A 286,210-nucleotide genomic window follows, 5' to 3' on the forward strand; every position below is an offset into this window, starting at 1 on the left:
AGTGTGGTGACCAGAATTGTACACTATTCCAAATGAGGCCTAACTAAGGTCCTGGACAGCTGCAACATGACTTGCCATGTGTAGACTTGCCATTGAATATAAAAATATGATTTTTATATTCAATGCCCCGACCAATGAAGGCCAGCATGCCGTACACCTTCTTGACCACCTTATCCACATCGGTTGACAAGCACGCCCAAATCTCTGTCTGTCGGTACTTGCAAGAGTTCTACCATTTACTGTGTAATTCATACATGCATTGGACTTTCCAAAGTGCATTACCTCACACTTGTCCAGATTAAACTCCATCTGCCAATTCTCTGCCCAAGACTCCAACTAGTTTATATCCTGCTTTATCCTCTGACAATCCTCTTCACTACCCACAGCTCCACTAATATTTTGCTGTCTACGAATTTACTAATCAGACCAGCAACATTTTGTTCCAAATCATTTATATACACTGTGAACAACAAAGGTCCCAGAACTGATCCCTCTGGAATGCTGCTGGTCACACCCTTCCACTACTACCCTCTGTCTTGTGTGACCGAGCCAGTTCTGTATCCAACTTACCAGCTCTCCTCTGATCCCATGTGACTTCACCTTTTGTACCAGTCTACCATGAGGTACCTTGCCAAAGGCTGTATTGAAGTCCTATACAACATCTACTGCTTTTCCCTCATCTATATCACTTCCTCTAAAAACTCGATCAAATTAGTGAGGCACAACCTCCCCGTCACGAAACCATGCTGTCCATCACTAATAAGTCTATTTGTTTCCAAATGTGAGTAAATCCCAAGAATCTTTTCCAATAATTTCCCTACCACTGATGTATGGCTCACTGGCCTATAATTTCCTGGATTATCCCTGCTGCCCTTCTTAAACAATGGAACAACATTGGCTACTCTCTAGTCCTCTGGAACTTCAAGTGTAGAAAATGAGGATACAAAGATTACTGTCAAGGCCCCAGCAATTTCCTCCTTTGCCTCCCTCAGTATTCTGGAGTAGATCCCATCAGGCCCTGGGGATTTATCTACTTTAACCCTTTTTAAGATGCCCAACACCTCCTCTTTATTAATATCAACATGACTCAGAATATCTACATGGAATATCAGATAGGTGTCCCTGAATCTATATCAGCCAGCTGCCCCAAAATCTCGAGAACAAAATCCAGCACTGTTGCAGCTTATTTGGGGTCAGCATGGACCCACAGTCAATAATGAAAACACCAGATGACTGGCACTGGTTGAGTGATAAATGTTGGTCAGGACAGGGAGAACTGCCCTGTTAAAAGGCACACTTAGTACTGGAGCATATTCTGTGTTAAACCAACAACTTTCTAACACGGGTGCTATTGCAGAAGCAAGGCTGACATTAATGTTATTTGGTAAGACGTGTACATTTACCTATATCTAGTGACCTGTGCAGCGTTCCCCTCCCTTGGCGATGCATAGCACTAAGTAAGCATATATTTTATCGCATTGGAGATATGCAGATCTTCTGTGGCATTGCACATGGTGATCATCAGGATGTTTTGGAAAAATATATAAATCTGGTTGTTTGAAGTATAAAACATATGGGAAATATATGGTATAAGCAGGAGGGCGAGTGAGATGGAGGAAAGAAGAAGAAACAAGAAGCAGAATGGCTAGGTTCGGAGGAGAAAGCACAGATGAGCATGAACAGAGCAGGAGTGGGGTCAGAGGCTGAAAGAGACACAGCAAGTAGGTATCAAGACTTGGGCAGTTGAGTGGGAAAGGGCATAGTGTGAAAGTTTGTGGGTAAGGAGGGAAAGCTTGGTAAGATGCAGATGATGGAGTTGGAAGAAGTCAAAAGTTGGTTGGGGAGGAGGGAGTGTTAGAAAGTCTGGGGCAGCTAAAGGAAACCAATATAGTCATGTGAATGTACAAATTGCCCGATTGATTGACATGGAACCAAAATGACTTATTTCTGGCTGGCTTTAATTAAAAAGTTAAAGTATTTTTATTCCAGTTTTTCCAACATTTTACATTAATCACAAGAACCCCCCCAACACATTCAACCCTCACTCACCCCACCTCCCTCAGTCAACGGTAACCAACTCTCCAAAATCTCTCCAACGCTGCCAGCAAATAGTTCCACTCTACCCGATCAAACGCCATTTCCGCATCTATTGCCACCAGCACCTCCAACTCTCTTCCCTCTGCCGGAGAAGGCACCACATTCAGCAATCGCCTCACATTTGATGACAACTTAATGAACCCTGTCTGATCCTCCCCAATCACCCTCGGAAGACATACCTCCAACCTTAACGCCAGTACCTTTGCCAATACCTTGGTATCCACTTTCAGCAAAGATATGGGTCTATACGACACACACTCCACAGGATCCTTATCTTATTTAAGCAGCAACGAGACGGTAGGCAAGACCCCCCCCCCACGTCTATCGAGTTCTTGAACATTTCCACCAACAACAGCGCCAGCTTATCCTTAAATCTTATAAAGTTCGACCGGTAACCCGTTGGGCCCCGCCGCCTTCCCCGCCTGCATCTTCCAGATTTTCTTCCTCTACCCCCACTGGCTCCTTCAGCTCTGCCTATCCACTTCCCCCAACCACGGGGCATTCTGAACTCCCCCAGGAATCCCTCCTCTTCCGCACATACTCTGGTGGCTCCAACTTGTACAAGTCCGTATAAAACTCCTCAAACACCTTGTTAATCTGTGCCAGAGTCATCACCAACTCCGTCCTATCCAGAACCATCTCCCCAGCCGTGGCCTGCCTGCGAAGCTGACCTGCCAACATCTGACCCACTTTCTCCCTATACTCCTGAACAGCCCCCCTTGCCCTTCTCAACTAACGCACCGCTTTCCCTGTGGACAGCAGGTTGACCTTCACCTGCAGCTCCTTCCTCTTTGCCCAGAGCCCCGGACCTTGGTCCCCCGCATACCTCCCATCCACATCCAAAATCTCTTCAATCAATCATTGGCATTCCTCACTCTCCACGTTAGCCTTAAACGAGATCACCTTCCTCCTCACCACTGCCTTCAGAGCCTCTCAAACCACAGTCAGCAAGACCTCCCCCATGCAATTGAACCCCACATACTCCTCAATCGCCTTCCTGAACTTGTCATTGAAGCTCTGATCTGCCAATAACCCCATCCATCCTCCACTCTAGCTTCTGGGCCATCCCTGTCTCCAGTACCATGTCCAACCTGTGCGGAGCGAGATCGGAGATCACAATTGCCAAATACTCTGCCCTCTTAACTCCAGCCAACAGCACCTTCTTCAGCACAAAAAAATAAATCCTTCAGAATACCTTGTGAACCGGGAAAAACATCCACCTCTTCCTGAGCCTCATCTGGTCCTTCACCCTCAGATGGGTGTCTTCCATCATCACATCGGCCTTTAAAGGCAGAAAAACCCTCGCCCCCTTCACTGGTCCCTTGATCCCCTTCACATTCTATGTCACCATTCTGTCTGGGGTCTGCCATCACCATTACTCAGGCCCCGCCCATCTGGCCGAATCTGCCTATCATTTGTTACTGTCTAACCCTGCCCCCAAGAATCCCCCCCCCCCATCCGCTTCCTCTTGCAAACACCTCACACACTATCGATCCCCTCCCCCAACATTCCCACCTCCCTTTCCATCGAAACCTGTTCAACCAGGCTCCAACGACCATGGTTGTGTCCCTCCCCACACACACACACACACTCCCGTTTACTAGTTAACCTTCATTTGGCTAGTGCAGTGACCCGTCAGAGCCTCTGCCCTCCCCCATCCCGGTCCCTCAGGCCTACATTCCCCCAAGAAACATGAAAACACACCCATAAGGAGAAAGAAAGAGACAAAAACAAAATCCCAATCCAAGGGAAAAACTCAATAAAAAAACATTCCCAGTCCCCACCAACAAAGTCCAAATCCCAACTCTCAATCTTTCAGCCTTAACGAACACCTCTGACACCTCAAAATAAAAGTCCTTCGAGTTATGAGTCACTAAGCTTCGCTGGGTAGACCAATCCGAACCTCACTCCGCTGCCTTAGTGCCGCCTTCACCTGTCCAAAGGCTGCCTGCCTTCTCGCCAACTCCCCCGCCAGACCTTGGTATATGCATATATCCGTGCCTTCCCGCTTCACATCTCGCCCCGCTCAAAACCTTCTCCTTCACGTGGTGCCTGTGCAAGCAGACTATGACCGCCAGTGGTGGCTCATTTGTTTTAGGCTTTGGCTGAAGTGACCGATGCGCCCTGTCCAACTCAGAGGGAGGGAGGGCTCTACCCCTCCCCCATCAACTCAGCAAACTTCTTTGCAAAAGTCAGCCTCTGGCCCTCCAACCCCTTTGGCAGACCCATGATCCTCACATTTTGTCTCCTCTCCTGTTTTCCAGATCCTCCACCTTCGCTCTGAACCCTTCTCACCCATCGAGGGTAACTGGTCTCTGTACTGTGATAGTGCTCCCCGCCCTTCAACTTCTCTCCTTGTTGCTGACCTCTTTGTCAATGCAGCCTTTATGGGGGCACGTGTCTCATCCACCAACTCTTTAAGAAGGCAGTCATCTCCCTCTGAAGCACCTCTAAATGTTTGGCGAACAGCCTTTCAAACTCCATCGACACATCTTCGAATCATAGTTTCAACCGTGATGGGAGAAGCCCCATCTGTTGACCCAGGCCCTTTCAGCTTTCTTTCCAAAACCTTTTTCTGGGATTTAGACATTCCCCAGCTCCTTTTGACTTCCCACACCAGCTCATCCAGAAACTACCCCTGAGACCAGGCATAAAAGTCCAAAAATCGAAGACTCCAGCAGGAGCCGCCTAATGTGGACCTCCACCTCCATGTTGCCAAGTCCCTCCACTCTACACCCAAGCAGCAATTAAACTCCCAGTGTGGATTTTAGTGTTTTCAGTTCCGTTAGCATTGTGATCTAATGCTCCTTAACTTATGAAATTGCATACCCTATTTAATAGCAATGCCACAGGTGTTAGTCACACGTGTCCCATTATGTGCGCATTTCAGTACCAAACTGTCAACTGGTTGGTCCAAACTCCAAAGTAAAAACGACATGAGGAAAAACCTTTTCATGCAGCAAGTGGTTACGGTCGGAACGCTATGATTGAACCTGTTTCTGCCACTCTGACAAAGTATTTAAAAGAGGATCAAATTGCTAACTGAAAAGGAAGAATGTGCCAGGGGAATGGGGAGAAAACAGGGGAAAATGGCTCATTTGGAGAGCCAAGTGCAGACACAAGGCGGTTAATGGCTTCTGTGCTCCAAGAGTTCTGTGATTCTGAATCAGAAAAAACGTACTAAAAATCTGAGGTGAAAAATTCTCCCAGCCCTGCAATTACTTCCCCATTTTCTGTTTCATCTGCTGTTTTCCAATTCTGTCTGCTCTCCTGGTCATCTAATTTAATTTCTGAACCACAATAATTTGGTTGAATAGCCAATTTGACTTGATGCAAATACTTGTGCTATTTGCTAATAAACAGGTCACTCAATTTCCAAAATTACAGAGCAAAGTAATTACAGGCACATGGGCGATTTTGTCTTTTTGACAAACCTACCATTGCTATTGGGGGCAAACAATCCTGCAGCTGACTGTCGACCTTTAGTTGGCAGATATGGAAAAGTATTTAAGCACATCATACATGCACTCACTGACTACTGCTGGTGACAAGATGCCAGGAAAAAAAAAACATACCCAGCCGTAAACAGGAGGCCTGTTAAATAAACAATGATGTCAAATGTTTCTTAATCGTCATCTCACTCATGTTTTCCCACTGCTGGTGATTCCTTATGGGCTGTTTCACAGGTGCCAGCAACCTTCCAAGACCTTCTATTTTCAGTGGGCGAGTGAAGACCCGCACTGGCCTTCCACAGAAAAAGAAATCAAGTCACACGTGTAATTCAGCCAAGCCCTGTTTAGACAGGTGATTTGTTGCACTATACAGCTTCAGAAGTTCCCAACTTGGATCCCAGTGAGAAAAATTACCTGATCTCTGCCAGGACTGAAGTACGAGTGCAAGATCTGCATACCTGCAGAAAGGAGAAGAAAATTGGACACTATTCCCACTCCCAAAGAAAGTGCGAATGTATGGACAGTGTAATGCCACTGCAATCAAATAGCCTATTCACACTCATTGTCTCAGTTCACATGTGAACAGGAGTAGGTCATTAAGCCCCTGGATTCTTAGGCCAGTCGTAGCTGTTAGGTATCCTAACAGCATCCTCTTGCCTTGTCCCTTAGGGATATACATTGTTCCTGTTATGTTCCTTTACACTGGTGGCTCAATACCCATTAAATCTAGTGTATCCTGCCCTCTTGTTGGTTCTTGAATCTATTGCTGTAGAAAATGATTTTAAATGCACTCCAGAAGTTCAGTACCCCGGTTTCCCAATCTTTATGAAAATTAAGAGTGTCCAATTAAAACAACTTTGCTGCAAGCCTCACTCATCTCTGAGTTACTATATTCTGCCACTTCATTGCTGTAATTCAGGTCCCTGGAGACAACTATCATTTCAGTTTTAAGTCCTCTAACTATAGTCTCCGATCCCTTACCCACACCCGTACTAATATTACAGTAGTATATTTAAGATTCTTGCGTACAAGGCAGTTGTCCTCCGAACTCTTCTCCAAGATCCTCGTGTACAAAGCGGTCGTTCTCCCAACTCTCCTACATGGCACAGAAACTTGGACTACTTACAGACACCACCTCAAGAACCTGGAGATGTACCATCAATGGTGTCTGAGATGGATTCTCTGTAGCAGCAGGGAGGACTGGCGTACTATCATCCTTGTCTTTGAAGGTGCCAAGAGCACCAGCATCAAGACCATGATCATCTGAAACCTAATCTGCTGGGTCGGCGATGTGTTTAGGATGTCAGAGTCCCGACTGCCGAAGCAAATCTTCTTTGCCCAGCTCAAGGAAGGATCCCGAACAGGAGGACAAAGGAAGCACTTCAAAGACACCCTGAAGGCTTACCTCAAGAAATGCAACATAAACGTAAACGCCTGGGAGACCCGTGCTCAGAAGAGACCCACTTGAAGAAACATCATGATTGAAGTGACAATTGTCCCAGGATACCCAATGGCAAGCGAGGCCCAGAAAAGGAGCCCGAGAAAGGAATACCTTTGATCTCGAGTCCAAGGACTGAACTCACCTCCCAGAAACACCTCCCAAGTGAAACATCAGCCATGCAAGAACCCACAGAACTCATGACCAGTAATACAAAGTTTCTTGGGTGGACAATCATACTCGCTAGCAAATGATTTCCGAAGAAGATGTATATTTAATCGATAAGAATCCTCCTCAAGTTTTTCACCATCTTTTATAAAGCCATTGAAACGTATAACTCCCAATTCTGCAATCATGTTGCAATTGGATTGGATTTGTTTATTGTCACGTGTACCGAGGTACAGTGAAAAGTATTTTTCTGCTCAACAGATCATTCAGTACATTGAAGAAAAGGGAATTAAACAAAATTCAAGAAAATACATGAGAATACATAATAGGGCAACACAAGATATACAATGTAACTACATAAGCATTGGCATCGGTTGAAGCATACAGGGTGTAGTGTTAATGAGGTCAGTCAATAAAAGGGTCATTTAGGAGTCTGGTGACAGTGGGGAAGTAGCTGTTTTTGAGTCTGTTCATTCGTGTTCTCAGACTTGCCCGATGGAAGAAGTTGGAAAAGTGAGTAAGCGGGTGGGAGGGATCCTTGATTATGCTGCCCGCTTTCCCCCGGCAGCGGGAGGTGTAGATGGAATCAATGGATGGGAGGCAGGTTCGTGTGATGGACTGGGCGGTATTCACGACTCTCTGAAGTTCCTTGCGGTCCTGGGCCGAGCAGTTGCCATACCAGGCTGTGATGCAGCCCGATAGGATGCTTTCTATAGTGCATCTGTAAAAGTTGGTAAGGGTTAATGTGGACATGCCGAATTTTCTTAGTTTCCTGAGGAAGTATAGGCGCTGTTGTGCTTTCTTGGTGATAGCGTCGACGTGAGTGGACCAGGATAGATTTTTGGTGATGTGCACCCCTAGGAATTTGAAACTGCTAACCATCTCCACCTCGGCTCCGTTGATGCTGACAGGGGTGTGTACAGTACTTTGCTTCCTGAAGTCGATGAACAGCTCTTTAGTTTTGCTAGCATTGAGGGAGAGATTGTTGTCGTTACACCACTCCACTAGGTTCTCTATCTCCCTCCTGTATTCGGACTTGTCGTTATTCGAGATCCGGCCCACTATGGTCGTATCGTCAGCAAACTTGTAGATGGAGTTGGAACCAAGTTTTGCCACGCAGTCGTGTGTGTACAGGGAGTAGAGTAGGGGGCTAAGTACGCAGCCTTGTGGGGCACCGGTATTGAGGAGGAGCTGTTGGTGTTCATTCTTACTGATTGTGGTCTGTTGGTCAGAAAGTCAAGGATCCAGTTGCAGAGTGGAGAGCCAAGTCCTAGGTTTTGGAGCTTTGATATGAGCTTGGCTGGGATTATGGTGTTGAAGGCGGAGCTGTAGTCAATAAATAGGAGTCTGATGTAGGAGTCCTTGTTTTCGAGATGCTCTAGGGATGAGTGTAGGGCCAGGGAAATGGCATCTGATGTGGACCGGTTGCGACGGTATGCGAATTGAAGTGGGTCAAGGCGTTCCGGGAGTATGGAGGTGATGCGCTTCATGATCAGCCTCTCGAAGCACTTCATTACAACTGACGTCAGGGTCACCGGGCGGTAGTCATTGAGGCATGTTGCCTGGTTCTTCTTTGGTACCGGTATGGTCTTCTTGAAGCAGGTGGGGACCTCGGAGTGGAGTAGGGATAGGTTAAAGATGTCTGTGAATACCTCTGCCAGCTGGTATGTGCAGGCTCTGAGTGCACGACCAGGGATCCCGTCCGGGCCCATCGCCTTCCGTGGGTTCACTTTCAGGAAGGCCGATCTGACTTCAGAAACTGTGATGGTGGGTATGGGTGAATTATGGGCTGCTGGGGCACTTAACAGCGGATTGTTGGTTACCTGCTCAAACCGAGCATAGAATGCATTAAGTTCATCGGGGAGGGGTGTGCTGCTGCCTGAGATACTGCTCGGCTTCGCTTTGTAGCCCGTTATGTTGTTTAGTCCTTGCCACAACCGCCGAGAGTCTGTCTGTGACTCTAGCTTAGTTTGATATTCTCTCTTGGCATCTCGGATGGCTTTGCGGAGGTCGTACCTGGATTTCTTGTATAGGACAGGGTCGTCTGCCTTGAACGCCTCAGATCTGTCCTTCAGTAGGGAGTCAATCTCGCCGTTGAGCCATGGTTTCCGGTTGGGGAACGTACGTACTGCTTTCTTTGGCACGCAGTCGTCCACACATTTGCTGATGAAGTCTGTGACGGTGGTGGCATACTTATTTAAGTTAGTCGCTGAGTTCTTAAATATGGACCAATCCACTGTCTCTAAGCTGTCACGTAAGAGTTCTTCTGTCTCCTCGGACCAACACTGCACAACCTTCTTAGCTGGATTCTCCCGCTTGAGTTTCTGCTTGTAAGCCGGGAGAAGGAGCACAGTCTTATGGTCTGATTTCCCAAAGTGCAGTCGGGGGATGGAACGGTAGGCGCCCTTGATTTTTGAGTAGCAGTGGTCAAGAGTGTTGTCGCCCCTGGTGGGACAGGAGATGTGCTGGTGGAATTTTGGCAGTACACTCTTGAGGTTGGCTTTGTTGAAGTCTCCGGCTACAATGAACAAGGCCTCCGGGTGTTCTGTTTCGTAGTTGTTTATGACTGTGTACAGTTCATCCAGCGCCTTCCTCACTTCTGCCTGGGGTGGGATGTAGACCGCTGTGATAATGGCTGAAGTGAACTCACGTTGAAGATAGTATGGGCGGCACTTCACCTTCTAATTCACCTTCACCTTCGGATTTTACCTTCTAAATCAGTGGTGGGCAACCTAGAGTGGGTGCATAAGTGGCCCTCCTTCATCTCGCTGGCCACAAGATTTAAACCGGACATGTTCACTAACCATAACCCCATGTATAAGATTAAATACATTTAACACGCATGGAACGTTTCATTTTTAAAAAAATTTAGAGTACCCAATTCTTTTTTCCAACTAAGGGGCAATTTAGCGCGGCCAATCCACCTACCCTGCACATCTTTGGGTTGTGGGGGACGCAGACACGGGGAGAATGTGCAAACTCCACCGGTCAGTGACCCGTGGCCGGGATGGAACCCGGGTCCTCGGTGGCATGAGGCAGCAGTGCTAACCACTATGCCACCATGCCGCTCTCACATGGAACATTACATAACGAACTTTAGAGAAACAATCAACTTCAACCATGGTAAAACAAAATAATTTTTTAAATTTTGGAATCACAGGGAACACACTGCTCCCACAGTCGATGCTGTGTGCAATCAGCAGACACATCACTTCACTTACCCTTGGTTTTATGTGGGTATCACTTCAGTCATATTGGTGAGAAAAAAAGCTACACGGACGGAAACCAGCAGAAACTTTCAACACTGTGGACAACGGTGGACAAAATGCACTCATTGGTCTAGGTGGTATTTGAGCCTCTAATTCACTCAGTTTATTTCTTGTATAGGTAGCAGACTTTATTGTGTCTTTCTACATTAATGATGCATTCCTCACACCATTTAACTTTTTTCCGGTGTTACGTTAGCCTCTTGTGAAGCATTCTTTTCATCTGAAATATCTACATCACAGCTTATAACCTGAACTCTGCTCGTATCCCATTTTAAAAGCAGCTTTTTGCTATAATTATGATGTTAATAAGATTATTATGCTTTGGGACCGTGTCTTTAATCATAGGTAAAATACAGGGAGCTACATGATCTTTCTTTTCTGAAGTCTGCCTGACAACAAGCCTAGGTCACATACCTGTTATAAGGAGACCTGGATTGATTTGCTGGAAGGAAGGTGTACGGTTTCACACTTGGAAGCAATGGCAACGGTATCTGTGCTTACAGTGGTTAGACTGGTAGTGCCATGAAGGTTACAAATGTCTAGTTTTAAACCGTTATATTACCAGTTGTCCATTTGATTCTAGGATCAGACACAGTTGGGGTCTAAAGAATAGCTAATCAGAATTTCTATCTGGTTACAAAGCCCATGTGACCATGGACATGGGTTTTGAGAGGGGAAATGTGCCAAAGAAGCCATTGCCAAATCAGGTTACAGGCTTTCCTAAAATATCACAAAGTTAGTCTGCCTAGCTTTGAGAGTGAAAGGGCGGCTAGAGGCCGGATGTCTGGTTCACTATGCAAGAATACAGATGAGAGCTCAGGCTCAGTTTGTAAAGACAAAACCTGGGAGGAGTTAAAATGTGACTGGAAGATTCACCTCACTTGCACAAGAGAAGGTTGTTCCAGAAAAACTCTCAACATGAACAAAGTTCTAGGATTAAAAGTTAACAGGCTAAGAAAGGGAAAGAATGAAAGTAAACCCAATGAGCCACAAATCACTTTTGACTGATTCCAGGAGAATTGAGTGGCCCAGACCTTACAGTCTCCAGATCATCGGAGATCGAACATACCAGCACCCCCCCCCCCCCCCCCCGGGATGTGCTTCAGGACCCCGTGAAAGTCTCGGACCCCCCCCCCCCCCCCCCCCCCAAAATGTGCTTCAGGACCCGCGGGAGGCTCAACACTGACTCCGGGTGAATTTCCCGGGAAGTTTGAACTTCTAATAGGCAAGTCCCCCACTCCCAAGGACCCACTGAAAAAGTCTCCGTCTCCAAGACAGTTCTGACGTACTTACTGGCTAACTATCAGGAAATGTAAGACAGAAAGATTCCAGTCCAACTCCTGGGTAACTATATAACACACAGGCCTGTTGATGACCATTAAACTACTCCACCAAGAGGTTAACACCTACAGAGGTGGGGCAGGAAAGGAAATCAACACAAGAATAACCTGATAAACTCAGTTGGACGGCTTGTAAAACCATGTTTTACAGCTGCACTGTAGAAAGCATTCTATCTGGCTGCATCACAGCCTGGCATGGCAACTGCTTGGCCTAAGACTGGAAGAAACTACAGTCGTGAACACTGCCCAGTCCATCACGCGAAACCGTCTCCCATCCATTGACTCTGTCTACACCTCCCGTTGCTTTGGGAAAATGGGCAACATAATCAAAGACCCCTCCCACCCGGGTTATTCTCGCTTCCAACCTCTTCCATCGGGCAGGATATACAAAAGTCTGTGAACATGCACTAACAGATTCAAAAACAGCTTCTTCCCCACTCTAACCAGACTCCTGAATGATCCTTTTATGGACTGAACTGATTTCGCCACGCTTCTTCCCTACTGAGTAGCACTACACTGTGTACGCTTCACCCGATGTCTATGTATTTACTTTGAGTATCTATCGTATGAGCTATGTTTTTCATATATGGAGCAATCTATTTGGACTGTACGCAGAACAATACTTTTCACTGTACCTTGGTACCCGTGACATTCTACCCAAATCCAAAATTCAAAACACAGGCACAGGTTTGTGTCTGCTCTACGGAGTTACAGAAAATGGAAATTAATATAAACGGTTGCAAATGATTGCAGCAGCGTCCAGTTTTCTACTGGATGTTTTTATACTGTTCTCCAGTAGTAATTAATAGTACATTTGCAGTTTCTTTTGGCATTTTAATGCTATTAAATTCTGTCATTACATTTTTCAATGATCTAATGTTCTGAATAGACTTATCCAAAAGAACTGCATATAGTTCTGTATAAAATGCAAATTAACTTATTTTATTAAAATACATGGGACTGACAACAACTCTACAGGTATCCAATGAAATACCATGTTATCCCCACTCAATAGCAAAGAAACAAACAAAAAAAACTTAAAACAATAAACCTCCCAATTATTTATAACCACTTAAACACACTTGTTGCATCGTACGGACTCAGTTTACCGCATTAGTCCACCGTTAATCCTCACATCTGCTAAGTCAATATAAAGCGGTGAATATTTGCTTTAGTAATGTCTTCTTTGATAAGCAAGTTGTTTGCTGATTGGATCATCATGTAGAATGCTGTAATATAGCTGTCTCCAATTCAGCCACATTGCACCAGTGCATTAGTCTGAAGTTTGGGGGTGGGCATAGTAATGGACAAGATATGTCTGCTATGCAAGAGTCCATGATGTACAAGTCAGCTGTGTGTCCACCTTTGGGAAAGACTTCATGAAACTTACCAGGAATCCACACATTAAACGAAATGGATGCACCTTTTACCTTACAGGTTGGTATCATTAAATCTGAACAATGGCAACTCCCAGAATTGGTTACAAGTCCACAGATGCTGCATATTATTCGCTGGCCTACAGCACCCAAAGAAACATAACTGCACAGCTTTCTCCATTGCTCTTGACGAGATCACCAAGCAACCAGTCTTGTTGATGTTAAGGTTAAGGGATTCAAGTCTTCAGTGTGTGCAGCACGATGTAGAGAGGGTTCTGAGGCACTACGGTGGATTTTGGGTAATGAATGTTGCAACAGTTCAACAGAGGATAAAATCTGTAACAATTTCAGAAAGAAAAATCAAGCAATGGGCACACATTTGAGTCTAATACATGCAATTCATGTAGCTTGAATTACAGTTATGCAATTTAAGATGTATGGAATTATGGTTAGAATCTATTATCCATTTTAATCCTTAAGGGGTTTCTTAAGATTCCTCGTAATTCATTTTAAGAAACCTTTTGTAATATCAATGCTGCTCCAGTCCTTTGTCTCATCAGCTGTTTGATAGAAAAACAGTTTCATCCTTGTAACCCAATCACAAAAAATCCTGAATGTACATCTTCCATATCTGCCTGTTATTAATCATCTCCTGCATTTGTTGTATTCTGTATCTAGAATTCCATATGGTTATATCAGCTGACACATGAGCCTTCGGATTCCTAATGCAGTCAATCATTCCAGACTACCTGTGCGAATGTAATTTACTGGTGGAAATGGGAGCCTTATGCCTCGAGGCTAATCATACTCACCCTCTGCAAAACTCAGATTGAGCCTGCTCCCTAACATCTAAATGAAAACCAAGGGTGGAATTCTCACAAGCTGCCGTGTTCGATGGCAAATATGACGGGAGGCCCAGGAATAAGTGTTAATTTACAGCGGGATCCTCCGCTGGTGCTCGCCATGGTGGGTTGGAAAACCCACCAGAGGCCGGTGTGAACCTTGTTTGCATCCCGTTAATGGGATGAAAACTAAGACCCCTCCTCCCCCCCCCAACCAATGCCAGCTTGAAACATATTCGGAACAGTATAGCGTGCAGCTGTCAGGACTCACCGGAACAATACCTGGGGCAGCTTGTGGAGTTCAAGATGGAGGCTCCCTGGAACGGCACAGCTGTGGACCAAGGGTGCATCGGCAGGATGACCATCCAGATTTGGTGGCCTGGGGATAGGTCGATCATCCAACCTCAGGATTTTCCTGAAGATCGATCTTCATTCTCAGGAGATCCATCTTCTGGTCTCGAAATGCTCCTGGAGATCTATCTTCATTTTTAGGAGGTCCACCTTTCCTCAATAGAGGGTCAGCGTTATTGGGCAACCTTTCAATATGGCGTGCGAGCACAAGGGCGGATCATGTGCCCTCCAGGCCATCCCCGCCACTGAATACTGTGTGTAACACCTGGGTGCATAATTAATGAGGTCAGGGCCAGAAGAGAGTTGGTGTGTTTCCCTGCCAACCTCCTCAGCGGGAAAGACCACGACAATAGCCGCGGCACTTGAATTGCAAAATGGGAGAATTCCGCCTCAAATCATAATGGTTGTTAAATGTAGAATTTATAACAGATTGGACCGAAAATGTAATATCCAAACATATTTTCTAAATTTAAATTCAACTGGTGGGTCCACAACTTAAAATTACATTTGTTCATAACAGAACAATGCAAAAAGGTAATTATTTTATTACAGCACTTGTCTTAAAAGAGAAAGGATTGTGTACTGTTTTTTAAAGGCAATAAACATTATTCTGCAAAAGAAGCCACAGTACCAAAATGGCTCTTATCAAAGTCACAAATGACATCCTTTGTGACTGTGACAAAGATAAATGTTCCCTCCTTGCCCTCAACCTGTCTGCAGCCTTTGACATGATTGACCACACCATCTTCCTTCAAGGTCCGGCTGGCAGAGGGCTCAGGTCCCTGACCTGCTATTGTTTCCAGCAGGGACTAAGTGGAGAAGATGTTGTCTAATGCATTGGTAGGTTGCAATGAACATACACTCAATTTGTAAGTGCTTAATCTTTTTTTTAAAAAGGACATTATACTCTGGCCTAAGCACACAAGATAATTATCATCATTATAAATATATCTGGTTCTTCCAAGATCATCACAAGTTGGAAAACAAGGATTGACATGGATGTGTGCAGAGCAGGAAATCACTACAAGAAAGCAGTGAAGGTGGATGTTGGAACCTTCTTTCAAGAGCGCCGGGGTCATCATTCTTAGATGGGTATTTAGAACTCTTTTCTTAATCCCCAAGGAAATAAGAATCCTTTGCCTTCAAATCACTGCTTCTTGCAAACGTTGGGAGGGCTGTCACACCTTGTCTACAGTAAGAAGTCTTACAACACCAGGTTAAAGTCCAACAGGTTTGTTTCAAACACGAGCTTTCGGAGCACGGCTCCTTCTTCAGGTGAATGGAAAGGCTTGTTCCAGAAATGTTTTCTGGAACAAGCCTTTCCATTCACCTGAAGAAGGAGCCGTGCTCCGAAAGCTCGTGTTTGAAACAAACCTGTTGGACTTTAACCTGGTGTTGTAAGACTTCTTACTGTGCTCACCCCAGTCCAACGCCGGCATCTCCACATCATGGACACCTTGTCTAGACATGGTGAAAATAAGTCTTAATCATTTTATGTAACAAGGTTAAAAAAAATACCAACAGCAGTTGAGAAGACAAACAACCCAAGTGTATTTGTCGAAGATCACCTCAAAAGTGGACCAAATTCTCAATGTCACCATTGTATATTTGCAATTGTAATCAGAATACTAAAGCACCTGATGCTATCAAAAAACATTTAGTACCATCTGATAGTTTACAATTTCCAGAGTACGTCTGGTAGCTGCTGTACAAATGTCTATAATTTGCTTCTGGCACACTGTACTCCTTTCTAAGTTTAGCAGAAGACTACAGGATATTTGATTGCATGAGCCCGACTTAAATGGTTTCCAATCACAAAATAAATATAGATGATAGAGGTCATTCAGCCTATCTCAGTTATAAAAAGCTACAATTCTTCCAGTTATGACATGCATAACTCCTAAAGTGTATGTCTCCTCTGCTCTTTCTGGAAGTTTATTAGAGTCAAAGAGTTTTACAGCACATCCGTGACAACCATCAAGCACCTAACTATTCTAATCCTATTTTCCAGCACTTGGGACCGTAGCCTTGTATTCTATGGTATTTCAAGTGCTCATCTAAATATTTCTTAAAAGTTGTGAGGGTTCCCGCCTCTACCACACTTTCAGGTAGTGATCCAAATTCCAACCACCCTCTGGGTGAAAGTTTTTCCTCACATCTTCTCTAAACCTCCTTCCCATTATCTTAAATCTATGGCCTCTGATTATTGACCCCTCCACTAAAGGGAAAAGTACCTGACTATCCACCCGATCTATTTCCCTCATAATTTTATACACATCAATCAGGTCTCCCCTCGGCCTTCTCTGCTCCAGGGGGAACAACCCCAGCCCTAACCAGTCTCTCTTGACAGCTGAAACAATCCAGCCCAGGCAACATTCTAGTGAATCTCCTCTGCACCCTCTCCAGTAAAATCACTTCCTTTCTATTGTGTGGTGACCAGAACTGTACACAGTACTCCAGCCGGGGCCTAACCAGCGTTTTATACAGCTCCAGCATAACTTCCTTGCTCTTAGATATAAATATACAGAAATACAGCACAGAACATGCCCTTCGGCCCACGATGTTGTGCCGAACTTTTATCCTAGGTTAATCATAGAATTTTGGACACTAAGGGCAATTTATCATGGCCAATCCACCCAACCTGCACATCTTTGGACTGTGGGAGGAAACCGGAGTACCCGGAGGAAACCCACGCACACACGGGGAGGATGTGCAGACTCCACACAGACAGTGACCCAAGTCGAAATCCAACTTGGGACCCTGGAGCTGTGAAGCAATTGCGCTATCCACAATGCTACCTTGCTGCCCTTAAGAAGAAATTAATCTACACTCCATTATTCTACCCTAACCCATGTACCTATCCAATAGCCACTTGAAGGTCCCTAATGTTTCCGACTCAACTACTTCAACAGGCAGCACATTCCATGCCCCCACTAGTCTCTGGGTAAAGAACCTACCTCTGACATCCCCCCTATATCTTCCACCATTTACCTTACATTTATGTCCCCTTGTAATGGTTTGTTCCACCCGGGGAAAAATTCTCTGACTGTCTATCTATTCCAATGATCATCTTATAAACCTCTATCAAGTCGCCCCTCATCCTTCTCCGTTCTAATGAGAAAAGGCCTAGCACTCTCAACTTTTCCTCGTAAGACCTACTCTCCATTCCAGGCAACATCCTGGTAAATCTCCTTTGCACCTTTTCCAAAGCTTCCACATCCTTCCTGGAGGTGACCAGAACTGTACACAGTACTCCAAATGTGGCCTGACCATGGTTTTGTACAGCTGCATCATCACTTCACGGCTCTTAAATTCAATCCCTCTGCTAATGAACGCTAGCACACCATAGGCCTTCTTCACAGCTCTATCCACTTGAGTGGCAACTTTCAAAGATCTATGAACATAGACTCCAAGATCTCTCTGCTCCTCTACATTGCCAAGAACCCTACCGTTAACCCTGTATTCCGCATTCATATTTGTCCTTCCAAAATGGACAACCTCACACTTGTCAGGGTTAAACTCCATCTGCCACTTCTCAGCCCAGCTCTGCATCCTATCTATGTCTCTTTGAAGCCGACAACAGCCCTCCTCACTATCCACAACTCCACCAATCTTCGTATCATCTGCAAATTTACTGACCCACCCTTCAACTCCCTCATCCAAGTCGTTAATGAAAATCACAAACAGCAGAGGACCCAGAACTGATCCCTGCGGTACGCCACTGGTAACTGGGCTCCAGGCTGAATATTTGCCATCCACCACCACTCTCTGTCTTCTATTGGTTAGCCAGTTCGCTATCCAACTGGCCAAATTTCCCACTATCCCATGCCTCCTTACTTTCTGCATAAGCCTACCATGGGGAACCTTATCAAATGCCTTACTAAAATCTATGTACACTACATCCACTGCTTTACCTTCATCCACATGCTTGGTCACCTCCACAAAGAAGTCAATAAGACTTGTAAGGCAAGACCTACCCCATACAAATCCGTGCTGACTATCCCTAATCAAGCAGTGTCTTTCCAGATGCTCAGAAATGCTATCCCTCAGTACCCTTTCCATTACTTTGCCTACCACCAAAGTAAGACTAACTGGCCTGTAATTCCCAGGGTTATCCCTATTCCCTTTTTTGAACAGGGGCACGACATTCGCCACTCTCCAATCCTCTGGTACCACCCCTGTTGACAGCGAGGACGAAAAGATCATTGCCAACGGCTCTGCAATTTCATTTCTTGCTTCCCATAGAATCCTTGGATATATCCCATCAGGCCCAGGGGACTTGTTTATCCTCAAGTTTTTCAAAATGCCCAACACATCTTCCTTCCTAACAAGTATCTCCTCGAGCTTACCAGTCTGTTTCACACTGTCCTCTCCAACAATATGGCCCCTCTCGTTTGTAAATATTGAAGAAAAATACTTGATCAAGACCTCTCCTATCTCTTCAGACTCAATACACAATCTCCCGCTACTGTCCTTGATCGGACCTACCCTCGCTCTAGTCATTCTCATATTTCTCACATGTGTAAAAGGCCTTGTCGTTTTCCTTGATCCTACCCGCCAAAGATTTTTCATGCCCTCTCTTAGCTCTCCTAATCCCTTTCTTCAGTTCCCTCCTGGCTGTCTTGTATCCCTCCAGCGCCCTGTCTGAACCTTGTTTCCTCAGCCTTACATAATTCTCCTTCTTCCTCTTAACAAGACATTCAACCTCTCTTGTCAACCATGGTTCCCTCACTCGACCATCTCTTCCCTGCCTGACAGGGACATACATATCAAAAACACGCAGTACCTGTTCCTTGAACAAGTTCCACATTTCACTTGTGTCCTTCCCTGACAGCCTATGTTCCCAACTTATGCACTTCAATTCTTGTCTGACAGCATTGTATTTACCCTTCCCCCAATTGTAAACCTTGCCCGGTTGCATGCACCTATCCCTCTCCATTACTAAAGTGAAAGTCACAGAATTGTGGTCACTACCTCCAAAATGCTCCCCCACTAACAAATCTATCACCTGCCCTGGTTCATTACCAAGTACCAAATCCAATATGGCCTCCCCTCTGGTCGGACAATCTACATACTGTGTTAGAAAAGCTTCCTGGACACACTGCACAATCACTACCCCATCCAAACTATTTGATCTAAAGAGTTTCCACTCAATGTTTGGGAAGTTGAAGTCACCCATGACTACTACCCTGTGACTTCTGCACCTTTCCAAAATCTGTTTCCCAATCTGTTCCTCCACATCTCTGCTGCTATTGGGGGCCTATAGAAAACTCCCAACAAGGTGACTGCTCCTTTCCTATTTCTGACTTCAACCCATATTACCTCAGTAGGCAGATCCCCCTCGAACTGCCTTTCTGCAGCTATTATACTATCTCTAATTAATAATGCCACCCCCCCCCCCCACCTCTTTTACCATCCTTCCTAATCTTGTTGAAACATCTATAACCAGGGACCTCCAACAACCATTTCTGCCCCATCTCTATCCATGTCTCCGTGATGGCCACCACATCGTAGTCCCAAGTACCGACCCATGCCTTAAGTTCACCCACCTTATTCCTGATGCTTCTTGCATTGAAGTATACACACTTCAACCCATCTCCTTGCTGCAAGTACTCTCCTTTGTCAGTGTTACCTTCCCCACTGTATCATTACGTGCTTTGGCGTCCTGAATATCGGCTTCCTTAGTTGCTGGACTACAAATCCGGTTCCCATTCCCCAGCCAAATTAATTTAAACCCTCCCGAAGACTACTAGAAAACCTCCCCCCCAGGATATTGGTGCCCCTCTGGTTCAGATGCAACCTGTCCTGCTTGTACAGGTCCCATCTTCCCCAGAATGCGTTCCAATTATCCAAATACCTGAAGCCCTCCCTCCTACACCATTCCTGCAGCCACGTGTTCAACTGCACTCTCTCCCTATTCCTAGCCTCGCTATCATGTGGCACCGGCAACAAACCAGAGATGACAACTCTGTCTGTCCTGCCTTTAACATCCAGCCTAACTCCCTAAACTTGTTTATTACCTCCACACCCCTTGCCCTACCTATGTCGTTGGTACCAATGTGCACCACAATTTCTGGCTGCTCACCCTCCCCCTTCAGGATCCTGAAGACACGATTCGAGACATCCCTGGCCCTGGCACCCGGGAGGCAACATACCTTCCGGGAGTCTCGCTCGCGACCATAGAATCTCCTATCTATTGCCCTAACCATTGAATCTCCTATTACTATTGCTTTTCTATGCTCCTCACTTCCCTTCTGAGCCCCAGAGCCAGACTCAGTACCAGAGACCTGGCAGCTAGGGCCTTCCCCCGGTAGGTCATCCCCCCCCAACAGCATCCAAAATGGTATACTAGTTTTGAAGAGGAACGGCCACGAGGGATCCCTGCACTGTCTGCCTGTTAGTTTTCCTTTCCCTGACTGTAACCCAGCTACTCTTGTTCAGTACCTTGGGTGTGGCTACCTCCCTGTAACTCTTCTTGATAACCCCCTCTGCCTCCCGGATGATCTGACGTTCATCCAGCTCCAGCTCCCTAATACAGTCTCTGAGGAGCTGGAGTTGGGTGCACTTGCTGCAGGTATAGTCAGCGGGGACACCAGTGATATCCCTCATCACCCACATCCTACAGGAGGAGCATGCAACTGCCCTAGCCTCCATCCCCTCTTACTCTACAGAATTAGCTGCCCCATAGACCAACTGGACCTCCGCCCTCTGACTCTGCTCCCAGTCAGCTGTACACTCTGTAAACTCCTGGCTCCTTTCACACTCTTTGAGGAAATGAAATGAAAGGAGCACCTTACTCCCTCCTCACCGAACTCCCTCAGTCACCAAACTCTCACTGTAGCACTCAAATGCAACCAGTTCAGCACTCCAGTGTAAACCCTTATACTCAATGCCTCTGTTAATAAAGGCAAGAATCCCATTGCCTTCTTAACCACCTTATCTACCTGTCATGCTGACTTCAGAGATCTGGGGACATACAGACTAAGATCCCTTTGATCATCTGTATTTTGTCGGGTCCGACCATTCATTTTATATTCCCTTGCCTTGTCAGTCCTCCCAAAATGTATTACCTCACACTTTTCATGTTGAATTCCATTTGTCACCCTTCTCCCCATCTAACCAGCTCATCTATATCGTCATGTAATCTCTGGCCTTGCTCCTCACTATTTACCACACCATCAATTTTTTGTGTCATCTGCGAACTTACTTATACCTCCTACATTAACATCATTAATGTATACGACAAACCCAGCACCGATCCCTGCAGTACACCACTAGACATAGATTTCCAGTCATAAAAACAACCTTCAACCAGCACCCTCTGCCTCCTGCCACTAAGCTAGTTTTGGATCCAGTTTGCTAAATTGCTCTCGATCCCATGAGCCCTTACCGTCTTCATCAACTTTCCATGTGGGACCTTGTCAAAAGTCATTAGTTCTGGAATGAGTCCTAACTTCACCCTTCACTTATTTAACCTTGTTCTATTGTCTTGGTTTACTTTGAAAAAAGCACTGCATTTATCTTTTCTATACCACGTAATTGTATTTTGTAAAATTGTTCTTCATTCAAAGAGATCATGGCGCGATTCTCCCAACGGGCGGCTAAGTGCTGACGCCGGAGTAAAAACGGGAGTGTTTTACACCGGCGTCGGCGCCCATTCCGGGGCCCCATTCGGCGGCCCACATGGGGCTAGGACGACGCTGGAGCGGCCTCCGCTGCCGATCCCGGCCTGAACCAGGCACCGCGGGGTCCATGCATGCGCAGTTGGGCCAGCGCCAACTAGCGCATGCGCAGTGGCCTTCCCTGCGGCGGCCCCGACCTAAATGCCGCAGGGCTACAGGAGCCAGCATGGAGGAAAGGAGGCCGGAGGGCAGAGTGGCCGGCCCGCCGATTGGTGGGCCCCGGTCGCGGGCCAGGCCACTACGGAGGCCCCCCACCCCACCCCACAGGCCGCACCCAGACCCTTCAACGCCGAGGTCCCGCTGGCTCAGAGGATGTTAGAACAGCGCTGGCGGGACTCCACTTTTTGTTGACGACCGTTCGGCCCAGAAAATCGGCGTGCCGGCCCATGGGTGCATACCCCGACCGGCGCCGGCACCGATTCTCCGCATTGCAGAGAATGGCATGGCGCGATTCGCGCGGCACTGCGCCTATTCTCCGACCCGTCAGGGGTTCGGAGAATTCCGCCCCACATTTCTCCAACCTCTTGCTACTTCTTTGGTATTCTCGCAGTCCAAAGATTCTGGGATTAATCCTGTGACTTTTCTCTGAATTCCCTGCAAATATGTTCTAGTGCCTTAAACGATCAGAACTGGACACAGCAGTCAGGATCTTACCAGAGTACATCTTGTTGTAGTATAATTTGACTTGCACTCACTGATTATATAGTTGGATTTACTGAGTGTGTGAAAAGTACATACAAGATCAGCTCAGAAACCTGGCACGCTTGCCCCATAAAATAAAATATATAATCCAGGTCTTATTTTTGTGGTTTATCATCAGTAAATCAGCAGGGGCCCCCTCACTTTCTTTAGTCTTACCTGAGGAAAGAGAGGTCGATCATCCTTGCTCCTGTTCAAACAGTTTGCTACAAGTCTCTTCATTGCTTTGGGGCAATTTTTGTAGAGTTTACTGAGGTCAGGTGTTAAAAATCCTCTTCCCACCATGAAAATAATCTAATCGCATAAAGGCAAAGGAAAGTACAAAAACTTTTAAATTGCGTTAGAATCCATAGAATCTTGACATTGCCGAACGAGGCCATTCAGCCCACGAGGTCTGCACCGACTCTCCATTGGTGTTGTACCAATGGATAAAAGAATATGAAATATTTATCAGAAATGTAAAAAAAATACTTTTTATAAAAAAAAATGTAAAACAGTAACAGCTGAAAATGCTCAGCAGGTCTGGCAGCATCTCTGGAGAGAGAAGCAGAGTAAATACTCCAGGTCACATTAACCTGAAACATTGGAGGAATCTAGTGCAGGGGACAGGGTTCACAGCCACTGGTTAGAGAACCAGCGCGAGTCTCTTTTGAGAAGGTGTGCCACAACATGTGCCACTCAGGCATTAACGGGCCAGTGGTGGGCCTTCCCGGAGAATCAAGGACCCTGGGCCCAGAGGTCTTATCCATCAAGAGCTCCTAGCCAATCAGAGGACGGAAGCACCACTGGGGAGTCAGTGGTAGCTGCTGGTACAACACGCACATGAGGCCTAGGATCATCACCTGGATCACAGTCCATATGTGAGTGATGGTAGGAGGGGGGAGAGGCAGAGGGAGGTTGGCAATAATGATGGGGGGGGGTTAGTTCTCAGTGGGCCCCACTCCCTCTTCCTGATGCCGGATCACTCAATTGGGCAGTCAATGCCTTTGAGTGGAACCCCCCCCCCCCCCCCCCCCCCCCCCGGAGCTCAGAAGCAGCCCCACCTGGTTTGCTTGTCATGCTGCCCACATGGCATGTCCCATGCCCACCGCTCGGCTAATACCAGTAGCTGCAGGATGAGACCCATAAGTGAGCATTAATTTCCCACCTAACGGCCTCAATTAGCAGTGAGGCGGGAGAGTTCCATCACCCTTTCTCGCCACAGATTTCAATGGGATGGTGATGGGAAAGGGGTGGTGCTGCCCCAATTCCGCCTGACTAAATACCAGACCCCGCTACTGAACTCGCCACGGGGGACAATGCAATTTAAAAAAAATTAACTTAGGGGCTGTGGGTGTCACTGGTTAGGTCGGCATTTAATGCCCATCCCTAGTTGCCCTTCAGAAGGTGATGGTGAGCTGCCTTCTTGTGCCGCCGCAATCCATGTGGTGTAGATACGCCTATTGTGCTATTTGGGAGGGAGTTCCAAGGTTTTTGACCCAGCGACAGTGAAGGAACGCCAATATATTTCCAAGTCAGGGCGGTGCGTGACTTGGAGAGTAACCTCCAGGTGGTGGGGTTCCCAGGAATCTGCTGCTCTTGTCCTTCTAGATGGTCGTGGGTTTGGAATTCTGCCTGATAACCATGTTTCTCTCGCTACAGATGCTGCCAGACCCTTTGAGCATTTCCATCAGGTTATGCTTTTCCAGAATCCACATTATTTTGCTTTTATACCAAATGTTTTGTTTAGACAGATGGTGGTAAGTTGGAACTCTTGCTGGCATTTTTTGTTTTATTTTTAATTTTCCAGCCCAAAAAAGTGGCAGGAAACAGGATGTAACAAAAGGACTTTGTTCCAACCTGGTACAGTTTACCTCAAAAAATCTTTCTGACAGATCACTTCAATGACCATATGCCTGCGGATGAGAGCACATGTGACCCATGCCGTCGGGAACGCGGCCGGTCGGGGACGGAGCATCAGCAGGCAGGCCTCGGGCAATGTCCTGAGATTGTCGCTACGCCGCACTGGAGGGGGCGGAGCATCATGAAAGCGGCGCCCTCGATTTGGTGGAGAACTGTGATTCTACGGCCGATCACCGAACGTGATTTTGGGCTGGGAACCGGAAAATCCAGCCCAAGTGTTTTAATAAGCTCCATCTGGTGGCAGAGATGTGCAGATGCAGGTGTGGCCTTCACAACCTTGAGACACAGATCGCTAAACGCCGTCGCGTTTTACGACGGCGTGAACGGGCCGCTCCCAGGGCTAATTCTGGCCCCTACAGGGCGCGCTGGAGCGGTTCCAGCTGCCAATCCCTGCGCGAATTGTGCGCTGCGGGATACGCGTATGCGCAGTTGTGCCGGTGCCAACAAGGACATGCACAGTGGCACCGGCGCCAATCCGCGCATGCGCAGTGTCCTTCAACGCGCCGGCCCCGACGCAACATGGCGCAAGGCTACGGGGCGTAGGAAAGGAGGTCCCCAACCACAGAAGCCGGCCTGCCGATCGGTGGGCCCCGATCATGGGCCAGGCCACATCGAAGGCCCCCCCCCCGGGGTCGGACTCTTCCCACCCCCAACAGGTCGCCACCCAACCCTTCCATGCCAAGGTTCCCGCCGGCCCAGAGCAGGTGCTGAATTTGGAAATAAATCAAAATAGTTTGCGACATTATCGCTGTGAAATTAAACGTGTCAAGTAAAAAGCAAAACAGATTCCCAGTGGATAAAATGGCAGCCGTAGTACGAAACCCATATAGGTTGATAGATGTCAGTTTCCCTTTCTAACTTTGGGCTCTGAATTGGGTTGTTTCAGTTAGTGCAGCAATTGGATATAACGGTTTTCAGGGCCTGCTGAACAAATGTTTTGGATCGCTGTTTGGCGACTCCTGCTGGAAAATGTACAAATATTAACAGATCAGGCACTGCTCCCTGAAGTTTTATAGTTTGTGGTTCACACCTGAAGAAGGGCCTCTGAATGGCTTTACTTCCCCCCTCCCCCCCTAAACAAGTGGAACAAAATCCATGACATGTGTACCGCAAACTGTAGGTCATAGCTGAGGCATACACCTATAAAACCCAATTGTGCTGCATCATCATAAGGAGGAACGTTTCTGGGGACCAAGGGAAGGGAAAAATTAATAAATCAATATCCAAAGCAAACTGGACAACTGCTCTGTGCCATCTGGTCATACAGTAGCACTGTCGGAGACGCAGAACAAGTCACTCGCCTGCAGTAGTGTGTGACAAAGGGAAAAGAGCAGAGAAAAGCAATTGGGAAGTGGAGGAGCAAGCAAATACCAAGAACATGTTTGTTGTGTACTTACCTGATCTCGATTGTTTATGTGGGAGTAGGGCAGCTCTCCTGTCATTAGTTCAAACAGCACAGTACCGTATGAATAGACGTCAGATTGAAAACTGTATGGATTTACTTCCTCCATTCGGATGACCTCCGGTGCCTAGAGAAACAATTCTTTGTGATAAGTTACACCACGCATGGGACCTTTTGAAAGTTTTAGGAAGTCGAAATCTGAGAAAATATTCTTTCATGCAAACTGCACAATAATGAAACTTTTTTTTTCTAAAAATGTAGAGTCCTCAATTCATTTTTCCAACTAAGGGGCAATTTCGCGTGGCCAATCCACCTACCCTGCACATCTTTGGGTTGTGGGGGCGAAACCCACGCAAACACGGGGGGGGAAATGTGCAAACTCCACACAGACAGGGACTCCGAGCCGGGATCGAACCTGGGACCTCGGCGCCGTGAGGCAGCAGGACTAACCCACTGCGCCACTGTGCTGCCCCAATCATGAAACTTAAGGTAGTTAGGTGTGCAGCCATATGTTAGCACAAGACATTCGTTTTAAGAGAGGAAGAAAATAAACAGGAGGTACGAAGAAATATTCCATGTTGTTTATGACTTCCTAATCTGAGGAGTAGGTTAGGAATAGCCAGTCTGCGGAATAATTCTGGCCAATCTTGCCGAAATGAATAATTAGAGCAGACTGAAATATATTGTTTAAATCTGCTACAATGTGTAATAGAGCCATTGAAAGTACTATGTCCTCAACCTCAGTCCAAATGGGCACTCACACTTTCTTTTCTGAGAATGAATCTCTGTGCTTTGCTTCTCCTCACCAAAACCCAACCACAAACACACCCGTGCACACAGAAAACCAGGTGAGATCAAGTTCTTTTTCACATCACTCAAGCACATCCAGTGGTGACTTCACCAAGCAGCAGTAATGAAGTGTGCATGAAGTCCCCTTTAAATCCAGCAAAACTGCATGTTTCACAAATTCCGCATTCTCAGTATGTTGTGTAAATGCTGTTTCTCTTAAATTCCTTATTTAATCTGTTTATCTTCTATTTATGTTCCTATTTCTGCAATCACCAAACATGAAAACAGTTTCTCCATGTCCACCATATGGAACCACTCCAATTTCAAAGACAGTTATTAGATCTCATCTTACTCTTCTCTCCATCAGGAGAAAGCCCCATTCTATTCAATCTTTCATGATCGTCACAGTCGCTCAATTTTAACATCCTTGTAAATCTTTCCTACACTTTTCCCTGTGCTTCAATATGCGTTTTGTGGAATGGAGACACAGATTGACACAATGGGACTCAAATCTTTGGTTTCCTCTCCTTCCTTTTACATTCTGGGGCTGTTTAGCACAGGGCAAAATCGCTGGCTTTGAAAGCATACCAAGCGGGCCAGCAGCACTGTTCGATTCCCGTAACAGCCTCCCCGAACAGGCGCCAGAATCTGGCGACTAGGGGCTTTTCACAGTAACTTCATTTGAAGCCTACTCGTGACAATAAGCGATTTTCACTTTCACTTTCTATTCCTCTGAAAATTGAGCTCTGTGCTTTGCGCACTTTATGGTCTCATCAACTTGCAATGATATGTTCGCGTATCTGTATTCACAGATCTCTTTGCCCCTCCGTCCTATTTAGCTTTAAAACCTTCTAAGAAATAAGTGGTCTCCTTGTATCTCCTACCAAAATTTAATGCTTTATTTTGTTAAGGTGAAAAACAGGCCATTTAATGAGTGTCCTCGAAGATGTCTATAAACTCATATTCTAGAAGATAAGTTTTTAAAACGTGATTTTTTTTATATTCACTGTTTAAACTGCTTTCCATGGTCTTATTTTAGAACAAATAGCCATTTCCAATTAAATTTTCTCTTTTTTGTGTAGCATTGACCAGCGCCCAAACCTCTACTGGTGGAGAGCTGCATCTTTGAATGTAGAAACACCAAAACTGCCTGTGCCCAACAATACCGAATTTGAAATAACTCACCAGGATGAGGCAGAATCAATTATTCTGATCAGAAAGTTACATTTCTGTTGGCAACATAGTCATGTCTCAACCTCCAATGAACTTTCCAAAGATTATTTTGACAGTAATTTGGAAGCAGATTCCAATTGAAAGTAATTTTGAGATAACTAGTGACCTTTGGTTGAGATAGAAGCAGAGTTTAACAGTTTACTTGCTATTCAGAAACAAATATAGCATGAAAATACCAAATTCATAGAGTGCATTCTTATGAGTAATGAACACAAGGCTAACTGGCAGAAATCCTAGATGGAGATAAATAGCTCAGATGAATCAGCAATAAATACTGCGGGTGTTGGCATGTAGGTGCCTCGGAAAATCCATCCAAAATGGGGGTCTACTTAGACGTCAAGTATAAAAGTGAAATGGCCTCCATTTTGAAACGTTACCGACTCACAGTGTCTTAAACGGCCACACAACACAGCTTGTATTGCCAGTTTAATCCCTTATGCCCAGTTAGAAGGTATCAGTAAGTTAAAAACTTGCATTCATGGGGAAGAAAATTGAAACCGGCTACCAAAATATCGCATGTCACGGCTGAAAAGGGGGATCGACTTTTACACCAAGAATATGCTGGAAAAATAGCGTCACCTTATACGTTGGGTTTATGCTAAAGTAAAACTTTTTATTTTGGAAGATTATCAGACAAGGATGAGATCACTTGTCATTTCTCAAGTGGCATTTGCTGCCGGTCATTCTGAAAAGACAGGAACAAGCAAATCGCTTTTGGGGGCCGCATAAATACAAATAAATGCCACAATACATTTTGGAAATATCAATTTAGGGAGATAGAAACAAGGGGATTGCAATCAAGGGTTAAGAGAAAGCAAACACAGCATCATAAATCAAAATGGCAAAGAAAGTAAAATAAGGTTGTACGATGCCAAAAAGAGCATTTAATCACAATTATCTTTGCTGTTAAGCAGTATTTAGAGCATTCCCATGATTTAAGGAACGTCGAAGTTAGAAAAAAAACCAAAAAAAAAACAACAATTGATTTGAGTGCATTCGGCAAAGGTAGCAAATATGCAGATTTTTTTTCCATTCACGGGATGTGGGCATCGCTGGCTGTGCCAGCATTTATTGTCCATCCCTGATTTTCCCTTGAACTCATGGGCCCGGATTCTTGGAAATCCCCGGCAAGTGTTGATGCTGGCATAAACACCGGAGTGGTGTACGCCAGCGTCAAGGGGCCTCCTGGCCCAGCAATGCACCGCTGTTCAGGGGGCTAGCACGGCGCCGGAGAGCTGCGCGCTGCTCCGGTGCCGAAAGGCGGCCCTGTGCGGCCTAACATGGCAGAGCCCTAGAGAGGCAAGTTTTTTTTAAAATTTAGAGTACCCAATTCATTTTTTCCAATTAAGGGACAATTTAGCATGGCCAATCCACCTAGCCTGCACATCTTTTTGGGTTGTGGGGGCGGAACCCACGCATCACGGGGAGAATGTGCAAACTCCACACGGACAGTGACCCAGAGCCGGGATCGAACCTGGGACCTCGGCGCCGTAAGGCAGCAATGCTAACCACTGCGCCACCGTGCTGCCCTTGCAGACAAGTTGTTTGACTGTGGTCCAGAAATTGCTTTTAAAATCATGAGAAGAACATTTTATAAGTGATTATGTATTATTAACAAAAACAACACTGGAACTTCGTAATTCTCTTAACAGTCAAAACATTTAAATGCAGATGACATCTTTCACTTCCTGAGCAGAATGGCTGCAGGGAGTATCAGGTTATGGATCTGTAAAGTAGCCTTTGGATAACAAAGAAGCCCATTTAACCAAACAAAACCTTATTTTTATTTATCTTAAATACTACAATTTAACCATCTTTCTAAACACTCGGCATGCTAAACAATTAAGAGTCCAATTCCTCACCATCCAAAGAATAGATCCTGTGGGCTGTCCTACTTGTTGGGAGCCGCTCCACCGAGATTTCACAGTTGCTAAGCCAAAATCTCCAATCTTCACGGTAAGGCCTTCATGAAGGAAAATGTCTGAATTTCTGTTAAGGAGAACATCTGTTGATAGTGACTACCCCAAAAAGAAAGCTGTTCCCAGTAACTTATATCCAAATAATTAGAATAAGCTCGGCTTTACTTTAACTTCCTCTTTTTACTTCATACTGCAAAGTGATTTTCCCCCAAAAAGGTAATTGTACTATTTAAGATGAGACACTGGATTTTCCAGCCTTTATCCTTCGTTCATTCACTGCTCAAGGGGACATCCAAAAATTAATTTCATATTTTTTTTTAATAAGTACCAAAAGCAATTAATACTCCCTACATCCAACTGAGATCAACTGCATCTCACACAAAGATCAATTTTCAGAATTTTTTCCTGCACACTTTTGGAGAATGGAAGATAAAATCCACTTATAATGAAAGATAATAATTGCAAACCATAATGTGTGCTGCTAGTGTTACAATCCTTTAATCTATATTATCTGACAAGAAGATAAACTGAGTGGAATAAAGATACTCGCCCATGTAAGAGTTATAAGGTTACCAGTTGTCCAAGGAGATACCCTTAGTTGGTTTATATTCTTAGCTAATAGAGAATGTCAATGCGCCAACTACCAAACTGTACAGGTTTCATCTTCCAGTTACGTGGCTACGCAACATATAAATGATAAATGGATTTCTATGAAAAGCACATTAAGTGCTGTTTAACTTTCAGGTCGTCGCCCATTAACACCTGTCCCCCATAACATTTGTCCCCCACCTTAACTGATGGTCCATTCTGGGGCGGCACGGTGGTTAGCACTGCTGCCTCATGGCGCCAAGGACCCGGGTTCGTCACTGTCCATGTTGAGTTTGCACATTCTCCTCGTGTCTGCGTGGGTCTCACCCCCACAACCCAAAAGGATGTGCAGGGTAAGTGAATTGGCCATGCTAAATTGCCCCTTAATTGGAAAAAAACAATTGGATGCTCTAAATTTATTTTTAAAAACCGATGGTCCATTCAGACATTGAATTGTTAGCAGCCAAACAACTTAAAATGTGGCAGCTGAATCTTCCATATATATTGCTGCTGGTTGTGTGAAATGATTCACATGCTCCGTGTAACAACACTATTGATCAAAATCATTGAGGGGGTTGGACAAATTAGATAGGGAGAAACTGTTCCTGCTCATAGAAGGATTAAGAACGAGAGGGCACAGATTTAAAGTGATTTGCAGAAGAACAAGATGTGATGCGAGAAAAAAACATTTTCAGATAAGAATGTGGTTTGGGTCTGGAATGCACTGCCTGGAAGTGTGGTGGAGGCAGGTTCAATCAAGGCATTCAAGAGGGTACTAGATGATCATTTGAATAAAAACAATGTGCAGGGGAGTGGGGAAAAAGCCTTGATGCTCGTTTGGAGAGCCGGAGCAGGCACAATGGGCCAAATGGCCTCGTTCTGCACAGTAACAACTCTGTGCTTTGGAGTACAGTGGTTGCATTTCTTCAATAGCAATTCTAAAGCCACAAATTGTGGCATGGATGGATTTAAAATAATTTGAGACCCAAAATTAGTCAAAGGAATATAAGAGTTGTTGAGTTAATAAGATTACAGAAAGTTTGTAAACACCTTCCCCCCTGAAATAAATAATTACTCTCTGCATATGTACAATATATTAAAATGTTCACATCTGCACACACTTGTTAACTTTTCATCATACATTCCTACGTACACATCTGGATTGAAAAATGCCTGTTGAGAAGCTGTGGGTGAGATTCTTCTCCTCAGTGGAGGCACTATAGTCCCATTGTTGGCTGGAGTTACATAGTGAGAAGTTTACATAGGTTGTTTCCATTATTTAATGTGGACGTACAAATTCAGAGAATGACATAGAATCCCTACTGTGCAGGAGGAGGCCATTCCGCCCATTGGGTCTGCACCAACCCTCTGAATGGGCACCCTAACCTATGCCCAATCCCCCACTTTATCCTTGTAATCCCACCTAGGGACAATTTAGCATACCCAATCCACCTAACCTGCATATCTTTGGACTATGGGAGGAAACCGGAGCACCCAGAGGAAACTCACGCAGACATAGGAAGAATGTGCAAACTCCACACAGTCGCCCACGGTCGGAATCAAACCTGGGTCCCTGACACAGAGGCAGCATGCTAACCACTCAATGAAAATGGATATACACCTATACCGTATGGGGGATGAATTTCTGGGGACTTCCCCTGATTGTCCACTATAAATTAGGGGATACCCAACTTTATATGAAGAGAAGCATTGGGCGGATATTTCCACCCCCTCCACCATGGCATGTTTTGCGGTGACAGCCTGCCATTGGCCAGCGATGGGATCTTTCTGTCCCGCCGGTGTCAATGGAGTTTCCTGTTATTCGCACCCTCCGCTGCCGGGGAACCTGCAGCGAAGGGGGGGGGGGGGGGGGGGGGGGCCTGTTGCTGTCAGGCCGACTTAGAAGATCCCACCCATTATTGCATACAATATACAATGAGGTGGATTTTCACTTAAGCTCTATCTAAAACACTAGTTTAGCCCCAGGGAAGAATTGTGTACAGTTCTATTCACCTCAATTTAGGATGGACATTAAAGCCATGGACAGGGTAAGGAGGAGATATAGTGAATTGGTTAGAGGATTATGGATTACAGTCACATGGATAGATGAGAGACACTGGTCATGTTCACCTTAGAGCAGTGCTGGCTAACAGATTTGTTAGAATTGTTCAGGTCATGAAAAATTGAGATGGAGTGACTAAAGAAACTTTTCAGTGGCTGAGGGGGTCAATAACCGGAAGGCTCAGATTTATCATGCTTAGTAAAAGAATCAGAGGGAAAGCTTTTTAAAGTAAAGAGTGGGTAAGATTTGGAATGCACTGCCCAATAGAGTGGTGGATACCAATTCAATAGTAGCCTTCAAAGGGGAATTGGTAAGTAAGGAGAAATAAATTGCAGAGATATCAGAAAAGAGCAGGAATTTTGAAAAACATGGAACAGATTCAATGGGACAAATAGCTGCCTTGTGTACTACTGTATACTATTCCATGCTTCTCTCCATCGCACCACAGAATCCCAGACATAAAGCGTAAATGTATTATCGCCATGATTTCCTCTGCTCATCAGTGAAGGAAGCTGCAAAAGAGCAGACAGCCTCAAATTGTAACCAGCCTTCTCATCTGTTGGCAATTCTAAACATGTGGACGTCTCCGTTGTTAATGGATACACTGAAAATAAAAAGTCTGATTTTTAACTTGTCAGCAAGGTGAGGGGGTGGGAGGGGACAGAAGTGGTGGGTGAAAAAATATTTCATAAAATATTTGGGGATCTGATTGGCTGAATTTCTAGTTTCATAAACATTTTTGGCTCAGCATAGTGCTAAGTGAACCAAGATTGCTCTAACTGACACCAGAGAATGTGGAAGCAAGTTTGACTGACAGGAACCATGAAATATGGAATCATTTTCAATATAAAAGATATAGATGAATAAATAGATAATATAGCAAAAATATCTCGCCTGCATCTGTCATACTCTGGATATCGTATTTTATTACAGATTCAAAGCAATCTTTGGAATAAATAAATATGATAACCACGCAGTCTACCATGAGACCTTCAGACATGTAGTCACAGCTCCAAGGTCCCAGGTTCATTTCCGGCCTGGGGTGACTGTGTGGAGTTTACACTTTGTCTGCTTGGGTTTCCTCCCACAGTCCAAAGATGTGCAGGTTAGATGGATTGGACAGATAAATTGCCCTTAGCATCCAAAAGGTTAGGTGGGGTTATTGGGTTACGGTGATAGGGTGGAGGCTTGGGCTTAAGTAGGGTGCCCTTTCCCTGGGCCGGTGCAGACTTGATAGGCTGAATGGCCTCCTTCTTCACTGTAAATTCTGTGATTCTATAGGTGCTGTGTAGTCTCTCAAAATTTTATACAATCATATAAATGCCTGCACAACACAGCCTTTCTTCAATGGAATGGCCATTGTTTCACTTACTGCCTTGCAACGCACAAAGGGCAGGGCCAAGGTTTGCTAATTGCATCCTAAAGAGGCTAATCGGGCAGCACGGTAGCACAGTGGTTAGCACAATTGTTTCACAGCGCCAGGGTCCCAGGTTCGATTCCCGGCTTGGGTCACTGGCTGTGCGGAGTCTGCACATTCTCCCCGAGTCTGCGTGGGTTTCCTCCGAGTGCTCTGGTTTCCTCCCACAAATCCCAAAAGACGTGCTATTAGGTAATTTGGACATTCTGAATTCTCCCCCAGTGTACCCGAACAGGCGCCGGAGTGTGGCGATTAGGGGCTTTTCACAGTAACTTCTTTGCAATGTTAATGCAAGCCTACTTGTGACAATAAAGATTTTTTTTTTAATTAATCGCCATGAACCTGCCTGTTTATTAACCTGCCAGCAGTGAGAAAAATGGTAATTGCACCAGACTCCTGGGCATCAACATAAGGGCTCAGCAGGCAACCTAGTTAGCACTCATAAACCCATATCCAATTGATATGGCTCTTGGAATATGCATCTTTCTATTGATGGGCTTAGTTGTCAATTATGAATCGAGAAGAACACATACCAGTGAGTTAGGCGAGGAAGCAGCACAGTACACAATGCAAGAGTCAAACCTGAGCTGCAAATAAAATAAATTGATTTGCATGGTTGGAGATGTGAATTCCATTGCTTTTGGTAATGGCATGATGGAAAATCTCATGCTTGGCACTCATCAAAATTTGGCATTTATTTCTGCTGCGCATCATCCTCCTGAAAGGATCAAAGTTCAAATTGAAAAGGATACTGTTTGACTTCATGTCTCTGTGGATAATATTCTTTGCATGTAAATAACTATAAAAGAAGCAAACCACAGTCAGGCTATTATGTTCCAGCTCACTGGTGTTTCTGGCCATAATGCAAATTTTCTCTCTTTCCATGTAAATATTTTAAATTGAAAATCGACACCGGTTTTGCCTTTCTTGTCAATACTGTGTGCGTCAGCACTGAAAGTGTCCCTGAAAGAAAACGAAGTGATACCTTGCATGCCCTGGCCAGGTCATTGAGGTTTTTGAGGTCTGTAGTCCAACGGTCACCTCGTTCTACATGGCGTAAGTGGCCTTACTCATAGGTTCACTGCCACAGAACCCAATACTCTTGTTTGCCCTTTTGCCTGCAAACCCATCTCTATAAAATAGAGCAGACTCTGAAAATGTGGCATCCTCTTTGTTCACCTGGCCCTTGTCACTACTTTGGCTGTTTCAAACAACTCCTCTATTAGACATTCTTGTAAATTTCCACAAAAATAATTATGTGACATGTGGCAAGATTTTAGCTCACTCAAAACCCATTCACTTTCTCAGAGTTAAAAATGGGCCCACAGAACCAAGTTAGCTAACAGACTTGTACCTTACTTAGCTTTTGCTCCTCCAGCCTGGAAACGTCAGATTTTTTAAAATTAATATGTAAAAGAGTTACACTGTAATTTCCATGCATCCCAAAAGATTGCTTCTATTTTATGCATGTTTGACTCCTAAAGTTATGAGAATAAGCTAACCCAGTCTTTTCATGGGCACATTCCAGTTTCCACTGGCATTAAAGTTGTGTATTTCACGACATGGAATTTCTAGGCTATCTTTAGTATTAATGAAACTGTCACAAGCAATTTCGGATAAAATGTTAAAAACTACGACATTTTCAAGGGATTTGAAAATGAAATGAAATGAAAATTGCTTATTGTCACGAGTAGGCTTCAATGAAGTTACTGTGAAAAGCCCCTAGTCGCCACATTCCGGCGCCTGTCCGGGGAGGCTGGTACGGGATTTGTTAGACCAAGGCTTTTTCCCTAAACTTTTAAGTCCATTCAAATATTAATATTTGAATATTCAAATGGTCTTATCTATGTAATGTAAAGTCGCCATAGTTCCAGATGGCCATAGGTTACTTTCTCCTTTGAGGGGGAGAGCTTACTTTTGGTGATTTAACCTGAGGATCACCACATCTCAGGCGAGGGGCAAGGTTGAGAAAGTGGGGCCTTAAGCACGTCAGCAGGGGGTCGCGGGCAATGACTGCCCGAGGCCATCGGCAGAAAGGGAAAAACGGTTTGGTTGCTAGACTGGTAGCGCGGGGGGGGGGGGGGGGGGGGGAGGGTGGGGGGGTGCGCGCGGGGGAGGGCGTGGGGAGGATTTTCCAGGGGGGATTTGTTGTGTTATAATTTAAAATGTAGTAGGGGTAAATGTTTGTATCGAAAAATTTCAATAAAAATTATTTAAAAAAAAAAAGAGAAAGTGGGGCCTTCACGAATCACCTCAGCCGACACGGGAATTGAACCCACGCTGTTGGCCTTGCTCTGCGTCACAAACCAGCTGTCCAGCCAACTAAGCTAAAACGGCCCCAGGTACCATTATCTAATCATGGTAGTTTTACTTTCGAGTTGGGGGCTCCCAGGAGAGTGAGCCACAACATTGTACACTGCTCACCCATTTTTAACAATTCTTTTTCAGCTATTCCAAACTTTGGTTCATTGGAGCTTGTAACTAACGAGTAGAAAATAAGAAGAATCAGATCAAATTTGAAATTTAACAGCAACTCGTGAGAATGTGCGTCTCCAGCACAGTCGGGTCTGTAGAGGGGCCTGCCTAATATTAGAGAGCAGCCATCAAAGGGAAGAGTATCATTGACAGAACTCATCCAATTTACAAATGCCTTAACAGTCACCGTTGGATTTTTTCACAGGCACAATTTCCTCATCGTCAATTACAATTAACCATTGTACTAGATCAGCAACGTTTATTTATTCAATGAAAATAAAATTGAACAACAGGGCCTGTGTACCCTGTTCTGTTTCTTAAACAGTGACAGATAGAGATTGCTATGAATGATGTGCAAAGTAGCTAATTTATCTGTGGGGGATAGAATCTTCAACATTAGAAACTGACATTTAGACCTATGGCTCACAAGCTGTGGGGAACACAAGTGAGGTTATTAAAACAAAATAAGCAGCTGCAGCAATTGCAGAATGCAGACTAATGTTCACACGGAGAGTGCTCTGCCAATATCAATCAGATTTGGACTCGAGTTCGGTTTTCTTAAATCATTCTCATTTCTCCCTCGACCTACACTACCGGTATACAAGATAAAAAATGAATTCAGAAAGAACAGAGAAGCTTTCTGTTGTTATGCCATTTTTCAATCAGGGAACTCATTTGCATTTAATTCCAAGAATCCTACTCTTTCAAAAGCCTCACATGAGCTTTCCAGAAGGCTCAGCAAGTTTATCTGATGAGTCATATAGAAAAGGACCCAAGTTCCATCATCCAACTAGTTGCTGACACAGATGGAAAGATAAATCCTCTGCATTTGAAATACTGGTTCTGCTGTTTCCTCGTTTCAAAATGTATTTATTCACAGGTTGTAGGTGTCGCTGTCAAGGCCAGCATTTATTTTCCATCCCCAATTGTCCTGAGAAGGTGGTGATGAGCCGCCTTCTTCAACCGCTGTTGTCTGTAAGGTGAGAGCGTTCCCATGGTTCTGCCAGTTGGGCGTTGTAAGATTTTGACCCACTATCGAAGAAGGAAAGCTGGATTCTATGTCCCAGGACGCCTGAAGCACATTTCCCGATGTGATAGAGAATCAGGCATCATGGGAAAATCAGGATTGGCGCCTCATGCTCCAATTCCCCCGCTGGCGCTAGTATCAAGGATTACGACTGTGTGTCAGCAGGAGGATGTAAATGAGTGAAAATGGGTATTAATGCTATAACATTTAAGGCTATGGGCCAAGTGCTGGCAAATGGGGATTAGGGAGGAAGGTCAGGTGTCTTTCATGTGTCGGTACAGGCTTGACGGGCCGAAGGGCCTCTTCTAGATTGTATTATTCTGTGATTCTGTGAATAACCCATCTGCATCCATTTAGCGGGCCCGGCACCCTGTTCTCCGGCCCTCCATTATTCTCCGGTCCTTCTGGTATTTACCACCGTGGCCCTGATGGTGGACCTCACTGTGGGCCAAGGCGGAGTTGCCTCCAAAATCCATCAGAGGGCCACCCTCTCCCCACAATGCACTACTTGCCCACCCCTCCTCAACCAGAACCTCTCTCCCCCATGTAGCCCCCTCCCCAGAACCCCAAAATGGGAAAACCCCCCCAAGATAATACCCCCCCCCCCCCCCCCCCCCGAGACCCACTTAATAGGGACACCCCATATCCAGGGATCCCTGGGGGGGGGGGGGGGGGGGTTTAACCCAGGCAATGCAGGATTAGGAGCTGCTTTGCGGTGCAGCAGGGGGACTCGTTTGCGGTGTGCTGCTTTGAGGTGCAGTATGGGGGGGGTGCCTTGTGGTGTGGGGGGCTGCTACGCGGTGTGGCGGGGGGGATTCTTTGTGGTGTGGCCTGGTGTGGCCAGCCGCCAACGTCATTATCAGGCAGCCCGCTCAAAACGGCGGCCGGATAGTGGGAATCCCTCGTATTCCTCGTCATGCATAAATTTGCATGGCAAGGGATACAGGATTCCCGATTTGTGCTCCCAGGGAGAATGTAAATCAGTTGCAATAGTCCCCAAATGGAGAATTTTGCCCGATATATTTCAAAGTTGGGGTAGTGTGTGAATTGGAGGGGCATTTGCGAGGGGTGATGTTCCCATATGCTTGCTTCCCTGCTTCTGACCTACTCTTGTAGCCACAATAGTTATATGGCTAGCCAAATTAGGTTTCTGGTCAATGGTGACCCCCAGAATGTTAATGGTGCGCTGAATGCCAAGGGAAGGTACTGCCTCATGTTAGAAATGGGCATTAGCTGGCACTTTTGTGGTGTGAATGTTACTTGTCACATAGCAGCCCAAGCTTGGATGTTAACCAGGTCTGGTTGCCTGTGGGAACAGACTGCTTCACCATTTGAGCAACTGCAATTGGAACTGAACACTGGGTAATTATTAGCAAGCGAAGGTTATTTCTTTATTCTAACATGGGATTTTGGTGTCACTGGTTAGCCCAACATTTGTTGCCCTTCCCTAGTTGCCATTAGATGTCAATGGCTTGCTGCATCATTTCAAAGGACAGTTAAGAGCAACTGCATTGCTGCAGATCTGAAGTCATATAAGGCTGGACTGGATAAGGACTGCAGATTTCCTTCCCTAAAGCATATTAGTGAACCAGGTGGATTTTTATAACAATTGATGATAGCTTCTTGATCACCATTTCTGACATTGGCTTATTAAAACAGGCAAAGATAGCTCGGCCACAATTGCCCCAAGGAGCTCCTAGACTAGTGTCCTGGAGCTGAAATTATTGGCCTGCAACCATTCTCCCTTGTACTAGATCTGACTCCAGCCAAATGACTGCTTTCCTCCCGATTACCACAGACTTCAGATTTACTGGGGCTCCTTGATGCCTCATTCAGTCACTGAGTCCCTCACTTCACCTCAGGAATTCAGGTCCTTTGACCATGATTGGATTAAGGCCGTAATGAGAACTTGAGCCAAGTGGTTCCGGTGGAACCCAAACTGAGCACTGGAAAACAGGTTAGTGCTGAGTAAATGCTGGTTGATGGCACTGTCTTTGGCACTTAACTTCACCGTACTGATGATTGTGGGTAGCCCGATGGAGCAGTAATTGAACAGATTAGATGTATCTGCTTTGTGCCATGGCAATTATTGAGCATAGGTCTTCAGTGCCATTGCCAGTATTTTGTCAAGGCCCACATCTTTTGTGCACAGCCTTTTCTTGAAATTACATGGAGTAAATCAAACTGACTTAGGGCTGGCATCTGTAATGGAAGGGGCTGAGAAAGATCATCTACATCCGGCTGAAGGTGGTGATGAACACTTTCACCTTGTCTTTTGCACTCATCTGCTGGGCTCCGTCTACATTGAGGACAGGGATAATTATGAAATCTCTGCCTTCCGTCTTATTTAATTGTTCACCACCATTCCTGACTGCACCACAGAGCTTTGATCTGATCACTTGGCTCTGGGTACTTCTAACTCTCTGAGTATAGCATCCACGTGGTCCAGTGTTACAGCTTCCAACAGGCTGGCACCTCATTTTTCAGGTAAGGCAAATGCTGTTCCTGGCTTGCGCTTCTGCACTTTTCATTGAAGCAGAGTTGACCTCCTGGCTTGATGATAATGGTAGAATGAGGAATATGCCAGATCATGGTGGTGGTGGAATTTGATTCTTCTCCTTTAATGGCCCAAAGTGCCTATGGATGCCCAGTTATAAGCTATTAGATCCCTTCTGAATGTATCCCATTTAGCATGGTAATAATGATGCACACCATGATACACCATGTCCTCAGTGTAAAGATAGGACTCAGTCTTCACAAAGCCACGACTAGGATCACTGCCATCAATACCATCACTGACACCACCATCTGCAAGCTCAGTCCTTTAGAACCCAGCGATCTTGGTCAATAATGATGCTACGGAGTCATTCTTGGGGTGACAGACATGCAAACCCCATCCAGATTATGTTCTGAACCCTCACTGCTCTCAGTGGTTCTGCCAAGTTATGTTCAAAGTGGAGGAACACTGACTGGTTAGCCATGGTTTCATTGTCCATGTCTGTACTGGTGCCATGAGCCTTCAAGGGATCCAGAGCTAGTGTAGGGATCTCCCTGGAGCACTGACTCCTCGCCATATAACACTGCATCTCCACTTCGGATGGGTCTTGCCATCTTGGTAGTACCTTAGACCTTGCAACACTAGTTGACCCACCCATGTAGTATAACTGGCACAAATCAGAGATACGAGTTCCTGTGAAACTTATATTTCAGGTGCTATAATTTCACTTATATCGGTGGCTTTTTCAACCTCCGGACATCCCAGTTTGTTTTATAGCCAATGGAACATTTATTAAAATGTCATGATGTAGGAAACGTGGGAACCAATATGCATAAACAGCAATGTAATAATGGTCAGATAGTCTGTTTTACTGATGATAAGTGGGGAATAAACATTGACTAGAACAGCAGAAAGAACTCCCCTGCTGTTGTTTGAAATAATCTTATGGGATCTTTAACATCCACCCGAGAGAGGGCAGGTCCTATTTTTCAGCAATACTGCTGCACTTCCTCACTATTACACTAGAATATCAGCATCAAGTCTCATCGGTGGAACTTGGACCCCATAACTTTCTGATTCGGAAGTCAGAGTGCTACATCTGAGCCATGGCTAGCACTATATGGCAGCAAAGATTCCAACAGACTTGATTCAACGCTAGAATGACTGATGTATAAAAAAGTGTAGTGATTCCAACACTACGCCACAGCTTAAAGCTATTACCTTGGACTCCTTTATCGCTTCTCGTCTATTTATCATGGCTTAATATGTGTTCAGCAGAGTGAAAATACCAGAACGTCAAAAAGTAAGTGTAGTTATCAGAGTAGAATACTGAAAAGGAGTTAATGTGAAACTAAACTACACCACAACAAAGTTTTTACTTGAATGTATACACCAGGGTCAGAAGTCATGTCAATGGGCCACAATGCCAGTTTTATGCAATTGTACTCACTCCATTCCTTGGGCTGTCTGACGAGCAATGTCAATTAGCTGAAACATCTCCAGCTTTATATCTTGTACATGCAAGTGCTGGTACAGGCTGTTCCCTTCACACCATTGAGTGACAATGGCCAGGTTAAACCTGGTCATGTAGCCCATAAATAATAAGATGTTTACGTGTCGTGTCTTTCTGTGACAAGAGAAAAAGTTACAATCAGAAAAGTACCGGCTGTAAAACAAAAATGATGACACGAACGAAAAGAGAACAGGAAACATTTTATATTTTTTCTTTGTCAATTTCCTCCCCTCTCTCAAATACTAAAAGTATTGACCACTTGCTAAGCTGAATCAGTGATAGACATCCACAAATTTGACGTGTGAACCATGATAGTATCCGATTAAATTTTGGTTCAGGGATCTACACATTCATACATTTGTTCTGTATAGTAATGCTAATTTGGACAAAATTGGATGAACAAAATTGGATTTGTTTATTGTCACGTGTACCGAGGTAGAGTGAAAAGTTCTGCATACAGTTCAGACAGATCATCCCGTACCTGAAAAGAAAATACACAGGACAAACATAAAATACACAATGTAAATACAGACTGCATCCCGGGAGAGGACACAGGCATCGGGGTCTCCTGGCTTTCACCGGTCACACTGCGGAATGGCGAGCTGCTTTTCCGGCGCAACGTGGCCGGAGGATCGTGCTCTAAGTGTCGTTTGATAGCGGTGGCGCATTCGCTGGCAGATTCCCTGAAAAACTCACCACAAATGAACTTAATTCCACCCACATTATTTATGTTATCCTTTTAAAAAGACCTCAATTGAGCCTTACTTGGAATGTGTCCAGCTTTGGTCTCCTCCAATGAGGGATGATACTGAACCTTTGGAAACGTTGTAGGGGAGGGTCACAGAATGAATTCCCAACATAAAGCATCTTAGTTATCAAGATAGGTTAGCAGGTTAGAACCCTATACTTTAGGGAAGCATAGATGAAAATAAAATGATGAAGAGATTAGATTGTGTTCCAGTTGACTGTTCGTTCCAAATAAATAGGTTAGGAGGGGCAGGGGAGGTTGTGTAGGGTCAAATCTAGGTTAGAGGTATGGAGATGGTTCTCTTCCCAAAGGATAGTGGACATCTGGAACAGGTTGCCATCTCATGAGTGTACGTCGACTTGCTTAATTTCCAAAAGCAGGAGAACTGCCCTGTTTCTGGTTGGGATGTATGTCACCTCTTACTCAGAACTCAGGGCCAGTCCTGGGCTAGTTTTGATCACTAGTTCGGTCAGAAGGATATTGTCCAGATATCATTCCCCAAATTGGTTTAGGTTTTTATACGATTTTTCACTTTTCCCACGAAATCAAAGGGTAGTGAATGTCTGGAATTCCTTACTGCAGAGGCTGGGTCGTTAAGTGTGTTCAAAGCTCATGGATTTTTAATTTGAATGGGAAGCAAAGGTTACGGGGATATGGCAGCAAAGTGCATCACTGTATCCACTTTGGGCAGCACGGTAGCACAAGTGGCTGGCACTATGGCTTCACAGCGCCAGGGTCCCAGGTTCGATTTCCCGCTGGGTCACTGTGCGGAGTCTGCACGTTCTCCCCGTGTCTGCGTGGGTTTCCTGCGGGTACTTCGGTTTCCTCCGACGTCCAAAGACGTGCAGGTTAGGTTGATTGGCCATAATAAATTGCCCTTAATGACCAAAAAAAAAGGTTAGGAGAGGTATTGGGTTATGGGGATAGGGTGGATGTGAGGGCTTAAGTGGGTCGGTGCTAACTCGATGGGCCGAATAGCCTCCTTCTGCACTGTGTGGGCTATGTTCTATGATCAGATCAGTCATGATCTCACTGAATGGCAGAGCAGACCAGTTGGGCCAAATGGCCTTCTTTCTCCTACGTCTTAGTCTTATTATGTGGTTTCTTATCATGTGGCTTCAGTGGGGCGCAGAAGGTATATACTGTGATACACAAGGTATTGTAATTGTGTGGGACAGACTTAATGGACCAGGAGTCATTACCCCTATCGGTCATTCTCTTGTGATTCTGTTGCCACATTGCGCTGAAGGCCTTTCCCCTGGAGCATCCCAGAGGTCTCCAGCAGACCTCCTGACAGCCTCCGCCCCTCACAGGATTCACCAAGTCCCGCAAAATGTCGGAGTCGGAACTCTGCCCAAAAGGGGCGGGACTAAACAGCGCTCCTGGAAGTAGGTTATAAACCTACTTACGACCTACCTGCAAGGGATCCATTGGCCTCCGTCGATTCTCCGGCCTCTCCAGGGAGGCTGCAGCCAGGCTGCCAAGCTGGCAGGAGCACTGCCTGGGTGCCAATGTGTCAATGCAAGCACTAAGGTGGCACTGTCAAGGGTCTGGGGGCGTGGGGGGCCAATTCCCATGAAATGAGGGTGGAGGATGGGTTTGATGGGTGGGGGAGTGCAGGGCAGGTATGTGTTAATGGTGACTATGGGTGATTCCTTATTCTCTTTTGTTATTTGTTTATGTCAACATGTGGGCTGCTGTTTGGGGGTTTGGTGGGAGGATGGGATTGTTGTTGTTGATATGGGGATTGACATTGTATTTGTTACTGCTTACAAGGGGCTGGTTTAGCACACTGGGCTAAATCGCTGGCTTTTAAAGCAGACCAGGGCAGGCCAGCAGCACGGTTCAATTCCCGTACCAGCCTTCCTGAACAGGCGCTGGAATGTGGCGACTAGGGGCTTTTCACAGTAACTTCATTGAAGCCTACTCGTGACAATAAGCGATTTTCATTTCATTTTTTTCATTTATTGTTGTGAGGGTGTAAATTTGGGAGAAAATGTGAAAAAGAAGAAAAATATATATTTTTTTAAATGGGTCAACTGCATGAATTTATATAGAGCCATTTAACATAGAAAAGCATCACAGGGTGTTTCAGAGATGTAATCAAACAAAGGTCGGCACGGATCCAAAGAAAAAGATATCAGGAAGGATGTCCAAAAGCTTAATCAAAGTGGTGAATTCTAAGGTGGCCCCTAAAGAAGGAGAGGGAGATGGATAAACAGAAGGTTTAGGAAGGGAATTGATCAGGCTGGGGACTGGACAGCTGAGGAAATGGACATCAACAGTGAAGCAAGGGAAGGGGTGCATGCATAAAAGGACAAAGTAAGTGGAATGGAGAATTGGAAACAAGGTGCAATGGGATGGCTTGAATCAGTAAGGATTGGATGCAATAGGGTGGCCACACCTCCACGATATTCCTCAATACCGGGGCCCCGCAAGGCTGCGTACTTAGCCCCTACTATACTCCCTATACACCATGACTGCGTGGCAAATTTGGGCTCCAACTCCATCTACAATATTGCTGATGACACGACCGTAGTTATTTCATAGAACATACAATGCAGAAGGAGGCCATTCGGCCCATAGAGTCTGCACCGACCCACTTAAGCCCTCACTTCCCCCATCCCCGTAACCCAATAACCCCTCCTAACCTTTTTGCTAAGGGCAATTTAACATGGCCAACCCACCTAACCTGCACGTCTTTGGACTGTGGGAGGAAACCTGAGCACCCGGAGGAAACCCACGCAGACACGGCAAGAACGTGCAGACTCCGCACAGACAGTGATCCAGCGGGGAATCGAACCTGGAACCCTGGCGCTGTGAAGCCACAGTGCTATTCACTTTTGCTACCGTGCTGCCCTAATTGCTTATCGTCACAAGTAGGCTTCAATGAAGTTACTGTGATAAACCCCTAGATGCCATATTCTGGCGCCTGTTCGGGGAGTCCGGTACGGGAAATGAACCCGCGCTGCTGGCATTGTTCTGCATTGCAAGCTAGCTGTTTAGCCCACTGTGCTAAACCAGCCGAATCGTTTCGATCTCGAACAACGATGAGTCAGAGTACAGGAGGGAGCTAGAGAACCTAGCTGAGTAGTTTAACGACAACAATCTCTCCCTCAATATCAGCAAAACTAAAGAGCCGGTCATTCACTTCAGGAAGCAAAGTATCGTACACACCCATGTCTGAATCAATGGTGCCAAGGTGGAGATGGTCAATGCCTTCAAATTCCTAGGTGTGCACATTACCAACAACCTGTCCTGGTCCACCCACATCGACGCTACGACCAAGAACACGCAACAGTGCCTAAACGTTCTCAGGAAACTAAGGAAATTTGACATGTCCACATTGACCCTGACCCTTACCAACTTTTACAGATGCACTATAGAAAGCATCCTAACTGGCAGCCTGGTATGGCAACTGCTCGGCCCAAGACCGGAAAAAACTTTTAGAGAGTCGTGAACATCGCCCAGTCCATCGCATATACCCGTCTCCCATCCAGTAACTCTGTCTACACCTCCCGCTGCCTGGAGAAAGCGGGCAGCAGAATCAAAGACCCCTCCCACCCAGCTTACTCACTCTTCCAATTCTCCCATTGGGCAGGAGATATAAAAGTCTGAGAACACACATTAACAGATTCAAAAACAGCTTAATCCCCACTGTTACCAGACTCCTAAACGACCCTCTTATAGATTAATCTGATCTCTTCACACATCTTCTCTACCGAGTAATATTGCACCGCTGTATGTTTTACCTGATGTCTGTGTATTTACATTGTGTATTTTATGTTAGCCCTATGTATTTTCTTTTCATGTACAAATGATCAGTCTGAGCTGCACGCAGAACAATACTTTTCACTGTACCTCGTTACACGTGACAATAAAAAAGTCCAATCCAATGAAAGGAGTTCAACATGGGCAGCACGGTAGCGTTGTGGATAGCACAATCGCTTCACAGCTCCAGGGTCCCAGGTTAGATTCCGGCTTGGGTCACTGTCTGTGCGGAGTCTGCACATCCTCCCTGTGTGCGCATGGGTTTCCTCCGGGTGCTCCGGTTTCCTCCCACAGTCACAAAGATGTGTAGGTTAGGTGGATTGGCCATGATAAATTAGTGTCCAAAATTGCCCTTAGTGTTGGGTGGGGTTACTGGGTTATGGGGATAGGGTGGAGGTGTTGACCTTGGGTAGGGTGCTCTTTCCAAGAGCCAGTGCAGACTCGATGGGCCGAATGGCCTCCTTCTGCACTGTAAATTCTATGATAATCTATGATATGAATGAGAATTTTAAATTGGAGGTAATGGGAGCCCGGGAATTGATGTAGATCAGCAAGGACACTCAACATAACAGATTGGCTGAAGTTTGCAAAGCATGTAAAATGGGAGGCTTGCTTGTTCCTTTAACTCTGTAGCCTCCTCTATCCCTTCAATGCTCCTACAATCCCAATGAGTTGTGAATTACCAACCTTCTTCAATCCACCACTGGCAGCTCTACCTTCAGCTGATTGTGTTAAACTCTGGAAATCCCATGCTAAACACCTCTTCTACTTTCTCCTACTTCAGTATGCACCTTAAAACCTAACCTTTGACCAAGCTTTTGGTTAACTCTAATGTCTCCATTTGTGACTTGGTTTTAAATTTAATCTCTGCTGTGAAGTACCTTGGGATGTTTTACTATTTTAAAGCTGCTATATAAATGTATGAAGTGGAATATCATAATGTAGTTATCTCCTCGCTTTTTTTCTTGCAATCTGCCTTTCCTTAAGCCTTAAGGTGGTGCCGGAGTGAGGAAACTTCTTGCAAGCTGTGCCCAGCATGCCATCTAATTCTATCTTTTGCTCTCATTCTATGCTTCGAAAACTTCATTCTAACTCTTTTAAACTCTCTAACAATGTTCTAATTCAATTACTTACGTATTAAGTTGATCTTTTCTCTACACCTTGGTATAACTGTAACATTATTTTCTGCAGTCTCTCCTTCCTTCCCTATGTACGGTATGCATTGTTTGTACAGCATGCAAGAAACAATAATTTTCACTAATACATGTGATAATAATAATAAATAAAACCAAATCAATTCTTCTGCTTTCTCATCGCCCATTGGCAAAGCTCTAAACAGCTCTCTGGACATCTTATCAAAAGTTGTGAACCAAGTGTTTCTGTTGCAATCTTGATTAAAAAATAAATATTTGCACTTGCATGTGACTTATAATGTCATCAATGCTTTGCACAATGAATTAGTTGTGGAGCTCAGTGAATTTTTTATGTAATCAAAATAGAAACACTCTGTGCTGGCAACATCCCATAATCAATATTGATAGAAATGACCAATCAATCTACATTTTCTGATGCTAGTAGTCAAGTGAAGAATATTGGATAAGATACTGCAAGAAACACTCTACTTTTCTTACCTTAGTACCTGAACCTCATTCCGAAAAGCCTGCAGTTGTTCTGGTGTTGGATCTGTCACCTTTAGAATCTTTACAGCTACATCACCTGAAATACCAAGTTCACAACAATGTCCATCAGTTACACAAGAGAGCAGTCAGTCATCTAGTCTTGTTCTGTGATTTGAGACTTCCATTGTGTGTTATTGTGATACCAGAGCTGGAGTGTGTATCACACCACGAGAAATCTCACTTCTCTATTGACATCCCAGCTTCACAACTTTCTCCAAATGCTTCAACTCAATATACACTGGCAGGGCCAACATGACCCCCCCCCCCCCCCCCCCTCAAATAAGGCTCGCCTGCTGATACTAAATGATTACTTTGTGAGACCAAGCAATGTGCATTTTAAACAAACAAATTATTTTATCTCAGGTTATGATGCTAAAACGGAGTCTTCAGCTACACTGTCATCATGCCATGAGAATATAAAAATTGCTTTAAATGACTGGTCTCACAAATGGAAGTAATATTACAATATCTGTGACAATCTCACCTCATTGCACTTCAACACATTAACATTTTGTTCATCAAATCCCTTTTGGCTTCCTTGATGAAAAATAAAGTGAATTAAAAAAAACTTAGGGGCAGCACGGTGGCGCAGTGGTTAGCACTGCTGCCTCACGGCACTGAGGTCCCAGGTTCGATCCCGGCCCTGGGTCACTGTGCATGTGGAGCTTGCACATTCTCTCCGTGTTTGCGTGGGTGTTGCCCCCACAACCCAAAGATGTGCAGGGTAGGTGGATTGGCCACGCTAAATTGCCCCTTAAGGTGGATTGGCCGCACTAAATTACCCCTTAAATTGGATTGGCCACGCTAAATTACCCCTTAAGGTGGATTGGCCACGCTAAATTATCCCTTAATTGGAAAAAATGAATTGGGCACTCTAAATTATAAAAAAAAGTAACAACTTTTAAAATTCATTTTTATGGGATGTGGGTGTTGCTGGCTAAGCGGACGTTTATTGCCCAAATCCCTATTTGCTCTGAAGAAGTTGGTGGTGAGCTGCCTTCTTGAACCGCTTGCAGTCCCTATGGTGTTGGTACACACACAGTGCTATTAGAGAGGGAGCTTCGGAATTTTAACCCAGTGACAGTGAAGGAACGATGATATATTTCCAAGTCAGGATGGTGAGTGACTTGGAGGGGAACTTCCAGGTGTTCCCACGTACCTGCTGCCCTTGTCCTTCTAGTTGGTAGCGGTCGAGGGTTTGCAAGGATCTCCCTAAGGAGCCCTGGTAAGTTCCTGCAGTGCATCTTGTGGAAGGTACACACTGCTGCTACTGTGCGTCAGTGGTGAAGGGAGTGAATGTTTGAGGAAGAGGTGCCAATCAAAAGGCCTGCTTTGTCCTGGATGGTATTGGAGAACTGATTGATTAAATTTAATTAAGACTTAACATTTATTCCCCACATCCAAAGTAAGGCCAGCAAGGAACCAGAAAAATATTATTATGCGGAGGTATGGGTAAATTCAGTTATCCAAGGGTGCGTTAAGCATCGTGTAAAATAAAGAAAGAACGTGATATAAAATCTGCAACCATTTTATTTCAACTATGAATTTGTAAAATGGGATCTTTCTCTTATTTTTCTGTCTTCCAGATGCTGCCCCATACTTTGGCTCTCCCAGTGATGTGAGCAAATCATCAAAGTGAGACTCTGCCTCAGGCTTTTAAAACCTTTGTGGGATACATTCTGTGCCAGATCCAAAATAACAATTTCCGAGAGTAGAACTGCTCATCTTCTTCAGAATTTGCTCGGAACAGTCTCGGCTACTCTTTGATTTGTTCTCACTTTCGAGAAAAGGGTTTGCCAGAAACCAAATTTTCCTCAGATGCAGTTTGTACGGGTAAATAGCCAGAAAATCTCAGCGATACTGAAGAAATAGGAAGGCAAGCATCAGGAGTATAACAGCAACATTTACTAATGACAGCAAGAGGGCTTGACAGTGAAATGAGGAAGAAAATACATTCTGTCCTGATATATGCCTATGTTATACCTCTCCTGCATTGTACAAAGTAATGTAAAATGTTGCCACAGTGCCAGAGGACCATCAGCTGCTCATCCCTTTTGGGAGAGAGAGAGAGAGAGAGAGAGAGCGCCGGGTGGTGGTCACCACACACCAGGTGAGGGGTAAGGTTGAGATGGCAGGACCCTCATGAATAACTTCAGTCGGTGTGGGAATTGAACCTGCACTGTTGGGAAACGCTCCGGATCACAAACCAGCCATCCAGCCAGCTGAGCTAACCGACCCCCAATTGTACACAATAAACAGGGTTAATGGAATGGACAGGCAGGTACAATTCAACTTTGACAAAGAGTCATCGAACTCGAAACGTTAGCTCTTTTCTCTCCCTCCAGATGCTGCCAGACCTGCTGAGATTTTCCAGCATTTTCTCTTTCGTTTCAGATTCCAGGGTCCGCAGTAATTTGCTTTTATCCAGATACAATTCATTGTGGACAGTGTGTGCTAATAAAACAAGAAATAGGAGTATACACTTCATTGAAAAATGCTGAAGAGTTTGGCCTAACAAGATTGGACTGTTCAAATGCATAATTTCCTGAAACTGGATTTTGGTAGATAAAGCCATGAATATAGCATTCTGTGTTTTGAAATTAGAGGCGTGCAAAACCAGAGCAAAGAGGTTTAAATAGCAGGGTCACACACACAGTAATGGCAAAGCCACAGGATACTGTGTGACAGTTTGGATTCCCCACTCCAAATAAAATACATTGAAACCATAGAGGATGCACAGGGTGGACTCCAGGGATGTGAAATTCTAGTAACAAAGAAGATTTGTGATACCATGAGAATGCCAAGAGGAGATGTTAACTTATGATATAATGAATAGAAAAGGTAATTTCCCCCACTTGTGGGGTCAGAAGTGAGGATGGCTCATCAATTACAATTAGTTGCTAAGGGAAAGGTTATAGAGGAATTTCTTTAACTGAGTTATTGCATCATAGGGCGGCACGATGGCGCAGTGGTTCGCACTGCTGCCTCACGGCACAGAGGACCCGGGTTCGATCCCGGCCCCGGGTCACTGTCCGTGTGGAGTTTGCACATTCTCCCCGTGTCTGCGTGGGTTTCGCCCCCACAACCCAAAGATATACAGGGTAGGTGGATTGGCCACGCTAAACTCCCCCTTAATTAGAAAAAACTAATTAGGCACTCTAAATTTAAAACAAACAAACAAAAGAGTTATTGCATCATGCTACAGGGAGTAGCTGAAACGGAAATCAATACATCTCGAAGAGAATCAATATTTAAAGTAAAGGAGAATGTAAAGCTACAGAGGGTGAGCTACAATTACGTTTGGGTCCCTTCAGCAAAGAAGTAGTGCAAACAAAATGGGCCAGTGGTTTCCTTTAGTGGAAACCTCTGTGGAAGTTTATGAGCAGTTCCAGTTCAAAACCACAAATGAAACTGGAAAGCTGCAATCCAGTTAATTTTTCAGTCCAGTTTAGTGCCCAGCTCCCAACATTTCATTTTCACATCGAAGTAAAGAAGCGTGCAACCCAAACTTGCTACATTTCCATTACGACACTTCTGCAAACTTCCTCAGCTAATCAGACTAAACAAACCATTCATTATTACCAACAGTATAAATAACCAGCGAGGAATCAGGCCAATTCACCCACAATCTTCAACACCCACCCACTGTGGTCAGTACTGTACTGCAATTACAGATCATATTCTCTCCATTAAACCACAAGCAAGTCACTGTATGAACAGTCAATTTGGAGGCTTGTTTATTTATTAAAACTTTTTTTTTTAAAAAGAGGGCAATTGAGTCCAACTCTAAATACCGGCTTTATAACACCTAGATAAACATCTGCACAAAACAGTTAATTTAATTACGTTTTTCAGTTAATCTAGGAATTAGCAGAAAACGATAAAGGGCAAAGTGGAGATTAAAGTGCACGAGTTAACATCTCACACAGTACATGTGAGCAACTGTAACCCAACTGAAGCCATCCAGTTTATTTTATTATTCCTTTTATGGGATGAGGGCGTTGCTAGCAAGGCCAGTATTCAATGCCTATCCCTAATTGCCCTTGAACTGAATGACTTGCTAGGCCGTTTCAGAGGACAACCGCACTGCTGTGGGTCTGGAGTCACGTGTAGGCCTGACCAGGAAGGGATAACAGCTTTGCCTACAGGGAGGCAGTGATGTAAGCTCATGTCAACAAGCACACCCCACTCTGGTCAGCTGCTGAATCAGAGCACTGGATGGGAAACTTCAATGTCCGTCACCTAGAGTAGTTTGGTAGCACCACTACTGATTGAGCTGGCAAAGTCCCGATGGACATAACTGTGAGACTGGATCTACAGCAGATGGTAAGGGAATCAACAAGAGAGATAAACCTATTTGACTTTGTCCGCACTAATCTGCACAGATGCAGCTATCCATGACAGTACTGGTAGCGGTGACCGCTGCACTTCACATTGAGGGCATCCTCCATCTTGTGTAGCACTCACAGTGCTAAAGAGGATAGATTTTGAACGGGTCCAGCAACTCAAAGCTAGGCATCCATGAGGCAGTATAGGCCACCAGCAGCATAAAAAATGTATTTAATCCCAATCTATAACTACATGGCCCAGCATATCCCCTATTCTACCATTACCAATCAGAGGACTGGATTCTCCATCCCGTTGCACCAGATTTCTGGTTCAGCACGCCGGCGGGATGCTCCGTTCGCCGGTTGGTCAATGGGGTTTTCCATTGTCGGGCAGCCCCACGCCGTTGGAAAACCCCTGGGCTGCCGGCAAAATGGAGCATCCCACTGGCGGAGAATCCCGCCCAGAGTTTTTACAGCATGGAAGAGGCCCTTTGTCCAATGTGATCTTACCGGCTATCAAGCACCTATTTACTCTAATCCCATTTTCCAGCACTTGTCCCGTAGCCTTGTATGCCATGGCATTTAAAATGCTCACCTAACTACTTCTTAAATGTTGAGGGTTTCCTCTCTACCAGCCTTTAAGGCAGTGAGTTCTAGATTCCAACCACCCTCCGGGTGAAATATTTTTCCTCACATCCCATCTAAACATCCTGCCCCTTACCTTAAATCTTTGGCCCCTGGTTATTGGTCCATCCGCTAAGAGGAAAAGTTCCTTCCTATCCATGCCCCTCAAATTTGCCTATCCAGTCTCTCTTGACAGCTGAAATACTCGAGCACAGGCAACATCCTGGTGAATTTCCTCTGCACCCTTTCTAGTGCAATTACTTTCTTCCTGTGATGTGGCGACTAGAACTGCACACACACTCCAGCCGTGGCCTAACCAACAATTGTCACAGCTCTCTCATAACTTCCCTGCTCTTATATTCTATGCCTCGGCTAATAAAAGCAAGTATACCATATGCCTTCTTAACGAACGTATCTACCTGTCCTATCAGACCATAAGAAATAGGAACAGGAGTAGGCCGATTGACCCCTCAAGCCAGCTGTGCCATTCAATGGGATCATGGCTGATCCGACATTCCTCCCATCGTTCCTTACTTTCCTGCCCTTTTACCGCAATTTTTGATTCCCTTACTGAGCAAGAAACTATCTATCTCAGCCTTAAAAAATACACAAGGATTTTGACCCACAGCTCTCTGTGGCAAGGAATTCCAAAGACTCTCAACCCTGAGAGAAGAAATTCCTTCTCATCTCAGTCTTAAATTGGCACCCCTTTATTCTGAGACTATGCCCTCTGGTCCTAGACTCTCCCATGAGAAGAAACATCCCCTCAGCATTCACCCTGTCAAGCCCCTTAAGACTCCCAGATGTTTCAATGAGACCACCTCTCATTCTTCTGAATTCCAATGAGTCTCAACCTGTTTAACCTTTGCTGAGAAGACAATCCCTCCAAGCTGGGGATCAGCCTAGTGAACCTTCTCTGAACCGCCACCATGAAATAATTTATTTCCTTAATTAAGGAGAAGAAAACTGCTCACAGCACTCCAGATATGGTGTCACCAGTACCTTGTACAGTTGCAGCGAGACTTCCCAAATCTTATTCTCCAACCCCCTTGAAATAAGGGCCAATTTTGCATTTGCCGTCCCGATTACCCGCTACTCCTGTGCATCTTCGCTCTTTTCTTTTTTTCAGTAACCCCTTGTACATTTTATACTGCTCGAGGGGTTCTGCTGTTTTGATCCCTCGGTATCTGCCATAAGCCTCCGTTTATTCCCTTGACATCATCCAGGGTTCCCTGGACTTGTTGGTCCAACCCTTCACTTTCACGGGAATATGTTGGCCCTGTACTCGCTCCATTTCATTTTTGAATGTGTCTCACTGCTCGGGCGGGATTCTCCCGTGCCTGGCGGGGCGGTGGGTCCCGGCGGGACGGAGTGGAATGAACCACTCCGGCGTCGGCCCACCCCAAAAGTGCTGAATCCTCCACACCACCGGCTGGCGAGAGTCCTTGCATGCGCAGGAGCGTTAGCGCTGCTGACGTCATCCCGTGCATGCGCAGGGGGAGTTCACCTATGCATCTACCATCACGGAGGCTGACACGGCCGACGCGTAGGAAAAGAGTGCTCCCATGGCACAGGCCCGCCCGCGGATCGGTGGGCCCCAATCACGGGCCAGGCCACCGTGGGGGTACCCCCCTGGGGCCAGATCGCCCTGCCCCCCCCCCCCCCCCCCCCCCCCCAGGACCCTGGAGCTCGCCCATGCCGCCAGGTCCCGCCGGTAAGGGATCTAGTCTAATGTATGCCAGCGGGACTTCGGCCCATCATGGGCCGGAGAATCGCCCCGGGGGGGGGGGGGGGGGGTTCTCCTGTGCTGGAGAATTCGGCGGACACAGGATTCACGCCCCCCCCCCCCCCCACCAGCGATTCTCTGACCCGGTGGGGAGGCGGAGAATCCCGCCCCTCTAATGTAGATTTTCGCACAAGTAGCTGTTCCCAGTCGACTTTGGCCAATTCTGGCTTATCCTATTAAAATTGACCTTCCCCTAATTCAGAACCTTTACTGCGGTCCATCTTTATCCCTTTCCAGAACTACCTTAAATCCTACTGAGTTATCATAGAATTTACAGTGCAGAAGGAGGCCATTCGGCCCATCGAGTCTGCACCGGCTCTTGGAAAGAGCACCCTACCAAGGTCAACACCTCCACCCTATCCCCATAACCCAGTAACCCCACCCAACACTAAGGGCAATTTTGGACACTAAGGGCAATTTATCATGGCCAATCCACCTAACCTGCACATCTTTGTGACCGTGGGAGGAAACCGGAGCACCCGGAGGAAACCCACGCACACAGGGGGAGGATGTGCAGACTCCGCACAGACAGTGACCCAAGCCGGAATCGAACCTGGGACCCTGGAGCTATCCACAATGCTACCGTACTGCCCTACAATGCTACCGTGCACCGTCACGGTCACCAAAATGTTCCCCCACTGAAACGTCTACCATTTGCCCGGCTTCATTCTCTAAAACTAGTTCCATCACCCTCCCCTCTCTTGCAGGACTTTCTACGCCCGGGCCTAAAAAGCTCTCCTGGATGAAATTTTTAAATATGCACCCCTTTTAAGCCTTTCATACTTTCACTATTCCTGTTAACATTGGGGAATTTGAAATCCCCTTTTATTATTGCCCTATTATTTTTATACTTCTCAGAGATTTGCCCACATATCTGCCCTTCTATCTCTCCCTGACTGTTGGGGGCCTGTAGCAACTCCTAGCAATGTGATTGTGCCCCCTTTCTGTTTCTAAGTTCCATATGACCTAATTTGAGGAGCCTTCTAAGATATCATCACTCCTTGCTCTAGTAATTGACTACTTTTATCTTTTTTTAAGCAAATCTTTTATTGAAGCATTTGTAATTTTCACAGTTTAACACATTAACATTTCTTAAACAACCGCGTGGGCCGACACGCGTAAAACACCAAATAAACAGAAAACAACATCCCCTACTACCCCCGCCCTATTCCTTAATTACCCGTGTTCTAAGTTCCCTGTCCTTATCTAACATTGCCATGTCTCTTGTTTTCCTCCCCCACTCCCCCCTTACTGCTGACGTTCAGTTTTCCTTGAAGAAATCGATGAACGGTTGCCATCTCCGGGCGAACTCCTGAGTTGATCCTCTCACGGTGAACTTGATTTTTTTTCCAGACTGAGAAACCCTGCCATATCGCTGACCCACACTCTGACTTCGGGGGCTCGAAGTTCTTCCATCCCAGCAAAATCCGCCTTCGGGCCAGGACATTGGCCTCCCTCCCCCCCCTTGGCCCCCGGATCTTCCGATACGCCAAATATTGTCAGTTTTGGACTCGGAGTCACCCTCCCTTCCAGGACTTCTGATATAACATCCGCGAATCCCTGTCAGAATCCCCTCAATTTCGGACATGCCTTAAACATATGTACATGGTTCGCCTGCTACCCACACACCGCCCACATCTGGCCTCCACCTCCTCAAAGAACCTGCTTATCTGGACTGCCATCATGTGGGCCCTGTGGACCACCTTGAACTTGATCAAGCTAAGTCTGGCACACAACGAGGATGAATTGACCCTCTTCAAGGCTTTTTTCCCCACAGTTCAATTTTCAGCTTTCCTCACAGCTCCTCTTCCCACTTCCTCTCCACCTTTCTGATAGGGCCCCTTCCCACTCTATCAGCTCCTTATATATCTCCAAACACTCCCCTCTCTAACCCTTGTTTTTGACATCACCTTGTCCTGTAGTCCCCTCAGGGGGAGGCGAGGAAAGCTTGGAACCTGCCTCCGTACAAAGTCCCGCACCTGAAGGTACCGAAACCCATTCCCACCCGGCAACTCAAACTCCTCCTCTAGTGCCTCCAAGGTCAAAAAGCAGTTCTGGATGAATAGGTCCCCAAATCTCTTAATCCCTGCCCGCTGCCATCTCTTAAAGCCCCCATCCAGCCCCCCACCGGGGCAAACCGGTGGTTGTCACAAATTGGTGACCACACTGACGCCCCTTCCAATCTCATGCGTTGACTCAATTGCCCGCACACCCTTAGGGCTGCCACCACCACAAGGCTTGTAGAGTACCGAGCTGGCGAGAATGGCAGAGGCGCCGTTTGTAAAACCTCCAAACTCGTACCCTTGCAGGAAGCTGCCTCCACTCGCTCCCAAACCAACCCCTCCCCCACTACCCATTTCCTGACCATCGATATGTTGACCGCCCAGTAATAGTTAATAAAGCTCGGGAGGGTCAAGTCCCCCTCTCCGCGAGCCCATTCCAGGACAGCCTTCTTCACCCTCGGGGTTTTACCCGCCCACACAAAACCCAATATCGCCGCGTTCATCTTCCTGAAAAAAGCCTTTGGGACAAAAATCGGAAGACATTAAAAAAAGAGCAGTCTCGGAAGGATCGTCATCTTTACCGTCTGGACCCTCCCCGCCAGCGTCAGTAGGAGCATGTCCCATCTGCGGAAGTCCCTTTTCATTTGATCAACCGCTTTGCCCAGATTTAACTTATGAAGCTGCCCCCAATCCTTCGCCACTTAAATTCCCAGACATCTAAAACTCCTCTCAGTCACTTTAAAAGGCAACTCCTTCAGCCTCCTTTCCTGCCCCCGTGCCTGGATCATGAACATCTCGCTCTTTCCCATATTTAACTTGTAGCCTGAAAATCGTCCAAATTCTCCTAGTATCCCCATGATTTCGGCCATCCCCCACTCTGGGTCTGTGACATAGAGCAATAGAGCAGCAAGTCGTCCGCATAGAGAGACCCTGTGCTCTCCCCCCCCCCCTCCCCCCGGACCCCCCTCACTAACCGTCGCCAGGCATTCCATGATCTAAGGGCCATTGCTAAGGGCTCTATTGCCAGGGCAAACAGTAATGGGGAAAGCGGGCATCCCTGCCTTGTCCCCCTACAGAGACTAAAGTATTCTAACCAGAATTGGTTGGTTCTCACATTTGCCACCGGAGCCCGATATAACAGCCGGACTAATCCACAAATCCCTGCCCAAACCCAAACCTGCCTAAAATATCCCATAGATACTTCCACTCCACCCGGTCGAAAGCCTTCTCCGCGTCCATGGCTACTGCCTCCTCAGCATCGCGCCCCTCCACTGGGATCATTCTCACATTAAAAAGCCGCCAAATATTGGGCATCAGGTGCCTGGCCTTCACAAATCCTGTCTGATCCTACCCGATTACCTCCAGAACACAGTCCTCTATTCGGGTGGCCAAGATCTTTGCCAGCAATTTAGCATCAACATTCAAAAGGGAAGTTGGCCTGTACGATCCACAGCTCTCGGGATCCTTGTCTCGCTTCAGGATGAGAGAGATTGATGTGAAAGCATTGGGGGAAGCACTCCAAACTCCTTGGACTCGTTAAAAGCCTTGACCAGAAGCAGCCCGAGTAGCCCAGAAAACGTTTTATAAAATTCCACTGGGAATCCATCAGGTCCCGGAGCCTTACACGGTTGCATTGCCCCCAATCCGTCTGTCACCTCCCAAGCCCAATTGTGCCCACCGGGACTTCCACCAGCTCCTCATCAACCTTCGGGAACTCTAGCCTCTCCAGGAATTGATTCATACCCTCTTCCCCGACCAGCGGTTCCGACTCATACAATCGACTATAGAATTCACGGAACACATTGTTAACCGCCTCGGGTCCATCACTACCGTCCCCCTTATATCCTTTATTTTCCCTATTTCTCTTGCCGTTTCCTGCTTCCTCAGCTGATGTGCAAGCATCCTGCTATCATTCTCCCCATATTCATATATTGCCCCTTTTACCCTCCTCCGCTTTACCTGTGGAAAGGTGCCTAAATTCCATTTGGAGTCTCTGACTCTCCTTTAGGAGCTCCTCATCCAGAGATTCCGCATATCTCCTGTCCACCTGTAAGATTTCTCCTACCAACCTGTCCAGCTCCGCACGTTCAGTCTTCTCCCGGTGGGCCATAATAACCACCTTCAATGCCTCCCACAGCACCCCAGCCGCGGTCTCTCCTGTGTCGTTGTTCTTTATATACCCCCGAATGGCCTCCCTCACAGATCTCGTTGTCCGCTAATAGCCCTGCATCTAATCTCCACTGTGGGCGCTGGGACTTTCCTAAGCTTACCCGCAGGTCTATCCAATGCGGCGCGTGGTCTGATGCCACAATTGCGGAGTACTCAATGTCCTCCACCCCCGCTAACAGTGTTTTATCCAGTACAAAGAAATCTATCCTGGAGCATATCTTGTGCACATGAGAGTAGAATAAATATTCCTTGCTCCATGGCCTCTTGAATCTCCACGGATCAACCCCTCCCATGGGCTCCATGAACCCCCGCAGATCTTTCGCCATTGCTGATACCTTCCCTGGCCTAGAGCTGGGCCATTCTCCCCACCCCCTCCCCCCCCCCCGTTTCCCGCTAACCATAATAATAATCTGCCTCCCGGGTCTGCCTCTATTGTCCCTACCTCAAATGCCACCCTTTTGTTAATCAGGATGGCCACACACCCCTTGTTTTAAAGTCCGGTCCCCAATGAAATACCTGTCCAACTTCATTCTAACTTGGTCTCCAAGCTTCAAGTGTGTCTCCTGTAGCATAGCCACATCCACTTTTGGCTGCCTCAAGTGTGCGAACACATGGGCCCTTTTGACCGGCCCATTCAGTCCATGAACATTCCCCGTAACCAGTCTGGTCGGGGGTGGCTCTTTCCCCCCTCCCCTGTCGATCAGCCTTTCCTAGGACAGCCCTTAGCCCATGTCCTGGCCCACCCCTAGGCAGCCTCCGCCATCTGGTCTCCATCTCCAACCTCCAAAAAGCCCCCTAGTCGTCAGTAGTCCCCTCGCACCCCCTCTCCACCCCCCTCCTCCGTCTAATTGACTCCTTGCAACACCACCTCCTCTTCTACATCCCCCTCTGCCTCGCCTGAAGATTCTATACCAGGAATATTGAGATTCTTGACAGTCCTACCCCTCTCTCAATCATGTCTCCATGATGGCAATAATATCATATTCCTACGTGTTAATCAACGCCCTCAACTCATCTGCCTTACTCAAAAGACTCCTTGCATTAAAATAATTGCCATCCAGCCTTGCCATACTACTTACTCCCTTGTGGCTTAACTTGGTCTATAATCACTCTGCCTTCCAGACTGACTTGGTTTTTCTTCTATATTTGGCTGTGCATCGCTCTCTACTCTTCCTCCACCACAAATCCCATCCCCCTGCCAAATTATTTTAAACCTCAAGCCCTCAACAGGACTAGCTAAACTCCGTACAAGGATGTTAGTCCCGTTCGTCCAACTTGTACAGGTCGCACCTTGCCCAGAAATCGACCAAGTGATCTGGGAATTTAAAGCCATCCCTCCTACTCCATTGCATTGATCGGCTCTATACACCTATTCCTATACTCACTGGCACGTGGCACTGGGAGTAATCCAGAGTTTACAGCCTTTGAGGTCCTGCTTTTCAATCTGGTATCTAGTTCCCTAAACACTTGCTGCAGGACCCAATCCATCTTTCCAGGTTGTTGGTACCAATGTGAACCCTGACCTCTTGTCAGTTCACGCTCCCCCTTAAGAATACTCTGCAGCTGTTCAGTGACATCACTGACCCTGGCACCAAGGAGGCAGCACACCATCCTGGAGCCAAGCTTGCAGCCGCAGAGTCACCTGTCTGCACCCCTCACTATTGAATCCTACCACTAATGCTCTTTCACTATTTCTCCTCCCACCTTGTGCAGCTGAACCACCCACATTGCAGTCAACCTTGCTCTGGCTGCTCTCCCCAGAGACACTGTCACTCCCACTGTTTTCCAACACAGAAAAACGGTTCTTTCGAGTGCGTTGCACTCCGGGGCTTCTTTAATGACCTACATGCTGCCCTTCTTCTAACCGGTGTCACCTATTCCTTCTCTGACTGCACTTTCTTAAACTGTGGGGTGACCACATCTAAAAATGTGCTATGCACATAACTCTGAACCTCGCGGATGCACCTCAGTGCCTGCAGCCGATGCTCAAGCTCTGAAACATGGAGCTCGGTTGGTCAAACCAGCAACACTTCGCACACAAGTGGTCATCCAAACTGCAAGGAGCGTCTACAAATTCCCATATGCCCCAGGTGCAACACACAGGACTGAGCTCCCCTGCCGTAACTTTAGCTAAAAGACTCTTACCTTAAACTTATAACCAGTAGAAACGTCTCTTTTTCAGAACTCTTCAGAAATTGATGTCAACAACTCTTTTAGCGCCGCCAAGTGTTGGGAGTGCTCTGCTCCTCCCACCTTTCACTCACAGGTCAGCTCCTGTAGCTCGGAGTTAACTCTTATCATCAGAACTTTCCACTGTCTCCAAATTCCCAATTAAGCCACTCTGTTCAGATGCCACTCTGTTTCAGAATCGCTCTGCTCCATCAAGCAAGGGATCAATCCTGGTTTAACAAACAGTGCAGGAGGACATGCATGCTTGGAGCAGCACCATGCATACCTAAAATGAGGTGTCAACCTGGTGAAGTTACAACACAGGAATACTTGCACAGTGCCACGACTACCGGGTCAGATATAAGATCGGCAGTCCTGCCACATCCAGTCCTGAATGGTGATAGACAATCAAACAACCCACAAAAAGGGTGAGGCTCCACCAAATCAGTGCAAACGAGAATGCTGAAGCATTTGCAACAATATTCAACTGGAAGTAGCAAATGGATGATCCAACCAGAGGTCTCCAGGATCAGATTCTAGTCTTCAGCCAATTAAATTCACCCCATGTAACAATAATAATAATAATAATAATAATAATAGCTTATCGTCACAAGTAGGCTTCAATGAAGTTACTGTGAAAAGCCCCTAGTTGCCACATTCCGGCGCCTGTTCAGGGAGGCTGGTACGGGAATTAAACCGTGCTGCTGGCTTGCCTTGGTCAGATTTCAAAGGGCAAATTAGGGATGGGTAGTGCTGGCCCAGCCAGTGACACTCACATCCTGTGAATGAATAAATAAATCAATCCTTTCTCTAAAGAACTTTAGTAGACCTAATGGGGTTTTTCAACCATCAATTATGGTTTCATGGTCATCATTATTGAGACCAACTTTTCAAATTCAGATTTAATCAGCTGATTTAAATTCCACCAGCCGCCATGTTGGGATTTGAGCACCTGCTCTGTGAACTTTGGCCTCTAGATTACTAATCCAATATCATTACCAGTACACCACCAAATCCTCAATCATCCTTTTCACTTTTTGATGAAAGAACGAAAATGAAGGAGGTGGCAGTGCAACACAACCAGGCTTGGTCAATAAATGACTGCCTCACAAGCGATGCCTCACAAGCAATGCCTACTTTCTAAGAATGGGAAAACAGAAAATTGTCAATTTCGCTCAGAAGAGGCCAGAGGTAGGTTTACGGAAAAATAAATGTGATGAAAGTCCCATTGGTTCGATAAGAGTGTGCTTTACGAAGCTGAGGTTAAGGCTCCTTGTTGGGTGAAAGTAGAGCGAGCTTTGCACGTGGCTATGCTCCAGTGAGCCTTAGGAGTGCTTGATACAGACAAAAGATGGTTGTGTCAACAACTTCAGATGATTAGCTCTACCCCACCTCGCCACCTTTTTTCATCCCATTTCATTTTAACTGGCTTTTACCATTTCTTTCTTTCTTGTATTTCTTTATATATATATTCCTCCCCATCTTACCTTTTCTCCTCTTTGCTTCCCCCTTCCCCTCCCTCCACATCTACATCTGTGACCATTTACCCTCTGAAGTTAGTTTCTCTGCTGTTTGGGCTTTCACATCTTATTGTTCTCCCTGGGGACTGCCATTAGCACTCTGTTCCCTTGGTTTCTGTGGCTATTAGCACTCTCTTCCCTTGGTTTCTGTGGCTATGATTCATCTTATTGTTCTCCCTGGGGACTGCCACTCTGTTCCCTTGGTTTCTGTGGCTATTAGCACGCTCTTCTTTTGGTTTCTGTGGCTATGACTCATCTTTCAATCTCTCACCTCACAGTATAAATATTTCCCACTTTCAATGTCTTTTAGCTTTGACAAAGGGTCATCTGGACTCGAAACGGTAGTTCTTTCTCTCCCTCTAGATGCTGCCAGACGTGCTGAGATTTTCTAGCATTTTCTCTTTGGCAATAGATGGTTGTAGTGGGAACATTTTTACTCCCCAACATGAACATCCTTCATGTTGGTCAACACATAAAAGTCAGTTAAAGATAAAACCCACAGAAGCTCTGATTATTCAGGAAAGAGCTTCCAACTAGATAACTCATCGGAGATTAGCTGAATTCCTTTCCAGAATTTTGTAATTAATATATAAAAATTCAGAGTTCCAATGCTTGACCGTTTGGCAGGGCTGTCCTGGCAGTTCAAGTTTTCCTACCGTCTAAGTTGCAGGCTGCTTAAAGAAAAAAACTCATTTAGATGATGGCTAGATATTGAAAACAATCAGTTTCTTACCGTGCCACTTTCCTTTAAACACAGTTCCAAAGGATCCAGAACCTATTCGTTTCAATAATACTACTTCCTCGCCTTTTATTTCCCAGTAGTAACTGGAGTCCCTTTGAACACGTGGGCGCTGTAACAGAGATGAGCGTTCAAACCAACAGGAAAATATCTGAGACAATATTAACCTGTTTAAGCACTGATTTTAGAAATATTAATCATTCAAACTTCTACAATGTTCCTGATTTAAGTTACTAATTTATCAAAAATCTTACTCCATTAACTCTCTTGAATGCAGTTAGGGCTCAATTCTTACTTACCAAGCTGTTCAAATGCAATTCTGCAAGTTAAGTTACAGGCAACAGGTTTGTCATGGGCAGCCCACGCAATTCTATGTCCAATCTGCTGAGTCTGTGCTCTCGGTTGGTACAGCAGAGTTGAGCACAAGTGGATTCAGCATTCCTGGGTGAAGGAAAGGAGAGCCTGCGAGGATTCTCACTTCAGGTTAACACCCAAAGATTACTGCTGGCAGAGCCTGAATAAGAGTACGTGCGTTGGGCTGGGTTCAGCTGCCACGTCCATCATGATGAAACTACCTGGAAACACGCCCTGCCAAAGCTCACTCATGAATAATAGTCATGTTACTCATAAGGGATGACTATGGGACCATATTCTAAGAAGAGCTCACATCTTCAGCGGGAGAAGCAAGTAAAAATTGACAGGAAAAAAAAGAAATCAAGTACTTTACTTCATCATCCAGGTTCATTTTTTAAAAAGCTATTATTGGTGCAATTTTGCAGCCCGTCCTGTTGGAGGGATCGGACGACTACCCGCTTTTTCTGTCCTCGGTCCCGCCACAACAGGACCATAAAATTCTGTCCTATTTCTCATCTCTGAGAAGCTCCTTCGTCCTGCTCACCCCAGTTCCTGCTCACTGGTTGTGATAACAAACAGACAATGTCCTCCCGAGCTTTTGCCTGTGCTGCTCTGAAGCTGCTGAATGAACAAGTGTGTAAAGTCCTCTGAACTTTCTTTGTGCGTCCGTGAGGGAATGTGTCTAACATCCATGTCCCAGATATTAAAACCCATTTCCAGTTAGGTGAGGGAGATTTGCCTCGACTTCAGTTCACTTCCTCTTTCCGCTGGAGGTAAGGAGGACATGTCATAGTACATTTTGCTAAATTAATATAAAGGCCCAATTGTTTTTAATATGAAGAGAAGCAATTTACTGACCAATAGTGTCAGTAGTACAATTTAAAATAGAAATTCTAAATTGTCTTCCTCCCAGATCAGTCATTAAAGACAAGCAAGACATGATGCAAGAAATATTATCCATACAATTGATTTTTTATACATTATGAATGGAAATAAAATGATCTATTCACAAAATGTTTGTTTTCTCACCTGTCAGCCTGAATCCAGGCTGTATTACAAATTGGGAACGGGTCATTTATCAGGGAACGGTCTTGTAAAATATAATTTTAAAGATCACGGGCAGGATTCTCCAGCGACACCCCCACCACCGGATCGAAGAATCACTGGGGGGGGGGGGGGTGAATCCTGCCCCCGCGGGCTGCCGAATTCTCCGGCGCCGGGGATTTGGCTGGGGGGGGGGGGGGGGGGGCGACGGGAATCACGCCGTGCCGATCGGGGGCCGTTGGCAGCGCCCCGGCCCGAGATTCTCCGACCCGCGTGGCCACCCGTTTTCGGCCGGTCCCACCGGCGTATGTTACGACAGGTATTTACCGGCGGGACCTGGTTCTGCGGGCGGCCAGCCTCCGGGGTCCTCGGGGGAAATCAGGCCCCAGGGGGGTGCCCCCATGGTAGCCTTGCCCATGATCGGAGCCCACCGATCCGCGGGGTGGGCCAGTGCCTTGGGGGTACTCTATTCCTCAACGCCGGCTGGTGTAACAGTCCGCGATGGCCGGCGCGGTGATGAACCTACCCCCTGCGCATGCGCTGGGATGACGCCAGCACACGCTAGTGCTCCCGTGCATGCGCCAGCCAGCGGAGGCCCTTCAGCGCCGGTTGGCGTGGCGCCAACCCCCTTCCGCGCCAGCCGGAGCGGCGCAAACCACTCTGGCGCCGGCCTAGTCCCTGAAGGTGCGGATAATTCGGGGTGGCCCAAGGCCAGAGTGGTTCACGGCACTCCTTCACGCCGGGGCTGCCCGCCCCGTCGGTTCGCGGAGAATCCCACCCCACAGCTTTTTGATACTTCTATTCCTGGGAATGTAGTCACCCACTGAAGTATTTTCATCTATGCACAACATGCTACAAACACTGCAAATGCATCCAAATCCAGAGTCTTAAGCAGAATGGTTCTGCATACATTCTTAATTAGGTTGCACCAATTCACTTCAACTTACAATCTTCTTTATTCCTTCTGACGTCGCTGATGGTCTTCTATCTTTGTGAGCTTGAACTGGAGACTTTTGCTTCGAATCACGTGTTGGACTTAAGCTGGGTGGACTATTCGACAGTGCTGATGCAGGAACTGGAGAAAAACACATGACCTCGGTTTACTATTAATGTTGGGCTTCAAGATTTTAAAAAAACTACTCAAACCGACCCACAATTTATTTTGGATTTGTGTTTCTGCAAGTTCAAAATACTGTAAATCTGGTGTAATCATAATGTCTTGAAAATTATATGCCGGGGTCAATGTGCACACAATCAGCGCTCAAACCCACACTTATCAGTTGTTCAATAACCAATTATTGCCTCCAGTCATTGGAGGCCTGTGTCTCAATCTGTGCGGAGAGGGAGGAGGACCTCCTCATGAATCTACTCCTGGGCCTGGCCAAAATTGTTATAAACAAGTCCAGGAAGCGGACGACCTGACTGTTTGATCCTCTACTGCGGCCACATTCATGGCTGGATGTCCCTGGAGAGGGAGCATGCGGTGTCCATGGGCACCATTGAGGCCTTCCATGCCCAGTGGGCCCCGTGGGATCACGGGTGCTTTATTGACCTTTTTAATCATATTTTGGTTTGATGTTTTAAGTTTCATGTATGATTTATTTTTGTTTAAGGCAGTGTCCCTTTAAGGAGCTGCTCGTTTTAATTTGTCCCTCAGTTTATTTAATTTAGTTTATTTGGTTTCATTAAAATAGTTGCAGAGGAGTGTCTGGTAAAGTGTCTTTGGGGTCCAGTTGACGTCAAGTTGACTATGGGAAATTGGAACAAAGACAACCCTCTGTTGCAAATTAACAATCCATAACCTGAATCAGGAATCCCCACAGTAGTCTAGGGCACTGATGAAGTTTGACAAACTGAAAATCCATCTAACATGGATTCAAATAACCTTGTACTGTATATTGTTAGAGTCCTTGCTTTTGATTTCCCTTTGTTCCCATTTCTTTTACCCTTATTATTTTTGGGGGTCTGGGGTTTGTTAATTGAGATGTACCTTTAAGTCAAGTGGGGGAAGTACGGGATTCAAAGTTTTAAGTAGAACACCATGTCCTCAAGTTTTGAATTTGGGAAATAAAATCCCAGACTTTCTGCCAGCCAGCAGATTGGAGGGATTCAGTTCGGTTGGTTGGCCAGACACCCAACTCATTAAAAAATTTTAAAGTTACAACTGGTAAAAAACTGGGTTGGGTAAAATGTACTGAATGGTATAATATATATATATATATAAAGAGAATGATGCACCTACTAACAAGTCAGTAAGCACCATGATTGTCCAGCAACTGGCATACCACATGGTTCATCACCACAGGCAGAAGATGAGGGATTGGAAAAAAAAAGATGCATCATTGCTGCATGTTGGCATAAGATCACTTGACCCTCCAACTTTACTAAAACTCAGGCTTGGTGTTAACAGAAAGAATATAAAATAATCAAATTACCTCTTTGACTGTGGATTCTTATTACATCCTGTAAAAGTAAATAAATATATTATTTCTGACTATCATCACCACAAATATATAGTGAATTGAAGAAACTTGATTCACTTATTATTATATATTATAAATTGCTTATTGTCACAAGTAGGCTTCAACGAAGTTATTGTGGAGTTGCCACATTCCGGCGCCTGTTCGGGGAGGCTGGTATGGTTTATGAAGATGGGGAAGGTGGCAGTACAGTCTTCATTCAAAAGAGGAATTAGCATTATTCTTCAAGCCAGAGGATAAAAACGGAAAGATCAAGCAACATAATAAGCTGAATTAGTAAATCTACATTTTTACTTAAAATGGGGAAATTCAAAAGGAAGAAGCAGACAGCAGCAGTAAATATTCTTTAAAAAATGGCAGCCAAACTAAATCTCCCCCATGTCAACTAGTGGCTTATAGTTATAGTCACTCGGTTGCCAATCAAGCATGCATCAAAGCAGATTGGGGAGTATTCCATCACACTTCTGACTTGTGTCTTTTAGGTGTTGGAAAGACTTTGGGGAGTCAGGAGGTGAACTACTCTGAACTACTCAGTACAAAATTTGCAGCCTCAAAACTGCTCTTGCAGCCATAGTATTTATGTGACTTGTTCCACTATGTTTCCAGTCAGGTTGGCTCTCAGGTTGTTGATGGTAGGGACACAACCATGGTAATATCATTGAAAGTCGGGTTGAAATTAGACTATTTCTTATTGAAGATGGTAATTGCCTGATGATTGTGTGCATAGGAACAAGAATAGGCCATTCGGTCCATCCTGCTTTGCCATTCAAACAGATCATGGATGGTCATCTACCTCTATACCATTTCCCCCCACTTTGTCCTTGGGCGGGATTCTCTCACGCCATGCCGGGACAGAGAATCACCGGGGCGGCGTGAGAATCCCGCCACGCCGCTCCGACGCCAGGACGTGATTCTCCGCGGACCGGAGAATCGCTTGCCAGCTGTGCGGCGCGGTCCCGCCGGTGTGGTTCTAACTTAATACCACCCGGTGGGAGCTCGGACCCACGGCCATGGTGGCGGTCCTGGGGGGGGGGGGGGGGGGGGGGGGAGGGAAAACCGGACTCTGGGTGGGGGGGGCCACAGCAGTGGGCAGGGACCACCGATCGGTGGGCCATCACGATCGGAGGACCTACCTTCTCCGCGCGGCCCACAATCTCCATCTGCCATGTCAGTGTCGACCGCGCCGAAGTGGGAAGCCGCGCGCATGCGCAGCCTGGGCAGCAGGCCCCGCCGGCAGCCAGAGCTGCGGGACGCACGCTGGGGCTGTGCTAGCCCCATAGAGAATGGAGAATCATCCCAGACTTTCTAGGAAAAGGTCCGGAATGATTCTAGCCTGTTTTCAGGCGGGCGTGGGAACTTAGCCCCCAAAAGGGAGAATCCCGCCTCTTATTCTTGGCTATCATAGAACATAGAACAGTACAGCACAGAACAGGCCCTTCGGCCCTCAATGTTGTGCCGAGCCATGATCACCCTACTCAAACCCACGTATCCACCCTATACCCGTAACCCAACAACACCCCCCCCCCCCCTTAACCTTACTTTTTTTTTTCATTTGTATCATTTGTATTCAGAAATCTATCGACTTCTTTTTGAACATGTTCACTGATTGAGCTTCAAGTCTTCTGGGGTAGAGAATTCCAAAGATTCACCACCCTCTATACGAGTGAAAAAAAGTCCTCACCTCAAGTCATAAATGGCCTCCCACTTATTCTGACACTGTGTCCTCGGGTCACTTGCCAGGGAAAACATCCTATCCACATCTACTGGGTCACACCCAGTAAGAATTTGGTAATTTTCAAGGAGATCAGCTTTCATTTCTCAAAATTCTAAAGAATACAGACCCAGTTTCATAAGAACTAGGAGCAGGAGTAGGCCATCTGGCCCCTCGAGCCTGCTCCGCCATTCAATGAGATCATGGCTGATCTTTTGTGGACTCAGCTCCACTTTCCCGCCTGAACACCATACCCCTTAATCCCTTTATTCTTCAAAAAAAAACAATCTATCTTTATCTTAAAAGCATTTAATGAAGGAGCCTTTACTGTTCACTCGGCAAGGAATTCCATAGATTCACAACGCTTTGGGTGAAGAAGTTCCTCCTAAACTCAGTCGTAAATCTACTCACTGTTGGCAAGCTTGAAGGTAGGTAGGGTATATAATTAGGCAGGTTGATGGCATACCTGTGCACTGCCACCTTTCAGTCTCTGCCAGTATTAAATCTTGGACAGGGAGGCCCTGGTCAACCTTTCTATCCAACCACTGCTGATACTAACCCAGTTACAGATGGGCCTGTTGCCATGCACACCAGCTGACACTGTGCAGCAAGCTCGTTATCTGCAGGCTGGCATCTTTCAATCAAAGGCACTCAGTGGCTAATCAAGGGATTCGGCATCAGAAAGGGCAGGGTGCACTGAGAGCCAGCCCCTGCCCTTGATGCAGAACCACCAAACACCCCTCTCTCCACATCCCTCTACCCATGAAACCCCAACCCTCCCACATTACTTACCTGTGACCTGGCTCTCTCCGCAATCCTCAGACTCCAGTAGGTGGTTACCCTGCAGCAGCCACGGCCTCCCCTGTGGCACTACTAATCATATGAGCTGTTGCCTCTGATAGGCTGGTGATTCTTGGTTGGCAAGAGTGTTGCCTCTGGACCTTGGTTCCAGAGGACGGTTGCCCAGTGACCTTGCTACTGCTTGATTGGCTTGGGGTTCAGTGGGTCTTCCTGAAAAGGAGCAGCACGAGTCTTTCGCCAGCTCCCTTGCCAATGAGTGCGACCACCGACACCGCAACAAGCTTCCACCCCATGATAGAGGGCAGGCCTTTTGCAAAGCAGCTGATACAGATTGGGCCCAAGACACTACCCAGAGAAATTTCTGCAGGAACATAGAGTCATAGATGTTTACAGCATGGAAACAGGCCCTTCAGCCCAGCTTGTTTGTCCTGGGGCTAAGGTCAATTGGGCTTCAATAACTACAACAATCTCCATTTGTACTAGGCTTTCTCCCAATCCCCACTGACTTCAATTGTACATGGATTCCTTGGTGCCACACTTGCTCAAATGCTGCCTTGATGTCCAGGGCAATGCACAGCATTTCATCAATGCACAATTTGGATCTGGTAGATGAATTCAAAACCTATTCCATTTACACAATGGTAATGCCACACAGCACAATGGTGGGTGGCCGAAGTGACTGGTGGGGCCTCAGTGCGAGAGGGAAACTTTGTCTTTGCAATGACTGCGTGGTGCTCATTCCGTCAAATGCGGATGCATCTGTGATAGGTAGACTGGCGAGGACTGGCTAGGTTTTTAACTCAAGTTGGTTGTCTCACCATCTTACACAAGGTCAATTTGGTTGATTGATCCTTCAGCTCTCAGCCAACTGAGTCAACAGTGGTGATACTGAGCCACGCCTGTTGATGGAAATTGAAGTCCTCCATCCACAGTACATTCCTCATTTCCCTCAGTGCTTCTGCCACATGGGCCTGACTTTCGGAGCTGGTATCATCTCATGGGTTCTTTGCTAAAGATAGCAATATGGATGTAATATCAACTTGTTCCTGTGGTTTGAGGTTGAGATTCAGAATTAATTGACCACCTTAGCTGAAAACAGGGAGCTGGATTCTCTACAGCCCCGTGCCAAAATCGCATTCGGCACAGGGGCGGAGAATCCAATTTCACGCTCAATTTGGGCCCGGGGCTGGTCTGGCAATTCTCTGGGACCTGAGAATCAGCGTGATTGCCGAGTACTCCACATGGCTGCGGGCCCATTGACAGAGGCCAGCCAGTGATCCTCCGCCCCCGACCGGCTGAGTTCCCGACAGCGTGGAACTGACCACCTATTGCCGGTCAAGATGCTGGCGTGGTGGCTGTGGACTCCGGACTCAGTCTGCGGCCGCCCAGGTGAGGGGCGGGGGAGAAAAAAAAATATCGGACACCGGGTGGGTACCTTATAGGTGGCCGGGGGTTAGATCCGCGCAGTCAAATGTTCGGGCACGTGGCCGATCCGGGGGGGGGGGGGGGTCTAATTTTTATGTCTGCCTCTGCGCTCCGAGTCCACCATGGAGCTTGGCGCAGTCGCTGGAGGCCGCTGCCGTGTGCATGCGCGGACCCAAAACCAGAAGTGCAGGGCCCAAATCTGCAGCTAAAGCTGCGTGAATTACTCCGGGTCCCTGCTAGCCCCCTGCAGGGCATTGAATTAGCTGTACTTTTTTCCTGGAATCTCTGGAGTAAAACTCCAGTGTTTTTACACTGGCGTGGGGGACAGTATCCTATTTTGGGAGAATCCAGCCCAGGATCTATGATGACTCCACAAGTGACAAATCTAAACAAAGTACCAGATCAATGACAATTTGTCTGCTAGAGCATTTTGAAAGCACATCCTGTCTTGTTTGCAGTCTGTAACAAATTTCCTGGACTAACTCGCAAGTTCGGAGAAGGTTCTGATGAGTATCAGCCAGCCTTGAGACAATCTAATTTTATCCGCTTCCACTGAAACCACAAACCTTGAAAAGTGAACATTATTATTTTGTCAAAACCCCACCTTTCAAATTTTCTACAGAATGTTAGCTCTCAGGATTTGCACATTGTCACTGGATGCCAATAGTGGGTGATTCATTATTTTACTCTGCAGCAAGATTGCAGACAAGGAGATGTAAACAAAAGGAACCACAGCTGGTCAAATTGAAGGCACACATATGTACCAAACATGACTGTCATAAATTTGCAAAATTCATAGTTATAGAAACGGCCATGAAACCATTCAAAGAATGCTTACTCAATTTTCAAAAGAACTTTAACTCCATGTCATCAACTAACTAAACTATCCACGAGAATGCCAAGGGAAATTATTATTTTAATGGTAAAATTATTTAATTCCTTATAATCTACCCACATCCAGAACAATTTATCTTTACAGGAAAACTGAACGTGAAATGGAGATTCAGTACTTCAGCTCATCGCGGAAATCCTACATGTGGCCTCAATATGCTCTTAACCTCGCCCAAACAATCTGCAGGACTTTCTTTTTTCCAGAAATGGTTTGGTGATTGTGAACAAAGGAAACGTGATAATCCTTGTCCAAAGAATGGGGGATCCATCGCACATGGCAACGTGCCAAGAAGAAATGCTGCAAAAACAATCTACAATAAAATGACCATCGCAAAGTCACTTTATACTCCTGCGATGTGTTGTGCTGCACGAGGAGCTGAAGACACCTCAGCTGATCAGCGTCACAAAATGTTGGAGGGTATACGGATGTGAATATCTTGTATAATACGGATTTGAGATGTGGGATTATTTTGTTAAAAGGATTTGTTTGAGCTAATACGAAATGTCAAGTCCACACAATTTCACGTAAATTGATTATTCGAATGCACCTGCAGACACTAACCAGAAACAGGCAAGGTTTAGAATTCATAGAACTTACAGTGCAGAAGGAGGCCACTCGGCCCATCGAGCCTGCACCGGCTCTTGGAAAGAGCACCCTACCCAAGGTCAACACCTCCACCCCATCCCCACAACCCAGAAAACCCACCCAACACCAAGGGCAATTTTGGACACTAAGGGCAATTTATCATGGCCAATCCACCTAACCTGCACATCTTTGGACTGTGGGAGGAAACCGGAGCACTCGGAGGAAACCCACGCACACACGGGGAGGATGTGCAGACTCCGCACAGACAGTGACCCAAGCCAGAATCGAACCTGGGACCCCGGAGCTGTGAAGCAATTGTGCTATCCACAATGCTACCAATTGCTAATTAGATGTAATTTTCATGGTGCAGTGTTCCTGGGTCCGTCGCACCCATTTCCCCTGAAGACGTGAGGTAGCAGTATGTTGCAGAACAGTTAGTGACCAAGAGAGGTTGTCCCTGTGGAGGAGCAGAGATGTCCTATAATCTTGTACCTGCAAGGGTGCCGGGGAGGGATTTCTGCAGAGGATGCCACGTCCTTCTGATGCTCTCCTGTTGTAGCAGCTGGCACTGCTCTGCCTAACCTCATGTCCGCCTCACATCCCCCAGCCAGTCTAAGACGGATTCCCTAGCAAGATGTCCATGAGGAAATATTCACTTTATCCTGGTCACGATTAATTTTTTAAAGATTTTAAAGTACCCAGTTATTTTTTTTCCAATTAAGGGGCAATTTAGCGTGGTCAACCATCTAACCTACACATCTTTGGATTGTGGGGGTGAAACCCACACAGACACGGGGAGAATGTGCAAACTCCACACCGGCCGTGACCCAGGGCCGGAATTCGAACCCAGGTCCACAGCGCCGTAGGTTGCAATGCTAACCACTGTGCCGCGTGTCGCCCTTTGGTTACCATTATAAGCTGTCTGGCAATGTGGAGCAGCACAGCTCTTAGTCTGTTTAAGTGGAATCCGTAGAGAATTTTTGGAATAAATTTTGCTCGACTGTTGGTGTAGTCTTGACAAAGTGCCCCAGAAATTCTTGCAATGTGTTTCAGATGTGCTCTTCACACTTCCAGGACCAATGAGCATGAAACTGTATCATTATACCTACACAGTTTGAAATTGACATCAATGTCTGTCTATTCCCAAACAGCTGGCTGTTGTTAGGAAAGGGAATTTGTTGAAGTGTTAGGCACCAAAATGCTCTGCAGCCTCTTTAATAAGCAGCCATCTTAAAATGGCAACTAACTTCTTAAGTAGTTCCTGGTGTTGGCTTCAACTCCTTTACTAAAATGGCGTCTTGTGCTAAATTCAGCTTAAGAAATAGGAACATGAGTAGGTCGTTCAGCCCTTTGAGTCTGTCTGGCCATTCAGTGAGATTATGGCCCCGATTCTCCCAAATTATACCTAAGTGCTGCCACCAGTGGGAAAACCGACTGACCCTGACAGTGCTAATCAGGTGTTATTCAACAGCATTTGGAAATATTTTTAGAGAGGGGCAGGTTTTGCGCTGGCCTTGAAAGGGACGGGGCCTAAACATGCTAACAGATTCCGCTCTTCAGAAATTGGGGCACCATCTTTAAAGGGAACCCCAATCTCACAGTTACACTGCAGCCACCATCACCTCCACCCCCAAAATAGCTGGCAAGGCCTCATCCCCAAGTGAGCAACAACCCGTTATGGGCTTGCCAAAATATCCCGTCCCCATTGGCAGTGCCAACCTGGCGTTGTGGACTCCGAGGGGGAGCAAGGGGATGAGCACCCTCATTACACCTACCTCTAGGGTGCCAAGGGGAGTCTTTCAGGGGAGCTGTGGGTCGGGGGTGGGTGGGCTCAGGTCGTGGGTCATTCCCGGATTGGGGTCTGTACTTTTGAAAATCATTAAACTGTCTTTCAGCATGTCAATCTTCCCTCTGATGTGTTGGAACCCTTTGATATCTCCCCCAGCATGTCATGCGCTTTGTTCTGATCTCAGCTTCTCAGGTGTGCTCAGAGGCCATTGAAACCCAAGTGGTCAGAGATATGGCAAATCAGTGGCAACCACATAGCATGGTGATGCTCACCTAGGTGCGCTGGTAGTGGCGATTTGGGGGGCGGCCACTCTGTAGCGTTACTCTAAGATCTGGATACCCTTTAAAAAGGGTGCCCCGATCCCTGAGGAGTCGGACCTGCCAGCATGTTTAAACTGTGCCCCGTTCCTCTTAATGGCGGTATAAATCATGCAGGGAAGGCAGTGGTGTAATGGGATTGTCACTGGATTAATGATCCAGAGCGTAATGCTCTGGGGACCCGGGTTCGAATCCCACCACTGCAAATGGTGAAATTTGAATTCAATAACAATTTGCATTTAAAGTCAAATTATGCCCTTGAAACTATTGTCGATTGCCAAAACCCATCTGGTTCATTAATGTCCTTTAGGGAAGGAAATCTGCCGTCCTCACCTCGCCATAACTAAACGCATTCAAATGGTCATTGGATAAGCATATGGACGATAAGGGAATAGTGTAGAGGGACTTTAGAGGGGTTTCACAGGACGGCGCAACATCGTGGGCCGAAGGGCCGGTACTGCGCTGTAATGTTCTATGTTCTATGTGATTCCAGATCCACAGCAATGTGGTTGACTCTCTGGGATGGACAATAAATGCTGGTCCAGGCAGCGACGCCCACATCCCGTGGACAAATAAAAATAAATCACGTCCCCCTCCAAAAAAAATGACTAAGTGCAGGAAGATCGCGATGGGAATTGCGTTGGAACAGCCAATGCGATTCACACCAGATTTTGTGCTCAAAAATGTCACCTAGTCTTTTTTGGGAAAACACCATCCCTACAGTGTAGAAGGAGGCCATCGAGTCTGCACTGACCCTTCAAAAGAGAGTACCCACCTAGGCCCACTCCTCAGCCCTATCCCCATAACTCCGCACAATCCACCTAACCTGCATATCTTTGGACTGTGGAGGAAACTGGGGCACCTGAAGGAAACGCACATAGACTCAAAGTCCACACAGTCACCCAAGGCAGGAATTGAACCCAGGTTCCTGGTGCCGTGAAGCAACAGTGCTAACCACTGTGCCATCATGTCGCCCAGGAACTTTTGGTCAACATTTCCTGGGTAACTGTTGAGGTAAATAAGTCAGAACCATCCCAAGTCTCCGACTCTAACTCAGAATCGGAGACATTCATGGAGGGTTCCAAGGAGCAGGGAAATTTTTCGTCAGTAGTTCAAACGTCCCGGGTAATTCCCACCGGTGTCAGCGTATCGGGATAGCCACTTGGTCCTGGGGCATATCTTGGGTCATACATCCAGTCTCTTTTCACTGTACCTCGATACATGTGACAATAAACAAATCCAATCCAATCCATTCCAATCCTGTGATTGGTAGGTCTGGGCCATTATTTATTTAGAATGACAAATGAAAACTAAATTTTCGAGTCAAAGCAAAGTCAGAAAAGGCCCATGTGTTCTGAGCAGCTGCATGTTCGTAAGACACGTATAAATTTAGGGGGCTCTGTCAAAGCACCTGGGGACAAGTGTCATTTCTTTTTACCTCAATAATGCTGTTATCAATCGGCATGGTGGTGCTGGACATGTGAACGTTGGGAGTGGATGAAGACCTTTGCCGTTGACAGAGCTGACCTTCTGTGGACGAGAAAGGCATGGGACCGTTGAAGGCATGGGAGCTGGAATGCCTGTACTGCAAGCTGAAAACGGGAAAAAGAAAAGCACAAGCTAAGAACAGCCCAAGAGGCAGACAACAAGCTGTGATGGAACTTCTTTGAAATTAGTTCAATGATTCCAACTTGCCTCTCAGGAAGTCGTGAAAATGACTCGCGTACTCGGCGTGTAGACATTTGTGTAATAGATGGCAGTACCCCGTCACTGTTGGACGTGTGGAACAGTCTGGAGTATGCTGTGGCTGCTTGATAAGCTCTGGCAGAGGATAAAAAGGTGAGCTAGCAAGAATTGCTTAAATGCAAAATTTATTTACTACAATTATTTTGCAATTAGAATGTCCTTGATCCTAGGATAAATTATAAAATAATCACATATTTATGGAAAATACATTGATTGCTTCAACTGAAATTAAAGAAGGAGAGAATGGCTTGAAAACAACTGTTGTTTTGAGATAAAGTCATGGCATGAGGCTGAAGAGACCAAAATGGTGCAGACAGCGACAGGACCGGAAGTTCCTGCCAGCGGTCAGCCGTGAACCGTCTCTGCCGCCAGAAGATGTATCGCAGGAGGAGGCCAGAACATCCTGTCCTATGTGTCCATAGGTTGTTCTTTTCATTCTTCCACCAAATAAGAGCTGTACAGTGCAACCAACTGGGAGGGACAAAATGGGCCAAAAAACAGGCAATAAAGCAATTTGGGAAATCACTGTAATCGTCTAAGTTGCCCAAAAACCCCAGCCAAAAATAAATTGATATTACATTAATAGCTAACCAATTAATGCATTCTGACAAATGTTTTTGTTTATTTTTTTAAAATTACATAAATTTAGAGTATCCAACTTGGCCAATACACCTACCCTGCACATTGGGTTGTGGGGGTGAAACCCAGGCAGACACGGGGAGAATGTGCAAACTCCACACGGACAGTGACCTGGGTCTGGGATCGAACCTTGGACCTCAGAGTTGTGAGACAGCAGTGCTAACCACTGCGCCACCATGCCGCCCATGCATTCTGACAAATGTTAACCAATTGTGGACAGGCACATGGACAGCAGTAAATTGAAGGGGTGTAGGTTAGTTTGAACTTAGATTAGGATAAATGGTCGGCACAACATCGTGGACCGAAAGGCCTGTACTGTGCTACGTTCAATGATCAGGATACATGAACACCGAATACATAAAACTTGAACACCGTGCAACAACATTGCTGTAAAACACTCTACTTAATAGACTGACCAAAACCTAGCAAACATAACTGGAAGACAGTTCTGCTGAATCATTGGGCTGAATGCACCCAGCTCCAAAGTCAGGGGGAGGCCGCCCATGATCCTGATGGCTGCCCCATAGCACTTTACTTGCTAGTATTACTTGCTTCAAGGCGAGATTTCCGCCCCTTTCTCAGGAGTCCCACTTTAGAGAGATGTCGGCCAATCAGGTGACTGGCAACTCTGTAGGCCCAGCAGCTCCAGCTAGGAGCAGTAGCTATTGCTGGGACTGCATGTAGTCCCACTACGTCGAGGAGCCCAGATAAGGGTCACAGATCGTGGCAGGAGGGTCAGGTTCAAGAGGTGAAAGGGGAAGAATTAAAGGGGGCAATGATGTTGGTGAGGGAGGGCTTAGGAGACTAACAAAGGACATAGAACATAGAACAGTACAGCACAGAACAGGCCCTTCGGCCCTCGATGTTGTGCCGAGCAATGATCACCCTATTCAAACCCACGTATCCACCCTATATCCGTAACCCAACAACTCCCCCCCCCCCCCTTAACCTTACTATTAGGACACTACGGGCAATTTAGCATGGCCAATCCACTTAACCCGCACATCTTTGGACTGTGGGAGGAAACCGGAGCACCCGGAGGAAACCCACGCACACACACTGGTGTCTTGCTGACACCAGTATGTGCAGGTAAAGCTTTCGGCCCCATCCCCATGACGGTGGCAGGGGGAGGTTCTTGAAGGATCACAATAGGACCAAGGAAGGATGAGCCAACCGCTGCCACTCTATGCCCATATAAAATTTCAGACAGGTCAGAATAGATAGGCAGCAGCAAGGTAACTCTTTGGATTTTTCGCGCCTCTGCCGTCAAACCTGCTGATGGGGCTGCCTAGTACAAGGGTCCCAGGAAGATCCTGAATCACCTCTGTATCACAGACAAAAAAAACAAATGGACAATTAAACAGGGCAGCCAGGAGGCCCACGATGAGGGCTCCCATGGGTGAATGTGGACCTTCCTTGATATTTCAAGAGAATTGTAAGACAGGGGTCCAAGCTATTATCTTTGGGAGCTGCGTAGATAAATACCACAGAACCTCAGTGGGAAGTGGCACCTAGAATGTTTAAGTCCATGTTCCCATCATCCTGCACAACTTTCCAATGTGATTTATCCAGAGTGTTAAGAAGCAACACATCCCAAACTTTCAGGTTCACAAAATATAATTGAATGCCAAAACTCAGATTCCGAGATTATCGAGCGTGAATTCAATGTCTTCCTACTGAATCAGCGGGTTGTACAAATAGCCAATCATTTTGCCGGCAGTTGTTCAAGTCAGGATCAATACTCCGTTATTGCCAGCGATGATGAGCTTGTGTACATAGCATAAATATAGGTAATACTTCTAAAATAACTCAGTTCACTAGAATGGTTTCTCTCGGAGAAACCAACTAAACATTTTTACAAAAGTTCTCACAATTACCTAACATTATTCCAGTCGATACACATGGTAGGGACTTTGGTGCTGCAGTGCTCATGGAACTTGTAGCCACAGGTCTGACACCGGAAGCCATTTAGGAGAAATTTCTGACAGATGTCACAGAATGCCAACTTCAAAAAGGTTTTGCGGACCTTTGAACAAGATAACATGAAAATGGTTTAAAATGGTGAAACTACTGGTTTAAAATGGTGAAACTACTGAAGAGTGTGCAAACTGAATCAAACGTAAGCTGAAGTACTTACAAAATTGTGAGTAGTTAGAGGGAGGTGGTCTAGTACCTCAACCACCAGCTCTTCACCAATCAATGAGGTAGCGTCTGTGGTCCAATCTATACGGTACTTGGGGCTGTAGATGGAGCAAGAGATTAATGGCGTTAGATGGAGCATTGGAGCAAGAGGTTAATATAAGCTTTTTTCAAATAATGAAACATCCCCCTTTCCAAGATATTTTTGTTCCCTATTCACACAGTAGCAGAGTAAGCCTGTGCATAGCTAACTTACTCCTAAACACTCAATAATGTCACTTGGCAATTAGTCACATGGAGCTGCTGAGATTAATGATTATCCTTCTTGCATTTAACTCTGTTCGGAAATGTTTGGCATCTGCAAGTCATGGACATCAAATGTGCCAACCCATAGGTCACCATTCCAATGGTGTGTGCATCAATGTTTCAACACATTACACTGCCACTTACAATAATAAAAAGAACTACTGAAAGAATGATAATATGGATCTAGAGGTCACTGTGGAAGACCTGAATCCCATCGATGTATCAAGAATTCTGTACTTTCCAATTCCATGGAAAAAGGTTGAAAATGCTCCAGATTTAGAGGTGATGTCAGGAAGGCAGTACAATGCTCCTCCTGCAGAATGTTTGAGGTGAGGGACGCCGTCAGTGTCCCTGCTGATTTCATCTGTGGGAAGTGCACCCAACTCCAGCTCCTCAAAAACCGTGTTAGGGACCTGGAGCTTGAGCTGGATGAACGTCGGATCATTCGGGAGGCAGAGGGGGTCATAGATAGAAGCTTCAGGGAGGTAGTTACGCCAAAGAATAAAGATAGATGGGTGACGGTGAGAGGGGCTGGGGGGTAAGCAGTCAGTACAGGAATCCCCTGTGGTCGTTCCCCTTAGTAACAAGTATACCGTTTTGGATACTTGTGGGGGGGGGGGGACTTACCAGGGGTAAGCCATGGGGTACGGGCCTCTGGCACGGAGTCTGTCCCTGTTGCTCAGAAGGGAAGGGGGGAAAGGAGTAGAATATTAGTAATTGGGGACTCAATAGTCAGGGGCACAGATAGGAGATTTTGTGGGAGCGAGAGAGACTCACGTTTGGTATGTTGCCTCCCAGGTGCAAGGGTACGTGATGTCTCGGATATTGTTTTCCGGGTCCTTAAGGGGGAGGGGGAGCAGCCCCAAGTCATAGTCCACATTGGCACTAACGACATAGGTAGGAAAGGGGACAAAGATGTCAGGCAGGCCTTTAGGGAGCTAGGATGGAAGCTCAGAGCAAGAACAAACAGAGTTGTTATCTCTGGGTTGTTGTCCGTGCCATGTGATAGTGAGACGAGGAATAGGGAGAGAGAGCAATTAAACACGTGGCTACAGGGATGGTGCAGGCGGGAGGGATTCAGATTTCTGGATAACTGGGGCTCTTTCTGGGGAAGGTGGGACCTCTATAGACAGGATGGTCTACATCTGAACCTGAGGGGCACCAATATCCTGGGGGGGAGATTTGTTAGTGCTCTTTGGGGGGGTTTAAACTAATTCAGCAGGGGCATGGGAACCTGGATTGTAGTTTTGGGGTACGGGAGATTGAGAGTATAGAGGTCAGGAGCACAGATTTGACTTCAGAGGAGGGTGCCAGTGTTCAGGTAGGTGGTTTGAAGTGTGTCTACTTCAATGCCAGGAGTGTACGAAATAAGGTAGGGGAACTGGCAGCATGGGTTGGTACCTGGGACTTTGATGTTGTGGCCATTTCAGAGACATGGATAGAGCAGGGACAGGAATGGTTGTTGCAGGTTCCAGGGTTTAGGTGTTTTAGTAAGCTCAGAGAAGGGGGCAAAAGAGGGGGAGGTGTGGCGCTGCTAGTCAAGGACAGTATTACGGTGGCGGAAAGGATGCTAGATGGGGACTCTTCTTCCGAGGTAGTATGGGCTGAGGTTAGAAACAGGAAAGGAGAGGTCACCCTGTTGGGAGTTTTCTATAGGCTACCTAATAGTTCTAGGGATGTAGAGGAAAGGATGGCGAAGATGATTCTGGAAAAGAGCGAAAGTAACAGGGTAGTTGTTATGGGAGACTTTAACTTTCCAAATATTGACTGGAAAAGATATAGTTCGAGTACATTAGATGGGTCGTTCTTTGTACAATGCGTGCAGGAGGGTTTCCTTACACAACATGTTGACAGGCCAACAAGAGGTGAGGCCACATTGGATTTGGTTTTGGGTAATGAACCAGGCCAGGTGTTAGATCTGGAGGTAGGTGAGCACTTTGGAAACAGTGACCACAATTCGGTGACCTTTACGTTAGTGATGGAAAGGGATAAGTATACCCCGCAGGGCAAGAGTTATAGCTGGGGGAAGGGCAATTATGATGCCATTAGACATGACTTAGGATGTGTTGGTTGGAGAAGTAGGCTGCAAGGGTTGGGCACACTGGATATGTGGAGCTTGTTCAAGGAACAGCTATTGCGTGTTCTTGATAAGTACGTACCAGTCAGGCAGGGAGGAAGGGGTAGAGCGAGGGAACCGTGGTTTACCAAAGAAGTGGAATCTCTTGTTAAGAGGAAGAAGGAGGCCTATGTGAAGATGAGGCGTGAAGTTTCAGTTGGGACGCTTGATAGTTACAAGGAAGCGAGGAAGGATCGAAAGAGAGAGCTAAGACGAGCAAGGAGGGGACACGAGAAGTCTTTGGCAGGTAGGATCAAGGAAAACCCAAAAGCTTTCTATAGGTATGTCAGGAATAAAAGAATGACTAGGGTAAGAGTAGGGCCAGTCAAGGACAGTGGTGGGAAGTTGTGTGTGGAGGCTGAGGAGATAAGCGAGATACTAAATGAATACTTTTCGTCAGTATTCACTCAGGAAAAAGATAATGTTGTGAAGGAGAATGCTGAGACCCAGGCTATTAGAATAGATGGCATTGAGGTGCGTAGGGAAGAAGTGTTGGCAATTCTGGACAAGATGAAAATAGATAAGTCACCAGGGCCTGATGGGATTTATCCTAGGATTCTCTGGGAAGCCAGGGAAGAGATTGCTGAGCCTTTGGCTTTGATTTTTATGTCATCATTGGCTACAGGAATAGTGCCAGAGGACTGGAGGATGGCAAATGTGGTCCCTTTGTTCAAGAAGGGGAGTAGAGATAACCCCGGTAACTATAGGCCGGTGAGCCTCACGTCTGTTGTGGGTAAAGTCTTGGAGAGGATTATAAGAGATACGATTTATAATCATCTAGATAGGAATAATATGATTAGGGATAGTCAGCATGGTTTTGTGATGGGTAGGTCATGCCTCACAAACCTTATCGAGTTCTTTGAGAAGGTGACTGAACAGGTAGACGAGGGTAGAGCAGTTGATGTGGTGTATATGGATTTCAGTAAAGCGTTTGATAAGGTTCCCCACGGTTGGCTATTGCAGAAAATACGGAGGCTGGGGATTGAGGGTGATTTAGAGATGTGGATCAGAAATTGGCTAGTTGAAAGAAGACAGAGGGTGGTGGTTGATGGCAAATGTTCAGAATGGAGTTCAGTTACGAATGGCGTACCACAAGGATCTGTTCTGGGGCCATTGCTGTTTGTCATTTTTATAAATGACCTAGAGGAGGGCACAGAAGGTTGGATGAGTAAATTTGCAGACAACACTAAAGTCGGTGGAGTTGTAGACAGTGTGGAAGGATGTTGCAGGTTACAGAGGGACATAGATAAGCTGCAGAGCTGGGCTGAGAGGTGGCAAATGGAGTTTAATGTGGAGAAGTGTGAGGTGATTCACTTTGGAAAGAATAACAGGAATGCGGACCATTTGGCTAATGGTAAAATTCTTGGTAGTGTGGATGAGCAGAGGGATCTCGGTGTCCATGTACATAGATCCCTGAAAGTTGCCACCCAGGTTGATAGGGTTGTGAAGAAGGCCTATGGTGTGTTGGCCTTTATTGGTAGAGGGATTGAGTACCGGAGCCAAGAGGTCATGTTGCAGCTGTACAAAACTCTAGTACGGCCGCATTTGGAGTATTGCGTACAGTTCTGGTCGCCTCATTATAGGAAGGACATGGAAGCTTTGGAACGGGTGCAGAGGAGATTTACCAGGATGTTGCCTGGTATGGAGGGAAAATCTTATGAGGAAAGGCTGATGGACTTGAGGTTGTTCTCGTTAGAGAGAAGAAGGTTAAGAGGTGACTTAATAGAGGCATACAAAATGATCAGAGGGTTAGATAGGGTGGACAGTGAGAGCCTTCTCCCGCGGATGGAGGTGGCTAGCACGAGGGGACATAGCCTTAAATTGAGGGGTAATAGATATAGGACAGATGTCAGAGGTAGGTTTTTTACGCAAAGAGTGGTGAGGCCGTGGAATGCCCTACCTGCAACAGTAGTGAACTCGCCAACATTGAGGGCATTTAAAAGTTTATTGGATAAGCATATGGATGATAATGGCATAGTGTAGGTTAGATGGCCTTTAGTTTTTGACTTCCCATGTCGGTGCAACATCGTGGGCCGAAGGGCCTGTATTGCGCTGTATTGTTCTATGTTCTATTTTCCATACATTTCTACACTTGGTCGAACACAGTAAACAGTCTGGTACTCATATCGTTCAAAGGTCCCAGGAGGATCCTGGCTCACCCCTGTATTACAGACAAGTCAGGAGGCCCACCGATGAGTGCTCCCAAGGGTGAATGTGAACCACCTTCAATATTTCAGAGTTGTAAGGCAGGGTGTCCAAGCTATTATCTTGGGAGCTGTGTAGATGAATACCACAAAATCTCAGTGGGAAGTTCACCTGGAAAGTTTAAATCACTGTTCCCATCACCTTGCACAACTTTGCAGTCTAATTAATTTACTAATGAGGCGATAGTGTTAAAAGCAACACTTTCCAAACTTACTGGCTCACAAATTTATCAGAAAAACCACCGACTAAAAAATATAAGCACCAATATGTTTCAGAACCAGGACTGTTGGGGTTGGAGGTTGTATGTGGCCTTATTGCAAGGTAAAAAAGAGATGTTCCAGAAATTAATCTCTGCTAACTTTGGAGAAAAATAAATAATTGTTCGTATCTCTAGAAACTAAAGTTACCAATTAGTGGTCAATAATCTTGCATGTACTGCTCATTATGAAAGGTTTCTTAATTATTTAAATCACAAAACTGGAGGTACAATCTTGTTTTTTTTTTAAATCGAGTTTTTAATTATATATTAATTTATAGCGCAAATTAGCAACATGTTAGTTGCTTGCAGTCAAATTTCTTGTACCTGACTAGTTCATTCACAATTTCTTTATTTTAATGGCACAGTAGCAAACAAGAATCATAGCTAGGCTGTACAATGAACCTCTCACTGATTTATTACTTGATCATTTTCTTTAACTTCTGTATATAGCTTAACTGCCAGTCCCACAACAAAGGACTCACCAATGCGTGCATATCTCACCCAGATATTGCTCTTGAAGTCTACACTGCTCCAAATTCCATTGCCTCCTAATCTGCTCCCCATGATTATCCCTCATCTGCTATTCACCCTCTCTGCCATCCCACCTCAACCTCTGCTATTGCACTTCCTGCTCTACAATTAACCAAATATAAAGCAGATGAATCCACAAGACAGACGTGCCCCGGTAATAGGATACCAAGTTATGCAAATAACTAATTTGCACAGAATTGAATTGTAGATCTGTTGCAAATCACAATCCTTCATCAAAAAGGTTTAGTGTTCTGCAGTCCCCTTAGTTTACTAAAAGCAGTTTCATTTAGTTCCATTTTGTCAGTTGTTCCGTCATCCTCTGCCGCTTTCTTAACGTAACACAATGTGTGTCAATTACAATTGCTGCTTTCATTACAAACCCACATATCCTCCAACACACTGTGAGCAACGTTACAAACTGCATGCATAAAGATAATGGGCTCCATCGAACGGCCTTGTTGCGCCTGACTCGGTGACGCAACAACGCCATTAAATCTCGCAAGAGGCCTCTCACAAGATTTGCGACACTCGGAACGCCTTGCAAGATCTAACGAGATCTCGTGAGGTGTTGTGATCTAGATCTTGCAACAAATTAACAGATTTAAGATGGCTCATTCAAAAATGCCTGTGCGCGATTATGCAGAGTACGGGAAGTGAACGCCCATGCCTGGTGGATCTCACCATGGCACCATTTAGCACTGGTCCATGTTTGTGTGGGCATAAGTAATGACACCTGGAGAGGTCTCCCAGGCCATCAGAGGCCACCAAGAGGTCAGGCCTTGTATCTGGCACTCCCGCTGCCAGCTAGGCACCCTGACAGTGCCTTCTGGGAACCCTGGTCTATGTGGCACTGTGAGACTGGCAAGGGCACTTCCAGGTAGCCAGGCTGGCAGTGCCAAGGATCAAGCCCGGGGGTGTCCTGCCCTTGAGAGCTGGGGCTCAAGGATCCCATAAAACACAAGTTGGGGAGGTCCGGAAACTGCAGTGGGGTAGCTGAGGAGGTTGAGAGATCGGGGCGGGATTTAACAATGGCGCCCCAGCGTCTTCCTGCACTGACGTCTTGCCAAGGCCCAAAAAACAACAAAGTCTCGTCTGATAGCGGGGTCTTGTCGGCGCTGCAGGTGCCGGGAAACACCCTGCAATTTAAACCCAAAATTTTCCGTTAAATCACGCTCAACATTTCTCAAACAAATAATAGATCACTAACCATAGCAGTTTCCTAGTAAATTTGAAAGATGGAACACCTCATTCAAAAAATGATCTCTTTGTCCTAAATTTCATTTAGCTCAGATTTATGATAGAATTCTGACATTTTGCGATATGCGCTGACATCGGGCTGCAATTACCTACTGCTGGAAGAGGAGCAGCATTTTCAGGAACGTAACAGGACAGCTTTAGTGTCTTTCATTTTTAACAGGATGATATGTTTTCTCTTGCTAAGAATTTGCATACAATTACTCCGGTGTTACTTAGGTGGCAATGCTTCAATTATTTTTCTTGAAATCTTTACATCACAAAGTTGATGGCTTAAATTTGCCTCTACAAATCAGAAGCAAAAATCAAATTATCGGATTGGACCCTGTGGATTTGGAATGGAGATAGTCTGCTGGCAGCTTCATCGATTACAGGATGCAGCAAGAGGTAAGGTAAATAAATCTAGAGCTGCCCGGATGAAAAAAAGAGATAGAGAGGGAGATGAAGCAGAAAAAAAATGTGAGTATGTTAGATGTCAGGTTGTCAATATAATTGAGAATCAGGCTGAATATAGAAAATTCAAGCGGGTAAGTGAAAAAGGAAATGGAGAGGCAAAGAGAGAGTATGACTAGAGGACAGGGAAGGTTTAGAGATGTACGAAGCAAGTTTTTTTTTTACACAGTGGGTAGTGGGTGCCTGGAACTTGCTGTCGGAGGAGGTGGTGGAAGCAGGGACGATAGTGACGTTTAAGGGGCATCTTGACAAATGCATGAATAGGATGGGAATAGAGGGATACGGACCCCGGAAGTGTAGAAGATTTTAGTTGAGACGGGCAGCATGGTCGCTGCAGGCTTGGAGGGCCGAAGGGCCTGTTTCTGTGCCGTACTTTTCTTTGTTCTTTGACTGCAGCTAACGAAAAAGGAATCCAAAAATCATCCATAAGTATATAAATAATAAAAAGGGCAGCAAGAGGAGGGGTGGGACCCAGTAGGGACCAAAAAGAGGATCTATGCATGGCCAAGGTTCTAAATCTACTTTGCACCTGTCTTTATCAAGGAAGAAGATGCTGCCAGAGTCCGAGTGAATAAGGCGGTAACTGAGATACTGGATGCGCTAAATATTGATAAAGAGAAGGTATTAGAAAGGATGGCTGTACTTAAAGTTGATAAGTCACCAGGCCAGATGGGCTGCATCTAAGGATGCTAAAGGAAAGTACGGGTGGAAATGAAGAAGGTACTGGCCATAATCTTCCAACCCTCCTTAGATAGGAGGGTGGTGCCAGAGGACTGGATAATTAGAAATGGTACAACCTCGTTCAAACAAAAGAATCAGGATAAAGCCAGCAAATACAGAGCAGTCCGTTCAACCTCAGTGGTGAGAAAGCTTTTACAAACAATAATCTGGGACAAAATAAACAGTCATTTAGACAAACGTGGACTAATCAAGGAAGGCCAGCCCTGGATTGTTCATGGAAAATCATGTTTATGCTGATGAAGGATCATTGACTCTATAGACTAACTCTCTTTCGCTCCGCAGATGCTGCCTGATCAGTTCAGTATTTCCAGCATTTTCTATTTTCATTTCCTGTTTATTAATAATAATAATCTTTATTAGTGTCACAAGTATGCTTACATTAACACTGCGCTGTGTTTTCAAACAAGCTCCATAGTGTGGCGACTAGGGGAATTTCGCTGTAACTTCATTGCGGTGTTAAGCCTACTTGTGACACTGATAAAGATTATTATTATTATTATTATTAATAATGAAGTAGCAGAGACGGTTGGTGAAAGTAATGTGGTTGATGTGGTCCGTGTGGTACACGGACTTCTGAAAGGCATTTGATAAAGTGCCACATAATTGGCTTGCCAGCAAAGTTGAAGCCCATGCAGTTAAAACGGTCAGAGGCAGCATGAAATATGTCACTGGCTGAGTGACAGGAAACAGACAATAATGGTGACCAGTTGCTTTTCAGACTGGAGGAAGGTATAGAGTGCAGATCCACAGGGTTTGGTACTAGGGTTACTGCTTTTCTTGATCCAAATTACTGACAGACTTGTGTATGCAGGGCCCAATTTCAAAACTTACAGATGCCACAATACTTGGAAGCATTGTAAACTGTTCGGAGAATAATGGTAGACTTCCAAGAGGATATAGACAGGCTGCTGGATGGGCAGACACATTGGAAATGAAACTTAATGCAGTGAAGTGATACATTCTGGTAGGAAGAAGGAGATTCAGAAAGTGGTTATAAAAGCAAATGGGATCCTGAACATTATAAATAGAGGCATAGAGTACAAAATCAAGGAGGTCATGGTGAACCTTTCTAAAACAATGGTCCAGCCTCATCTGGATATGGAGTCCAGTTCCGGGCACCAGACCTTCAGAAGGAGATGAAGACAGAAAAGAAAGAAAGGATAATTTGCCCTTGGGTTTGATGTTTTAAACCATCAGCAATCAAGACCGATGCATTCACTGCCAGAGCTAGGAGAACAGTTTCAAAAGTATTTTGCAATATAACTTTTCTGCAAAGCAAGTCTGCAGTCTACACTGTCAAAGAATGGTGACAATGTGTTGACTGAAGTGTTCCGATTCAGAGAGTGCACTCCAATTTATTCATCTTTTTTTAAAAATCAGGATATATATATATACTGCGGCTCAGTGGAGTGTTCAGTAAATTAACAACAAATCTCTACATATCAGCTTCTGACTCTTGCCTTGCTTATACTCGCCACACTCCGGCGCCTATTCATGTACACAGAGGGAGAATTCAGAATGCCTAATTCACCTAACAAGCACATCTTTCAGGACCAGTGGGAGGAAACAGGAGCGCCCGGAAAAAAACCCACACAGACACGGGGAGAACGTGCAGACTCCGCACAGACTGTGACGCAAGCCAGGAATCGAACCCAGGTCCCTGGAACTGTGAAGCAATAGTGATAACCACTGTGCTACCGTGCCGCCCACTACAGTCATTCAGTGCTGTCACACCTCAACCGTTTTGCGAAAACTACCAACTAAACAAAACAAAGTGTCAGCATCCCCGTGTCACTAGATTCCCCAAGAAAATTGGGAGCGCAATCAGATGCTGTCCTTGCTTTCACAGGACTTCACAAAGTGGTCGCACAGAGCTAAATGCATCATCACTAATAGGCACCCATACAGAACAAACAATATAACAAACGAACAACTACTTTACTCGTTTCATTGATAAAGAAGCCCTTCAGCTCCCAGATCAGTTAAACCAGAAAACTGAACAATCTTCTGATAAACATAGTCACCATATGACTGATATGGGACTCCTGGCTAACAGCAACGTGGGTGATTCTTCCTTGCTCAATCTGGGACAGATGACAAATAGCAGTCAAGCAAGTCATGCCCACTCTCATACCCATCACTGCAACTTTAACACAACTCAGAATTGTGTGGCTGTAAAAATAAACATATATTCGCCATATTTCTGTGCCCGATTCACCACGTGATGGAGAGTGGCGAGCATATGAAATGACACTGGCCTAAATTGTGGTCTCTCATCCTATTTTTCAGCAGGAGCAGGAAGATAGGGATCAAATTTGCAAAAATTCACTTGTCAACATACTTCTTATTTGACATATGGCCACTATGATTTTCAAGCAAGCCTCAATTTAGGCAACCCGCACTTTTCAGCCTCAAAGTACTATGGAACTGGGTAACAGACAGGGCAACACTTGCTAAACACATGATGCATTTACTATACAGAGTGGAAAAGTGAATGAACGGGTGTCCCTTAAATGGCAAACAAGCCAAGAATGAGGAAAATGCATTCCAAATAGCAATTCAGGCTGGAAATAAGGGCTCCTCAATGATATCGTTCCTACCTACCCAACGCCCCAATCAGTAATTCACTCTATCGGCCCAAATCCCACCACAATATGACACCACCTTCCCCTTAACACAATGCTGCAGGCCCACCAGATCTTCCATTTCAATTGAGGCCAGTTGAGCTCAGTTGGCTGGACAGTTGGTTTGTGATGCAGAGCAAGGCCAACAGCGCACGTTTAATTCCCGTACCTACTGAGGTTATTCATGAAGGCCCGTCGCCGGAGATGTGGTGATTCTCAGGCTAAATCATCACCACTCAGCTCTCCCCCTCAAAAGAGAAAGAAGTCTTACAACACCAAGTTAAAGTCCAACAGGTTTGTTTCAAACACTGGCTTTCGGAGCACTGCTCCTTCCTCAGGTGATTCACCTGAGGAAGGAGCAGTGCTCGAAAGCTAGTGATTCAAAACAAATCTGTTGGACTTTAACCTGGTGTTGTAAGGCTTCCTACTGTGCTCACCCCAGTCCAACGCCGGCATCTCCACGTCAAAAGAGAAAAGCAGCCTATGGTCATCTGGGACTACAGCAGGCCCACCAGATTTTCCAATTCCACAAAAAAAACAGGAAGCAGCCATAAGTGTTCACACAGGCAACTTACCAATTACATTTAAATGAGGCCTGATCTGAAAAGTGGTTTGAGCCTCTTTCTAGCAACAAGTCTAACATGGGGGCCCATATTTTCAGAGGCATGTGACCAAAGTCAATTAAATTCTGGTGGAAAATTACAGGGCATCATAACAAGCAATGGCATTTAATGTAATGTGGAAACGCCTCCGATAGCACATTTTGAAGAATTATTTCATATTATTCCAGACTTCTTTCTGGAAAGCGTTTAGCTCTATTTTGTCTTACAAAATGGAGTCATTTTACATTCCTCAGGCCAGGATCAAGAATAACTCACAAAGCTTTATTTATCACAGGAAGAAAACTTTGGAACGGAATATTGACAAACTTCATTTGATATCAATAATTTATTCAGTACATAATGTACATTTGACTCCGCCATTGAAGAACATAACAAACATTTTAAAAATGTTCTTACCATCCCTGTGGCAGCCTGAAGACTGCACAGCAATCTGGCTGAAGACCTCGGACTTTCAAAGCCTTTTTTAGGCTGTCTTGTACAGTCATACCTGGTCTCACACTCACCTACAGAACCACATAAAGGAAGGGCAACAGGTCAGACATGCACAAATGTTGTGCTCAAATATTAACTTGTGCTAGCCATTTTAAAGTTTTCTACACAAACCATGAATACATCATCTGTACAAGGAAACCAAGAATATATCATTTGTGGGATACAAGGAATCTAATGGATGGTGTTCAATGCCCTCCTCGAGGTCAGTTTGGAGATATGATGAGGGAGGAAGGCATTTAATTGGATGGAAGGCTACCAGGTGGGAATCCTGTCACTTTGCTGCCTTTGCCCCGATTAAGTCTGGGGAAGGAAGGCTAAGAGACGGCCTTCCTGTCCCGACATCAATTGATCCCTCATTGGGCAATTAAAGGGTCTCATCCTGCCACTGATGGAATTCAGCAGCAGCCCAGACAGTCGCCACAATGGAAGCCTGGCAATCGGGCACTCAAGTGGCAGAAAGCAGCGCCCTGTTCAAAGATATTCAGTACCACGTTAAAGGGACCCGGATTTGGGAAGGTGGGGACACTTTGAGAGCCATCCCTGACTCTTGCTGATCCTGGGCCTCTAGTGGGTGTATTGCCAGCAGCTACCACTGCTACCGCGGTAGCGCTGACAGCAATGAGGATCTGCCAACCACTGATTGGCTGGGAGTTCTCGGAGGGGGGGACTTTTGCCTCCAGTGTACTGGAGTACATTGTCCCGGGGAAGGCCCACCTCTGGCTATTGAAGTACCTGACTGGTACTTCATTCAGCACCCCGAGCCCAAAGGAGACGGCACCGGACTCTCGCCGGCTCTCCAGCTAGCAAGCGAGACTCCCATGGCCTGGATTAAATTCCACTCGATACATCCAATCCACAAAATCTGCAACACCAACATGCTACTGGCAATTTTACCTGCACTTGCCCTTTCAGGGAATTTGTATTTTAGACTTTTTCTGTTCATCCTCACACTTCAGGGTCAGGGATAGAATTAGCTCTAATTTCGATTCAATCATTTCAATGCATCCGCCCCACCCGCCACACATAACACCTTCACCCTGCAGGACTGGTAAACTCAAAACACTTACCGCCCTGAACAATATTGTTCAGTATATATAAATAATTTATATGGGCAATAAGTCAGTATATTCTTTATAGTCAATAGTAAAGTGGCTTACTCATTAATATGGGTGTGCATCTGGGTGTGGTTCATAAAATCTAGTTACTGGCCCCAGTTTTAACACAGCATTTGGTAGCAATTATACTTTCGGAAAGGATTAAATACAAGCTCTCATAAATCACCTACTGGCAATCATAAATTATTCTTTTATCCATCAATAAGCGTCTGTCTAACTCTCAAGCAGCCAGGTTTTGACAGAGCTTTTTGGATACAAATACCATAACAACATGAACGTACTTGTCCCCATTCTCAGTGAAGCAATATCAAGCAAGTGAAATGAAAATCACTTATTGTCACGAGTAGGCTTCAAATGAAGTTACTGTGAAAAGCCCCTAGTCGCCACATTCCGGCGCCTGTTCGGGGAGGCTGTTACGGGAATTGAACCGTGCTGCTGGCCTGCTTGGTCTGCTTTCAAAGCCAGTGATTTAGCCCTGTGCTAAACAGCCCCTGGACAGGCATACAAAAATCAAGTGCTATTGTTTTCTGCCATTAAACACTCTCCTGGCACTGTTACCATGGTGATTAGATGCTATCAGACAACCATGTTGCCATAGCTGCTTCGATGTCACTGAACATTCCCTGCAGTCAATTCCAAATCAACATATTGATTCCTTATGAGAAACTCAAATCTGCGGCAATACAATGTTTACATACATAATTCACATAGGATCTAAAGCACAGGAATAGGCCATTCAACCCAACCAGTTCAAGCGGATGTTTAAGCTGTACTCAAATATCCTCCCATCTTTCCTCATCTAAATCTGTCATCATAACCCTTTCTTTCTCGTACTCTTGTCTCGCTGCCCCTTAAATGCATCTACACAATTGGCTTCAACCATTCCTTTTTTTAGTGTGTTCCACATTCTCACCAGCTCTTGGGTAAAGATTTTTCTGAATTTCCTTTGATTTCTTCGTGACTACCTTATGTTGATGGCCTCCAGTTATTCTCTTCCCCACACTGGCCTGGAGTTTGATTGAGTTGGGCCAACTTTTAAAATGGCGAGTGGGACTGGATTCCTAGATTCCCACCATCATTTCCATTTCTGGCAATTTAGAACATAGAACATAGAACAGTACAGCACAGAACAGGCCCTTCGGCCCTCGATGTTGTGCCGAACAATGATCACCCCACTTAAACCCACATACCCGTAACCCAACAATCCCCCCATTAACCTTACACTACGGGCAATTTAGCATGGCCAATCCACCTAACCCGCACATCTTTGGACTGTGGGAGGAAACCGGAGCACCCGGAGGAAACCCACGCGCACACGGGGAGGACGTGCAGACTCCACACAGACAGTGACCCAGCCGGGAATCGAACCTGGGACCCTGGAGCTGTGAAGCATTGATGCTAACCACCATGCTACCGTGAGGCCCCTAAAGTTTTTTTTTTAAATAACTTTTATTGGAATTTTTTACAGAAAATATAAAAATATAACAACAAGTATAGCAAAAAGCAGTAATATGCAACTAACAGCCCCATAACACCCACAATTCCCCCCATACCGTAACATCACATGTATCACACTCCCCCCACCCCACCAAGAGAACTTAACCATAAATTAAAATTAAATAAATTAAAATTAAATAAATCAAATTTAAATAAAATAAGCCAACATAATCAACGTCCCCCCCCCCCCCCCCCCCCCCGGGTTGCTGCTGCTACTGTCCCAGTACCCTATCGTTGAGCCAGAAAGTCGAGGAAAGGTTGCCACCGTTTAAAGAACCCTTGCACCGATCCTCTCAGGGTGAATTTAACCTTCTCAAGCTTAATGAAGCCCGCCATGTCATTGATCCAGGTCTCCACGCTTGGGGGCCTCGCGTCCTTCCACTGTAGCAAAATCCTTCGCCGGGCTACTAGGGACGCAAAGGCCAGCACACCGGCCTCTTTCGCCTCCTGCACTCCCGGCTCTACCCCAACCCCAAAGATCGCGAGTCCCCATCCTGGCTTGACCCTGGATCCCACCACCCTTGACACCGTCCTCGCCACCCCATTCCAGAACTCCTCCAATGCCGGGCATGCCCAGAACATATGGGCATGGTTCGCTGGACTCCCCGAACACCTGACATACCTATCTTCACCCCCAAAGAACCTACTCATCCTCGTCCCAGTCATGTGGGCCCTATGCAGCACCTTGAATTGGATGAGGCTAAGCCGCGCACATGAGGAGGAAGAATTTACCCTCTCCAGGGCATCAGCCTCTCTACATTGCGTTGGTGGTGGAGGAAGTGAATGTTTGTGGAGGAGGTGCTAATCAAGTGGACTTCTTTGTCCTGGATGGTGTCAAGCTTCTTGAGTGTTGTTGGAGCTGCACTCATCCAGGAAAGTGGAGGCCATTCTTTAGCCCACTTAGCTAGACAACTGGATCATGATGCAGAGCAGTGCCAGTAGCGTAGGTTCAATTCCCGTAGTGTCGGAGGTTATTCTCAACCTTGCCTCTTACCGGAGGTGTGGTAATCCTCAGGTTAAATCACTACCAGTCACCAGAATCAATAGGTTTGGTCAAGTAAGATTTTACCCTTTAAAATTCAAGCTATTTTATGGCCAGGACTTTCTGACCTCACTGTGGCAGGACCAACTGGTTGGGGGATGCGGCAACCCATCCAACGTCCATTGAACAATCCCACCAATAGGTGGGGCCAGAAAATCCCACCCAATGTTTCTGAATGTTCTTTTCTTCTATCCCTTGGAAGAGAGTCCATTATTGTTCATGACCAATGTTAATTCCCTAGATATGCAAACCAACTAGTAAGCATGAGCTCGGAGTAGAGAGTCGTCTTGGTGACGTGGTTTTTCCTCAGGACTGTATTCAATGTTATTCAAGGATCAAATAACCAGTGATACAATTGAATCCTGGATTCTACACTTTTCCTTTTGCCCTATTCTGTAAGAAGAAGCATCTCCATAAAATTACATTCCTATCTACCAATCCTAAGTTCAGCTTTTGTACTAAATTTTGTACCATTCTGGCCAAGAATCAGTTCTCCCCAGCTTGAGCTACACAATTATATTTCAATTATCCAAGACAAGCACTGTACTAAATGGAAGCATTTATGTAATACTAACCTGCTCTCATTCTTCTAGCACTGTGAGATCACATTACTATGCAGATACTAATTAGTTTAATGAATGTTACTGCAGGAAATACTCGATGAGCAAAATCAAATGGTTACTTAAAAACCAATACCCCTGTACAGAAAATCTTCAATTCCAGAGGAAGAAAATCTTTTCCTATTATTTGGCTTCTACATAATGTAACAAAAATTTACCACGGTGCGCTGCTTGTTTGGTAAGTAAACCCGAATAGTGCCACCTGCTTTGTAAGCATCTGCCAATTTTCCATCCTCAGATTCCCGACGATATGCAAAGTGATGAGCAAAGGTGGGGGAAACAGACGTAGAAACATCATGGAAAAAATCTTGTGGGCTGAAACCATTACTGGTGGATTTCCAGAATCCCAGATTATACTCCATTTTGATCAGACGGGCAGGGGATCTGCAAGCAAACCAAACACAAATTAAAGACACAGAGTGATTCTTTGATTCTATAGAGGCTTTCCTAAATATTCAACGTTCACGAAACATCTGAACATATCCAGAACAATGCAGTTTGACATGGTGATGCAGCAAAGCACTACAGCTTGTGAGTTTCATTTGTTCCACTTGGCTTCAGAGCCAAGAAAGCTGGTGTGGGCCCCTGATTCCAATTCCTGCCAACCCTAGATATCGATTTCCCAATCCATGTTCATCTGAAATGGTTTACTAAACCCTCACGGCCTACAATGGTGAAATGGGATTCAAACCACAGGCTTTGGTAATACATTCACTAAGTATTCCAGAACCAGTTCTCGGCTGTGACATGCATGTCAGTTGTAAATTTTGCTTGCTCAGTGCCTTTGGCAACCAGTGTACCCTTTGATCTGGCTGCTGCCACCAAGCTAAAAATAGCACAGCCGTGAAAACAAATCTAAAAAAACAAAGCTGATCAAACAACATTCACAGCAAGCATCACAAAAGTTTACAGCTTAAAAATCACAAAGATCTGAGGCTACACTTTGCAGCTGCAGTGTTTGTTGACCCCGATCATACATGCCTGTGTGACGTATTGTTTTTGATCAGGTTCTTTTAGCAGATTACACTAATGATTGAGCCAATGTTCTGAATTCACTTATCGGGACCTTTTCTTAAATTGCAAGGCACACATTATCCATTGCAAATCAAAGTAGCCCTCCCCTACCTGTGACCACAAAACTACCTAGCAGATGAAGACCAGATTACTGACGTCAATATACAGTTTGATTCAATGGCAGCATTATATTGAAGGAAATTATTCATCTCAATGTCAGAAACCACGCAGTTTTGCTTTAATGGAGAGGCAGTTCTTGACACAGTGCCAGCAAGTCTATAAAGAATCTTATAGTGGAGTACAGTACAAGATGTACTGCAAGGCTTCTCTGAATAACATTACAGCTAAACATTTTCTTGACAGGTTATGTCACTTAAATAATTAATTTCAGTTCCTTGATAGCATAGTTTTCAGGTGTGGAACTGAGGTACACAGACCAAGAAAGGTTCCACATTTAATTCTCATTCTGTGCTGAGTTAACTGATCACCACAAGAGTCAGTGGTAGGGGCACCTTAATATTCCTCAGCACTCCTAGGATTTGGTGGGGGAGGAGGGGGAAGGTTAAGAGAGAGAGAGATCTCCCTCTAAGCTACAATTCACTGCTGAAAAACAGGTAAAATCATCATGTATATTGGTTGAATACGGTATCAGCATCGGCTGTGATACTCCTCACAAGGGGAATGGCTGCTAATGCGGTGCATATCCATCTGGCAAAGAAAGAAGCTGGAGTCAATCTGTCTTCAACATACAAACCCAGTATAACACACGTGCAGATTATTTTTCCCCCATACAGGTAGAAACGGGTTCTTTACATAGATGATTTGGAGTTGGGAACCAAGTGCAATGTGTCCAAGTTTGCAGACGACACTAAGATGAGTGGTGAAGCAAAAAGTGCAGAGGGATTTGGAAAGTGAATCGGCTAGGGTCTGGCAGATGAGATACAATGTTGACAAATATGAGGTAGGAATAACAGCAAAAGGAATTATTATTTAAATGATAAAATATTAAAACATACTGCTGGGCAGAGGAACCTGGGTGTCCTAGTGCATGAGTCGCAAAAAGTTGGTTTACAGGTCATTAAGGCGGCAAATGGAGTTTTGTCCTTCATTGCTAGAGGGATGGGGTTTAAGACTAGGGAGGTTATGCTGCAATTGTATAAGGTGGTAGTGAGGCTACACCTGGAGTATTATGTTCAATTTTGGTCTCCTTACCCGAGAAAGGACGTATTGGCGCTGGAGGGTGGGCAGAGGAGATTCACTAGGTTAATCCCAGAGTTGAGGGGGTTGGATTACGAGGAGAGGTTGAGTAGACTGGGACTGTACTTGTTGGAATTTAGAAGGATGCCGGGGGGGGAATCTTATCGAAACATATAAAATTATGAAGGGAATGGATAGGATAGATGTAGGCAGGTTGTTGAAAGAAGAACGAGGGGGCATAGCCTCGATTTAGTCGATCGACATAGTCGATTTAGGACTGAACCTAGGAGGAATTTCTTCACCCAAAGGGTTGTGAATCTATGGAATTCCCTGCCCAGTGAAGCAGATAAAGATAAATAGAATAATGGAATAAAGGGTTATGATGTTCGGGTGGGAAAGTGGAGCCGAGTCCACAAAAGATCAGCCATGATCTGACTGAATGGCGGAGCAGGTTCGGAAGGACAAGATGGCCTACTCCTGCTCCTAGTTCTTAGATATGTGCCCTAACCTTTCCTTAATTGGTGTCAGTGGCTCTTAATCACAGCCAGAAAATGCACTCAATTGGCACAGCATTTGCAATATTAACAATGGCCCTACGGATAAAAAATGGTCACTTGGGTGAGAAACCAGTAGCTGTTCGTGGTTCTACACCCAGTTAGAGACGGCATCTTTACAACAGGAAAGATAGTTTTATATGCAAACATTACATTACGTTGCTGATCTCTGCCGTGGCAAGGAAGAATATTTGGCCAGTTAATTTGTACTAGAGAAGAATTGACCAAGTTCCCAATCCTCATTATACGGGTTACCAGAGTGCAAATGTGCACATGTAGGTGTTTGGCGAGGCAGGAAGGGGCTTTGTTGTTACATCTTCCATGATGAAATGGCCTACTGACATTCAATATCAAGATTCACATGTGTACCTTGAGTACTAACTGTATTTAAAAGTGGACTGACAGCAGAGATGGTTTTGTTGTTAGAGTGGAAATTAAGATAGCGGTTAAGGATTATTGTGTTACTGTATTAATTAGCATTGTTTAAGGGGTAATTGTAAGCTGTTTTCTTGTGTGATGTTAAAGATATTTTAATGCTGTATTAATAATAAAGCTAGTTTTAGTTTACCATGAAATCACTCCTGGAGTGAGGTATCCTTTCCTCACAGCCGTACAAAACTAAAATAAAATAAAAGAGGAGTAACATGCTCACGGGCAATATATTGTGCAGTGACTACAACCTTCACAAAATTTGACACATTGTGGACATCAACGTGTTCAGAAGGTGAAGACAAATTGGAGCAAAATGATACAGAATTAGTTAATATTACAGAATTAGTTAATATTACATGCACAATGAACAAACTGTATACCCAAGCTCCTCCACATGGGAGCACTGCCCATGAGAATAGTGCAAAAGTTAAGATAGAACTCTACTGTACTGCTAGATTTTACAGTCGGCAACAGAAGAGCATTGCTTGCTGCTGATCTCAAGGAAAGCTACCCAAAGATCTCATGATCTCTGTAATCTGGATTTCCCCTTTCCCATTGGCAGTTTAAACTGAGATCTCCAAGCATTCAATAGCAGTGATGTCAGCAATCCCGGCAAGCGGCCAATCACACTGAAGCGTTGATTATCTTTCATTTTTGTGTTGAATGGTAATGATTGGATTAAGACAGAACCAAATAAAAGATAATCAAATTTCTTTTAAAGTTATTTTTAAAATATGGACTTTTATTATAATTGGAGAAATCTGACATTCCACAAATATAACGTTTTTTTAATAGACTGCAATTCCAGATTTCCACATTATTCTGCACATGTGCGGGCCCCCAAGGATGCTGCCAGTTTCAGTGCAATAACAGTGGTGAACACTGACAGTGTTTAATACCATAAAATCATTAGTGCCATAAAATCCAGGTTAATGATCCAAGCGTATATTTATCCCCTGAAGAACAATTAACCACTAAAGTATTCATCGCAGCGCTTGTCACAATGAGAGTTATCTGACATCCCGGTTTATTTTTGAGAGCTGCTGTGAGCTCAGAAACAGGTGTCTGATCACAGGGATTTGTATAACATTTCCCAGCCGTCATTCAAACCAAATGAATTGTGGGAGGCAGTGGCACAGTGGCATTATCGCTGGACTAATAACCCAGAGACCTCCAGGGTAATGTTCTGGGCATCTGGATTTGAATTTCACAGCAGATGTTGAAATTTGAATACAATAAAAACCTGAAATGAAAAAAGTGATTGTTGTAAAAATCCATCTGGTTCACTAATGCCCTTTAACGAAGGAAATCTGCTGTCCTTCCCTGGTCTGATCTAGATGTGACTCCAGATCCACAGTAATATGGTTGGCTCTTAAATGCCCTCAGGGATGGCCGATTAAATGCCAGCAATGCCCACATCCTGTGCACCTTTGTTTTGTTTTGTCTGGCTATAGACCAAGCATAAAAGAAAGAATAAGCAAAAGGGGTTTTGATTTTGTCCACAACTCCAGACTGGACCAATCAACAACTTATCTTCGAGTCAAAATGGCAGAGAGGGATAATAGATTCTGACTTTACCAATGATGTCCACATCTCACAAATGTACACATTTTTTAACAAACATTTCTTCTTTTTTGTTGTTCAATGCCTGATCAGTAAAGATAGATTGCAGTTTAATGCCTTGTCTACATATAGGAACATGCAAGTAATCGCCAATCAATCCCTCAAGCTTGTTCCACCGTTCAATATGGTCAGCTACACCTCAACTCCATTTATTCATTTTTTTCCATATAGCCTATTCTCCTTTATAGCCTTAGCTAACAAACATCTATTGATCTCAATCTCTTAAAAATGTTATTTAACCCATTATCCAAGTTCCAGATTTCCACTTTACGGTTTGTGTGAACAATTGCTTCCTGAATTTTCACCGCTGAATGGTCTAGCTCTAATTTGAAGTAAATGCCCTGTGGTTCTGGACTCTCTGCCAGAGCAAGTGCCCTACAGAATTACTTCAACATTTCAAGCACATCTATTACATCACTTCACTTCTTTTAAATTTAGAGTACCCAATTATTTTTTCCAATTAATGAGCAATTTAGCGTGGGCAATCCACCTGCCCTGCACATCTTTGGGTTGTGGAGGTGAAACCCACACAGACACGGGGATAATGTGCAAACTCCACACGGACAGTGGCCCAGGCCGGGATCGAACTCGGATCCTCAGCGCCGTAAACAGCAGTGCCAACCACTGTGCCACCGTGCCGCTCACTATTACATCACTTCTCAACCGTCTCAATTCAAGGGAATGGTAGCCAAGTTTATGGAACATGTCCAAAGATGTGCAGGTTTGGTGGATCGGCCATTACTGGGGCTGGTTTAGCTCACAAGGCTAAATCGCTGACTTTTAAAGCAGACCAAGGCAGGCCAGCAGCACGGTTCGATTCCCGTACCAGCCTCCCCGGACAGGCGCCAAAATGTGGCAACTAGGGGCTTTTCACAGTAACTTCATTGAAGCCTACTCGTAACAATAAGCGATTTTCATTTCATTTAATTTCATGATAAATTGCCCTTAGTGTCCAAAATTGCCCATAGTGTTGGGTGGGGTTACTGGGTTATGGGGATGGGGTGGAGGTGTTGGCCTTGGGTGGGGTGCTCTTTCCAGGAGCCGGTGCGGACTCGATGGGCCGAATGGCCTCCTTCTGCACTGTAAAATTCTATGTGGCCTTATAATCACCACCCTGGCATCAATCCGGTGACTCGCTGCTGTATTTCTGCCAAGGTCAAGTTATCTTTTGAGGTTCGGTGCTAAAAACTGAATACGTTACTTCAGATGGAGTCTGACTAGGGTTTTGTAGAACTGGGCCATCACACCCTTGGTTTTGAATTCCAACGCACTGGATATAAAGGCCAACATGTAATTTAGGTATTAGCTGCACTAACTTTGTGACTGGTGTACACAGACACCTAAATCTCTTTGCTCTTCTCACCATTTTGATAATGATCTGATGTGCCTTTCTCCGATCCAAAGTGGATAACCTCACGCTTGCCGATATTGACTCCATCTACCAGGTGTCAGCCATGACTCAGAGATGGCAATCTTACTAATGTCAGAAGGTTATGTATCAAGTTGCACTGTAGAGACCGGATCACAATTTCTCGGCTATCATACAAATACTGCGGGAGTGCCAGACGGTTGGAGGAGTCATCTTTCAGGTGAGACATTAAACAAAGGTCTCATCTGGCCTCTGGTGAATATAAAATAACTCATGGCACTTTTCAAAGAAGAGCTAGGGAGCTGTCCCCTGGTCAATAATTACAGCTTAAAAATACATTATCTGTTTATTATTGCACTGCTGTTTTTGGTTGTTTCTTGTATGTACGTAAATTGACTATCAAGAATGGGATTTCACGGGCAGCACGGTGGCACAGTGGTTAGCATTGCTACATACGGCGCTGAGGACCCGGGTTCGAATCCCGGCCCTGGGTCACTGTCTGTGTGGAGTTTGCACATTCTCCCCGTGTCTGCGTGGGTTTCGCCCCCACAACCCAAAGATGTGCAGGTTAGGTGGATTGGCCATGCTAAATTGCCCCTTAATTGGAAAAAATAATTGGGTACTCTAAATTTATTTTAAAAAAGAAGAAAAAAAGTGGGATTTCACCCTCACCGTATTTTGCGGTGGTGAAGGCAGCTCGCTATTGGGCGATTGTGGGATTATTCCGGGCCCTTTGCCGTCTACAGGGTGTCGCCATTGATGAGACCAGAAGATCCCACCGATGGGCACAGACGGAGGATTTCGGCCCATGTTTCGTACATTACAGGAATGACTACACAACAATAATACTTCATTGGCTGTAAAGAACCTTCGGGCGCCTCGACATCTTGAACGGCAACAGACGTCTTTAATTTGCTCTAGTTTTTGTCCACTCACAATATCCCTTTGTAGCCTCCTGCTCCCATCCTCGCAATTTACTATGTCTCCTAACATGTTATTAACTTGGAGATAGAAATTTCTATTTCACCATCAAAATCATTCTAAATAAATGTATAATATATATATATAGTGAAAATCTTACAAATTCCCTTATAGATTCTTGGGAAACAACACTTGTAATATACTGAGAGTCATTCCTTTTATTACTAATCTGGACTCCTCCCATCCAACCCACGTTACAATGGGCATTTTCAATTCCATGTACCTCAATGTGTAGTTTATGGTGCAGAATCTTACCATATTTCTTCACTGCCTATCCAAATCATATTTAAATACCCATGGCACTCAATTTACAAAACACTAGGGCGAAATCGCGCCGGTGAGACCTTTATCCTGAGAACATTAGCCGGAGATTATCACAAATCGTAATTTGCCTTGAAGATGTTGACCACCAGACGGTAAACACATGAAGAACCTGGAGGGGTTACTATGTCAGTTCGAGGCAGTCGGTGTCCGCCTATAGTGTGAAAAGTCTGTAATTCACACAAAAAAAAATGGTCTACCTGGTTACAGGGTGGACCGCAATGGCTTGCACCCAGTGGACGACAAGGCACGAGTGACAGGCTGCCGTGCCAAAGGATCCTTCGGAAATCTGCTCTTTCTTGGGCATTTGGGCCTAATCAACTATTATGGCAAGTTCATTCCAAATTTGGCGACATGTTGGCCTCACTGCATCTGTTGCTAAAGAAGGGTCAGCGGTGATTTGGGGACTCCCGCAACAGATGGCGTTCAACGAGGTAAAGCAATGGCTCTCGTCCTTGCATCTGCTGTCTCATTTTGACCCATTCAAGGCCTTGTTGTTAACCTGCGATGCTTCGCCTTATGGTATCGGGATGTTTTGATGCACCAAACGGATGAAGGAATGGAACGGCCCATTGCGTTGCCTCCCGCCCCCTGGCAGCAGCGGAGCGGACCTACACACAAATTGAAAAGGAGGGTTTGCCGTTGAAGGTGAAGCGATTCCACTAGTATGTATACGGGCATACATTTACGGACTATATGGACCATAAGCCCCTAAGGAGGGTAGGGCAATCCCCCCCATGGTATCTGCCCGCATTCAGCGCTGTGTGTTGCTCCAGTCAGCCTATGAATATGTGTTAGAACATCGTCCGGGAATGAAGATTCCGCACACGGACGCCCTCAGCCGACTCCCGTTGCCCACCAGCCGCTGAAGCCTGTCACATCAGACGAGGTAATTGCAACCTTGCACTTTATGGATTCCTTGCCAGTTAAAACAACCCAGGTGAAGGCTTGGATGTAGACAGAACCACTGTAGGCCGGTGTCTGCCACATAGTGCTGTACGGAGCCCAACATCACACTCTTCCGGGAGATGTGCGCGCATTCACTACAAAGGTGACTGAACTCAGAGTGGTAGATGGCATCCTGCTGTGGGGCTCCCAGGTGATTATGGCCGAGCGAGGCCAGGGAGCAATCGTACAAGGTCTCCATAACGGAGACCACCCGGGAGTCTCAAAGATGAAGCTGTTGGCCCGCAGTTATGTACGGTAGCCTGGGTTAGACGCGACCATTGAAACTTTGACAAAGCAATGTGCACGGTGCCAGGAACACCAGAAGCTACCCCCTGCAGCCACTCCACCTGTGGAAGTGGCCAGACCGATCATGGTACCGACTCCACATGGATTTTGTGGGACCTTTTCAAGGTATATTACTTATCGTGGATGCTCATTCGAAGTGCTCCACCGCATGACCATGATGACATCCCAAGCTCTACAGAGACACTCCGAAACACGACGACCCAGACCCATCAAGGAATTTCTAGCGATGGGCTGTTGTGGATGCCAGGGACAGTAAAGCGATCAGGACTGGCCTCATATTCCGTTCAAGTGGAAAAGAATCCTCGAGTACAAATCAAAGTCCTTATGACTGGTGGTGCCTCTTTCTCCAGAGCAGTCTCCTTTTTCTTTTATTTGTTCATGGGATGTGGGCGTTGCAGGCTATATAGAGAAATACAGCACAGAACAGGCCCTTCGGCCCACGATGTTGCGCCGAACTTTTGTCCTAGGTTAATCATAGAATTTTGGACAATATTTCATGGCCAATCCACCCAACCTGCACATCTTTGGACTGTGGGAGGAAACCGGAGTACCCGGAGGAAACCCACGCAGTCACGGGGAGGATGTGCAGACTCCACACAGACAGTGACCCAAGTCGAAATCGAACTTGGGACCCTGGAGCTGTGAAGCAATTGTGCTATCCACAATGCTACCGTGCTGCCCTTAAGAAGTTAACCTACACTCCCTTATTCTACCCTAATCCAAGTACCTATCCAATAGCCGCTTGAAGGTCCATAAATTTCCCGACTCAACTACTACCACAGGCAGTGCATTCCATGCCCCCACTACTCTCTGGGTAAAGAACCTACCTCTGACATCCCCTCTATATCTTCCACCATTTATCTTAAATTTATGTCCCCTTGTAATGGTGTGTTCCACCCGGGGAAAAAGTCTCTGACTGTCTACTCTATCTATTCCCCTGATCATCTTATAAACCTCTATCAAGTCGCCCCTCATCCTTCTCCGTTCTAATGAGAAAAGGCCTAGCACCCTCAACCTTTCCTCGTATGACCTACTCTCCATTCCAGGCAACATCCTGGTAAATCTCCTTTGCACCTTTTCCAAAGCTTCCACATCCTTCCTAAAATGAGGTGACCAGAACTGCACACAGTACTCCAAATGTGGCCTGACCAAGGTTTTGTACAGCTGCATCATCACCTCACGGCTCTTAAATTCAATCCCTCTGCTAATGAATGCTAGCACACCATAGGCCTTCTTCACAGCTCTATCCACTTGAGTGGCAACTTTCAAAGAACTATGAACATAGACCCCAAGATCTCTCTGCTCCTCCACATTGCCAAGAACCCTACCATTAACCCTGTATTCCGCATTCAGATTTGTCCTTCCAAAATGGACAACCTCACACTTGTCAGGGTTAAACTCCATCTGCCACTTCTCAGCCCAGCTCTGCATTCTATCTATGTCTCTTTGAAGCCGACAACAGCCCTCCTCACTATCCACAACTCCACCAATCTTCGTATCATCTGCAAATTTACTGACCCACCCTTCAACTCCCTCATCCAAGTCGTTAATGAAAATCACAAACAGCAGAGGACCCAGAACTGATCCCTGTGGTACGCCACTGATAACTGGGCTCCAGGCTGAATATTTGCCATCCACCACAACTCTCTGTCTTCTATCGGTTAGCCAGTTTGTTATCCAACTGGCCAAATTTCCCACTATCCCATGCCTCCTTACTTTCTGCATAAGCCTACCATGGGGAACCTTATCAAATGCCTTACTAAAATCCATGTACACTACATCCACTGCTTTACCTTCATCCACATGCTTGGTCACCTCCTCAAAGAATTCAATAAGACTTGTAAGGCAAGACCTACCCCTCACAAATCCGTGCTGACTATCCCTAATCAAGCAATGCCTTTCCAGATGCTCAGAAATCCTATCCCTCAGTGCCCTTTCCATTACTTTGCCTACAACCGAAGTAAGACTAACTGGCCTGTAATTCCCAGGGTTATCCCTATTCCCTTTTTTGAACAGGGGCACGATATTCGCCACTCTCCAATCCTCTGGTACCACCCCTGTTGACAGCGAGGACGAAAAGATCATTGCCAACGGCTCTGCAATTTCATTTCTTGCTTCCCATAGAATCCTTGGATATATCCCGTCAGGCCCGGGGGACTTGTCTATCCTCAAGTTTTTCAAAACGCGCAACACATCTTCCTTCCTGACAAGTATCTCCTCAAGCTTATCAGTCTGCTTCACGCTGTCCTCTCCAACAATATGGCCCCTCTCGTTTGTAAATACTGAAGAAAAATACTTGTTCAAGACCTCTCCTATCTCTTCAGACTCAATACACAATCTCCCGCTACTGTCCTTAAATCGGACCTACCCTCGCTCTAGTCATTCTCATATTTCTCACATATGTGTAAAAGGCCTTGGGGTTTTCCTTGATCCTACCCGCCAAAGATTTTTCATGCCCTCTCTTAGCTCTCCTAATCCCTTTCTTCAGTTCCCTCCTGGCTATCTTGTATCCCTCCAGCGCCCTGTCTGAACCTTGTTTCTTCAGCCTTACATAAGTCTCCTTCTTCCTCTTAACAAGACATTCAACCTCTCTTGTCAACCATGGTTCCCTCACTCGACCATCTCTTCCCTGCCTGACAGGGACATACATATCAAAGACACGCAGTACCTGTTCCTTGAACAAGTTCCACATTTCACTTGTGTCCTTCCCTGACAGCCTATGTTCCCAACTTCTGCACTTCAATTCTTGTCTGACAGCATTGTATTTACCCTTCCCCCAATTATAAACCTTGCCCTGTTGCTCGCACCTATCCCTCTCCATTACTAAAGTGAAAGTCACAGAATTGTGGTCACTACCTCCAAAATGCTCCCCCACTAACAAATCTATCACCTGCCCTGGTTCATTACCAAGTACTAAATCCAATATGGCCTCCCCTCTGGTCGGACAATCTACATACTGTGTTAGAAAAGCTTCCTGGACACACTGCACAAACACTACCCCATCCAAACTATTTGATCTAAAGAGTTTCCACTCAATGTTTGGGAAGTTGAAGTCGCCCATGACTACTACCCTGTGACTTCTGCACCTTTCCAAAATCTGTTTCCCAATCTGTTCCTCCACATCTCTGCTGCTATTGGGGGGCCTATAGAAAACTCCCAACAAGGTGACTGCTCTTTTCCTATTTCTAACTTCAACCCATATTACCTCAGTAGGCACATCCCCCTCGAACTGCCTTTCTGCAGCTGTTATACTATCTCTAATTAACAATGCCACCCCCCCCACCTCTTTTACCATCCTCCCTAATCTTGTTGAAACATCTATAACCAGGGACCTCCAACAACCATTTCTGCCCCTCTTCTATCCAAGTTTCTGTGATGGCCACCACATCGTAGTCCCAAGTACAGATCCATGCCTTAAGTTCACCCACCTTATTCCTGATGCTTCTTGCATTAAAGTATACACACTTCAACCCATCTCCTTGCCTGCAAGTACTCTCCTTTGTCATTGTTACCTTCCCCACTGCATCACTATGTGCTTTGGCGTCCTGACTATCGTCTACCTTAGTTGCTGGACTACAGATCCGGTTCCCATTCCCCTGCCAAATTAGTTTAAACCCTCCCGAAGAGTACTAGAAAACCTCCCCCCCAGGATATTGGTGCCCCTCTGGTTCAGATGCAACCCGTCCTGCTTGTACAGGTCCCACCTTCCCCAGAATGCGCTCCAATTATCCAAATACCCGAAGCCCTCCCTCCTACACCATTCCTGCAGCCACGTGTTCAACTGCACTCTCTCCCTATTCCTAGCCTCGCTATCACGTGGCACCGGCAACAAACCAGAGATGACAACTCTGTGTCTGTCCTGGCCTTTAACTTCCAGCCTAACTCCCTAAACTTGTTTATTACCTCCACATCCTTTTTCCTACCTACATCGTTGGTACCAATGTGCACCACGACTTCTGGCTGCTCACCCTCCCCCTTCAGGATCCTGAAGACACGATCAGAGACATCCCTGGCCCTAGCACCCGGGAGGCAACATACCTTTCGGGAGTCTCGCTCGCGACCACAGAATCTCCTATCTATTCCCCTAACCATTGAATCTCCTATTACTATTGCTTTTCTATGCTCCCCCCTTCCCTTCTGAGCCCCAGAGCCAGACTCAGTGCCAGAGACCTGGCCGCTGGGGCCTTCCCCGGTAGGTCATCCCCCCCAACAGCATCCAAAACGGTATACTTGTTTTGAAGGGGAACGGCCACGAGGGATCCCTGCACTGTCTGCCTGTTAGTTTTCTTTCACCTGACTGTAACCCAGCTACTCTTGTCCAGTACCTTTGGTGTGGCTACCTCCCTGTAACTCTTCTCTATAACCCCCTCTGCCTCCCGGATGATCCGAAGTTCATCCAGCTCCAGCTCCAGTACCTGAACACGGTCTCTGAGGAGCTGGAGTTGGGTGCACTTCCCGCAGGTATAGTCAGCGGGGACACCGGTGGTATCCCTCACCACCCACATCCTACAGGAGGAGCATGCAACTGCCCTAGCCTCCATCCCCTCTTACTTTACAAAATTAGCTGCCCCGTGGACCAACTGGACCTCCGCCCTCCGACTCTACTTCCAGTCAGCTGTACTCTAAACTCCTGGCTCCCTTCACGCTCTTTGATAAATAAAGGAAATGAAATGTAAGGAACACCTTACTCCCTCCTCACCTAACTCCCTCAGTCACCAAACTCTCACTGTGGCACTCAAATGCCACAAGCTCAGCACTCCCTCAGTCACCAAACTCTCACTGTAGCACTCAAATGCCACAAGCTCAGCACTCCCTCAGTCACCAAACTCTCACTGTAGCACTCAAATGCCACAAGCTCAGCACTCAGTGCAAACAAAGTCTGCACTGTAACTAGCTCCTATTTATACTGTGACTCTAGCTTCTGAAAACTGGCCTAATGCAATTAACTAATTAACACGCTCCCGCTGCAAGTAAGTCCAAGTAGAACCTTGTTTAAAGCTGATTCAAAATTCACCCTCTTATAGACCAAACAGCAACTTTTAAGTTAATTAACTAAATAAAAGAAATACTAAGCTTTAAATAAAAATGAACCCTTATACTCCCTCAGTCACCAAACTCTCACTGTAGCACTCAAATGCCACAAGCTCAGCACTCAGTTCTAATGCCAGCATTTATTGCCCATCCCCAATTGTCCTTGAGGGGTAGTGGAGAGTCAACCACATTGATGTGGGTCTGGAGTCACATGTGAACCAGACCAGGTAAGGATGGCAGATTTCCTTCCCTAAAGGACATATCACTATCACTGGACTTTTAATTCCCGATTTCTATTGTTTTCCAATTTCACTATCTCCAGTGGCAGGATTTGAACCTGGGACCCCAGAGTACTCTGGGTCTCTGCATTACTAGTCCAGTGACAATTCCACTACGCCACCTCCTCCCCAGTGAGGCGGATGAGCCCCTCAACTTGGAAATGCGGGAGGTCGACTCATCCGATCCAGAACGGACATGGAGACTTTGCCAACTGCAGTCAAAACAGATCCAGTGACAGTCGCTGGGCCAAGCACAGAGGAAACAACCAGGCGTTCAGCCCGCAAGCGTCGCTCCCCGGTTTGTTACATGCCTCCGGGCCCAGAATAGCGGACGCTAAAGAGACAGCCCGGTGCAAAGCGGGCGAAAGATCTCCCCCCTCCTGCCATTGAGATGGAAGGCATGTCAGACTTGGGGGGGGGGGGTGTTATAATCTGAACCGACAGCCACGCTGTCTACAACCTCAAGAGTCCCTGTGGCCTCACCCGAGAATGATCTCGCTAGATGAGTGAAGAAGCTACACCCTTAAGCCAAAGGCCTCATGGGAGACTCTTTGGAGAGTAGGGGTTGCATCATAGTAGGTAAAATTAACCCGAGTCTTTCTTTCAGTCATCACTTTAGTGTGGTCATCTCTGGAATTTTACAGATACCATTCCACCATCAGCTCTCCAGACTTTCATACAAATCTAGGTGTTACCAGGCAGCTGTTGCTGGGTTGGTAGTAGCACTGAGAGAGTGCTGTCTTGGGTAGAATGTTCCCAAAAATATGGCCAAGTGTCAGGTGCTGACTGAAAATTGGTCTGTTTCTCCTCGTAGAAATATGCTGTTTAGGCATATTTAAATACATTCAAATTGATGGTAATCAGGTTCACACCAAAATTGAATACGCCACTGGCACGGGGCTGGGATGATCTTCCCGTCGCAAATAGGGCTGCAAGAGGGCAATTGGGCACACTCCTCCTCCTCCTCACAACGGTCTTTTGGTTGAGGTATTAAACCAAGGGTCCAATCGGTCTGCTTAGGTGGATGTAAAAGATCCCATGATGCTATTTAAAAGAACAGCAAGGGAAGTATTCCCAACGTCCTGGCCAATATCTATTCCTCAATTACAATCACAAACATTTGCTCATTGCCATGTTGCTGTTTGTGAGAGCTTGCTGAGCACAAATTGGCTGCTATGTTTCCTACGTTACAGCAAAGATTACACTTCAACAAGTCCTTTGTTGGCTGTATTTTGAGACATCTGGTGGTCATGAAAAGCGGTGCATAAATGCAATTCTTTTTTTAAAATTCAGGTTAGAGTCGCATAACATCCAAACTTGAACTTTCCTCACTGCTAACTACTATTGTAATCTTAGGCAATTGACTGCAATGTAGTGACCACTGTAAGAATTGCACATGCATAGAGGTTGGGTGAGGACAGGATTGGGCAAAATGTTTGATGCCCTTCACAGTCAAACATCCCATCAACACTCACGACCTAGGGTCATGTGAAGATCAATTCCCGAGCAAAGGGCAGTGTTCCAGAAGATGAGAAAAAGAGAAAATCTTTATGTATGTACATTTTTAGAGATACACGCAAGTGAAATGGATAATTTTGCCACTTCCATCTCGATGATCTTTCAGGAAGCACTACAATTATAGAGTTCAATTCCTTTAAAAAAAATATTTGTTGTGCCTGCTCAGGAGAGGAATATCTGGCCATTTTGTTTAGCTTGCCTAGAATAGTTGAGAGCTGAGCAATCCCACAAAAAACAAGAGGGAATTGGTTTGTAAAATTGAAATATCCACTGATAAGTCAGGAGGGGCAGGCAACTAATCAGATCAATACCTCAACTAATTCCAGATCACTTGGTGCGGACACTGTTCAGAGAACGATATTCCATTACCTAGTATGAGTCAGTCACTAAATTAATAGCTTTATACTTATTTAAGATAAATATTGCACAAGTTATTTTTTTCCTATCGTTTTAAGGCTGCAAATCCAAGTGGTCCAAATATTGGTTTCAAAATTTCCAAACGCATCTTTTTTTTTAAATTAATTGACTCACCCACAGGAAACGCAGCTAAGATAAATCAGAGTTGATGCACACTTACTTTTCAAGACAGCAAAATGGAAAAATAAAGCAATTGTTTTTTTTTTACTTCAGTGCTTCTTGAATCCTGGCCTTTAAGCCACAAGAAGTTATCAGTAAAAACAATCCTTTAAGTAAAATTACAACAGGATTGATTACTGTGTCTGTAATCAGTGTGAGCTAGATTATATTGCTGTGGTGTGCTCGTTTGTTTCTGTAAATTTAGCTGAGTGCAAATGCAAACTTAGGATAATAGCAGAGATATTGTCCTTGTTTGATATCAGGTTTGTTTCAAGCAAAGCAAAAAATGTGCGTGAACTGAGTGCAACCTTACCAAACTCTGAAATGTATGTATTATTCCATTCTAGTCGATCAATGTCTATGATGGAATGCGTATAATATTAAAACATCTGGAAAATATTATGACAGTTTTAAAACCAAAATTTTTCTTTAAAATGTCTACGGGTTCAGCTTATAATTGTTTTTATTCATCTCTTAATTTACAGAACTGCATCATGTCATCTGCATTTAATATGGTTATGAAAGTTAAACAGATGTAAAATTTAAACAGTTTACATTCCTTAGATTGTAGATGCCTCTTTAGCGTGCTATTAAGCCATTTCCAAAATTCAACACAGTGTGCTTACATCACAGGCACTGTACAGTTCTAACCCAGTAAGTAGGTCAGGAGTTCTCATGTTGGAGCATTTATTGAATCCTAAGCCAATTTGTACTTTTTTTTAAATTTATGCAAGACCAGTTTCAAAATCTGAATTTCCAATGAGGAATCACACAAAAACATATAAAGTAGTTTGATGATTGTGCAATTCAGATAGTTATCAAAACATCTACTTACTGCAGTATATATATGGCCGACTAGAAAAACTTCTAAGAACATATGATAATAGGAAGTCTCTTTGGCGGAATGTGGAAAAGGATTGTTAAGTGACAATGAATCACTTTGCTGCATTGTAAATTCTTTACCATTTAATCTAACTGCATTTTGCTTGCTGGAGGACCGAGTATTAGAAGTAGAGAACCACCAGAAGCTTAGTTCTTAAATCAGTCAGATTTATATGGACCCATAAACATCGCAATCAATAAAATGGTCATACAGTCACATTGTCAGAAATGACAGACCTGTCTCACAAAGGATGAGACAGCATTTCCAGTTAGTTCTCTATCATTGAATGAGACCTATTACTCGCTGCAATCTGTCAACACACAAGATTGGCCAATGCCTTACAGGAATAGTGAAACTATAACACAATTATCTAACTGATTAAAATCAAATCAAATAAAAAGAATGCACCATTTTCACCCACAATTTTCCTGAAATATATTTATGTGATATTCAGGATAAAGCTCAAAAACAGTAGTTTCATTTGTTCATAAAAAATCTTAATCGCTTTGTATAGATAAAAGAAAATGTAATTGGGTTTATCTGGAGCCGTGGCAAATAATTATATCCTTAACAGTGCCTGTTGCTTTTGAAATACATGTAACAAACTCAATGAAATTATTTTCCTGTAAAATATTCTAATGTCCTTCTTAATGAAGGACAATTAAAGTTGCGCTGCCAACCATATTCTTGCAAAGAAATGCAACTTGATTATATTTTGTTACCCAAACACATGCCTACAGTTACCATGAGATTTTGGGGACTGTAGGTAATTCAAATGCCAAGGTCTTCTTCCAAAGCAAACACAATGAAATGAATGAGTTACAGCAAATCTGTGGCATCATTCAGGGTCTACAAACATACAGTGTGGGTTCAAGATAGGTATTCAACTTCATTTTGTCCCAAGATTATTGCATTACATTTAAAATGAAAAAATATGGCAGGTGGAACATAGCCTACTCTAGGGCTGTTTCAGAGACCAACAATTGGACCCCCTCTCCCCGCTCCTACAATGATGCCCATTTTCAGAAACACTGAATACAGAACCTAAGCATTTCAGCTAGATGTGCAAGAAAACCTCCTTTTATGGTACCCTTACATCAGAGAATCATACATAAATATGCAGTGTTCAGTTGTCTAGATTTAGTTTTAGATTCTGAAGGTTACTTCACACACTAAAACTACCGTTCTGTTTTTAGAACCATGTTAAAAGTGCTGACTGTAACAAAAACTGAGTTGTACTTTGTGCCCTGCTGCTGGCAATGTGGTCTCTTGGAATCATGCCAAGTACAATCCCCTGTTGAAAGTCTGGTCGGCACTGTATTAACAAGGCCTAAACAAAATGGTACACGTACAGATTATTTTCATTAAATAAACGTTTTGAACCATTTAACAATGAAACTTAAGAATACACCGTATCCACACCCTGGAGCCATGTTTATAGACCATGCAGTAACGGTACATTAATGTTAAATTAAGGCAGAAACATAGGACAAGAGGATGAACATTTGAATCGGTGAAATGTACATTTAAAAAGTTGTTCCAGGAAGAACCTCTTCACTCGAGCGATAACTGTTTGGAAAGAAACATTCCCTACAATATATCAATTGATTACAAGGTACAAGATCATTTAGAAATATCAGTTTCCCATTTATAATTGCCCCAGGGTGAATAAATTACTCATCATATTTCATACGAATTAAGGGTGATGAAAAAGGAATGTCAGTGAAAAGTAATGGGTCATGCATTAGGGGCTGGTTTAGCACAGTGGGCTAAACAGCTGGCTTGTAATGCAGAACAATGCCAGCAGCGTGGGTTCAATTCCCATAGCAGCCTCCCTGAACAGGCGCGGGAATGTGGCGACTAGGGGCTTTTCACAGTAACTTCACTGAAGCCTACTTGTGACAATAAGCGATTATTATTATCAGATGCATGTTGGTATTGGCAGGACTTTCATTACTTTCTACCCTCTTTTTTCAAAAGTTGGGAGGGGGAAACTGTTCCCAGTGCTCAGTTCAATGCTTCATCGCTACAACATTGCTAAGGTCAGCCATAAAGTAATTTTTGTTTTAAAGAAGATTGTAAATTAGAACCATTTTAAATGGAATTTCAAGTTTGAAGTCAATAAAATATGTTTTCTACAAAATAATCTCTACTTAAAAGTCATTTGAAATGTCTGGCATTGTGAAAATATCGATGTTAACTGGAGGGCGATGCACTGCGCCCAACAAATAAATGCTCGAAGGACCTCCTTGTTGGTAAACTGCTGACTTTAAGCATTTCTATTTTCAGTTGATGTCAATTAGAATTCAACATAAGTCAAATCAATTTGAAACAGGGCTCTGTGTGGTATTCAGTGCCGGTTAATATAAAGCAGTGATTGTTCTGGCCATTCTCCAACTTGCAAATTGCTAATACTGGGTTTTATGCAACTAAATATATTTTCAAATGACGGAAAAGCTGGTGAAAAAAACCCATTGTGTCACAGCATCAGCAAGTTTAGCACTGCGGCATTTGAACCTGAAGTGTAATGGCTTCACTGACTGTCCATTTTCTCCACGTAGCTGTGTTCCAAGGTTATAATCTATATACCCTGTGACTCAGATCCAGTTCTCCAAATTTAAAAAAGAACCCAAGACTCACGATAAATTGCCAAACAATTCCTAAAGATTTATTTTTAAAAGTCATCGATAAATCTTCTAAATTGTTCAAAACACAAATACTCGATCAGATCAGATTAGGAGATCATAACCATTTTTTCTACTGGAACATTTCTAATGCTAGTTGTAATTTTGAATTGCTTGTGAATAAATGTCTGGAACTCCAGAATACCTTTTAGCTTATAGAATTGTAAGAATTAACTCCAAATAAATGTGCAGGTAAATCTCAGTGGTGCAGCTGCTGCCACCCATAATACATATCAACAGCTTCAGGTGAGGAAGGGCAAGAAGTGAGAAAAAAATATAGATAAATGTCCTGGTTATAACCTGCCTGCTTACCATTGGCTGGGGACTAATGACAATCCCACAATCCTGTGGGAGTATGAGCTTCCCCAACAGCTCAACCTTCATTCCAGCTATGTGACTGGATTCTCCATTCCCGAGACTAAATGTTGACACCGGGGCAGAATTTGTGGACTTCCCCAACAGCAAACCTGGTGCCGCACCTCAGCGAACTGTTACGGGGCTAGCACCGGCCCCGGCCTCACATAGAACACAATTGATTCCAATGTGAAATGGTGCTGGATTCGCGATTGACACACAGGAGGCTGACGAGCTGCAGCCGTACTTCATTCCCCGCACACACCATCCCAGCCAGCAAAATGGCAGCAAGACACTCAGCATCAGGGTTCACAGACACCAAGTTCAAAGACCCTCCTGGAAACAGTGGGGGAGAGTCAGGCCACCCTGTATGCCGGCCCGGGAAGAAGGCTGCCAGTCGCCGCCATTTGCCGTATCTGGACACAGGTGGCAGATGTGGTCAGCACCATGAGCAACACTGTCCAGACCGGCCAGCAGTGTCATAGAAAACTGCACAACCTCCTCAGGGCAGCCAGGGTGAGTAGGCAGCACTGTGCCCCTCGTACCAGCCCCCGTCCCACACTGTTGATTTCTGCAGTCCCCCCCGCCTCCTCCAAGGGGAATGTTGCCCATAATCGCCAGGAGTAGGAGAAAACTGGAGGGGGACCGCCGGACCTGCGGCCCCTCAGCGCTGCAGGGCAGAGTACCCTGGAAGTGGTCAGTGGCCCAAAAAAAAGGATATCGCCAAGGTGGAGGTCGGCCGCAGGCAAGGAAGTGAGACACCGCTTAGTTGTGGTTCCCCGTGACACGTTTTTCACCTTCCCCACAAAACCACCCCCACACCATCCTCACGCCCACATCATCCTCAACTCTATCACCCCCACTCATCCCCAGCCCACAGTCTAATCATGCATCTTGTCATATCTTGCAGGACCTGCTGGTGATGGGGCCGACGAGCGACGAGGACAGCAGCATGGACGGGAGCCCTCGACCAGAAACCCAGGGCGGAGCTCGAGTGTGGGGATGACACTGATTTCCCGTCACAGCTGTCTCCAAAACCCTCCACCATCCCAGAGACATTCACCTTGGTTGGGCACTTCAGTGAAAAATCTCCTGGGACACCCTCTGGTGCACACCAGGGTGATAGTTGGGGGGGGGTGGAGAAGAGAAGGGGAGCACTCAACTGCCTTCGGCAATCCTTGATTAGGGCAGGGAAATTAATCATAGCAGCCATTCCAAAGTTTGGTTGCATGTACATGTGGATCGGATTCCAGTGAGGACAACTTCAGGCTAGTTACGATATCCCCATAGTCAATGACTTACTGCTGAGATTCAAGTGAATAATGATAGTAGATGTGTACGGGGTAATTCTCCAAGCCCTGTGCCGGGCCGGAGAATTGGAGCAACTGCGCCACAATGCTGGTGCGTGTTTCTACGAGGTGAGGAGAATCGGTGCCATTTGTGCCGGTGTGTTTGGCGCTGCGCCGGTTGCTGGAATCGGCTGCCCCGCCGATTCTCCAGCCCGGCCGCTCCGACACGACAGAGTCCCGCCGGCGCCATTCACCCCTGGTCGCTGCCGGCAGGATCTCTGCAGGAACGCTCGGAGGGCGGCCTGGGCGGGGGGGGGGGGCTCCGATGGGGTCTGGCCCGTGATCGGGGCCCACAGATCAGCGGGCCAGCCTCTCTTCCCCCCCCCCCCTACCTGGGCCTACTTCCTGGCGCGGCCGGCCCCTGAACACTGACCCCGCAAATGCGCAGGATGGCGCATCCCAACTGCGCATGCTCAGGATTGAGCTGGCCCAACTGCGCATGCGCAGGTTGGCACGTCGCCCATTTGGCGCTGCTTAAGGAGACTGGAGCGGTGTGAACCGCTCCAGTAAGTGCTGGCCCCCTGTGGGGGCCAGAATAGGTCGTGCCCGGGCCCTATTCGCACCATCGTGAAACGAGACGGCGTTCACGACGGCACGAACACTTGGCCTCAATTTTGGAGAATCTCAGGGCAGCACGGTGGCCTAGTGGGTAGCACAACCGCCTCACGGCGCTGAGGTCCCAGGTTCGATCCCGGCTCTGGGTCACTGTCCGTGTGGAGTTTGCACATTCTCCCCGTGTCTGCGTGGGTTTCGCCCCCACAACCCAAAAATGTGCAGAGTAGGTGGATTGGCCAAGCTAAATTGCCCCTTAATTGGAAAAAATAATTGGGTAATCTAAATTTAAAAAAAAAAAAAAAAAAAATTTTGGAGAATCTCCCCCGTAATGTTCATGTTAAACTTTGGAAGTACATTTTTCTGGTAGGACTACAATTGTCAGGTGCTGCTGAGCTTCAGCTACATGTGCCTGTTCATTTGTCGCCTAAACCATTTTCAAGGGCTCACCATCATATTTGTCATTTTAACTGATCTGGAGTAACATACCACTGGCTAGGTTGAAGTGCATGTTATATTTAGCTCAGTTGGCTGGACAGCTGGGTCGCGATGCAGAGAGACTGATGGCCTGGGTTCAATTCCCATACTGGCTGAGGTTATTCATGAAGGACCCGCCTTCTCAACCTTGGCCCTTGCCTGAGGTCTGGTCTTCCTCAGGTTAAATCACCACCAGTCAGCTCTGCCCCTCAAAAAGGGAAAACAGCCTATCTGTGGTCATCTGGAACAATGGCAACGTTACTTTAATCTGAACAAAAAATATATTGTAAATGACCCTTCTATAATAGAAACTTTTCTATCTATTAAAGAGGTTCAAAAAATTAGAATTAGAATTCATTGAGAATGCTACAGCGAGAATGCCAAATGATGACCTTCATTTTGCGTAAATCACTGAAAACATGTAATGGAACATTTCAATCTTATCATGAAACCACATTTGACCTCCTCTGCATGGTTTTTTAAAATAATCTTTCTGTTCTTGTAGCAGTAGTACAAGGAACAGATTCAAATAAACTAAGCAAAAACAATTCAAACTCCAGCAGATTAGTTAAGTTTCTGTGTTCTTTATATATTTCATTTTAATTAACATTGAATAGAATTGTAGAATCTTACAGCACCGAAGGTCATCCTGTTCATCATGCCTGGGCCAGAGCTTTGATAGAGCTGTCCACTTTAATCCCATATCTGAGATTTCCCCCCACACCTGTCCAAGTATATACTTCATTACCTTTTGAAAGTTCCTATTGAATCGGCCATCACCAACCACCCTTTCATATAATGCATTCCTGACCTCAACAATTGTGTGTGAAAAAAGATATTTTAAACCTATGACTTCCGGTTATCAATTCACTTGCCAAAGGCAACAATTTCTCCCTTGTATTCGTCTCAAAATCATTCTATAATGATCAAAGATGACATTTGGCCAATGGGCGGCTTGTGCAAACATATTAAATAAAGCAGAACAACTCGTCTTTGGAAGACACATCTACACAAGGAGAATCTGTTCTTGGTAATTAGAGTCAACAGTAATGGCATTATCTACTCTCAATCGCACTGGATTGTTCATCTCAAGTTAAGATTCAGCAGTAAGCAGCAATTTAAGTTAAATGGTCAATAAATAGAACAATGCAATAAAAGCTGGAAATTTAAACAAACAATATGGAGATTTAAAATAGGTTTCATAATGTATGTCCAGGTCTTTAAACAATTGTGACTTCATAAATCAAGACATCCCTTTTAGGCTGTATTTCTTTTCTCTTTTGTCCCCAAAATAGTTTATTCTGTCCATGGGCTGACCAAAGAGTAAAGAACAGTACAGCACAGGAACAGGCCCTTCGGCTGCACCAAAGCCTGGACCAATCATGATACCTGTCTAAATTAAAACTTCTGCACTTCCGGGGTCTGTAACTCTTTATTCATTTATTTGTCGAGATGCCTCTTAAACACCGCTATTGTATTTGCTTCCACCACATCCCCCGGCTGTGCTTCCCATCCTCTCTTGCCTCGCACATCTCCTTTAAACTTTCCTTCCTTCCTCCCCCCCCCCCCCCCCACCTGACACGATCACTGGAAGTGTTGAAAAATCACAGCATCTTTACAACGTCCACAAGCGAAATGTGGATTGCTGGAGTTCCCCCTGAACAATGACTTCTGGTACCATAGTTGACCTTTGATGCCTCAAAAACAATCCCACCAAAATCAGGGGGCAGCTTAAATGCCAAATCTTAAAGTGAAACTCAGGCGTGGGTGTCCACAATTTTGAAATGTCATCAATTTTCAATGCACAGAGTGGGCATATCTTAACCTCCTCTTTGCAACACAGCCCATACTGCCTTGAACCCGTATGTCCAGTTATGGTCGGCATATATTTTCAGTATGTGCAAAAAGCATGATTTTGGAGGACAGAATAACAGGCTAATCTTATACGCCACGATTACGGCAATTGTAGCACCACTTCTGATTTGTCTCCCAGCACAAGTAAACACTCAAAATCAGATGAGCAATATCTTCACCCACTGTCATTTTGAGAACTTGAAACATCAGCCTCATGTTTCCATGGATGTTACAGGTATCTTCAGATCCTGTACTCAACTCTCCCTCACTCGTACACACACACTTCTAAAGCATTTTTTTAAAAAAGCAAAATTCTGTGGTTCCTGGAAATATGAAATAAAAGCAGAAAATGCTGAGATACTCAAGGAGGTCAGGCACCATCTATGGAGAGAGAAACAAAGTTAACACTTCAGGTCAATGACCTTTTATCAGAACTCACAGTCAAAAGGTCATCGAATCCCTACAATGGGCAGCACGGTAGCACAGTGGGTAGCACTGTTGCTTCACAGCTCCAGGGTCCCAGGTTCGATTCGCGGCTTGGGTCACTGTCTGTGCGGAGTCTGCACGTTCTCAGTGTGTCTGCGTGGGTTTCCTCCGGGTGCGGCGGTTTCCTCCCACAAGTCCCGAAAGATGTGCTGGTAGGTAATTTGGACATTCTCCCGCTGTGTACCCAAACAGGCGCCGGAATGTGGCGACATGGGGATTTTCACACAATAAAGATTACTATGCAGTAGGAGGCCATTCGGCCCATCGAGTCTGCATCGACTCTTCAAAAGACCATCCCCGTCCTATCCCCATAAACCCACCCAACCTTTGGATACGAAGGGCAATTTAACTCGTCCAATCCACCTAATCTGCACATCTTTGGACTGTGGGAGGAAACCCACACAGACACAGGGAGAACTTGCAAACTCTGCACAGTCACCCAAGACCGGATTTGAACCTGGATCCCTGGCACTGGGAGGCAGTAGTGCTAACCACTATGTCACCCTGACCGTACTAGTTAATAAATTAACCACCATTACAAACGGATTAGCCTGACCAACTGAAAAAGATCCTGCCCATATTCCCATCCTCCATTATATATCGCTAAATCTCTCACCTGATCCATTCATCCAGAGTATGCTGCCTGAAACTTTGAATATCATTCTTCCAGGGAACTCTTTTAAGGTAACAACTGCTATTTTCAGAGCAAACATTTACACAGTGTAACCGTGAATTTGTTTTCTTCAATGTTAAAATAAAACAGTTTGTTTTTATTCATAATACCCAAGCAAAAATAACTTGCATTTGTCATCTTTAATGTAGTCAACCATCCTAAAACACATTTTCTGGAGTCTAAGCAAGCACTGAAAACTACAACAACTTATATTTCTATGGCACCGTTAACATAATGAAATGTCTCTTCAGAGGTACTTCAGAGGTGCATTATAAAATAAAATATTACACCAAGCCACATGAGGGGATATTACATCAGATGACCAAAACTTGGTCAAAGACGTAGGGCGCGATCTCTGGGCAGGGCGGCACCCTGGCACTGGTGGTGCCACCTGGGATCTGGCATCTGGGTGCCAGCTGGCAGTGCTAAGAACAAAGAAAAGTACAGCACAGGAACAGGCCCTTCGGCCCTCCAAGCCTCCGCCGACCATGCTGCCTGTCTAAACTAAAATCTTCTACACTTCCGGGGTCCGTATCCTTCTATTCCCATCCTAAAAGAACAGGCTGTTGTTATTTATTTTTTCCCAGTGGGGATCTGGGCCAGGGGGTGCCCTGTGCCTGTGAGGTGGGGCCCGCCAGGACCCCTTACAGGTCAGTGTGGGGTGGTGGGGAGAGTATCTCAGTGCAGGGACGGCACCAAGTGCAGCCTCAGTGAGGAGTTCTCTGCTGAGGCCCCGAATTGCAACAGAGTCCTGATAGTATGGTGTTTCTCGGCTCTGCGGTGGCTAGGAAACACCCTGCTGAACGCGCTCATCAACTCTGATGAAACTCTGTTTCAATTTGATTAGATCGTGCCCTTAGGTTTTCAGAAGTGGACACGTGGAGGTACAGATGCAGAGGGAGTGAACTCCAGAGCTTGGGACCTGGGCGGCTGAGCCAAAATCCTGTAATTCCTTTCCTAACAGCACTGTGTACTTACACCACATGGGTAGCAGTGATTCAGGAAAGCAGCTCACCACCACCTTCTCAAGGGCAATTGGAGATAGGCAAGGAATGCTGGCCTAGCCAGCAACACCCGCACTACATGAAAAAATGGAAAGGCAATTGAAGGCAGCATCATCAATGGTGGAGCAAATATAATAGGGAATTCAAAAGAGGCCAGAATTACAGGGACACAGATATCATCAGAGGGTTGTGGAGTTGGAGAAGATTACAGAAATAGGGAGGCATGGTTTTGGAAGGATTTGAAAACAAGGATGAAAGGAGATACGAACACAGGGGGCAAAAAGCTTGTTTAAAGACATTGTTTTTCAGGAGGATCTTAATGGAGGGAAGTGTGGAGAGGTTAATGGAGGGAATACCAGAACTCAAGACACATTCAGCTGATGGCGCAGCCACAAATGACAAGATAAAGGCACTGGGGATGAATAGTTCCACTCCAAGACACTCAACATCCTGACTTGAAATATTTGCTGTTTCTTTGCTGTCGTTGGGTCAAAATCCTGGAACTCCCTCCCTTACAGCACTTCATCACAGGATCTGCAGCAGTTTAAGAAGGCAGCTCATCACTACCTTCCCTAGGGCAATTAGGGATGGGCAAATAATACTGGCCTAGCCAGCGACACCCACATCCCATAAATTAATAAAAGCAATAGGAGGCCAGAGTTAGCACAACACAAGAGTTTTTGGAGGGCTATGGTGTTGGAGCAGGTTCAAAAGAGAGCATTGAAGCAATGGAAGGATTTGAACATAGCAATGAGAATTTTAAAATGGAGGCATTTAGACAGCGGTGGGCAAATGTAGTTCAGCAAAGGATGATGAGCGAAGGGAATGTAGTGCGAGTTAGGATACAGGCATACAGTTTTGGATAAGCTTAGGTATATGGACGTGGAAAGGGGAGTATATTTCTTAGAAACTGCAGTTTTGTTACTGTAACTTCAGAATCACCTCAAAATACCCTTATCAATGTGCTAATTGCATACAAAGTAGCAGAAGTGAAAAAGGAACTACTCTCTGAAAACAGAACTTCTCAATACAAAGTCACTATATTATACACAATATGCTTTGAATATGTGACCATATACTGTACAGCACTAAAAATATACCATCACATGCCAAACTGGGTATGCAATATCGGCAGAACCGTTACCCCATCAGTTATAAATGGAAATAAACTGACTTAACAGCATAGAGTTCAAATTTGGTAGGAATCAGAATCATTGCTCAGCACATCGAGTGCCGAAGAGCCTGTTCTGTGCTGTAGTGTTCTATGTTCTATGTGCTCTAATACGCTATCATGCTCCCTGTAAACAAAACTTACTGGTGGCCACTCTTTATATCCTATGTTACTGCAAGCTCGTTCAGTACGGCAGCACGGTAGCATTGTGGATAGCACAATCGCTTCACAGCTCCAGGGTCCTAGGTTCGATTCCGGCTTGGGTCACTGTCTGTGCGGAATCTGCACATCCTCCCCGTGTGTGCGTGGGTTTGCTCCGGTTTCCTCCCACAGTCCAAAGATGTGCAAGTTAGGTGGATTGGACATGATAAATTGCCCTTAAGTGTCCAAAATTGCCCTTAGTGTTGGGTGGGGTTACTGTGTTATGGGGATAGGGTGGAGGTGTTAACCTTGGGTAGGGTGCTCTTTCCAGGAGCCGGTACAGACTGGATGGGCCGAATGGCCTCCTTCTGCACTGTAAATTCTATGAATTCACCTCAGCAGAGCCTGGCAATCATGATCCTAAATGATTTACTCCAGATCTATAATATTTATATACTTACAATCTAGTCTTCAACATATTTTTCTCACCACACTAAATCCCAATTCCTCATTATCCTAGCAAAGTTCGACTAGTGTGCCTCATCATTGAGAATGAACTTTAAGGCTTTCATCTTCCCCTTCAAATTCATACTTAACCTAGCTCCTCCTCGCCTCCCTGATCTCCTCCAGCATCTAGTCCAGGGGTGGGCAAACTTTTCCGTGCAAGGGCCACATTCAGAAATTCACAATTCACAAAGGGCCGCATAGTATATTAAGTAAAATAATTACTTCACCCGGTTATGATTCTGGGCGCCTCATGTAGAACATAGAACAGTACAGCACAGAACAGGCCCTTCGGCCCTCGACGTTGTGCCGAGCAATGATCATCCTACTCAAGTCAAGGTATCCACCCTATACCAGTAAAAAAAAATTTAAATTTTTTTTTTTTAATGACTTGGAGGGCCGCAGAAATACCTTTGGCAGGCCGGATGCGGCTCGCGGGCCGTAGTTTGCCCACCCCTGATCTAGTCCCTCCACATACCCAATAATGCTCTGCTAATTACCGTATATACTCGCGTATCCTGCGATCTCGCGTATCATGCGACCCCTAAATTTTCGTCCCCAAAACATGATTTTATCATATATCTTATGTATCATGCGAGTCACTTTTTTGAGATGCCAGATGACACTAGGCTAGGCTTTCCGCCGTAAACAACCGAATGAGAAACAGCTGTTTTGCTGTTTCTAACCACGATAATAAACAGTTACCTAACATGTAACAAGTACCGTAACACATAACAACGATCGAATACATTCTACCCTTAGCCACTATGAAGAAAAGATCTGCGAAGAAATATACTGCCAAATTGAAGCTGCAAGTTGTTGCCGAAGCGGAACAAAGCAACAACGTTAAAGCTGCAAAGCTGTTTGGTGTCGGAGAAAGCTGTGTCCGAAACTGGAGAAAACAAAAAGAAAAATTGAAGGAAACTCCTTCCTATAAATGCGCAAATCGTGGGTCGAAATGTCATTGGCCGCAGTTAGAAGATAAAGTATCAAAGTGGTTGTCCGAAAATCGAGAAAATGGTTGATGATCAGTATGACGACTGCCTCGATGAAGAAGAATTCCAAGCTTTATTTGATGATGACACTGATAACAATGAAAGCAAATTTGAAGGGTTTTAGTTTACCTGTAATAGTTTGTTTTAATAGTGTTTTTATTTTATTAAATGTTAATTAACCTACATATGTATTCCTGTTTTATATTTCATTATGTCCAAAACTAAATCTAATAGTTTCATTAACTACTGGGTACTGGGTACCATTTGACTTACCGTAAATGGATACGGTCTGCTTAACAGCCTAACAGTCTAATCTTGGCCAGCACTTCACACCCGCAAATTTTGTATCTCGCGTATCATGCGACCCCCCAAATTTAGGTTACAATTTAGGTTTTCAAAAGTCGCATGATACGCGAGTATATACGGTACCAATATATTTTTCTTCACCATTTCTGGCTGCGCCATCAACCACAATGGCCGTGCCTTCTTAAATTCCTTCCCTTACTGTCTCTCTTCCTCCCTCTAAGACATTCCTTATTGTCTATGCTTCCCTTCTCTCTTCCTCCTCTTTCTCCCTTTTGCTTGGTGTCTTCTTGATTACTCACCACCTAACAAAGCTCCAAGATGCTCTTTTGTACATAAGTGCTACATTGTTACAGGTCTACAGCTATAAATACAATTTGATGACCAATAAATTTAACCGGGCAACAAGACAGCCTACTCATCTAAAAGGTGAATTTGGGGCAACACACTGGCGCAGTGGTTAGCACTGCTGCCTCATGGCACCGAGGTCCCAGGTTATATCCTGGCTCTGTGCCACTGTCCGTGTGGAGTTTGCACATTCTTCTCATGTTTGCGTGGGTTTCGCCCCCACAACCCAAAAGATATGCAGGGTAAGTGGATTGGCCGTGCAAAATTGCCCCCGATTGGAAAAAAATAATTTGGCACTCTAAATTTATTTTTTTAAAAGGTGAATTTGATCATGGGAGCATATTTTGGAATTTACAGAATATGCTATTTGTTTTGTCTATACAGTAGTTGCTATACATGGTAAAAAGAAACAAACGCTTATAAAAAGATCCAAATTTCAGCATTGCTTACTTACTATATGTCAGGCCATAGATAACCGTCTCTCCTAGTACGACCTTATTTCTACAGACAAGTGACCTACCCAAGGCTATAACAACACAAACAGCGACTGTTGTTCATGGCCGTTCACAGAACAGTTACTGAATGCAGATTTGTGTAACTCCTATTCATCGGGTCACACAAAGAAATACCAGTCTTTCTGCAGTTCAATTCACACATATTTAAGCAAGGATGGCATTCGGAATTAGTGTATTTTAGCCAGTCGCATACAGACTGCTCGCCAAATCAACAGTAGGAAAAACAGTAGATCTTCTTCACACAGTTCTCTAATATTTCCTGGCCTGGTGTAGAATGGTTGTTGACAGTTCAAACACAAGCAAAGCATCCCAATTACAAAATGCCTCCTTGTACAAATCCGCAGATGGTATTGGGACTGGGAGGAAGAAGACCCATTGTGTATACAATATTCCCAGTCCCATTTGCCCTCTGGGAATCATTACAGGCAAAAATCTGGAATCTTCAAGGTGGTAATACAGTAGTCACACGGCACCTTTCAGTGCTACCTCCTGGGTGAGTCATTAGAAAGATGCTTCAATCAACAGACACCCTGTATAATTCCAAAAACGGATACTCTTAGGTCATTTCTGGAGAATCAATATTTTAATACTTGCAGTTTTCAAAAAAATAATTGTACCTTTTTTCTCAATCAATGACTTTATCAATTAAACCCCCTTCCTCCTAAACATGTTTCAGTTAACATTTACCGTCACATCAATAGTTTACATCTTTGGTAATTTTGCATCTTAGGTTGTATCACAGTGTATATACACCGCAAAAATAAGTTCACCAATGTAAATATGCGAATAGCAAGCTGCTGGTCTGCTAGATAGAGTGTTAATGGTCAGTTATCAACAAATCTCCAGAAAGCATGGTTAGTAACTATATGTTTCTTGAAAGAAAGAGAAATCCAAGATGGCTCCAGCAACACTTCAAAAATACATTGCAGTAAATTGTCACTGGTGACAGGGAACCTATAGCAATGTTTTATTTTGTATAAAAACTAATAAACCAGCAACAGACCAGAGAAGAGGAGTTTTGCACAATTGGAAAGACACTGACACACTGTGAGATATTATATTCATTATGTGGCCAGTAGGGATCCTGTCTGAACTTTAAGTTCAATGAAACATAGGAACATTTTGTAAGTTTCCAGGAGGTCTGGCTCCCACTGTGATAGTGATCAAAAGAATTATATCATGCTGCCGTTATCACATTTCTCTCTATTTGATCCGGGTTTACATTCAAAAATCACTGGTTAATTATCTATTGCTATACGAAAGGACACACGGTGGCCCAGTGGTTAGCATTGCGGCCTCATAGCTCCAGGGACCTGGGTTCAATTCCAACCTTGGGTGTCTGTGTGGAGTTTGCACTTTCTCCCCGTTTCTGCGCGGGTTTCCTCCGGGTGGCCACAGTCCAAAGATGTGCAGGTTAAGTGAATTGGCCATGCTAAATTGCCCCTTAGTGTCCATGAGGTTAGGTGAGGTTACTGCGAGAGGGTGGAGGTGTGGGCTTAAGTGGGGTGCTCTTTCAAGGGTCGGTGCAGACTTGATGGGCCAAATGGCCTCCGCTGCACTGTAAATTCTAAGATTCTATAACAAGTATTACTAACATGGATGTTTCCACTTTTAGAGACCTCGGTACTAGCTGCAGCACTGGATGGAAAAACACAAGCGTGACAAGCGTAACAAGTGTGATTTCGGACACAAGTGAATGTGTGGGTTTTTAAAAACTGCACACGTGTGAATTCTCTTCAGCTACTGAAACAACTAAACCTCACAACACAAGTCACAAAACAGATTAGTTACCGACAGTGTCAACTGGCGAGCTTTGGATTTTTTTTCAAAGGGTATCCAATTAAGGGGCAATTTAGCGTGGCCAATCCACCTACCCTGCACATCTTTTATGGTTTTGGGGGTGAGACCCACACAGACACGGGAAGAATGTGCAATCTCCACACAGACACTAACCAGGGTCAGGATCAAACTCTCGGTGCCGTGAGGCAGCAGTGCTAACCACTGTGCCACTGTGAGCTTTCGATTTGACCAAATGAAGTTGGCTGTTGGGTGCTTCTCAGGGCATAACGAATCCATACAAAAAAAAAGACAAATATTTTCTCTACTTCCTTCCCCTACGACAACCTCAACATTTCTAAAGTTTACTTCCTCCTCTCTCCATCTCCCCAAACCCTTGTGAAATTTCTAAAGGAAGGATTACATTACAATGTGAAAAATAAGCACACAGTAGTTGATCGGGTCATTTAAACTATGTTTAACAAGAGAAGGTAGGAGAAAGCAGCCCCCACAGGCCTGTGCAGCCCCCACAGGCCTGTGTAACTCCCCCCGGTCTCCTCCCCATTTCCCCCCTCCCCTCCCCTCTCCCTAGACTCGGAGGAAACCAACGCAGACACGGGGAGAAAGTGCAGACTCCATACAGACAGTGACCCAAACTGGGACTCTGGAGCCATGAAGAAACAGTGCTAACCCACTATGCTACCGTGCCGACCTCCCCTCCTGACCAGACCTCTGCAATCCCACCACTCACCCCGCCCCCCCCCAGACTTGTACAATCGCACCGCTCTCCCCCAGATGTGTGCAATCTCATCGCTCCCCCCTCTAGATCTGTGCAATCTCACCACGTTCCCCCCCCTCCAGACCTGTGCATTCTCACTCACCCACCCCTTCCCCCAGGCCTGTGCAAAATCAACCCCCCCAGGCCTGTGCAACATCACCCCCCCCACCCCACTCCCAGACTTGTGCAACATCACCCCCCCCCCCCAGACTGGTGCAATCTCACCCCCCCACCCCTCTCCCCAGACTGTGCAACATCACACCCCACCCCTCCCCCCAGACCTGTGCAACATCACCCTCCCCCCAGCCCTCCCGGCAGACCTGTGCAAAATCACCCCACACCCCTCTCCCCAGACCTGTGCAACATCACACCCCACCCCTCCTCCCAGACCTGTGCAACATCACCCTCCCCCCAACCCTCCCCGCAGAGCTGTGCAAAATCACCCCACACCCCTCCCTCCAGACCTGTGCAACATCACCCTCCCCCACCCCTCCCCGCAGACCTGTGCAAAATCACCCCACACCCTTCCCCCAGACCTGTGCAATTTTACCTCCCCAGACCTGTGCAATCTCAACCCCCCCCCCCGACCTGTGCAATCTCACCCCCCCCACCTGTGCAATCTCAACCCCCCCCAGACCTCTGCAATATCAACCCCCCAAACCTGTGCAATATCACCCCCCCAACCCTTCCCCAGACCTATGCAATATCACCCACCCATACCTGTGCAATCTCACCTCCCTCCAGACCTGTGCATTCACCCCTCAACCCCACATCTGTGCAATCTCAACCCCCCAGACCTGCGCAATATCAACCCCCCCAGACCTGTGCAATCTCACCCGCCCCCAGACATGCACAATCTCAACCCCCCCAGACCTGTGCAATCTCAACCCCCCCCCCCAAAAGACCTGTGCAATCTCACCCCCCCCCCCCAGACCTGTGCAATCTCACCACCCCCAGACCTGTGCAATCTCACCCCCCCAGACCTGTGCAATCTCACCCCGCCCAGACCTGTGCAATCTCACCCCGCCCAGACCTGTACAATCTCACCCCCACCCCTCCCACAGACCTGTGCCATCTCACCCCCCAGACCTGTGCAATCTCACCCCCCCAGACCTGTGCAATCTCACCCCCCCAGACCTGTGCAATTTCACCCCCCCCCAGACCTGTGCAATCTCACCCACCCACCCCTCCCCCCGACATGTGGAATCTCACCCCTCCCCAGATGTGTGCAATCTCACCACCCCCCAGACCTGTGCAATCTCGCCACCCCCCAGACCTGTGCAATCTCACCACCCCCCCAGACCTGTGCAATCTCACCCCCCCAGACCAGTGCAATCTCACCAACCCCCCAGACCTGTGCAATCTCACCACCACCCCAGACCTGTGCAATCTCACCCCCCCCCCCAGACCTGTGCCATCTCACCCCCCCCCCCAGACCTGTGCCATCTCACCACCACCAGCCCCCCCCCCAGACCTGTGCAATCTCACCCCACCCAGAGCTGTGCAATCTCACCCCCCCAGACCTGTGCAATATCCCCCACTCCTCCCCCAGACCTATGCCATCTTACCCCCCAGACCTGTGCCATCTCACCCCCCGACCTGTGCCATATCACCCCCCCCACCTGTGCCATCTCACCCCCCCCCCCCCCAGACCTGTGCAATCTCACCACCCATCCACCCCAAGATTGTGCATTCTCACACATCTTCCACCACCCCCCCCCCCCCCCCCCCCCCAAGATTGTGCAATCTCGGAGACCACAGGGTCGCTGGACTCTAGGACGTTTGTGCTATTTTTACATCAGCTCTAATGTAATGGTCGCTGCGAGTTGCGCCAAGGGAGAGATGGCCCGACGCCGTGAACATACCCAAAATCCGGGGGTGGCTATAAAACCGAAAGATACTTGGGAAGGAGGGGGGCCAAGCCTACAGGAGCCAAGATTGAAAACTCGACCGCTTGGGCCCTCCTGCAAACGGGGGGTGGGGGGTGCACCCAACCCACAACAACAAAGAGTAAATCAAACAAGAGGAACAAACTGGAACTTTAACCCTTTCCCAATCCACACATTTTAAAAAAGGCACTCACACTTTCACCGATGGCTGTCCACTCGCGGCTGCTTTAAATCGCCACAAAGCCGGAGCAACATTTGGCGCAGCGCCGCGGCGCGGGCTCGGAAATCCCCAAGTTGGCCAACTTTCTAAAGTTGACCTCCGCCATAACTAAAAGGGAAAAAAGTTGTCGCCCGCTGACATCATCATATTTCCCCCCAACTTGAGCTGTTCCCAGGCTGCTGCCAAACTGCTGTGCTCACAAAACTCCTTTCACATCGCACTCTGCGTGGGACGCCGGGACAGAAACACTTCGAGATTCCCAACTTTTATATCACGGGCATGTTCCAAAAAAAAAACCATTTGTGTGAACGGCTGCACGATGCACACTCGCCTCCCCGAGGCTGCATGAGGAGTAAATGCACCGACACACACACACACACACACACACAGAGCCTTATAACAGCAGCAGCAACAACAACAAAACAACCTTCCTCTCGATGGTGTTCCTGAGAAAGTTGCATTGTTTTTATTTCGGGAGGGAGGTACAATCCTTTTTAATGCCAAACAACCCCCCCCCTTTTTTTTATTTAGAGACGGTAAACATGCCAAAGAAAACAGGGAACTAAAATGGAATCATATTGCAGAGTGTGGTGTAGTGTTTAATAGGTTAGTTGTGTTTTTCTTTCAAGCAAGTTCTAAAGTTTTCTATCTGTTCCACCAGCCTTGACGACGCCTGGCAGTTGGAAGATATTTGGACCTCGAAGGTTTGGAATTACAGCCACGATCAGAATGTCACCGGGGCCACACTCTGCAAATAGCTAGTGAAATTCCACCGAGGTCAGTTGGCCAACCCGGCCTGTTAGCTTACCTCGGCAGCTAAAAACACGAGTGCGTGTTTATTATACCCGAACTCCGTCAAGCAACCCCACTTTCACTTAAAACATCCAGCTGATGAGGTGAACACGTTAAACACTTTTGAATGTAGTCAGGATCTGGGGAGAGGACAAACAAGTCAGATTTTCAGTGACCATCACTGTGTTCTTGTCCGCTTAGCGTGCACATCATTTTCTACTTTTTAAAAGTGAGTTTGATTGTTTCTTGTTGGTGTACCGTACTGCTCACTTCTGGATTCAGGTTCTGACCAGGCTTTGGAGTTATACCTGCCAGACCTCCATGGAACCCCTGCAGTGCAGAAGGAGGCCATTCAGTCCATCTAATCTGCACCCAGTCTCTGACACAGCATCCTCCAGAGGCCCACTCTCCCACCCTATCGCCGTAACCCCACCGAACATCTTTGGACATTGAGGGTCAATATAGCATAGGCAATCCACTTAACCTGCACATTTGTGGATTGTGGGAGGAAACCGGAGCACCCGGAGGAAACCCGCGCGGACACGGGGAGAACGGGCAAACTGCACACAGACGGTGACCCAAGTTCAGAATCAAACTTGGGTCCCTGGTGCTGTGAGACAGCAGTGCTAACCACTGTGTCAACCTGCTGAGTATTTCCAGCATGTTCTGTTTTTATTTCCGATTTTCAGCATCCACAGTATTCTGGAGTTCTACTGATGCTTTTATATTGTTTCTAATTTAATAGCATATCTACCCCATTAACTTTGCCCGCCCAACCCTAAAGCTTCCAATTTATTTTTTTTAAAAATAAAATATATATATATATATGTGTATCCTTTCATGGGACGCGGGCATGGCTGGCAATACCAACATTGTTGCCCATCCTTCATTTCCAGTGTCAAGAGTCGACCACATTGCTGTGGGTCTGGAGTCACTTGTAGGTAAGGTAAGGGCAGCAGATGTCCTTCTCTAAAGGACATTAGAAACCAGAGGAATACTAGTTAACCTGGTGTTGCTGTCCAAAACGGTCTAGACTAAGTATGGTCTTCAGGTGAAGAGACATTAGAAGGCAGGAGATAATTGGACTCGGCCATGCAGATGCAAGACTGGCGTCAGGCAGATTTGGGATCAGGTGAGGGCGAGAGAGGAAACCTAGGATGATTAGGCAGGAGTTTGAGAAGAAGACTGGGAAGTGGGATTGGTGAATGTGGGCCCAGCATTTCCAAGAGAGCCAGGAGCTGCAGCAGCAATATGGTTAATGAAGTGGTATCAATGTAGTATAGCAGCCAGTAAAGGCTTACATAACAGGTCATAGTTTGAGGATAAGGGGTAAACCTTTTAGGAAGAGAGGAGGAGATATTTCTTCATCCAGAGAGCGGTGAACCTGTGGAATTTACTACCACCGGAAGTAGTTGAGGCCAAACACATTGTGTAATTTCAAGAAGGAATTAGGTAAAGCTCTTGGGGCTAAAGGAATGAAGGGATATGGGGGAAGGCGGGATCGGGATATTGAACTTGATGATAAACCTTGATCATAATGAATGGCGGAGCAGACTCGAAGGACCGAATGGCCTCCTCCTGCTGCTATTTTCTATGTATGTTTCTATGTATAAAACCTATGGATAAATAGACATTTGTTTCCACGTGCAGTTAAGGTCACTTCTCAGCCTTTTGGCTAAGATCAAGCATAGGTTCAAGTCCAAGATCAGGTGTATGCTTGTTCTTGTCAGCTTGGATCTTTGCTGACCATGAATTGAACTAAATTTGAATCTGATATGGTTTTTGGAGCAAGCAAGGAGTGGATTAAGGTTTTGCCCTGTCCACTCTGCCCGTTGGCTTTGTAACTCTGAGAAAGGAATAACTATTTATTAAAACAAACAGTGAAAAGGGAATTGGTTGTACTGGAGCACCTCAGAGTGTAACTTGATCTATGCAGACAACTTAAATACCATTACACCATTTGTAACAATCATTTTGAAATGTCTGTAACGTTTTGACAGTATTGAAGCTCTTCAGAATACAACATGATGTATGTAGAGAGTCTGAATATTATTGCACTTTGTCTGATGGCCACTTTTAAATATGTTTTCAGATATTTTACAAAGAATATTTTTGGGAAAAAAATGTAGGGGGGAAATTGGGGGAGGGTAAAGACCAATGATTTTCACTGGGAAGATCTTGGAAGAATAAACGTATTTAACCTGAGGGCTAAGGGACCATAGATGCAAACTCTGTGTGTAGTGACCTCAGCTGTCCATCATGGCTCAATGATGCATTGATATCACAATGGGGCAAGTAGAAGTGACAGTGGGGAGAAGGCAGGAGAATGGGGATAAGAAACATATCAGCCATAATTGAATGGCGGAGCAGACTAGATTGGCTGATTGGCCTAGTTCTGCTCCTATGTCTTATGGTCTTATAGTTCCAAAAAACTACCTCAGTCAGTATAGGGACTGAATCATAGGCACCTGGTGCAATTGAACAACACACCCTTAACTAATTGCCCCTTAATTAGAAAAAATGAATTGAGGGCAGCACGGTAGCATTGTGGATAGCAAAAATGCTTCACAGCTCCAGGGTCCTAGGTTCGATTCCGGCTTGGGTCACTGTCTGTGCGGAGTCTGCACATTCTCCCCGTGTCTGCGTGGGTTTCCTCCGGGTGCTCCGGTTTCCTCCCACAGTCCAAAGATGTGCAGATTAGGTGGATTGGCCATGATAAATTGCCCCTAGCGTCCAAAATTGCCCTTAGTGTTGGGTGAGGTTACTGGGTTATGAGGGATAGGGTGCAGGTGTTGACCTTGGGTAGGGTGCTCTTTCCAAGAGCCGGTGCAGACCCGATGGGCCGAATGGCCTCCTTCTGCACTGTAAATTCTATCATAACTACCTGAGCTATCTAACCCTACTTGATGATTCACTGCAAGTAGCTATTGAGACAGAGATTAGAACATCATATAAGAGGGGTTCAGATATTTGAAAAGGAGAGAGATGGGTCTGATAAAAGTGACAACGCTTGGAGAGCCAAATGGCACCTTGTGAAATGTGCTGGGTATACAAACCAGGTGAATATTGGTGGATCATAGGATTACTACTAGTTACAGGTAGGATATTAGGTCATTGTACCTATTACTGCCAGTGTCATCCGTGTCATCAGTGGGTTATTTTCTTACTATCGGTTATGAGTATTATTATTAATGGTGCAATTTCAATTAGTTACTGGTGGGGCAGCATGGCAGCACAGTGGTTAACACTGCTGCTTTACCACGTGTCGCAGTGGTTAGCATTGCTGCCAACGGCGCTGAGGACCCGGGTTCAAATCCCCGTGTCTGCATGGGTTTCACCTCCACAACCCAAAGATGTGCAGGGTTTGCTGGATTGGCCACGCTAAATTGTCCCTTAATTGGAAAAAAATAATTGGGTACTCTAAATTTATTTTAAAAAGCACAGCTGCCTCACAGCGAGGAACCGGGTTCGATCCTGGCCCCGGTTCACTGTCCGTGTGGAGTTTGCACATTCTCCCCGTGTCTGCGTGGGTATCACCCCCACAACCCAAAGATGTGCAGGGTAGGTGGATTGGCCACGGTAAATTGCCCCTTAATTAGAAAAAACGAATTGGGTACTCTAAATTTATATTTTTTTTTTTTCCTAATAAATTTAGAGTACCCAATAATTTTTTCCAATTAAGGGGCAATTTAGCATGGCCAATCCACCTACCCTACACATCTTTGGGTTGTGGGGGTGAAACCCACGCAGACACGGGGAGAATATGCAAACTCCTCACGGACAGTGACCCACAGCCGGGATTCGAACCCGGGTCCTCAGCGCCATAGGTAGCAATGCTAACCACTTTGCCACCGTGCTGCCCTCTAAATTTATATTGAAACAAATTATTTGTTAGTGGTTCCTCATACGTTTGGTTTCCACCTCAACTTCAATTTCCCCTCTTTGCCTGCTCACAGGTGGTTCCCTGGCTCTTAGAACCTCTCACTTAGAGGAGCCAACATTTATATAGGGCATTCAATAATAAAACATATAATACAACATGTAATGCGATAATAATACCACATTTATATGGTGCATCCAGTAACATTTGCAGTTGTCATGTAATCTGACATCCAACGCCAGTCTTCACCTAATCAAACCTCCAGGAATAACACATCAAAGTTGGCAACCTTATATAGAGATACATTTCTTTATGAATATCGTAAGAAGTCTTACAACACCAAGTTAAAGATTATGAATATCGAATTAGAATTTATAACAGGAAAGGTTGAAAGAGTTGTTCTGTGTTTAGTTGTTGCCACACTCTCATTTATATGGTTTGATGTGCCAGGGACCCGGGTTCAGTTCCAGAGACTGTGTGGAGTTTGCACGTTCTCCTTGTGTCTGCATGAGTTTCCTCTGGGTGCTCCGGTTTCCTCCCACAGTCCAAAGATGTGTGGGTTAGGTGGATCGACCATGTGTAAATTGCCCATTAGTGTCCAAAGATGCACAGGTTAGGTTTAGGGATTATTGGGAGAGAGTGGGGTAATGGACTAGGGTGGAGTGCTCTTTCAGAGGGACGGTGCAGACTTGATGGGCTGAATAGCCTCTGCACTGTCGGGATTCTATGATTCTATGAAGTATGCATTTTTATTCTAAGCTTTAATAAGGAAGTGTATAAAATTAAAACATTCTAATAGTTATTTTCAACAAAATAGTTAAGCACAATTTTAGAATCAGCATTGGCCGTGTAAATTCAGTCCTCTGATTTCATTGCTCTCTTTTCCAAACTTGTGCTGTTACCTCTGGAGCCCACCGACACCCCCAAAAAAAGATTTGATCTATGGGTTCTTTCTCTTTTTCACCTACATATCAGACAAATAAAATTGGTGGGCTACAGCCACAAGTTGCCACATGACGCGATGAAATAGTGACAATAAGAGAAACCTGGCTCAAACAGGGGCAGGAATGGAGGTTTAACACTACTGTCGGCAGCTGACGATCGGACAGCCCCGTCGCGCCCGACTCGGTGACGTGAAAGGCCGCGGGATTTACGATACTCAGGATGCATGGCGAAATCTAACAAGATCTCCCAAGACGTCACGATCTGGATCTCGCCCTCACTGGGCAGGATCCAGATTTGAATATTTAAGTGAACAGTTAGCTTCACTTAAATATGTCTGAGCTGTTGCATCCCAAGGCACGGGATCAAGCGCCTGTGCCTGGGTTACCTTGCCGTGGTGCCATAAACGTGGACCAGACATAACGGCACTGGGGGGGGGGGGGGTCGCCCAGGCGATTGGAAGCCTCTGGGTGGTGGGCTCTGGGCAGGGTGGTACCCTGGAAAGCCAATGCCACCTGGGCAACAGGCATCTTGGCGCTGCCACCCATACACCCTGGCACCATGGCAGTTCCACCCTGGCAGTACCCCTGGATGCCTGGGTGGGAGTGCAGGCTGGCAGGGGTACGGGCAGGGTGCCAGCTGGCAGTGCCAAGGTGCCCATCAACCAGGTTGCCCGTGCCGGGGATTGGGCCCTGGGGTGCCCTACCCTTATGAAGTGAGGTGGGGTGGGGGCTCAAGGAACCTCTAATCAGTACTTTGGGGGGCTCCAGAGGCCGCAGTGGGGGGTTGAGAGATCATCTTCCTGTACTGAGCTTGTCAGTGTAGGAAGTGAGGTAAGTGCTCCCCAAAAAACGGTTTGTTTAACAGTGGGGTCATTCTCGGCGCTGCAGATTCTATTTGCGCCCAAAATGGGAGATGAAGAAGGCAACACGGTGACGCAGTTGTTAGCACTGCTGTCTCACGCCACCGAGGTCCCAGGTTCAATCTCGGTTCTGGGTCACTGTCCGTGTGGAGTTTGCACATTCTCCCCATGTTTGCATGTGTTTCACCACCACAACGCAAAGATGCGCAGGGTAGGTGGATTGGCCATGCTAAATTGCCCCTTAATTGGAAAAAATGAATTGGGCTCTCTAAATTTTTTTTTAGATGGTATGTGAAGGAGAATATCTGCAAGCCATTTTCAGAAAGATAAAAAAAACTATGGAATAACACTAGTGAGCCGAGTGTGATTATTCTAATGTTGACTCTGGAAAAAGTAATGGTAAAGGGAAAGGAAGGTTTTGCTAACACGGGGAATAACCTCACATTTATCCACATAAAACTACATCTGTCATGCATGCCCAATCACTGAACTTTTCCAAATCACACTGAAGCATCTCTGCATCCTCCTCACCGCTCACCACCACCTCCCCCATCCCCGCTCAGCTTTGTGTCATTTGCAAATTTTGAGATATTACATTTTGTTCCCTCATTTAAATTATTAATATGCATCATGAATAGTTTAGGTCCCGGCACTGTTCCCTGCGGTACCTCACTAATCACTGCCTGCCACTTGGAAAAAGACCCATTTATTCACACACTTAATTTCACACACTAATTTCTTATGTAGGACCTTGTCGAAAGCCTTCTGAATGTCCAAATAAACCGCATCCACTGGCTACTCCTTGTCAACTCTAACAGTTACATGCTCAAAAGAATTCCAGTAGATTCATTATGCATGATTTCCCTTTCATAAATCCCTGCTGACTCTGTCCGATGCTGCCACTATTTTCCAAGTGCTGAGCTATTAAATTTTTTATAATGGACTCTAGCATTTTCCCTACTACCGATGTCAGGCTGACAAGTCTATGGGCGCGATTCTCTTGTTGTGTTGTGCTCAAGCGAGAGCACAACACATCTGGAAAATCCCCGGAGAAGCCTCCAGAGGACCTCTATATCTCGCGAGATTCACAGATATCCTGCAAGACGTCAGAACTCTATCCAAAATGGGCAGGACAAAATGATGCTCGGGGAATTAGGTCGTAAACCTACTTACGACCTACCTGCTAAGGATCCACCGGCCTCCCTCGATTCTCCGGCCTCTCCAAGGAGGCTGCAGCCGGGTGGCAATAAGTGCCAGTCAACACAAACATGGACACAGTGGAATGGCACCTAGGGGGGTCTTCCGGTCTATCGGAGGACCCTGGGTGGCCAGGGATAGTGCAGGGTGGCTCCCTAGCGCTCCCCCTGGAATGCGGGCACCTTGGCACTGCCCAGCTGGCACCTTGTCACTGCCAAGGTGCCCAGGTGGCACTGCCAAGCAGGCATGAGTACTGCCTGGGAACTAGAGTGGGAGTGCAAGGGTGCCGAGGTGTCAGGGTGGCACTGCCAAGGGTCAGGGTTCCCCCCTGAGTCACTATCTGTGCAGAATCAGCACATTCTCCCCATGTCTGCGTGGGTTACCTCCGGGTGCTCCGGTTTCCTCCCACAAGTCCCAAAAGATGTGCTGTTAGGTGAATTGAACATTCTGAATTCTCCCTCAGTGTACCCGAACAGGCGCCGGAATGTTGGGACTAGGGGATTTTCACAGTAACTTCATTGCAGTGTGAATGTAAGCCTACTTGTGACAATAATAAAGATTATTATTATGTGTGTGGGGGGTGACATTGCCCATGGGTGGGGGTGTGGAGGACCCACAAGCTCACTTAGAGATCGGGGCACACTCTCAAAATGACGTCCCGATCTCCGAGTTCAGCTCCCCAGTGCTAAAAAAAATTCCAAGTGCTGGATTCTTCTGTGCCGCTCGCCGCAAGAACGCCACGGGTGAGAGGCTGACAAAGGAAAAATCCATTGACCTCGGGCGGGATTCTCCGGTCGCCGGTTGAAGGCAGTCAGAGAATCCTGCCCTAAGTGTGGACTAAACCGGTGAGAAACTCCCCAGCGCCCAAAAATGTGACTAAAAGTCATTAAATAGCGATGGGGAACCCGCCGGCAGAGCCAGAAGGAAATTGCCTGAAAAACCAGCCACAAATTAATTTAGAGATTCTTTGGGAGAATCATGCCCTTTATATTTCTCTCTACCTCCCTTTTTAAATAGTGGGGTTACATTAGCTGTCCGCCAATCTGCATCAACTGTTCCAGAGACTACAATCTTGGAAGATGATCACCAGTGCATCCATTATTTTTAGGGCCACTTCCTTAAAATCACTGGGATGTAGATTATCAGGTCCTGGGGATTTATCGGCCTCAATCCCATCAATTTCTCCAACATCATTTTCCTACTAATACTGATTTCCTTTAGTTCCTCCCTCTCAGTAATGTTCCTCATCATTTCTGGTAGGTACGTATTTAGTTGGTCAGCCATTTCATAGTTCCCCCTTGTAAATTCCCCTATTTCTGACTGTAAGGAACCTTCATTTATCTTCACCAATCTTCTTCTCTTCACATACCTATACAGTTTTTTTTATATTCCCCACAAGCTTACTGTCATACACTATTTCCCCCTTATTAATCAATCTCTTTGGCCTCCTTTGCTGAATTCTAAACTGCTCCCAATCCTCAGGTCTGCTGTTTTTTCTGGTCAATTTGTCTTCCTTGCGAGAGCGCAACATGGCTGGTAGATCCCGGGAGAGGTGTCCCATGGTTTTCCCAGCAGCTTTTACACCTCGTGGGACATACCAAAGTGCCACGAGATGTTGGAATCAGAAAAGGGGCGTGACCAAACGGCACGCACCTACAGAGGCAGGCTTACCAGGAATCTACCGGCCTCTGTAGCCACTGAAGTTGGCCACTGCCCGACACAAAATGGAGAATTGAAATGCATGCAGGGAAAACAGGACAATGTAAGGAAAACAGGCAGGCTGCAGAATCTTCCTGTGTATTCTGTCTGCAAAGAAACCAGACAGCACTGAAACTAACAGTTGTGCATATTAATTGAGCGATTCCCGGGCACAATGGACACAATCGAGAATAACAAAGGTCAAGCCAGACTCTTAGGCGCCAGCAGGAGTCCCGGACAATAAGTTACAAACAGCCCCAAGAACCGCCCAGCGATCGGGAAACAGCCCAGTATTAGGGAATTCAAACCAATCAATTGGTAAGAGGTCCAATCGATTGCAAGCAGGTATAGGGTCCGCCCAGATGGGCGTGAAACCCCTGTGACCTATAAAGGACAGATCACAAGTCCAGCTCTCTCTCTTAGCCGGCCCTCCCAGCAGAACACCTTTGCAGCAGCTCTCTAAGAACTTGAACGTGAGAAGGAGAGGCCTGGCCAACAGCTACACCGACAAGTAAGTGTCAACCAATGCACGCTACGAGAGTAGACACTCCTGACCCCTTAGCCCGTACCAACTGGGAAGCCTGCAGTCTCAGGACAGAACAAGAGGCCATTGATCCCTGATCCAGTGTGTTCCCTTATCGAAGATAAGTATTGGCTTATAGTGGTAGGAATAGTTTAGTCCGTTAGTATTAGTTGCATGAGTATCGATTTACTGTGTAATAATAAATTTGTTTGATTGAACCTTACTAACTGGTGTATTGAATCATTGATCTGAACTTTAACTTGAACCTCGTGGCGGTATCATAAAGGTACCTGGCGACTCTAGAGCTAAGGAATAAAACAGAGCCAATTGAGTGTTAAGCACACTCACCAGAACGAGCAACACCTCCAGGGATCTACCAGTCTCCCCAGAGACCACAACCGGGTGCCGTTCAGTACTGGTCTACACAAACGTGGACCAGGCGGAGTGGCACCTGGGGGTTCTCCCGATCCATCTGAGGCCCCTGGGTGGCCAGGCATAGTGCAGGGTGGCACCTTGGTCCTTCCTCTGGAACTCGAGCACCTTTGTACTACCCAGCTGGCACCTTGACACTGACACTCTAGCACTGCCAATGTTCCCAGGTGTCACTGCCAAGCTGGCAGGATCACTTCTAAGTTGGGTTAAACCAGTGAGAAACTCCCCAGGGCCCAAACAAGTGACTAAGGGCTGGATTCTCCCGTCCGTCCCGCCGCAAGAATGCCACAGGCGAGTCACGAACAATGGAGAACTCCATTGAGCTTGGGTGGGGTTCTCCGGTCGCTGGGGAGACGCGGCCGGAGAATCCCCGCCCAAAGTGTCATTTGATAGTGGTGGGGAACTTGCCGGCAGAGCCAGCGGGAAACTCCCTGTAAAACCCACCACAAATGAACTTACAAATGTTTCCATTAAATTTCACCCACTGGGCGGAATTCTTTGGCCTCGCCCGCCTGGCGACTGGAAATTCCCGCCCGAGGTCAATGGACCTTTACATGGTCCTCGTCCCGTCCATGGCGATCTTGCGGCGGGTGCGGCCGAAGAATCCAGCCCATTATCCCTTGTATGCCATGGTTTGGCCACCTTTCCCATTTTACTTTTACGCCAGGCAGGAATGAACAATAGTTGCAGATCACCCAGGTGCCCTTTGAATGTTAGCCATTGCCTATCCACCTTCATCCTTTAAGTAACGTTCCCCAGTCTATCACAGTCACCTCCTATCTCATACTATCATAGTTTCCTTTATTTAGATTCAGGGCCCTAATCTCAGAATCAAATACATCACTCATTATTTATGAAGATGTCTATATTATAGTCGCTCATCCCCAAAGGGTCTTGCACAGACTGCTAATTATTCCTTTCTCATTACACAATACCCAGGGCGTGATTTAACAGACTCAAGTTAAAGTCCGCTGAACTGTGCATTTGACGGGACTGCAGCACAAGAAACACCCTGCTATCAAACGGCACTTTGCTGTTTTCTTTGGCCTCAGGGAGATTCTCTATGCCAAGGCTGCTCTTCGAGGGAGTTCCTGCTGTCAAGCCTGAAAATGCTCCTCAGATTATGTACGGTATCAGTATTCTATTTCGGAAGGCTGCACTGATCTCCATTCCCCTCCCCCCGCCACCGTTTTAGACAACCCCCCCCCCCAGCTTTGACCCCCCTCAACTCCAATCTTGGAACGGTCCCTACAAAGCCCCCTTCAACCCCCGACCTGGCAAAGCCCCCCCCCCCCATGCCCAACCCTTTGCAGTGTCACCTATGACAACTCGGCACTCTGACACTGCCAACCTGGCACCTTAGAAGCCCCTGGCACCCTGGCAGTGCCACTCAAATACCCTGACAGTGCCATTGTCTGGATGGCACTGCCAATGTGCCAGGTTGGCAGTACCCATGTGCCAGGGTGCCATTGTGTGCGGTCCCAGACCACCCGGCTCTCCAATGGCCTGGAAGACAAACCCAGGCGCTATTACAACAGGTCCACGTTTGCGATGTCAGTGAGTGGGTCCTGAGAGCCGGGTGAATCTGGTGTTCGGGTATTTAAATGAGCCATCAGGCTGTTAACATTTACATTTAAATATGTAGATTTGCATCTCGCCCAATGAGCTTGGGCCCGGCGTGGAGCCTGATTTGGGCTCGCGTGCGATTCACCCATTGCACCTGGATCCACATTAGGCACAACGAGGTCGCTGAATCGCACCCCCAGTCTAGGACGGCTTGTTCTCTAGTTAGTTGTAGGGCAGCATGGTAGCACACGTAGCTAGCACTGTCACTTCATAGTGCCAGGGTCCCAGGTTCGATTCCCCGCTGGGTCACTGTCTGTGCGGAGTTTGCACATTCTCCCCCTGTCTGCATGGGTTTCCTCCGGGTGTCCAGTTTCCTCCCATAGTCCAAAGATGTGCAGGTTAGGTGGATTGGCCATGATAAATTGCCCTTAGTGTCCAAAAAAAAGGTTAGGAGGTGATATTGGGTTATGGGGATAGGGTGGAAGTGAGGGTTTAAGTCGGTCGGTGCAGACTCGATGGGCCGAATGGCCTCCTTCTGCATGTATGTTCTATTTATCTATGGTTCCTCAATATATTGGTCAGGAAAACCATCCCAGGATGGTTGCCAGGAATTCCTCCTCAATAGTATTGTTATTAATTTGATGTGCCCAATCTATATGCAGATTAAAATTGCCCATAATTGCAAATGTCCCTTTATCACATGCTTCTCTATTCCTACTTAATGCCACCCCCAACATTACCACTAATGTGTTCCTGCACTTTATACTCCTCTCCCATGCACCAGAGCCAACCGTGGAGTAACAAATTTGGCTGTTGCTGCTTTCCTCTGTGAGGCCAAAGTATCCAAGGCAGTTATGTATCTATTTTCCAGGGATATGGCCACAGGAGATTCCTGCACTGCCTAGTCCTCTTGTTCAACCTGGTGGTCATCCATTCTTGTTTGTGGAGTCTTGGTCTGTGGTGTGACCACCTCTCTATATGTGCTATCCACGATATTCTCCGTCTTGTGGATGCTCCATTGTCCCCTGCCGCCACTCCAGCTCAGAAACCCAGACTTCCATGAGCTTTAACTGGGCACTGGATATTTTCCCAGCTTCCCACATAAAGCAAGAGGAGCACACCATAGCTTTGAGCTCTACTGCTATGACTCAGCCCTTCAAATTAAAGCTTTTGGAAGATACTTGAAATAAAATATTATCAATTACTTCCCAAGAATCTGCTACTTTTGTCCTTCATGGGTTTATGGTCATGGGTTTAGAAGGTGCTGCCTGAAGAACCTTGGAGAGTTCCTGCGGTGCATCATGTACATGGTACACACTGCTGCTACTGTTCATCAGTGGTGGAGGGATTGAATGCTTGTGGAAGGGGTAGCAATCAAATGGACTGCTTTGTCCTGGATGGTGTCAAGCTTCTTGCGCGTTGTTGGAGCTGCACTCATCCAGTCAAGGGGAGACTATCCCATTACACCCCTGACTTGTGCCATGAGATGGTTGACAGGCTTATGGAGATCAAGGAGGTGAGTTTCTCACCGCAGGATTCCTAGCCTTTGACCTGCTCTGGGAGCCACAGTATTTATATGGCGAGTCCCAATTCAGGCTCTGGCAAATAACAACTCCCAGGATGCTGATGGTGGGAATTCAGCGATGGTCGTGCCATTGAATGTCAAGAGGCACTGGTTAGATCATCTCTTGTTGGAGATGGTCCTTGCCTGGCACTTGTGTGGAGCGAATGTAACTTGCCACTTGTCAGCCCAAGTCTGGATATTGTCCACGTCTTGCTGCATTTGGAGATGGACTGCTTCATTATCTGAGGAGTCATGAATGGTGCTGAACATTATGCAGTCATCTGAGAACATCCCCACGTCTGACTTTATGGCCAAAGGAAGGTCATTGATGAAGCAGCGGAAGATGATTGGGCCTAGGTCATTACCCTGAAGAACTCCTGCAGTGATGTCCTGGAGTTGAGATGATTGACCTCAAACCACAACCGACTTCTTTTGTGCCAGTTTTGACTTCAGCCAATGGAAGGTTAGCACCACATATGTGGATACTGACAATGTGGCTTTGAATTATGTCACTGATGGGTATCATTTTGAAGAGGAGAGGGCCATGGATAGATTCTTGTGGAACAGTAGAGGTAACAGGTAGGAGCAGCAGTAGACATTGATGTGTTGGGTACTCTGGATCTGTGGAGACTGCGTTTACCTTAGCAGTAACACATACTGGCTACCAACACTTGAAATAGTACAACACTATTTTATTAAGCTAGGAACTGTTGAACATACTTTTACTGTGGGTCGACACTATGTTAGATTAAACTGAAGACCTATGCCTATCCTTTTTTAAAAACAAAATTTACAGTACCCAATTATTTTTTCCAATTAAGGGGCAATTTAGCACGGCCAATCCACCTATCCTGCACATCTTTTGGGTTGTGGAGGTGAAACCCACGCAGACACGGGGAGAATGTGCAAACTCCTCATGGACAGTGACCCAGAGCCGGGATTCGAACCCGGGTCCTCAGCGCCGTAGGCAGCAATGCTAACCACTGTACCACCGTGCTGCCCAACCTATGCCTATCCTGACCAGTCTAGACTATCAGCACATGGTGAAAATCTGTGCTACAAGCTGTGAGCTCCGTCCTTCTCAGAGGCTGCATCCCGAATGAGCGGGAAAACTAGTGCCCTCTGGCTTTATAGTGAGCATGCTCTAACTGGTGATTGGTTGATGTGTTGTGTGTGTTGATTGGTCTTAGACATAGAACAGTACAGCACAGAACAGGCCCTTCGGCCCTCAATGTTGTGCCGAGCAATGATCTCCCTACTCAAACCCTATCCACCCTATACCCGTAACCCTTAACCTTACTTTTAGGACACTACGGGCAATTTAGCATGGCCAATCCACCTAACCCGCACATCTTGGGACTGTGGGAGGAAACCGGAGCACCCGGAGGAAACCCACGCACACACGGGGAGGACGTGCAGACTCCACACAGACAGTGACCCAGCTGGGAATCGAACCTGGGACCCTGGAGCTGTGAAGCATTTATGCTAACCACCATGCTACCGTGCTCCCCAATGTCTTGCAGTGTGTCAATCAGTGTGTGTCTGCACCATTATATATTGATGTGTATATTATGACAAACATTGCAAGTTATTCTCTGGTATTGACTGGATAGATTATTTTGTAACTAAAAAAATAGTGTCCCACTCAGCCAGACAATAGCGGTGAGGTGTTGGAGAGGGTGGCATGGTCAACTGCAGACAGATAGAGAATTATTTGTTTACTTTTACAGTCATATAGGATGCCATTTGTAATTTTGATGTGAGCCATTTGGCTACTATGACAGAAACCTGTTTGGAGAGGTTCAAACATGGAGTTTCAGGAAAGATGCTTTGAAAGACCCCTGAATTTCTGGATTACAGTTTTAATTGAAAAAATCTGAGTTAAATATAAATTGAGTTACTTCAAACTGATTGTACTGCACTGCCACCTAGTGTAATAAATATAACATGGCTGAACTGACCAAAATATAAATGGATGATTCCACATGCTGCAAAGGTAAGTTGGAAACAGGAATTATGTATTTAACTCTTTATTTTAGACCCAATAATCAGCTGGAGCTTTATGGGCTCACCGAGCTTTTTCATGATTCTATATATATAGGTTTTTAATTATTCTTTAAGGCAATGGATTTGTTCTGGTTGGATGAATTGGGGATGGGTTGAATGGCTACCTAGTGATGGAGAGCAAATTGATTACAGTACGTCTGTAATGTCCTGGGATTCGTGTCAAGCCATCAGACCACAATGGCATGGATTCTGTGGTTGTATTGTCAATGGAACTATCAGCATTCACCGTCATTACATCAGTAAAGCTATCAGAAATTTCTGCCATCTGTATAGGAGGGGCTTTCTTTCGCTAGTTCTGTTGCGGAATATTTAATTAGTGTGGCAGGGGGATGGGATCCCAGGAGTAGGATCAGGTGGGTCAAATTCAGATCAGGAAAATGGAGGTAGAATATTAGCCAGTGATGTACAAGATGTTATCCATGATGTGGAGATGCCGGTGTTGGACTGGGGTGAGCACAGTAAGAAGTCTTACAACACCAGGTTAAAGTCCAACAGGTTTGTTTCAAACACTAGCTTTTGGAGCGCTGCTCCTTCCTCAGGTGAATGAAGAGGTATGTTCCATAAACATATATATATATATATAAACAAAGTCAAAGATGCAAAACAATACTTTGAATGCAAGCATCTTTGACTTTGTCTGTCTATGTTTCTGGAACCTACCTCTTCATTCACCTGAGGAAGGAGCAGTGCTACGAAAGCTAGTGATTCGAAACAACGCTGTTGGACTTTAACCTGGTGTTGTAAGGCTTCTTACTGTACAAGATGTAGTGATAGACTTGGAATTACAGTGGAGGAAATGGCGTAGCGATAGTGTCAGCACCAGGACAGCATGGTAGCATAAGTGGCTAGCATTATGGCTTCACAGCGCATGGGTCCCAGGTTCAATTCCCCGCTGGGTCACTGTCTGTGAGGAGTCTGCACGTTCTCCCCATGTCTGCGTGAATTTTCTCCGGGTGCTCTGGTTTCCTCCCACAGTCCAAAGACGTGCAGGTTAGGTGGATTGGCCGTGCTAAATTGCCCTTAGTGTCCAAAATAGTTAGGAGGGGTTATTGGGTTACGGGGATAGGGTGGAAGTGAGGGCTTAAGTGGGTTGGTGCAGACATGATGGGCCGAATGGCCTCCTTCTTCACTGTATGTTCTATGTTCTATGTCACTATACTGGTGATCCAGAGACTCATGGTAATACTCTGGGGATCTGGGTTTGAATCCTGGGTTTGTGTGTAAGTGCAGAGGCTGTGGGAAAGGTTTTTAATGAATATTTGTCACTGTGTTTACAAACAAAATAAATTACGTTAGCTTATCTGATAGGCACATGAACAGACGAGGTACAGAAAGATCCAGGCGGTTGGTCTAGATAGGACATGTGATCGGCGCAGGCTTGGAGGGCCGAAGGGCCTGTTCCTGTGCTGTATTGTTCTTTGAATGATGCAGATATAGTAGTCCAGGAGGAACACCGTGACATATTGGTTGAAATAATCTTAAAGAGAGAGGAAATATTTGAAGTGTTGGAATCCTTGAACTTCGATAAGTCTCCAGGGCCAGGTAGATTGTTTCCAAGGCAACTAAAGGAGGTCAGGGAGGAGATAGAAGATGCTCGGAGAATGCTTTTCCAATCCTCATTAGATACAGGGGAAGTAGTGGAGGACTGGAGAAATGCAAACGTGATTCCATTGTTTAAAAATGGATCAAAGGAAATGTCAAACAATTATAGGTCAATTAGTCTTATATCAGTGGTGGGCAAGTTAGTAGAATCAATCCTGAGAAATAGGATTAATTGTTATATAGAAAGGCATTGACTAGTCAGGGATAGTCAGCATGGATTAGTTAAAGGAAGGTCTTACCTCACAAAAGTGATTGAATTATTTTTGCAGTTGACAAGAACGGTTGATGAAGGTAGTGCAGTGGATGTTGTGTAACATGGATTTTAGAAAGGCATTTGACAATGTCCCGCATGGCAGATTGTAAAAGGTAAAAGCCCATCAGGTACAGGACAATGTGGCAAACTGGATAAAAAATTGGCTTAGTAACAGGAAACAAAGGATAATGGTCGATGGCTTCCCTTGCAAATTGAAAGTTTCAAGCGGTTTTCCACAGAGCTCAGTGTTGGACCCTTCCTGTTTATACTATATATTAATGATTTGTATGTGAATATGGTGTATCTGATTGGGAAATTTGCAGATGACAGAAAGATTGGCCGAGTGGTGGCAGTATAAAGGAAAGATTTCCAAAATGGTAAAGTGGTAGATGGAATTTAACACCGAGAAGTGTGAGGTCATGCATATAGGGAGGTCAAACAGTTATAGGGAGCACACAATAAATGGGAATATACTAAGTGGGGTAGATGAAGGGAGAGATCTTGGGGTACAAGTATACAGGTCCCTAAATGCAGCAGTTCAAGTAGACAAGGTTGTTAAAGCATATGGAATACTCTCCTTCATTGGCAGAGGTATAGAACATAAAAATAAGGATATACTGTTGGAATTGTATAAAACACTGGTGAGGCCACAACTGGAGTACTGTGTGCAATTCTGGTCACCACATTACAGGAAGGATGTAATTGCTCTGGAGAGAGTGCAGAAGAGGTTTACAAGAATGTTGCCAAGGCTAGAAAAGTGTAGCTACGAGAAGAGATTGGATAGGTTGAAATAGAGTGGACAGGATAAAATTGTTTCCCTTGAAGCAGAATTCGAGAATCAGGGGTCATAGGTTCAAGATAAGTGGCAGAGGGTGTAGAGGGGACATGGGGAACAACTTTTTTACGCAGAGGATAGTGGAAGTCTGGAATTTGCTGCTCGGGTTGGTGGTGGACGCAGAGACCCTAAACTCTTTTAAAGGTACCTGGATCTGCACCTTAATTGCTGTAAGCTACAGGGCTATGGACTGGGTGCAGGAAGGCAGGATTAGAACCTGGGTGTTCTCGGGCTGGCATGGACAAGGTGGGCCGAATGGCCTCCTTCTGTGCTGTAACTTTTCAATGGTTCATGGATCTGTGAAAAGCAGAAATATAAATGTTGCTGTTAATGATGTGCTCCTCCTCCACATGTTGTGCTGTTGAAGTCCCTGCAGGCAGAAACCTTTAGAAATCGCTTGATTTAATGTGAGTCTCCACTTTTAAGCTATTTGTCTCTTTGTATAAACTCTTGGACAAGTTATGCTTTGTTAAGTGATGCATAACTGTGTATTTAATGGCGTACTTAGTAATAATTACTGCTGAACAACCTCTCAGGTGCAGAAAAACTGTTTTTATACTTGTAGAATGTCACGTTTCTCCATTTTGAAAAAAGTCCAATCGGTTTTTAAGTTGGTAAAAATGTACCTTTTTGGAAGTTTAAGATATTTCAGCACCTACCTTAATTCATATTGATATTCCGATTTTTATTTTGCTTTCTGTGAAATTTTTAAAAGGATAATTTTACTTCCTGGTTCATTGTCTGTGAGAATTCTTCAATATGATTGGTTATTTAGCCTGTTTGATGACAGTGCTGTTGTTGGTCACCAGAGATCCTCTGTAGTTGGAACCTGAATCAAATCAACATCGGGGAAGAGGAAATCCACACTAAGTGAAATCCCATCTTGTATTTCTTTGAGGTCAGGAGCAAGGGCCATCACTTCATTGCTGCTGACCACAAAATCCGGGCCAATGTGTTAATTCCAACTCACATTTATTGGCCACTTTCAACAACTCAGTAGGTATTGCTTCTGCTGTATATATAAAATGAGGTGCATTTCTCATTGGCATAGCTGCTTTCTGAGGAGGCTTGCTTGTTGTGAGCTCTGGGACTAATAGAATATAAAAACATCGAGAAACATGTCAACTCCTGCCCCATCAATTAACCAGGCTGGTTAGTCAATCACTAAGAATACTCTGAGCAAGGTACTATAGAACTTCCTTGTTCAGGTATTGTATTATTGAGTCTACTACAGTAGAACCATTTAGAGTGATGCTTATGCCATCAGTTTCCAACATCTAGATTTCATGCATCTAGCAGCAACATGAATTAAATGTTACTCAATTTATTGAACCTGGTTGAAGGAAAACTTGAAGCACAAGGCTCACATATTGTGAAATGGAGATGAAAGCACCGTTCTGAGATTTGTCCAGAATTAGCCTGTGAAGACAAGTTTGGTTAAACTAATGCACCCTACCCAGGCTATGCCCTGCCCTATCCCCGTAACCCCACCTAACCTTTTGGACACTAAGGGGCAATGTAGCATGTCCAGTCCACCTAACTGCACATCTTTGGACTGTGGAAGGAAACTGGAGCACCCGGAGGAAACCCACGCAGACACGGAGAGAATGTGCAAACTCCATACAGTCACCCAAGATCGGAATTAAACCTGGATCACTGGCACTGTGAGGATTGGATTGGATTGGATTGGATTTGTTTATTGTCACGTGTACCGAGGTACAGTGAAAAGTATTTTTCTGCAAGCAGCTCAACAGATCATTCAGTACATGGAAGAAAAGGGAATTAAACAAAATTCAAGAAAATACATAATAGGGCAACACAAGATATACTCATGTAACTAAATAAGCATTGGCATCGGTTGAAGCATACAGGGTGTAGTGTTAATGAGGTCAGTCAATAAGAGGGTCATTTAGGAGTCTGGTGACAGTGGGGAAGAAGCTGTTTTTGAGTCTGTTCGTGCGTGTTCTCAGACTTCTGAATCTCCTGCCCGATGGAAGAAGTTGGAAAAGTGAGTAAGCCGGATGGGAGGGATCCTTGATTATGCTGCCCGCTTTCCCCCGGCAGCGGGAGGTCTGGATGGAGTCCATGGATGGGAGGCAGGTTCATGTGATGGACTGGGCGTTATTCACGACTCTCTGAAGTTCCTTGCGGTCCTGGGCCGAGCAGTTGCCATACCAGGCTGTGATGCAGCCCGATAGGATGCTTTCTATAGTGCATCTGTAAAAGTTGGTACGGGTTAATGTGGACATGCCGAATTTCCTTAGTTTCCTGAGGAAGTATAGGCGCTGTTGTGCTTTCTTGGTGATAGCGTCGACGTGAGTGGACCAGGACGGATTTTTGGTGATGTGCACCCCTAGGAATTTGAAACTGCTAACCATCTCCACCTCGGCCCTATTGATGCTGACAGGGGTGTGTACAGTACTTTGCTTCCTGAAGTCGATGACCAGCTCTTTAGTTTTGCTGGCATTGAGGGAGAGATTGTTGTCGTTACACCACTCCACTAGGTTCTCTATCTCCCTCCTGTATTCGGACTCGTCATTATTCGAGATCCGGCCCACTATGGTCGTATCGTCAGCAAATTTATAGATGGAGTTGGAACCAAGTTTTGCCACGCAGTCGTGTGTGTACAGGGAGTAGAGTAGGGGGCTAAGTACGCAGCCTTGTGGGGCACCGGTATTGAGGACTATTGTGGAGGAGCTGTTGGTGTTCATTCTTACTTATTGTGGTCTGTTGGTCAGAAAGTCAAGGATCCAGTTGCAGAGTGGAGAGCCAAGACCTAGGCTTTGGAGCTTTGAGATGAGTTTGGCTGGGATTATGGTGTTGAAGGCGGAGCTGTAGTCAATAAATAGGAGTCTGATGTAGGAGTCCTTGTTTTTGAGATGCTCTAGGGATGAGTGTAGGGCCAGGGAAATGGCGTCTGATGTGGACCGGTTGCGACGGTATGCGAATTGAAGTGGGTCAAGGCGTATGGAGTATGGAGGTGATGTGCTTCATGATCAGCCTCTCAAAGCACTTCATTACAACTGACGTCAGGGCCACCGGGCGGTAGTCATTGAGGCATGTTGCCTGGTTCTTCTTTGGTACCGGTATGATGGTGGTCTTCTTGAAGCAGGTGGGGACCTCGGAGTGGAGTAGGGATAGGTTAAAGATGTCTGTGAATACCTCTGCCAGCTGGTATGCGCAGGCTCTGAGTGAGGCAGCAGTGTTGTGCCACTATGCCGCTGCACTGATTGGAGAAGATTTTTGGGTGGCTTTCTGACGAAGAACAGGGCAGTAGCATGCTAAATTTGGCAGTGCACCATTTATTATTCCATTCCCTGTGTGGGTCTCACTGTACTCTCAGAACAGTCAATGCCATTTTTACTGGGGCCTTTTTATCTGTGACCTCGGCTAATCAGGTATGGTAATTTAAAGGTTCCCAATGCAATTTGGAAGTTGGCTGAGTGACAGGAAAGTAGAGTAGAAATGAATGGTTGCTTTTCATGCCAGAGAACGGGATATGCAGGGGTTCTCCAGTGATTGGTATTAGGACCACTGCTTTTCGTGATCTATATTCATGACCTAGACTTGTGGGTATATGTGCAGAACACCATTTCAAAATTTGTAGATGGCACAAAACTTGGAAGTTTGTTTTATTAATTGATGGATTGTGGGCATCGCTGGCTGGGCCAACATTTATTACCCATCCCTAATTGCCCTTGAACTGAATGGCTTGCTAGGCTATTTCAGAGTCAACCATATTGCTGTGGATCTGGACTCACATGTAGACCTTCCCTAAAGGACATTAGTGAATCAGATGGGTTTTCACAACAACCAACAATGGTTTAATGGTCGTCATTGAAGTATTTTGTCATCTGCTTTGGTGGAATTCAAAGCTCCGGTCCCCACAGCACCACCCTGGGTCTCTAGATAATTAGTTGCATGGCAATACCACTAAACTGCCACCTTCCTGTAAATATTGTGAACTGTGAGGAGGATGGTGATAAACTTCAGCAGGACATTGATGGGCTGGTAGACATATGACAGATTAATTTTTCTTTAAATTTAGAGTACCCAATTATTTTTTTTCCAATTAAGGCGCAATTTGGTATGGCCAATCCACCTACCATTCACATCTTTTTGGATTGGGGGGGGCGAGACCCACGCAGGTGCGGGAAGAATGTGCAAACTCCACATGGGTAGTGACCTGGGGCTGGGATCGAACCTGGGTCCTCAGCGCCGTGAGGCAGCAGTGCTAACCACTTCACCACTGTGCCCTCACAGTTGAAAAATGAAATGATATGGTTTGGTTGGAAGAACAAGGAAAGATAATATAAAATAAGCGATACAATTCTAAAAAGAGGATGCCGGAACAATGTGACCTGGGGGTATATGTGGACAAATCATTGAAGGGGGCATAGCAAGTTCAGAAAGTGGTGAATAAGGCACACAAGTACCTGGGCTTTAGAAATAGAGGCATTGACTACAGAAGCAAGAAGGTCATAGTGAGTCTTTACAAAACACTAGTTGACTCTCAACTAGAGTATTACATCCAATTCAAGGCGCCACACTTTCGGGAGAATATGAAGGCATTGGGGAGGGTGCAGAAAAGGTTTACGAGAATGGTTTTGGGAATGAGGGAGTTCAGTTACAAGCATATGTTGGAAAAGCTGGGGTTGTTCTCCTTAGAGAAGAGAAAGTTGAAATTTGATAGAGATGTTTCAAATTATGAGGGGTCTGGACAGATTAGATAGAGTGAGACTATTCCTCTTGGTGAAAGGGTGGCGAACCAGCGGAAACTGATTTAAAGTGATTGACAAAAGAGTCAGAAATGACATGATGGAAAATAAAATTGTGCAGCCAGTGGTTAGGATCTGGAATACACAGCCTGAGAGCGTGGGGAGGGCACTTTCTTTTTCTCTGAATATTTCTACTGGCATTTTCAATTATACAAGATAAAACTTTGAGTCCAATATTTTCAGTTTGTGCAGTTCTTCTGCACAAAGTTGTTTTCATAGAATTTACAGTGTAGAAGGAGGCCATTCAGCCCATCGAGTCTGCACCGGCTCTTGGAAAGAGCGCCCTACCCAAGGTCAACAACTCCACCCTATCCCCATAACCCAGTAACCCCACCCAACACTAAGGGCAATTTTTCATTGGCCAATCCACTTAACCTGCACATCTTTGGACTGTGGGAGGAAACCGGAGCACCCGGAGGAAACCCACGCACACGCGGGGAGAATGTGCAGACTCCGCACAGACAGTGACCCAAGCCGGAATCGAACCTGGGACCCTGGAGCTGTGAAGCGATTGTGCTATCCACAATGCTACCGTGCTGCCCTTGTTATTGATGTTCCCTTCCCCCTCTCTCTACACCCCCCCCCCCCCCCCTCCCTGACCCCTCCTTGGTATCCCCCTCTTTTGTTCTGGGTGTTCTGTCCCAAAGCTCCTATTCTCCCCCTTCCTCCCCTTCCCTTTGAGTTTTCTGTTGCCGGCCTTGTGGGTTTTGGGGAGGAGGGCTTCTCGCCCCCTCCATCCTCACGCTTCTCCCTGCAGTTCCCCTGAGTTTCATCCTCTCTTCATCCCCCCTTCCCTTTCGAGTTGTGTCGGCTTTCTCCCATCTCTCGCTTTTTCCCTAGTCGCTGTTGGCCTCGAACCGGTCTTGGAATAGGCCGCAAACTGCCCCCATGCTTTGAGGAGGCCTTCTTCCGACCCTCAGATGGTGTACTTGGTCTTCTCCAAGTGGAGAAATTCCGCCAGGTCTGCCAGCCAGTCTGCAGCTGTGGGTGGTGCTGCTGATCGCCAGCTGAGCAAGGTTCTCCGACATGCGATTAGGGAAGCGAGAGCTAGGGCGTTGGCTCTCTTCCCCATGTGTAGATCTGGCTGCTCTGATACCCCGAAGATTGTCACTTTCGGGCACGGCTCCCCCCTCACCCCCACAACCTTGGACATTGCCTCAAAAAAGGCTGTCCAGAACTCTACAAGTCTGGGGCATGCCCAGAACATGTGGGTGTGGATGGCCGGGCCTCCCTGGCACCGTTCAAATTTATCTTCCTCCTCCAGGAAGAACCTGTTCATTCGGGTTCTGGTTAGGTGAACTCTGTGAGGAGGGCGCTTTTAATCATGGTTTTCAAAACGGAATTGGATAATTATCTGGAGAGAAAAGATTTGTAGGGCTGGGGAAAGAGCATGAGAGTGGTACTAGATTAGTGGCTCTCGCAGAGAGTCAGCACGGACATGATGGAGCAAATGGCCTCCTTCAGTGTTGGAACAATTCTATGACTTACGAGGTGCACAAACTGGTGCCAGGCATTGATCAGCCTACAAAGCCCAACCAAAAACAGCCCAGCTACGTTTTTAAAAGAATTTTGTGGGGTTCAGAAGAAGCAAAATCTTCCTGGCCACCACTGACCTGTCTGTGACCCCACCCCCCAATTCCAAAATTGTTTCCCCACCCTTTAAGATCCAACTTGCAGCTCACCCCCACTTAACACTAACCCCACCTTCCAAAGCAGCAAGCCACTGTGAGCATTGATATAGCGATCACAATCTGGCAGCAGCAACTAAACAAGATCGACCGCTCAAAATGGCACAGACTCATGCAAGGACTTCAATTAACAATACAAGCACTCATCCCACCACCCTTCCCAAGCTGTAAGTAGCTCTAATACCTCTATTCTCCACCTTGGCTGCTGTCCCAGGATGTGAAGGTCATACTCACACATTGTTTCTTCAATACAAACCTGCAAAAAGGCCTTCTAATCAACCAATTCAAGATACAGGTTTCAGCTTTGCTGGGCTCAGAAATACCACGGTAGCTGCCAAAAAATCTGTACCATTTCTACCCTGAAAATCATTGAAGAAATGCTGACTCCAGCAATGAAGGTGAGGGTCACGGCTGCCCGCTTTCTACTTACTGTCAAATCTACTTTTACTGAACTTCTAAAGCTGTTATATGAGAGTGGGAAATCAAAACCTAACCAGAAAGTACAGGAGAGAGGGTAAAGATGAGGAGGAAATGAATGATCTCGCTGTCTGAGGACCAGTCGCTGAGCAGACCAGGCTGCAGCTGATGTTTGGAAAGCATTACTCACACTGTAAATCAATGGCCATCCAGACTGCCAGAGACATTCCCTACACTGGAAAACTGCGCTAATCCTTTAAGGTAGCAAAAGCACAGAAAACTCACATCACTGTCATTTTTGCTACACAGAATTCATTAAAATAAGTTTCCTTTTAGCTTAAATTCTTTAACCAGTGTTTATACTATTGATGTCTGGGGGGTTTTGTTTTAACTATACACCGATTAGGAATCCTACGTAATATTTGATATTAAGGTTTCTGTGTCCTTACTTTGTCAATCCATGGTAAATATGGGGAGGGAATTCTACTCCAGGATTGGACAGGATCAGAACAGGGTTTGACAGGAGAGTGCCGAGAGTGTCAGAATAATGAGGTCTATCATCATCTGGAATATTCCTCCTGTTGCCCAACTGAGATCTTCATTCCTTCCTTGCCCCTGACCCATGGAAGTTGGCAGGAGGGGCACATTACAAATTTACTTATTTTCCATCCAGGTTCTGCTGCTTCCCGGGACTGCCATGGAGATGGTGCTGGTAGGCCCAGCCACAAGATGGTAGACGGTAGTCTTGGGGCAGAGGTGCCTGGAAATGGGAAGGGGGGGGGGGGGGGGGGGGGGGGGAGTGGGGATAGCCATAATGGCTCCCCATCACATTGGGTGCTGGGGAGATAAATATACATTTGGGTGCCGGGGAGATAACCATAGTGTGCGACACCTGGCCGGGTCACATGCCGCTGTCGCCCACCTCTCCCGGACGGCTCTCGCCGCCGTCCCCCGCTCGCCTCCGCTGCTCCTCCCGTCTTCCATCCCCAACCTCCTCGTTCCCCGCTCCTGGAGATGTCATGCACGTTTTGGCACCCCATCCCTTCCTTCCGGCTCCTGTTTCCCTGCCCCCCACCCCATCCCACTGGTTCTCCTCTCCTGTCACCCCCCTCCCTCTACGGTTCGCCCCTCCCTCCTCAGGTTCAGCTGTCTCTCCCCCCCCCCCCCCCCCCCCCCCCCCCGTGGTTCGCCTTTCTTTCTTCAGGTTTAGCCCCCACCCCTCCCTCCCAGTCCCTCTCTCCCTTTCATGCCTTGGCTACCCTCCCCTGATTCTTGACTAAGTTCCCCTGATTCTTGGCTACCTGGCTATTCTTCCTCTTCTTCGTTGGCCACAAACAGGTCCTGGAACAGTTGCATGAATGGCTCCCACGTTCTGTGGAAGCCGTCGTCCGACCCTCGGATGGAGAATTTGATTTTCTCCATTTGGAGAGATTCCGAGAGGTCGGACAGCCAGTCTGCAGCTCTGTGTGGTGCTGCTGACCGCCAGCCAAACAGGATTCTACGGCGGGCGATCAGGGAGGCAAAGGCAAGGGCATCCGCCCTCCTCCCCAGGAATAGATCTGGCTGGTCTGAGACCCCAAAGACCGCCACTTTCGGGCATGGCTCCACCCTCACTCCCACCACTTTGGACATGGCCTCGAAGAAGGCTGTCCAGTACTCCACCAGTCTGGGGCTCAGACCAGAACATATGGGCGTGGTTGGCCAGGCCTCTTTGGCACCATTCACATCTGTCCTCCACCTCCGGGAAGAACCTACTCATATGGGTTCTTGTTAGGTGGGCTCTATGTACCACTTTTAGCTGCGTCAGGCTGAGCCTTGCGCACGTGGAGATGGAGTTGACCCTATGCAGTGCTTCGCTCCAGAGTCCCCATCCTATCTCAATCCCCAGGTCCTCCTCCCATTTCTTTCTTGTTGCGTCCAGTACGGTGTCGGCCCTTTCTGTCAGTTGGTCGTACATGTCACTACAGTTCCCTTTATCTAGGATACTTGCGTCCAGTAGGTCTTCCAGTGGTGTCTGTCGTGGCGGTTGTGGGCACGTCCTTGTCTCCTTTCGTAAGAAGTTTTTGAGCTGCAGATACCGTAGCTCATTCCCCCCGGCTAGCCAAAATTTCTCTGTCAGTTCGTCCAGTGTTGCGATCCTGCCGTCCGTGTATAGGTCCCTGACTGTCAGTGTCCCTCCGTCCTGCCTCCACCTTTTGAAGGTGGCTTCAGTCAGTGCTGGTGTGAACCTATGGTTGTTGCAGATGGGAGCTTTGTCAGACATTTTGGTCAGACCAAATTGCTGCCACAGTTGGTTCCAGGATTGGAGGGTGGCTATCACCACCGGACTGCTGGAGTGTTTTTTGGGTGGGGATGGGCGTGCTGCCGTGGTGAGGGCCCGGAGGGAGGTCCCCATGCAGGAGGCCTCATCCGCGCGCACCCACTCGGCCTCTGGCTCCTGTATCCATCCCCTTACTCGCTCGGCTGTTGCCGCCCAGTGGTAGAATTGTAGGTTTGGGAGGGCTAGCCCCTGTTTTTTGTAGGACCTTCTTTGGGATCCTAGCATTTTTACCCCCCTATACGAACGCCATGATTAGTCTGTCCAGCGCTTTGGAAAAGGCCTTGGGGATGTAGATCGGGATGGATCTAAACAGGAAGAGGAACCTGGGCAGTACGTTCATTTTGATCGTCTGGACTCTCCCCGCGAGGGAGAGTGGGAGTGTGTTCCATCTTTGCAGGTCCTTTTTAACTTCCTCCGTCAGACTGGTGAGGTTAGGCAGGGCATTCCTGACCTTAACCACTCATTGTCTGAAAAATGTTTTCATATCGCTTATGGTTCTTTTGCAAATTACTTGAGAACCGTGCCCTCTTATTCTTGGTCCTTCCATGACTGTTTCTCACTATCTACTCAAGAGAGATGACATCCCTGTGACAGGCTGGGCCGTTTAGTCAGAGCCAGAGACTCCCCACCCCATTGATAGGGCAGTGAACATGAAAGACAGCCTTGAGGCTGAACTGATCTAGCATAGGAGTTTCTTCCTCCGTCCCCACTGACTTGTCAACCTAAATCTTGTTCATTTTTGCACTGATGTGAAACCCAATGAAGCCGCTTCCGATTAGCCTGTGGGGTTACTAAGGCTCCAGGGCTGCCAGCCCTCTGATTGGGCCGGTAGCATTGAGGGCAGCGGAAGCTGCGTCCCAGAAGATTGGTAAACTGTTCTCGCTGCTGGCAAGGGTGGACTTAGGACTCCATTTGGTTCTGACTTCAGGGTCTGGAAATCTTCTGCAAAATCCAGCCCTTACTGCATACTTGCTAAACTTTCTTGGTTTAAGAAGATGTTTGCAAAGATTAAAGCATTTTGCAGAATTTCAGCACTAAGAAAACACCTTTGATTGTAATTGGAAATTGATAAGAGAAAGTGGCAAAGCCAGTTTAACCTATTTTTGGTCTGTAACTGTGAGGCATTCCCACCTGAAGGTCAATATGAATAGCAGTGACACTTGAAACGAATATGAATCGATTGAGGTCTCTTCTTTTGTGGGTAGCACTCTGGGTTCGAAGCTTTATAAATGAAAAAGAAAGACATTTATACAGCATTTTGTACGTCAGGATGTTCCAAAGCACTTCATAGCCAATGAAGTATTTTTGAAGTGTAGTCACTGCTGGAATGTTGCCAAATTAAATATGTATGCATAATAAAATCCATCAGCTAAAATGTTGTAGCCTTGCAATGATAACCAATGAATACTATAAATAGCATCTACGTATCACCTGAATTAACTCTTGCAACTCCTTCACAGCAAAGTGCTGATCAGTGCCTTGATCTTCCTGGAATGGGCAAAGCTGAGAAATTGCTGAGCTATAATTCTACACTATAAAAACTAGAATGAAAAAGGGCACTTTTGGGATGGAAACAACAGTAACATGAGCTGAGACTATGTTTAAACAGAATTGTAGGTCAGAGGTAGCTTCTGTGCTTATGGAAATTAACCTTCATCCAGAGGAAAACAAAATGAAAATATATTGGGCTAGATTCTCCAGCCCACCGCTCCACATTTCTGCCCTGACCCACCGGCGGGATTCTCCGTTACGCCGGCCAGTCAATGGGGTTTCCCATTGTGGGGCAGCCCCACGCCATCGGGAAACCCCCGAGCACCAGCAAAACGGAGAATCCCGCCGGCAGAGAATCCCTAACTTTAAATATAATGATGTAGAGATGACGGCGTTGGACTGGGGTGAGCACAGTAAGATGTCTTACAACACCAGGTTAAAGTCCAACATGTTTGTTTCAAACACTAGCTTTCGGAGCACTGCTCCTTCCTCAGGTGAATGAAGAAGTATGTTCCAGAAACATATATACAGTCAAATTCAAAGATGCCAGACAATGCTTAGAATGCGAGCATTTGCAGGTAATTGAATCTTTACAGATCCAGAGAGAGGGTAACCCCAGGTTAAAGAGGTGTGAATTGTCTCAAGCCAGGACAGTTGGTAGAATTTTGCAAGCCCAGGCCAGATGGTGGGGGATGAATGTAATGCGACATGAATCCCAGGTCCCGGTTGAGGCCGTACTGATGTGTGCGGAACTTGGCTATAAGTTTCTGCTCAGCGATTCTGCGTTGTCGCGCGTCCTGTAGTCGCACAGGGTACACCCCAAACCTCGTGCCCTTATTATAAAATACTTTGAGACATTTCCGAGGAAGACAATAAGGTATCATATAAAATCCAAGTTTTTGTGGCGAATTTGCAGGTACAGCTCAGGTACCTGGCAGTAGGTACGGCTCTGCGCCTTAGCCAAAATGGCAGCCTTCAAAGTGCTGCATTGACCATTTTCACCAGATGGGAATGAGAACAGGTTGTAGTTTGCACATCCGTGCTTCACAGAGGCAGCTACAAATGTAAAGTACAGCTGCCTTCAAACAGATCCAATCTTTATTAATGGGATGTCCAAAATATGACTGATGGGTTTGAGACATTTGAGAAATGGGTCTAAACCTGGCAGAGTTGTATGGATAGGTAGGGTACCCTTTTGGAGAATAATTCATTGGGAGAGGTAAAGTGCCTTTTGGGAAAGGTCCAGTGAGACAGAGAGGCCACATCCAGAGTGAGACACATCAAAGAGTGAGTTTGGGAGCTGTGAAACTGAAGCTAAGTGGGGTTTTGAGGCTGGGTGGGAGGAGGTGCTTTTATACCTTGATTTGTTCCTCTCAAATTTCCAGTGATTGGCCTTGCCCTGCCGCAGGTGATTATAAGGGAGAGAGCTGATTGGTGAGTAGCAGGTAAGGCAGGTAAGTCCTTCACATCGCCATTGGAGCTGAGCGGGGGAAATCTGAAGTGCAGTCTGGGAAGGTAAGTGGTATTTGTGACTGTGTCTCTCTCTGTGTCTGTGCCTCTCTCTGTTTCTCTGTGTGTGTGTGTCTCTCTCTCTCTCTGTCTGTCTCTCTCTCTGTGTCTGTGTGTGTCTCTCACTCTCTCTGTGTCTGTCTCTCTCTCTGTGTCTGTGTGTCTCTCTCTGTCCCTCTCTGTGTCTGCTTCTCTCTGTGTATGCGTCTCTCTCTGTGTCTCTCTCTCTCTCTTTGTATGTGTCTGTGTCTCTCTGTGTCTGCCTCTCTGTGTGTGTGTGTCGCTCTCTGTGTGTGTGTCTCTCTCTGTCTGTGTGTCTCTCTCTGTGTCTGTGTCTCTCTCGGTGTGTGTGTCTCTCTCTGTGTCTGTGTCTCTCCCCGTGTCTGTGTCTCTCTGTCTCTCTCATATGTCTGTGTCTCTCTGTGTCTTTCATGTGTCTGTGTCTCTTTCTCTCTCTGTTTGTCTCTCTCTGTGTCTGTGTCTCTCTCTCTCTCTCTCTGTCTGTGTCTCTCACTGTCTGTGTCTCTCTCGGTGCCTGTGCCTCTCACTGTCTCTCTCGGTGTCTGTGTGTCTCTCTCTGTCTGTGCCCCTCTCTGTGCCTGTGTCTCTCTGTGTCTGTGTCTCTCTCTGTCTATGTCTCTGTGTATCTCTGTGTGTCTCTCTCTCTGTCTCTGTGTCTCTCACTGTGTCTCTGTGTCTCCCACTGTGTCTCTCTCTGTCTCTGTGTCTGTGTCTCTTACTGTCTGTCTGTCTCTCTCTCTATCTGTGTCTCACTGTGTCTCTCTCTCTCTGTCTGTCTGTCTCTCTCTCTGTCTTTTTAAATTGTGGGGGGGGAGATATGGTAAACCACTGTTGCACCTATGTTAGGTGATGTACGGTAGGACCTGTACTACAGGTACGGCAGTAGTCCCTGCCTGCTGGCTCCGCCCAGTAGGCGGAGTATAAATATGTGTGTCCTCCGTGCAGCAGCCATTTCGCCAACTGCTGTGGGAGGCTACACATCTTGGAGCAATAAAGCCTCAGTTGTATTCAACTCTCGTCTTTGTCCAATTGATTGGGCATCAGGAGACAACTGAGAAGTGACATCACAGTAAAGCTGTGACCTGATTGGCTGGCAGGGAATCTGTGTTAAATTTGAAAAAAAACATTGAAAAAAATAATTAAAACTAATCTCAGCAGGTCTGGCAGCAAGTGTAGGGAGAGAAAAGAGCTAACGTTTCGAGTCCGATGACTCTTTGTCAAGCGGGAAATTAGGGGGGCTCTGAGGGGGTCATGAAAAGTCCTTGGCAAGTAGAATTAAGGTGAATCCCAAAGCTTTTTATTCATATGTAAATAGCAAGAGGGTGGAAAGGATTGGACCACTTAAGGACAGTGGGGAGAATCTATGTGTTCAGCATAGAGTAAATGGGCCAGGTACTAAATGCATCAGTGTTCCTCAAAGAAAAGGACTTTCTGGAAGATGATTCTTGGGTAGGGTGTGTGGATAGTCTAGGTCATGTTGACATCAAAAAGGAGGAGGTATTGGGTGTTTTAAAAGCCATTAAGGTAGATAAGTCTCCTGGGCCGGATGGGATTTACCCCAGAGTACTGAGGAAATTGCTGGGGTCTTGACTGACATCTTTGTATCTTCATTGGCTACAAATGATATCCCAGAGGACTGGAGAACAGCTAATGTGGTACCGCTGTTTGAGAAAGGTAGCAGGGACAATCCTGGAAACTATAGGCCGGTGAGCCTCATGTCGGTAGTCGGTAAATTATTAGAGAGAATTCTCAGGGACAGGATTTATACCCATTTAGAAACAAATGGACACATAAGCGCTAGACAGCATGGTTTTGTGAAGTGGAGGTCATGTCTCACTAACTTGATCGAGTATTTTGAGGGGGTGACAAAGATGAATGACGAGGGGAGGGCGATGGATGTTATTTACATGGACTTCAGTAAAACCTTTGACAAGGTGCCTCATGGCAGACTGGTAAAAAGGTGAAGTCACACGGGATCAGAGGTGAGGTGGTAAGATGGATACAGAACTGGCCCGGTCACAGAAGGCAAAGGGTAGCAGTAGAAGGGTGTTTTTTTGAATGGAAGGTTGTGACTAGTGGTGTTCCACAGGGATCTGTGCTTGGGCCTCTGTTGTTTGTGGTGTACATAAACGATTTGGAGGAAAATGTAGCCGGTCTGTTTAGTAAGTTCGTGGATGACACCAATATTGGTGGAGTGGCAGATAGTGTTGAGGATAGGTTGGAGACTTGGGCAGAGAAATGCCAAATAGAGTTTAATCCAGACAAATGTGAGGTAATGAATTTTGGTATGTCTAACACAGAGGGGAAATATACCGCAAATAGCAAAACTCTTGGGAATATAGAAAGTCAGAGAGATCTGGGCGTGCATGTCCACAGCTCTTTGAAGGTGGCAACACGAGTAGACAAAGTAATCAAGAAAGCTTATGGAATGCTTGCCTTCATTGGATGGGGCATCGAGTATAAAAACTACCAATTCATGCTACAGTTGTATAGAATCTTGGTACGGCCACATTTGGAATATTGCGCACAATTCTGGTAGCTACACTACCAAAAGGATGTGGAGTCATTGGAGAGGGTGCAGAGGAGGTTTTTACCAGGTTGTTAGCTATGTGGAAAGGCTGAATAGACTCAGACTGTTTCATTAGAAAGAGGGAGGTTGTGCAGCACGGTGGCGCAGTGGTTAGCACTGCTGCGTCAGAGCGACGAGGTCACAGATTCGATCCCGGCTCTGGGTCACTGTCCGTGTGGAGTTTGCACATTCTTCCCGGGTTTGCGCGGGTTTCGTCCCCACAATGCAAAAGATGTACAGGGTAGGTGGACTGACCACGCTAAATTGCTCCTTAATTGGAAGAAATGAATTGGGTACTCTAAAAAAAATTTTAAATAAAATAAGAAAGACGGAAGTTGAGGTGTGGTGTGACCTGATAGAGGTTATGAGGGGCATGGATAGACTGGATGGGCAATCACTCTTTCCCAGGGCGGAGAGGTCAGTCACCAGGGGGCATAGGTTTAAGGTCCGTGGGGCAAAGTTTAAAGGAGATGTGCAAGGCAGATTTTTTATGCAGAGGGTGGTGAGTGCCTGGAACGCGTTGCCGGGGTGGTTGCGGAAGCAGCTACATTAACGGCGTTCAAAAGGCATCTTGACAAACACATGGATAGGATGGGTATAGAGGAATATGGCACAAGGAAGTGCTGAGGGTTTTTGCAAAGGTTGGTATCGTGGGCAGTGCAGGCTTGGAGGGCCGATGGGCCTGTTCCTGTGCTGTATTGTTCTTTGTTCTATAAGATACTGAGTGGGCTCTGTTGAGGTCACTATCTATAGCTAGGGAGAGAATGGAAATGTTTCACATTAATATGTTCAACATTAAAATATTTCACATTTGAAACATGTGAAGTCTTCACAGCGGGCCTGTCTGCAACCGCCACAATCGTCTGCGCGCTCACACCCATCCTCATGATGGGAGTCTGCATTGGGGGGGGGGGCCCAATGCAGACTCCATTATGAGGATGGGTGTGAGCGCGCTGTCAGCAGAAAGACAGGAGACAGATTTAATCAGATCCTGGGGAGCACTAGAGCTTTCCTCACAGCCAGTGGTCATCACTCTCCTGCCTTGAATAGTGAACCGCTGACAGAGCAAATACAGGCCCATCACCCTGGAGTGATGTTACATCAGCCCTTGGAGGGGGAAACAGGGTGGTTGAGGAGGCGGCTGTGTGATAGGCTGAAGGGTGTTGAGCTGACGGACACAGCCTTGTCTCAGCAGAATCTGGAGATGATGAGGGCCTCCTTGGTCGTCCTGGTATTTTGGACTCTTGCCGCCACCTGTCCTCCATCCTCCCGCTCCTTCCTAGACTCATTCTACAGCCCCTCCTGGTCTGCCTCCTCTTTAGAAGAGGCCTTATGTCCTTCCTCCACCTCCAGCATGTGTCAGATTGGGTGAGGTCGTAGCAGACCATCACAAAGCGGGAGGCCCTCTGGGTGCTGTACTGTAGAGCCCCACCAGAGCGGTCCACACAGCAAAACTGCACTTTGAGCAGCACGATGCACTACCAATGATACCATGGGTGGGCCTCATTGGAACCGGTCACCACTTCGGTCTCAGGCCTCTGCACTGATGTCATCAGCCATGACCTCAGTAGATATCACTTGTTCCCCACAAGCCAACCAGTCATCCTGGGGCGATCCTCGAAGACACCGAGGATCTCCAAGTGCCCCAGGATGTCGCTGTCATGCACATTTCCAGGGTAGCGGGTACACACGTACATGACCCTCAGGCAGTTGTCACACATGATTTGAACATTCAGGGAGTGAACCCCTTCCTGTTAATATAGGGCACTCCCTGGTGCCGTGGTGCTCGCAGGGCAATATGCATGCCATCGATGATGACCGCCTGGACCTGGGGCACCTTGGCCACAATGGCGAATCCGGCAACCCAGGCATCTTGATGGGCCTGGTCCAGGTCGAAGATGCCCGGGCATACCGAGCATCTGTTACCTCCCGGATGCACCTGTGGGCTGAAGATTGTGATATGTCATACAGGTCCCCGCTCGAGCGCTAGACCGGTGACATTGAAATTTAGGGCTTCAGTGATGTTCATGGTCATCAGGTGTAGGTGTTCTCCTTCTCCATGGGGTGGCACAGGTGCCGCACTCTCTCTGTGTTGAGACGCACTCTTTTGTTTTCTTTTTTTAAAATAAATTTAGTGTACCCAATTCATTTTTTCCAACTAAGGGGCCATTTAGCATGGCCAATCCACCTAGCCTTCACATCTTTGTGTTGTGGGGGCGAAATCCACGCAAACACGGGGAGAATGTGCAAACTCCACATGGACAGTGACCCAGAGCCGGGATCGAACCTTGGACTCGGTGCCGTGAGACTGCAGTGCTACCCACTGCACCACCGTGCTGCCCCGAGAAGCACTCTTCAGCAGCATATGGTGTCCGTCAGCTCATGGAAAGACCAACGACTCCTGGAAGCCTTGGGCTGTTGCTGGCCTCCCCTTCTGGTTCCCTGCTTAGCCTGATGGGCGGCCGGGTCTTCAGCGTGTGCAGCGGCCCCATCCACATGTGGTGACGCCTACAGCCTGCCACCCTTGACACTGTTTTTGGCACCTGCCTGCCGAGGCTGTGACAAGCACAGTGAGGGCAGCAGATCCACACCAGCAAACATATTCGTATCTGGAAAGAATTGGAGAAGAGAGACCGACAATCAGTTTGGGCAAATTCCCCAAGCCTCCCCCACTCTCACCATGACTGTCCCGCCTTCTCTCAGAGTACTACCCAGCGAGCAGCCAGATCAGGAGCCCCTAGACCCCAAAGCTCTGCAGCAACATTAGGGACAATGTGCTGCCCTCTGCTTCTCCAGGCATCCTTTGGCTCTGAGAGGGTCCTTAGTGGTGAAGCCCTGTTCTTTAGTGTTTGATTTTTGGCAGCTGCCTCTATGGTGCTGACAATCCTAGAGTACAGGCACACTGTTCATGCAGGACACCCAATCTACCAAACACCCTCTCAGACAGGGCACCTGTTCCTTCGAGGAAGCACTTGAGAGTTCAGTAGCATGAAGCGCTCTCACAACTAACTAGGCTATTATCCTCTTTGAAATAGCCTTCAGTTATGATGCCAGAGGTCGCTCACAGTCAAAGGGAGTGAAATTGACTTTCAGGAGATAAGCTGCAGCAGGTCTCTATCCTGGACGTTTTTGGTAGGACAGACAGGCTGCGATTGTCGTTGCCCCTGTTACAAGTGTGCACAATATTTGAAGATGGCTTGGAGGCCTCACAGATGCAAAGCCCTTCACGCCCCAGCCCAGGGGCGACCCCGACTTTGTCCCCTCCAGCCTCCTGAACAAAACCAATCGCCCTGATGTCCCTGGCTGCCCCCTCTCACGAACACTGTGTTAGTGTTTCCGGTGCCCTTGGGCTGCATGCTAATAAGCGGAATGGGCTACTCCCTTTCCATCAGTGGCCAAAACGAAATCCGCGTGACATCTCGCTGGGGAGTCGGTTGACTCCTGGGAGGCCACTAATGATCACTAATCACACAATCTCACGAATGAGATTGAAAATGCAAATTAGGCATGATCTGGAACTCGCTATCGGGAGCGGGCCGGGTGAATTGCATAATGAATCGCACCCAGCACAAAACTCGATTTTGATCTCTCCTGCGATTCACCTGGCATCCTGCATCGGCACCTGGTGCAACGCGGTGGTTGAATCGCGCCCAAAGTTTGCAAAGGGCAGCACGTTAGCATTGTGGATCGCACAATTGCTTCACAGCTCCAGGGTCCCAGGTTCGATTCCGGCTTGGGTCACTGTCTGTGCGGAGTCTGCACATCCTCCCCGCGTGTGCGTGGGTTTCCTCTGGGTGCTCCGGTTTCCTCCCACAGTCCAAAGATGCACAGGTTAGGTGGATTGGCTCTTAGTGTCCAAAACTGCCCTCCGTGTTGGGTGGGGTTACTGGGTTATGGGGATAGGGTGGAGGTGTTGACCTCGGGTAGGGTACTCTTTCCAAGAGCCGGTGCAGACTTAATGGGCCGAATGGCCCCCTTCTGCACTGTAAATTCTATAAAATAAACACTCAGAAATTTATTTTCTCTGATCTCTAGAATGGCTCTTGAGGGCTGCCCATGGTGGATACTGGATGATTTGGCCACGGAGGCTGTAAGGCAAAAGGGTGGTACTGAGGGACATGGGTTGGCACTAAATTGGCACAGGGGTTATAAAGGACCACGGAAGAGGGTAGAGGAGCATGATTTGGCATGGAGAGTATGAGAGATCATGGGGGGGTGTGGATGGCATGTGTTGGCATGGTGGGGAATGGGAAGTGTAAGGGTTGAAGGCTGTTTTTAGTTTTATTGTTTTCTTTAAAGCTGGGACTAAGTCCCAGAGCACCAAGGCCAACCTCTGCACCTGACAGCCATTCTGGCTGCTTCCAAATTGTTTTCAGGGTCAGGAACAACTTCAGTTATTACCCATTCACCTCCTCCCCTCAACTAAATTAAAATACGACTGTCTGGGGCACTTCCTCCTGAGTCAGGAACACAGAGTCAGGAAAAGTCCCGACTTTCCAAACCAGATTCAGGAGTGAAAATTCAACCGTAGTTTTATTTTGCTGTTTAGCAAAGGATGCTAAATGTTTCAGAAGTCCCATTCACAAAAAAAATTACTGATTGACGAAATATCATGTTCAGGGAAATGCATTTACAAATTTAATCAGCAAAGTGAAAATGTCTCAATTTTCTACGGCCACTATCTGCCTGTATATCACTAAATAAAGAATTTGCAACTATAATAATAATCTTTATTATTGTCACAAGTAGGCTTACATTAACACTGCCATGAAGTTACTGTGACAATCCCCTGGTCGCCACATTCCACCATCTGTTCAGGTACACTGAGGGAGAATTCAGAATGTCCAATTCACCTAACAAACACTTCTTTCGGGACTTGTGGGAACAAACCGGAGCACCCAGAGGAAACCCACGCAGACATGGAGAGAACATGCCGTCTCCGCACAGACAGTGACCCAAGTGGGAATCGAACCCGGGACCCTGGCAAGCAACAGTGCTAACCACTGTGCTACCGTGCTGCCCATATCAAAAACTCTAGATTCATACCCTAAATGCCATACTTAAAAAAAAAATCACACTTTGTTAGTTACACAATCGTTATATATGGGGCTGGTTTAGCACAGTGGGCTAAACAGCTGGCTTGTAATGCAGAACAAGGCAGCAGCGCGGGTTCAATTCCGGTACCGGCCTCCCCAAACAGGTGCTGGAATGTGGCGACTAGGGGCTTTTCACAGTAACTTCATTGAAGTCTACTTGTGACAATAAGTGATTATTGTTATTATTTTTAAAAAGTGAAAGACAGCCATTGAAGTCAATAAAAAGGAAAATTGTGTGGCTTGTATAAAAGATGGCTGATCCAATGCGCTGCCAAAGTTGAAGGTTATCTTCTGTTGGTGATATATGAAGTATGACCGATAGTGAGTGCACAGAAATGTATAGTCACTATTGTGAAATATTTCAATCACCACAGGAGTCCGGAAGAGTAAAGCTGGTTTATTCAACATATATTGAGGGCACTGAACCCAAAGTCAATGGTCCACAGATACAAGTGATCACAGGCATTTTATAGAGTAAAAGACACGGGGAGAAAGTGAAAATTCCACAAAGACAGTAGCCCGAGGCCGGAATTGAACCCAGGACCCTGGAGCTGTGATGCTGCAGTGCTAACCACTGTGCCACCGTGCAGCCCATAATCCTCGGTCTTCTCAGGTTACACGAGGCATGTCAGGTAGAGAAAATTACCAACTAGGCCACTACCAAGCCATGGGGGATAATCCTTATCCATGGATGGATCTGCACATTGAGGCCCCAATTCCAGAGGTCTCCTCAGGAAGTGGTTCTATCCATTTGGTCTATATCTTCATCTGTGTCCTTTCTTTTCTATTGCAGTGTGTAATAATCTCTCTGCACCTTTTCCAGTTCCCTCCATATTTCAGTCAGGTGCTCGGGTAGAGGGGGAATTGGGGAAGAGAACTGGTTAATGTACTGTATCAGGTTACCTTTGTATCTTCCCTAACCTGTAAGCCATCTCCTGCTTGTGGATATCCACCAGTTCGATTCCCCCTCTACCTGGGCGGCGCCATCTGCGAGTGCAAACACACAGTGCGGCTTGTCCATGGAATAAGTGATTCCCATGGAGTTTATTCTCATCATGATGTGATGATGCAATATCTCTCTGTGCTCAGATATGCAAAATGGGTTAGCTCATATAGCCTTCACCGTACAATCAGCTGTTGTTTTAAAACCACACCCTGCCTTTTACATCTTGTATATTAAATGTGGGGTGGGGGACACACTATTGTGGAGGAATCCTCACTACACCCATCTCAGATGGTTCTTATAATGTTTCCGTAATAACCAGGACGGGACATATGGGGCGGGATTCTCCGACCTCCGCCGGGTCGGAGAATCCCCGGGGGGTGGCGTGAATCCCGCCCTGCCGCTCCGTGCCAGCTGCTGAATTCTCTGGTGACGGTTTCCGGGCGGGGGCGGGGATCACGCCGCACCAGTCGGGGGCCGTTGGCAGCGCCTCCGCCCCCATGGCAATTCGCCAGGTCCCGATGGGCTGAGCAGCCGCCCGTTTTCGCCCAGTCCCGCCGGCGTGAAATGGACATGGTCCATCATGGCAGGACCTGGCTTGTAGGCCGGCTAGGTGAGTCCTCGGAGGTGGGGGGGGGATCCGACCCGGGGGGGCCCCCACAGTGGCCTGGCCTGTGATCGGGGCCCACTGATCTGCGGGCGGGCCTGTGCCATGGGGGCACTCTTCTTCCGTGCCGTCCTCTGTAGGGCTCCGACATGGCCGGCGCGGAGAAGAACCCCCTGTGCATGCGCAAGAACACTCCAGCCAGTCTGCGCATGCGCCAACGCCCGTCGGCCCTTCGGCACCGGTTGGCGCAGCGGCAACCCCTCCGGGGCCGGCCTGGCCCCCGGAAGTGCGGAAGATTCCGCACCTTCCGGTCGGCTCGACGCCGGAGTGGCTCGCGCCACTCTTGGCGCCGGGCCATCCGGCCAGTTGCGGGAGAATCCCGACAATTGTGTGGGGATGATTGTTTTCCCTGTGCTCCTTGACGACTACGAGCTCCCCCATTAGGGGCGGAGTCACTTACCTATACTCTTGTAATTTTTATTTAATGTTATGAAAGCTTTGAAAAATAAATTAATTGGAGAGTGCGTCTTCTTTAATCTAATTTCAGAAAAATATCTCTCTATATGTTTTTACTTCATTTCTGTAATACTCTTGTTCTTAATTTTCCTCGTATTCCCACCTTATCATACTCTTGGAGCGAGCAGGGACTTTTACACACCATGAATCTGACATATATGGTGGTTCAGCTTTGAATCCAGCCAGTCTAGTGATGCAACCAGCTGCCATTGTGAAGGTTTAAAAGAACAGCTTCCTCCTCCTTCGGGTTACATACCCTCAGAAGTGCTATCCACTGCACCACCGTGCTGCCCTGTTTTTTTTCCCAATTGAGGGGCATTTTAATGCAACCAATCCACCTACCCTGCACATTTTTTGGTTGTGCGGGTGAGACCCATGCAGACACGGGGAGAATGTGCAAACTCCACACCGATATTGACCTGGGGCTGGGATCGAACCGGGGTCCTTGGCACCATGAGACAGCAGTGCTAACCACTGCCCCATGTGCCGCCCCAGTCTATGTCCAGTCTCTGATTGAGACAGGTGATCTGGGCCCATAATTTGTAAAGACTTTAAACAAAACACTCAACAGGATGATCTCACTCTGCTGCCACCCAAGATTTATCTATGCTTTATGGGATCTTAAGGGTTCCTTCATTTCTCCTGGGACCAAACCAAGGTGTGCCACAGCTCTCAGGAATTCACTTTGATTCTCCTCAACATCCCTACTATTCTCCAATGTATGAAATTCCTTGGGTTTGTTGCACGAACATCCAGCTAGGTTACCCTCCAATTCTCCTTAAGCACCTCATGATTATGGACTCCTCAGCTCAAGCATGGGCCGCATTGCACTCTTGCTAAGAGACTCAACATCAGAAAACACCTCTGGTTTCTGGTAGCCATCTATTCATGGTCTACAGTTCCTCTCCCTATCTCTCTTCTTGTCTCAACACTGCTTACAGGTTAATCCAAATTCAAACTGCTTTTTTTTTTGAGAGAACACAGATAAGAACAGAATAAAAAAAGAAATGTCCCTGTAATCTATCCCCCCAGCAAAGAGACATCCTTGGGATGTATCTGATAAAGATTCAGACCAATTAATTTTACCTTCAATAACATCCATTTGATTCTGTGATCCACATGAATAATTTGTATATCTAAGATGGACAACTGCAATCTTACCAGATTCACTAGCTCCATAACAAAGCTAATAGATGGCAACCTGTTGTTTATTGTTTTCACACCTCTAACTTTTTAAGTGTACGAAGACCATCCTTTGAATTGTAATTACCTGAGGGAGTTTTTCCGGCTTCCCAAGACCAGGCCATTTTATTTATTTTGCATTTCATATCATAGAGAAAGAGATTAACTAAATGTTGTATTCCGAAAACATATGAATCATGAAATCAGAAATTTGTTACAAGAATCAGTTTGCACCTCTTACTTCCCACACCCCCTTCAATACAACTCTACCCTGTGCCTTTCTACTTTCAAAGACCAAAGAATTTCCAGAATAAAAACAGGAAAAACCCAGGAGGTCTGACAGCATCTGTAGAGAAAGAAACAGACTTAACGTTTTTAGCCTGTGCGATTCTCCTTTAGAACTGAAGAGAGTTGGAAAAGTAATTAGTTTTCGGCTGTTGAAGAGTTGGGGGGGGGGGGGGGGAGAGAGGAGTGTAACAAGTGTAACAAAATAGGTCAAGGATAGGCTGGAGTTCAAGAGAGATTAAGTGACAAAGATGTCATGGACACAAGACAGAGGGAGTGGTAATGGTGGTATTAAATCTAAAGCAGGTGTTAATAGCGGCATGGAGGTCAGAGAGCAGAATGTGTTGATAGCAGAACAGGGGTCAGCACTTTCTGAAAATCAAAGATGAGAACAAGTTAAAGACCGGGCCTTGGGTAAGGGGGTGGGAAGGGGGGGATCAAAATGGAGGAGAGTTCAAGGTCTGAAGTTGTTGAACTCAATATTACGCCCAGAAGACTGTAAAGTGCCTAATCAGGTGAGATACTGTTCCTCTAGTTTGCTTCACTGGAACTATGTAACAGGCCAAGGACAGAAATGTGAATTGAGTGCAAGATGGTGAATTGCAATGGCAAGCGACAGGAAAATCAGGGTCATGTTAGCAGACTGAGAAAAGATGTTCCGCTAAGTGGTCACCCAATTTTCATTTATTCTCCCCAATGCAGAGGAGATTGCATTGTGATCAGCAAACACAGGACATTAAATTGAAAGAAGTGCAAGTGAATTACTGCTTCACCTGGAAGGCATGTTTGGGGCATTGGAAAGTGAGGGGGGAAGAGGTAAAAGGGCAAGTGTTACACCTCCTGCGATTACATGGGAAGGTACCATGGGAAGTGGATGCGGTGTTGGGAGTGATGGAGGAGTGCACCCGGGTACGACAGAGGGAACAGTCCCTACAAAATGCTGACAGGGGAAGTGACGGGAAGATCTGTTTGGTGGTGGCATTATGCCGGAGGTGGCTGAAATGGCACAGGATGATCCTTTGAAGACAGTGGTTGGTGGGATGGAAAGTGAGGACAAGAGAAACCCCATCATGGTTCTGGAAGGGGAATGGGTGAGGGAGAAGTCCAAGAAATGGGTCAGACATGATTGAGTGCCCTGCCAACCACAGTGGGGGGAAACCTTGGTTCAAGAAAAAGGTGTGGCAATGTCAGCATTGATATATTGCCACGTCGATGGCACAGTGCACACTAGGGAAACCCCACACTCCTGACAAAAGCAGGTGGACACTGTCTGTTAAGAGAGAACTTAATAAACTTCCCTATTTTGACATAAAGAAAGTTTGTCACCTGTCTTGATACAACATAGAACATAGAACAGTACAGCACAGAACAGGCCCTTCGGCCCTCGATGTTGTGCCGAGCAATGATCACCCTACTCAAACCCACGTATCCACCCTATACCCGTAACCCAACAACCCCCCCTTATCCTTACTTTTCAGGACACTACGGGCAATTTAGCATGGCCAATCCACCTAACCCGCACATCTTTGGACTGTGGGAGGAAACCGGAGCACCCGGAGGAAACCCACGCACACACGGGGAGGACGTGCAGACTCTACACAGACAGTGACCCAGCCGGGAATCGAACCTGGGACCCTGGAGCTGTGAAGCATTTATGCTAACCACCATGCTACCGTGCTGCCCAATCTACAACAGTAGATAGTCAACTGAGAGGTATTAGATATATCACGTGTTCAGCCTTTAAAAATCGCAATGCAAATAAATTCAGGGTCGCAATCACCATCACAGCCACTGACAGTACCATTCTTCACCCTACTTCTGGGCAGCACGGTAGCACAAGTGGATTGCACTGTGGCTTCACAGCGCCAGGGTTCCAGGTTCGATTCCCCACTGGGTCACTGTCTGTGCGGAGTCTGCATATTCTCGCCGTGTCTGCGTGGGTTTCCTCCGGGTGCTCCGGTTTCCTCGCACAGTCCAAAGACGTGCAGGTTAGGTGGATTGGCCATAATAAATTGACCTTAGTGACCAAAAAGGTTAGGAGGGGTTATTGGGTTACGGGGATAGGGTGGAAGTGAGGGCTTAAGTGGGTCGGTGCAGACTCGAATGGCCGAATGGCCTCCTTCTGCACTATGACAATCTACTCTACATTTGCAGAAGGCGGCAGAGTGCTGTGAGCACCTCCTTTATAAAGTGTAAATGACGCATACTTTGCTTCTGGCGTAGGAGATAAGAAAAGTGCTCTGGAAAACTAGCGGGAGGTAAGCATCATGTTGTGAGTCTTTATTCCTCTAATCCACCTCCGCAGGGTAGCACAGACGTTATCACTGTTGCTTCACAGCACCAGGGACCTGGATTCGACTCCCGGCTTGAGTCACTGTGCGGAGTCTACATGTTCTCCCGTGTTTGCGTGGGTTTCCTCCGGGTGCTCTGGCTTCCTCCCACAAGTTCCGAATGACATGCTTGTTAGGTGAATTGGACATTCTGAATTCTCCCTCAGTGTACCCGAACAGGCGCCGGAGTGTATTGACTAGGGGATTTTCACAGTAAGTTAATTGCAATGTAACGTAAGTCTACTTGTGACACTAATAAGGATTATTATTCTGCTGTATGTTCTCTTTGCTGTCTCTGCACCAACTCCTTGTAATGCTGCAGCCCAAGAAGAAGTATAATACTCAGGACTAGGAGCAAGTTGTGACTGCAAGGGGTCTGAGCACACCATCAAAGCCTTCTCTATGTGCAGCACTACTTCCTCCTTAGCTTGAGTGGTGAGGTCAAAATGAGTGCAGTCAAATTGTTGGCATGCTGGATTTATGATTCTGTGTACGTTTCTGCCTGTTCTACATATATTTGGTGTGCCCTGCTAATGCCCTCACCAGATGCCTTTCAGTGCAGGCCACCCAGAAATGTGCATGTACAGCACAGATGCCATTTGTCACCAAAACGGCTCCCATAGAGTTCAATAGTGCAGCGCTGTGTCTTTTAGGTGGTGGAAAGGTTCTGGGAGTCAGGAGGTGAATCACTCGCTGTAGAGTATCCACTTCTGATCTGACCTTGCAGATGTGGCTAAACTAAATACATTCTGGCCTATGGTAATGGCCAGAATGATGGTGGGAGATTTGATGACAGCCCTCTTCTTTTGAAGATGGTCTTGGCCTGGCATTTATGTAAGTTTTACAAAAGGGTATTTGATAAATTTAAATTTGATTTAGTTGAGTTTTTTTTGTTCCTTATAAATTTAGTGTACCCAATTCATTCTTTCTAATTAAGGGGCAATTTAGCGTGGCCAATCCAAATACCCTGCACATCTTTGGGGTATGGGGACGAACCCACGCAAACACAGGGAGAATGTGCAAACTCCACAGGATTAAACCTGGGACCTCGGCGCCGTGAGGCAGCAGATTTAGTTGAGTTTAACAGAGGTATAAACATCAAAGACTCAGACACTGATTGAGCAAATCATACCAAAGTTTATTGAACACAAAATAGAACAATACACTTATCATCTAACCGAAGACTCATCAATTAACTAATAAAAAGAAAACATACTTGATCACAGTGCTCACAGGAAACTTCCTTTGTCCCCGTTGATATTAATTATCTCTATTCTTCACATCGACAGCTATCTGCTGCTGCCTCCAATGGCAGCTTTGCTATCCGGGATCCACGCTAACAGAAATTCCACCTCTGTCCCTGATCCCAGTGTGGCACGCATGATCTCTGCGCTGTCAGGAGTGTCACCTCTTTCCCAAAAGATTTAAACTGGCTCCCCATCACTTGGTTTACATAACAAGATGGTTCCGGTACCTCCAAGTTATATCTAAAAAAAAACTATTATCACCCACTTTAGCCCACATTGCTGGAAATGGCTAATTGGTTGTTGTAAGGAATAATTTAATTGGTTTAAGCCAATTGCTTTAAACTTAAGGCAATGGTTTGCTTCAAGGTGTAGCCCCTATCTTATGGCTTACAGGCAACTCATTGATCAAACTAAGTCAAAGTCAGTGTGTCCTTGATACGAGAGTCCCATGGATAATTCAGATTCTTTTTATTTTCTCCAGACTGTGACAGCATTTTTAATCCTTACATAGGAGTGGAAAAAGAAAATTACAAAAATCCAACTAATTTGATTAATTAATTGAGGTACTCCCTTCTATTAAAATCATGTTGCTACTACTTCATGGTACTATATTAAGTTTGCTTGTTGTAAAAAAGGTTATTAGCATCAATGTGAGTGACTTCATTAGTAGAAAATGGTCAAGTTTAGGAGGCACACAAAATCCTTCTAAAATAAAATCTAGGCCAGCCAGCATTCAACCCAAACTTGAATGCTGTGCGGGCCTTGTTGAATACAGGAACAGACTGCTTCATTATCTGAGAAATTGTGAATGGAACTGAACACTGGCAGCACCTGTGACCTTATGATGGAGGGAAGGTGATTGGTGAAGCAGCTCAAGATGGCTGGGCCTGGAAAATTGACTTGAGGAATTCTTGCAGCAAACACAGGAATAGGAGTAGGCCATTTAGCCCTTTGAGTCTGTTGCTCCATTCAATGAGAACATGGCTGATCTGAGACCTAACTACATACCTACCATTGTCCCGTATCCCTTAATCCAAAACTGTATAAATCTCAAGAATTAAAAGTAACAATTGATTAAGATAGCAAGTTCCAAGCTTTCATCATATTCTATGTGTAAAAATAATTCCCAATTCCACCACTGAATGATCTTGTTCTAATTTTTAAACAATGCTCTCTTATCCCAGGTTGGTCAACTAATAAAAGTAGGTTATTTCTATTTATTTTATTGGTTCACTTCCATAATTCAATCAAATCGTTTGCCTCTATTGAAATTCATTTGCCACAGTTCTTCTCATTCACTTAATAGCTTAATATATCGACATCTCTCTGCAATTTTCTGCTTTTCTACCTAGACTGCTTACAATGCTGCCTATCTTTGTATCATGAACAAACGTGTGCACGTGACTTTCTATCCAGTTATCTAAGTTATTAAATAGTGAGTTATTAAGGCCCCAAAACAGACCACCAGTCACATCTAGCCAATTAGAGTATATGCCCATTATTGTTATTGTCTCCTCACCCAATTTCCTAAGAAGGCCAACAATTTACCTTCACTTCCATAAGCTTTGACTTGAGCTAACAGACACTTATGAGGGACTTAATTAAAGGCTCTGTAAGTCTGAGAGACATGGCAGCCACGGTGTGAGTAGTCGCACATTTGGTGTCTCCCACTCATGGTGGTTTTAACGGGTGGATGTGAGGAGAAAAAAATATGCAGGAGTGCTGGTAGAAGAGAGTGGCCAACTGGTGCATGGAGCTGAGGACCAGAAGCGATCGCAAAAGAGGGGAACAGATTGCAAAAGCTGGTCCGGCATCTGCAACACACGTGGAGATGGATCTTGAGTTGGGCCAGGTAGCCCAGACGCTGCATCTGGGAGGGCAGTGAACTTCGGGTATACCAGGACCTGGGTGCAGAGCTGGCCAAGAGGAGAGTGAGCTTCAATAAGGCCAAGGAGGGGGTGAACTTCGGGATGCTGTACCCGGCACATTTGTGGGTGACCTATGAAGGCCGGGAACAATACCGGGACGTCGGAGGAGGCGATGGAGTTTATCAGAGACAATGGAATGGCAGGAGAACATTGAACTTTGCTGGAGATGCTTTGACGCTGTGTTTAATCTGTGTTTGGGGCCATTGTTTTGTCTCAGGTTTGTTTTTGTTCTTTGTTGGAAGGAGGGGGTTTGTTCTCTTTGATTGGGCTTGGGTTGATTTTGTTTGCACTAGTGGATTGGTTGGACGGGGAGGGGAGATGAATCATTGGGGGGGGGGGGGGGTAGGATGGTAGGTGCCATGGGCAGGGGCTGCCAAGCTAGCTGGGCGGGCTAGTTCACAGAAGTGCAATGGTAGGTGAGCAGAAGGTTGGGGGGTGGGGTAGGGTAGGGATTGTTGTTTTGGAGACTTGGAGGGGGGGGTGGGGGGAGCATACTGCTGACAGGGGTAAGCCTTCTAAAACATAATAGGAGGATGATCGATAACGGTGGGCCTGAGGAGGTGTGGGACGCGAGCTGGAGGCTGGCCCAAGAGGGGCTATGGTTGATTAGCGGGGGAGGAAGGGTAGGGAGCCTCGACCGGCTGATCACGTGGAACGTGCGAGGGTTGAATGAGCCGGTCAAGGCGGCCCGTGTGCTCGCACATTTAAAAAGATTGAAGGTGGATGTGGCCCTGCTACAGGAGACTCAGCTGAGGTGGGGGACCAGACTAGACTGAAGAAGGGATGGGTAGGTCAAGTATTTCACTCGGGTTTAGATTCTAAACGAAGGGGATGGCAATTTTGATTAATAAGCGGCTGGCGTTTGAAGTGGGAAGCATAGTGGCGGACTCTGCGAGGAGGTATGTTATGGTGAGTGGGAAACTGGAGGGGATGCCGGAGGTATTAGTGAACATTTATGCTCCGAACTGGGACGACGTTGAATTGATGAGGCGGGTACTGGGGAGGATCCCGACCTGGACTCCCATCGGTTAATTATGTAGGGGGGTGGGATTTTAATACGGTTCTAGATCTGAGACTGGACCGGTTGTGATCGAGTTCGGGGAGGGTGTCAGCAACACTAAAGGAGCTAAGGGGGTTTCTGCAGCACATGGGGGGACAAAGAATTTTTATTCTTCCCCATGTGCACAAGATGTACCCCTGAATAGACTTTTATGTGTTCGATAAGACGTTGCTGGCGGGGGTGGTTGATGTTGAGTACTCGGCAATAGTGGTGTCGGACCATTCCCCACACTGGGTGGACCTATGGGTGAGCAAAGGGGGGGCCCAGTGACTGCAATGGCGGCTGGGCGTGGGACTGTTGGTGGAGGAAGAGGTGTGTGAGCGGGTGAGGAAGGTCATCCGGGGATATGTGGAGATTAATGATGCAGGGGAGGTCTCGGCAGGTACAGTAAGGGAGGCACTAAAGGCAGTGGTCAGTGGGGAGTTTATTTTGATTCGGGCGGAGATAGAAAGGCTAGTGGAAGAAATCCTGCAGGTGGACAGGAGATATGCAGAGGCCCGGAGGCGGGCTGCTAAAGGAGTGGCAGCGGGTGCAGATGGAGTTTGGGCATCTACGGGAGAGGCGGTGGGGCAGTTGAGAAGGGTGAGAGGGGCCGTGTATGAGTGTGGGGAGAAGGCGAGCAGGATGCTAGCGCACCAGTTGAGGAAGTAGGAGGTGGCGAGGGAGATTGTGAAAGTGAAGGACACATTGGGGAGGGGGACGGTCTTGGACCCGGCAGAGGTGAATGGGGTGTTTAGGGACTTTTATAAAAACTAAATGAGTCGGAACCCCCAGCCGGGGATGAGGCGGTTTCTAGAGGGATTGGAGATCTCGAAGGTGGATGAAGAGTTGGTGGAGGGCCCCAATTGGGGTGGTGGAAGTAGTGAAGGGCTGGAGACAATGCAATCAGGCAAAGCCCCAGGTCCGGATGGGTACCCGCGGAATTTTACAAGAAGTTCTCGGGGCTATTAGGACCGCTGGTGGTAAGGGATTTTAATGAGGCAAGGGATCCGGGAGTATCCCCCCACGTTCTTTCAGGCTTCGATCTCCCTCATTTTAAAGCGGGTTAAAGACCCGGAACAATGTGGGTCATATAGACCGATTTCCCTGCTAAATGTAGATGCCAAACTATTGGCCAAGGTCTTGGCCTCGAGGATAGAGGATTGTGTGCTGGGGTGACAGGGGAGGACCAGACGGGGTTCGTAAAAGGGAAGCACCTAGTGGCCAACATCAGGAGGTTACTAAATGTGATCATGGTGCCTCCAGAGGGGCGAGAGGTAGAGGTGATTGCCATGGATGCAGAGAAGGCCTTAGACCGAGTGGAGTGGGAATATCTATGGGAGGTCCTGGGACGGTTTGGGTTTGGGCAGGGATTTGTGGACTTCGTCCAGCTGTTATATCAGGCACCGTTGGCGAGTGTGTAATCGAATCGGGTGAATTCAGACTATTTTAGGCTGCACCGGGGGATGAGTCACGGATGCCCACTTTCCCCACTGCTGTTAGCCCTGGCTATAGAGCCATTGGCAATGGCGCTGAGAATGTTGGAGGTCTGGCAGGGGATAGTACGTGGGGGGGGGGGGGGGGGGGGTGGAGCGTGGGATCTCGCTATAAGCGGATGATTTACTTCTATATATTTCAGACCCGCTGGAGGGGATTGGAGGGATTATGGGGACATTAGAGGAATTTGGTCGGTTTTTGGGGTATAAATTGGATATGGGCAAGAGTGAGGTCTTTGCGATTCAGGCGAGAATACAGAAGAGATTGGGGGAGATCCTGTTCAAGGTGGTGTGGGGGAGCTTTCGGTATTTGGGTATCCAGGTGGCACGGGAATGAGAGCAGCTGCACAAGCTGAATCTGGGTTGGTTGATCGAACAGATGAGGGGGAACTTTCAGAGGTGAGATGCGCTCCCGCTGTCATTGGCGTGGAGGGTACAGACAATGAAAATGACGGTCCTCCCGAGATTTTTGTTTATCTTTCTGAGCCTTGCAATTTTTAACCCCAAGGCATTCTTTAAAAAAGTAAATGCGGTGATCTCGGCATTTGTTTGGGTGGGTAAAACCCCATGGGTGAAGTAGGTGCTGCTGGAGGGGGAGTGTGGGGGGCTGGCGCTTGCGAATGTTATAAATTATTATCGGGCGACAAATATAGCGACGGTCAGGAAGTGGGTAGTGGGGGAGGGGTCGATTTGGGAGCGGGTGGAGGCGGCCTAATGTAAAGCCACAGGTTTGAGGCACTGTTAATGGCACCTCAGCCATTCTCGCCGGCCAGGTACTCCACAAGCCCGGTAGTAGTGGCATCCCTGATGGTGCGGAAACAGTGGCGGCAGCACATGGGGCTGGAGGGGGTGTCGATGTGGGCGCTGATATGTGGTAGTCACCGGTTCGCTCTGAGCGGGCTGGATTGGGGTTTCTGGGAGTGGCAGCGGGCGGGGATCGAGAGATTCGGAGATCTCTTTATTGAGGAAGTCTTCCCGAGCTTGGAGGAGTTTGAGCTGCCAGGTGGGAATGGGTTCCGGTATCTGCAGTGAGGGACTTTGTGCGGAGGCAGGTTTTGACTTTCCCGCACCTGCCGCCCCAGGGGCTACAAGTTAAGGTGGTGTCGAGAGTAGGAGGAAGGGAGGGAAAGTGAAAGTGGGAGGAAGAGCTGGGTGCGGTGTTGGAGGCTGGATTATGCGAGGGGGTTCTGAAGCGCGTCAATGCATCCTCGTCATGTGCCAGCTCAGCCTGATATAATTTAAGGTGGTCCACAGGGCGTACATGGTGATGTCCCGTATGAGCAGGTTCTTTGAGAGGGTGGAGGACAGGCATGCCTTGCGAACCATGTCCATATGTTTTGGGGATGTCCGAGGCTGAGGGGTTTTTGGCAGGGGTTTGCTGAGGTCATGTCAGAAGTATTAAAGGTGAGGGTGGGGCCGAGTCCAGAGATCTTTGGTGTGTCAGAAGATCCGGGGCCCACGGGGTGAGAGAGGCCGATGTCCTGGCTTTTGCCTCCCTGCTGGCCCGGAAACAGATCTTACTAGGTTGGAATTTTGCAAGGTCTTTGTCTCATGCCTGAATCCAATGCCTCAGTCGATATTGGGTGATCCATCCAATTCTAATCTTCTTATACTTTTTCATAGTAGTTTGATACAACTGAGTGACTTGCTAGGCCAATTCAAAGGGCAGTTAAGAGTAAATAACATGGCTATGGCTCTCTAGTCACATATAGGCCACAGATCAAATAAGGATGGCAGGTTTCCTCCCCGAAAAAGGGACATTATGAACCGGGTGGATTTCGCAACAATCTGGTGGTTACATGACTGCCACCACTGATACCAGCATTTTGTCCAATTCCAGACCTATTTAATTAACTGAATTTAAATTCCTTCATGGTGGGATTTAGAACTCACACCTTCAGATTATTTTCCGGGTCTCTAGATTACTAATCAATTTATTTTCCCATTATGTTACCATCCCCATTCTCATACTTTAAATCAGTCCTTAAAACCTACTTTGACATTTTTTTTTTGTATCCTTCTTGACTGATTATTTTCCTGCGAAGTGCCTCTCAATGTTTTACTACATTAAATGCCAGTTGTTGTTGGAATGCCTCCAAAGAAATGCACTATAAGTACCAGTTTAAGATTTGCAGTTTTATGAAAACTTTAGATCTCAGAACTTAACTTTTACACCAGTGTAGATAATGCATTTAATAGCAGAAAACTAGATGGAGACAATGCAAAATTTCATGTGAACCATATAAACAGATCTGTTGTTGGCTAAAGCCAGATTGTTAGATCGCAACCAAATAAATCTGATTTACATTCTGAATTATGTCATATTTTGTCAGTCCTAAAGTGAAGCAAGTCACATACAGGATAGTGAAAATCCCAAGTCAGTAGGGGCAGTGTAGATGAATTGCTAATCTTTCTTTAACACTACAGTAGTGGAAGATATCAAATCCCAAGTAATGATATGATGGTGTACTTTACCAAAAGCCCACTACTGATACGTACATGCATTTTACCAACCTAAGAAAAGAAACATATGTAATGACACCCTCCTGCCATTGCTCACTCAGCCTGTAACAGTAAAAACTCAGAAACTCTGAGCAATTTTCCATTGTTTCCCAAAAATGTGGTCTATTTTCCTAATCAACAATCAATAATAATATAAAATGGAAGCATATTTCAAAAGGGATAGGCTGGTTTAGCACAGTGGGCTAAGACAGATGGCTTGTAATGCAGAACAAGACCAGCAGCGCGGGTTCAATTCCCGTACCAGCCTCGCCAAACAGGCGCCGGAATGTGGCGACTAGGGGCTTTTCACAGTAACTTCATTTGAAGCCTACTTGTGACAATAAGCAATTTTAATTTTTCAAATGCAAGCTGAATAACATCAGCGATCCTGGTGCAACGATGCCCCATCCTCTAACCCTATATCTCCTTTCTTCCCACCCCACCCCAAAAAAAGCCCCGGCCTTGGGAGGAATTAGAGAATTGCGGAGATTGGGCGTGGTTGATTGGTAAAATCTGGGCTCAGCTCCATGTGGATTTGTCACTCAGTCAGAAACTACAAGTCCCAGCAGACCATACACATAATAATTTGAGTTAATTTAGAGATAAGCACAAAGTAACGTGCGCCGCCACAATTTCCACGTGCAATCGGTTGGATTTCTCGCTTAAAAGAAGAAAAAAACAACGCTGCCAGAATCATCAAAGGAGCGAAACGCACCTGAAAAGGGACTTGAAAAGCAGCCAGGCCGCAGCACTGCGCAACCGCGGACAAGGTGACGTCTGATTGGTCCGGCGGCGGTGGGCGGGACTTGGCGCGGAGGAGTGGCAGTCAAGGCGCCCAATTAGAAGGAGGAACCTCGACGATTGGGCTGACCTGATTGGCGTTTCCCCCCCACCCACAGGTTCCGTGTGCAGAGGGCCCCGCCCTTTTTCTCCCTCGTGTGCAAAGCGCGTGACGCGGGCAGTCAGAGAGAAAAAAAACCGAAAGTCAGCGGTCGTGAGGCTGAGAGGGGGGGAGGAAAAAAAGGAGAGAGAGCTCAGCGCTGAGACCGTGAGTAGATCAGAAGGGAGAGAGAAAAATAAAGACGAAACCGCGTTACGGCCTTGAGTGCGACGCGGTGAAACCTGCCTTTTCCCCCATTCCCCTCCCTGGGCTGGCCGGGCTCCCGAGGGTTAAACTGTGGAGAAGTGCTGAGGTAAACAAGTGAATTTCTGACGGCGCATTGCGGCCTGTGCGTCAGGCTGGCGGCTCGAGCCTCTCTTCTCCCTCCCCCAGCCGCCTCTTTTCACCACCCCGTCGCCCTCCTCAGACCATCGATCGTCTAACGGGTCTTTAGCCTGGAAAATTTCCCCAGCCGAGGTACCTTCAACTCACAACGCGGCGGTGTCCCTGGTGGGTGTGCGCGGGCGGCTAGGCGCGTGTTTGCCGCTAGGCCCGAAAATACAAGCTGCGTGGTGCGTGTCGAGCCGCCCTACCCCGAAGCTCTCCGTCTCTCTTTCTTCCCCCCACCGCCTCTCTTCTCCTCCTCTCCCCCCCCCCCCCCCCCCCCCAACCCTCCGCCTCTCTTTCTTCTTCTCCCCCCCCCAACCCTCCGCCTCTCTTTCTTCTCCCCCACCCTCAGCCTCTCTTTCTTCTCCCCCACCCTCAGCCTCTCTTTCTTTCTCTCCCCCACCCTCAGCCTCTCTTTCTTTCTCCCCCCAACCCTCCGCCTCTCTTTCTTTCCCCCCAGCCCTCCGCCTCTCTTCTCCTCCCCCCCCCCCAGCCCTCCGCCTCTCTTTCTCCCCCCCCCCCCCCCGCCCTCCGCCTCTCTTCCCCCCCCCCCCAGCCCTCCGCCTCTCTTCTCCCCCCCCCCCCCCCCCCCCAAGGTTGTCCACGCCTCTCTCCCCGGGCCCCTTCGCCGCCTTCCCACAGCTTTCTTTCCCCTCCGGCTTTGGCGCCCGGGACCTGACTCTCTGGGGAACCGTCATTTTTACCGCGGTATTTTTTTTCACACCGAGGGGTTTTCTTTTGGAGGGGGGGGGGAGGCGCTGCTTCTGTAACCGCCTTTTGGCGCCGCCACGCTTGACATCCGGGGAAGGCCGAGTTGAAACGGGCCGGTCGTGCAGGCCCGTGTGCGCCATACGCCTGGCGTCCAAGTCTACTTCGAGGCCACGTTTCATGCGCCACATGGCTTCGGCTGGCCGTGTGAGCCGATTCATTTTTGGGGAGGGGTGTGGGTCAGGGGAGCGTTAAACGACGGATCTCTCATCTCTTCCCCACCCCCGAATTTTAGCCCGAAACCTGCAGTGAGTTGGGCTTTGGCGGGAAAGGAATTGAAATATTCCGCGTGGGGCGGTGGCCTGTCCTGGCCGCGCTCTTTTGGCCCAGACCTACCCTTTCTCGGTGTTTCTGCCGAAAGTGGATAACGTACTACGTATTTTTTAACTACTTAGCAAAGGAGAATTCTTATTATTTGTCCTCCCCCAAACCCACTTTAGTTATACTTGTGACTGTTTGTCATTTATTTGGAGTGGGGGGAATAAAGGGTAAGTATGCGTCCATGAATAAATTACAAAATTATATTTATCAGCTTGTAAAAAGCTCCCACCCATTGTTGGACCTTATATTTGGTGCCAATTAATATTAGACAGTGCTCTCATCTGCAGTGGCTGACCATGCTGCTCCTAGAAAATGTTAATACACGTTTTGGGAGATTGTTTGTTCTTTATTTATTTTTAGTAGTTATTCCAATCCAGGGAAAGTAACGGAGAGCGTTTTGACCTACCATGTCGGTGCTTTTCAACTGTACTACCCAGCTGCATAAACCTGATCTTGTGATTCACTAGTCGCTCTAACTTCTTGCTCTTGTGCTAATCCTGACTCCACTGACTAGAGTGGTAGTTTAGTGATAATGTTACTGGTATAGTATCCAAAGGCTGGAGTTCAGATCCCACCTCGGAAATAGTGGAATTTAAATACTGCCACTCTTGCGTGGTCTGCTCGACATAACGCCAGGCCTGCAGCAGAGTGATTGATATTCAACTGCAATGGCCTGGCAAGCCATTCAGCTCAAGGACACTTGGAGATGCAGCAATGGTCGCACCCCAAGAATGAATAAAAATGTACGGATGCTTACTTTGACCAGAAGAATCTTGGACACCTTGATTAGACTTCTTTCTCTCTTCAAACAAAAGCAGCATTCTAACTAGTCTCGCTTATGTCTTTGCGAAATAGAGCATCACACCTTTGCTTTTATAATTCCCTTTGTGAAAAATTGAACTTCTACTTACAGCTACATGTCTTTAAATATGTTATGCACCCATGGGTTGCTGTTTTTTTCCCACCTAGCCTTGTTACTACATTCCATTCCTTTGCATTCAACTGTAACTGTCCCCTTGGGTTGGTCTAACTGTTGAACTTGATGACATTTGAAATAGCACCAGCATAGTGCTTTTAACAGCAAAATATTCCTCTTTCACAGGAGAATTATTGGACAAAAAATTGACACTGAGCCATGTAAGGAGATATTGGGACAGGTGTTGGTCAGAAGTTTTAATGCGCTTCTCGAGGGCAGGGGGGTTCAGGGAAGGAATTCTAGAGCTTGAGGCTTAGACAGCTGATAGCATGGCTGCCAATAATGGGGTGAAGGAAACCTGGCATGCACAGGAGGCTTAAGTTTGCGATTGCTGTATTTAAATCTCGCTGTGAAAATAAATGCATTGCAGCCACAAGTTTGAGCTATGTCATATTTGCTGCTTTATTAAATTTGATAAATCATTGTCATTTATATATGTATGTTTACTCTTAGTTAACAGGTGAGTGAACAGCTTAGTCTCATAGAATTCCTGCAGTGCAGAAGAAGGCCATTCAGCCTGTCTAATCCGCGCTGGCCTTCTGAAAGAGCACTACTTAGGCCCACTCCTCCATCCTATCCCCATAACCCCACCTAACTGTTGGACACTTTGAGGGGCAATTTTAGCATGCCCAATCCACCTAACCCACACATCTTTGAACATAGGGAGGAAACTGGAGCACCCAGGGGAAACCCACGCAGTCGTAACGAATGTGCATACCCTACGCGGCAGTTGTCCAAATCCTGAATTGGTTTGCTGGCCCCTAATGCTGTGAGGCAGCAGTGCTGGTCACTGTGCCACCCAGTCTGACAAGAGTGAAGTTTCCAAATCAAGTCTTGCTATTACACTTGGTGCAGCCCCTAAAATAAATATGTCCGTGCCATGCAGCCTAATTCCAGCAGAGGAATGTACAAAACCAGTTTTGTTTATTCCTGTTGTGCACAGTCAGGTTGGTCAATATATTTGGGAAGCTAGATGCAATTAAGAGGTATTTAAAGGGCAGCACGGTGGTGCAGTGGTTAGAACTGCTGCCTCATGGTACTGAAGTCCCAGTTTTGATCCTGGTCCTGGGTCATTGTGTGCACAGGGGAAGAGGAGAATTGGGCACTAAAATATTTTCGGGTGGGAGGGTGGAATAGGTAATTAAAATTGTGCCACTTGTATCGGTTTGCCCACCTACAAATTTGGCTTCAACTTGGGTGCATTTGATAAGCAATTTGCTCAACCAATACTATTAAGTTTCCATTTTGTAACAAGTTTCTTGTGGTGAGTCATTCTCTGGTTACCTAGCTCTTGTTTGTGAATGTCTCATTTTAAGATTTCTTGGTCTGGTGCCCACAACTCTGATATTGTTAAGTTAGTAATGAGAATATTATACATAGTACAGGATTTGTTGAGATGAGCATTTGTAAAACTGCATTTAGTTTGTACACGAGGATGGTTTTGTAATATCCTTTTAATTTAATCTTAGTTGAGTTGGAATTGAGACGTGGAACTGTTTTTGTATCTTTCAGTTAAAGCGTTTTATATCAAACTAGTTAAAGGATAGCATTTTGCATTTGGGTTGACTTGTGTTGTATGGGTGGATGGCTTATTGCGTTTACAAAATCTTGTACAAATTGAGTCATGGTGTCAAACATTGATGGAGACTACCTCCTCGCACTATCAATTGCCCAAGATGCAGAAAAATACTACGTGCAATTGTAACTATGGATGCCAAATCTCCAGGAATTAAATATTAATCTCTAGACACAGAAATTCAGAAGAGAAGTCTAGCAGAGAGATTTGTGTAAACATTTTTTTAAAGCATTTTTTTTTCTTCTAGTCAAACGTTAGGGAATGGCTGGGAATAGGGTAGGACAAAGGCAAGGCCTGGAGAACTTGAGAATTAGGAGTTTACTGAATAGCATTTAGATTAATATTGGCAGCTTGAGCACTTTGGAATTTGTAATAAGGACTAGGAGCCGGAGTAGGCCATCTGGCCCCTCGAGCCTGCTCCGCCTTTCAATTAGATCATGGCTGATCTTTTCTGGACTCAGCTCCACTTTCCGACCCGAACACCATAACCCTTAATCCCTTAATGAATGCAGTACCTAGGAAATTAAATAAAAGGCACATGAAAATTAGTAAGCCACCTATCTCAACATATCTAAGAACTCTCCAGTATACGTTTTTTAAATGATATCCGAAATGGGGCAGAATTCCAGATTATTCCAGGTACAGTTGTATTCTGGGTGGGAGTGTGCTAGAGGGATTGGTTTCAATAGTCTCTTTCTTATCCTTATGTGCTGCATTATCTTACAGATGTATAGAATTTACAATGTAGAAGGAGGCCATTCAGCCCATCTACTCTGCACCAAACCTTGGCAAGAGCACCCCAAACCGCCACCCTATCCCAGTAACCCCACCTAATCTTTTTGTACACTAGGCAATTTAGCATGGCCAATCCAGCTAACCTGCACATTTTTGGAATTTGGGAGGAAACCCACACAGACGGGAAGAACGTACAGACTCCACGCAGACGGTGACCCGAGCTGGGAATCGAACCTGGGATCCTGGAGCTGTGAAGCAACTGTGCTAACCAGTTATCTCAACTATCAGTTAAAACTGAGAATCTCAAACATTGAATTCACTGCATCAGTATGATCAGCAGAGCTCCTTCTGACGTGTGCACATGATTTTGATATAAAAGCTTTGTTGCAATCATATTGGATCTTGTATCCCTGGATTTAAATTAAGAATTGACCGTTAACCATTAAGCATATATTTATTTCAAATTTATTTTTACAAGTTTAATGTGCCCAATTATTTTCCAATAAACGGGCAATTTTAGCATGGCCAATCTACCTACCCTGTACATCTTTGGGTTGTAAAAGGGAGACACTATGTCACTGTGCCACCCCAGTACTTCAAAATTGAATGCTATTTGGGTTGGGGGGGGGGGACAAGTGTTTTTTTTTTAAAAAACAACAATTGTTTTCGACGTAACAATATGCTCATTGAGCTTATGTATGCATGTTTTAGGTACACCCATAGTGTTGCTAGAGGGGAGTTTCACAGTGAAACTTGCAGACGGTACACCAACTACTTTGCAAGTAATGAATTGGATGCTGGTCAAGCAAGCTCCTTTGGCCTGGATTGTATTAAACTTACAGGAGCTGCACTCAACCAGGCAAGTGTGGAGTATTCTATCACACTACTGAGGTGCTTTGTTGATAGACAGGATTTGAGACTTGGATGGTGAATTACTCATTGCAAAATTCCAGCCCTCTGATAGCCTGAAGCCAGTTATTGCTGATCAGGTTGAAGTTCTAATCATTTGTAACTGCCAGGATGTTGATGTTGGGTGTTCGGTAATGATGCTGTTCAGTATTTGTGGTTGGTTCCTGGTAAGCCCCCAGGGTGGTAGGGGATGACAGTGAGCATCAAGGGAAAGCAAGCATAGAATGTTGAAAATAATACTGAACACTAATCTGTGGAAATCTCATCCTTATGATGGAGGGAAGGTCATTGAAGCAGCTAAAGATGATTGGATCCAGGACACTACCCTGAGGAACCCCTACAGTGATATCCCAAGAGTGAAATGATTGGCCTTAGCAACCATGACCGTCTTACTTTTGTAATTGGTGTGACCCCAATCATGCGAGAGGTTTCCCCAGATACCCATTAACTTCAATTTTGCTCCGACTCCTTGGTGCCCCCACCTCTGAATTCAGCTATTATGTCCATGCTTGAACCAAAGCTATATTGCAGCCTGGAACAGAAAGCTGCTGGCAGAACCCAACTGAGAATTATGAAGCAGGTTATTGGTCAGCAAGTGCCACTTGGAAAGTCAACACCTTCCATCGCCCAAGTAGCCTGGGATGGGATTTGTTTGAGGACAGAACTAGGCAATTTTCCACAAGAGTATAGATAGTGTTGCAGATGCACTGAAACAACTTGGCTAGAGGTGCAGTTAGTTCTTTGGAACTACAGATGGCATCTTGTCAGGTCCCATACACTTTTCTGTATTCAGCAGTTTTTGGGGGTTGGAATTAATTTGCATATCGCAAGAGGAGGCTTGAGATGGATCATCAACTTGAAGCTCCTGGCTGGAGATTCCACTGATTCTGCTTTGCCTTTTTGCATCTGCATGCTAGACTCTTCATCATTGAGCATGGGGATGTTTGTGGAACTTCCTCCTGTTAGTCATGAATAGCGCAAGTAAATGGCTGATGTGACGGGGCTTAAGATCTTCGTTTTTTTGTTGATTTAGAGTACCAATTCATTTTTTCAATTCGGGGGCAATTTAGCGTGGCCAATCAACCTAGCTTGCACATTTGTTTTTGGGTTGTGGGGGCAAAACCCATGCAAACATGGGGAGAATGTGCAAACTCCACACAGTGACCCAGAGCCAGGATCGAACCTTGAGATCTTTGACCTGATCTATTAATTGAGAGATCCCACACCTCTATCTGTAATGTCTACAGTCCTGATTAAGTTGGAAACGTCTTGATTTTGAGTACCGGAAGCCTCATTACATCACGCTGGGTTTGCTGTGCACATTGTGGGGTGAACTATACCACATTGGGCTACTACAGGATATAAGATCATAGAATTTACAGTGCAGAAGGAGGCCATTCGGCCCATCGAGTCTGCACCGGCTCCTGGAAAGAGCACCCTACCCAAGGTTAACACCCCCACCCAACACTAAGGGCAATTTATCATGGCCAATCCACCTAACCTGCATATCTTTGGACTGTGGGAGGAAACCGGAGTACCCGGAGGAAACCCACGCACACACGGGGAGGATGTGCAGACTCCGCATAGACAGTGACCCAAGCCGGAATCGAACCTGGGACCCTGGAGCTGTGAAACGATTGTGCTATCCACAATGCTACCATGCTGCCCTAAGAATGGCTACTGGACAGCAATGGTTACCCATTGATGACCTGGCTGACTGCAGCCTCCACATAGATAGAACTGAATATTACTTGTTGAAACTATTTTTCAGCATGTAGCACAGTTGCTTCACAGCTCCAGGGTCCCAGGTTCGATTCCCTGCTTGGGTCGCTATCTGTGCGAAGTCTGCACGTTCTCCCCGTGTCTGCGTGGGTTTCCTCCTGTAAGTCCTGAAAGACGTGCTGTTAGGTACTTTGGGCATTCTGAATTCTCCCTCAGCGTATGCGAACAGGTGCCGGAATGTAGTAACTAGGGGCTTTTCACGGTAACTTCATTGCAGTGTTAATGTAAGCCTACTTGTGACAATAAAGATTATTACTATTTGTCTTACAACTCTTGGTGCTTAGTTATTTAAGGCAATGATAAATTTTCTCGTGTCCAAAAAGGTACAGTGTGGTTACGGGGATAGGGTGGAGATACGGTGCTCTTTCTGAGGGCCGGTGCAGACTCAATTTACCGAATGGCCTGCACTGTAAATGCTATGATTTTTCCTAGCCAATCTACTTGGCAGCTCAGGACTTATCGAGATTCATGGCAGTCAAAAGGAGACAATTACACAGTCCCTTTTCTGCTTGGTTTGCATGTGATAACAGTATCCACAGCCCCTTTCACCTGTTGCTCTCTTACTGGGGATTAGGACATGCAAATGTGCACACCTCTTGTGCTATCCTGTCTTAGCAGAGAGAATTCTGTGAATGTAGTCTGTGTTTGGCTGCCATGGTTGAAATACCTGACTGCACTAAGCCTGAAATATGGTAATTGAAGAGACATGCGTTGACGTCAACCACTCATGGTTGTTCCAATTCTTGTGATACTGTGGCCAGCTTTCTCTAGCATGATTCCTGGCATTGAAAGGTTCAACCTGCTCAACCATAAGACCATCACTTCAGCACAGGAATTAATGCGTGAAACTTTTTTTTGAACTTCCTCCAATGCCAGCGTATTCCTCCAGGAGATCAAACGGCTCCAGGTGTAGGTAGGAAGAAATTCCATTGGTGGAAGGATAGGAATACCAGAGGGCCCAGCCTAATGTAATTTGTGAAACAAAAGCATTGATGGCATTAGGGGAAGCCATCTCTTGGAGCAAATGGCTACAATCTGGAATGCATTGCCCGAGTATGCTGCAGGGTTAGTTGAAGCTTTCAGAAGGCAATTGTCTGAAATGAGAAAGATTTGCAGAAGAATAGTGTTGGGTGACTTGCTCTTTCAGTGGACCTGCACAGATACAAGGGACACTCAAAACTTGAATGATTTACAGGCTGGCAGGTAGGTGTAGAAAATGTTACCATTGGCTGGTGAGTCTAAAACCAGAGGACATATCATAGGCCATGTTAAGACTGCTAATTTCTTCACTGAGGGTGGTGAATCTTTGGAATTCTCTTGCCCAGGAGAGCTGCAGAAGCTCTTTATATTTCAGAAGACTAATGACATTGCAGTAACCATTACTGAGACTACTGCTCAAGATTGCAGATTTTATTAAGGGCAGCATGGTAGCGCATTGGTTAGCACTGCTGTCTCACGGTGCTGAGGTCCCAGGTTTGATCCGCCTCTGGGTCACTGTCCGTGTGAAGTTTGCACATTCCACTCGTGTACTCTTAAAATTTAAAAAAACTGCCGATTTTAATACATTTAAATTGCAGCAGCTGCCATGGTGCTATATGATCCCAGGCTCCAGTTTTAGCACGAGCCACAACTACAAGAGCGTCTAAGAATGAGAATTCCTAAATGTTTCTCGCTGCTTATCTACCATCTTGCCTCAAGTCTATTTTGGGCACCTCCACCGTCATACTTTTGTAATTGCTTTTTATTAAAGTTTAAACTTTTGCCAGCTGGCTGATATTCTTGACACATGTAGTGGTCGCTTTTAATGCGAAAGGGTAGCCTGCTTTCTCCTCATCAGCTCCCTTTAATCGGATTCAAAGGCGGTGAGGGCAATGCACATCGGGTGCAGACTTCAGCCAGTTCCTTTGTGCCGTCTTCATCTTTCTGAAAGTGGAAAATCTAACCCCTCATGTAGCACTATGTGAAGGGCAATAGCAAAATAAATGCCTGTTTACTAGATACTCTAGGAAGATACTACTACAGAATGCTGACAGTCTCATGGGGTTTTACTAATAATCTTTTTATTATTGTCACAAGTAGGCTTATGTTAACACTGCAATGAAGTTATTGTGAAAATCCTCTAGTCGCCGCACTCCAGCGTCTGTCCAGGTAACGGGAAAATTCAATGTCCAGTTCACCATCTAGCACGTCTCTCGCAACTTGTTGGAGAAAACCGGAGGAAACCCACGCAGGCACTGGAGGAGCGTGCAGACTCTGCAGACAGTGATCCAAGCAGGATTTGAATCTGGGACCCTGCTACGAAGCAGCAGTGCTAACCATTGTGCCACCATGCCACCCTTTTGTGTTTCTAATATGGTCTCATGGGTCAGCTTCAGCAGCATAGCATTTTAATTTGGAGCTTGATCTGTTAATAACTATGGAGTCTCAACATTAAAAGGAAGTTTTCACCTGCCACTTTGAAAAACCACTGCCTCGAGGATCTGAGGCAGTTAATTAACCGTGTCTCATTTACACATTGCCAGTTTTAAAATAGTCTTCCCTGGTCGCTTCCCCTTAAGTGGTGCCAGCCACTCTAGATAGGTTAGATGCATGAGCAAGGTTTCATTTAACAGCATGTTAGCATTGACTGGATATAATTGTTTGCCATGCAGGCCTCATGTCGATGTTTTTTGCCATTTAATCAACCGATGTAGGTTTAATTGCATTCACCCAGTGCTTTTTTTTCACTGGGAGTGCTGTCTATTCAGCTCTGATTGTATTAATTCTTTTCATCAATTTTTGTTTTCCTTTCTCCTTTGGCAATTAGTATTGCTGGGGGAAGTTCCAAATGTGTTAGTAACCAACTGGTAGGTCAGCTGCGGTGTTCTTTGTGCATATGAGCCAAGGCTTTCTGGCTAGGAACATGTAACTAAGTATCATATCCTCAATGGCTTGTGGTCAGTGGTGAACTGACAGTGCTTGTCGTTCATTACCCATGTGCTTGTCCCTAGACCAATAAACTGCAACTTGTAATTAGAAAGCTGAAACAGCGAGGCTCCCTGTTGGAACATGCGAACTATGTAAGCAATGGTGTGTCTGGGATAAAATGAAATTATATCTAATTATTTAAAAATCACCCAAAAGAAATAAACTGAAGTTGTTCGGCAGTAATCAAGACTTGATCCAATCAAAGTTCAGTTATAAAAGCAAATTACCGTGGCTGCTGGAATCCGAAACAAAGAAAATACTGGACAATCTCAGCATCAGTGGCAAGAAAAGGGAGCTAACTTATGTCATTTGTCGACGCTCAGTTATACTTGGATTCAAGTATTTATTGTTTTTAAGTGATGCAACTTCATGTTCTTAGTCTTTCAATGGCAAGTCTCTTGGGTGAGATATTGGTATAGTGCAGTTTTCAAGTGCAAAACAATTTGGACAGCAGTTTCTTGACTTCTCCGTTTATCTGTTCATGTGTGGATATTCTCTAATGGTAAGAGCACTGCCTCACTATTTGGGCCAATCTTTTCAAATTTTTAATGATGTACCGTGGCACTGGCCGACGTTTTGCTAGGTAACTGAGCATAGGACCATGCTGAATCATTGAACCTAATTTCAATATATCTTTACCCAAGTTCAGCTGAAATTGGTACGTTCAGCGGAGTGTCAAAGTGGATTCATTGCAGGCGATCAGTTTTTATAACTGCATTGTGGATATGTGGAAAGATGGAAATATCAAATTCAGCTGCTGGAAGTGCAATTATCACGTATGCTGTAACTGTTTCTGTATACAGTATGTTTGCTTTTGCAGATTTTCTTTTATTAAACAGCAACAAATCACAGTAGAAACGGGACTGGGCCATATCAAACAACAATGGAAAAACATGCATTTCAAAGAATCAAACAATTGGTTAAAGTTGAGCAATATTAGGGGAAATCAATAGTTGCAAATATTTTAATGCCTTATCTGCTGGCTTAGGAACTGTCTGGAAAACAAAGTTGTAAAATTCTAAGACAAAAAAATTTAAATCTTCTGCAACATTTACTTCTGAAATGCTTGCTTGCAAGTATGTTGAATTGAAAGCTGCAGGGCTTTCTCAATCTGAGTTTCATTAAGATTTTCAAAACCACACTCCACTGAAGTCCCAGATTCAAGGCTACAGATCCCAGCATGCCCTTGTGTCTACATCTTGTATTTTAATTTGGTGATTGGCTCTTCATGTGTCAAAACCTGCTGGTTTTGGGCTCCTATACACCAAAAATATTGTGCAAATAAAACTTTCCACAACTGTTGGACTTTCCCCCAGGGTGGAAATGGCTGTTACGAGGGGACATACTTGGGAGATGTCAGAGGTAGGTTCTTTACACAGTGGTTGGAGTGTGGAATGCACTGCCAGCAGAGCTGGTGGAGTCATAGTCATTAGGGACATTTAAGTGACTCTTAGACAGACACATGGACAGCAGTAAATTGAAAGGGTGTAGGTTAGGTTGATCTTAGATTAGGATAGATGGTCGGCACAACATCGTGGGCTGATGGACCTGTGCTGTACTGTTCGATATTCTGTTTCTTTTAGCAGTGATTGCTAATTTTTTTTTGTATGGGTGAATCATTGCATGGACGAATCAGTGCAAACAGCCCAGGAGCTAATGCTTCCATAGTATCTGGTAACGGGTGGTGAAGAAGGCATCCTACCAGTTGTATATTAGCTGTATCCAGCTTGGCCACTGGTGCTGGCCAAGCTACACACTCAAGAAAGGAGGAGATCAAAGTACAGTGATATGAAAATATTGGTAATGTGACTCTTTGATCTAAATGTTGAACAAATGAGAAAAGGAGCAGACTAATCTTGTACTGTGACTGGCTTTTGCTGTGAATACCATTTACAAGTTGCTTATGCATTCAGTGGGTGGCTCGGGCATTACTGTTCCATTTCTAGATAATCTGTAGGTACTTGTACAACTTCACAATAGTTCTTTTTAACTTAGGACAATATTTCTTGGTTGCTTTATAGATTGCATTTGTAAAAAAAAAAAGACAAGTTGGCATTGAACAATTCCTAGTCCCAAGAATGCAAACATGAACTATCCTCAAGTTGCTAAGTAGAAATATAAAACTTTTAAAAGAAAATAAAGCATGATTTTGACAGTGTCCTATCTTTTTCCTTTTAGACTGAATATACTTCACCATGAGCAACCAGGAGTGCTTTGCATGTGGGTATACTGGGCATTGGGCACGTGACTGCCCAAGTGCAGGTGGCCGCAGTCGGATTAAAGGTCGTGGCAGAGGAAGTTTCACTGCTTCAAGAGGTAACATGAGGATTTGCTTTTTAGTCTTAGCAGAGAAGCTTGGAGCAAAACTAGCAAGCCTATTAAACCAGAAGATCAAAAGTGTCCTAGGATGTCCCAGTTCTTCCTCGCAGTCTTGTGTGGAATCCCAAATTAGCTAGTCAATAATCTCTCACCTTGAATATAGCCCTAGTTTTGTTAGTGTAATTGAACAATCATTCCTATTTTTAAGCATGAATCGGAGTCTAAAATAAAATCCTGCCTATTTCAGACATATATTTTGATATTGGATTTGATAGTTCTGATCTAATTTAACTAATTGAAGGATGTGGTTTTATTTTTCGCAACTAAATGTGTCACAGCTCATTTCCATAGAAATTGCCTTGTAATTTGAAATTAAAAGTTTTCCTTTGTCAAATAATGGGTGACATGCTGTGAACATATTTGAGGATTTTGAAGTGAGTGAAAACCCCTTGAGCATGTTAACTAGTCAAATCCATAACCCATCTTTCCTGAAACTCCATGGCTGAATCCCTTCCATTGGGTTTCCACATCTGCCCAGTTACCAGATGGCTCTTGTACAATTTGTGACTGTGATATATCTATCCTTCTCAACGGTGGCCACTCCACTGATATCCACCTGTGAGGGGCTATATGTTCTTGATTTTAGTTATTCTCATGGTAGGCAGGGAATCACCTATAATGCCCCTCTACTTGTTGATACGTGGTTCCCTCTGATGTCTCCTTAGAATCCGTCCTAGGTCTGCTTCTATTTCTCACTTAATGTCCCTTAATGACATCCACAAACATGACTTCAGTGAGTGCACTGACAACACCCAATCCAAAGATTACAGGTTAAGTGGATTGGCCATACTAAATAGCCCCTTAATGGCCTCAAGTTGGGTATTCTTTCCAAGGGCCTGTGCAGACTCTTTCTTTTATTTTAAATTTTATTTTTTTATAAATTTAGAGTACCCAATTCATTTTTTCCAATTAAGGGGCAATTTAGCGAGTTCAATCCACCTACCGTGCACATCTTTGAGTTGTGGGGGTGAAACCTACGAAAACACAGGGAGAATGTGCAAACTCCACATGAACAGTGACCCAGAGCCGGGATCGAACCTGGGACCTCAGTGCCGTGAGGCAACAGGGCTAACCCACTGTGCCACCATGCTGCCCTGGCCTGTGCAGACTCGATGGGCTGAATGGTCTCCACTGATTCTACCTCCCCATCACCTCTGCGTTATCTCTAAAAGTGCTGCTTATCTGACATCCGGTGTGGATGAGCAACAGTTCATTCCATTTAAATATTAGGATGACTGAAGCCATTGTCTTCTGTCCTTACCACTGACTCTTCTCCCTAGTCACTGACTGCATCCCTCTCTCTGGCGCAGTCTTGAGGTTGGTTGTCTATTCAGACTTGGTGTCCTATTTGAGTTCAGATTCAGCCTTGGAGTTCCACGAAAGATGGGCATGGCTTTGTGTATGCCTGCAGTCAAGTAAAGTCATAGAACTGACAAATCTGCCCGTTCATACTATTAATCTGACTTGGGGTGGGGCGAAATAAATCTTGTCATGTTTTTAATGGCAGACGAAGTTCATAATCACCTGAATAATTTCAATGTCCTTAAACAAGGTGTGCAATGCAAAATTTCTCCATTTATGAAATTCACATTTTTGAAATTACTTGTTGATATTTCAGCTTTTTACCATAATCATGTATGTATATTTCTCTCACATTTGAATTAAACATGAAAATTCAATATCATTGGCTACTTTACCTTCATGCCATACATTTGGAAATCCCCTTGGTTTAGTGTCAGATTCGAACTGACATCAGCGATGGGGAAATCCATATCATCGATCGTTCAATCTTTTGTGGGCAGCTTTCTTCCAGGGCACTGGCAAGTGGTGTTGTTTCTCCACTAGCCATGAAATTGTGCCAGTGTTTTTCTGATTCTTCTATGACTAACCTACATTTGAAAATAAACTGCTCCTGGCCCACGCCCTGCAAGAGTACAAAGTCGCAAATAGTGAGGTTGTCTCAGTGATCGCGTTTTCCCAATAAAATGGACCCATAACATGGGCAGGCTCTGTCAAATTATTTGGTAACATGTTATATCTCCTGTGGCAAAAGCCATCAAATGTTTGGTCGCTCTGTTTTTATGATGGCATCAGTAATCCCAAATGGAGTTTGACCACTCCGGATCTAACTATTACAAATAAATATTGCATTAAGGCTGCAAGTGGAATGTCTCTCTCTCTCTCTCTCTCTCTCTCTCTCTCTCTCTCTCTCTCTCTCTCTCTCTCTCTCTCTCTCTCTCTCTCTCTCTCTCTCTCTCTCTCTTTCCCCCCCCCCCCCCCCCCCCCCCCCGGACATCAAAGTATGCCCAAGTTGGATAAACTTCAGGTGGAAAAGGAAGTTCCTTCCGTTGTCCTGCAGTTTCAAATTATCATCTGAATTAGTATGTGTCTCTTCAGATTGCCTGGCAACTCTTTCAGTTACATACATACTTTTTAGTACTTTTTGACAAGTAATGCTCACCAAACATTTGATTGACGCCGTGCTTAGACACATTCGCTGGAAATAAATAGTTCCACTAGTGATCATAGTCTCCACATAGCAATCAAGTATTGGGGCATATCCCATGACACATGGGTGCATGCTTCAACAAAATGGAGAACTTGTGTGGGTAAAGAAATTAGAATTGCACATGTACACATTATTAGAAAACTTTAAATTATATTCTGATGCAGCAGCCTACATTTTGTATTCAGTATTTGTTTTCAGCATTAGTCATTCTCAGAATTATAGGAATTCCAAGTGATAATTAAATATCTGCTCTACACATGCTCATGTTATCTCATGCATTTTAAAAATTACTTGCTGATGAACTCATTTTAAATCTATATACTTCCATTTCCAGATATCTGCTATCGCTGTGGTGAATCGGGCCACCTTGCAAAGGATTGTGAGCTCCAGGAAGATGGTAAATATACAAACATTTTTAGTGGTGGTGGGCCAAAATAACTTGTTGCAACAAAAATAATTGTTATGCTGTCACATTTCAGCCTGCTACAACTGTGGCAAGGGTGGCCACATTGCCAAAGATTGCAAGGAGCCAAAGAAGGAGAGGGAGCAATGCTGCTATAACTGTGGCAGACCTGGACATCTGGCCCGTGACTGTGATCATGCTGATGAGCAGAAATGTTATTCATGTGGAGAATTTGGGCATATTCAAAAGGATTGCACCAAAGTCAAGTGCTATAGGTATGAAGCAGGTGGCCAATTTTGATGAATTTTAATCCTGGCTGGTGTGTTGTAGATTAATCTGCTAATCATCTAATAATAAATATCTTCTGAAAATAAGCAACATTTCGCTTGGACTGTGAATGTCTGCTGGAAGAATAACTTTACACAATCCAAACACACACTGGACATTCATACTTTGAATACTTTATTTGTGCAACTGTCCATTTGCTGCCTTGGATATAAAAACATCACTACTGTGTAGATAAAAGTAGTGAAGCATTCATGAAAGTGCAGGGTATATAAAAATTCATGTCGTCGTCGTTAATGGGAATGTTAGGAAAGCATTTAGACTTGTGAATTCAGTATGTTGGCCAGTAATATTTTTGTGACATGGGGAAATACAGGAACTTGTTTTCTCCACACCTTGCCCCTTTGTCTAATGTCAATATTGGCTCTATCCTTTGTCTAATGCCACTATTGACTACTAGGCTAAAAGGGAGTGCCTTCCTGAGGTTTGCCCATGTGTCCATCCCATTAAATAAGCCCCTCAGTGTGGTTATTCCAAAAACCAGGCATTACAGCTGAGGCCCAAGTCTACATGAGTGCATACAAGATGGGGGCTGTTACTGGGTTATGTCTTTTTTTCTCTCGTTTCTCAGCACCCCCAGTCGCTTTGGAAATAAATATTGTTATCTGCCATGAGGGCTTTAGGTGCTCGGTCACTGAATATACATTAAGGTTTCTGGATGTGGGACTAGTAGTGGAGTCGGATGAAGACCATAATCTTGCTGAATGACAGAGCACACTTGAGTGACTGTATGTCGTAGTCCTATTATTTGTGTTCTTGATGCCATTGCTTAAAGTGCTATCCTGGCTGAGTGGACCAGGTCTGAAATCTTGCGGTCTATATGGCCCAACCACTGTTCGCAGCCAACAGTCTGATGTGAGCCTTTTGTGGAATGCCAAATGTACATGTAATCTTAGGGGGAGGTTTCTGAGCCAGCTGTGGAACTTGCAAAATTGATGTAAAGGAAGCATTAGCTGGTCACTGTTTCAAAAATTTTAATTTGAAAAACGCTGAATAAATTTGTTGGTACATCTGGCAAACCAAAGGAAATTAAACGACTAAAATTCCAGTACATTGGCATATCACTGAGGTACTGTATGCTACACCAGTACATTTCAGGGCTACCAGCTATGCATTACTAAAATATTACATAAGTAACTGAAATGAGATCAGCTGATCTTCAAATTTGATTGTGTAGTAATGTATGAGATTTGAAGGATAAATAACCATTGGTTAGCATGTCAACCATATACAAACTGCATCTTTGTCAAACCTGAAAAGAAATGGAGGTAATCATCTAGTACTTGTCATGAGTTTAGCTCAGCTAAAACAAAAACTAGGTGTTCAATGTATCTATTGAAGTTTTGTCTGCACACATTTAGAATGGAAAATGCTTAAATAAACTTGTCATATTGGAATTCTTTTCATGTCAGTAGTGTTGTTACATCTTAATTTTGACTTGTAGCTCCTTGGCTTTTACTAGACAAACACCTAGACTTTTGCTTCCCAAATTACTGTTTTGCATTTGAGTCTAAATGTACTAAAATCTGTTTTTAAAAAGGACAAAAGATTTTAAAAATTGGGACTGAATTGCATTATTTCTTAAGGTTTGAAATTGTTTAGGTTCTGTGCATCAAAATAGTTGAGCAATTTAATCTGGGATTTGAATTTGTTTCAGTTACTATACACATTGGAATTTAATGACACCGATTAGAAATCTCTGAAGGATTCTGACACAGGTAACATTGGACATGATCATTAATAGATCAAAATAATTTGGGAGCTTTCTAACATGGAAATATGGAACCGGCAGCCGTATTTGCTTTTAAAGGGAGGCTTTGTGTACAAGGGAAAATGGAATATAGGAGGCAGGGTGGAAGGAAAGTATTGTGTATGATGTAAACATTGAAGGAAACCAGTTGGGAGTCACAATTTATTGTGGCCTACCCAATATCGTGCTTCTCCCTCTACATACCTGCCAAACCAGCCATGCCACTTCGTGGCCTAAAACAAACCACCTTTGATTTGTCTAATTCCGTGAAGGTGACACTGGTGCAAAAAAGGTTCATTTACAGAAGGAGGCATTGTAGCCAATAAACTATAACTTTCATTGCACAGTGGATTCACAGAAATTTTTAACATTTGTTACGGGATCTGCGTACCGTTGGCCAGACCAGCATTTGTTGCCTATTACTAATTGCCCTTGAGAAGGTGGTAATGAGCTGCCTTCTTGAACTGCTGCAGTCCATGTGTTGTAGGAAGAACCACAGTGGCGTTACGGAATGAGTTCTGGGCTTTTGACCCAGCAACAGTAACCGAAGAGTAATCTAGTTCCCAAGTCAGGATGGTGTATGACTTGGAGGGGAATTTACAAGTCGTGTTCCCATGCATCTGCTGCCCTCATCCTTCTAGGTGATGGAGGACACTGGTTTGAAGGGTGTCATCGAAGGAACCTTGGTGAGTTGCTGCAGTGCATGTTGTAGATGGTATACACTGTCGGTGATGGTGGTCAATGGTAATTCCAGGATGTTGACCCTCCCAAACTGGGGGGGTTCAGCTTGGTAATGTCTTCGAATGATGGTTAAATTCTTTCCTTGGAGATCATCATTGGCACTTGTGGCACAAATATTATCTGTTACATATCAGCCCAGACTTGAAAGATTGTCCAAGCCTTACTGCAAATGGACACTGACTGCTTCAGCCATGAAAGAAAGCTGTTCAAATTGTGCCAGTTCCGTGTTCCTCCCGCAGCCATGAAATTTTTTCCAGTCATTGTTATCAAGTCTGTTTCATCACCCTTTTTCAGGCGGTATTTTCCAGATAATCTAAACTCGCTGTAGTTTTCCCCTTGTGAAATCCGTTTATTTTTGCCAACTACTTTTGTTTGTGTTCTCTGGTTACTGACCCTTCTGCAAATCGTTTTTTTTTCTTTCCCTGTCTAAACCATTCATGATCTATCGACCCTGCTCAACCACAATCTCTCCACATCACTTGCATAACTGAAACCTTTCGGCTCTGGTGGCATTCCAATAGATAATCTTTGCACCTCCTTGGGCCCTGGCATTCATGTTAAAATGCAGTGCTCCGAGTTGACCACCATATTCCAGCTGGTGCCTAACAGGTGTTTAATTAAGTTTAATGCCCTAGCTCTATTAGTAAAGCTGATGTGCTATTTACCCTTTTTAAATAGCCATCTCAACATCCTGTCATCTCATCTAAAGGTTTATGTATGTACACCTCCCAGGTATGTTTCCACACTGCTTGATTTATATTGTGCCACCAAACAATCCCTTGTAAGTGTCAAATTTCATCTCCTGTCTGCCCATTTCATAGGATTTTTAAACAAATGTTTTAAAGATGGGATTAATTAATGACCTCGTAGTGAAGGTGATCAAATCAAAATATGATTGCATTCAGTTTTGAGGGAGAGAGTGGGGCTAAGACTAGTATTTTAAACTTCAGGGCAAATACAAGGGCATGGAAACTGAGCGAGTGAAGTGAACTGGCAATTTGGGTGTCATTCAATGGCAGATAAAAAGGGCTATTTCCGAATATACAATAGATAAATTCCAACAAGAGAGAAACAGTCCAGGGGAGGATCCACCATAAGTAACATCCCTGAAATAGTTGTAAATCAGATTTGCAATCTGCAGATGTGAGCCACATTCTGAGCCTAAATGTTTGTTCGCATAATTAATACATTCTGAATTGTATCACATCTAATGTTAACCAATTTAAGATAGTCAGTCAGGCTCGCAATATATTCAGAAGCAAGAATCTGTCCTCTGCAGGCAAAACTGGTCATGCCCAGGTATTCCATTTTGTTTGAATTAAACAAAGTGGGGGAGCAATAGTTCCCTGGTGCATTCTCCATGGTAACACTGCGGTCAATCAAAAGTTGACTTGCCAGCGTTTCTATTTTTTCCCATGCAATACAAATTGTTGCTCCTGTTGAAATTTGACATTCTATCCAGAAGTTGGTTTAGCCCAGTGGGCTAGACAGCTGGTTTGTGATGCAGAACAAGGCGAGCAGCATGGATTCAATTCCCGTACCAGCTGAGAATTCTGAATTCTCTGCGTACTTGAACAGGTGCTGGAATGTGGCGACTAGGGGCTTTTCACAGTAACTTCACTGCAGTGTTAATGTAGGCCTACTTGTGACAATAATTATTTATTTAAGCGTGCAAGGCAAAAGCTTTGACAGCATATCTATTTTTTGTAGAAAACATTTTACAATAATTCTTGTAGTTGACTTGCTAACTTGATTGTGATGGAGAATTAATGGTGCTGTTTTCCCCAGATTTATATGCTACCTACTATGTTGTGGGTGGGTAGCAGAGAACATTTCCTGTATTGTTCCTGTTTATCCTAGGCAGCCACTCGTATTGAGTGAATGCCATTTGCTATTACCACAAGTCGGTTATAAAGGTGCTGTTTAAACTAATTGCACCCACAGTTTTGGGCAGCTCCAGTAGCTGTTAACATGTTGAAAGTGCAATTGTTGCTTTCTTTGGGCTTCCCGATGTTTGCTGAGATTTGAGATGTGTTTACACCACATGCTGGTAATGGTGAAGATGAAAAGGCGGCTTTAAACTTCCACCCAGATTGAAAAACATCCACCTCATAATTAATTGCGAATTTGGATCGCCAACAACACGAGTGGGCGATTGGAGTTGAAAAGGGCTACCTCCAGACTTCCACTTTGGAGAATCACCTGACTGAGGGATGGCGCTCTGAATGCCAGAGCTGTTACTTAAAACAAGTTGCATTTTAGTATCTGAAGATTTTTAAAAATTCCTGATTGCACTAGCCATCACAGATAGTGAGTAAACGGCATCACTACCATGCCCACTATAATCGGGCACTGGATGGACCGAGCATGATGCTTTCTGTTCCTTGCTATGGACTTGTGTATTTACTTCTAATAATGAATTTAAACTTGAGTGTTTATTTTCAGTTTGCATATTGGAGCTTAAGCGTCAAAATTATCTTGTTTAAATTACAGGTGTGGTGAAACTGGTCATGTTGCCATCAATTGCAGCAAGGCAAGTGAAGTGAACTGCTACCGCTGTGGTGAAGCTGGACATCTTGCACGGGAATGCACGATCGAGGCTACAGCTTAAATCTTTCTTTGTCACCCCTCCTTTTTCTGATTGATGGTTGTATTATTTCCTCTGAATCCTCTTCACTGGCCAACGATTGGCAGATAGAGGCTAGTCCCAGGCCAAGTGAGCTTTACGTGAAAATGTAAAAGGAGGGGAAAGGGGTGGAAATTGACTTTCTGCATTTAACTACAAATGTTTATGTTTAGTTTGGTAGAGGTGTTATGTATAATGCTTTGTAAAAGAACCCCCTTTCCATACCACTGGTGTATAGGGATTAATGAGTGGTAAGCAATGAGCCCAATAAGTGACCCTTTGGGTTCTGGAAGTGATTCTGAGAGGAAACCAAACCTGGAAGTGTCTTTGAAAACTTCCGCATGTGATTTCTTGAAATGTTGGCTTTGAATTGTTTGATCTTGGGAGCAGTTCATCACATAAACCAACATCTGTATCGGGGCCCTATGTACAGTAAACAGCAAAGTGGGAGTAAACAGAGAAGCAAAGACCAAACCTGTCTGCAGCTGAAAAGTACAGGTTTTTTTAAAAAAGCATCATAGGAGTAACCAACTTGCAGTAGCTGAAACCAGACTCGGTGTTGGAGATACAGATGTTCAAGCAGAGGTTTGAATAAATTTTTGAATGTAGTTTAGCAGCTATTATACCCATTATGAAATACCACAACACACACATAGCAAACAGGATTGGAACTACACAGCAGCTGAATGTGTTTTCACAGAAATCAAGATGTTATTTTTGTATAATACAATTAGACTACTGTAAAGAATCATTTGCTTGAAATCAGTTTTTTAAGACAGAAGGTAAAAGCAACTGAAGTCTTAGAACTATAGAAATGTAATTTTAAACTATCAATAAAGCTGGAGGAGGAAGGGGAAAGCTTGTCTGACTGATCTTTGATTATTGCAGAGTATTCAGTATATTCAGCATACAACTTGCATAGTTTTGTATTTAATTTTGAGGAAAAGAGTATAAACCTGGTTTGAGTACTTTGCACTCGAGGTAAGTCCAAAGCATGTGCTGTTTAAAATGAGAATTCTAACTGACATTAGACTGAGCTCTGCTGGGTTTAGATTAATTTTAGCTGCTTTGTTGCTTAAGGATTTACAAGTAGATTGAATTGTTTCCTGATGATGTGGGTCTTTATTGTGCCCTCTAAAGAAATTGGGAAATATTTTGTGGGCAGGGAGAAGGAGATATACCCAAGGATAATTGCATTTTGGTATTTTCTGCCCTAGGAGACTACATAACTTGGTTAAATGAGGTGATACAAAATTGGCAACAGTGAATCGAAGAAACAGAAATTGGGATTTAAAAAAAAATGAAAACAGATATTTCTTTGCATGTAAAGGGAGCTGGTAGCTTCATGATTCAGACTGGAGGTCTCAACCCTATAATAATTCACCCAATTCTTTAAACTAATTGGACAAATTTTGATTGTCCACGTGTAATTTCTACTTTCATCCCAACAGTTGATGAATTGTAGATTTCATGCCAAAAATTAACGTTGAGGAAAGTATGTAGTAATTTACTAGACCAGCAAAAACTGCTGCAGATCCAAAATTGGAAGTAGCAAAAGAACTAACATTTTGTATCAAGGGTGTTGAACTCCATGACCCAAAGGGTTACATTACTTTGTATGAAAGTATGGTGGGTTGTATGAAAGTATGGTGGGTCGAACGATTTATGTAAATAAGATCTAGATATTCCAGTTATAAGAACTTTACGTTCTGTGTTTTACAAAAGCTATTGAATGACCGTGAATAACAGGTTAGGTTGATCTTGGATTAGGATAAGTGGTCAGCACAACATTGTGAGCCAAAGGGCCTTTTGTACTGTTCTATTAAAGGGGTGTAGGTTAGGTTGATCTTCAATTAGGACAAGTGGTCGGCACAACATTGTGGGCCGAAGGGCCTGTACTGTTCTATAAGTTGAATGGGTGTAGGTTAGGTTTATCTTGGATTAGGATAAATGGTCGGCACAACATCGTGGGCCTGTACTGTTCTGTAAAATATTTAATTCTCAAAATTGACTAATGTAAATTGCCCATGAGTATTTCTACTTAAATGCATGGCATTCTTTATCTAACTTCCGGTTATAGACATATTTCAGTGTATTACGAGTAACATCAAGTAAGCTTGCACATGCGTGCAATTGCACTTGATGATTTCCAGTTCGACGCATGCCCAAGGCAGCGAAACAGGCTTCTGCTTTAAAGCTGCATCTGCTTGCACAGTTAGTTCCGTGCCCATGCACCTGCTGCCTCACTGCGATTAACATTTGTAGCCACATAATTTCTTGTAATTTTTGGCAGGCCATTAAATGGGCCTGGTGCAGCCTGCAGGCCCTTGATTTAATCATTGGTTGCAAACATGAGGATTATGGTAAATTGAATTGTTTGATGTTTATTCCTGTAATGGTAGTCTTTTTGCTTTGTATTCTCAAGAAAATGCTTGAAGGCTACTATTCATTCCAAACTTAATTGTAGTTCCAGTAACAGGTGATCCTTTGAAATAGCCATGTGATTGCCATTTGGGGTGTTTCACCTTCATCTTTTGAGGCATTGCAAGCAACAGTTTAGACTGGCTGTGTAGAAAGATCTTTTCTGCAGCTGACCTAATGTAGAACACGTGAACAGAAATTAAATTCCAAGTGACATTCACATCTTATAATTTCTCTGGAATAAGTGGAAAACTTAAATAACAATGCCCCTTGAACATGTAGTGTTTGGTCTACTGAACCCTTTTTGTAATATGTCCAATATTTGGTAGTTTACAGGAGTGGAATAGTTTTCATAACACTTCATTTTGATGCTACTGAGCAGCCTTTGCATTGCTCCAAAATGAGCAGCTCCAATTCAAAAGAATAGCTTCTTGTGTTTTCCTATTCTTTTCTGGATGAATATTATTGGCTGAGTTACTTTAATTTGACCACCTGGTGTGGCATTTTTCTGTTGACCACCTGGTGTGGCATTTTTCTGTTGGTTGCAAAGCGGACTGGCTAGTAGAGCTGATTAAAGGTGGTGTTGGACTCGAACCAGGTGTTTGTAGAATTTGCAGTGTCTCGAGTGATGACTTGGCTTCAGCAAGCAACCAACTTGTGTGTTTTTTTTTCAACTTTCAGTAGGGTCAAGTTCTCATTCTTGAAGATAAATCTTTGGGTCCGAGGGATTCTATTAAGTATGAATGTGATCTTGAGAGAATTTGTGAAGGGAAGGTCTACAGTACAGAAAGGCCATTGTGTCTGTGCTGGTCAAAAACAACCACTCAAGTCTGCTAATTCTATTTTCCAGCACTTGGCCTTGTATGCCTTGGCATCGCAACTACACATCTAAATACTAAATGAGTTCCAGGCTTCTACCACCCTCTTTTTTTTCGCTCATTCCCCTCAAACCTAATCCATGCCCCCTGGTCATTTATACTGCAATCAAGTATGTACCCCATAATCTCCTTCTCACCCCCTTCCCCTTGGTCTGCTTTCAAAGCCAGCGATTTAGCCCTGTGCTAAACCAGCTGCTCTTCATAGTACTTCGAGGATTTTAGCTATCCTAAATGTAGATTTCAGAACTGCACACAGTACTTAGTTGTGGTCTAACCAACATTTTACACTTCCAGAATAACCTCTTCCTCTCTGCATTGGCAAATAAAGGAAAGTATATCATAGGCCTTAACCACTGTGTCCACCTGTACCTTAAGGAGCTGTTTGTGTGTGCATGTGCAGGGCCAGCTTTTGCAGGAACATCTTTTAAGTCAATAAGCCAGAATGATCGCAGCTGGAAAATAACAATCTCTACTGAACTACAGGACACCTGAAGTAAAGAATCAACTTGCCCACTAAGCTATCGGTTACAGCTCCGACTTCCAAATGACATCTTGCATTTTACTTTGGACTCTAATATCTAATCTGTATGACTAGATAGGTGTATTTTACCATTTCCCCTTCCCTTGCAGTAGTTAAACTTATGGTTCAATGTTAAATGTAATTATTCGGTCTGGAAGTAGTAATCCAAGGAAAAGGGAATGTTGTGAGATTGAACCTTTTGTGGTTACCAGCAGAGGGTGGTGTGGCTAAATGGAGAATTGGATAGTTTGGGCACCTAATCACATTCAAAACAACAGACATGCCTGATGGGGCAGTCAAACAACCAAACTCTAATGCAATGGCCAGAATCCGACAGCTGAGGCAAGTTTAGGCTTATAAACAGGACAGCAGAAGCTAATTGGCTCCATTCAAATGGGTTGATTGTTGTGGATTGCCCAGATGAAGACAGACTTTCTGGCACCTAGATAAGCTTGTGTGCCCACATTGCACCTGAGGATGGACCTCTGGGGGAGTTTATGGTTTTTTTGCCAAGTTGTAATCCATTGGGTGTTGCGACCTCTGCCCAGTGACCTCCATTGGCTGAGGGCCAGAGAAACATCTGGAAGGGCACAGAGGAATAAAAACAGGACGCCCAGAGACCCTCCCCAGCTAAGAGACAGTACGAAGTCTTACAACACCAGGTTAAAGTCCAACAGGTTTGTTTCGAAACAAACCTGTTGTACTTTAACCTGGTGTTGTAAGACTTCTTACTGCGCTCACCCCAGTCCAACGCTGACATCTCCACATCAGCTAAGACACAATGGTGGACCAGAGAATGTATGGAAGAGGTGTGAGGCCCACCTTCGCATACGAAAGCCCCAAGATGACAGGCCCAGAAAATGACCTGCAGCTGGATGCAGTACGGGTAGTATTAAAATCTTGGACCGATTACATTTGGGAGAATGTGAATAAATTTGGGTTGAATCGTGAACCTGGTGTCATTGTTCATTGCAAATAAGAATACCTGGATAAACTGGTCGAGATGTCTAATTACAGACCACAGTGGGTTGAACAAATACACATAACCAGTAACCCCTCCTCACCCTGGTTATGACATTTTTGGTGGGGTATCCCAACTGAACAAAGAAATCGAGGGATCTTGCCTGATTTCATAACTTGTGGAGCCTCAACTGGGGCTGGTTGTAACAGTACCAGGAAGAGTGACTATTTCTTGCAATTGAGAACCTCTTCATTTTTAGCATAACATAGAATCTGGACATTGTGTGGAAGGTGGCTCTTTGGGCTTATCCTGCTGCTACATCTTCAGTCAAAGCTATATTGTCTAGTCTGATATTTTTTTCCCCCCCCGGGACCCACTTACCAACTGGCAAGCCTTTAGGTGCCACACCACGTTCGCTTAACTTTAATGCATTAGGCCCTAATGAATTACGGGGTGCTAACTTTAACTTTAAAAAAAAATGCACAAGACTGTATTTCCCTCAAATGTTTTAAATCATAAATTGGACTCTGCATAAACATTTTATCTCTTTGAAAAGACCGCCCCTCCCCAACTACCAGTAAAATGTTGAAAACCATAAATCACAAGCTCCCAATTTCAGGTCCGAAGTATTAAGAGCATATGTTGGTTGTATAGATACAGTAAATTGACACGGCAATGCATTTCTTGCATGTACACCCAGCTGGGCACTGACTAACCAATGGGAAAGAATTGCTGAGGATTACCATAAAGTATATCTGATTCCCTCTGCAGCCAGCATTCCCTGCCTTCACAGAATGCTATAGTTCAGAAGAGGCCCTTCATCCCATAAGAGTCTGCACCGAAGCATGAAAGGCCCTGACCTGCTCACCCAATCCCACTTGACCCATAGCCTTGAATGTAAGGTGTGCCAAGTACTCACCCAGGTACTTCTTAAAGGATGTGAGGCATCTGCCTCTACCACCCTCCCAGGCAGTGCATTCTAAACAGTGACCACCCTCTGGGTAAAAAAGCTCCTTTCTTCCAAAGTGAATCACCTCACACTTGCCATCTGCCACTTATCCGCCCATTTGACCATCTCGTCTATATCTTCCTGTAACCCAAGACACTCAACTTCACCGTTGCCCACCCGGCTGATTTGTCATCCACAAACTTACTGATCCCCCCCCCCCATCATTATCTATGTGATTGATATAAATGTCAAGTGAAAGGGGGACCCAGCACTGGTCCCTGTGGTTCATCACTGGTCACTGGCTTCCAGACACTAAAGCAGCGTCTATCATCACCCTCTGTCTCCTACTACTAAGCCAATTATGAATCCATCTTATCAAATCACCCTATATCCCATGTGCATTGCTGCCTTGAAGTCTCCCATGTGGGACCTTGTCAAAGGCTTTGCTGAAATCCATGTGAACTACATCAACTGTACTACCCTCATCTATGCACTTGGTTATGTGCTCAAAAAATTCACATTTGTTGGCATAACCTCTGACGAAGCCATGCTGACTATCCCTGATCAAACCTTGCCTCTCCAAGTGGAGGTGAATTCTCATCTTCATAATCCTTTCCCGTAGTTTCCCTACCACTGACGTGAGACTCCCTGGCTTGTCTCTACAACCTTTCTAAAATATTGGGACCACATTAGCTGTTCTCCAGTCCTCTGGCAACTCCCTCATAACCAGAGAGGGACTAAAAATTTGGGTCATAGCCCCGGCAATCTCCCACTGCAGCCTGGAACACTAGATCTAGAACTGGAAATTTGTCCACTTTTAAGGTGCCAATACCTTGTCACTCCCTATGACAATTTGCTCAAGAACTTCACAATCTCTCTCCTGGAGTTCTATAATTACCTCCTCATTCTCTTGGGTGATGACAGATGCAAAATATTCATTCAACAACCGACCAATGTCCTCTGGCTCCAGCCACCGATTTCCCCCTCTGTCCTTAACGGGCTCTACTCTTCCCTTGGTCCTTAATGGGCCCTATTCTTTCCCTGGTTATCATCTTCCCATTGATATAGAATATCTTGGGATTTGCCCTACTTTTACCAGCCAGAACATTCTCCAATCCCCTCTTTGCTCTCCTAATTGATTTCTTAAACTCCATCCTGTACTTTCTATACTCCACTAATGCCTCTTCAGACTTGTTCCCTTATATTTGTTAAAAGTCTTGTTTCTTTCTCTTCATATCCTGAATGTCTCTGGTCATCCATGGTTTTCTGGATTTGCTACACCTTCCTATTCCCCGAGAGGGAACATATTGGGCCTGTATCCTCCCAATTTCATCTTTGAGTGTTCCCCACTACTCTGCTGTGGATTGTAACTCTTACCAGTTTACCTAGGCCAGATCCTGCCTTATTTTGTAAAATCTACTGTTTCCCCCAATCCAAAACCTTTTTTTGCAACTTGCCTATTTTTGTCCATAACTAACAGTGCTAGATTGATTGCAACAAGGGAATTTAAAAGGAATTCCGTCCCCATGGGTACATTTTCCAAGTCCTTTTTCGAAGGAGTCAGTTTAACCAGGCTTTTGAGTCAAAGAATGAGTTTGTTACTAAAAGCCCAACAAAATAAATGTTAAAAACGCAACACACACATTCTCATATTGATCAGCTTAGGAAATTAACAGTCTGCATAAAGAAGTATATGAATTAATCTTTGATTTGTCAGTGAACATATATGGTTGGTACGTCGTAGCCATTAAGTCAGATGATTCCAGCAGAGCTGACTTTGGTATAATTAGTTTGGAGTCGCTGAGTTCTGCAGGATGACTGAAAAGCTGTTTGATTTCCTTTAGATGGTGGATTTTGCTGAGCTCCTTCCAGTAAGAGTGCCTGCAAACTGTCTTTGCAGGGGTGATTGGCTGCTGTTTCTTCTTTGTGTCTCACACACACTGACACCCCAGCACTAATACACACAGATCAGATCAGCGGTTAGCTTTTTAATCACAGTTACTTGTGTATTCTTGAAAGGGAACAAACAACAAGGTATTTAGCCCCAAAGTCAGTTTTCTTTGGAGTCTTGACGGAGAAATGGCAGATGTAGTTTCAACCGGACAAGTGTGAGGTAATGCACTTTGGAAGGTCCAATGCATGTAGGAATTACACAATAAATTACACCATAAACTCTTGCGAGTGCTGACAGGCAGAGAGATCTGGGTGTGCATGTCCACCGATCACAAAGTGGCAATGCATGTGGATAAGGTGGCCAAGAAGGCATACAGCATGCTGGCCTTCATCGGTCGGGGCATTGAATATAACAATTGGCAACTTATGTTGCAGCTGTACAGGACCTTAGTTAGGCCTCATTTGGAATATTGTGTACAATTCTGGTCACCACAGTACCAGAAGGATGTGGATGTGTTGGAGAGGGTACAGAGGTGGTTTACTTGGATATTGCCTGGTATCGAGGACATTACCTATGAGGAGAGGTTAGATAAACTCGGTCTGTTCTCACTAGAACAACAAAGGTTGAGAGGCGACCTGATAAGAGGTCTACAAGATTATGAGTGGCATGAACAGAGTGGATAGTCAGATGCTCTTTCCTAGGGTAGGAAAATGAAATGAAAATCGCTTATTGTCACAAGTAGGCTTCAAATGACGTTACTGTGAAAAGCCCCTAGTCGCCACATTCCGATGCCTGTTTTGGAAGGCTGGTACGGGAATTGAACCGTGCTGCTGGCCTTGGTCTGCTTTAAAAGCCAGCCATTTAGCCCTGTGCGAAACCAGATACCGACTGCTCTGAACTTCATCTGGGTTTCAAAGCCAGCGATGTAGCCCTGTGCTCATCAAGTACTAAGGGACATAGTTTTAAAGTGTGCGGGGAAAAGTTTAGAACAGATGTGCGAGGCAAGTTATTTACACAGTGTGGTAAATATATGGGGTGCGCTGCCTGGAGAGGTGATGGGAGCAGGTACGATAGTGGCATTTAAGGGACATCTAGACAAATCATGAATAGGGTGGTAATGGAAGGATATGGACTCCGCAAGTGCTGACGGTTTTAGTTTAGGCAGGTACCATATTTGGCGCAGGCCTGGAGGGCTGAAGGGCCTGTTCCTGGGCTGTTTTGTTCTTTGATAATGATAAGGGATTCAAGTCTGGCCACCTCAGGGGAGAACCTTTGTTTGAGGGGGGGGCGGAGCATCGAGAGAAAGAGAGAGGAAGAAATACTGTTTTGAACAGTCTCAAGAGAAGGCTGTTAAAATCAAACTGAAAGGTTATGAAAGTTGCCACTGAGGCAGGCTTTGGGTGTCCCTATCAGAAGGAAAGTTGCTTTGTACATGCAAGTATTGCCTTTGACTTCCTGTGAAAGTGGCATGAGAGTTGAATGTTCTGTTAGTGTTGTCTATTGGGAACTATTGTGTTAAGGTTAAGATACTGCATGTAATCTGTTAGTGTTACAGCTGAAGTAAAAGTTTAAATATTGTTTTATCTTTTGTTTTAATAAAGTTAAATAAACCAAGCCCTATTTCGTATATTATCAATCCTGGAACTAATCAATCTTTGTGCATCGCATTAAAACTTAAAAGTGTTACGTGTCTGTTTCAGTATCTTATTCACTGTTGAGAGCTGACTAGGCATCCATAACCATTAGACATAGGAGCAGAATTAGGCCATTCGGCTGATCGAGCCTGCTCCGCCATTCAATCATGGCTGATATTTTCTCATTCTCATTCTCCTGCCTTCTCCCGCCTTCTCCCCATAACCGCTCCCTTAAAAACATTCAATATACGCATGTTCACGTCATGTGAGAGGAAGTCGCGCGAAAGGTGGCTCCCATCAGGGCTGGATTGTTCCAGGCCAAATTCGCTGATCCCATTGGGGATGGCAAGGGTGTTAGCTGCATTCATGGAAGAGACAGGAGATGTGGACACTTGCCGGTTAATGCACCATGAGGGGAAGGGATTTTCATTTTTTCCCCCAGTGCATAAAATAAACATGAGGATAGACTTCTTCTCCCCAGGGAGAAAAAGGAAGACTATTTGGCAGTGGTTATTCCTGGCCATGCTACGCACCTGGTAGATCTGATGTTAGAGATGGATTGGATGTAGCACATGGGATGGAGGTTGGAAGTAGGTCTTTTATCAGACATTGGGTTTTGTGAGCAGGTCTCTGGAGCCATAAGGGAGTATGTAGAGTTTAATGAGAATGAGACGATCTCATCCTCTGCTCTGGGAGGCATTGAAGGCAGTGATTAGAGGGGAGATCATACCACACGTGGATGGGGCGGTCAAGAAGGAGAGAAAGAGGCAAGTGTATGAGATCCTGGGAGTGGATCGTGAGTATGTGGCGACCCAACTCCAGAACTATGGCATGCAGGAAAAAGCAGCAAATGTTGTTTGACCCGCTGTCTGCAGACAGAACGGTGCGTCAGCTGAGGAGGTTGAAGAGGGTGGTGTAAGAGTATGAGTAGAAGACCAGTCGTCTCTTGGCTCACCAGTGACTGGCTGCTGCTCCGGAGATCGTTCAGGTTGGGGATTCCAAGGGGAGACTGGTCTCAGCCCCAGGCAAGGTGAAAGGGGCATTTCGATCTTTTATGAGAGGCTTTATAGGTTGGAGCCTGCAGGGACGAGCGGAAAATGGCAGAGTTTTTAGAGGGTCTGTTTCCCACGGTGGGGAGGAATTGCCGGAAGAGCTGGGATTGGAGGAGGTCCGAACAGCCTTAGGAAAGATGCAGACGGGGAAGACGCAAGGGCCAGAGGAGTAGAAGTTTGGGGATCAGTTGGTTCCTTTACTGATGGGGATGTATAATGATTTCCTGGAGCGGGGTTCTCTCCCTGAGACGTTGGGGTAGACATCCTTCTCCTGAAAAAGGATAAGGAAGGGCAGCACGGTGTCACAGTGCTGCCTACGGCGCTGAGGACCCGGGTTCGAATCCCGGCCCTGGGTCACTGTCCGTGTGGAGTATGCATGTTCTCCCCGTGTCTGTGTGGGTTTCACCCCCACAACCCAAAGATGTGCAACTTAGGTGGATTGGCCATGCTAAATTGCCCCTTAATTGGAAAAAATAATTGGGTACTCTAAATTTATTTTAAAAAAGGATAAGGATCCCACAGAATGTGGGTCATCTCGTCCAACTTCAATGCTCAATGTTGACGTGAAGCATTTGGCCAAGATCCTGGCGGTGCGATTATAACCTTGTCTCCCGGAGGTAGTTGGGAGGAGCAGACGGGATTTGTGAAGGGTCGGAAGTTGTCACCCAATGTGAGGCGACTGCTCAATGTGGTTCTCACCCCAGCAACTGGGTCAGAACTGAAGATAATCGTGTCGCTGGACACAGAAAAAGCATTTGATAGGGTTGAGTGGAGCTACCTCTTTGCAGTGTTGGAGAAGTTTGGGCTGTGCCCTGGGTTTGTGTCATTGGTGTGGTTGCTGTATGAGGCTCCCTTCGCCAGCGTGCTGAATTTGAAGTTGTTTTGGTGACATAGGGGGATGAGGCAGTGGTGTCCTATTCTCCCCTCTTATTCGCGCTGGCGATTGAGCCATTGGCTATTGCACTGAGGACCCCAAGTAACTGGAGAGGAATTGTCAGTGGTGGGGTGGGACACATGGTGTCCTTGTATGCGGATGACCTTCTGCTATACATGAGGTATCTGGGCCAGTTATGGGGGACATAATGAATATATTGAAGAACATTGGCTCCTTCTCTGGATACGTTAAATTTAGGGAAGAGTGAGTACTTTGTGGTCAGCACCTCGGGGAGGGTAGCTGGTCTGGGAGGGCTACCTTTCTGCTTGGCAGGGACTAGTTTCCGGTATTTGGGCACGGGATTGTGCACAGCCACATAAACTGAATTTTACCAGCTTAATGGGTGGGGTTAAGGCTGACCTGTAAAGGTGGGACAGCCTCCCGTTGTCCTTGGCGGGCCGGGTTCAATCCATCAAAATTAACATCTTACCAACGTTTTCGTTCTTATTTCAGTGTCTTCCAGTATTTTTACCCAAGTCATTTTTGCAGGGGATCGAGCAGCCTATATTGGGTTTAATATGGGCGAGGACAACCCATAGGATTCAGAGGGGAGGTCTTACAGAGGGACAGGCAGTTGTGGGGTGGGGTGCTTGCGGTACCAAATGGAATGTTTTATTACTGAGCTGCCAATGTGGAGAAGGAGTTGGGGCGGTGTGGAGATCTGGGGTGTATCTGGGTGTGAATAGAGTCTGGTTCATGCAGAAGATCCGGTTTGGGGGCGCTGGTGACGGCATCTTTGCCTTTTGCTCCGGCAAAGTACTCATTAAATCGAGTGGTTGTCTCCACTTTACAAATATAGAGGCAACTCCGTCAGCGTTTCAAGCTGCGATCAGCATCAAGTTGGGCCCCTATTTGTATGAATCACCTGTTGAACCAGCAAAGCTGGATGTCATGTTTGGCGAGTGGAAGGGGAAGGGTCTGGAAAGAGTGAGTAATCTATTTCTGGAGTGGCGGTTTGCAAGCCAAGAGGAGCTGGAAGAGAATGAAAGAGATAATGCTGGAAAATCTCAGCAGGTCCAGCAGCATCTGTAGGGAGAGAAAAGAGCTAACGTTTCGAGTCCAATTGGACTCGAAACGTTCGCTGTTTTCTCTCCCTACAGATGCTGCCAGACCTGCTGAGATTTTCCAGCATTATCTCTTTCGTTTCAGATTCCAGCATCCGCAGTAATTTGCTTTTATCCAGAGCTGAAAGAGAATGTTAAGCTTGTGAGCTCGGATGCGTTTAGGTACCTCCAGCTTTGAAATTTTGTTTGACGGACGTTCCTGATATTTCTGGTGGCACCGCCTTCAACTTTAGCGGACAGGACTTTTTCCTGCTCGGGGAAGGAAGAGGCTAGTTTGTCCGGCATATATGGACTGATTTTGGGGGAAATGTTGGTCTCGGTGAAGGGGATGAAGGCCAAATGGGAGGAGGAGCTAGGACTCATAGTGGAGGAGGAGGTTTGTGCCTCCGCACGGTGAACGCCATGTCATCCTGTTTAAGGCTGAGTCTGATCCAGCTCAAGGGAGTGTTTAGGTGTTTAGGGTGCACCTCACCAAGGCCAGAATGAGTTGTTTCTTTGAGGCGGTTGAGCTCTGTTTGAGAGGGCCTGTCAACCACATGCCCATGTTCTGGCTATTGTTTTTATTATTTGCTTTACTGTTATTGTTTGTAATTTGTGTCCTTTCTGTATGTTTATTGGGTGTAAAATGTTTAAAATTTTATTAAAATATTTTTAAAAAGTAATTTGGGTTTGTAATGCACCGTTGTGGTGACATGATCTCCTGACTTCCCAAATTTACACAGCTCAAGTTGTGTGCAATGGAATACGCACCACTTACCTAGATGCGTGCAGCTCTAACACCATTCTAGAAGCTTGACACCATCCAGAACAAAGCAGCCTGCTTGATGGGTACCCTATCACCCCCATTAAATATTCATTCTCTCTGCCATCAATGCACAGTGACACTAATGTTTACTACATACAAGTGTGCTTTAAAATTGCCATGCCTCCTTCCCCAACACCTTCCAAACCAATGACTTCTACCACCTAGAATAACAAGGACAGCAGATTCATGGGAACATGGCCCATATATTAACATTCTTTACTGTGGCTGGAACTGTCTGACAGCTTTGTGGGTGTACCAATTGCACATGGACAACAGTGGTTCAAAAAGGTGGCTCACTACCACCTTCCTGAGGGCAATTCGGGTTGGGCAATAAATATTAGCCTCCCCCGCAGGACGCACATGCCAGAAATGGTTAAAAAAGAACACGGATGTGAAAGTTTCTAAATAGTTGCAATTACTTTATTTCTTCTTTCTATCGGAAATATTACAACTGACGCAGATTGATGTTTACATATGTGTACTTTCCAACAGGGATCGGTAACTAATAATCCAGTGAGTACCCTGACAAATTTTGCCCCTTCTCTATTCCAGGGTGCCAATTATTCCCTTACTAACAGTTTACTCAGCATAGTTCAGATAGCAAAACTTGACACTTTCTATATTTGAGGATCTTTTTGGATCGTTTGAAAGATAGAACAGTATGCAAAGAGAAAAGTACAAAAGGTATGCAATCATAATAGTGTAGTAGAGCATATTCAGAATTAATAAACCAGAGTTCCAATGAGTTTATGTTTCTAATGCAGCCAATTGACAGTCCTATTCTAGTCAAGAGCCCAATGTAACAATCATTTCTGCTGGTCTGGGGAGCAGGTGAATCACTGCATATGCACGTTATTCCAAATTCTAGATCTTGGGATATCTTTCAATTATGGACAAAGTGGATTTTATCATGATTTCCAAGCCTGGATTGTCTTATTCATACAGGATTTGCATCCTAAATAACTATAGAATAAAGTACCTGGCAGTTCGATACCAGAGAGTAATGTTCCAGGGAGTAATGGAACTCTCATTTATTCCATTCCCGGCCGTCACAGTGACATTATATGAGCGGCACAGTGGTTAGCTCTGCTACCTCACAGTTCCAGGGACCTGGGTTCAATTCCGACCTCGGGCAACTCTCTGTGTGCAATTTGCACTTTCTACGCGTGTGTCTGTGGGTTTCCTCTGGGCGCTCTGGTTTCCGCCCACAATCCAAAAATGTGCAGGTTAGGTAGATTGGTTAGGTGGGGTTACTGGTTATGGGGATAGGGTGGAGGTGTGGGATTAAGTAGAGCACTTGTTCAAGGGCCGGTGTAGACTCAATGGGCTAAAAGGCCTCCTTCTGCACTGTTAATTTTATGATTCTTCTATAAATAAAAGCAAAATACTGCAGATGCTGGAATCTGAAACAAAAACAGAAAATGTTGGGTAAACACAGCAGGTCTGGCATTATCTGTGGAGAGAGAAACACAGTTAACTTTTGAGTCCACATGGCTCTTCTTCTGAGTTGAAGAGAGGAAGAAATGTGATGATTCCTATCATTCTGTTCACTTCTGTTTAAGGTCGAGTTATGGGCAGCACGGTAGTATAGTGGTTAGCACAATTGCTTCATAGCTCCAGGGTCCCAGGTTCAATTCCCAGCTTGGGTCACTGTCTGTGCGGAGTCTGCACGTTCTCCCCATTATTATTATTATTTATTTAGCCAATACAGATTCCTGAACTGATAGCCTCATTTAGAAACATAGAAAATAGGCGCAAGAGGAGGCCATTCGGCCCTTCGAGCCTGCTCTGCCATGCATTAGGATCATAGCTGATCATCCAACTCAGTAACCTGTTCCTTCTTTATCTTTTGATCCTTTAGCCCCAAGAGTTATATCTAACTCTTTGAAAACATATAATGTTTTGACCTCCACTGCTTTCAATGGCAACCAATTCCACAGGCCGACCACTCTCTGGGTGAAGACATTTCTCCTTATCTCAGTCCTAAATGGATTACCCGGTATCCTCAGACTGTGACCCCTGGTTCTGGCCACCCCCCCCCCCCCCCCATCATCGGGAACACCCTTCCTGTATCTACCCTGTCTAGTCCTGTTAGAAATTGTTGAATTTAAATTTGTAGGGAAGACTCTCCTCGGTAACGTATAGCATTCTTTTTGTGTCTTTCCAATATCTTAAATGATAATAAATGTAATGACAGAGGCTGTTGACACAATGATCTCTAATTGCCGAATGCCAGATTATTACTCACCGCTGGAAGCTTGTAATTGAAGCCTTCTGAAAATGATCTTTTGCTGACAATCCATTGGCTACACGACGTTCTGCTGCGAATGTTTTTGCATTTGAGGGTTGGGTTGCAAAATAGGCTGTGTGTGAGGAGCTTGCAAAAGGGACCAAGCTGCTTCGGGAAGCCTCCTTGGCGGGGAGTTCAGTTCAGATAAACTTTTGACCCCGGGTGGGGGGAATTGAGAGAATGGGAAGCGTAGATCTGGTGGGTGGGAGCTGGGAAACCGTGTGGGCAGCAGTCATTCCTCAAACAGGAGGGGCTGGGGAGGAGAAATAACTGCATTTCCAGCGGGGAGACTTGCCCTGGGCTGAACCAGCTGCTTAAAGGAATGGAGCGTGGACTGTACCCCGGGGAAGAGGCCCAGGAGGAAGGGGAACTCTCCTCGCTGCATGTCCAAGAAGCCCTGCCGCCTGCCAGCATCCTGCAAGAGGCAGAGACAGCAGACGGCAGCGACCTCCTCCTGCTCAATGTTGACGCTCCCAAAGTGGGAGTCACAGCCCCTGGGGGCAGCGAATCGGCGGAGACAGATGCTGAAGGTGGAGGGAGGGGATGTGAAGGGCTTCCCCAAGAGCCCGTGGGCAGGACTGGCCCGGCAGGAGGTGAGATTAGTGCCGATGTCCATTGCTTGAAGTCAGGCGAGGCAGACGGGGTCGGTGCAGAGAGTCAAGGCCAGGAACCCCCAGGGAGTGAGGCTGCCCCCGGTCCTTCCAACCCGCCAACTGAGCAACTTGCGGAGGAAACAAAGACCACTCGGGTTAAATATGCATCCGGCCAGGCTGAAGTCAGACTGCTGACTGACAAGTTAAATTGTTCCAACTGTCAGGTGGAGTTGCTGCAACTGGAGCTGGAGACTGAAAGGAAACGGAGCCGGCAGCAAACAGGCAGAATTGAAGAGTTGGAGAAGGAAGTAAGAAGTAACTTTGCTCTGATCAGAGTGCTCTCTGACTGCAAAAGCAAAGTGGAACAATTGGAGGAACTGAAACAATCATCTCAGGAACTGATATTTAAAGTAAGTGGCAGAGAACTAAGTGGAACATGTAACAGTACACACTGGGCCCAGCACAGGTTAAGAAGTGAAAGCTGCCAATCCAATCTACAGAACAGCTGCTATTCACTGGACTGGCCCCTTCATATTTATCTCCGGTGTATTGTTACATTTGTCATTGCTATTGTACGTTACAAGTTTTGAAGTACGTGTTTTTTTTTAACTTATAAGTGTGTGTGGCATGGCTTTCTAGCAATAACAGTATTCACATAGCTGCATAATTCCAAAGCAGATTGGAATCTGTCTATCTCTCTCACTCCACACATGCTGTTAGGCCTGCTGAGTTTTCCCAGCCCTGTCTCCTTTTATTTTAGCACAATTGCATATGGAGAATTCACCAAACCAAGCAGCTTCTGAAGTCCCCCCAGTGTAACAGTCAATTGATTCTTAAACGATCCCAGTATTTGGCCTCCACGACTTTCATAGAACCTCACAGTTGCAGAAGGAGGCCATTCAGCCCATCGAGTCTGCACCAACCCTTTGAAAGAGCACCTAGCCCAATCCCTATTCCCCCAACACCCCCCCCCCCCCCCCCCCACCAGCACCACCCACATAACCTTTGGACACTAAGGAGCAATTTAGCAAGGCCAATATCCATCTAACCCGCACATCTTTGGATGTGAGAGAAAACTGGAGTACCCGGAGGAAACCCACGCCGACACGGGGAGAATATGCAAACTCGACACAGACAGCCACCCAAGGTCAGAATCAGACCCCGGTCCCTGGCGCTGTGAGACAGCAGTGCTAACCACTGCACCACTGTGCTCTTCATATGAAGGTTTATTCCGCAAGTTTGATCAACTTGTTTGAAGGAGAATTTTAGTGATATCGTTTCCGAATTAGACCTGTCCTCTCCAGCTCCATTCAGCTCAATTCACAGGTATCTTTTGCCGCCAATGTTTAACTGACATGTAGAATCTAATAATCTAATAATCTTTATTATTGTCACAAGTCGGCTCACATTAACACTGCAATGAAGTTACTGTGAAAACCCCCCGTCGCCACATTCCGGCGCCAGTTTGGGTACACAGAGGGAGAATTCAGAATGTCCAATTCACCTAACAAGCATGACTTTCGGGACTTGTGGGAGGAAACCAGAACACCCGAAGGAAACCCACGCAGGGAGAACGTGCAGACTCCACACAGACAGTGATCCAAGCCAGGAATCGAATCTGGGACCCTGGCGCTGTGAAGCAAGTGCTAACCACTGTGCTACTGTGCTGCCCTCACCTTCCAAGCACTCCACAGTAATCTCTATCCTTGGGATTTAGGCACATTGCTCATTTCTCCAGCATATTGTAGTTCCCAAATGCCACAACAGTTCTGGCATCTTATTTGAATTTCGAGCATTTATTTAATAGACTTTCCGCCCCTCATATTACTCATTGTCCGCTTATAACTGGTCTCTAGATCATGTGAGTTTGCATTATTTCCTGCTTGATTACCTTGTACCCTACAGTGTACCTCATTCAGGAGCTTGTTTACTTCCTGTCCTCCTTGCACCTTTACTTGTCTAATTTAAATGATTTTCAATTGCTGTCTTGATATAATTCCAGGCAAACAGCTCGCCATCTTGTAAGTATTATAATTCTGACACACACGTTATTTTCCTGAGCAGAGTTACCAGTGATTTTAATCTTTGGCCCCGGCATCCTATATCTTTGTTCCTGGTTGTCCTCTCTAGTTTTCTTTTTTTTAAAATAAATTCATTTTTTCCAATTGAGGGGCAATTTAGCGAGGCCAATACACCTAGCCTGCACGTCTTTGGGTTGTGAGGCCGAAACCCATGCAAATACGGGAGAATGTGCAAACTCCACACGGTCAGTGACCCAGAGACGGGATTGAACCTGGGACCTCGGCGCCGTGAGGCAGCTGTGATAACCACTGCGCCACCGTGCTGCCCTAGTTTTCTGATTAGCTTTTCTTTCTGAGACCTCTACCATCTTATGGTGTTGACCAGTGCCTAGTACCTTTTACTTATTTATATATAATTTCCCATCTCCTTTAACAATTGTAATCCAGTTGAAATCTATGTTTCGTTGGATTTCCTCAGCACTCATCCCCCTGTAATTGACAATCATTGCCGGCTGTACTGTTCTCCAACCCCTGAAGATTCATTCGTGAGGTTTGATGCCATCCTGGTAATATCACTAATGTGAGGGGTGGCACGGTGGCACTGCTGCCTATGGCACTGAGGACCCGAGTTTGATTCCGGCCCTGGGTCACTGTCCGTGTGGAATTTTTACATTCTCCCCGTGATTGTGTGGGTTTCACCCCCACAACCTAAAAATGTGCAGGTTAGGTGAATTGGCCGCACTAAATTGCCCCGTAATTTTAAAAAAACAAGTGGGTACTCTAAATTTATTTAAAAAAGAAAAATAAATCACTAACATGAGATGATTCACTTGTTAAACCCAATATTACCCACCTGCTTTTGAAAATCTTCTCAGTTGTCAGCCCTTACAACGTTCTTGCAGATTGCTCTCTTTCTTTACGCTTACACATTATTAAAGGATTTTCTGCAGAATCATAGGATTGAATTTTGTGGAGGCAGCAGCATTGCCACTGCCAGAGTCCACAGCAGGAGGTGACCCCATTTCCACCAGCAGCAGAAACCGGGAGGGTGATGTTAAGGACAGTGGAGGTCCAGCAACACAGCAGGGACCATGCTGAGGAGACTATGGCAAGGCCACAATACCAGGGAGCGACCTCCTCACTGGCTGAGGAGGGGGAGGGGGTGCGTTAGCGAGGGTGCCAGAATTGGGGAAGCATGTCCTAGGGGTGGTGTGAGACATTGTGGTGTTGTTGCCTGAATGTTGGTCATTGACTACATGGGCCTTGATGGAATGCCCAAAATAAAGATGGACCCCATCAGGTTTCACCCAGTGGTCTCTCCACATGGAGAAGGGAACAGTCCTTAACTGACCACCTCAACCGGGCCTGCCGGAAAGTGGCCCATCTGCCACCTTGCCCGCTGCTGGCAAAATGGTATGGTGGCAGGAAGGTGGTGGGCATGCCCTCGCAACTAACTGCGCCACTCTCACTGGTGCAGAGGAGGATCACCAATACAATGCCAGAAAGAAGCTGAAAGCAAGAAAGTGGAGAGTGTGCAAGATCAATACTGGAGATCCACCCTGCCATTCATATGCACTATTGGGATTTCAGGGAGAAGGCCCCGTTAGGTGAAGGTGCAGGCTCCCAAAGGAGGTTTCATGGTTGCACGATGCTGAGCAACTTCATTCAAACAGGGGCAAGTCTGGACAGAATCCCTTTCATGAGCTGGAACCTCCTCACCACAGCTAGTGGGATCAGGGCCCTGTTGAACATTTTGTGTCTAAGTGGTTTCGGTTACAGGAATAACTAGCACAAGAACCTGGCAGTCAGTGCTCCTGGTGACATCCAGCCTGCTCTGCTAGCCTCCAATATGTTCCTGATTCTGATTCCCATTGCAGCTAGAATCTTCCTCTCTGTCGGACACTTGCTAACGAAATCGACAATATAGCACCCCCATGATTGTTGATTTTCTAGAAAGCTGAATAAATTTCATGGATTCCACCAGAGATTATTCCACTGCACATTTTGACTTACAATCTTCATACCTGCCACTATGATTCACTGAAGGGCAGCACGGTAGCATAGTGGTTAGCATAGTTGCTTCACAGCTCCAGGGTCCCAGGTTCGATTCCCGGCTGGGTCACTGTTTGTGCGCAGTCTGCACGTTCTCCCCATGTCTGCGTGGGTTTCCTCCGGGTGCTCCGGTTTCCTCCCACAGTCCAATGATGTGCGGGTTAGGCGGATTGGCCAGGCTAACTTGTCCTTAGTGTCCAAAACAATGTTAAGTGGGGGTCACTGGGTTACGGGGATAGGGTAGATACGTAGGGTGCTCTTTGTAAGAGCTGGTGCAGACTCGATGGGCTGAATAGTCTCCTTCTGCAATGTAAATTCTATGATTCTATGATCTGTTGGTATTTAATAATTTGGTATTCGCATGCCCAATGCTACTGATTTTAATTATTCCAGAATGAACCCACATTGCTGTCATCCAAAGTCTTTTACAGTGGGGAGTAGCACAGTTGCTGATATACAGAGAATAAGTCAAATTTCATGTTTAAATGTATTGTGGGACTTTTATTTGTGCTTTGGCAATTTAATTATTATGCAAACTGTAAATGGGATCGAGTTAGGAAATCGTGGCAGAGCATTGGCTGTTGCTAATATCTGGCATCATGAGATGCATACAAATGATTGGAAAATTGGAGCCCGAATGTCACTGGCCCCTATTTGGACCATCCAGTTCCCAACCTCCAAGTGTCTCCATTGTCACCTGGTCGCCATCTTTGTTCTTGCCCGCAGTAATTTTCTGTCCCCTATACAGTTTCTTCTTAAAATTCAATGAACAGAAAATCCTGGTGAAGACATACAGGACATCTTGATGACACAGCTGTGGCAGCAATCTATCAGTGGGTTTTCCATCACCTTTAGCAAATATAAATTTCCATATACTGATTACCCCTAAAACACAAAGTCTATAGTTAATGCAGGATTTAATTGTTTCATAGATTTCCTAAAAATGACAAAGCAAACAAATTAATTGAAAAAAATATTGTTCCCTACAGACATAAATAATTGTTGTCATGTGAGCCAGCAATAGGAAAAACAGCAGCTTATGGTCATGTTCACACATGCTGCCTTATTTCTGCCTCAGCAATAAATGCTGGCCTTGACCATGACCATGAGCAGGAAATTGAAAACACAACTGTAATTTACTTACATACCTTAACAAGTTATTTTAAATAAAAACTGGAGATTGAATCCTTAGTCTTTTGGCGAAAGCCAAGAAACTCCCAAATTTTCACAGGATGAGGTGGCACATTCTTTTTAATGTAGGACAGGGAATGATCCATAGCATCCACAGTATCCCTACAGTGGAGAAGGAGGCCATTCAGCCCATCAAGTCTACACCGATCCTTTGAAAGAGCACCCTATCCAGGCACCTGCCCTATCTCCATATTTGGATTTGCATTTGGATTTGTTTATTGTCACGTGTACCAAGCTACAGTGAAAAGTATTTTTCTGCGAGCTGATCAAACAGATCATTTAGTACATGAAAAGAAAAGAAAATACATAATAGGGCAACACAAGGTACACAATGTAAATACACAGACACCAGCATCTGGTGAAGGAGTGTAGTATTAATCAGGTCAATCCATAAGAGGGTCGTTTAGCAGCCTGGTAACAGTGGGGAAGAAGCTATCTTTGAGTCTGTTTGTTCTCAGACTTTTGTATCTCCTGCCCGATGGAAGAAGTTGGAATAGTGAGCAAGCCGGGTGCGAGGGGTCTTTGATTATGCTGCCCGCTTTCCCAAGGCAGCGGGAGGTGTAGTCAGAGTCAATGGATGGGAGGCGGGTTCGTGTGATGGACTGGGTTGTGTTCACTGCTCTCTGAAGTTTCTTCCGGTCTTGGGCCGAGCGGTTGCCATACCAGGCTGTGATGCTGCCAGATAGGATGTTTTCGATTATGCATCTTAAAAGTTGGTAAGAGTCAGTGTAGGCATGCCGAATTTCCTTAGTTTCCTGAAGAAGTAAAGGCGCTATTGTGCTTTCTTGGTGGTAGCGTCGACGTGGGTGGACCAGGACAGAGTTTTGGTAATGTGCGCACCTAGGAATTTGAACCTGCCAACCATTTCAATTTTCCCGTAACCCGGCCTAACCTGTGCATTGTTGGACATGAAGGACAATTTAGCATGGACAATCCACCTAACCTGCACATCTTTGGGCTGGGAGGAAACTGGAGCACCAGAGGGATACCCACGCTGACATGGGGAGAAAGTGCAAACTCTGCACAGTCACACAAGGTCAGAATTGAATCCGGAATTGTGCCACGGTGGGGGGGGGGGGGGGGGGGGGGACTTCGGGGGGGGGGGGGACTTCGGGGGGGTGGCGATCTCTGTCGGGGGAGAACCCTGAGACCTCTGAGATGTGGCCTGGGTGCCATTTGGCTGTAGCGCTGATCGGGGCCCTCCTTAAAGATGGCACCTCGATCTGTTTGAAACGGGTTACCAGCTCTAAGAGGACCAGTCTCGCCAGAGTGATGGTGTTAACTACACTCCACTCACTTTTATTTTCTAAGAGGCTCAAGATTCCATGACCATCGGCGCGATTCACTCTGTTTTTCTCACCGAGACTGACACGTTGCCATTTCCTGGTAAGATTCTACCCAAAAGATTGATACCAAATTTGAAAGAAATGAAAATGATTGCGTGGGTTATAAGTTTAGAGAGGCACAATTACTTTTTTTATTGTTAAGATCATGTATTCTTTAACACTATGGCTTATTTGTGTTTCTGTAGATTTTTCTTTCAGGCCTTTATGAAAACACTGATAATCGAACAAAGATTAATCTGAGAATTAAATACTACAAAAAAAGGAATCAATGGTAAAATAAATGGAAATGTATCTATCTGGATTTTCAGTCTGTCAGTGAACAATTATGAATAAAATGAACTATTTAAGTCAATATCAGTAATACCATCTGTCAAATTTTAAAGACAATTACATTATTTTCAGACTAGGTTTTCTGTGGAAAAAATGTCCTGGGGACGTTTTCAACCAGTTGAATTTCCTTAGTGAAAAAAGAAATCATTTCTACATTAAAGACATTTTGGTATTAAAATATTGTTTTATTCCAAAACAATTATTATTTTTTGCTTTTCACTTTTCAAAATATCGTGAGCTCATTTTACCCAGCTGTTTCTTTAAAAAGTAAAGATGAAAGTTGAGCCAGTGGCATTTTGTTGGTTCTAGTTAAACCTGTACTGAAAAAAAATGATCCAGGATCATTAATAAAATCAGAGAAACACTGATTATGTTCAAGAACTTGGAGGATTCTTCTTCACAGGCTTTTCATTCACACTGAAGTGAATTATACAATAACCTTTTCCTTATAATCATTGGAAGCTGATAATAAAGATTTTCAAATTACTTAGATGTATCGTTGAAATTATTATTATTTTTTTTTCATTTAGAGTACCAAATTCATTTTTTCCAATTAAGGGGCAATTCTAGCATGGCCAATCCACCTAGCCTGCACATTTTTGGGTTGTGGGGGTGTTCAAATTAAAGAGCGCAAGAGATCGTTTTGCTCATTTTAAGTAGTAAAATCAGGATTTAAAAATGTTCAAAAAGGTAGTTATCAAAAGTAGTTGTCAAGATTTGAAAAATTTCTACATTGAGGGGTATATTCATCGTAATCTTTTCTTACCGAAATTTAACCTGCACAGCTCATGAATTTGGTTTCCAAATCTTGCTCACTAGTTTTCTATCTATCTGTTCAAACATATAAACATAGCAGTATTTTGATTGAAATCGCTGAGCTGTCCTTCACCATTTTAAGAATAGTACTGACTGCATGTTCTAAGTTCATCATATTGGGCTGATGTGCTAGTGTCTCAAATCTTTATCAATAATGCCATATTGCATCTATTACATGAAGAAAATATTGATTCTCCAATGCTGTATGAAGTTTGATTTAGTCAGAAATGCAAAAGCAGTAAAGATTCCTGCTGAGCGTTCCCAGCATTTTACAGATTTTCAGCATCCACAATATTTGTTTTTTAATATCAATAAAGATACTTGCTAGGGCAGTACGGTGGCGCGGTGGGTTAGCCCTCTGCCTCATGGCACCAAGGTCTCAGGTTCAATCCCTGCTCTGGGTCACTGTCCGTGTGGAGTTTGCACATTCTCCCTTACTCTGCGTGGGTTTCGCCCCCACAACCCAAAGATATGCAGGGTAGGTGGATTAGCCATGCTAAATTGCCCCTTAATTAAAAAAAATAAATTGGGTATTCTAAATTTAAAAAATAAAATAAAGATACTTGCTAGGAGTAAGACCCGAAAATGTTAGGAAATACTCATTGGGTCGGGAAATATCTGTGGAGTGAGAAACAGCCAAAAGTCCCACATCCAACCTCCAGTGTGGGCGCTGGTTACTGTCTTTACTAACCTGCAGGTCAACCCAGTGCGGAGCATGGTCTGAGATTGTAATCGGCGAGTACCCCGTGTCCACTATGGAGCGAGAAACAGATAAATGGGGCAGAACTTTCATTCTGCTGAGACGGTTGGACCCGAGGCTAGTGGGGCAGGAACTTCCCACTCCCTGCTGGCTTCCTGCTTGGTCCCAACACCAGAATAAAATTTCAGTCTAGTGTTTCGGGCCAATTACCTTTCCCCAGACCTACTTGCATTTCTGTGATTGTGGAAGATATGATACGGAACGGCACGATGGCACAGTGGTTAGGACTGCTGCCTCATAGTGCCAGGACCTGGGTTCAATTCCGGACTTAGGCAACTGTGTGGAGTTTTAATGTTCTCCCTGTGTCTGCGTGAGTTTCCTATGGGTGCTCCAGTTTCCTACCACAGTCCAAAGATGTGCAAGTTAGGTGGAGTTATGGGGATAGGGCAGGGAAGTGGGCCCAGGTAGGGTATTCTTTTAGAGGGTCAGTGCAGACTCGATGGGCCAAATGGCCTCCTTCTACACTGGAGGGATTCTATGGAGTATGGACGTTAATAGTGGCATAGCCTGTAGAGATATGCCAGCAAAGTGTGCAACAAATCACAGGAGTAAACATTTTCAGGAGCAAAGTTAAACAAAGCACATTTAATTGTAGTAATTGTGTTTTTTCTCCAGTTTAAGGAATCCAAAGAGACCGCAATTCATTTAAGGGAGAGAATTACAGAGTTAGAGTTTCAGCAAGCCATTAACGAACAAAAGATAAAAGAGCTTATGGATCAACTGTCCCAATGTACAAAAACTACCGAGACAAAAGATGAAGTGAAGAAGCAGCCAGAAGAGCTGTTAAACCATCAGTCCCTCAGCAGAGTGAGAGGACAGATAGTCCACACACAAAATGAATCCATACATCACCGGAGACAGCATGTTTCCCATTTCAGTACGCCAGCTACAAATATTTCAAAAGCCTGCATCATCCTATGACTGAAAGAAAACAAAGTAAATTCAGTTGTACATGGGCATTTAAAGTTTGAAGTACAATAACCATAATATCATTCCATTTCAAACTTTAAAATGCCAACTTGGCTCAGTTGATAGCACGAGAGTCAGAAGATCTTGGATTCAATCCTACAGTGGTGACAATTATATAATTTTGTCCAATTAGAGTAATAATGATGTTACTGAACTGGACTCAGATACCATATTACCACTGTCTGTGCAAGAAACATAATTCCCTATTGAATGCAAAATTCATCTTGTAAGTATTTACAATGTACAAGGTCATGCCCATTCTTTTTTAAAAATATTTTTTATTCTCCTTTTTCACCAAATTTACACCCACCAACAATAAACAATAATCAGTAACAAATATGTCAATCCCCATATCAATAACAACGATCCCATCCTCCCACCAAACCCCAAACATTAGCCTGCATGTTCACATAAACAAACGATAAAAAGGAATTGGGGATCACCCATAGTCGCCATTAACACACACAGCCCCCCTCCCCTCAACCCTCCCACCCACCCGCCCCAACTAATGTTCGATGTTATCCAGTTCTTGAAAGTTCACAATGAATAATGCCCATGAATTGTAGAACCCCTCCATCCTTCCCCTCAATTCAAACTTAACCTTCTCAAGAGTCAAGAATTCCAATAGGCCACGCCAGGGCACAGGATGAAGAGGTTGCTCTCCAATCTATCAGGATCCGCCTTTGGGCGATCACCAGGCAAAGGCTACAACAGCCCATTCTTTTTAAATGACACATTTCCCTCTTATCTCTCTGTCTCTCCTTCTGCCCTTCCAAATGTGTGCTTCTGTTTTTTCAGATGGAAAATTGGGTGACTGTTTGTACTGATTGGATGCCATCAATGCTGCTCTGTACCACTGGACAAAAGGACTGTTTTGTGGAGTAGGATAAGCCACATAATAATGCTTGACATTTTCTCAAACGGAGTTGCTACCCTGACCTGAGCTGACAAAAAATTCATAATATATATCCATAACGCTGAGCTCAGCTGTCAGTCAAAGCCAACCTTGGAGTAAGATAATTCATCATTCTACTGCTGGAGTTACTTGGGTGCTTGATACTGAAGCTTTTAAAATTTATCTTATGAAATTTGACAAAGATTTGTTTTCCTTTTGTGATTCTGGACAGTGACTGTTCAGAATGGAATAATTGTCGATGATTTAACTTTCCAATCTTGTGCACATTTTTTTGCCTTTTTCGTACTGCAGCAAATGCTGATATTATTATGGCTGCCTTAATTCTCCCATGATCTTGATATTTATGCAAGTTAACATTCTAAAGACTCGAATATGTCTGTCCTGTTAAGTTTTATAATCAATTGCTCAAAGAGAATGGTAATTTTCATGTATGACTGATTTACTGAATCTATAACCATGGTGTATTATCACACCAATCCCTCTGCAGTCTTTGACAACATTTGTCACATTATCTAATTCCACTGTCCTCTTAGTATAACCATCCTACTTGGCTCTACTTTAACCTATCTGATCCTAGACAATGACCACCCATCTATATCTATATCATTCTATAACAGGTTATTGAGTTGGATGATCAGCCAAGATCATAATGGACGGCAGAACAGGTTTGAAAGGGTGATTGGTCTCCTCCTGCTTATTTACTATTTTTCTATCCCTCTTCAATATCTCAGTCAAAACCATGAAGCGATCAGGAACAAAGTGATTCTAATGGAACTAAGCATGAGTATGCAGTTTATTGATCATCAAGCCCTATTGATAGTTTGCACCATCAATGTCCTGATAATTAGGAGGCCAATGGAGCAGTAATTGGCCAGGTTAGATTTATCCTATGTTTCTAAGCAGATCATACATACCTGAGCAATCTTTAAGATTGTTGGGCAGATACCTCACATCACAGTTATAATGAAACAGACTGACCGAGGGAGAAACTAGTTCTTGTACACAGGGTCATCAACACTTCAGCTGGAATGTTGTTAGGAGCTTGTGTCTTATTTCTTATGTCCAGCACACTCAGCCAATACAATGTAATTTGGAGTGGACTGAATTGGGAGGACAGTGGCATCCATGATAGTGAGGACCTCTCAGACACAAAGTAGGATTGTCCACTGAAACATTTTGGCTGAAGTTCTTCACAAAGACTGATCTCTTGCACAGATGCTGGAATACATGGTGATTATGATGATGTTCACGTTAGTTGCCTAGATGTATACATTGTAGTGTAGGGTTACATTTTAGTTGTGGAACTGTCTAACTCGAACTATACTCTTTTTGTGTTTCATTTCCAGGTTTTCCCATGTAATGGCCACAGGCACACCTTTTGATACTCCTCTAAGCCTACCACCCTAACCCTAACCCAATCAAGGTTGGTCTCTTGACTTGATAGTAATCAAGGGGCTGGTTTAGCACACTGGGCTAAATTGCTGGCTTTTAAAGCAGACCAAGGCAGGTCCACAGCATGGTTCAATTTCCGTACCAGCCGCGCCGGAATGTGGCGACTAGGGGCTTTTCATAGTAACTTCATTGAAGCCTACTTGTGACAATAAGCGATTTTCATTTAATTTCATTTCTAGTCGTAAGGGATGTACCAGACTTTGAGGTTACCCCCGCTATACATCCAAAACTCTGCTGCCCATCTCATAACTCACATCAAGTCCACTTTGCTTGTCACCTCTCTGCTCGCTGCCCACGTTGACGTCTAGTTAAAGCAATGTCTTGATTTTAAAATTCTCATTCTTGTTTTTTATTTCCTCCATGGCTTCACTCCTCCCCATCTCTGTAACCTCCTTGAGGCCAACAACCTTCCAAAATATCTGCACTCCTCTAATTCCTCTTTGTGGGCAGCATTGTAGCACAAGTGATTAGCACTGTGGCTTCACAGCGCCAGGGCCCCAGGTTCGATTCCCCGCTGGGTCACTGTGCGGAGTCTGCACGTTCTCCCTGTGTCTGCGTGGGTTTCCCCCGGGTGCTCTGGTTTCCTCCCACAGTCCAAAGACGTGCAGGTTAGGTGGATTGGCCATGTTAAATTGCCTTTAGTGACCAAAAAAGGTTAGGAGGGGTTATTGGGTTACGGGGATAGGGTGGACGTGAGGCTTAAGTGGTTTGGTGCAGACTTGATGGGCTGAATGGCCTCCTGCACTGTATATTCTATGTGATGCGACCATCAATTCAACCAGAGACATGAGTTGAAGTAAACTGTGACTTTAATCGGCTTACAACTGAGCTTGCCTGCGACTATGCTGAACTGGAGGCGGTCTCGCAGGACTGCAGCACTTATACTTCCTGAAGGGGGTGGAGCCTAGGGTGGAGCCCTGTACATGCTCCTCATTTCCCCCTGTGGGCAGAGCCGACAACGGCTCACAGATGGAGCCCACAGGGACACAGTAATGTACAGTGTGAATTATAGTGGTTACACATTCACCACACTATGCCTTCAGTTCCCTGAGCCCTTAGCTCTGGAGTTCCCTCTCTGCCCTTCTCCATCTCTCTACCTTGCTTTCCTCCTTGGAGATACTCTTTAAAACCTACCTCTTTGACCAAGCTTTTGATAAACTGCCCTAACATTTCCCTATGTGACTCAGTGTTATATTCTCTTTTATAATATCCCTGTGAAGTACCTTACGATATTTTATTACATTAAAGGCACTATATAAATATACATCATTGTTGTTAGAGGTTGTGGAACTACACATTTATTGCGAATGACCACACAGCATCTCATAGATACTTAACATTGCTGTCAGCTTGAAACTAAGTACAATAGACCTATGGTATACACTCCAAATAATGTCCTTATTGTGGAAATGAATATATAGTCAGCTAATCCAAAACTCTACTGCTCATATCTTATCATACATGAAGTTCATCTCATCCATAATGTTCATCATCACTTGTCTACATTGGCACCTGGTTCCAACATCCTACATTGAAAATCTTCCTTCTTGATTGAATACCTCCACAGCCTCACTCTTTCATAGAATTTACAGTGCAGAAGGAGGCCATTCAGCCCATCACTTCTGCACTGGTCCTTGGAAAGAGCACCCTATTTAAGCCCACACGTTCATCCCATCCCCCTAACCCCACCTAACCTTTTTATTTGGAAACAAGGACAATTTAGCATGGCCAATCCAACTAATCTGCATCTCTTTGGACTGTGGGAGGAAACCGGAGCACCAGAGGAAACCCACGCAGACACGGGGAGAACGTGCAGATTCCGCAGACAGTGACCCAAGCCGGGAATTGAACGTGGGACCCTGAAGCTGTGAGGCAACAATGCTAACCACTGTGCAACTGTGCTGCCCATTCTTCCCATCTGTAGCCCTCTCCCATCGCGAGTCACCCAACTTTGGTGGATATGCATTCGGTCAACCAATTAATGAGCAACCCAGGCACACAATAATTTACACTGCTGTAGTAACTTTGCTTGGTAAGATTGTGGACCCAGAAATGTATATTATGTACACATTTCAACTCGTTGTAAGGTGCAGAGGTACATTAACTGGTAACAGCATCAGTCACTGATTAGCAAAAATATCAACTATCAAACTGCATTATGCAAAGGTAGTTTTTAAACATAATTAACTGTACATTCAGCAAGATTTTGCCATTTGATCAGCTGTGACCCTAGCCAAGCTGTTCCAGTCTAGCTATAACACTGGCATCTACATGCCATTGTGGAAAATTGCATGGAATGTCCTGTTCACAAAACAATAAGACAAATCCAACCCGGCCAAGGAGCACACCATTAGTCCACTCTCAATTATCAACTAAGTGAAGGAAGGTGCAGCCGACAGCAATTTCAAGCAACACTCACTCACCAATAACCAGCTCACAAATGCTCAGTTTAGGTTACGCCAGGACCACTCAGCTCCAGACCTTATTACAGCTTTGGTCAAAACATGGGTAAAATAACTGAGTTCCAGTGATAGTGACAGCCCTTTGCATTCAACCAAGGAGTCCTAATAAAATTGAAGCCAGTGAGAATCTGGGGAAAAATTCCACTGGCTGGCATCATACATAGCACAAAGATAGATGATTGTGGTGGTTGGAGTTAATCATCTGAGCCCCAGGAATTGACTGCTGATTATCAGGGCACTGTCCTAGGCCCCAACCATCAATAACCTTCCCTCAATCATAAGTCCAGAAATGTATATGTTCACTGATGAATCCATAGTGTTCAGTGCCATTTGCAACTATTCATATAATGAAGCAGTCTGTGAGCACATGTAGCAAGACTTGGCAGATGTTCAGACTTTGGCTGCTAAGTGGCAAATAACATCTGTGCCATACAAAGTGCTAGGTAATGACCATCTCCACAAGAGAGAATCTAACCATATCCCTTGACACTCAAATGCATTAGCATCACGGAATCCCTCATTATCAACATCAAGGGGTCACCGTTGACCAGAATCATTAATTGAACCAGCCACAAAAAACTATAGCTACAAGAGCAGTTCAGAGACTGGGAATCCTGCGGTGAGTAACTCACCTGATTCCCAAAGCGTTTCCATCATATCTACAGGACATAAGTCGGGAGTACTGCCCACTTGCCTGGTGAGTGCAGCTCCATTCAAGAAGCTCCAAATCTTCCAGGACAAAACAGCCTATTTGATTGGCGCCCTATCCACTACTGGTACATTGTGGCAGCAGTGTGTACCATCTACAAGATGTACCACAGCAACTTACCAAGACTCCTCCGATAGCACCTTCCAAACCAGTGACTTCTATTACCTAAAATAACAAGGACAGCAGGTGCATGGGCACACCAAGTTATGTACAGACTTGGCTTGGGAATATTTTGCCTTCAACTTTGGCATAAATCCTGGCAATCCCACCCTAATAGCACTGTAGATATAACTACTGCACACACACCCCAGCAGTTCAAGAAAGCTGTTCACCTTCTCAAAGGCATTTGGCAATGAGCAATAAGTGTCAGCTTTTTAAAAAAAATTAGAGTACCCAATTATTTTTTTTCCCAATTAAGGGGCAATTTAGCGTGACCAATTACCTAACCTGCATATCTTTGGGTTGTGGGGATTAAACCCAAGCAGACATGGGGAGAATGTGCAAACTCCACATGGACAGTGACCCAGGGCCGGGATTACGAACCCGGGTCCTCAGCGCCGCAGTCCCAGTGCTAACCACTGCACCACATGCCACTCCTAATAACTTTACCAGTGATGCCCACATTCCATGACTGAAGAAAAAAACCCACCAACTTAATCTCAAACCAACCATTTTGTTTATAACAGAAATCATTAATATCCAACACAATACCAAACGTAGAGCGCTCTATTTTACAACACAGGTTTTGCAAAAACTTGGCAAACTGGTTTCTCATTAAATGAAACAGCACTCTGACGAAGAGCCATATAGGCTTGAAATGTTAACTCTCTTTCTCTCCCCATAGATGCTGCTGGGTTTTTTTCCAGCATTTTCTGTTTTATTTTGGATTTCCAGCATCCACAGTATTTTGCTTTTATTTTAGGTTTCTGATTAATCAGTTTGTAGATGGTCAGATCTGGTAATTCAGTATTGCATTGGTTGGTAGCTAGTGTGCAGGTTGCCCCTAGATATCTTCAGCCTCTTCCTGAAAGGAACAAGTTTTGATAAAAACTTAGAATCTTTCCTGATTTAATTAATCTTAAAATTAAATGATTAATTTAGAACACATTTTTAATTGGATTGCTTTCGATCTATTTAATTTGAACTCTTTAGTCCTGTCTAAAACATGTTAAGAGTATAAGTGTACTCAGCTTGAATGGGTGCCCTCTCTAGTCTTTCATCAGTGTAATGTTTCTTTCATGACAGCAGAGCTATTAGTGGTTTATACTTTGCAGATGGCCAGGGAGTAATGTGATAGTCACTGATCTAAACCTGTCTTTCTAACGTTGTCAGTAAGTATTCAGATATCAGCAAAACAAAAATAATTTACAACCATTGATGGCTTCAACGACAGCTCAAATCCAATTTACTTCAAGTCCAAGCAAAATCAAAGTCAGGAAAAAGGGGTTCAGGTGAAATTTCAGGACACTAAACATTGGCCTGCATGTTCTGCCCATAAAATGTGGTTTTATTTTTTAAAACGGAGTGCAGTGGTGGAATTTATTCGACCCATTCATTTTCTCCTTCCCTTGCTGGGTACTGATCCAGAGGCCCCTGCTGTGCTCTGGCACCTTGCACAAATACCCATGGAGTTTTACGTGTGAGCCTCAACAGTAATCGCTGACAGGCTTTTCAACCATAGGGGTAACACAGCTGATCTAAGTACTGTCACAATTTCAGCAAGGACTACAATAATAATCGGCAACAAAGCCCTGGCTGGTATTCTTCTGTTCCCAGCCTGGTCTGTTGACACAAATTCTCACATGCCCAGGTAAGATCAGGTATTGGGTATTAAACCCGGGACTTTTCCAGTCTGAGTAATTGCAAGGAAGCAGTGTTTTTTTTTTTAAAACTAGCTACACTTTGAATTTTATACACAATGTATATAATATTAAATTTGAGGCAATTTTCTAATAATAATAATAATCTTTATTGTCACAAGTAGGCTTACATTAACACTGCAATGAAGTTACCATGAAAAGCCCCCAGTCACCACATTCCGGGTACACTGAGGGAGAATTCAGAATGTCCAAATTACCTAACAGCACGTCTTTCAGGACTTGTGGGAGGAAACCGGAGCACCTGGAGGAAGCCCACACAGACACGGGGAGAATGTGCCAACTCCATACAGACAGTCACCCAAGCTGGGAATCGAATTTGGGACCCTGGAGCTGTGAAGCAACAGTGCTACCCACTGTGCTACCGTGCCGCCCATCTACAGATTTATCTACAGATTCATACTATTTCCCCTTTAATGCAATGTAGTTTTTGGTCACACTAATTTAATTTCTGTGCCAGTTTTGACAAAGTTGTTACTTCAAACGCCATGTTAATATTCAACCATAATGTTGCCGAATCACAGAACGATTACAACACCAAGATTATTAAGCCCATTGTGTTCATGCCAGCTCTTTCCAAGAGCAACTCAGCTAATCCACCCTATCCCTTGATCCTGCAAGTTCCCTTCAGGCTCTTCTCCAGTCTGCTTTTGAAAACCTTGGTTGTAACTGCCTCCCCCACACACTCAGGTGATGTATTGCAGATCCTAACCACTTGCTTTCCACATGTTGCCAACCAGCTTTATTCAATGTCCTTTGGTTCTCAACCCTCCCACCAGTGGAAACAATTTCTGCCCCTCTATTCTGTTTTGAACCCTCAAATAACAATCATCAAATCACCTCTCAACCTCTCAGGAGGACTACCCATCCTCTCCAATCTATTCTATAAATGAAGCACCACATCCCTTAAACCATTATTGTATGTCTTTTTCGACTCTCTTAAGTGCCTTCACATCCTTCTTAAAGTGCAGTACCCAGAATTGGACACAATTCTCCAATTGAGGCCAAAATAGTGCTTTATAAAAGGTTGGTCATAAGTTTCTTGCTTTGTACACTGTAACTATTTATAAAGCCTAGGGTCCAGTGTGCCTTTTCAACCGTTTTCTCAACCTACCCCTGCCATGCCACCATCAACATTTGAGTATATATATATATCCCAGGTCTCTGTTCAAATGCCCAGTTTAGAATTGTGCCCTTTATTATATACTGCCTCTCCCAGTTCTTCCCACAAATTGTACCACTTTGCACTTCTCTGCATTAAATTTCAGCTGCCACACATACGCCCATTCCACCAGACTTTCTATGTCCTCTTGACGTCTATCACTATTCTTCTCATGGTGCACAATATTTCCAGTTTTGTGCTACCTACAAATTTTGATATTGTGTCCCACATTAAGAAAAGCAATGCTTCTTTTTTTGAATAAATAATTTTATTGAGGTATGTTCAGCATATAAAACAATGACATTGTACAGTACTGTACAGAAAGAAAAGCAAATATAGAAAAGCAATGCTTCTTGAACTGTCTTCTGGGGGATCCTAGTGTAGATCAACTCCAGTTCAAAGAACAACTGTTCATTACTATGTTTTGTGTCACACAGCCAACGTCATATTCATGTTGCAACATTGACTTGTATTTCATGGACTTCAGTTTTTTCTGGCAAGTCTGTTAGGTGGCAATTTACCAAATACCTTTTGAAAGTCCATATACAGCCCATCAATTGCATATCCCCACGAATCATCTGTCACCTCATTAAATAAAGTCAAATCAGTTAGTTTGCTTTAAACAAATCTGTACTATTCCCCCCCCCCCCCCCCCCCCCCCCCCCATTAAATCCACATTCATCTGAGAGACTATTTTGTCCCAGCTTATTGTCTCTAAAAGCATTCCCACCATCGAGGTTTAACTGACTGGTCTGTTGTTGCTGGGTTTATCCTTGCAGTTTTTTGAATGTGGTGAATGTATTCACCTAATACCTGTATGATACTGTAACCTATGACTTGGAAGTGGTGATATGAGCTGCTTCCAGGTACTGTACTGTAACCCCGGTAGGGCTCCGCCTCAGGCTCCGCCCTCACCGGGGCCATATGTAGACCGGCCACCTGTGGGCGGCATCCATCTGTACTACCGACTCTGGCTAGGCAAGTTCATGACTAATAAAGCCTAATGTTCACTCCCTCTCTCTGCCTCTCGGTGAATTGAAGGTATAGCAATTTATTAGTCATAGACAGCACTATGGAAGCCGCTCTAAAGCCAGACAGGCTCGAACTCAACACCCGCCCATCCAAAGCCAAAGAAATATTCGAACATTGGCTTCGATGCTTCGAGGCCTATCTCGACTCCTCCACAACGCTCCCACAGAGACTCTCAAGCTGCGACTCCTCCACGCTCAGGTGAGCCATCGCATCTCAGTAATGATCGAGAAAGCGGCCACGTATGAGGCAGCAGTTGCAACTCTCAAGGCATACTTCGTGAAGTCCGTAAATGAGGTATTCGCCAGACACCTCCTCACTACTCGCCATCAACACGGCGGAGAATCGCTGGACGAGTATCTGGAAACCCTGACCCTACCCACGAGGAACTGCAGCTATCGAGATGTGATGGCGGAAGAACACATGAGCTCACAGATCCGGGACACCTACGTGGCGGGGGTCCGCTCGAACTATATCAAGCAGCGTCTGCTGGAAAACGGAACCTCCGAACTGCGGGACACAGTAAAACTAGCAACCTCATTAGAGGTGGCCTACCAGAACGTCAGTGCATTCCCCACAGCCTGGCGAACCCCTCGTGGACACCCCCATCGTGGCCCCCGTCGGACCCGACTACGTCGCAGGCCTGTGCCGCACATCTACCAGCCCAGCCCGGGGAACTGCAGTGCTACTTCTGCGGCCAGGGCCAACACCCCCGGCAGCGCTGCCCAGCCTGCACAGCGACGAGCCGCGATTGTGGGAAAAAGGGGCCCTTCGCTAGAGTCTGTCATATGCCGACCTAACGCTGAGAAATCGAAAACGCACCAGGCCCGACCCATGGACTCACAGCCCCACAGACCCCGCAATGCGGCTGCATGCCTGCCCGGACCGCCCCCGTCAGATGCGTCATTGGCATCGTGCGACTCGTGCATGCCGCCATCTTGGTTGCTGGCCCCAACCGACACGTGTGACTCATGGGGGCTGCCATCTTGGCCGCCAGCTCCGGCACCGACCAACACGTGCGACCGATGGGGGCGGCCATCTTGGTCGCCATCTTCGCCCCAGCCTGACACTTGCGACTCATGGGGGCTGCCATCTTGTGACTCCATCGACCACACAGACTACCTGCAGCTGGGCACAGTCACCCTTGACAGTCACCAGCCAAAACAGCTGAAGAACTCCATAATGGTCGTCCGGGTTAACGGGCACGAGACCCCCTATCTATTGGACTCCGGGAGAGCTTTGTCCACCCTGACACGGTAAGGCGCTGCTCCCGCCACACCTACCCAGCCTCCCAAACAATCTCACTTGCCTCGGGGTCCCATTCGGTTCAGATCCAGGGGTACTGTATCGCCAATCTCCTGGTGCAGGGCGAAGAGTACGCTCGTTTTAAGCTCTACGTGTCCCCCCCCCCCCCCCCCCCCCCCCCACTGCTCGGTTTGGACCTTCAATGTAACCACCGAAGCCTGACCTGACAGTTCGGCAGACCCTTGGCCCCCTTGACCTGACAGTTCGGCAGACCCTTGGGCCCACCTCACGGTGTGCACCCTCGCGACCCTCAAGGACTCCCCCCACCTTCACTCTTTGCGAACCTAACTCCTGACTGTAAGCCCATCGCCACCAGGAGCAGGCAGTACAGTTCGCTAGACATGACATTTATCAAGTCGGAGGTCCAGCGACTGTGAGTGAAGGGATCATCAAGGCCAGCAACAGCCCCTGGAGAGTGCAAGTGGTGGTCGTCCGGACCGAGAAAAAGAATCGGATGGTTGTGGACTACAGCCAGACAATGAACCAATTCACGCAACTGGATGCGTACCCCTTCCCCCGTATAGCGGAGATGGTCAACCAGATCGTGCAGTACCGTGTGTTCTCAACGGTCGATCTGAAGTTGGCATACCACCAGCTCCCAATCCGCCCGGAAGAGCGCCACAACACTGCTTTTGAAGCAGCCAGCCGACTCTTCCACTTCCTCAGAGTCCCCTTCGGCGTCACTAACGGAGTCTCGGTCCTTCAGAGAACGATGGACCGAATGGTGGACCAGTACGGTTTGCGGGCTACATACCTGTGCTTGGACAATGTGACCATCTGCAGCCATGACCAGCAGGACCATGACGCCAACCTCCAGAGGTTCCTCTTGGCTGCTCAATCCCTCAATCTCACATACAATGAAGAATAGTGCATCTTCCGTACTACCCGACTACGATCCTCGGCTATGTCGTGGAGAACGGAATCCTAGGGCCCGACCCCGCCCGTATGCGCCCCCTCGCAGAACTCCCCCCTCCCCACAGCCTCAACGCCCTAAAACGATGCCTGGGGCTGTTCTCCTATTACGTCTTGTAGCCATGCTGGCCACGCAAAATGGACACTGAGCCAAACTAAAATGGAAGGCTGCTGGGAAACAGACAGTTCAGCCAGAACAGCAGTCTGCAAAGAGCAGTTTGCATTCTGCAGCAGCAGGAACCAGTTTGGGCTCAGGTGAAAAGACCTTAGTTAGGTGCAAATGGCAAAACGCTTTGCATGCTAATGAGGCCATCAGACTTGAACACCCACACAATAGATACATTTGGTTCTGAATGGACACATTCCAATCAAGACCCAGACATCGAGGCACCAGAAACCTCCAAACAAAAGGACATAAGAAACGCCCCCTCCATCACGGAGACCCCCTCGCATTGGGGAACTAATCCAGTATCGATAAGAAATTGATCCAATAGGTAGAGCCCGCCCAAGAAGAGGGAAGGACAACGGAACCCCTATAAAAGATAGGGACCTCGTGTTGTCCGGTCTGTTAAACCCGTGCTCCGGCTCCGACTGACACCTGGTATCCTGACTCCAGCCGTTGAGCACCAGCCGCCGAAACCGTAAGTTCAACGCTCGCTACGCGATCCAAGCCCACTAGACTCCCAAGTGCCAGAACGCTTGCTGAAGGCTGCAGACAAAACCAGGACGAAGGCCTCGTTCTCTGACCTTGCCTGTTCCTGTTAGATAAGTATTCTGTTTGCTTAAGTTTAGTTATAGCTTAGTCTCTTAGTGTGTGCATGAGCATTTATTATTAACTGTATAATAAATATTGATCGTTTGAACTTGACTAATCGGTGTATCGTCTTTATTACTTTGAATTTGACCTTGGAATACTTGTGACGTTGCCTATACGGCAACTGGCGACTCCAGAGCTAAATAATTACATAGAACAGAGCCTAGCAGTGTTAAGCACACGTCGAACTCGGAGGCGTGTTAATACACTCCAATAAACGCGTTTTACGCCCATAGTAAAACGTGCAACATTTAGTGGCGACATCCGCCGGGACCCTGTTGTAAGTGGAAACACCACAGTGTCCAGGACCCTGAAATTTGAATTTGAACTCCAAATTGCAGAGAAAGAAAGAGATCACAAGTATTCAAGGTGTTCAAAATAATAAGCGAAATTCGGAAGTGTGTTTAGTGCATGCGTACTAACAGGGCTGTAAGGTAAAACTGAAAGCTTTTTGTTGCGACAAACCTTCGGTAGTTTTGTGATCGGAAAATAGCGTAAGCCGTACCCTTTTTACGAAACACCACCCCAGCAACCCCCTGTTCCAAATTATAAAAAGAGAGTCAGAGGAAATGGCCATGCAGGCAATGGAACGTCTGATGGATCCAGCAAAGTTTGTGGTCGCAGCGACCAGCAGCAGTAGCAGGGTAGGCCAGTGTCCCACGTGGGAGCTGGAACTCCGCAAATATCTGCAGGGAAAGGGATGGCCCCTTTGGAAAGAGTTTTGTGCAAATGAGGAGACAGGTCCCGGAAGTATAGGTCATACTTGGTGGGAGAACCTCTCTCAAATACACAAAAAGAGTTTAGGTAAAGCACGCAAGCCGATGGCGATTGTGTCCTGCTTGGCACAGTTGCGAGGCGCAGAGGAGGTCATCAGGACGCTCCGGGCAGATTTAGAGGAAAGGAACCGAATGAGTAAGGTCGATGTCAGGGACATCGAGAAAGAAAACCTGGAATTAAAAGGGAAGTTGGCAGAGAAGGATAGAGAGGTGGATGATGCCAAGAGGGCTCACCAGTCTTGTCTAGCTCATCTGAACAGTTCCCAGACCCAGTATGAGAAAGCCTATCAGGACGTGCAACGTGCCGTTCTGATAAGACAGGAATCGGAAAAGCAGGTGGAGGCATTGCAGAGGCAATGTTCCGATCTCAAAGCAGCTTTGAGAGCACTCCACGCTGCAACGACCGAACAAAGACAAAGCACAGTTGACCACGCGAAATGCAGGAAACAGATTGCGGAACTGCAATCTCTGCTTTCGGTGCAGAATGGCTTCCAAAGCACCTTTGGAGCACAGTTAGATGGGGAAAATGCCCCAGATTGGCAGGAATTAAGCGAGACAGCGCAGCGTTATGTTCAGGGAACATGTGCGCCCGCAGCTCAGCAGAAACGACAGGCACCCCAACCCCCCACAGCTCAGACCATAACCGCACCCATGAATCCCGTAACCACACAGAGGAAAGCCGAATCAGAAGGCGCCCCAGACATAACTTACACCACCCCTTTAACAGTAACCCAGCTAAGGGACGCTTGTGAAAAGATCACTCCGTTCCTCCCCACCGCAGACCCCCACCAGTTTTTCGCTAAAGTTAAACAGCAGGCTACCATGTACGGCCTGGATGAGAGAGAGCAGGTTAAGCTCACCGTGCTGAGTTTAGACCAAAGCGTAGTGGCAGCCCTCCCCGACCCACAGAACGTGGCAGGAGGCAGCCTAGAGGAGATGCACACTGCCATTTTAGATGCCATCGGGTACAATAGAGGTGACCCCGTAGAAGGATTGAATAAGTGCAGGCAGAAGAGATCCGAACACCCCACAGCATTCGCAGGAAGGCTGTGGATTCATTTCAGCGCAGTTTTCGGACAGCTAGATAGAGCGCATTTAACCCGCGAAAACATGGTTAAGTGGACGCGCACAATTATCTCACACGCAACAGAAGCAGGACAGAGCGCTTGCAATAGTTATGACCCCTCAGAAGAGGCCCATAACGAAAAATGGGTCCTGAAAAGATTGTCCCGCGCTTGGGAGCAATCGCTTCAGGCAAAAGGAAAAGTTAGATCCCCAGAAGAGGCTCAGGCTGCTGCAGACATCCAAGCAGTCAGAGAGCACCAGAAGCCCGCATGGGTAAATGAAGGCAAGAGCAGCCCTCAACAGAAAGGACAGGAATGCTATAACTGTGGACAGTTAGGGCATTGGGCAAAAGAATGCCAAGCACCCCAGCGATCTCAGAGAGGCCAGCAGACAGGCACTCTGAACCGCAACAAAGCAAAACCCATCCACAATGTAGCAGTACAGTCAGGACCCACCAATGTGGACGAGACGAACTGACGGTGTTCGGGCTCCCCCACTTGGGTCTGTGACACACTATGGGACTCATCAGGGAGGCCCGTAGTCACGGCAAAAGTCAAAGGGAAGCCCATAGAGTTACTGTGGGACACAGGAGGATCCCGCACCACCATTAACTCCACAACCACGGCACACGCAGACACGTGGCCGACCACCTCCACCATCACACTTAGCGGGTTCACCGGACACTCGCAGCAGGGACATATCACAGCACCCGTAGCGATCCAGCTAGGGAACATTAGCACAAGGCACCCCGTAGTTTTAGTAAATCTTCCCCGGACAGCAGAGCACATCCTGGGGATAGATTTTATGAACGCTCATAGCTTGTCGTTCGACCCAGTGAACCAGTGTGTCTGGCGAATGGCGAGATCAGACAGAGCCCCAGCCACCCTCACAGTAGGAGACTACGCTAATCGGATTAGCGCAGTGGGAGAGTACTCATTCGACCTGACTACACTCCACACCGACAGACAAATTAAGGCCCTACTAAACAAACACAGGACAGCATTTGCAAGTCACCGTCATGACTGTGGCAGAATGACTGGACAAGTTCATGTTACCGGACAGGACCCCCGACCGCAAAAGCAGTATAGGTTTCCCCTTGAAGCAGAGGTGGAAATAGAAAAGGTTATAGGCAGCTTGTTGGACCAAGGTGTACTGAGAACGGTAGCCTCCACCAACAATGCCCCTATTTGGCCAGTGAGGAAGCCCGATGGATCATGGCGTCTGACCATCGATTATCGGGAACTCAACAAAGTAACCCCCGCAGTAGCCCCAACGGTAGCTACTAGTCCCGAGACCATGCTCAAGCAGGGTCTCAACGCCAAGTTCTTCACGGTATTGGACATCAGTAATGGATTCTGGTCAATACCATTGGCAAAAGCGTGCCAATACAAATTCGCATTCACTTTCAAAACTCAGCAGTACACGTGGACATGCCTCCCACAAGGATTCCACAATTCACCCTCCATTTTCCACCGACAGCTGGCAAGTGGATTAGAAAAATTTTCCCGACCCGAATGTCTGGTACAGTATGTAGACGACCTACTACTGCAGACAGACACAAAGGCAGAGCACATTTCGCTTCTGGCCGAACTCCTGGAACTCTTAACTGAAATTGGCTGTAAAGTTAACCCGAAAAAGGCCCAAATATTGGAAAGTAAAGTGATGTATTTGGGAACAGTCATCACGCACGGCAAACGCGAGATCGAATTCAAAAGAATTGATTCGATCGTCAAATTGCCCCTTCCCCAGAATGTATCAGCCCTCCGGTCGTTTTTAGGACTGGTTGGCTATTGTCGGAACCACATCGACGGATTCGCGACAAAAGCCGCCCCACTTTCAGACCTCCTTAAGAAAGGAGCCCCCTGGGAATGGCTTCCGCAGCATACAGGCGCTGTGGAAGAGTTAAAACGAGCCCTTAGTGCAGCACCCGCGCTGCTAGTCCCCGACCAACTTTCACCGTACGCAATAGAGGTAGCGAGCACCGATCTGACCCTCTCGGCCGTGTTGCTTCAGGAACGGCACGAGCAGCTAAGACCAGTGGCTTATGCCTCCCGACTGTTAGACCCGGTAGAACAAGGATTTTCGGCCTGTGAGAGGCACCTCCTTGCTGTCTTCTGGGCAGTGCAGTATTTCTCATACATCACCGGACTAAACCCCATCACCATTCTAACCGAACATACACCCACACAGCTACTACTAGACGGTCGACTGAAGGACGGTTCAGTTAGCCAGATTAGGGCAGCTAGGTGGACCCTACTTTTACAAGGACGGGACATTACAGTGAAACGGACACGCACACACACATACTTAGCAGACAACCTCCAATACCCCGGACAGCCCCATGACTGTGAAATTGTAGCTCCCCTGCATAACACAGGACCCTTTTTAGCAAAAACACCCCCCAGGAAGATAGGGAACCCGAAACAAAGCCCCCAGCCCACAGACACGTGTGGACCCTTGAGGATTTATGTAGACGGTTCCTCCACAGTTTTAAATGGTGAGCGTATCACAGGATGCGGCATCTATGTAGAGGACGCGCAGGGGCGCGCTCTCGAAGAGATAGCTCTTAAGTTACCAGGTCACTTAGGCGCGCAGGCAGCAGAGCTAGCAGCCATAGCGTACATAGTGGACCACCCCGATTCTTTCCCCAGCCCAGCAGACATATATTCAGACAGCTTATATGTCTGTAATAGCTTGACAGATTTTCTACCCCTGTGGAGGACACGAGGTTTTGTCTCCGCAGACGGGAAACCCCTTCCATCAGCCCCTCTACTCCAGCATATTTTAGCAAAAGCGAAGGACAGGACCTTCGGCATAATAAAAGTAAGAAGTCACCATAGGTCATCACCCCCTGGGAATGTAAAAGCCGACGCGTTGGCTAAGGCAGGTTCCAGGAGAGGACACTTATGGACCCCCCCAGCTAGCGCACCAGCTAGCGCCCCTGTGAGCGCAGTCCAAGTCTCACAGACTGATATTAAAGATCTCGTGGCAGCACAAAAACAAGACGGAGACCTCAGGGAGGTTTTCAAGGGAAATTTTGTGCCTGCTTACGAGCACTTTAAACACACACTGACCACACATGAGGGTGTGATCATTAAGGACCAACTTTATGTGGTCCCACAGCAGGACAGGAATCAGATGATTGCCTTGTTCCATGACGGACACGGGCATCAGGGAATTGATGCAACAACGAGGCACCTCAGGCAACTCTGTTGGTGGCCTAATCTCAGGAATGATGTAACGCACTACATAGAGAATTGCCTGATTTGTGCTCAGAATAACCCGGAGCGGTATTCTAAGAAGGCACAACTTCGGCATACTCGCCCAGTTAACGGCCCTTGGACAAACCTCCAGATCGATTTTATAGGTCCATTGCCCCCTTGTCGGAATGGCTATAAATACGTTCTGGTGGTGATAGATACCTTTACCAAGTGGGTAGAGGCATTTCCCTCACGAACAAATACAGCAAAGACAGCTGCAAAGATCCTGACCCACCACATCTTCACGAGATGGGGTTTACCCCGAAGTATCGATTCGGACCAGGGATCTCACTTTACAGGACGGGTCATGACGAACGTCCTGACAATATTCGGAATCAAACAGAACTTCCACATTGCGTATCATCCACAGTCCAGCGGGATTGTGGAGCGCATGAATCGGACCCTAAAAACTACCCTTAGGAACATGGTTCAAGAGAACAATTCCACATGGGATTCAGTGCTCCCATTTGCACTTATGTTCATAAGGAACACGGTCTCCACATCGACAGGATACACACCACACACACTCATGACCGGACGCCCTATGAAAGGTACAGAATTCCTTTTAGGACTGGACATGACAAGCCCCGAAGTGACGGCCCTCACGCATGAAAAGGCAGTTAAAGATCTAGTTGAGACTGTGAGGTCTGCACAGCTCGCAGCCGCAGTCCAGCTAGGGAAACGCCGACAGCAACGGACTGCCTGTTTCAATAAGACCGTCCACACCACAGAATTCCAGGTTGGGCAACAGGTAATGTTATCTGTTTATAACCCCAGCAGTTTTTTGGCTCCAAAATATTCCGGTCCCTACTCAATTTCGGACAAAATTAGCCCCTCCGTTTACAGGATAAAGTATCCTAATGGGAAGACCGCGTGGTTCCATATAAACCAGTTAAAGGCATATGGAACACAGGCCAACCATGCTCACCATGTCCTGCTGGATGCAGCAGAACACTTCACCCCGCCCACCAGAGACACTTTTCCACCATCCCCCTCACAGACCAGTTCATCCACGGACTCGCCCACGACTCCGCCCACAGACCACTACAGACCACGCCCCGACACGCCCACAAGCTGCCACAGCAGAGACAGCAGGACTGACACTGACTCTGAAGACAGCGACACCACACAGCCATACAGCCCACACTGCACCAACTACGACCCCGACTCCAGTGACCCCATGGAAGTCACCTACCTCAAATATCCAGAACCACCACCCGACCCCGACTACCCCGACAACACACTCGACGCTACACAATGGCACAGGGACAATTCCTACAGACTTGTCCGCAATGACGAGAGTGACCCCCGGTCACACAACTCCAAAATAGCATGCCTGATCCACACAAGGGTGTGGGATCCGGGAGAGCAGGACGACACGGTGTCTGACTCCCGACACGGCAACCCCTTTGTGACCCTGTTCACAGAGGCAGAATCAAAGTGAGGTGTCCAGATGATGTAAGATAGGAATTGTTTGAGGGAAACGATGTCCTTTCTGATGGAACCTGCACGTATGTTTGTCTTCGTTTTATGTTTGTTTGTTTTCAGGAATGTACATTGTTCAGCTGGAGGATGGACATCTTCTTTTCAGCTGAAAAGATTGTGACCACCTCACATGCACGTTAGTTTGTCCGCAGATACCTTTGAGAACTTCGGTTTGATTGGAGATCTTTTCCAAAGTTGTAACACTTGTGACAGCCTGGTGAGCAGCTCACCGTATCGTCTAAAATATCTGAAGACCAGCTCATGTCCTCAGTTGGAGCATCTTGGCTCCCTTGGTTTCTTTTTTAGGTGCCCCTCTATTCGGCGAAATAGAGGCTGCAAGTCATGGTAAACACATTCGTACCCGTTTTTCCAGGTTACTCAGGCAGTGGACAAACGGCACTGAGGACCCGCCCTGTCTGAGAACCAACCCTTGGTCAGCCAAGCTCGGGTATGGCACAGCACGCCCTACCCGGGGATCCCATCCAACTCGTACCCGTAGCGGCCCATACGCAACTCATTCGGATGTTTATTTCCAAGTTTGTTTTCATTTTACGTTAGGTAGCCCTTCGGCCACCATCCCACATGCTATTTACATCCGGGAACATTCGGATGGTAAATCAGCAAAGCCTGCGAGACGGCTCGCAGAAGGAAGGATTGTTAGGTGTATGCTGGTCTTTAAATTCGCTTTTTGAAAAAAAAAATGAGGGGAGTCACAGGGTGTGACTTAGCCAGTCATTTTAAAGGGTCAATTGGGTTTTGAAAGACAGATGCACTAACAAGTAAAGGTCTTAAACTGTGTATTGACAGATACTGTGCTTGATCCCAAAGGTTTCAAAGGACGAGACAGAGGTCGAAGCCAGGATTGTCAATACCGGAGGAAGAAGGAAGAGAAAGAAGAAGAACAGCAAAAGGATGGAAGCCCACTTATTACTGTTTAATGTCATATGTATATGTGTGGAAACAAGACACGTTTCCCCCACAACCCCCACCGTAAATGTTAGTACAACAAACCCCCAGTGCTCAGCTCTGATCAGCGAGGTTCAGACCTGGTGTACTAAATTCATGACGTGGTACTCCATGTCCTACATAATCGAATCACTGTTGGTGATCGCGATCCTCACCATCCTAGTGCAGACCCTCAGGTTGAGGAAATGGAAGAGGAGAGCCTCTCGTTCCAGCACCTCACCCATCTATAGAGTGCAATCCCCCATCTTCGGATTCCACCAAACCCCTCAACCCCTCACTGATTACAACACTCTGTAAATAAAATTCAGCCATGTATTATATTGTTCCATACTCGACTGCCGAGTTGGGAAGTGTGATGTTGTGGTGTGAATGGTTAAGGTTTTAGAGTGATTAAATGTTTAAGTTAAGGTTAAGGTTAATAGTGATAGGTAGAGGTTCCCAGTTGTAGTAATGCATGTCCCTTTGACATAGGGCCAAGTAGAAATGTTAGTTAAAATTTTTTTTCTCTTCTTCCCATAGTTTAGAACAGAGTAGAACAGGAACTGGCAAGAGGTCAGAACACAAGGAAGGCAAAGTACATAGGTGATCCTTCACAATAGTACGATTGTGAGGATCACAAGGAGGGAATGTAGCCATGCTGGCCACGCAAAATGGACACTGAGCCAAACTAAAATGGAAGGCTGCTGGGAAACAGACAGTTCAGCCAGAACAGCAGTCTGCAAAGAGCAGTTTGCATTCTGCAGCAGCAGAAACCAGTTTGGGCTCAGGTGAAAAGACCTTAGTTAGGTGCAAATGGCAAAACGCTTTGCATGCTAATGAGGCCATCAGACTTGAACACCCACACAATAGATACATTTGGTTCTGAATGGACACATTCCAATCAAGACCCAGACATCGAGGCACCAGAAACCTCCAAACAAAAGGACATAAGAAACGCCCCCTCCATCACGGAGACCCCCTCGCATTGGGGAATTAATCCAGTATCGATAAGAAATTGATCCAATAGGTAGAGCCCGCCCGAGAAGAGGGAAGGACAACGGAACCCCTATAAAAGATAGGGACCTCGTGTTGTCCGGTCTGTTAAACCCGTGCTCCGGCTCCGACTGACACCTGGTATCCTGACTCCAGCCGTTGAGCACCAGCCGCCGAAACCGTAAGTTCAACGCTCGCTACGCGATCCAAGCCCACTAGACTCCCAAGTACCAGAACGCTTGCTGAAGGCTGCAGACAAAACCAGGACGAAGGCCTCGTTCTCTGACCTTGCCTGTTCCTGTTAGATAAGTATTCTGTTTGCTTATGTTTAGTTGTAGCTTAGTCTCTTAGTGTGTGCATGAGTATTTATTATTAACTGTATAATAAATATTGATCGTTTGAACTTTACTAATCGGTGTATCGTCTTTATTACTTTGAATTTGACCTTGGAATACTTGTGACGTTGCCTATACGGCAACTGGCGACTCCAGAGCTAAATAATTACATAGAACAGAGCCTAGCAGTGTTAAGCACACGTCGAACTCGGAGGCGTGTTAATACACTCCAATAAACGCGTTTTACGCCCATAGTAAAACGTGCAACATTTATACGCAACTCATTCGGATGTTTGTTTCCAAGTTTGTTTTCATTTTACGTTAGGTAGCCCTTCGGCCGCCATCCCACATGCTATTTACATCCGGGAACATTCGGATGGTAAATCAGCAAAGCCTGCGAGACGGCTCGCAGAAGGAAGGATTGTTAGGTGTATGCTGGTCTTTAAATTCGCTTTTTGAAAAAAAAAAAATGAGGGGAGTCACAGGGTGTGACTTAGCCAGTCATTTTAAAGGGTCAATTGGGATTTGAAAGACAGATGCACTAACAAGTAAAGGTCTTAAACTGTGTATTGACAGATACTGTGCTTGATCCCAAAGGTTTCAAAGGACGAGACAGAGGTCGAAGCCAGGATTGTCAATACCGGAGGAAGAAGGAAGAGAAAGAAGAAGAACAACAAAAGATGATGGAAGCCCACTTATTACTGTTTAATGTCATATGTATATGTGTGGAAACAAGACACGTTTCCCCCACAACCCCCACCGTAAATGCTTCAATTACAGCAAACCCCCAGTGCTCAGCTCTGATCAGCGAGGTTCAGACCTGGTGTACTAAATTCATGACGTGGTACTCCATGTCCTACATAATCGAATCACTGTTGGTGATCGCGATCCTCATCATCCTAGTGCAGACCCTCAGGTTGAGGAAATGGAAGAGGAGAGCCTCTCGTTCCAGCACCTCACCCATCTATAGAGTGCAATCCCCCATCTTCGGATTCCACCAAACCCCTCAACCCCTCACTGATTACAACACTCTGTAAATAAAATTCAGCCATGTATTATATTGTTCCATACTCGACTGCCGAGTTGGGAAGTGTGATGTTGTGGTGTGAATGGTTAAGGTTTTAGAGTGATTAAATGTTTAAGTTAAGGTTAAGGTTAATAGTGATAGGTAGAGGTTCCCAATTGTAGTAATGCATGTCCCTTTGACATAGGGCCAAGTAGAAATGTTAGTTAAAATTTTTTTTTCTCTTCTTCCCATAGTTTAGAACAGAGTAGAACAGGAACTGGCAAGAGGTCAGAACACAAGGAAGGCAAAGTACATAGGTGATCCTTCACAATAGTACGATTGTGAGGATCACAAGGAGGGAATGTAGCCATGCTGGCCACGCAAAATGGACACTGAGCCAAACTAAAATGGAAGGCTGCTGGGAAACAGACAGTTCAGCCAGAACAGCAGTCTGCAAAGAGCAGTTTGCATTCTGCAGCAGCAGGAACCAGTTTGGGCTCAGGTGAAAAGACCTTAGCTAGGTGCAAATGGCAAAACGCTTTGCATGCTAATGAGGCCATCAGACTTGAACACCCACACAATAGATACATTTGGTTCTGAATGGACACATTCCAATCAAGACCCAGACATCGAGGCACCAGAAACCTCCGAACAAAAGGACATAAGAAACGCCCCCTCCATCACGGAGACCCCCTCGCATTGGGGAATTAATCCAGTATCGATAAGAAATTGATCCAATAGGTAGAGCCCGCCCGAGAAGAGGGAAGGACAACGGAACCCCTATAAAAGATAGGGACCTCGTGTTGTCCGGTCTGTTAAACCCGTGCTCCGGCTCCGACTGACACCTGGTATCCTGACTCCAGCCGTTGAGCACCAGCCGCCGAAACCGTAAGTTCAACGCTCGCTACGCGATCCAAGCCCACTAGACTCCCAAGTACCAGAACGCTTGCTGAAGGCTGCAGACAAAACCAGGACGAAGGCCTCGTTCTCTGACCTTGCCTGTTCCTGTTAGATAAGTATTCTGTTTACTTATGTTTAGTTATAGCTTAGTCTCTTAGTGTGTGCATGAGTATTTATTATTAACTGTATAATAAATATTGATCGTTTGAACTTTACTAATCGGTGTATCGTCTTTATTACTTTGAATTTGACCTTGGAATACTTGTGACGTTGCCTATACGGCAACTGGCGACTCCAGAGCTAAATAATTACATAGAACAGAGCCTAGCAGTGTTAAGCACACGTCGAACTCGGAGGCGTGTTAATACACTCCAATAAACGCGTTTTACGCCCATAGTAAAACGTGCAACAGTCTAGTGGGTCCCCAACTATGCGGACAAAGCCCGCCCACTTATTCAAACCACCACTTTTCCCCTGATGGATGAGGCGCGCTCGGCCTTCAGCCGCATCAAGGCCGACATCACCAAGGCCGTAATGCACGCGGTAGATGAGTCCATCCCCTTTCAGGTAGAGAGCGATGCGTCAGATGTCGCACTGGCCGCCACACTCAACCAGGCGGGCAGGCCAGTAGCATTCTTCTCTAGGACCCTCCACGCTTCCGAAATTCGACACCCCTTGGTCAAGAAGGAAGAACAAGCCATAGTGGAAGCCATGCGGCACTGGAGGCACTACCTAGCCGGTAGGAGGTTCACCCTCGTCACCGACCAGCGATTGGTCGCCTTCATGTTTGACAACGCACAACGGGGTAAAATAAAAAATGACAAAATCTTGAGGTGGAGGATCGAACTCTCCACCTACAATTACGATATCAAGTATCATCCTGGGAAGCTCAATGAGCCCCCAGATGCCCTGTCTCACGGCACATGCGCCAGTGCGCAAGTTGACCGACTTTGGGCTATCCACAATGACCTCTGTCACCCGGGGGTCACCCGGCTTACCCACTTCATTAAGGCCCGCAATCTGCCGTTCTCCACTGAGGAGGTCAAGGCAATGACTAGGGACTGCCAAGTCTGCGCGGAGTGCAAACCGCACTTCTACCGGCCAGACAAGGCTCACCTGGTAAAGGCCTCCCGGCCCTTTGAGCACCTGAGCATTGACTTCAAAGGGCCCCTCCCCTCCACCAACCCTAATATATACTTCCTCACCGTCATCGATGAGTACTCCCGCTGTCCCTTCGCTGTCCCCTGCCCCCACATGACCTTGGCCACCATAATAAAGGCGCTGCACAGCATCTTCACACTGTTCGGTTTCCCTGCATACGTCCACAGTGACCGGGGCACATTGTTCATGAGCGATGAGCTGTGTCAGTACCTGCTCAACAAAGGCATCGCCTCGAGCAGGACTACGAGATATAACCCGCAGAGAAACGGGCAGGTGGAGAGGGGGAACGCCGTTCTTCTGGCCCTCAGGTCTAGAAGTCTCCCGATCCCCCGCTGGCAGGAGGTCTTCCCCGATGCCCTCCGCTCCATCAGATCGTTCCTCTGCACAGCCACGAACGAGACCCCTCACGATCGTTTGTTTATCTTCCCCAGGAAGTCCATCTCCGGGGTCTCGCTTCCATCTTGGCTGAAAATTCAGGAACCAGTCCTTCTCCAAGGCACATGAGGAGCCATAAGACTGACCCACTGGTCGAGAGGGTCCAGCTGCTCCACACCAACCCCCAGTGCGCCTACATCGCGCACCAGGACGGACGGCAAGATACGGTCTCCCTACGGGACCTGGCGCCAGCTGGTACCCCTGCCAATGTGCCCCCCTCCCTGCGGCCCGCCGCTACCCTCAGCGCCCCGTACGCTCCCCTGGGTCTGCTGTATTCTCCTGCGCCGACACTGCTGCCACCACCCATCACCCCCCTGCCTACCCCCACACCCCAACCGTCTCCGACACACCAGACTGAGGCTCAAGCTCCGGACACAACGCCCCTGGAGTCACCACCTGCGACAACTGTGCCCGCCACACCGCCAGAGCTGAGGAGATCGAAGGGAACGATCCGGCCTCCAGATAGACTGAATATGTAATGACCCCACGTCACCCCCGCTGGACTTAATTTTTTTAACGGGGGGGTCAATGTGGTGAATGTATTCACCTAATGCCTGTATGATACTGTAACCTATAACCTGTGATCTGGAAGTGGTGATACGAGCTGCTTCCAGGTACTGTACTGTAACCCTGGTAGGGCTCCACCTCTGGCTCTGCCCTCACCGGGGTCATATATAGACCAGCTGCCTGTTGGTGGCATCCATCTGTACTACCGACTCTGGCTAGGCAAGTTCATGACTAATAAAGCCTAATGTTTACCCGCTCTCTCTGCCTCTCGGTGAATTGAAGGTATAACATTGAACAAATAATATTTGCAATTCTCCAGTCCTCTGGCACCACCTTTGTATCTATGGGTTGGAAGATTATGGCCAGCACCTCTGCAAGTTTTTTCACTTTTACTTTCTTCAGAATTTTCTGATGTGTCCCATATGAGCCCGGTGATATGACTTATCAACTTTGAGGGCAACCTGCCTTTCTAACACCTCAAATTTCAAGATATTAAATTTGAATTTCTATTCAAATGTTTACTTTTGTGCATATAAAATAAAACAAAAGGTGTTTCAAAAGTATTCCAGGATAGTGCTTTAATGCCATCTGAAAGGACTATTGCTTGACCACTCATCTATATCTTTGAAAGGTGAAATGAGAAGCAAATAAACCGACTGTACCAAATCTCCAACATTGACATTCATCAGAAAGTAGCATGGTGGCACAGTGGTTAGCACTGCTGCCTCATGGTGCCGAGGACCCGGGTTCGATCCGGGCCCCGGGTCACTGTCCGTGTAGAGTTTACACATGGGGAGAATGTGCAAACTCCACACGGACAGTGACCCAGGGTCGGGATCGAACCTGCAACCTCGGCGCCGTGAGGCAGCAGTGCTATCACTGTGCCACCGTGCTGCCTCTGCAGTCCAAGTGCTAACCACTGTGCCATACGTCGCCCTTAGAACAGATTTCTTGAGAAACTTTACAACCATTTGTAAAGTTCTGAAATGGTGTGCAGTCAGACTGTCACTCAAATTATTTATGAACAATCTTTCCAACCCAAACAAAGTCTATTTGGAAGAATATTATCATTGCTACTACATTATCTTTGTGAAAATCCATCGCTCACAATTCCCTCAAAACTACCGTCGTTAGCTCCGCCTGAAATTTTAATCACTGAACTATGGGTGAATTTACAACTGGGTTTATGGGGCCCTGTAAGCAGAGGCCTGATCCAATACAGTGCACATATGCAGTACCGGGATGAAAATATTCCAGCCCAGCATTTTAAAATAGTCAGAAAGGGACAGAGTTTTTCTATCAACAGATTGGGTGGTAGGTGTGAAGGGGCCCCAGAATATTCTAGCTGTCACAGCCCCAATAATTCTTAATCTGTTTTTGCCCTCAATTCTTTCATCTTCAGCAACTATTGCACCATTTCCAAACTCAAATTTTGTGATCCTCCAATGCTTATCGCTCCTGTAACACCATGTTGAAATCTCTCCATTCCAGATTCTACATTGTGCAAAATTAAGATCAGCTCTAACCGGCGATTAAAGTCTGTTCACTGCTCATTTAGCAGCTCGGTAGCACAGTGGTTATCACAGTTTCTTCACAGCTCCAAGGGTCCCAGGTTCGATTCCCGGCTTGGGTCACTGTCTGTGCGGAGTCCACACGTTCTCCCCGTGTCTGCGTGGGTTTCCTCCGGGTGCTCCGGTTTCCTCCCACAGTCCATAGATGTGCAGGATAGGTGGATTGGCCATGCTAAATTACCCTTAGTGTCCAAAGGGGTTGGGTGGCATTTTTGGGTTGCGAGGATAGGGTGGAGGCATGGGCTTGGGTAGGGTGCTCTTTCTGAGGGCCTGTGCAGACTCAATGTGCCGAATAGCCTCCTTATACACTGTAAATTCTATGACATTCTATGTTTCCGTATCCAATTAATCTTCATCAATCTCACCATAGTATCTGACATGGTTGACAATTCCATTCTCCTAACATTTCTTCCACCACCCAGCTACATAATTCTAGCCAGTGCATCATCATAACTTCCCTTCCCTGCTCTGAAATGCTATCTCTGGAATCCCTCAAAAAATTATTGCTGATCCCCTACTCTCAGCATCAGCCATAGGAATTGGATTATGTTGCTCTGATTACATCTAACTCTACATTTCCAGCACATTGTTTTAACCAATTAACTGTCTTGCTTTTTTTTACATGAGACATAACTTTCTTCATCTCAATATCTGCTTCTCACTCCAACCCCCCCCCCCTCCCCCACTGAGCGCCCCATGGTATCTCCCACTCCCAGCCTCTCCCCTTCCTAATATGCGTGTTCCCCATACCTGACCCAACCCCCGATCTGATTTTGACCCCATCCTACTTGACCCATGCCTGATCCGACCCCGCAGACCCGACCCCCACCTCTCAATGTCCAATGCTCCCACCCCTGATGTCCAACCTACCTCCCCAATGTCCGACCCCCCCAACACCTTGATGTCTAAGCCCTCACTGTTTTGACCATCCTGATGTTCAACCAACCCCCCCCCCCCCCATTGTCTGACACCCCACCACAATGTCTAGCTCCCATCCACCCTCAAAATTCGATCCATTTACATAAGACATTGACCTTTTCCCTGACCTGTTATTTTCACAGTAAGAGGTCTGACAATACCAGATTAAAGTCCAACAAGTTTGTTTCGAATCACTAGCTTTCGGAGCACTTCCTCATCGAGAGCTCCTTTCTCAGGTCGAATTTAGTTCACATGACTGTTACCACCTGTCAGATCATAACAATGGACCATAACCTCATAACCTCCTTGGAGTGGCAAGTGGAGCTGATTCACCTGAGGAAGGAGCTGTGCCCCGAAAGCTAGTGATTCGAAACAAACATGTTGTACTTTAACCTGGTGTTGTAAGACTTCTTACTGTGCTCAACCCAGTCAAACATCTCCACATCATGGCTGTTATTTTCAATGAGACATTTAAACTCACCTGCTTTATGGCAGCTAGTACCGTAAAAAAGGATGCATTACGTCCTTCGCTCTGCTTCTTTTTGGACTCTGACAAGGGCCTGTTGCACTGCCTGAGTCTCACCCAGCCTGAGTCAAGAAGGTCGAATGAAAATAAGAACTAGGAGCAGAAGTAGACCGTCCGGCCCTTCGAGCCTGCTCCGCCATTCTATAAGATCATGGCTGATCTTTTCGTGGTCTCAGAACCACTTACCCACATTCTCGTCATATCCTGTAATTCCTTTATTTTTCAAAAAAACATCTACCCTATCTTTAAATATATTCAATGAAGTAGCGTCTACTACTCCTTTCGGTAGTGAATTCCATACTTTAACCACCCTCTGAGTGAAGAAGTTCCTCCTTGATTCAGTCCTAAATCTGCTCCCCCTAATCTTGAGGCTATGCCCTCTTGTCCTACTTTCACCTACCAGTGGAAACATCCTTTCTACTTCTATCTTATCCATTCCCTTCAAAATTTTATATGTTTCTATTAGATCCCCCCTCAACCTTCTGAATTCCAGTGAATATAATCCCAATCTACTCAGCCTCTCCTCATACAATAACCCCCTCAACTCTGGAATCAGCCTAGTGAACCTCCTCTGCACCCCCTCTAGTGCTAGCACATCCTTTCTCAAGTGTGGAGACCAAAACTGCGCACAGTACTCCAGGTGTGGCCTCACCAGCACCTTGTACAACTGCAACATTACCTCTCTACTTTTAAACTCAATCCCCTTTGCAATGAAGGACAAAATTCCATTTGCCTTCCTAATTACTTGTTGCACCTGCAGACCAACCTTCTGTGACTCATGCACAAGTACACCCAGGTCCCTCTGCATAGCAGCATGCTGCAGCTTTTTACCATTTAAGTAATAATCCGTTCTATTGTTACTCCTACCAAAATGCATGACTTCACACTTATTGACATTATACTCCATCTGCCATGAGACAGGCACTTAAGAAATTGATGTAGATAAGTGAAACCAATGCTAATTGCCACTCATAAGAGGTTATGAGGTTCTGGCCCATTGTTATGATCTGGCAGGTGGTAACAGTCATGTGAACGAAATTCCAAAGAGAAACTTGGCAAGCTATCAAAACGATTTTCAATTAGTATTTTACGATGAGAAATTACATGTGCTGAAGTCAGAAGTCAGGAGTCACAAATTTCAATAACTCTTTTGGAGAATTTAAATAATAAATCTAAACATTTATTAACAAAGGAATAGAAAACCTACACACACATGATTACATTTACACAGTTAAAATTAGTCTAATAGAGCATTTCCCCAATAAATTCTTACTTGGTTAGACTCAAACATAAACACTCCTTTAGGCAACAGTCCTTATAGAAACAGGGTGGAATCTTATCAGAATTTGGCAAAGTTTCAGGCTCAGATAAAAAACTGGCATGTAACACTCCAGTTGCACAGACCAGTTTTCTCATGGAAACTTGAGCCTCCTTGCCAAAATAAAATGAGTAAGCATGGCTTACTTTGGTGTGACGGGACCTCATACTACCAGGAACTGGCTTCAAAGAGATCAGGGCCCCCTTTTTAAAGGGCTCTACCCCCGATGACATTCATCACAGGCAACCCACCCCCCTTTCCACATTCATCATCAGCAGCCTGCTCCCAGACATTCATCATTGGCAACCCACCCCAACACTCCTTGCTGGAACCGCCCCTGGGTGTCTGCTCTCCACCCGCCGACTATATGTCAATGTCCCTCCTCCCCCCAATGCAGCTCCCACTAGAGTTCACCTCTGGCACTGCCCCCTGGCACGCCAACCAATGCCAGGGAGCAGTGCTAGGGTACTGCCCAGGCATGTCATACAACCCCTCTATGTGCTATAGGTGCCTCTGCACACCCTTTATAAGTGTGAATCTTGTGACTTTGCCTGCTTCGTGTGGGGAGAATTGGGAAATGCAATCTCTCCAGCGAGAATCGTGTTTCCCGATTCTCCCAATATTTCCCGCCCGCACTGCCAATCCCGCAGACGGTGAGTGCGGGTTCAAGATCGCACCCTCAATCTATTATAAAATTCCAGTAATTTTACCACAAGGCACAATCCACTATTGCTATAGTGAAGGTACATCACAGGAGTTCTCTCTCTCTCTCCTGACTGTGAAAGCCAAGACTTTAAACAAAACCCTTCTTTCAGCCAACACCCTGGGTGGCTGAAGGCTGCTCAATTTGCTTCTTTTCACAGCTCCACCTCAGCAGAGAGCACACTCCAGTGGCCACAACTAGCAGAGCATCCAACCTCTCTTTAAACATATTTTTTCTTCTTTCATCTATTTCCAAATGTCCTTATCATTCTTTGAAATTTACCTTTCCCACGATAGAAAAACCTTTTATGTTATCCTTATGACCACTACTCTCGGGTAAATTAAAATTGAATAACTTTGTCTATTTATATCTATTTATGATCTTTTCAAAGTTGTTAAACTCCTTTTTACCTCCCTTTGAAATTCAATGGCCAAAAATCCAAATCCTCTCTTATCTCCTAATGCAAATATATACCCATGCTGTGTTTATTGTAGAACATCTAACTTGATCCTATTCATTTCAAATGCCTGATTTTCACACCTACTCCCTTTGATGGTCTCAATTCCAAAGACAGTCCCCAGCTTAATGAAATTAGGCACACACAGGCCCCACAACCCTGCTTTACAGAATACCACAGTACTGAGAAATATTTTTAAAATAACACTTTTCTTCACAATACATTAATCATCTTTAGATTCAACTACTCCAATGTTCTTCTTGCTAGACTAATATTTTCCATGAAGTTCACTTCCAAAATTCTGCTGCATGTATCTGTCCTGCAATAGTTCCCTCCTTCAAAGGTGCGGACATGCTCAGTCTTCAACAAATATAAAAATGTGGTCACATAAAATATACAAATGGGCATGGGTTCTCCTTTTGGGAGACTAAGTGTTCCCGCTGGAACCGAATAGCATGCGATTTGCGTTCCTGTTCGGTGTGCTATTCAGTAAGCGAGTCAGGACATGCAAGTGGGCCGCAACTCTGTCCACGTGAATTAAGAGCAATTCCCATAGCTGCTGGTGTCTGATTAGCTGGGGCTGGTTCTAAGCACTCCACACCCCAAATACTCTCATTCTAGCCAAAAAGATGGCTCAAAGGAAGCTGCAAACCCCCCACCACCACCACCACCGATTTTAGGAAAGTGAGCTGCACTGGATGCTGGAGGCAGTGGAGGAGAGAAGGGACGCACTCTTTCCCAGGTGAGAACATAGAACATACAGTGCAGAAGAAGGCCATTCGGCCCATCGAGTCTGCACCGACCCACTTAAGCCCTCACTTCCTCCCTATCCCAATAACCCCTGCACACCTTTTTGGTCACTAAGGGCAATTTATCATGGCCAATCCACCTAACCTGCACGTCTTTGGACTGTGGGAGGAAACCGGAGCACCCGGAGGAAACCCACACAGACACGGGGAGAACGTGCAGACTCCGCACAGACAGTGACCCAGTGAGGAATCGAACGTGGGACCCTGGCGCTGTGAAGCCACAGTTCTGTCCACTTGTGCTACCGTGCTGCCCAAGCCAGCTGTAGTCAACAGAGCCTGGGAGGCTCAACCTGGGTAAGAGCGAGCTGTTCGTTGTACACCCGGGGGATCAGGAGGAGGGGATTGGTAGGCTCCCACTGAAGCAGGCAGGGAGGAGCTTTAGGTACCTGGGAGTCCAGGTGGCTAGGAGCTGGGGGGCCCTGCACAAGCTTAACCTTACAAGGCTGGTGGAGCAAATGGAGGAGGAGTTTAAAAGGTGGGATATGTTACCGCTGTCGCTGGCGGGTAGGGTGCAGTCCGTCAAGGTGACGGTGCTCCCGAGGTTTTTGTTCCTGTTCCAGTGCTTCCCCATCCTTATCCCGAAGGCCTTTTTTAGGAGGGTCAACAGGAGCATCACGGGGTTTGTATGGGCACACGGGACCCCGAGGGTGAGAAGGGTGTTTTTGGAGCGGGGCAGGGATAGCCCAACATGTGTGGGTATTACTGGGCTGCCAACGCAGCAATGGTGCGTAAGTGGGGGGCTCGATGGAGTCCCCAATACGGGGGAACCACCGGTTTGTCCCGGGGAGCGTCGATGGGGGGTTTCTCAGCTGCACAGGGCAGGTATTAGGAGGTTGAGGGATCTGTTTGTAGATGGGAGGTTTGCGAGCCTGGGTGAGTTGGAGGGGAAGTTTGGGCTCCCCCCGGGGAACATGTTCAGGTACATGCAGGTTAGGGCGTTTGCCAGGCGGCAGGTGGCGGGGTTCCCTGTGTTGTCCCCGCGGGGAGTTCGGGACAGGGTGCTCTCAGGAGTGTGGGTTGGAGGAGGGAAGATTTTGGACGTGTACCATGTTATGCAGGAGGTGGATGAGGCCTCGGTGGAGGAGCTGAAGGGTAAATGGGAAGAGGAGCTGGGTGAGGAGATTGAGGAGGGGACGTGGGCGGATGCCCTGGAAAGGGTGAACTCCTCCTCTTCTTGTGCGAGGCTTAGCCTCATACAGTTCAAAGTGCTGCATAGGGCTCATATGACCAGGACGAGGTTGAGCAGGTTCTTTGGGGGCGAGGAAAGGTGTACTAGGTGCTCGGGGAGCCCAGCGAACCATGTCCATATGTTCTGGGCATGCCCAGCGTTAGGGGACTTTTGGAAGGGGGTAGCAAGCACGGTGTCGAGAGTGGTGGGATCCAGGGTTGAGCCAGGTTGGGGACTCGTGATATTTGGGGTAGCAGCGGAGCCGGGAGTGCAGGATGCGAAAGATGCCGGTGTTCTGGCCTTTGCGTCCCTAGTAGCCCAGCGTAGGATTTTGCTTCAGTGGAAGGATGTGAGGCCCCCAAGCGTGGAGGCCTGGATCAATTACATGGCGGGGTTCATTAAGTTATGGAGGGTGAAATTTGCCCTGAGAGGGTTGGTGCAAGGGTTCTTTAGGTGGTGGCAGCCTTTCCTGGATTTCCTGGCGGAACGGTAGGGAAATAGGCCGGGGGGGGGGGGGTTTGGTTCGGTGGGAGGGAGAATTGTGTATATGGGTTTGTTGGATGTGGCGGGTGTTATCTCTTTCCTTTTTGTTGTTTTATTTTTTTGTTTTGTTTTTGTAGTTGCTGTGGGTGGGGGGGGGGGGGGGGGGGGTTGGTTTTTGTTCTTTGGTTTTTACTATGGTTGTTTGGTTAATATTGTTTTGTTGTTTATATTTTGTGAAAATCTTAATAAAAATTATTTTTTTAAAAAACAGAGCCTGGGAGGAGGTGGCAGAAGCGGTCAATGCTGCCAGCCTGACGAGGAGGACTGGAACCCAATGCCACGAAAAGATGAATGATCCCCTCAGGGCAGCTCGGGTGAGTTACAACCCGTGTGCCCCTGGCATCACTCCTGTCCCTCACTCCTTACATCACCTCCCCAATACTCTGGAGGTCAACCACACCCCACCTGCCTGCATCTCCCTTATAACCCACCCTCCATTAAACTTTAGCACATGTATTATCCTCATTGTCCATGAGTCTTGCACACACATGCCACCAGTTACAGACTCCTCCATAGAACATACCTCCAAGCATCTCACTATGTCCTTTCTGTGTCCTCTAGGATAAAGTGCCCATGACAGACCAGAGTGGAAGAAGACCGGAGATGACATCCCTGACATTCCTGTCCAAACCCCTGTGGAGGAGAGGGCAATGCAACTAGCAGGTGAGGCCGAGGAAAGGGCAGTTGCTGCTATGGAGTTGGTATGTGGCAAACAAGTGAGGGCGCAATGCAATGCTGATGTCCCACTAGCAAGGGGGTCACCCTTCTGCCACAGACTACTCCATCCCAAGATCTCACCATGTCATTTGTCTTGCAAGATCACCATCAGGTGCAGTCAGGTCGTTATGGTTCACTGCCCCAACCACATCTCCAACACACCCGGAAAACCAATCCTGGGAAGATACCGACTTCTCATCACTGCATTCACCTGCACCCTCCACCATTGCGGCGACTATCACCTCAGTGGGAAATGTTAGTGAAGAGGCTCCTGGGTCACCTTGTGGTGCACATTTCACACATGTTGCAGGTAGAGGAAGGGACTCCCGAAGGAACGGGCGATCGGAGGGACTCCGAATCCCAGGGAACAGCTGTAGTAGGTATGATCCCCTCACAGAGCTAGAAAGGGGCGTCAGCGACTTTCCAGCAGCTACAGGTACAGCTGGAGGAGTCTAATTGGATTCAGGCGCAGAAGATGGTGCTGACAATACGTATCACCCTCAGGTTGCGCCCATGGTGGAATACCTGGAGCATGAAGTCGGAGCCATGGGTCAAGACGTCCAAGACTTGGGGCACATTGTGCGGTTCGATGGCTGAGCTGCAGGACTGGGGAGCCTAGTCACAGGTAGACACGTCCCAGCCCCATATGAGCATTGCCCACATTGCAGGCAGGTGGGGTGTGGTTGACCTCCAGAGCTTGGCCCATTCAAAAAGGGTCACGGCTGAAGGCATCAAGAGTATTAATCAGGTGACAATCTGGAGCTGCTACGAGGTAGTTGTTATTACAGAGACATGGCTGCAGGATGGTCAGGACTGGGAACGAAATATACCTTGTTATAAAGTTTACAGGAAGGGCAGGGAAGATGATACAGAGGGGCTGGAATAGCCTTACCGATTAGAAATACTATCACCTTAATGGTGAGGGAGGTTATAATGAGGGGAAAGCATCCAGTGGAGACGTTATGGGTAGAACTGAGGAACAAAAAAGAATCTAAAACTGTAATGAGTGTTGTGTATTGACCTCCTGGTAGCAGTTCTGAGGTGCCAGGTTGTATAAAGGCAGAAATTAGGCAAGTGTGTAGCAAAAACAGAGTAAGTATTAATGATGAATTTCAACTTCCACATAGACTGGGAGAGCACAGTAAGAAGTCTTACAACACCAGGTTAAAGTCCAACAGGTTTGTTTCAAATCACTAGCTTTTGGAGCACTGCTCCTTCCTCAGGTGAATGAAGAGGTATGTTCCAGAAACATATATATAGACAAATTCAAAGCCTACCAACTGTCCTGGTTTGAGACAATTCATACCTCTTTAACCTGGGGTTACCCCTATCTCTGGATCTGTAAAGACTTAATTACCTGCAAATGCTCGCATTCTAAGTATTGTCTTGCACCTTTTCTGGAACATCTGGAACATACCTCTTCATTCACCTGAGGAAGGAGCAGTGCTCCGAAAGCTAGTGTTTGAAACAAACATGTTGGACTTTAACCTGGTGTTGTAAGACTTCTTACTGTGCTCACCCCAGTCCAACGCCGGCATCTCCACATCATAGACTGGGAGAGGCAGACAAGCACCTGTCAGAAAGGTAGTGAATTTCTGGAATGTGTGCGGGCTAGTTTCCTGCAGCAATATGTTCTAGATGCAACAAGGCTGCATGGTAGCATAGTGGTTAGCACTATGGCTTCACAGCGACAGGGTCCCAGATTTGATTCCCCGGCTTGGATCACTGTCTGTGCGGAGTCTGCACGTTCTCCCTGTGTCTGCGTGCGTTTCCTCCGGGTGCTCTGGTTTCCTCCCACAAGTCCCGAAGGACATGCTGTTAGGTAACTTGGACATTCTGAATTCTCCCTCTGTGTACCTGACCAGGAATGTGGCGACTAGGGAATTTTCAAGTAACTTAATTGCAGTGTTAATGTAAGCCTACTTGTGACAATAAAGATTATTATTATTATCAAGGTGACAGGCATTAGATCTAATTATGAGTAATGAACCCAATTTAATTGGTAGCCTAACTGTGCGTGAACATTTATCAAATAGTGATCTCAACATGATTGAATTCAGTGTAGCGTTTGAAAGTGAAAAGCATATTTCAAAGACAAGGATTTTAGATTGGGTAAGGCTGACTTTAATAGGATGAGACAGAGACTGTCCACTGCAAACTGGGAAAGTCTATTAATGGGTCAAACAACTGAAGATTAGTGGAAAATATTGAAAGAAACATTTAACGAGGTACTGAGCATGTATAAAGCCCTGAGTGAAAAAGGCTCCACTTCACAAAAAAACAACCATGGACAACTAAAGAGGTGAGGGCTGGCATAAAACTAAAAAAAGAGGGCTCACAAAAATGCACAGATCCGGATGAATGGGATAGGTACAAAGACCAGCAAAGCGTCACAAAGCAGCTTATAAGAGCTACTAAAAGGGATTATGAAAGGAAACTGGCAAGGGACATCAAAATTAATAAGAAAAAAATGTTACAATTGTATAAAGGCAAAGCAGGTGGTGAAGATCAATATAGGCCCACTAAAAGCTGAAAATGGAGATATTGTCAGTGAATATGGGGACATGGCAGACATGTAAAATTACTTACTTTGCTTCAGTATTTACAGTAGAAAAGGAGGATAACTTGCTAGAAGTCCCAAAAAAATTAAAAATCAACATAGGACGGGACTCAGTACAATTAACTAAGTACAACATCACTAACTAGGAAATTAATGCAACTAAAGAGTGACAACCCCCAGGATGTTGATTGTTGCGGATTCAGTGATGGTAATGCAATTGAATGTCAAGGGGTAGTGGTTAGATCCTCTCTTATAGGAGATGGCCATTGCCTGGCACTTGTGTGGTGCGAATGTAATTTGCCACTTGTCAGCCCAATCCTGAATATTGTCCAGGTCTTGATTCATTTGGACATGGACTGCTTCATTATCTGAGGAGTTACAAATGGTGCTGAACATTGTGCAGTCATCTGTAAACATCTCCACTTCTGACCTTATAATGGAAGTGAGGTCATTGATGAAGCAGCTGAAGATGGTTGGGCCTAGGACACTACCCTGAGGAACTCCAGCAGCAATGTCCTGGAGTTGACATGATTGACCTCCAACTACCACAACCATCTTCCTTTGTGCCAGGTATGACTCCAGCCAGTAGAGGGTTTCCCCCCTGATTTTCATTGTCTCCAGTTTGGCTAGGGCTCCTTGACGGCTCGGTCAAATGCTGTCTTGATGTCAAGGGTAATCACTCTCACCTCACCTCTAGCATTCGGCTCTTTTGTCCATGTTTGAGCCAAGGCTGTAGTGAGGTCAGGAGCTGAATGACCCTGGCAAAACCCAAACTGACCATCCATGAGCAGGTTATTGCTGAGTTAGTGCCACTTGATAGCACTGTTGATGACTCCTTCCATCACTTTGCCGATGATAAAGAATAGACTGATATGGCTGTGTTGGATTTGTCCTGTTTCCTGTTTGCATATGTCATTCCATTGTTTAGTAAGGGTGAAAGGGGGAAACCAGGGAATTACAGATCAGTTAGCCTAACATCTGTGGTGGGGTATTTGCTGGAGTCTATCATTAAGGATGGGTTAACTGAACACCTTGAAAATATTTGGTTGTTCAGGGAGAGCCAGCATGGAAGGGAAGGTTAGGCCTGACCAATGTTATTGAATTGTTTGAAGATGTGACTAAGCTAGTTGACAGGAGAATGTTGATGGATGTCATTTATATGGACTTCCAGAAGGTATTTGATAAAGTCCCACACAAGAGACTGTTAACCAAGGTGGAAGCCCACGGAGTTGAGGGCAAATTATTGATATGGTTAGGAAATTGATTGATTGGCAGGCGACAGAGAGTGGGGGCAATGAGTAATTACTCGAATTGGCAGGAGGTTGACTAGTGGTGTACCACAACGATCTGTATTTGGGTCTCAATTATGCAGACTATTCATTAATGACTTGGATGATGGCATAGAAAGTCATATATCCAAATTTGCAGATGATACAACATTAGGGGGCATTGGAGACAGCTTAGATGAAGCATAAAATTGCAAGTAGATATTGACAGATGAGGTGAATGGACAAAATTATGGTAGATGGAAATTAATGTAAGCAATTGTAAGGTTATCCATTTTGGACCAGAAAAGGAGAGAGCAGAGTGCTTTCTAATTGGAAACGGTTAGGTTCAGTGGATATCCAAAGAGGGTTCAGCTGTATAGGTCCAAATGCCAGGAACAAGTGCAGAAAATAATCAAAAAGACTAATGGAATGCTTGACTTTATATCTAGAGGATTGGAGTGTAAATATACAGGGGTTATGGTGCAGCTCTACAAAACCCTGATTAGACCCAATTAGAGTATTGTGAGCTGTTCTGGGCACCACGTCTTGAGAAGGATATTTTGGTCTTGGAGGGAGTGGAACATGAGTTTACAAAAATGATATCTGGACTACAGGGATTGAGTTACGAGGAGAGATTACTCAAATTGAACTAGTTTTCGCTAGAATTTAGATGGTATGGGGCTGATCTGATCGAAGTATTCAAGATATTATCATGGAAAGACAGGGTAGATGAAGATAAACTATTTTGACCAGTTAAGATTATAAAACTTGGGAACATAGTCTAGAAATTAGGGCTCGACCATTCAGGAGAGATGTTAAGAAGAACTTCTTCACTCAAAGGGTGGTAGAAGTTTGTAACTCTCTCCACAAACAGCAGTTGAAGCTAGATCAGTTGTTGATTTTAAATCTGAGATAGATAGAGTTTTGTTAAGCAAAGATATTAAGGGATAAGACTTGAGGGGCTGAATAGCCTACTTCTGTTCCTATGTTTACTATGACAGAGCGGTGAGGGACATGTCTCACTCGTTGAGGGACATGTCCCAGTCTCATTGGTCCATGGCTGTGAACATCAAGACCATGGGTTAGATGAGGGCTGGCCTCCAGGACTGGCACCGTTAGGTGACGTTGGCGCCTCTGGATCTGACTCTGGCCTCACCTCTGCCCCATGGAGCAGTGCAGTGGCCATTGAGCCTCCCAGGGGAGAGAGAAGTGATGGGGCCTACGCCAGTGTCTCCTGCAATAGTGATGTTGGAACTCCTCAGTCCTTCCGAATCCCCATTTGACACTGGCGCATCTCATGTTCCATGGGCAGAAGAGAGTGGCATGTCATCCCCTATGACACCCGAAGGTCAGCCGGGCCTATCCAGTTCTAGGCCTTCCAGAGGACGGCCGCCAAGGGCATCACAGATCAGAGGGGGAGACACATAGCAGGCCTCCTCCACTTCTGATGTGCTGTCTGGGTTACACCTAGAAGGAGCGGTAGGCCACGTAAAATAAGAAAGTTAGGTAACACTAGAGTTAGGGGTTAGGGCACAACAATGTACATACTCACCATAAAACACTTCAGCACAAACAGTCTGATCTGCCTCTAACCTCCATCTGATGTGTGTTAGGGATGGGCTGGGTCTGGATATAAAGGGTGTGCCGAGTGGATGTGTATGTATGCATGTGTGTGTGTGCGGAGGGGGGCTGCTGTAGGATGGGGCAGGGCAAGGCCCCCTTGACACCTGAACATCCCACATGATATCACCTGTAGAAAGAAGTGGCAGGACACAGGGCAAGAAGAGTGAACCCCCCTGTATGACAGCTTACCTAGTTAGTGAACCCTAACCATTCACCATCTCCCAAAACCGCCTCAAACAACTAACTCCCCTCATCCCTCCAAAGGATATATGGGCCCGTGAGATGGATTGGCCAGCACACACACAGGGATCACCCAGGCAGACAGTACAAGGTTATCATAAAGGCAGGAGTCAGACTTTCCCACCAGAGCTCATATCACAGTGGGTCATCATCATCCTTTGTCCTGTGGACAAGACCTGCTGATACTACCAATCCAGGGCTAACACCCTGTGGTGATGTTGGAAGGACCCTTGGAGGAGGGAAGGGGAACTGTGGTAGTGGGAAGAAATGGAAAGATAGGGGGCAGGTGGAGTGAAAGACTGAGAGACATGGAAGGTGGAGTGGAAGACTGAGGGACAGGGAAGGTGGAGTGGAAGACTGAAGGACAGGGAAGATGGAGTGGAAGGCTGAGGGACAGGGAAGATGGAGTGGAAGGCTGAGGGACAGGGAAGATGGAGTGGAAGACTGAGGGACAGGGAAGGTGGAGTGGAAGACTGAGGAACAGGGAAGATGGAGTGGAAGGCTGAGGGACAGGGAAGATGGAGTGGAAGACTGAGGGACAAGGAAGGGGTGAACGGTCATGGGGAAGAGGGGGGGGAGTGGAAATGGAGAGGTGCAACAGAGTGCTGGAGTTGCCAGTGGCCAGACCTCTTGTTGGAAAATCGGGAGATGATGAGCTTGTCCGATGTGCAACAGCTCTGGATCACACATTGGGTGGCCTCACCTGCCAGCCCGGGCTCCAGACCAAGTTCACCCTGGACACTCTCCTCGTCCGATGAGGCCTGGCATTCTTCCTCCAAACTCCACACGGACAGTGATATGGGGCCGGGATCGAACTCAGTCCTCGGCACCATGAGGCAGCAGTGCTAACCACTGCCCCACCATGCCGTCCCAGAAGCGCATCTTGAAGATTCTGATTTCCGGTTGCTGCATGGTCGTCGTTTTAATGGGTACGTTATACATTTCCTAGCAGCTAACTGGAGGGGTGCAGTGGAAGCAAATTTCTTGGATGTAATTTGGTATGGTGTGTGATTTACTTATGAGACCATTCGGCCCTTCAGGCCTGCACTAGCATGACGGCTGATCTGGTTGTGGTCTCAGCTCCACCTACTTGCATGAACCCTTGACTCCCTTGTCTAATGAAAATGTATGTGGGTGTCGGGAGGGTCGCAGAGCAATTGGCCTTGCCGTTCCAGAGGTGATCCCAATTGCGGGAGAAGCGCACAATGGCCACTACCGGTTTTTTCATTGAGAGCTGTTGCACCTTTAAAATGAAATTAAATAAAGCTGCGTGGAGTATTCTGGCCTGAAACGGCAGCAGAGAGCAGGTCACACACCCAACACATAGAGCTGACGTCAAGTGCCTTCCATGTACGTGCATTTGGCGTCAAATCAAGGAGCAGAGTTGCTTCCGTGTTCCAGCTGCTGGCAAGAGAACTGTGAAGATGGATCGTTTTCTTCAAAGTAAGACACGACCAGAGACTCAAATATGCAGTGTACCTATTGGACAGAACCACACAACAGAATCTACTGGAGAGAACTGCGCAGTAGTGTCCATAGCAGTGCTAGTGTTAGCTCTGTAGAGCTCCAGTGCCTCTGGTTCACAGCTTACAAAGAACAGGACAGGGGTTGGGGCTGCAGAGCCTATCGCTGACAACGGTACCAATGTTGACAGGGACGGGTAGTGAGGATCGACGATCCCACATCACAGGCCAGGTGCCACTCACTGATGGGGACATGGGTATAATGCAGATGACAACATATCAAAGGGGCTGGTGAGGGATGGGGGTTGGGGTGGAGGGGACATGTTGAGTGTGGCACAGCACTAAACTCAGGGTGACCATGTATCCTAGTGGTTTTGGATGGGCAAGGGAATCCTCATCTTGTTAACATTTCGGAGGTATGGTGTTGTCTCCTTACCATCCGCCCCGAATCAGTTGTTGCTCGATATTCACCAACATTAATAGTTGTATTTCTTTTCCTCAGAAAGATAAATTCTTGATTTAAGTAGGACACAAATCAGGCCACTTGACTTTTGTACTTAGTTTATCACATTGTGTTGATGTGGCTATATGTGTTATATTGCAGATTCTCTTCACCATCAAGATTATTTAACAGGCTCTCATGCTGTTGATTGAGTGGGTATAAACAGTTACCCTTCTCAAGGGTATTTACAGATGGGAAATAAATGCTTGGCTTTTGTATTTGGTGTTCGATGTCTAGCAAGGAAACAACTTGACTTGTCCAAACAAGGATTTTTATTGAATCCACATGGAAAGATAACGATCTGTTACAGAGCAAGTTATCATGGAGTTTCTTTGTACTCCTCTGGAACTACATCTCGCACAACTGTTAACTTGTATGTTTTACAACCATCCTCTTGTGACTGGGCGTGCCCCCACTTATAATGGAGTGCCTTGTCACATGACCACTGTCTTGAGACTGCATGGTGTGTCTGTACTGCCACCTGCTGGTTGGAGTTCACACCATCAGCCATCTATGATATTGCTTACAGGCATAGCCCCACATTGGCTAGCATCCTCTGAACAAAAAAAACCTAAAAAGGAACCGGCGCATTAAATTTCAAAAAGCTTTTAGATTTTAATGGGTTTTAAATGAGTCAAGTATTAGAAAGGCTAGTGATAGCAATCTCTGTAATTTAAGTTTCCAAGCTTTGAGTATAACCACAGGGTGAGTGTATAAGGTTTCTTTGCTGAACAATTCGAATTAGAGTTCATGTAGGTCATCGGAATAGCTCTGTCAGCACAGTATCTAAGCACTGTGCGGGCAATGACAATGCCGAGATCAGAGTGCAACGTCATATAAACAGCTCCACAAAAGATAGCATTATTTATATATATGCTGAACAAACAGATCATCTGGACAGCACTTGATGAAGAAATTAAAGCATTTGGATTGACACCGTGGGCACAATTCTCCCAAAACTTTTCTAAGTGTGACCTCCGGTGGGAAACGCCGTGCGATTCCCGCTGGGTGGTTCAGTGTGATTCTGATCGCAATGCACCCACACTTAAGACAATTTTTTGGAGGGGCCATGCTTTACACCTGCATTGAGTGGGGTGGGGCCTAAACACGCCAGCAAGCCCAACTTGGGGCTTCCATCCGATCTCAAAATGGGTTTAAAGACCCTCCACAGGCATTGTGGCCCTCTGCAGACAAGGAGAACACCCCAAACCTGGACAACAGAGGGACAACCTCCCCCCACCACTAAATATTCAGAAATATTCAAATCACTAACCCCACTATACAAACATCAGGATGACCCAACCACCTATCCTCACCGGCACCAAATCTCCCTCCCCAAGGATCGCTGGAATTGGGACCATCCCAATGGATCTCCCATAGGCCCTGCTCCTTGACAGTGCCAATCTGGCAGTGCCAGGTTTCCATGGATTGCCATGCCATATTCCCAACCATCCATGCGCTGCAATGGCCTCAGAGCCCCTAGCATGGTCATCCTTTTGTGGAGACCAATAGTGATTTGGGCTGGCCTCATGTTGCGCTGGCGGGTGGGAGAATTTCAGCAGCCGGAGAATCCTGCTTAAAACAATCTGTTTACTGACCAATCAAATCTTGTTTTGGGCTTCTCCCTGAATTTTCCCAACGTAGTGGGATTTGCTATGGGCACAAAGTAGACAGTGAATAGCCCACCCATCTCTAATCATCATGCTTTTAAAGGTTTTAGGGCACGATCTTCCAGCGGTAAATAGAAAAACGTGCCAGGCGCCAAACAGTTTGTGATACAACCTGCCCGCTCCCGTAGGGAAAATTGGGATCTCACCATAGCTAGGCGAGAAACCAATTGTCACCACTTAAGCCCAATTTCCATACAATGAACGAGAACCACCCGTTATCCAATGGCCTCCCATCATTCAGCGGTCTCCACAGCAAGTGCTCACACTCGCGCCGATTAGTACTCCTTTTTTAAAGCGTGAACCTGGCGGAAGGATATCTGTGGGGAGCCGAGGAGGTGAGCAGCCATCTTTGCTCACAGGCAAAGAGCCGGGGATGCTGGGCTTCCTGCCCCTGTGCTCGGTGGAGGATGGAAGACCCTCGGCTGGGGGTGGGGGACCCTCCGCAGGGGTGGGCCGCCATGGGAAGGTGGGGGGGGGCAACTGCTCGCAGCACCATCATGCCAACCCCTGGATCATGTGTGCCTGTTCTTGGGGCGACCTTTGTCTCTGCCCATATGCCCCACTGACCACTCATAATCCCCACCGATTGCCGAGACTTTGGCCGTGCAGCTAAAGGCTATTGCTAAGTCGTGCTTAGGTGAGCACTTCACACAACCCAAGTGGATTACTGTGGGTGGGTGTGCCATGTAGCATGTGGGAGTCATTGCCTAGCATCCCAATCGCACCTTGATGCCTGGACACAGTGCCTGAGCAATGTGGGAGGCAACACCAAACACATAGCAGCCAACATCCGAAAACCCAGGGGATGGGGCACAGCTCCGGAGTACTTGTCCACGTCTGGAGGGTGGGTGAGTGCCATGGGGAGAGGACCAGCCCGCCAGTCCGGTTGACGTTGTGAGCGGGTGAAGTGCAGGGTCTGGGGCCTGGTAAGGGCCGGGTGTGTGTGGGCAGGGGGTTCCAGGTAGGGGCGAGGAGGGGATCAGTGCAGGATTGGAGGGTCCTGGGGTGAGAACCACTGCTGTTTGTCAGTCCCTCTCCCACTTCTTTACAGAAATTGAACGCTATGGCAGGGATTTTGGAAGCAGCGGTTGCCTTAGAGGTGCTGGTGCTACGCGATGCAGCCAGACACCAGCGAAGGCGGCAGCAGCAGCATCTACAGATGCTCAAGGCGGAAGCCCATGTGCCGTACCCTGCCCCACACCCAGAGAACCAAGCCGCCCATCAGACTAGGGAAGGACCCAGAGGAGACGTTTGGGTTGACGGGAGGGAATGGGTTTAGGCATCTGCAGATTCGGGACTTCTTGCGAAGGCAGGTTCCAACCTTCCATCTCCTACCGCCATAGGGGACACAACATAATTTCTAGAGCATGGATGGGAAGGTCTCAGATATCTATAAAGAACTTATAGAGTCAGAGGAAATGCAGACAAGAGAAGCTAAAGCACAAATGGGAAGATGAGTTAGGGGGGAGATAGAGGCAGGTCTCTGGGCAGATGCATTAAGCAGGGTCAACACGTCCACGTCTTGAGCCAGGATCAGCCTGATACAATTGAAATGAAATGAAATGAAAATTGCTTATTGTCACGAGTAGGCTTCAATGAAGTTACTGTGAAATGCCCCTAGTCGCCACATTTAAGGTCGTTCGACGGTGGCCCGGGTGAGCAAGTTTTTTACGAAAGAAGACAGGTGTGCAAGGTTTGCGGGAGGGCCAGCGAACCATGTTCACAAGTTTTGTGCATGTTTGAAGCTTAGGGGATTCTGGCAGGGGTTTGTAGATGTCCATGGTGTTAAAAACAATGATGGCATAGAGTCCAGAGGTGGCAATTTCCGGAGGACCCGGGAGTCCAGAGGGCGAGCGAGGCTGACGTCTTGGCCTTTGACTCACTGGTAGCCCAGAGATGGATACTGTTAGCTTGGAGGGACTCGAAGTCCCCAAAATTAGAGACCTGGGTCAATGACATGGCTGGCTTCCTCAATCTTGAGAAAATCAAGTTCGCCCTAAGAGGGTCAATGCTAGGGTTCATCCGGAGGTGGCAGCCGTTTGTTGACTTCTTTAGAGACAATTAACTTTCAGCGGGGGGGGGGGGTTAGTCTTGATTACGGTTCTAGGAAGGTGGAACCCGTGAGGGAGGTAGAGGGATTTTGCACTATGTTTATAGTTGTCTGTATATGGTTTACTGTTATTTAATCACAAATGCCTTAATAAAATATTTTACAAAAAAAATTAATTCCCACTCTCACGCTGGTGCTGTTCCCCCCCCCCCCCCCCCCATCTATCCCGTCCCCCTCCCCCGTGCCCTCAGTGATCCTTGATGTGCTTGGTCCTCCTAGATATACCACAACGGCTAGATGTCTCACCAGGATGCACATCTGAGGTGGAGGAGCCAGCTGCTTACCTCATCCCATGGCCTTCGATGCACCTTGCGGCCATCCTTTGAGGCCAGAGGCTCACCTGTTGACGGCACATGCACAGCCTTTCCGCCCTGGTCCGTGTGCTGACCCCAAGACACGGCCTCATCAGAGGGGTGGAACTCAGGAGAGCTGGTGGCCACCGTCACTTGGGACGGGTCCGGGTTGGCACTCAGCGCCTCCTCCTCCCGGTCGGTGCCTATTGGGCCCGCCTTGGGATGGAGGCTGGTTCATGCCCCAGCAGCCCCTGCAGCATCTGGCTCTGCCAGCCCTGGCGGCTCCCCATGCCTGCACCATGGTGTTGATGCCCCTCAGTGACCTGGATTCATCCCCCAGTGACCGGGCCTTGCTCTGCAGTGCCTCAGCCATGCCCACCTGCGATTGGGACAAGCTCCTTGGTGCATCGGCCATTTCCCTCTGAGAGCAGGATATGTCCCACAGAACCTCATCAAGGTCAGCCTGGTATGAGTGACATAGCCCAGCGAGGCAGACATACTGCTGAGACCCTCAGCCATGGCCGTCACCGACTGTGGTATGCCTTGGACACCTTCACTACTGGTGCCAACGTCATGCACCAGACGCTCCACTGCGGTCGCCATCCTAGCACTGTTGGCTTCGGTGCCACTCATTGCCGTCACCATCTCCTGCGCCCATAACCTCTGGGACTGTTCCAAGCTGCTATGGATCTGCTGGCGTGACGCTGACATCTCCCTCTTGTCCTAGCCGCTGCCTAACATCTCCATCAGGTCCGGATAAACCTGTTGCAGAGGCTCAGCATCAGGCTGGGACCCAGGGACCCAGCAGGCATTTGACCGCTGTCTTGCGTGGGGGTTCCTGCCTCCACCAGATGAGCATCATCAGCAATGTGGTTCTCACCAGATTGTGCCCCAGAAGCCTGATCACGAACATGTCCACCAGGGCGTATGTATCTCGGTGTGGATGACTGCTGTGCCACGACTAGAACAGTTGCATCGTCGGAGCTCTTCTCCAAGGTGTTCTCCTCGGGGTCAGGAGAGGGTGCCGCCAGGATAGGCCGACGCCGTCAGCTGGAGGACCTGTGGAAAAATGGACATGTCAGTGGGAGGGATGGATCAGTCAGTAAGGCGATCAGTACTCACATTTGACTGGATCTCTGGGTGGAGTCTGGTGGTTCCTCACCTCTGCGGCAGCCGGCAGCATCCGCGTGGGTGACTGCCCTGTTCTCGGCCATCCAGGTCACCTCCAGGGCCCAGTCCTTGAAGGAAGTGTGGATTCTCAAGTCCGGCACCCCACCAGCAGTCTGGGCTTTCTCCCGCCGATTATGGGAGAGCTTTTCCTGAGGGGTCGCAAAGAGCATTGTTAGCCACATGTGTGGTTCTCAATTGTGGGGAGAGTTGGGGTGGAGGGAGGGTTGGGGGTCACCTGGCGGGATGCTCCCTTGGGTGGTGGTGGGAAGTTGGTGTCTACTCACTCGTGCTGACCTTCTGGCACCGGAGGCCAGTCCTCCTAGTCACACTGCCCGAGCTGACTGCTGCTGCCACCTCATCCCAGGCAGCACCTGCTGCCTTGTAGTTCCTGGATTCCCAGGGGAACAAGACATCCCTACTGGCATCCACCGTGTCCAGGAGCTTACCCAGGTCAGCATCCCCGAATCCTGGGCCCAGTCTCCTCTGCGCCATTGTTGAGAGCTGGCTGGGGCTGGCTCAGCAAGAGCAGCTTAAGTGCTGATCGACATTGTTAGCGGGAAGGTTGGCAAGTGTAGTCCCGGCGAATCAGCTGGCGAGCCTCGTTAAGTGGATGAATTAATGTTGAATAGTGTTGCCAGCCTCGCTGGGCTGAGCGCTGGGAAACTCGTGGCAATTCCCACTTGCTTGCACACTTAGAAATTTTTCCGGAGAATCGCACCCTTATCATCCCTTCTCTTTGGAACATTGGAATGCATTACTTGAGTAACAGATTTATTATTGCTTACATGTACCAGATACAGTTTACATATATCCCCAAATAATGTTTGCATAGAAAAAAACTATTTACATGCATTTTAAACATCTATGCAAGTCCATTGGTTTCCCCTCACACAACTTCACAAAACATCAAGGACTAAAGTATACTGTTTTCAAAAAAAACTTTCCCATGCAAGCATTCTATCCATCATCCTTGACTTGTGCTCCAATGGAGCCACCCTGCTCCCATTGAACAAGAGTACCTTTTTGGATGTCATCCCAGTAGGAAGTCCTGCCTTCGTGACCCAAGGAATAGTTGACATAAATGTGTCCTATTCATGTCACAATTCATCAACTGTGGAATTCCAAAACATAGGCTTTTCCAAGCGGGTGACAATCACATTTCTTCGCCATCTCCTAATCTTTTATTCCCAGTTCACCTACTCTCCTTTCGGAAACTTGTTTATGTAATTTTATCTGCCAGGATGTGGTGATGTGCCTATGGGCTATATCATAGTTGGATAGTGTGCGACCTCCAACCAGCAGGTGGCGGAACAGACGCACCGTGCAGTCTCCAGACTAAGGTCATGTGGCCTGTGACTCCGATATAAAGGGAGACACATCTGGCCATCTTCAGAAGATTGAGATGGTAATAAGACTCCATGATAACATGCTCTGAATCAGATTTCTATCTTACCACACGAGACTCAATAAAAGATTCTGGTTTGGACAAGTCGAAGTGTTTGGTAAGTTCCTTCGTGAATACCGCACCTTTAGGTGCAGGGCCGATGTGTGTTTCAAGTCAATTACCCAAAAGTCAATGTCCAAAATGTGGCAAGTCATAATTATTAGATTCTAGAAAATCTAATCTCGCTATCTGTCTCACAAAAGACAATGGAAATGCAGTGAATGGCCCTGGTGTACTTGTGCAACAGATACAAAATAAACCTGCCACAGAAAGTTAGGTTTGTCCATTTCAGTCAAGATACTCCTTTAATAGGACAGCATGTTGGCACAGTGGTTAGCACTGCTACCTCACGGCATCTAGGTCCCAGGTTCGATCCTGGCTCTGGGTCACTGTCCATTTGGAGATTGCACATTTTCCCTGTGTTTTCGTAGGTTTCGCCCCCACAACCCAAAGATGTGCAGGATAGGTGGATTGGCCACGCTAAATTGCCCCTTAATTAGAAAAAATGAACTGGGTACTCAATTGTTTCAAGTTCCTTTTATGTTTTCACCCCAAATTCTTTGCTGACAAGCGTTTCAGAAACAATTATGCGAAGTTTTTACATTTCACCAGGAATGGCCTGTTGAAACCAACAGCAGGAACGATTCAAGCAAATTAGCTACACACTGTCTCCTCTTAATGTTTCAAGAAATGACCTAGAGGCAGTGCTGGATAAACTGATCCAGAACTGATAAAACTCAATCAATCAATAAGCAACAACCTGAAAATCAATCCCATGCCCATCTATTCCATAAGGCAAGTTATCCATCTACTTTTATTTTTTTTTCAAATAATCAGTCCAGGAACTATTCACATTCAGAATGTAAACTCAGAAACAAAGATCCTTAGCAACATTGCCAATCTAAACAGAAGAGATTAGTTTTGTGCTGTTGTATTGGCCAATACCAGCCGCTACGTGGTTACATGCACTAAATCAACAACTGTCAGAAAATAAAACAAAAAAATGTTAGCATATGATATACTGTCAACATATATCTTTATAAGATCCTGTAATATCCTACCCTTGTTAATAACCACATACAGTAGTTTACAACAGCTGCCACATAAATGCAGCTGTCACATAAATGAAGCTATTTTAGTAGAGAGCCATCTGGTGGTATCAGGTTTTCAAGCAGTGAAATGTCTAATATGTGGTAGTACACAATGAAAATGCATTGACATTTTGTCTTGTTTAATAACAATGTTCTTCCGTGTAGGCAGTCTTTATGTCATCGCTTCAGAAAATAATTGGCCAGCTTGTTTTGAAAGTAGTAATCTGAAAAATAATTCCATTGTTAGGATTACACAAAATACGTTGTTAAAAATAATTAACTGTTTAAAAAAAGGTTTGAACATTTATTATGGTTAAGAAACCCCGGCCCTGGGTCACTGTCCGTGTGGAGTTTGCACATTCTCCCCGTGTCTGCGTGGGTTTCATCCACACAACCCCAAAGACTGCAGGCTAAGTGGATCGGCCGCGCTAAATTGTCCCCGAATTGGGAACATTTTAACCATCAGCAGGGTTCTTCAGATACATAACATAAACCAAATAAATACAAAGGGTGGGACTCTCCTTCCAGCGATGGTGGAATCACAAGCACGATCGGGTGGAGAATCACGTGTCAGCCGAAAATCGAGACAAGCACTCAGCAGACTGCCATGCTCTGGTGCCTCGACAGTGGCATGAATGGCATCGAGGACCCAGGTTCGATCCTGGTTCTTGGACACTGTCCTTGTGGAGTTTGCACATTCTCCCCGTGTTTGCGTGGGTTTCACCCCCACAACCCAAATATGTGCAGAGTAGGTGGATTAGCCATGCTATAATTGTCCCTATGCGGAAAAAATGAGTTGGGTACTCTAAGAATGGCCAGGGGTGGATGTCGGGGAGTAGGGGGTGCTGGGGAGGGGGCATGGGAGGCAGGGGCTGCAGTGCAATCTGGGGCCATTGTGTATCCAGTTGGACCTGGTTGGGCACGGGGGTACACACCATGCTAACATGTCTGCCTTTCACCCGCTGAAGACAATGGATTTTGGAATTCAACCAGGAATGGTTGCCGCTGCCTTGCCGCCACATGCCAGTCCTGGAGACCCGCTCCTGTCTCAACCATGGTTTCAATACTTGGGTCATGGAGCAGAGGGACTGGGCCACCTCCCTCTGGGACTGTGCCATTTCTCTCTGTGACTGGTTCAGGTCAGCCATTACCCAGGCAATGCCGTTGATGCCCGCACCCCTGACCTGTTATGACTGGGCCAAGCTGTGAAGTGCTGCTGCAATGTCCACATGGTCCTGGTACATAGCTGCCTGGGGAAGCCCTGTTCTGTGCCTCGGCCACTAACCGCACAGAGTGCCCCAGGCCTTGGCCATGCTGACCCATGGTCGATACCTTCACCTCCAAGGCCTCCACCGCGGCCGCCACCAATGCGGTGTTGGCCTGGGTGGCACACATGGTCAGCACCACCTCCTGCATCTGCAGGCGCAGGATGATTGCTGACAACAGCAACTCCAGCACCGATGAGACTGCCCTACCAGAAGCCTTAGGCCTATCTGGACAGCAGCTAATCCCTGGGGTCAGGCTGCCCTCTGACCGTCCGCACGTCAGGGGTTCGTACCTCCACTTGATGTACCGCTGCACATGTATGGTGCACACCAGATATTGCCCCAGGAGTGTCTTCGCTATAATGCCCGAGGCGAGTGTATCTGGGATGGTAGAGGGTGTTGGAGACAGCTGCACTGGAAAGTCGGTATTGTCCCGCCTGTCTGTTGTGCACCAGATAGTGTCCCAGGAGCCTCTTCACTGTAATTTCTTTTTTTAATTTAAAAAATAATTAGAGTACCCAATTCTTTTTTTCCAATTAAGGGGCAATTTAATGTGGCCATTTCACCTACCCTGCACACCTTTTGGGTTGTGGAGGTGAGACCCATGCAGACAGGGGGGGAGAATGTGTAAATGCCACACAGTGACAGTTACCTGGAGCCGGGATCGCACCCGGGTCCTCAGCACCGTAGGCAGCAGTGCTAACTACTGCTCCACCATGCCACCCGCCTCTTCACTATAATGCCCAACCAAGGTGTCTCTGGGATGGTGGAGGGTGTTGAAGACAGCTGTAACGAAAAGTCGGTGTAATCTCCAGGCTGGTGCTCCAGGATATCGCGGGCTGGCGCTTGGGGGCTCACGTCGCTGTCCAGTGCCGCCTTGTCGCACGACGTGTCCTGAGGTTGTGGCGGGATAAGGGGGACACCAAAAGGGCCCATCTCGACACCAAGTGATCCTGCAAGACACAAGATGTGATGTATGGTTGGATTGTGGGTTGGGGTTGTGTGGGGGCTGTGCCACGCATGCCATATGGACACCGCAACTCAACGGGGGCTCACCTGGTTCCCCAATATCGATCTCCACTTAGGCGATTGCCCTATCTCTGGGCCCACCAACCAGGTCCAGTGTCCGCCCTTCCACAACGGTGAGGGCCCGCAGGTCCAGCGAGCCTCTTCCAGTTTTCTCTCTCCTTGTGGTTGTATGCCGCCTTCTCCTAGAGGAAGAGACAAAAAATACACAATGCACAGTGTCTGGGTGGCACAGTAGAACAGTGGTTAGCACTGTTGCCTCACAACGCCAGGGTCCCAGGTTCGATTCCCGGCTTGGGTCACGGTCTGTGTGGAGTCTGCACATTCACCCTGTGTCTGCGTGGGTTTCTTCTGGGTGCTCTGGTTTCCTCCCACAAGTCCTGAAAGATGCGCTGTTAGGTAATTCGGACATTCTGAATTCTCCCTCTATGTACCCGAACAGGCGCCGTGATGTGGTGGCTAGGGGCTTTTCACAGTAACTTCATTGCATTGTTAATGTAAGCCTACTTGTGACATTAAAGATTATTATTATTCTTCGGCAGTCAGACACGGTCTACACAGAGGGTGGACAACTAGTGGCCTTTGTGACCAGGGCACCCGTCCATGGCGAGCGGTATGGGTGCTAGCATGTGGTGCAGGGCGAGGTGCGAGCAGACTGCCGGCATGTGGGATTCTGTTGGATGGGGTGGGGGAGTTTCCGGCACTACAGGCCTTCTGGGCAGTGGGGCCCATGGCGTTCACGGCCTCTGCCACCTGCACTCAGGCCCGGTGTACAGCGGTGAGTGGGAGCCTCCTTCCCACCCCAGGTAACAGGATGCCCTGCCTCTCCTCCATGGCATTGAGCAGGGTCTCGAGCTCCGTATTTGCGAAACAGAGTGCCACTCTTTGGGTTGCCATCTTGTTGGCTGGAATGAGTGTGTCTTGGGAGAGGAGTGCTGATATGTGGCTGTAGCACGTCAGCCTCGAGTGCCAATCCCGACCCTGGCGAATTGGATACCATTTTTCATTGGAATAGCACTAGTTCCATGTGTACCGGTGCTAACCCATTAATGGATCCTGAATTGCTCCGGGACTGGCGCTGCTGCTGTGGTCGTAGAACACCATCGATTCAGTCCTGGCATCAGCACTTAGTCTTTGAAACGGAGAATCCTGTCCAGGGTATTCCTACAGAGCAAGTTTATTTCAAGAATTCTGTGCAACAATATACAGTAGCCATCTGAATAAAAATGTACTCCAGAGCTTTTTGAACATCACCCCACACCTTCTGTACTTTGCAAAATCCAATTATTATCTACAAATTTTATATCCTAGTCATTTTGTATGACTTTCTCTCCTTTGGCCTCTTGACCAGACTTAATTCTACTCTGCTCAGCAAGAGTACCACTGCCTTTAACAAAAGCTTTGATGATTTTTAAAAAATAATAATATTTCTGAGAAGACTGAAATGCTGAAGGCTCCTCAGATGTTAAGACATTAGCATTTAGCACATCTCCCATTTGATTACCAGCCTCTGATGACTTGGCAGATCTTAACACTGGTGATAGTAAGAGTGCTGCAATTAGCTTCAATGCCTTTGGCAAGTTGGCGTAAAAGCCAGAGTTTTCATCTTATTGCTATTCCTTGATCGTCCAAACTACAAATGGTATGAACTATCAGAAGAGGACATAATTAGTCTCTTGTATTATCAGTTGAATGACTCAATGTGCTCATATATGAAGAATAGTCAATTCAGCAAAGAAACAACAACTGTGGAACTGTATCCTAACGACAGCCCGTGCCTTTGGAATATTGGGGATAGCAGGGTCAATAAGTAAACTGAAACAGCAATGAGTTCAAGTACACAGTCATTCAATCATTTTACACACTAAAAAGACCAATAAAAGCAAAAAAATAAAGATACAATACAGAGTAAGAAACTCACAACATTGAAGAACAGAATGCAATGCTGCAATTGCTTGCTGCCCAAGTCATAGTGAAAGGGGAGATAGTCGATACATTATTTATCAATTTCTAGCCATCAAGTGTATTAAATTGGCTGGTTGTGCATGATGTTCATAGGTCACCAGGACCAGATGCATCAAAGGATACGGATGGAAGCAAGAATGGCCATAATTTTCTAATCCTCCTTAGATAGCAGGGTGGGCTAGAGTACTGGAGAATTGCAAATGTTACATCCTTTTTTTGAACAATGGTGTAAGGATAAACACAGCACAGTCAGTCAGTGAAACCAGTCAGTGAAACCTCAGTAGTGGAGACACTTTTAGAACTGAAAATTTGGGACAAATCACGGAGGGAAATGTGCATTAATTAAGAAAAGCCAGCACACATTTTTTAAGGACAAATCGTGTTTAACTAAATTTAACATACTGGTTCAGCCTCAACTGGAGCCGTGTGTCCAGTTCTAGGCATCATGTTTAGGGAGGATGTGAAAGCAACTGAGAATAGTTTGAGTAACTTCAGTTACATGGATAGATTTGAGAAGTTGGAGCTGGAAGATCAAAAGGAGATTTGATAGAAGTGTTTAAAATCATAAGGGGTCAAAGTAGATAGGGAGAAACCTTTTCCATTGGTGGAAGGATCAAGAACTAGAGAAGATACAGATTTAAGCTTATTGGCAAAAGAAGCAACAAAGACATAAAGATTTTTTTTTTTTTTTTTTTTTACACAGCAAACGATTAGGATCTGGATGGAATGCACTGTCCTAAGTGTGTGGTGGAGGTTGATTTAATCAAGGCCTTCAAAAGAGAATTGGATTCTCCCTGTATCTGCGTGGGTCTCCTCCGGTTCCTCCCACAAGTCCCGAAAGACGTGATTGTTAGGTCAATTGGACATTCTGAATTCTCCCTCAATGTGCCGTAGTGTGGCGACCAGGGAATTTTCACAATAACTTCATTGTAGTGTTAATGTAAGCCTACTTGTGACACTAATAAAGATTATTATTATAACAACCTGCACATCCCTAGATACTATAATTTAGCATGTCCAATCCACATAGCCTGCACATCTTTGGACTGTGGGAGGAAACCGGAGCACCTGGAGGAAACCCACGTAGACATGGGGAAAAAGTGCAAACACCACATAGATAGCAACCCAAGGCAGGAGGCACCAGTAGACACACTTTACCTTGGGTTTGTGTGGTTAGGCCAAATTTTCATAGGATCCAAGAACACAACTTGCTTCGGCACAAATAGAATTCTTGAGTACATAAGAACATAAGAACTAGGAGCAGGAGTAGGCCATCTGGCCCCTCGAGCCTGCTCCACCATTCAATGAGATCATGGCTGATCTTTTGTGGACTCAGCTCCACTTTCCGGCCTGAACATCATAACCCTTAATCCCTTTATTCTTCAAAAAACTATCTATCTTTATCTTAAAAACATTTAATGAAGGAGCCTCTACTGCTTCACTGGGCAAGGAATTCCATAGATTCACAACCTTTTGAGTGAAGAAGTTCCTCCTAAACTCAGTCCTAAATCTACTTCCCCTTATTTTGAGGCTTTGCCCCCTAGTTCTGCTTTCACCCGCCAGTGGAAACAACCTGCCCGCATCTATCCTATCTATTCCCTTCATAATTTTATATGTTTCTATAAGATTCCCCCCTCATCCTTCTAAATTCCAACGAGTACAGTCCAGTCTACTCAACCTCTCCTCGTAATCCAACCCCTTCAGCTCTGGGATTAACCTAGTGAATCTCCTCTGCACACCCTCCAGTGCCAGTACGTCCTTTCTCAAGTAAGAAAACCAAAACTGAACATAATACTACAGGTGTGGCCTCACTAACACCTTATACAATTGCAGCATAACCTCCCTAGTCTTAAAGTCCATCCCTCTAGCAATGAAGGACAAAATTCCATTCGCCTTCTTAATCACCTGTTGTACCTGTAAACCAACTTTTTGCGACTCATGCACTAGCACACCCAAGTCTCTCTGCACAGCAGCATGCTTTAATATATTATCATTTAAATAATAATCTCGTTTGCTGTTATTCCTACCAAAATGGATAACCTCACATTTGTCAACATTGTATTCCATCTGCCAGACCCTAGCCCATTCACTTAACCTATCCAAATCCCTCTGCAGACTTCCAGTATCCTCTGCACTTTTCGCTTTACCACTCATCTTAGTGTCGTCTGCAAACTTGGACACATTGCCCTTGGTCCCCAACTCCAAATCATCTATGTAAATTGTGAACAATTGTGGGCCCAACACTGATCCCGGAGGGACACCAATAGCTACTGATTGCCAACCAGAGAAACACCCATTAATCCCCACTCTTTGCTTTCTATTAATTAACCAGTCCGCTATCCATGTGTGGATATCCGCTATTCAACTACCGCAATGATGGCCCAGCTCGCAGTGACTGATATTATGGGCTGGTGTTACCCGTGGCAACACGCTCACCCCGCCCAGCAGCATCCACTACTTTACCCTTAGTGCCATGCATCTTTTATAATTTTATAACTTCCCATAAAAAGTCTTAGGCAAGAGAGTCCCAGGAAGGATTAACCAACTTGGAAGTGTTTCCACTGTTAAATGTCTGAAGTTGAATATGTGCACTGT

General features: G+C 46.0%; 3 protein-coding genes across 15 annotated transcripts; 2 read left to right on the forward strand and 1 right to left on the reverse strand.

Annotated features, from left to right (window-relative positions):
* Positions 1-12,584: 12,584 nt before the first annotated feature.
* On the reverse strand, positions 12,585-182,888 carry raf1b (Raf-1 proto-oncogene, serine/threonine kinase b). 4 transcript variants are annotated; one of them, XM_038812686.1, is made up of 17 exons: positions 182,871-182,888; positions 95,033-95,258; positions 90,505-90,611; positions 78,995-79,097; positions 78,735-78,883; positions 76,168-76,293; positions 75,911-76,064; positions 66,908-66,935; positions 65,420-65,547; positions 63,069-63,186; positions 47,689-47,773; positions 41,476-41,652; positions 34,779-34,825; positions 29,903-30,021; positions 26,014-26,145; positions 22,874-23,008; positions 12,585-13,476 (listed from the first exon to the last, which is right to left on the reverse strand). In XM_038812686.1, exons 2-17 carry the CDS (start codon positions 95,234-95,236, stop codon positions 13,336-13,338), a joined length of 1,953 nt encoding a protein of 650 aa, XP_038668614.1. In that variant the 5' UTR covers positions 95,237-95,258; positions 182,871-182,888; the 3' UTR covers positions 12,585-13,335. The 4 variants fall into 4 exon arrangements, with proteins under 4 accessions (XP_038668614.1, XP_038668612.1, XP_038668611.1 ...); XM_038812684.1 differs by lacking the exon at positions 182,871-182,888 and adding an exon at positions 129,953-130,344; XM_038812683.1 differs by lacking the exon at positions 182,871-182,888 and adding an exon at positions 95,358-95,695.
* Positions 182,889-183,049: 161 nt separating this feature from the next.
* cnbpb (CCHC-type zinc finger, nucleic acid binding protein b) lies at positions 183,050-205,067 on the forward strand. Of its 5 annotated transcripts, XM_038812691.1 has the most exons (6): positions 183,050-183,203; positions 195,635-195,772; positions 198,679-198,741; positions 198,824-199,022; positions 200,750-200,810; positions 204,077-205,067. In XM_038812691.1, the coding sequence occupies exons 2-5, from the start codon at positions 195,652-195,654 to the stop codon at positions 200,793-200,795; spliced, it is 429 nt and encodes a 142-aa protein (XP_038668619.1). In that variant the 5' UTR covers positions 183,050-183,203; positions 195,635-195,651; the 3' UTR covers positions 200,796-200,810; positions 204,077-205,067. The 5 variants fall into 5 exon arrangements, with proteins under 5 accessions (XP_038668619.1, XP_038668615.1, XP_038668620.1 ...); XM_038812687.1 differs by lacking the exon at positions 200,750-200,810; XM_038812688.1 differs by lacking the exon at positions 200,750-200,810 and having other exon boundaries at positions 183,131-183,348.
* A 14,645-nt stretch (positions 205,068-219,712) lies between these two features.
* LOC119973973 lies at positions 219,713-249,763 on the forward strand. Of its 6 annotated transcripts, none has more exons than XM_038812696.1 (3): positions 219,713-220,614; positions 227,000-227,085; positions 227,217-227,562. In XM_038812696.1, coding segments are annotated over exons 1-3 (768 nt in total). In that variant the 5' UTR covers positions 219,713-219,933; the 3' UTR covers positions 227,218-227,562. The 6 variants fall into 6 exon arrangements, with proteins under 6 accessions (XP_038668624.1, XP_038668621.1, XP_038668622.1 ...); XM_038812698.1 differs by lacking the exons at positions 227,000-227,085; positions 227,217-227,562 and adding exons at positions 231,952-232,028; positions 249,742-249,763 and having other exon boundaries at positions 219,719-220,614; XM_038812693.1 differs by lacking the exons at positions 227,000-227,085; positions 227,217-227,562 and adding an exon at positions 229,336-229,939.
* Positions 249,764-286,210: the final 36,447 nt, after the last annotated feature.

This window comes from Scyliorhinus canicula, chromosome 11, assembly GCF_902713615.1.
Source record: "Scyliorhinus canicula chromosome 11, sScyCan1.1, whole genome shotgun sequence".
NCBI lineage: Eukaryota > Metazoa > Chordata > Chondrichthyes > Carcharhiniformes > Scyliorhinidae > Scyliorhinus > Scyliorhinus canicula.

Bases quoted from the DNA above. Each gene is read 5' to 3' on its own strand.
- raf1b (XM_038812683.1), bottom strand. From the start codon at position 95,416: ATGAAACTCACAAGCTGTAGTGCTTTGCTGCATCACCATGTCAAACTG. The intron at 76,294-78,734 runs GTAATTGTGAGA...ATCCTCTGCCAG, and splicing joins ATCGACTGGAATAATGTTAG to AGCTTATCAAGCAGCCACAG. The intron at 65,548-66,907 runs GTAATTTGATTA...GTTTTTCTCCAG, and splicing joins AAGAATCCACAGTCAAAGAG to TTCCTGCATCAGCACTGTCG.
- cnbpb (XM_038812687.1), top strand. From the start codon at position 195,652: ATGAGCAACCAGGAGTGCTTTGCATGTGGGTATACTGGGCATTGGGCA. The intron at 195,773-198,678 runs GTAACATGAGGA...TTCCATTTCCAG, and splicing joins AAGTTTCACTGCTTCAAGAG to ATATCTGCTATCGCTGTGGT. The intron at 199,023-204,076 runs GTATGAAGCAGG...TTTAAATTACAG, and splicing joins ACCAAAGTCAAGTGCTATAG to GTGTGGTGAAACTGGTCATG.
- LOC119973973 (XM_038812693.1), top strand. From the start codon at position 219,934: ATGGAGCGTGGACTGTACCCCGGGGAAGAGGCCCAGGAGGAAGGGGAA. The intron at 220,615-229,335 runs GTAAGTGGCAGA...TTTTTTCTCCAG, and splicing joins CTCAGGAACTGATATTTAAA to TTTAAGGAATCCAAAGAGAC.